This window comes from Taudactylus pleione, unplaced genomic scaffold (assembly GCF_031769625.1).
Source record: "Taudactylus pleione unplaced genomic scaffold, aTauple2 ptg001285l, whole genome shotgun sequence".
Taxonomy (NCBI): Eukaryota; Metazoa; Chordata; class Amphibia; order Anura; family Myobatrachidae; genus Taudactylus; species Taudactylus pleione.
In genome coordinates this window covers 29,860-318,217 of record NW_028285685.1, presented here as the reverse complement: position 1 = coordinate 318,217, position 288,358 = coordinate 29,860, and the positions used below count along the sequence as shown (strand labels likewise).

Here is a 288,358-nt window from a genome sequence, read left to right as displayed (position 1 = left end):
CCATGGGTGATAGGACTGAATAAAATATCGGTATCAGCCTCCTTTAACATTGGTAATAGTGAGGACTGTATAAAATATCGGTAGCAGCCTTCTTTAGCATGGGTAATAGTGAGGACTGTATAAAATAACGGAATATGCCTCCTTTAGCATGGGTGATAGTGAGGACTGTATCAAATATTGGTATCAGCCTCCTTTAGCATGGGTGATAGTGAAGGCTGTATAAAATAACGGTATCAGCCTCCTTTAGCATGGGTGATAGTGAAGACTGTATAAAATATTGGTATTGGCCTCCTATAGCATTAGTGATAGTGAGGCCTGTATAAAATATTGGTATCGGCCTCCTTTAGCTTGGGTGATAGTGAAGACTGTATAAAATATCAGTAGCAGCCTTCTTTAGCATGGCTAATAGTGAGGACTGTATAAAATATCGGTATCAGCTTCCTTTAGCATTAGTGATAGTGAAGGCTGTATAAAATATTGGTAACAGCCTCCTTTAGCATGGGTGATAGTTAGGACTGTATAGAATATCGGTATCAGCCTCCTTTAGCATGGATAATAGTGAGGACTGTATAAAATATCGGTATCAGCCTCCTTTAGCATGGATAATAGTGAGGACTGTATAAAATATCAGTATCAGCCTCCTTTACCATGGATAATAGTGAGGACTGTATAAAATCAGTATCAGCTTCCTTTAGCATTAGTGATAGTGAAGGCTCTATAAAATATCGGTAGCAGCCTCCTTTAGCATGGGTGATAGTTAGGACTAAAATAAACTATCGGTATCATCCTCCATTAACATGGGTAATAGTGAGGACTGTATAAAATATCGGTATCAGCCTCCTTTAGCATGGGTAATAGTGAGGACTGTATAAAATAACGGAATCAGCCTCCTTTAGCATGGGTGATAGTGAGGACTGTATCAAATATTGGTATCAGTCTCCTTTAGCATGGGTGATAGTGAAGGCTGTATAAAATATCGGTATCGGCCTCCTTTAGCATGGGTGATAGTGAGGACTGTATAAAATATTGGTATCAGCCTCCATTACCATGGATAATAGTGAGGACTATAAAATATCGGTATCAGCTTCCTTTAGCATTAGTGATAGTGAAGGCTGTATAAAATATTGGTAGCAGCCTCCTTTAGCATGGGTGATAGTTAGGACTAAAATAGAATATCGGTATCGGCCTCCTTTAGCATGGGTGATAGTGAGGACTGTATAAAATATCGGTATCAGCCTCCTTTAGCTTGGGTGATAGTGAAGACTGTATAAAATATCGGTATCAGCTTCCTTTATCATTAGTGATAGTGAAGACTGTATGAAATATTGGTAGCAGCCTCCTTTAGCATGGGTGATAGGACTGAATAAAATATCGGTATCAGCCTCCTTTAACATTGGTAATAGAGAGGACTGTATAAAATATCGGTAGCAGCCTTCTTTAGCATGGATAATAGTGAGGACTGTATAAAATATCGGTATCAGCTTCCTTTAGCATTAGTGATAGTGAAGGCTGTATAAAATATTGGTAACAGCCTCCTTTAGCATGGGTGATTGTTAGGACTGAATAAAATATCAGTATCAGCCTCCTTTAACATGGGTAATAGTGAGGACTGTATAGAACATCGGTATCAGCCTCCTTTAGCATGGATATTAGTGAGGACTGTATAAAATATCGGTATCAGCTTCCTTTAGCATTAGTGATAGTGAAGGCTGTATAAAATATCGGTATCAGCCTCCATTAGCATGGATAATAGTGAGGACTGTATAGAATATCGGTATCAGCCTCCTTTAGCATGGATAATAGTGAGGACTGTATAAAATATCGGTATCAGCCTCCTTTAGCATGGATAATAGTGAGGACTGTATAAAATATCAGTATCAGCCTCCTTTACCATGGATAATAGTGAGGACTGTATAAAATCAGTATCAGCTTCCTTTAGCATTAGTGATCGTGAAGGCTGTATAAAATATCGGTAGCAGCCTCCTTTAGCATGGGTGATAGTTAGGACTAAAATAAACTATCGGTATCAGCCTCCATTAACATGGGTAATAGTGAGGACTGTATAAAATATCGGTATCAGCCTCCTTTAGCATGGGTAATAGTGAGGACTGTATAAAATATCGGTATCGGCCTACTTTAGTACGGGTGATAGTGAGGACTGTATAAAATATCGGTATCAGCCTCCATTACCATGGATAATAGTGAGGACTGTGTAAAATATCGGTATCAGCTTCCTTTAGCATTAGTGATAGTGAAGGCTGTATAAAATATTGGTAGCAGCCTCCTTTAGCATGGGTGATAGTTAGGACTAAAATAGAATATTCGTATCAGCCTCCTTTAGCATGGGTAATAGTGAGGACTATATAAAATAACGGTATCAGCCTCCTTTAGCATGGGTGATAGTTAGGACTAAAATAAAATATCGGTATCAGCCTCCTTTAACATGGGTAATAGTGAGGACTGTATAAATCATCGGTATCAGCTTCCTTTAGCATTAGTGATAGTGAAGGCTGTATAAAATATTGGTAGCAGCCTCCTTTAGCATTAGTGATAGTGAAGGCTGTATAAAATATCGATATCAGCCTCCTTTAGCATGGGTGATAGTTAGGACTAAAATAAAATATCGGTATCGGCCTCCTTTAACATGGGTAATAGTGAGGACTGTATAAAATATTGGTCTCAGCCTCCTTTAACCTGGGTGATAGTGAGGACTGTATAAAATATCGGTATCAGCCTCCTTTAGCATTAGTGATAGTGAAGACTGTATGAAATATTGGTAGCAGCCTCCTTTAGCATGGGTGATAGGACTGAATAAAATATCAGTATCAGCCTCCTTTAACATGGGTAATAGTGAGGACTGTATAGAATATCGGTATCAGCCTCCTTTAGCATGGATATTAGTGAGGACTGTATAGAATATCGGTATCAGCCTCCTTTAGCATGGATATTAGTGAGGACTGTATAAAATATCGGTATCAGCCTCCTTTAGCATGGATAATAGTGAGGACTGTATAAAATATCAGTATCAGCCTCCTTTACCATGGATAATAGTGAGGACTTTATAAAATCAGTATCAGCTTCCTTTAGCATTAGTGATAGTGAAGGCTGTATAAAATATCGGTAGCAGCCTCCTTTAGCATGGGTGATAGTTAGGACTAAAATAAACTATCGGTATCAGCCTCCATTAACATGGGTAATAGTGAGGACTGTATAAAATATCAGTATCAGCCTCCTTTACCATGGATAATAGTGAGGACTTTATAAAATCAGTATCAGCTTCCTTTATCATTAGTGATAGTGAAGACTGTATGAAATATTGGTAGCAGCCTCCTTTAGCATGGGTGATAGGACTGAATAAAATATCGGTATCAGCCTCCTTTAACATTGGTAATAGTGAGGACTGTATAAAATATCGGTAGCAGCCTTCTTTAGCATGGGTAATAGTGAGGACTGTATAAAATAACGGAATATGCCTCCTTTAGCATGGGTGATAGTGAGGACTGTATCAAATATTGGTATCAGCCTCCTTTCTCATGGGTGATAGTGAAGGCTGTATAAAATAACGGTATCAGCCTCCTTTAGCATGGGTGATAGTGAAGACTGTATAAAATATTGGTATTGGCCTCCTATAGCATTAGTGATAGTGAGGCCTGTATAAAATATTGGTATCGGCCTCCTTTAGCTTGGGTGATAGTGAAGACTGTATAAAATATCGGTATCAGCTTCCTTTAGCATTAGTGATAGTGAAGACTGTATGAAATATTGGTAGCAGCCTCCTTTAGCATGGGTGATAGGACTGAATAAAATATCGGTATCAGCCTCCTTTAACATTGGTAATAGTGAGGACTGTATAAAATATCAGTAGCAGCCTTCTTTAGCATGGCTAATAGTGAGGACTGTATAAAATATCGGTATCAGCTTCCTTTAACATTAGTGATAGTGAAGGCTGTATAAAATATTGGTAACAGCCTCCTTTAGCATGGGTGATAGTTAGGACTGAATAAAATATCAGTATCAGCCTCCTTTAACATGGGTAATAGTGAGGACTGTATAGAATATCGGTATCAGCCTCCTTTAGCATGGATATTAGTGAGGACTGTATAAAATATCGGTATCAGCTTCCTTTAGCATTAGTGATAGTGAAGGCTGTATAAAATATCGGTATCAGCCTCCTTTAGCATGGATAATAGTGAGGACTGTATAGAATATCGGTATCAGCCTCCTTTAGCATGGATAATAGTGAGGACTGTATAAAATATCGGTATCAGCCTCCTTTAGCATGGATAATAGTGAGGACTGTATAAAATATCAGTATCAGCCTCCTTTACCATGGATAATAGTGAGGACTGTATAAAATCAGTATCAGCTTCCTTTAGCATTAGTGATAGTGAAGGCTGTATAAAATATCGGTAGCAGCCTCCTTTAGCATGGGTGATAGTTAGGACTAAAATAAACTATCGGTATCATCCTCCATTAACATGGGTAATAGTGAGGACTGTATAAAATATCGGTATCAGCCTCCTTTAGCATGGGTAATAGTGAGGACTGTATAAAATAACGGAATCAGCCTCCTTTAGCATGGGTGATAGTGAGGACTGTATCAAATATTGGTATCAGTCTCCTTTAGCATGGGTGATAGTGAAGGCTGTATAAAATATCGGTATCGGCCTCCTTTAGCATGGGTGATAGTGAGGACTGTATAAAATATTGGTATCAGCCTCCATTACCATGGATAATAGTGAGGACTATAAAATATCGGTATCAGCTTCCTTTAGCATTAGTGATAGTGAAGGCTGTATAAAATATTGGTAGCAGCCTCCTTTAGCATGGGTGATAGTTAGGACTAAAATAGAATATTGGTATCAGCCTCCTTTAGCATGGATAATAGTGAGGACTGTATAAAATATCGGTATCGGCCTCCTTTAGCATGGGTAATAGTTAAGGCTGTATAAAATATCGGTATCGGCCTCCTTTAGCATGGTTGATAGTGAGGACTGTATAACATATCGGTATCAGCCTCCTTTAACATGGGTAATAGTGAGGACTGTATAAAATATCGGTATCGGCCTCCTTTAGCATGGGTGATAGTCAGGACTGTATAACATATCGATATCAGCCTCCTTTAACATCGGTAATAGTGAGGACTGTATAAAATATCGGTATCGGCCTCCTTTAGCATGGGTGATAGTTAGGACTGTATAACATATCGGTATCGGCCTCCTTTAGCATGGGTGATAGTTAGGACTGTATAACATATCGGTATCAGCTTCCTTTAGCATTAGTGATAGTGAAGACTGTATGAAATATTGGTAGCAGCCTCCTTTAGCATGGGTGATAGGACTGAATAAAATATCGGTATCAGCCTCTTTTAGCATGGGTGATAGTTAGGACTGTATAAACTATCGGTATCAGCCTCCATTAACATGGGTAATAGTGAGGACTGTATAGAATATCGGTATCAGCCTCCTTTAGCATGGATATTAGTCAGGACTGTATAACATATCGGTATCAGCCTCCTTTAGCATGGATATTAGTCAGGACTGTATAACATATCGATATCAGCCTCCTTTAACATGGGTAATAGTGAGGACTGTATAAAATATCGGTATCGGCCTCCTTTAGCATGGGTGATAGTTAGGACTGTATAACATATCGGTATCAGCCTCCTTTAACATGGGTGATAGTGAGGACTGTATAAAATATCGGTATCGGCCTCCTTTACCATGGGTGATAGTGAAGACTGTATAAAATATCGGTATCGGCCTCCTTTAGCATGGGTGATAGGACTGTATAAAATATCGGTATCAGCCTCCTTTAACATGGGTGATAGTGAGGACTGTATAAAATATCGGTATCAGCCTCCTTTAGCATGGGTGATAGTGAGGACTGTATAAAATATCGGTATCAGCCTCCTTTAGCATGGGGGATAGTGAGGGCTGTATAAATTATCGGTATCAACCTCCTTTAGCATGGGTGATAGTGAAGACTGTATAAAATATCGGTATCTGCCTCCTTTAACATGGGTAATAGTGAGGACTGTATAAAACATCGGTATAAGCTTCCTTTAGCATAAGTGATAGTGAAGGCTGTATAAAATATTGGTAGCAGCCTCCTTTAGCATTAGTGATAGTGAAGGCTGTATAAAATATCGATATCAGCCTCCTTTAGCATGGGTGATAGTTAGGACTAAAATAAAATATCGGTATCAGCCTCCTTTAACATGGGTAATAGTGAGGACTGTATAAATAATTGGTCTCAGCCTCCGTTAACATGGGTGATAGTGAGGCCTGTATAAAATATTGGTATCGGCCTCCTTTAGCTTGGGTGATAGTGAAGACTGTATAAAATATCGGTATCGACCTCCTTTAGCATGGGTGATAGTGAGGACTGTATAAAATATCGGTATCAGCTTCCTTTAGCATTAGTGATAGTGAAGGCTGAATAAAATATCGGTATCAGCCTCCATTAGCATGGATAATAGTGAGGACTGTATAGAATATCGGTATCAGCCTCCTTTAGCATGGATAATAGTGAGGACTGTATAAAATATCGGTATCAGCCTCCTTTAGCATGGATAATAGTGAGGACTGTATAATATATCAGTATCAGCCTCCTTTACCATGGATAATAGTGAGGACTGTATAAAATCAGTATCAGCTTCCTTTAGCATTAGTGATCGTGAAGGCTGTATAAAATATCGGTTGCAGCCTCCTTTAGAATGGGTGATAGTTAGGACTAAAATAAACTATCGGTATCAGCCTCCATTAACATGGGTAATAGTGAGGACTGTATAAAATATCGGTATCAGCCTCCTTTAGCATGGGTAATAGTGAGGACTGTATAAAATGTCGGTATCGGCCTACTTTAGCACGGGTGATAGTGAGGACTGTATAAAATATCGGTATCAGCCTCCATTACCATGGATAATAGTGAGGACTGTATAAAATATCGGTATCAGCTTCCTTTAGCATTAGTGATAGTGAAGGCTGTATAAAATATTGGTAGCAGCCTCCTTTAGCATGGGTGATAGTTAGGACTAAAATAAAATATCGGTATCAGCCTCCTTTAGCATGGGGGATAGTGAGGGCTGTATAAATTATCGGTATCAACCTCCTTTAGCATGGGTGATAGTGAAGACTGTATAAAATATCGGTATCTGCCTCCTTTAGCATGGGTAATAGTGAAGGCTGTATAAATTATCGGTATCAACCTCCTTTAACATGGGTAATAGTGAGGACTGTATAAAACATCGGTATAAGCTTCCTTTAGCATTAGTGATAGTGAAGGCTGTATAAAATATTGGTAGCAGCCTCCTTTAGCATTAGTGATAGTGAAGGCTGTATAAAATATCGATATCAGCCTCCTTTAGCATGGGTGATAGTTAGGGCTAAAATAAAATATCGGTATCATCCTCCTTTAACATGGGTAATAGTGAGGACTGTATAAATAATTGGTCTCAGCCTCCGTTAACATGGGTGATAGTGAGTCCTGTATAAAATATTGGTATCGGCCTCCTTTAGCTTGGGTGATAGTGAAGACTGTATAAAATATCAGTATCGACCTCCTTTAGCATGGGTGATAGTGAGGACTGTAAAAAATATCGGTATCGACCTCCTTTAGCATGGGTGATAGTGAGGACTGTATAAAATATCGGTGTCAGCCTCCTTTAGCATGGGTGATAGTGAGGACTGTATAAAATATTGGTATCGGCCTCCTTTAGCATGGAGGATAGTGAGGACTGTATAAAATATCGGTATCGGCCTCCTTTAGCATGGGTGATAGTGAGGACTGTATAAAATATCGGTATCGGCCTCCTTTAGCATGGGTGATAGTTAGGACTGTATAACATATCGGTATCAGCCTCCTTTAACATGGGTGATAGTGAGGACTGTATAAAATATCGGTATCGGCCTCCTTTACCATGGGTGATACTGAAGACTGTATAAAATATCGGTATCGGCCTCCTTTAGCATGGGTGATAGGACTGTATAAAATATCGGTATCAGCCTCCTTTAACATGGGTGATAGTGAGGACTGTATAAAATATCGGTATCAGCCTCCTTTAGCATGGGTGATAGTGAGGACTGTATAAAATATCGGTATCAGCCTCCTTTAGCATGGGGGATAGTGAGGGCTGTATAAATTATCGGTATCAACCTCCTTTAGCATGGGTGATAGTGAAGACTGTATAAAATATCGGTATCTGCCTCCTTTAGCATGGGTAATAGTGAAGGCTGTATAAGTTATCGGTATCAACCTCCTTTAACATGGGTAATAGTGAGGACTGTATAAAACATCGGTATCAGCTTCCTTTAGCATTAGTGATAGTGAAGACTGTATGAAATATTGGTAGCAGCCTCCTTTAGCATTAGTGATAGTGAAGACTGTATAAAATATTGATATCGGCCTCCTTTTGCATGGGTGATAGTGAGGACTGTATAAAATATTGGTATCGGCCTCCTTTAGCATTAGTGATAGTGACGCCTGTATAAAATATTGGTATCGGCCTCCTTTAGCTTGGGTGATAGTGATGACTGTAAAAAATATCGGTATCAGCTTCCTTTAGCATTAGTGATAGTGAAGACTGTATGAAATATTGGTAGCAGCCTCCTTTAGCATGGGTGATAGGACTGAATAAAATATCGGTATCAGCCTCCTTTAGCATGAATAATAGTGAGGACTGTATAAAATATCAGTATCAGCCTCCTTTACCATGGATAATAGTGAGGACTTTATAAAATCAGTATCAGCTTCCTTTAGCATTAGTGCTAGTGAAGGCTGTATAAAATATCGGTAGCAGCCTCCTTTAGCATGGGTGATAGTTAGGACTAAAATAAACTATCGGTATCAGCCTCCATTAACATGGGTAATAGTGAGGACTGTATAAAATATCGGTATCAGCCTCCTTTAGCATGGGTAATAGTGAGGACTGTATAAAATAACGGAATCAGCCTCCTTTAGCATGGGTGATCGTGAGGACTGTATCAAATATTGGTATCAGTCTCCTTTAGCATGGGTGATAGTTAGGACTAAAATAAAATATCGGTATCAGCCTCCTTTAACATGGGTAATAGTGAGGACTGTATAAAATATTGGTCTCAGCCTCCTTTAACATGGGTGATAGTGAGGACTATATAAAATAACGGTATCAGCCTCCTTTAGCATGGGTAATAGTGAGGACTATATAAAATAACGGTATCAGCCTCCTTTAGCATGGGTGATAGTGAGGACTGTATCAAATATTGGTATCAGTCTCCTTTAGCATGGGTGATAGTGAAGGCTGTATAAAATATCGGTATCAGCCTCCTTTAGCTTGGGTGATAGTGAAGACTGTATAAAATATCGGTATCAGCTTCCTTTATCATTAGTGATAGTGAAGACTGTATGAAATATTGGTAGCAGCCTCCTTTAGCATGGGTGATAGGACTGAATAAAATATCGGTATCAGCCTCCTTTAACATTGGTAATAGAGAGGACTGTATAAAATATCGGTAGCAGCCTTCTTTAGCATGGATAATAGTGAGGACTGTATAAAATATCGGTATCAGCTTCCTTTAGCATTAGTGATAGTGAAGGCTGTATAAAATATTGGTAACAGCCTCCTTTAGCATGGGTGATTGTTAGGACTGAATAAAATATCAGTATCAGCCTCCTTTAACATGGGTAATAGTGAGGACTGTATAGAACATCGGTATCAGCCTCCTTTAGCATGGATATTAGTGAGGACTGTATAAAATATCGGTATCAGCTTCCTTTAGCATTAGTGATAGTGAAGGCTGTATAAAATATCGGTATCAGCCTCCATTAGCATGGATAATAGTGAGGACTGTATAGAATATCGGTATCAGCCTCCTTTAGCATGGATAATAGTGAGGACTGTATAAAATATCGGTATCAGCCTCCTTTAGCATGGATAATAGTGAGGACTGTATAAAATATCAGTATCAGCCTCCTTTACCATGGATAATAGTGAGGACTGTATAAAATCAGTATCAGCTTCCTTTAGCATTAGTGATCGTGAAGGCTGTATAAAATATCGGTAGCAGCCTCCTTTAGCATGGGTGATAGTTAGGACTAAAATAAACTATCGGTATCAGCCTCCATTAACATGGGTAATAGTGAGGACTGTATAAAATATCGGTATCAGCCTCCTTTAGCATGTGTAATAGTGAGGACTGTATAAAATATCGGTATCGGCCTACTTTAGTACGGGTGATAGTGAGGACTGTATAAAATATCGGTATCAGCCTCCATTACCATGGATAATAGTGAGGACTGTGTAAAATATCGGTATCAGCTTCCTTTAGCATTAGTGATAGTGAAGGCTGTATAAAATATTGGTAGCAGCCTCCTTTAGCATGGGTGATAGTTAGGACTAAAATAGAATATTCGTATCAGCCTCCTTTAGCATGGGTAATAGTGAGGACTATATAAAATAACGGTATCAGCCTCCTTTAGCATGGGTGATAGTTAGGACTAAAATAAAATATCGGTATCAGCCTCCTTTAACATGGGTAATAGTGAGGACTGTATAAATCATCGGTATCAGCTTCCTTTAGCATTAGTGATAGTGAAGGCTGTATAAAATATTGGTAGCAGCCTCCTTTAGCATTAGTGATAGTGAAGGCTGTATAAAATATCGATATCAGCCTCCTTTAGCATAGGTGATAGTTAGGACTAAAATAAAATATCGGTATCGGCCTCCTTTAACATGGGTAATAGTGAGGACTGTATAAAATATTGGTCTCAGCCTCCTTTAACCTGGGTGATAGTGAGGACTGTATAAAATATCGGTATCAGCCTCCTTTAGCATTAGTGATAGTGAAGACTGTATGAAATATTGGTAGCAGCCTCCTTTAGCATGGGTGATAGGACTGAATAAAATATCAGTATCAGCCTCCTTTAACATGGGTAATAGTGAGGACTGTATAGAATATCGGTATCAGCCTCCTTTAGCATGGATATTAGTGAGGACTGTATAGAATATCGGTATCAGCCTCCTTTAGCATGGATATTAGTGAGGACTGTATAAAATATCGGTATCAGCCTCCTTTAGCATGGATAATGGTGAGGACTGTATAAAATATCAGTATCAGCCTCCTTTACCATGGATAATAGTGAGGACTTTATAAAATCAGTATCAGCTTCCTTTAGCATTAGTGATAGTGAAGGCTGTATAAAATATCGGTAGCAGCCTCCTTTAGCATGGGTGATAGTTAGGACTAAAATAAACTATCGGTATCAGCCTCCATTAACATGGGTAATAGTGAGGACTGTATAAAATATCAGTATCAGCCTCCTTTACCATGGATAATAGTGAGGACTTTATAAAATCAGTATCAGCTTCCTTTATCATTAGTGATAGTGAAGACTGTATGAAATATTGGTAGCAGCCTCCTTTAGCATGGGTGATAGGACTGAATAAACTATCGGTATCAGCCTCCTTTAACATTGGTAATAGAGAGGACTGTATAAAATATCGGTAGCAGCCTTCTTTAGCATGGATAATAGTGAGGACTGTATAAAATATCGGTATCAGCTTCCTTTAGCATTAGTGATAGTGAAGGCTGTATAAAATATTGGTAACAGCCTCCTTTAGCATGGGTGATAGTTAGGACTGAATAAAATATCAGTATCAGCCTCCTTTAACATGGGTAATAGTGAGGACTGTATAGAACATCGGTATCAGCCTCCTTTAGCATGGATATTAGTGAGGACTGTATAAAATATCGGTATCAGCTTCCTTTAGCATTAGTGATAGTGAAGGCTGTATAAAATATCGGTATCAGCCTCCATTAGCATGGATAATAGTGAGGACTGTATAGAATATCGGTATCAGCCTCCTTTAGCATGGATAATAGTGAGGACTGTATAAAATATCGGTATCAGCCTCCTTTAGCATGGATAATAGTGAGGACTGTATAAAATATCAGTATCAGCCTCCTTTACCATGGATAATAGTGAGGACTGTATAAAATCAGTATCAGCTTCCTTTAGCATTAGTGATCGTGAAGGCTGTATAAAATATCGGTAGCAGCCTCCTTTAGCATGGGTGATAGTTAGGACTAAAATAAACTATCGGTATCAGCCTCCATTAACATGGGTAATAGTGAGGACTGTATAAAATATCGGTATCAGCCTCCTTTAGCATGGGTAATAGTGAGGACTGTATAAAATATTGGTATCGGCCTACTTTAGCACGGGTGATAGTGAGGACTGTATAAAATATCGGTATCAGCCTCCATTACCATGGATAATAGTGAGGACTGTATAAAATATCGGTATCAGCTTCCTTTAGCATTAGTGATAGTGAAGGCTGTATAAAATATTGGTAGCAGCCTCCTTTAGCATGGGTGATAGTTAGGACTAAAATAGAATATTCGTATCAGCCTCCTTTAGCATGGGTAATAGTGAGGACTATATAAAATAACGGTATCAGCCTCCTTTAGCATGGGTGATAGTTAGGACTAAAATAAAATATCGGTATCAGCCTCCTTTAACATGGGTAATAGTGAGGACTGTATAAAACATCGGTATCAGCTTCCTTTAGCATTAGTGATAGTGAAGGCTGTATAAAATATTGGTAGCAGCCTCCTTTAGCATTAGTGATAGTGAAGGCTGTATAAAATATCGATATCAGCCTCCTTTAGCATGGGTGATAGTTAGGACTAAAATAAAATATCGGTATCAGCCTCCTTTAACATGGGTAATAGTGAGGACTGTATAAAATATTGGTCTCAGCCTCCTTTAACCTGGGTGATAGTGAGGACTGTATAAAATATTGGTATCAGCCTCCTTTAGCATGGTAATAGTGAGGACTATATAAAATAACGGTATCAGCCTCCTTTAGCATGGGTGATAGTGAAGACTGTATAAAATATTGATATCGGCCTCCTTTTGCATGGGTGATAGTGAGGACTGTATAAAATATTGGTATCGGCCTCCTTTAGCATTAGTGATAGTGAGGCCTGTATAAAATATTGGTATCGGCCTCCTTTAGCTTGGGTGATAGTGATGACTGTAAAAAATATCGGTATCAGCTTCCTTTAGCATTAGTGATAGTGAAGACTGTATGAAATATTGGTAGCAGCCTCCTTTAGCATGGGTGATAGGACTGAATAAAATATCGGTATCAGCCTCCTTTAACATGGGTAATAGTGAGGACTGTATAGAATATCGGTATCAGCCTCCTTTAGCATGGATATTAGTGAGGACTGTATAGAATATCCGTATCAGCCTCCTTTAGCATGGATATTAGTGAGGACTGTATAAAATATCGGTATCAGCCTCCTTTAGCATGGATAATAGTGAGGACTGTATAAAATATCAGTATCAGCCTCCTTTACCATGGATAATAGTGAGGACTTTATAAAATCAGTATCAGCTTCCTTTAGCATTAGTGATAGTGAAGGCTGTATAAAATAACGGTATCAGCCTCCTTTAGCATGGGTGATAGTTAGGACTAAAATAAACTATCGGTATCAGCCTCCATTAACATGGGTAATAGTGAGGACTGTATAAAATATCGGTATCAGCCTCCTTTAGCATGGTAATAGTGAGGACAGTATAAAATAACGGAATCAGCCTCCTTTAGCATGGGTAATAGTGAGGACTATATAAAATAACGGTATCAGCCTCCTTTAGCATGGGTGATAGTGAGGACTGTATCAAATATTGGTATCAGTGTCCTTTAGCATGGGTGATAGTGAAGGCTGTATAAAATATCGGTATCAGCCTCCTTTAGCTTGGGTGATAGTGAAGACTGTATAAAATATCGGTATCAGCTTCCTTTATCATTAGTGATAGTGAAGACTGTATGAAATATTGGTAGCAGCCTCCTTTAGCATGGGTGATAGGACTGAATAAAATATCGGTATCAGCCTCCTTTAACATTGGTAATAGAGAGGACTGTATAAAATATCGGTAGCAGCCTTCTTTAGCATGGATAATAGTGAGGACTGTATAAAATATCGGTATCAGCTTCCTTTAGCATTAGTGATAGTGAAGGCTGTATAAAATATTGGTAACAGCCTCCTTTAGCATGGGTGATTGTTAGGACTGAATAAAATATCAGTATCAGCCTCCTTTAACATGGGTAATAGTGAGGACTGTATAGAACATCGGTATCAGCCTCCTTTAGCATGGATATTAGTGAGGACTGTATAAAATATCGGTATCAGCTTCCTTTAGCATTAGTGATAGTGAAGGCTGTATAAAATATCGGTATCAGCCTCCATTAGCATGGATAATAGTGAGGACTGTATAGAATATCGGTATCAGCCTCCTTTAGCATGGATAATAGTGAGGACTGTATAAAATATCGGTATCAGCCTCCTTTAGCATGGATAATAGTGAGGACTGTATAAAATATCAGTATCAGCCTCCTTTACCATGGATAATAGTGAGGACTGTATAAAATCAGTATCAGCTTCCTTTAGCATTAGTGATCGTGAAGGCTGTATAAAATATCGGTAGCAGCCTCCTTTAGCATGGGTGATAGTTAGGACTAAAATAAACTATCGGTATCAGCCTCCATTAACATGGGTAATAGTGAGGACTGTATAAAATATCGGTATCAGCCTCCTTTAGCATGGGTAATAGTGAGGACTGTATAAAATATCGGTATCGGCCTACTTTAGTACGGGTGATAGTGAGGACTGTATAAAATATCGGTATCAGCCTCCATTACCATGGATAATAGTGAGGACTGTGTAAAATATCGGTATCAGCTTCCTTTAGCATTAGTGATAGTGAAGGCTGTATAAAATATTGGTAGCAGCCTCCTTTAGCATGGGTGATAGTTAGGACTAAAATAGAATATTCGTATCAGCCTCCTTTAGCATGGGTAATAGTGAGGACTATATAAAATAACGGTATCAGCCTCCTTTAGCATGGGTGATAGTTAGGACTAAAATAAAATATCGGTATCAGCCTCCTTTAACATGGGTAATAGTGAGGACTGTATAAATCATCGGTATCAGCTTCCTTTAGCATTAGTGATAGTGAAGGCTGTATAAAATATTGGTAGCAGCCTCCTTTAGCATTAGTGATAGTGAAGGCTGTATAAAATATCGATATCAGCCTCCTTTAGCATGGGTGATAGTTAGGACTAAAATAAAATATCGGTATCAGCCTCCTTTAACATGGGTAATAGTGAGGACTGTATAAAATATTGGTCTCAGCCTCCTTTAACCTGGGTGATAGTGAGGACTGTATAAAATATCGGTATCAGCCTCCTTTAGCATTAGTGATAGTGAAGACTGTATGAAATATTGGTAGCAGCCTCCTTTAGCATGGGTGATAGGACTGAATAAAATATCAGTATCAGCCTCCTTTAACATGGGTAATAGTGAGGACTGTATAGAATATCGGTATCAGCCTCCTTTAGCATGGATATTAGTGAGGACTGTATAGAATATCGGTATCAGCCTCCTTTAGCATGGATATTAGTGAGGACTGTATAAAATATCGGTATCAGCCTCCTTTAGCATGGATAATAGTGAGGACTGTATAAAATATCAGTATCAGCCTCCTTTACCATGGATAATAGTGAGGACTTTATAAAATCAGTATCAGCTTCCTTTAGCATTAGTGATAGTGAAGGCTGTATAAAATATCGGTAGCAGCCTCCTTTAGCATGGGTGATAGTTAGGACTAAAATAAACTATCGGTATCAGCCTCCATTAACATGGGTAATAGTGAGGACTGTATAAAATATCAGTATCAGCCTCCTTTACCATGGATAATAGTGAGGACTTTATAAAATCAGTATCAGCTTCCTTTATCATTAGTGATAGTGAAGACTGTATGAAATATTGGTAGCAGCCTCCTTTAGCATGGGTGATAGGACTGAATAAACTATCGGTATCAGCCTCCTTTAACATTGGTAATAGAGAGGACTGTATAAAATATCGGTAGCAGCCTTCTTTAGCATGGATAATAGTGAGGACTGTATAAAATATCGGTATCAGCTTCCTTTAGCATTAGTGATAGTGAAGGCTGTATAAAATATTGGTAACAGCCTCCTTTAGCATGGGTGATAGTTAGGACTGAATAAAATATCAGTATCAGCCTCCTTTAACATGGGTAATAGTGAGGACTGTATAGATCATCGGTATCAGCCTCCTTTAGCATGGATATTAGTGAGGACTGTATAAAATATCGGTATCAGCTTCCTTTAGCATTAGTGATAGTGAAGGCTGTATAAAATATCGGTATCAGCCTCCATTAGCATGGATAATAGTGAGGACTGTATAGAATATCGGTATCAGCCTCCTTTAGCATGGATAATAGTGAGGACTGTATAAAATATCGGTATCAGCCTCCTTTAGCATGGATAATAGTGAGGACTGTATAAAATATCAGTATCAGCCTCCTTTACCATGGATAATAGTGAGGACTGTATAAAATCAGTATCAGCTTCCTTTAGCATTAGTGATCGTGAAGGCTGTATAAAATATCGGTAGCAGCCTCCTTTAGCATGGGTGATAGTTAGGACTAAAATAAACTATCGGTATCAGCCTCCATTAACATGGGTAATAGTGAGGACTGTATAAAATATCGGTATCAGCCTCCTTTAGCATGGGTAATAGTGAGGACTGTATAAAATATCGGTATCGGCCTACTTTAGCACGGGTGATAGTGAGGACTGTATAAAATATCGGTATCAGCCTCCATTACCATGGATAATAGTGAGGACTGTATAAAATATCGGTATCAGCTTCCTTTAGCATTAGTGATAGTGAAGGCTGTATAAAATATTGGTAGCAGCCTCCTTTAGCATGGGTGATAGTTAGGACTAAAATAGAATATTCGTATCAGCCTCCTTTAGCATGGGTAATAGTGAGGACTATATAAAATAACGGTATCAGCCTCCTTTAGCATGGGTGATAGTTAGGACTAAAATAAAATATCGGTATCAGCCTCCTTTAACATGGGTAATAGTGAGGACTGTATAAAACATCGGTATCAGCTTCCTTTAGCATTAGTGATAGTGAAGGCTGTATAAAATATTGGTAACAGCCTCCTTTAGCATGGGTGATAGTTAGGACTAAAATAAAATATCGGTATCAGCCTCCTTTAACATGGATATTAGTGAGGACAGTATAAAATATCGGTATCAGCTTCCTTTAGCATTAGTGATAGTGAAGGCTGTATAAAATATTGGTAGCAGCCTCCTTTAGCATTAGTGATAGTGAAGGCTGTATAAAATATCGATATCAGCCTCCTTTAGCATGGGTGATAGTTAGGACTAAAATAAAATATCGGTATCAGCCTCCTTTAACATGGGTAATAGTGAGGACTGTATAAAATATTGGTCTCAGCCTCCTTTAACCTGGGTGATAGTGAGGACTGTATAAAATATTGGTATCAGCCTCCTTTAGCATGGTAATAGTGAGGACTATATAAAATAACGGTATCAGCCTCCTTTAGCATGGGTGATAGTGAGGACTGTATCAAATATTGGTATCAGTCTCCTTTAGCATGGGTGATAGTGAAGGCTGTATAAAATATCGGTAGCAGCCTTCTTTAGCATGGCTAATAGTGAGGACTGTATAAAATATCGGTATCAGCTTCCTTTAGCATTAGTGATAGTGAAGGCTGTATAAAATATTGGTAACAGCCTCCTTTAGCATGGGTGATAGATAGGACTGAATAAAATATCAGTATCAGCCTCCTTTAACATGGGTAATAGTGAGGACTGTATAGAATATCGGTATCAGCCTCCTTTAGCATGGATATTAGTGAGGACAGTATAAAATATCGGTATCAGCTTCCTTTAGCATGGGTAATACTGAAGGCTGTATAAAATATCGGTATCGGCCTCCTTTAGCATGGGTAATAGTGAAGGCTGTATAAAATATCGGTATCAGCTTCCTTTATCATTAGTGATAGTGAAGACTGTATGAAATATTGCTAGCAGCCTCCTTTAGCATGGGTGATAGGACTGAATAAAATATCGGTATCAGCCTCCTTTAACATTGGTAATAGTGAGGACTGTATAAAATATCGGTAGCAGCCTTCTTTAGCATGGATAATAGTGAGGACTGTATAAAATATCGGTATCAGCTTCCTTTAGCATTAGTGATAGTGAAGGCTGTATAAAATATTGGTAACAGCCTCCTTTAGCATGGGTGATAGTTAGGACTGAATAAAATATCAGTTTCAGCCTCCTTTAACATGGGTAATAGTGAGGACTGTATAGAACATCGGTATCAGCCTCCTTTAGCATGGATATTAGTGAGGACTGTATAAAATATCGATATCAGCCTCCTTTAGCATGGGTGATAGTTAGGACTAAAATAAAATATCGGTATCAGCCTCCTTTAACATGGGTAATAGTGAGGACTGTATAAAATATTGGTCTCAGCCTCCTTTAACCTGGGTGATAGTGAGGACTGTATAAAATATCGGTATCAGCCTCCTTTAGCATGGTAATAGTGAGGACTATATAAAATAACGGTATCAGCCTCCTTTAGCATGGGTGATAGTGAGGACTGTATCAAATATTGGTATCAGTCTCCTTTAGCATGGGTGATAGTGAAGGCTGTATAAAATATCGGTATCACCCTCCTTTAGCATGGGTGATAGTGAAGACTGTATAAAATATTGATATCGGCCTCCTTTTGCATGGGTGATAGTGAGGACTGTATAAAATATCGGTATCAGCCTCCTTTAACATGGGTAATAGTGAGGACTGTATAGAACATCGGTATCAGCCTCCTTTAGCATGGATATTAGTGAGGACTGTATAAAATATCGATATCAGCCTCCTTTAGCATGGGTGATAGTTAGGACTAAAATAAAATATCGGTATCAGCCTCCTTTAACATGGGTAATAGTGAGGACTGTATAAAATATTGGTCTCAGCCTCCTTTAACCTGGGTGATAGTGAGGACTGTATAAAATATCGGTATCAGCCTCCTTTAGCATGGTAATAGTGAGGACTATATAAAATAACGGTATCAGCCTCCTTTAGCATGGGTGATAGTGAGGACTGTATCAAATATTGGTATCAGTCTCCTTTAGCATGGGTGATAGTGAAGGCTGTATAAAATATCGGTATCACCCTCCTTTAGCATGGGTGATAGTGAAGACTGTATAAAATATTGATATCGGCCTCCTTTAGCATGGGTGATAGTGAGGACTGTATAAAATATCGGTATCGGCCTCCTTTAGCATGGGTAATAGTGAAGGCTGTATAAAATATCGGTATCGGCCTCCTTTAGCATGGTTGATAGTGAGGACTGTATAACATATCGGTATCAGCCTCCTTTAACATGGGTGATAGTGAGGACTGTATAAAATATCGGTATCGGCCTCCTTTAGCATGGGTGATAGTGAAGACTGTATTAAATATCGGTATCGGCCTCCTTTAGCATGGGTGATAGTTAGGACTGTATAACATCGGTATCAGCCTCCTTTAACATGGGTGATAGTGAGGACTGTATAAAATATCGGTATCAGCCTCCTTTAGTATGGGTGATAGTGAGGACTGTATAAAATATCGGTATCGGCCTCCTTTAGCATGGGTAATAGTGAAGACTGTATTAAATATCGGTATCGGCCTCCTTTAGCATGGGTGATAGTTAGGACTGTATAACATCGGTATCAGCCTCCTTTAACATGGGTGATAGTGAGGACTGTATAAAATATCGGTATCAGCCTCCTTTAGTATGGGTGATAGTGAGGACTGTATAAAATATCGGTATCGGCCTCCTTTAGCATGGGTAATAGTGAAGGCTGTATAAAATATCGGTATCGGCCTCCTTTAGCATGGTTGATAGTGAGGACTGTATAACATATCGGTATCAGCCTCCTTTAACATGGGTAATAGTGAGGACTGTATAAAATATCGGTATCGGCCTCCTTTAGCATGGGTGATAGTGAAGACTGTATAAAATATTGGTATCGGCCTCCTTTAGCATGGGTGATAGGACTGTATAACATATCGGTATCAGCCTCCTTTAACATGGGTGATAGTGAGGACTGTATCAAATATTGGTATCAGTCTCCTTTAGCATGGGTGATAGTGAAGGCTGTATAAAATATCGGTATCAGCCTCCTTTAGCATGGGTGATAGTGAAGACTGTATAAAATATTGGTATCGGCCTCCTTTAGCATTAGTGATAGTGAGGCCTGTATAAAATATTGGTATCGGCCTCCTTTAGCTTGGGTGATAGTGAAGACTGTATAAAATATCGGTATCAGCTTCCTTTAGCATTAGTGATAGTGAAGACTGTATGAAATATTGGTAGCAGCATCCTTTACCGTGGGTGATAGGACTGTATAAAATATCGGTAGCAGCCTTCTTTAGCATGGCTAATAGTGAGGACTGTATAAAATATCGGTATCAGCTTCCTTTAGCATTAGTGATAGTGAAGGCTGTATAAAATATTGGTAACAGCCTCCTTTAGCATGGGTGATAGATAGGACTGAATAAAATATCAGTATCAGCCTCCTTTAACATGGGTAATAGTGAGGACTGTATAGAATATCGGTATCAGCCTCCTTTAGCATGGATATTAGTGAGGACAGTATAAAATATCGGTATCAGCTTCCTTTAGCATTAGTGATAGTGAAGGCTGTATAAAATATCGGTATCAGCCTCCTTTAGCATGGATAATAGTGAGGACTGTATAGAATATCGGTATCAGCCTCCTTTAGCATGGATAATAGTGAGGACTGTATAAAATATCGGTATCAGCCTCCTTTAGCATGGATAATAGTGAGGACTGTATAAAATATCAGTATCAACCTCGTTTACCATGGATAATAGTGAGGACTGTATAAAATCAGTATCAGCTTCCTTTAGCATTAGTGATCGTGAAGGCTGTATAAAATATCGGTAGCAGCCTCCTTTAGCATGGGTGATAGTTAGGACAAAAATAACTATCGGTATCAGCCTCCATTAACATGGGTAATAGTGAGGACTGTATAAAATATCGGTATCAGCCTCCTTTAGCATGGGTAATAGTGAGGACTGTATAAAATATCGGTATCAGCTTCCTTTAGCATTAGTGATAGTGAAGGCTGTATAAAATATTCGTAACAGCCTCCTTTAGCATGGGTGATAGTTAGGACTGAATAAAATATCGGTATCAGCCTCCTTTAACATGGGTAATAGTGAGGACTGTATAGAATATCGGTATCAGCCTCCTTTAGCATGGATATTAGTGAGGACTGTATAAAATATCGGTATCAGCTTCCTTTAGCATAAGTGATAGTGAAGGATGTATAAAATATCGGTATCAGCCTCCTTTAGCATGGATAAAAGTGAGGACTGTATAGAATATCGGTATCAGCCTCCTTTAGCATGGATAATAGTGAGGACTGTATAAAATATCGGTATCAGCCTCCTTTAGCATGGATAATAGTGAGGACTGTATAAAATATCAGTATCAGCCTACTTTACCATGGATAATAGTGAGGACTGTATAAAATCAGTATCAGCTTCCTTTAGCATTAGTGATCGTGAAGGCTGTATAAAATATCGGTAGCAGCCTCCTTTAGCATGGGTGATAGTTAGGACTAAAATAAACTATCGGTATCAGCCTCCATTAACATGGGTAATAGTGAGGACTGTATAAAATATCGGTATCAGCCTCCTTTAGCATGGGTAATAGTGAGGACTGTATAAAATATCGGTATCGGCCTACTTTAGCACGGGTGATAGTGAGGACTGTATAAAATATCGTATCAGCCTCCATTACCATGGATAATAGTGAGGACTGTATAAAATATCGGTATCAGCTTCCTTTAGCATTAGTGATAGTGAAGGCTGTATAAAATATTGGTAGCAGCCTCCTTTAGCATGGGTGATAGTTAGGACTAAAATAGAATATTCGTATCAGCCTCCTTTAGCATGGGTAATAGTGAGGACTATATAAAATAACGGTATCAGCCTCCTTTAGCATGGGTGATAGTTAGGACTAAAATAAAATATCGGTATCAGCCTCCTTTAACATGGGTAATAGTGAGGACTGTATAAAACATCGGTATCAGCTTCCTTTAGCATTAGTGATAGTGAAGGCTGTATAAAATATTGGTAGCAGCCTCCTTTAGCATTAGTGATAGTGAAGGCTGTATAAAATATCGATATCAGCCTCCTTTAGCATGGGTGATAGTTAGGACTAAAATAAAATATCGGTATCAGCCTCCTTTAACATGGGTAATAGTGAGGACTGTATAAAATATTGGTCTCAGCCTCCTTTAACCTGGGTGATAGTGAGGACTGTATAAAATATCGGTATCAGCCTCCTTTAGCATGGTAATAGTGAGGACTATATAAAATAACGGTATCAGCCTCCTTTAGCATGGGTGATAGTGAGGACTGTATCAAATATTGGTATCAGTCTCCTTTAGCATGGGTGATAGTGAAGGCTGTATAAAATATCGGTATCACCCTCCTTTAGCATGGGTGATAGTGAAGACTGTATAAAATATTGATATCGGCCTCCTTTAGCATGGGTGATAGTGAGGACTGTATAAAATATCGGTATCGGCCTCCTTTAGCATGGGTAATAGTGAAGGCTGTATAAAATATCGGTATCGGCCTCCTTTAGCATGGTTGATAGTGAGGACTGTATAACATATCGGTATCAGCCTCCTTTAACATGGGTGATAGTGAGGACTGTATAAAATATCGGTATCGGCCTCCTTTAGCATGGGTGATAGTGAAGACTGTATTAAATATCGGTATCGGCCTCCTTTAGCATGGGTGATAGTTAGGACTGTATAACATCGGTATCAGCCTCCTTTAACATGGGTGATAGTGAGGACTGTATAAAATATCGGTATCAGCCTCCTTTAGTATGGGTGATAGTGAGGACTGTATAAAATATCGGTATCGGCCTCCTTTAGCATGGGTAATAGTGAAGACTGTATTAAATATCGGTATCGGCCTCCTTTAGCATGGGTGATAGTTAGGACTGTATAACATCGGTATCAGCCTCCTTTAACATGGGTGATAGTGAGGACTGTATAAAATATCGGTATCAGCCTCCTTTAGTATGGGTGATAGTGAGGACTGTATAAAATATCGGTATCGGCCTCCTTTAGCATGGGTAATAGTGAAGGCTGTATAAAATATCGGTATCGGCCTCCTTTAGCATGGTTGATAGTGAGGACTGTATAACATATCGGTATCAGCCTCCTTTAACATGGGTAATAGTGAGGACTGTATAAAATATCGGTATCGGCCTCCTTTAGCATGGGTGATAGTGAAGACTGTATAAAATATTGGTATCGGCCTCCTTTAGCATGGGTGATAGGACTGTATAACATATCGGTATCAGCCTCCTTTAACATGGGTGATAGTGAGGACTGTATCAAATATTGGTATCAGTCTCCTTTAGCATGGGTGATAGTGAAGGCTGTATAAAATATCGGTATCAGCCTCCTTTAGCATGGGTGATAGTGAAGACTGTATAAAATATTGGTATCGGCCTCCTTTAGCATTAGTGATAGTGAGGCCTGTATAAAATATTGGTATCGGCCTCCTTTAGCTTGGGTGATAGTGAAGACTGTATAAAATATCGGTATCAGCTTCCTTTAGCATTAGTGATAGTGAAGACTGTATGAAATATTGGTAGCAGCATCCTTTACCGTGGGTGATAGGACTGTATAAAATATCGGTAGCAGCCTTCTTTAGCATGGCTAATAGTGAGGACTGTATAAAATATCGGTATCAGCTTCCTTTAGCATTAGTGATAGTGAAGGCTGTATAAAATATTGGTAACAGCCTCCTTTAGCATGGGTGATAGATAGGACTGAATAAAATATCAGTATCAGCCTCCTTTAACATGGGTAATAGTGAGGACTGTATAGAATATCGGTATCAGCCTCCTTTAGCATGGATATTAGTGAGGACAGTATAAAATATCGGTATCAGCTTCCTTTAGCATTAGTGATAGTGAAGGCTGTATAAAATATCGGTATCAGCCTCCTTTAGCATGGATAATAGTGAGGACTGTATAGAATATCGGTATCAGCCTCCTTTAGCATGGATAATAGTGAGGACTGTATAAAATATCGGTATCAGCCTCCTTTAGCATGGATAATAGTGAGGACTGTATAAAATATCAGTATCAACCTCGTTTACCATGGATAATAGTGAGGACTGTATAAAATCAGTATCAGCTTCCTTTAGCATTAGTGATCGTGAAGGCTGTATAAAATATCGGTAGCAGCCTCTTTTAGCATGGGTGATAGTTAGGACAAAAATAACTATCGGTATCAGCCTCCATTAACATGGGTAATAGTGAGGACTGTATAAAATATCGGTATCAGCCTCCTTTAGCATGGGTAATAGTGAGGACTGTATAAAATATCGGTATCAGCTTCCTTTAGCATTAGTGATAGTGAAGGCTGTATAAAATATTCGTAACAGCCTCCTTTAGCATGGGTGATAGTTAGGACTGAATAAAATATCGGTATCAGCCTCCTTTAACATGGGTAATAGTGAGGACTGTATAGAATATCGGTATCAGCCTCCTTTAGCATGGATATTAGTGAGGACTGTATAAAATATCGGTATCAGCTTCCTTTAGCATAAGTGATAGTGAAGGATGTATAAAATATCGGTATCAGCCTCCTTTAGCATGGATAAAAGTGAGGACTGTATAGAATATCGGTATCAGCCTCCTTTAGCATGGATAATAGTGAGGACTGTATAAAATATCGGTATCAGCCTCCTTTAGCATGGATAATAGTGAGGACTGTATAAAATATCAGTATCAGCCTACTTTACCATGGATAATAGTGAGGACTGTATAAAATCAGTATCAGCTTCCTTTAGCATTAGTGATCGTGAAGGCTGTATAAAATATCGGTAGCAGCCTCCTTTAGCATGGGTGATAGTTAGGACTAAAATAAACTATCGGTATCAGCCTCCATTAACATGGGTAATAGTGAGGACTGTATAAAATATCGGTATCAGCCTCCTTTAGCATGGGTAATAGTGAGGACTGTATAAAATATCGGTATCGGCCTACTTTAGCACGGGTGATAGTGAGGACTGTATAAAATATCGTATCAGCCTCCATTACCATGGATAATAGTGAGGACTGTATAAAATATCGGTATCAGCTTCCTTTAGCATTAGTGATAGTGAAGGCTGTATAAAATATTGGTAGCAGCCTCCTTTAGCATGGGTGATAGTTAGGACTAAAATAGAATATTCGTATCAGCCTCCTTTAGCATGGGTAATAGTGAGGACTATATAAAATAACGGTATCAGCCTCCTTTAGCATGGGTGATAGTTAGGACTAAAATAAAATATCGGTATCAGCCTCCTTTAACATGGGTAATAGTGAGGACTGTATAAAACATCGGTATCAGCTTCCTTTAGCATTAGTGATAGTGAAGGCTGTATAAAATATTGGTAGCAGCCTCCTTTAGCATTAGTGATAGTGAAGGCTGTATAAAATATCGATATCAGCCTCCTTTAGCATGGGTGATAGTTAGGACTAAAATAAAATATCGGTATCAGCCTCCTTTAACATGGGTAATAGTGAGGACTGTATAAAATATTGGTCTCAGCCTCCTTTAACCTGGGTGATAGTGAGGACTGTATAAAATATTGGTATCAGCCTCCTTTAGCATGGTAATAGTGAGGACTATATAAAATAACGGTATCAGCCTCCTTTAGCATGGGTGATAGTGAGGACTGTATCAAATATTGGTATCAGTCTCCTTTAGCATGGGTGATAGTGAAGGCTGTATAAAATATCGGTAGCAGCCTTCTTTAGCATGGCTAATAGTGAGGACTGTATAAAATATCGGTATCAGCTTCCTTTAGCATTAGTGATAGTGAAGGCTGTATAAAATATTGGTAACAGCCTCCTTTAGCATGGGTGATAGATAGGACTGAATAAAATATCAGTATCAGCCTCCTTTAACATGGGTAATAGTGAGGACTGTATAGAATATCGGTATCAGCCTCCTTTAGCATGGATATTAGTGAGGACAGTATAAAATATCGGTATCAGCTTCCTTTAGCATTAGTGATAGTGAAGGCTGTATAAAATATCGGTATCAGCCTCCTTTAGCATGGATAATAGTGAGCACTGTATAGAATATCGGTATCAGCCTCCTTTAGCATGGATAATAGTGAGGACTGTATAAAATATTGGTATCAGTCTCCTTTAGCATGGGTGATAGTGAAGGCTGTATAAAATATCGGTATCACCCTCCTTTAGCATGGGTGATAGTGAAGACTGTATAAAATATTGATATCGGCCTCCTTTAGCATGGGTGATAGTGAAGACTGTATAAAATATTGATATCGGCCTCCTTTAGCATGGTTGATAGTGAGGACTGTATAACATATCGGTATCAGCCTCCTTTAACATGGGTGATAGTGAGGACTGTATAAAATATCGGTATCAGCCTCCTTTAGCATGGGTGATAGTTAGGACTGTATAACATATCGGTATCAGCCTCCTTTAACATGGGTGATAGTGAGGACTGTAAAAAATATCGGTATCGGTCTCCTTTAGCATGGGTGATAGTGAAGACTGTATAAAATATCGGTATCGACCTCCTTTAGCATGGGTGATAGTGAGGACTGTATAAAATATCGGTATCGACCTCCTTTAACATGGGTGATAGTGAGGACTGTATAAAATATCGGTATCAGCCTCCTTTAGTATGGGTGATAGTGAGGACTGTATAAAATATCGGTGTCGGCCTCCTTTAGCATGGGTGATAGTGAGGACTGTATAAAATATCGGTATCGGCCTCCTTTAGCATGGAGGATAGTGAGGACTGTATAAAATATCAGTATCAGCCTCCTTTAGCATGGGTGATAGTGAGGACTGTATAACATATTGGTATCAGCCTCCTTTAGCATGGGTGATAGTGAGGACTGTATAAAATATCGGTGTCGGCCTCCTTTAGCATGGGTGATAGTGAGGACTGTATAAAATATCGGTATCGGCCTCCTTTAGCATGGAGGATAGTGAGGACTGTATAAAATATCGGTATCGGCCTCCTTTAGCATGGGTGATAGTGAGGACTGTATAAAATATCGGTATCGGCCTCCTTTAGCATGGGTGATAGTGAAGACTGTATTAAATATCGGTATCGGCCTCCTTTAGCATGGGTGATAGTTAGGACTGTATAACATCGGTATCAGCCTCCTTTAACATGGGTGATAGTGAGGACTGTATAAAATATCGGTATCAGCCTCCTTTAGTATGGGTGATAGTGAGGACTGTATAAAATATCGGTATCGGCCTCCTTTAGCATAGGTAATAGTGAAGGCTGTATAAAATATCGGTATCGGCCTCCTTTAGCATGGTTGATAGTGAGGACTGTATAACATATCGGTATCAGCCTCCTTTAACATGGGTAATAGTGAGGACTGTATAAAATATCGGTATCAGCCTCCTTTAGCATGGTTGATAGTGAGGACTGTATAACATATCGGTATCAGCCTCCTTTAACATGGGTGATAGTGAGGACTGTATAAAATATCGGTATCGGCCTCCTTTAGCATGGGTGATAGTTAGGACTGTATAACATATCGGTATCAGCCTCCTTTAACATGGGTGATAGTGAGGACTGTATAAAATATCGGTATCAGCCTCCTTTAGCATGGATAATAGTGAGGACTGTATAAAATATCAGTATCAGCCTCCTTTACCATGGATAATAGTGAGGACTGTATAAAATCAGTATCAGCTTCCTTTAGCATTAGTGATAGTGAAGGCTGTATAAAATATCGGTAGCAGCCTCCTTTAGCATGGGTGATAGTTAGGACTAAAATAAACTATCGGTATCATCCTCCATTAACATGGGTAATAGTGAGGACTGTATAAAATATCGGTATCAGCCTCCTTTAGCATGGGTAATAGTGAGGACTGTATAAAATAACGGAATCTGCCTCCTTTAGCATGGGTGATAGTGAGGACTGTATCAAATATTGGTATCAGTCTCCTTTAGCATGGGTGATAGTGAAGGCTGTATAAAATATCGGTATCGGCCTCCTTTAGCATGGGTGATAGTGAGGACTGTATAAAATATTGGTATCAGCCTCCATTACCATGGATAATAGTGAGGACTATAAAATATCGGTATCAGCTTCCTTTAGCATTAGTGATAGTGAAGGCTGTATAAAATATTGGTAGCAGCCTCCTTTAGCATGGGTGATAGTTAGGACTAAAATAGAATATTGGTATCAGCCTCCTTTAGCATGGGTAATAGTGAGGACTATATAAAATAACGGTATCAGCCTACTTTAGCATGGGTGATAGTGAAGACTGTATAAAATATTGGTATTGGCCTCCTATAGCATTAGTGATAGTGAGGCCTGTATAAAATATTGGTATCGGCCTCCTTTAGCTTGGGTGATAGTGAAGACTGTATAAAATATCGGTATCAGCTTCCTTTAGCATTAGTGATAGTGAAGACTGTATGAAATATTGGTAGCAGCCTCCTTTAGCATGGGTGATAGGACTGAATAAAATATCGATATCAGCCTCCTTTAACATTGGTAATAGTGAGGACTGTATAAAATATCGGTATCAGCTTCCTTTAGCATTAGTGATAGAGAAGGCTGTATAAAATATCGGTATCAGCCTCCTTTAGCATGGATAATAGTGAGGACTGTATAGAATATCGGTATCAGCCTCCTTTAGCATGGATAATAGTGAGGACTGTATAAAATATCAGTATCAGCCTCCTTTACCATGGATAATAGTGAGGACTGTATAAAATCAGTATCAGCTTCCTTTAGCATTAGTGATAGTGAAGGCTGTATAAAATATCGGTAGCAGCCTCCTTTAGCATGGGTGATAGTTAGGACTAAAATAAACTATCGGTATCATCCTCCATTAACATGGGTAATAGTGAGGACTGTATAAAATATCGGTATCAGCCTCCTTTAGCATGGGTAATAGTGAGGACTGTATAAAATAACGGAATCAGCCTCCTTTAGCATGGGTGATAGTGAGGACTGTATCAAATATTGGTATCAGTCTCCTTTAGCATGGGTGATAGTGAAGGCTGTATAAAATATCGGTATCGGCCTCCTTTAGCATGGGTGATAGTGAGGACTGTATAAAATATTGGTATCAGCCTCCATTACCATGGATAATAGTGAGGACTATAAAATATCGGTATCAGCTTCCTTTAGCATTAGTGATAGTGAAGGCTGTATAAAATATTGGTAGCAGCCTCCTTTAGCATGGGTGATAGTTAGGACTAAAATAGAATATTGGTATCAGCCTCCTTTAGCATGGGTAATAGTGAGGACTATATAAAATAACGGTATCAGCCTCCTTTAGCATGGGTGATAGTTAGGACTAAAATAAAATATCGGTATCAGCCTCCTTTAACATGGGTAATAGTAAGGACTGTATAAAATATCGGTATCAGCTTCCTTTAGCATTAGTGATAGCGAAGGCTGTATAAAATATTGGTAGCAGCCTCCTTTAGCATTAGTGATAGTGAAGGCTGTATAAAATATCGATATCAGCCTCCTTTAGCATGGGTGATAGTTAGGACTAAAATAAAATATCGGTATCAGCCTCCTTTAACATGGGTAATAGTGAGGACTGTATAAAATATTGGTCTCAGCCTCCTTTAACATGGGTGATAGTGAGGACTGTATAAAATGTCGGTATCAGCCTCCTTTAGCATGGGTAATAGTGAGGACTATATAAAATAATGGTATCAGCCTCCTTTAGCATGGGTGATAGTGAAGACTGTATAAAATATCGGTATCGGCCTCCTTTAGCATGAGTGATAGTGAGGACTGTATAAAATATCGGTATCGGCCTCCTTTAGCATGGGTGATAGTGAGGACTGTATAAAATATCGGTATCGGCCTCCTTTAGCATGGGTAATAGTGAAGGCTGTATAAAATATCGGTATCGGCCTCCTTTAGCATGGTTGATAGTGAGGACTGTATAACATATCGGTATCAGCCTCCTTTAACATGGGTGATAGTGAGGACTGTATAAAATATCGGTATCAGCCTCCTTTAGCATGGGTGATAGTTAGGACTGTATAACATATCGGTATCAGCCTCCTTTAACATGGGTGATAGTGAGGACTGTAAAAAATATCGGTATCGGTCTCCTTTAGCATGGGTGATAGTGAAGACTGTATAAAATATCGGTATCGACCTCCTTTAGCATGGGTGATAGTGAGGACTGTATAAAATATCGGTATCGACCTCCTTTAACATGGGTGATAGTGAGGACTGTATAAAATATCGGTATCAGCCTCCTTTAGTATGGGTGATAGTGAGGACTGTATAAAATATCGGTGTCGGCCTCCTTTAGCATGGGTGATAGTGAGGACTGTATAAAATATCGGTATCGGCCTCCTTTAGCATGGAGGATAGTGAGGACTGTATAAAATATCAGTATCAGCCTCCTTTAGCATGGGTGATAGTGAGGACTGTATAACATATTGGTATCAGCCTCCTTTAGCATGGGTGATAGTGAGGACTGTATAAAATATCGGTGTCGGCCTCCTTTAGCATGGGTGATAGTGAGGACTGTATAAAATATCGGTATCGGCCTCCTTTAGCATGGAGGATAGTGAGGACTGTATAAAATATCGGTATCGGCCTCCTTTAGCATGGGTGATAGTGAGGACTGTATAAAATATCGGTATCGGCCTCCTTTAGCATGGGTGATAGTGAAGACTGTATTAAATATCGGTATCGGCCTCCTTTAGCATGGGTGATAGTTAGGACTGTATAACATCGGTATCAGCCTCCTTTAACATGGGTGATAGTGAGGACTGTATAAAATATCGGTATCAGCCTCCTTTAGTATGGGTGATAGTGAGGACTGTATAAAATATCGGTATCGGCCTCCTTTAGCATAGGTAATAGTGAAGGCTGTATAAAATATCGGTATCGGCCTCCTTTAGCATGGTTGATAGTGAGGACTGTATAACATATCGGTATCAGCCTCCTTTAACATGGGTAATAGTGAGGACTGTATAAAATATCGGTATCGGCCTCCTTTAGCATGGTTGATAGTGAGGACTGTATAACATATCGGTATCAGCCTCCTTTAACATGGGTGATAGTGAGGACTGTATAAAATATCGGTATCGGCCTCCTTTAGCATGGGTGATAGTTAGGACTGTATAACATATCGGTATCAGCCTCCTTTAACATGGGTGATAGTGAGGACTGTATAAAATATCGGTATCGGTCTCCTTTAGCATGGGTGATAGTGAAGACTGTATAAAATATCGGTATCGACCTCCTTTAGCATGGGTGATAGTGAGGACTGTATAAAATATCGGTATCGACCTCCTTTAGCATGGGTGATAGTGAGGACTGTATAAAATATCGGTGTCAGCTCCCTTTATCATTAGTGATAGTGAAGACTGTATGAAATATTGGTAGCATCCTCCTTTAGCATGGGTGATAGGACTGAATAAAATATCGGTATCAGCCTCCTTTAACATTGGTAATAGAGAGGACTGTATAAAATATCGGTAGCAGCCTTCTTTAGCATGGATAATAGTGAGGACTGTATAAAATATCGGTATCAGCTTCCTTTAGCATTAGTGATAGTGAAGGCTGTATAAAATATTGGTAACAGCCTCCTTTAGCATGGTTGATAGTTAGGACTGAATAAAATATCGGTATCAGCCTCCATTAGCATGGATAATAGTGAGTACTGTATAGAATATCGGTATCAGCCTCCTTTAGCATGGATAATAGTGAGTACTGTATAAAATATCGGTATCAGCCTCCTTTAGCATGGATAATAGTGAGGACTGTATAAAATATCAGTATCAGCCTCCTTTACCATGGATAATAGTGAGGACTGTATAAAATCAGTATCAGCTTCCTTTAGCATTAGTGATCGTGAAGGCTGTATAAAATATCGGTAGCAGCCTTCTTTAGCATGGATAATAGTGAGGACTGTATAAAATATCGGTATCAGCTTCCTTTAGCATTAGTGATAGTGAAGGCTGTATAAAATATTGGTAACAGCCTCCTTTAGCATGGGTGATAGTTAGGACTGAATAAAATATCAGTATCAGCCTCCTTTAACATGGGTGATAGTGAGGCCTGTATAAAATATTGGTATCGGCCTCCTTTAGCTTGGGTGATAGTGAAGACTGTATAAAATATCGGTATCGACCTCCTTTAGCATGGGTGATACTGAGGACTGTAAAAAATATCGGTATCGACCTCCTTTAGCATGGGTGATAGTGAGGACTGTATAAAATATTGGTGTCAGCCTCCTTTAGCATGGGTGATAGTGAGGACTGTATAAAATATCAGTATCGGCCTCCTTTAGCATGGAGGATAGTGAGGACTGTATAAAATATTGGTATCGGCCTCCTTTAGCATGGGTGATAGTTAGGACTGTATAACATATCGGTATCAGCCTCCTTTAACATGGGTGATAGTGAGGACTGTATAAAATATCGGTATCGGCCTCCTTTACCATGGGTGATAGTGAAGACAGTATAAAATATCGGTATCGGCCTCCTTTAGCATGGGTGATAGGACTGTATAAAATATCGGTATCAGCCTCCTTTAACATGGGTGATAGTGAGGACTGTATAAAATATCGGTATCAGCCTCCTTTAGCATGGGTGATAGTGAGGACTGTATAAAATATCGGTATCAGCCTCCTTTAGCATGGGGGATAGTGAGGGCTGTATAAATTATCGGTATCAACCTCCTTTAGCATGGGTGATAGTGAAGACTGTATAAAATATCGGTATCTGCCTCCTTTAGCATGGGTAATAGTGAAGGCTGTATAAATTATCGGTATCAACCTCCTTTAACATGGGTAATAGTGAGGACTGTATAAAACATCGGTATAAGCTTCCTTTATCATTAGTGATAGTGAAGACTGTATGAAATATTGGTAGCAGCCTCCTTTAGCATGGGTGATAGGACTGAATAAAATATCGGTATCAGCCTCCTTTAACATTGGTAATAGTGAGGACTGTATAAAATATCGGTAGCAGCCTTCTTAAGCATGGATAATAGTGAGGACTGTATAAAATATCGGTATCAGCTTCCTTTAGCATTAGTGATAGTGAAGGCTGTATAAAATATTGGTAACAGCCTCCTTTAGCATGGGTGATAGTTAGGACTGAATAAAATATCAGTATCAGCCTCCTTTAACATGGGTAATAGTGAGGACTGTATAGAACATCGGTATCAGCCTCCTTTAGCATGGATATTAGTGAGGACTGTATAAAATATCGGTATCAGCTTCCTTTAGCATTAGTGATAGTGAAGGCTGTATAAAATATCGGTATCAGCCTCCATTAGCATGGATAATAGTGAGGACTGTATAGAATATCGGTATCAGCCTCCTTTAGCATGGATAATAGTGAGGACTGTACAAAATATCGGTATCAGCCTCCTTTAGCATGGATAATAGTGAGGACTGTATGAAATATCAGTATCAGCCTCCTTTACCATGGATAATAGTGAGGACTGTATAAAATCAGTATCAGCTTCCTTTAGCATTAGTGATCGTGAAGGCTGTATAAAATATCGGTAGCAGCCTCCTTTAGCATGGGTGATAGTTAGGACTAAAATAAACTATCGGTATCAGCCTCCATTAACATGGGTAATAGTGAGGACTGTATAAAATATCGGTATCAGCCTCCTTTAGCATGGGTAATAGTGAGGACTGTATAAAATATCGGTATCGGCCTACTTTAGCACGGGTGATAGTGAGGACTGTATAAAATATCGGTATCAGCCTCCATTACCATGGATAATAATGAGGACTGTATAAAATAACGGTATCAGCTTCCTTTAGCATTAGTGATAGTGAAGGCTGTATAAAATATTGGTAGCAGCCTCCTTTAGCATGGGTGATAGTTAGGACTAAAATAGAATATTGGTATCAGCCTCCTTTAGCATGGGTAATAGTGAGGACTATATAAAATAACGGTATCAGCCTCCTTTAGCATGGGTGATAGTTAGGACTAAAATAAAATATCGGTATCAGCCTCCTTTAACATGGGTAATAGTGAGGACTGTATAAAACATCGGTATCAGCTTCCTTTAGCATTAGTGATAGTGAAGGCTGTATAAAATATTGGTAGCAGCCTCCTTTAGCAATAGTGATAGTGAAGACTGTATAAAATATTGATATCGGCCTCCTTTTGCATGGGTGATAGTGAGGACTGTATAAAATATTGGTATCGGCCTCCTTTAGCATTAGTGATAGTGAGGCCTGTATAAAATATTGGTATCGGCCTCCTTTAGCTTGGGTGATAGTGATGACTGTAAAAAATATCGGTATCAGCTTCCTTTAGCATTAGTGATAGTGAAGACTGTATGAAATATTGGTAGCAGCCTCCTTTAGCATGGGTGATAGGACTGAATAAAATATCGGTATCAGCCTCCTTTAACATGGGTAATAGTGAGGACTGTATAGAATATCGGTATCAGCCTCCTTTAGCATGGATATTAGTGAGGACTGTATAGAATATCGGTATCAGCCTCCTTTAGCATGGATATTAGTGAGGACTGTATAAAATATCGGTATCAGCCTCCTTTAGCATGGATAATAGTGAGGACTGTATAAAATATCAGTATCAGCCTCCTTTACCATGGATAATAGTGAGGACTTTATAAAATCAGTATCAGCTTCCTTTAGCATTAGTGATAGTGAAGGCTGTATAAAATATCGGTAGCAGCCTCCTTTAGCATGGGTGATAGTTAGGACTAAAATAATCTATCGGTATCAGCCTCCATTAACATGGGTAATAGTGAGGACTGTATAAAATATCGGTATCAGCCTCCTTTAGCATGGGTAATAGTGAGGACTGTATAAAATAACGGAATCAGCCTCCTTTAGCATGGGTGATCGTGAGGACTGTATCAAATATTGGTATCAGTCTCCTTTAGCATGGGTGATAGTTAGGACTAAAATAAAATATCGGTATCAGCCACCTTTAACATGGGTAATAGTGAGGACTGTATAAAATATTGGTCTCAGCCTCCTTTAACATGGGTGATAGTGAGGACTGTATAAAATATCGGTATCAGCCTCCTTTAGCATGGGTAATAGTGAGGACTATATAAAATAACGGTATCAGCCTCCTTTAGCATGGGTAATAGTGAGGACTATATAAAATAACGGTATCAGCCTCCTTTAGCATGGGTGATAGTGAGGACTGTATCAAATATTGGTATCAGTCTCCTTTAGCATGGGTGATAGTGAAGGCTGTATAAAATATCGGTATCAGCCTCCTTTAGCTTGGGTGATAGTGAAGACTGTATAAAATATCGGTATCAGCTTCCTTTATCATTAGTGATAGTGAAGACTGTATGAAATATTGGTAGCAGCCTCCTTTAGCATGGGTGATAGGACTGAATAAAATATCGGTATCAGCCTCCTTTAACATTGGTAATAGAGAGGACTGTATAAAATATCGGTAGCAGCCTTCTTTAGCATGGATAATAGTGAGGACTGTATAAAATATCGGTATCAGCTTCCTTTAGCATTAGTGATAGTGAAGGCTGTATAAAATATTGGTAACAGCCTCCTTTAGCATGGGTGATAGTTAGGACTGAATAAAATATCAGTATCAGCCTCCTTTAACATGGGTAATAGTGAGGACTGTATAGAACATCGGTATCAGCCTCCTTTAGCATGGATATTAGTGAGGACTGTATAAAATATCGGTATCAGCTTCCTTTAGCATTAGTGATAGTGAAGGCTGTATAAAATATCGGTATCAGCCTCCATTAGCATGGATAATAGTGAGGACTGTATAAAATATCGGTATCAGCCTCCTTTAGCATGGGTAATAGTGAGGACTGTATAAAATATCGGTATCGGCCTACTTTAGTACGGGTGATAGTGAGGACTGTATAAAATATCGGTATCAGCCTCCATTACCATGGATAATAGTGAGGACTGTATAAAATATCGGTATCAGCTTCCTTTAGCATTAGTGATAGTGAAGGCTGTATAATATATTGGTAGCAGAGTCCTTTAGCATGGGTGATAGGACTGAATAAAATATCGGTATCAGCCTCCTTTAACATGGGTAATAGTGAGGACTGTATAGAATATCGGTATCAGCCTCCTTTAGCATGGATATTAGTGAGGACTGTATAGAATATCGGTATCAGCCTCCTTTAGCATGGATATTAGTGAGGACTGTATAAAATATCGGTATCAGCCTCCTTTAGCATGGATAATAGTGAGGACTGTATAAAATATCAGTATCAGCCTCCTTTACCATGGATAATAGTGAGGACTTTATAAAATCAGTATCAGCTTCCTTTAGCATTAGTGATAGTGAAGGCTGTATAAAATATCGGTAGCAGCCTCCTTTAGCATGGGTGATAGTTAGGACTAAAATAAACTATCGGTATCAGCCTCCATTAACATGGGTAATAGTGAGGACTGTATAAAATATCGGTATCAGCCTCCTTTAGCATGGGTAATAGTGAGGACTGTATAAAATAACGGAATCAGCCTCCTTTAGCATGGGTGATCGTGAGGACTGTATCAAATATTGGTATCAGTCTCCTTTAGCATGGGTGATAGTTAGGACTAAAATAAAATATCGGTATCAGCCTCCTTTAACATGGGTAATAGTGAGGACTGTACAAAATATTGGTCTCAGCCTCCTTTAACACGGGTGATAATGAGGACTGTATAAAATATCGGTATCAGCCTCCTTTAGCATGGGTAATAGTGAGGACTATATAAAATAACGGTATCAGCCTCCTTTAGCATGGGTAATAGTGAGGACTATATAAAATAACGGTATCAGCCTCCTTTAGCATGGGTGATAGTGAGGACTGTATCAAATATTGGTATCAGTCTCCTTTAGCATGGGTGATAGTGAAGGCTGTATAAAATATCGGTATCAGCCTCCTTTAGCTTGGGTGATAGTGAAGACTGTATAAAATATCGGTATCAGCTTCCTTTATCATTAGTGATAGTGAAGACTGTATGAAATATTGGTAGCAGCCTACTTTAGCATGGGTGACAGGACTGAATAAAATATCGGTATCAGCCTCCTTTAACATTGGTAATAGAGAGGACTGTATAAAATATCGGTAGCAGCCTTCTTTAGCATGGATAATAGTGAGGACTGTATAAAATATCGGTATCAGCTTCCTTTAGCATTAGTGATAGTGAAGGCTGTATAAAATATTGGTAACAGCCTCCTTTAGCATGGGTGATAGTTAGGACTGAATAAAATATCAGTATCAGCCTCCTTTAACATGGGTAATAGTGAGGACTGTATAAAACATCGGTATCAGCCTCCTTTAGCATGGATATTAGTGAGGACTGTATAAAATATCGGTATCAGCTTCCTTTAGCATTAGTGATAGTGAAGGCTGTATAAAATATCGGTATCAGCCTCCATTAGCATGGATAATAGTGAGGACTGTATAGAATATCGGTATCAGCCTCCTTTAGCATGGATAATAGTGAGGACTGTATAAAATATCGGTATCAACCTCCTTTAGCATGGATAATAGTGAGGACTGTATAAAATATCAGTATCAGCCTCCTTTACCATGGATAATAGTGAGGACTGTATAAAATCAGTATCAGCTTCCTTTAGCATTAGTGATCGTGAAGGCTGTATAAAATATCGGTAGCAGCCTCCTTTAGCATGGGTGATAGTTAGGACTAAAATAAACTATCGGTATCAGCCTCCATTAACATGGGTAATAGTGAGGACTGTATAAAATATCGGTATCAGCCTCCTTTAGCATGGGTAATAGTGAGGACTGTATAAAATATCGGTATCGGCCTACTTTAGTACGGGTGATAGTGAGGACTGTATAAAATATCGGTATCAGCCTCCATTACCATGGATAATAGTGAGGACTGTATAAAATATCGGTATCAGCTTCCTTTAGCATTAGTGATAGTGAAGGCTGTATAAAATATTGGTAGCAGCCTCCTTTAGCATGGGTGATAGTTAGGACTAAAATAGAATATTCGTATCAGCCTCCTTTAGCATGGGTAATAGTGAGGACTATATAAAATAACGGTATCAGCCTCCTTTAGCATGGGTGATAGTTAGGACTAAAATAAAATATCGGTATCAGCCTCCTTTAACATGGGTAATAGTGAGGACTGTATAAAACATCGGTATCAGCTTGCTTTAGCATTAGTTATAGTGAAGGCTGTATAAAATATTGGTAGCAGCCTCCTTTAGCATTAGTGATAGTGAAGGCTGTATAAAATATCGATATCAGCCTCCTTTAGCATGGGTGATAGTTAGGACTAAAATAAAATATCGGTATCAGCCTCCTTTAACATGGGTAATAGTGAGGACTGTATAAAATATTGGTCTCAGCCTCCTTTAACCTGGGTGATAGTGAGGACTGTATAAAATATCGGTATCAGCCTCCTTTAGCATGGGTAATAGTTAAGGCTGTATAAAATATCGGTATCGGCCTCCTTTAGCATGGTTGATAGTGAGGACTGTATAACATATCGGTATCAGCCTCCTTTAGCATGGGTGATAGTGAAGGCTGTATAAAATATCGGTATCAGCCTCCTTTAGCTTGGGTGATAGTGAAGACTGTATAAAATATCGGTATCAGCTTCCTTTATCATTAGTGATAGTGAAGACTGTATGAAATATTGGTAGCAGCCTCCTTTAGCATGGGTGACAGGACTGAATAAAATATCGGTATCAGCCTCCTTTAACATTGGTAATAGAGAGGACTGTATAAAATATCGGTAGCAGCCTTCTTTAGCATGGATAATAGTGAGGACTGTATAAAATATTGGTATAAGCTTCCTTTAGCATTAGTGATAGTGAAGGCTGTATAAAATATTGGTAACAGCCTCCTTTAGCATGGGTGATAGTTAGGACTGAATAAAATATCAGTATCAGCCTCCTTTAACATGGGTAATAGTGAGGACTGTATAGAACATCGGTATCAGCCTCCTTTAGCATGGATATTAGTGAGGACTGTATAAAATATCGGTATCAGCTTCCTTTAGCATTAGTGATAGTGAAGGCTGTATAAAATATCGGTATCAGCCTCCATTAGCATGGATAATAGTGAGGACTGTATAGAATATCGGTATCAGCCTCCTTTAGCATGGATAATAGTGAGGACTGTATAAAATATCGGTATCAGCCTCCTTTAGCATGGATAATAGTGAGGACTGTATAAAATATCAGTATCAGCCTCCTTTACCATGGATAATAGTGAGGACTGTATAAAATCAGTATCAGCTTCCTTTAGCATTAGTGATCGTGAAGGCTGTATAAAATATCGGTAGCAGCCTCCTTTAGCATGGGTGATAGTTAGGACTAAAATAAACTATCGGTATCAGCCTCCATTAACATGGGTAATAGTGAGGACTGTATAAAATATCGGTATCAGCCTCCTTTAGCATGGGTAATAGTGAGGACTGTATAAAATATCGGTATCGGCCTACTTTAGTACGGGTGATAGTGAGGACTGTATAAAATATCGGTATCAGCCTCCATTACCATGGATAATAGTGAGGACTGTATAAAATATCGGTATCAGCTTCCTTTAGCATTAGTGATAGTGAAGGCTGTATAAAATATTGGTAGCAGCCTCCTTTAGCATGGGTGATAGTTAGGACTAAAATAGAATATTCGTATCAGCCTCCTTTAGCATGGGTAATAGTGAGGACTATATAAAATAACGGTATCAGCCTCCTTTAGCATGGGTGATAGTTAGGACTAAAATAAAATATCGGTATCAGCCTCCTTTAACATGGGTAATAGTGAGGACTGTATAAAACATCGGTATCAGCTTGCTTTAGCATTAGTGATAGTGAAGGCTGTATAAAATATTGGTAGCAGCCTCCTTTAGCATTAGTGATAGTGAAGGCTGTATAAAATATCGATATCAGCCTCCTTTAGCATGGGTGATAGTTAGGACTAAAATAAAATATCGGTATCAGCCTCCTTTAACATGGGTAATAGTGAGGACTGTATAAAATATTGGTCTCAGCCTCCTTTAACCTGGGTGATAGTGAGGACTGTATAAAATATCGGTATCAGCCTCCTTTAGCATGGGTAATAGTTAAGGCTGTATAAAATATCGGTATCGGCCTCCTTTAGCATGGTTGATAGTGAGGACTGTATAACATATCGGTATCAGCCTCCTTTAACATGGGTAATAGTGAGGACTGTATAAAATATCGGTATCGGCCTCCTTTAGCATGGGTGATAGTGAAGACTGTATAAAATATCGGTATCTGCCTCCTTTAGCATGGGTAATAGTGAAGGCTGTATAAATTATCGGTATCAACCTCCTTTAACATGGGTAATAGTGAGGACTGTATAAAACATTGGTATAAGCTTCCTTTATCATTAGTGATAGTGAAGACTGTATGAAATATTGGTAGCAGCCTCCTTTAGCATGGGTGATAGGACTGAATAAAATATCAGTATCAACCTCCTTTAACATTGGTAATAGTGAGGACTGTATAAAATATCGGTAGCAGCCTTCTTTAGCATGGATAATAGTGAGGACTGTATAAAATATCGGTATCAGCTTCCTTTAGCATTAGTGATAGTGAAGGCTGTATAAAATATTGGTAACAGCCTCCATTAGCATGGATAATAGTGAGGACTGTATAGAATATCGGTATCAGCCTCCTTTAGCATGGATAATAGTGAGGACTGTATAGATCATCGGTATCAGCCTCCTTTAGCATGGATATTAGTGAGGACTGTATAAAATATCGGTATCAGCTTCCTTTAGCATTAGTGATAGTGAAGGCTGTATAAAATATCGGTATCAGCCTCCATTAGCATGGATAATAGTGAGGACTGTATAGAATATCGGTATCAGCCTCCTTTAGCATGGATAATAGTGAGGACTGTATAAAATATCGGTATCAGCCTCCTTTAGCATGGATAATAGTGAGGACTGTATAAAATATCAGTATCAGCCTCCTTTACCATGGATAATAGTGAGGACTGTATAAAATCAGTATCAGCTTCCTTTAGCATTAGTGATCGTGAAGGCTGTATAAAATATCGGTAGCAGCCTCCTTTAGCATGGGTGATAGGACTAAAATACACTATCGGTATCAGCCTCCATTAACATGGGTAATAGTGAGGACTGTATAAAATATCGGTATCAGCCTCCTTTAGCATGGGTAATAGTGAGGACTGTATAAAATATCGGTATCGGCCTACTTTAGCACGGGTGATAGTGAGGACTGTATAAAATATCGGTATCAGCCTCCATTACCATGGATAATAGTGAGGACTGTATAAAATATCGGTATCAGCTTCCTTTAGCATTAGTGATAGTGAAGGCTGTATAAAATATTGGTAGCAGCCTCCTTTAGCATGGGTGATAGTTAGGACTAAAATAGAATATTGGTATCAGCCTCCTTTAGCATGGGTAATAGTGAGGACTATATAAAATAACGGTATCAGCCTCCTTTAGCATGGGTGATAGTTAGGACTAAAATAAAATATCGGTATCAGCCTCCTTTAACATGGGTAATAGTGAGGACTGTATAAAACATCGGTATCAGCTTCCTTTAGCATTAGTGATAGTGAAGGCTGTATAAAATATTGGTAGCAGCCTCCTTTAGCATTAGTGATAGTGAAGACTGTATAAAATATTGATATCGGCCTCCTTTTGCATGGGTGATAGTGAGGACTGTATAAAATATTGGTATCGGCCTCCTTTAGCATTAGTGATAGTGAGGCCTGAATAAAATATTGGTATCGGCCTCCTTTAGCTTGGGTGATAGTGATGACTGTAAAAAATATCGGTATCAGCTTCCTTTAGCATTAGTGATAGTGAAGACTGTATGAAATATTGGTAGCAGCCTCCTTTAGCATGGGTGATAGGACTGAATAAAATATCGGTATCAGCCTCCTTTAACATGGGTAATAGTGAGGACTGTATAAAACATCGGTATCAGCTTCCTTTAGCATTAGTGATAGTGAAGGCTGTATAAAATATTGGTAGCAGCCTCCTTTAGCATTAGTGATAGTGAAGGCTGTATAAAATATCGATATCAGCCTCCTTTAGCATGGGTGATAGTTAGGACTAAAATAAAATATCGGTATCAGCCTCCTTTAACATGGGTAATAGTGAGGACTGTATAAAATATTGGTCTCAGCCTCCTTTAACCTGGGTGATAGTGAGGACTGTATAAAATATCGGTATCAGCCTCCTTTAGCATGGGTAATAGTTAAGGCTGTATAAAATATCGGTATCGGCCTCCTTTAGCATGGTTGATAGTGAGGACTGTATAACATATCGGTATCAGCCTCCTTTAACATGGGTAATAGTGAGGACTGTATAAAATATCGGTATCGGCCTCCTTTAGCATGGGTGATAGTGAAGACTGTATAAAATATCGGTATCTGCCTCCTTTAGCATGGGTAATAGTGAAGGCTGTATAAATTATCGGTATCAACCTCCTTTAACATGGGTAATAGTGAGGACTGTATAAAACATTGGTATAAGCTTCCTTTATCATTAGTGATAGTGAAGACTGTATGAAATATTGGTAGCAGCCTCCTTTAGCATGGGTGATAGGACTGAATAAAATATCAGTATCAGCCTCCTTTAACATTGGTAATAGTGAGGACTGTATAAAATATCGGTAGCAGCCTTCTTTAGCATGGATAATAGTGAGGACTGTATAAAATATCGGTATCAGCTTCCTTTAGCATTAGTGATAGTGAAGGCTGTATAAAATATTGGTAACAGCCTCCTTTAGCATGGGTGATAGTTAGGACTGAATAAAATATCAGTATCAGCCTCCTTTAACATGGGTAATAGTGAGGACTGTATAGAACATCGGTATCAGCCTCCTTTAGCATGGATATTAGTGAGGACTGTATAAAATATCGGTATCAGCTTCCTTTAGCATTAGTGATAGTGAAGGCTGTATAAAATATCGGTATCAGCCTCCATTAGCATGGATAATAGTGAGGACTGTATAGAATATCGGTATCAGCCTCCTTTAGCATGTATAATAGTGAGGACTGTATAAAATATCGGTATCAGCCTCCTTTAGCATGGATAATAGTGAGGACTGTATAAAATATCAGTATCAGCCTCCTTTACCATGGATAATAGTGAGGACTGTATAAAATCAGTATCAGCTTCCTTTAGCATTAGTGATCGTGAAGGCTGTATAAAATATCGGTAGCAGCCTCCTTTAGCATGGGTGATAGTTAGGACTAAAATAAACTATCGGTATCAGCCTCCATTAACATGGGTAATAGTGAGGACTGTATAAAATATCGGTATCAGCCTCCTTTAGCATGGGTAATAGTGAGGACTGTATAAAATATCGGTATCGGCCTACTTTAGCACGGGTGATAGTGAGGACTGTATAAAATATCGGTATCAGCCTCCATTACCATGGATAATAGTGAGGACTGTATAAAATATCGGTATCAGCTTCCTTTAGCATTAGTGATAGTGAAGGCTGTATAAAATATTGGTAGCAGCCTCCTTTAGCATGGGTGATAGTTAGGACTAAAATAGAATATTGGTATCAGCCTCCTTTAGCATGGGTAATAGTGAGGACTATATAAAATAACGGTATCAGCCTCCTTTAGCATGGGTGATAGTTAGGACTAAAATAAAATATCGGTATCAGCCTCCTTTAACATGGGTAATAGTGAGGACTGTATAAAACATCGGTATCAGCTTCCTTTAGCATTAGTGATAGTGAAGGCTGTATAAAATATTGGTAGCAGCCTCCTTTAGCATTAGTGATAGTGAAGACTGTATAAAATATTGATATCGGCCTCCTTTTGCATGGGTGATAGTGAGGACTGTATAAAATATTGGTATCGGCCTCCTTTAGCATTAGTGATAGTGAGGCCTGAATAAAATATTGGTATCGGCCTCCTTTAGCTTGGGTGATAGTGATGACTGTAAAAAATATCGGTATCAGCTTCCTTTAGCATTAGTGATAGTGAAGACTGTATGAAATATTGGTAGCAGCCTCCTTTAGCATGGGTGATAGGACTGAATAAAATATCGGTATCAGCCTCCTTTAACATGGGTAATAGTGAGGACTGTATAGAATATCGGTATCAGCCTCCTTTAGCATGGATATTAGTGAGGACTGTATAGAATATCGGTATCAGCCTCCTTTAGCATGGATATTAGTGAGGACTGTATAAAATATCGGTATCAGCCTCCTTTAGCATGGATAATAGTGAGGACTGTATAAAAGATCAGTATCAGCCTCCTTTACCATGGATAATAGTGAGGACTTTATAAAATCAGTATCAGCTTCCTTTAGCATTAGTGATAGTGAAGGCTGTATAAAATATCGGTAGCAGCCTCCTTTAGCATGGGTGATAGTTAGGACTAAAATAAACTATCGGTATCAGCCTCCATTAACATGGGTAATAGTGAGGACTGTATAAAATATCGGTATCAGCCTCCTTTAGCATGGGTAATAGTGAGGACTGTATAAAATAACGGAATCAGCCTCCTTTAGCATGGGTGATCGTGAGGACTGTATCAAATATTGGTATCAGTCTCCTTTAGCATGGGTGATAGTTAGGACTAAAATAAAATATCGGTATCAGCCTCCTTTAACATGGGTAATAGTGAGGACTGTATAAAATATTGGTCTCAGCCTCCTTTAACATGGGTGATAGTGAGGACTGTATAAAATATCGGTATCAGCCTCCTTTAGCATGGGTAATAGTGAGGACTATATAAAATAACGGTATCAGCCTCCTTTAGCATGGGTAATAGTGAGGACTATATAAAATAACGGTATCAGCCTCCTTTAGCATGGGTGATAGTGAGGACTGTATCAAATATTGGTATCAGTCTCCTTTAGCATGGGTGATAGTGAAGGCTGTATAAAATATCGGTATCAGCCTCCTTTAGCTTGGGTGATAGTGAAGACTGTATAAAATATCGGTATCAGCTTCCTTTATCATTAGTGATAGTGAAGACTGTATGAAGTATTGGTAGCAGCCTCCTTTAGCATGGGTGATAGGACTGAATAAAATATCGGTATCAGCCTCCTTTAACATTGGTAATAGAGAGGACTGTATAAAATATCGGTAGCAGCCTTCTTTAGCATGGATAATAGTGAGGACTGTATAAAATATCGGTATCAGCTTCCTTTAGCATTAGTGATAGTGAAGGCTGTATAAAATATTGGTAACAGCCTCCTTTAGCATGGGTGATAGTTAGGACTGAATAAAATATCAGTATCAGCCTCCTTTAACATGGGTAATAGTGAGGACTGTATAGAACATCGGTATCAGCCTCCTTTAGCATGGATATTAGTGAGGACTGTATAAAATATCGGTATCAGCTTCCTTTAGCATTAGTGATAGTGAAGGCTGTATAAAATATCGGTATCAGCCTCCATTAGCATGGATAATAGTGAGGACTGTATAGAATATCGGTATCAGCCTCCTTTAGCATGGATAATAGTGAGGACTGTACAAAATATCGGTATCAGCCTCCTTTAGCATGGATAATAGTGAGGACTGTATAAAATATCAGTATCAGCCTCCTTTACCATGGATAATAGTGAGGACTGTATAAAATCAGTATCAGCTTCCTTTAGCATTAGTGATCGTGAAGGCTGTATAAAATATCGGTAGCAGCCTCCTTTAGCATGGGTGATAGTTAGGACTAAAATAAACTAGGGGTGAGCGGGTTCGGATTTCTGAAATCCGAACCCCCCCGAGCCCCCCCGATCCGAGTCCGATCCGAATCAGGCTCGACTTTTCCCGCCTGACTCGGATCTGACATCGAGGCAAAACGTCATCATCCCGCCTTCCGAGTCTCGCGGGTTTTGGATCCTATATAAGGTACCCGCGTCGGAGCCATTTTCTCACTCGGCTGTGGACAGTGAAGAGGGAGGGTGGGAGTTAGTGCTGTGTAGTGTAGTGTAGTGTAGTGCTGCTGTTGTCCACTACTTCAAAGTCCATAGGGGCTGGCTGTGTTGTGCTGTGCTGCTGTTGTTAATAGGGGCTGTGTCCACTACTTCAAAGTCCATAGGGGCTGGCTGGACTGTGTTGTGCAGTCAGTTCTCCATAGGGGCTGTGTCCACTCCAAAGTCCTGTGCAGTGTCCCAGTCCTAAAGGGGTGCTGTAGTGTTGTCCAGGGGGTGCTCTGTCCATCAGGGGTGCTCCCCCCAAGTGCTAAAAAAATAATATATTTTCTGTGTTTGTGAATTGTGTGCGCAGTAGCCGCACGTGCATCAACAAAGTAGTGCCAAGCGTGCGCCTGTGTCATAAGTAAAGGGCCGGCTGGCTTGACCGTTAAAGGGTGCTGTAACCCCCGAAAGTACACTCCAGTCCAAACCAAAAAAAAATTATTTTCTGTGTTTGTGAATTGTGTGCGCAGTAGCCGCACGTGCATCAACAAAGTAGTGCCAAGCGTGCGCCTGTGTCATAAGTAAAGGGCCGGCTGGCTTGATCGTTAAGGGTGCTGTAACCCCCGAAAGTACACTCCAGTCCAAACCAAAAAAAAAATTATTTTCTGTGTTTGTGAATTGTGTGCGCAGTAGCCGCACGTGCATCAACAAAGTAGTGCCAAACGTGCGCCTGTGTCATAAGTAAAGGGCCGGCTGGCTTGACCGTTAAGGGTGCTGTAACCCCCGAAAGTACACTCCAGTCCAAACCAAAAAAAAAATTATTTTCTGTGTTTGTGAATTGTGTGCGCAGTAGCCGCACGTGCATCAACAAAGTAGTGCCAAACGTGCGCCTGTGTCATAAGTAAAGGGCCGGCTGGCTTGACCGTTAAGGGTGCTGTAACCCCCGAAAGTACACTCCAGTCCAAACCCAAAAAAAAATAATTTTCTGTGTTTGTGAATTGTGTGCGCAGTAGCCGCACGTGCATCAACAAAGTAGTGCCAAGCGTGCGCCTGTGTCATAAGTAAAGGGCCGGCTGGCTTGACCGTTAAAGGGTGCTGTAACCCCCGAAAGTACACTCCAGTCCAAACCAAAAAAAAAATTATTTTCTGTGTTTGTGAATTGTGTGCGCAGTAGCCGCACGTGCATCAACAAAGTAGTGCCAAGCGTGCGCCTGTGTCATAAGTAAAGGGCCGGCTGGCTTGACCGTTAAGGGTGCTGTAACCCCCGAAAGTACACTCCAGTCCAAACCTAAAAAAAAATTATTTTCTGTGTTTGTGAATTGTGTGCGCAGTAGCCGCACGTGCATCAACAAAGTAGTGCCAAGCGTGCGCCTGTGTCATAAGTAAAGGGCCGGCTGGCTTGACCGTTAAAGGGTGCTGTAACCCCCGAAAGTACACTCCAGTCCAAACCAAAAAAAAATTATTTTCTGTGTTTGTGAATTGTGTGCGCAGTAGCCGCACGTGCATCAACAAAGTAGTGCCAAGCGTGCGCCTGTGTCATAAGTAAAGGGCCGGCTGGCTTGACCGTTAAAGGGTGCTGTAACCCCCGAAAGTACACTCCAGTCCAAACCAAAAAAAAATTATTTTCTGTGTTTGTGAATTGTGTGCGCAGTAGCCGCACGTGCATCAACAAAGTAGTGCCAAGCGTGCGCCTGTGTCATAAGTAAAGGGCCGGCTGGCTTGACCGTTAAAGGGTGCTGTAACCCCCGAAAGTACACTCCAGTCCAAACCAAAAAAAAATTATTTTCTGTGTTTGTGAATTGTGTGCGCAGTAGCCGCACGTGCATCAACAAAGTAGTGCCAAGCGTGCGCCTGTGTCATAAGTAAAGGGCCGGCTGGCTTGACCGTTAAAGGGTGCTGTAACCCCCGAAAGTACACTCCAGTCCAAACCAAAAAAAAAATTATTTTCTGTGTTTGTGAATTGTGTGCGCAGTAGCCGCACGTGCATCAACAAAGTAGTGCCAAGAGTGCGCCTGTGTCATAAGTAAAGGGCCGGCTGGCTTGACCGTTAAAGGGTGCTGTAACCCCTGAAAGTACACTCCAGTCCAAACCAAAAAAAAAATTATTTTCTGTGTTTAGCCGCACGTATATATCAAATCGATATAACATAAATGGAGGACCAAACTTTCTCCGATAAAAATAAAATAGAGAAAGATCAAGAACCACTTCCTCCTAGTGCTGAAGCTGCTGCCACTAGTCATGACATAGACGATAACATGCCATCAACGTCGTCTGCCAAGACCGATGCCCAATGTCATAGTAGAGGGCACATACAATCCCAAATGGCAAAGTTCAGGAAAATGACCTTGAAAAAGACATTTAAATCAGCTGAAGAGAAACGTAAACTTGCCAATATGCCATTTACGACACGGAGTGGCAAGGAACGGTTAAGGTCGATCCCTAGTATGTTCATGACTAGTGGTTCAGCTTCACATGACGATGGAAGCACTCCTCCCACTAAAAAAATCAAAAGAGTTAAGCTGGCAAAAGCACAGCGAAGAACTGTGCTTTCTAAGAAGATATCACAAATCCCCAAGGAGAGTCCAAGTGTGGTGGTGGTTGCGATGCCTGACCTTCCCAGCACTGGACGGGAAGAGGTGGCTCTTTCCACCATTTGCACGCCCCCTGCAAGTGCTGAAAGGAGCACCCACAGTCCACTTGCTGATATGCAAATTGAAGATGTCACTGTTGAAGTACAACAGGATGAGGATACTGGTGTAGCTGGCGCTGAGGAGGAAGTTGGCGAGGAGGATTCTGATGGTGATGTGGTTTGTTTAAATCAGGCTCCGGGGGAGACAGTTGTTGTCCGTGGGATGAAAAAGCCCATCACGGTCATGCCTGGGCAGAAGACCAAACATTCCACCTCTTTGGTCTGGCAATATTTCTATCCAAATCCGGACAACAACTGTCTTGCCATATGTACCATATGTAAAGGTGAAATAAGTAGGGGTAGGGACGTCAACCACCTAGGAACATCCTCCCTTATACGGCACCTGCAGCGCGTTCATAAAAAGTTACTGTCAAGTTCAGAAACTTTGGCTAAGACCGTAAGCAGTCCAGGGACACCTAAATCCCGTTGTCCTGTTGTATCCAAGCGCCTGCAAACCACACCGTCAACTCCCTCCTCGTCAATTTCCTCCTTAGTTAGGATCGGAAGTAGTCCTGCAGGCCATGTCACTGGCATGACTGACTCTCCTATCCGGGATTCCTCCGGAGGATCCTGCATTGCTACGCCTACTGCTGCCACTGCTGCTGTTGCTGCTGCTGGGAGTCGTTCATCATCCCAGAGAGGAAGTAGGAACACCACTACTTTTACTAAACAATTGACCCTCCAACAGTCCTTAGCGAGGAGGATGAAGTACGACAGCAGTCATCCTGAAGCAAAACGTATAACTGAGGCCTTGACTGCTATGTTGGTGTTAGACGTGCGTCCGGTATCCGCCATTAGTGCAGTGGGATTTAGACAATTGATGGAGGTAGTGTGTCCCCGGTTCCAAATCCCGTCTAGATTCCACTTCACTAGGCAGGCGATACCGAGACTGTACAGAAACGTCAGAAAAAGTGTCCTCAGTGTCCTGAAAAATGCCGTTGTACACAATGTCCACTTAACCACGGACATGTGGACAAGTGGAACAGGGCAGACTAAGGACTATATGACTGTGACAGCCCACTGGGTAGATGTATCACCTTACGCAGCAACAGCAGCAGCGTCACCAGTAGCAGCATCTCAGAAATGCCAGCTCGTTACAAGGCAGGCTACGCTGTGTATCACCGGTTTCAGTAAGAGGCACACCGCCGACAACCTCTTAGAGAAACTGAGGGAAATCATCGCCCAGTGGCTTACCCCACTTAGACTCTCCTGGGGATTTGTGATATCTGACAACGCCACCAATATTGTGCGGGCATTACATCTGGGCAAATTCCAGCACGTCCCATGTTTTGCTCACACAATAAACTTGGTGGTGCAGAATTTTCTGAAAAGCGACAGGGGCGTGCAGGAGACGCTTTGGGTGGCCCGAAAAATTTCTGGCCACTTTCGCCATTCAGCGACTGCGTGCCGAAGACTGGAGCGCCAGCAAACACTCTTGAACCTGCCCCGCCATCACCTGAAGCAAGAGGTTGTGACGCGGTGGAACTCAACCCTCTATATGCTTCAGAGGATGGAGGAGCAGCAAAAGGCCATACAAGCCTATACATCCACCTATGACATAGGCAAAGGAGGGGGTATGCACCTGACTCAAGCGCAGTGGAGAATGATTTCCGTGTTGTGCAAGGTTCTCCAGCCCTTCGAACTTGCCACACGTGAAGTCAGTTCAGACACTGCCAGCTTGAGTCAGGTCATTCCCCTCATCAGGCTTTTGCAGAAGCAGCTGGAGAAAGTGAAGGAGGAGCTAAGACGGAGCGATTCCGCTCGGCATGTGGGACTTGTGGATGAAGCCCTTCATTCGCTTTGCCAGGATTCCAGGGTGGTCAATCTGTTGAAATCAGACCACTACGTTTTGGCCACCGTGCTCGATCCTAGGTTTAAAGCCTATGTGGTGTCTCTCTTTCCGGCCGACACAAGCCTGCAGAGGTGCAAAGACCTGCTGGTGAACACACTGTCAGCTGAAGCGGAACGTGACACGTCAACGGCTCCTTCTTCATTTTCTCCTGCAACTGGGGCTGCCAGGAAAAAACTTAGGTATCCTAAGCAACCCGCTGGCGGTGATGCAGGGCAGGCAGGACCAAGTTTGGACATCTGGTCCAGACTGAAGGACCTGGCAACAATTTCTGACATGTCTACTGTCACTGCATATGATACTGTCACCATTGACAGAATGGTGGAGGATTACATCGGTGACAGCATCCAAGTAGGCATGGCAGACAGTCCATACCTGTACTGGCAGGAAAAAGAGGCAATTTGGAGGCCCCTGTACAAACTGGCTCTATTTTACCTGAGTTGCCCCCCCTCCAGTGTGTACTCCGAAAGAGTGTTTAGTGCAGCCGGGAACCTTGTCAGCGAAAGGCGTAGGAGGTTGCTTCCACAGAATGTGGAGAAGATGATGTTCATCAAAATGAATTATCAGCTCTTCCAGGGAGACCAGCCTCCAGAAGGTACAGAGGGACCTGTGGTGGTGGATTCAAGTGGGGACGAGTTAATACTTTGTGAGGATGAGGATGTACACACTGAAGAGGGTGAGGAATCGGTGGATGAGGAGGATGAGGATGACATCTTGCCTCCATAGAGCCAGTTTGTGCAGGGACACATTAATTGCCAGCTTGTTTTGTGGGGGCCCAAACGAACCAATCATTTCAGCCACAGTTGTGTGGCAGACCCTGGCGCTGAAATGATTGGTTTGTTAAAGTGTGCATGTCCTGTTTATACAACATAAGGGTGGGTGGGAGGGCCCAAGGACAATTCCATCTTGCACCTCTTTTTTTTCTTTGCATTATGTACAGTTTGGGGCCTAGTTTTTCAAACTGCCATCCTGTCTGCCACTGCAGTTTCACGCCTAGATGGGTCACGTGTTTGTGCCGCCCACTCGTGTCGCTTAGCATAGTCATCCAGCTACCTCGGTGCAACGTTTTGGACATAAAAACACTATTGTGAGGTGTGAGGTGTTCAGAATAGACTGGAAATGAGTGGAAATTAAGGTTATTGAGGTTAATAATAGCATAGGAGCAGAAAAACCTACAAATTCTGTGATTTTAGCTGTTTTTATGCTTTTTTTTAAAAAAATACAGATCCAAAACACAAAACCCAGAACCCAAAACACGGAAGGGTGGTTTTGGCAAAACCAATCCAGATCCAAAACACGAAGAAAGATCCAGATCCAAAACCAAAACACAAAACACGAAAAGTGGCCGGTGCACACCCCTAAAATAAACTATCGGTATCAGCCTCCATTAACATGGGTAATAGTGAGGACTGTATAAAATATCGGTATCAGCCTCCTTTAGCATGGGTAATAGTGAGGACTGTATAAAATATCGGTATCGGCCTACTTTAGCACGGGTGATAGTGAGGACTGTATAAAATATCGGTATCAGCCTCCATTACCATGGATAATAATGAGGACTGTATAAAATAACGGTATCAGCTTCCTTTAGCATTAGTGATAGTGAAGGCTGTATAAAATATTGGTAGCAGCCTCCTTTAGCATGGGTGATAGTTAGGACTAAAATAGAATATTGGTATCAGCCTCCTTTAGCATGGGTAATAGTGAGGACTATATAAAATAACGGTATCAGCCTCCTTTAGCATGGGTGATAGTTAGGACTAAAATAAAATATCGGTATCAGCCTCCTTTAACATGGGTAATAGTGAGGACTGTATAAAACATCGGTATCAGCTTCCTTTAGCATTAGTGATAGTGAAGGCTGTATAAAATATTGGTAGCAGCCTCCTTTAGCAATAGTGATAGTGAAGACTGTATAAAATATTGATATCGGCCTCCTTTTGCATGGGTGATAGTGAGGACTGTATAAAATATTGGTATCGGCCTCCTTTAGCATTAGTGATAGTGAGGCCTGTATAAAATATTGGTATCGGCCTCCTTTAGCTTGGGTGATAGTGATGACTGTAAAAAATATCGGTATCAGCTTCCTTTAGCATTAGTGATAGTGAAGACTGTATGAAATATTGGTAGCAGCTTCCTTTAGCATGGGTGATAGGACTGAATAAAATATCGGTATCAGCCTCCTTTAACATGGGTAATAGTGAGGACTGTATAGAATATCGGTATCAGCCTCCTTTAGCATGGATATTAGTGAGGACTGTATAGAATATCGGTATCAGCCTCCTTTAGCATGGATATTAGTGAGGACTGTATAAAATATCGGTATCAGCCTCCTTTAGCATGGATAATAGTGAGGACTGTATAAAATATCAGTATCAGCCTCCTTTACCATGGATAATAGTGAGGACTTTATAAAATCAGTATCAGCTTCCTTTAGCATTAGTGATAGTGAAGGCTGTATAAAATATCGGTAGCAGCCTCCTTTAGCATGGGTGATAGTTAGGACTAAAATAATCTATCGGTATCAGCCTCCATTAACATGGGTAATAGTGAGGACTGTATAAAATATCGGTATCAGCCTCCTTTAGCATGGGTAATAGTGAGGACTGTATAAAATAACGGAATCAGCCTCCTTTAGCATGGGTGATCGTGAGGACTGTATCAAATATTGGTATCAGTCTCCTTTAGCATGGGTGATAGTTAGGACTAAAATAAAATATCGGTATCAGCCACCTTTAACATGGGTAATAGTGAGGACTGTATAAAATATTGGTCTCAGCCTCCTTTAACATGGGTGATAGTGAGGACTGTATAAAATATCGGTATCAGCCTCCTTTAGCATGGGTAATAGTGAGGACTGTATAAAATAACGGAATCAGCCTCCTTTAGCATGGGTGATCGTGAGGACTGTATCAAATATTGGTATCAGTCTCCTTTAGCATGGGTGATAGTTAGGACTAAAATAAAATATCGGTATCAGCCACCTTTAACATGGGTAATAGTGAGGACTGTATAAAATATTGGTCTCAGCCTCCTTTAACATGGGTGATAGTGAGGACTGTATAAAATATCGGTATCAGCCTCCTTTAGCATGGGTAATAGTGAGGACTATATAAAATAACGGTATCAGCCTCCTTTAGCATGGGTAATAGTGAGGACTATATAAAATAACGGTATCAGCCTCCTTTAGCATGGGTGATAGTGAGGACTGTATCAAATATTGGTATCAGTCTCCTTTAGCATGGGTGATAGTGAAGGCTGTATAAAATATCGGTATCAGCCTCCTTTAGCTTGGGTGATAGTGAAGACTGTATAAAATATCGGTATCAGCTTCCTTTATCATTAGTGATAGTGAAGACTGTATGAAATATTGGTAGCAGCCTCCTTTAGCATGGGTGATAGGACTGAATAAAATATCGGTATCAGCCTCCTTTAACATTGGTAATAGAGAGGACTGTATAAAATATCGGTAGCAGCCTTCTTTAGCATGGATAATAGTGAGGACTGTATAAAATATCGGTATCAGCTTCCTTTAGCATTAGTGATAGTGAAGGCTGTATAAAATATTGGTAACAGCCTCCTTTAGCATGGGTGATAGTTAGGACTGAATAAAATATCAGTATCAGCCTCCTTTAACATGGGTAATAGTGAGGACTGTATAGAACATCGGTATCAGCCTCCTTTAGCATGGATATTAGTGAGGACTGTATAAAATATCGGTATCAGCTTCCTTTAGCATTAGTGATAGTGAAGGCTGTATAAAATATCGGTATCAGCCTCCATTAGCATGGATAATAGTGAGGACTGTAGAAAATATCGGTATCAGCCTCCTTTAGCATGGGTAATAGTGAGGACTGTATAAAATATCGGTATCGGCCTACTTTAGTACGGGTGATAGTGAGGACTGTATAAAATATCGGTATCAGCCTCCATTACCATGGATAATAGTGAGGACTGTATAAAATATCGGTATCAGCTTCCTTTAGCATTAGTGATAGTGAAGGCTGTATAATATATTGGTAGCAGCCTCCTTTAGCATGGGTGATAGGACTGAATATAATATCGGTATCAGCCTCCTTTAACATGGGTAATAGTGAGGACTGTATAGAATATCGGTATCAGCCTCCTTTAGCATGGATATTAGTGAGGACTGTATAGAATATCGGTATCAGCCTCCTTTAGCATGGATATTAGTGAGGACTGTATAAAATATCGGTATCAGCCTCCTTTAGCATGGATAATAGTGAGGACTGTATAAAATATCAGTATCAGCCTCCTTTACCATGGATAATAGTGAGGACTTTATAAAATCAGTATCAGCTTCCTTTAGCATTAGTGATAGTGAAGGCTGTATAAAATATCGGTAGCAGCCTCCTTTAGCATGGGTGATAGTTAGGACTAAAATAAACTATCGGTATCAGCCTCCATTAACATGGGTAATAGTGAGGACTGTATAAAATATCGGTATCAGCCTCCTTTAGCATGGGTAATAGTGAGGACTGTATAAAATAACGGAATCAGCCTCCTTTAGCATGGGTGATCGTGAGGACTGTATCAAATATTGGTATCAGTCTCCTTTAGCATGGGTGATAGTTAGGACTAAAATAAAATATCGGTATCAGCCTCCTTTAACATGGGTAATAGTGAGGACTGTACAAAATATTGGTCTCAGCCTCCTTTAACACGGGTGATAATGAGGACTGTATAAAATATCGGTATCAGCCTCCTTTAGCATGGGTAATAGTGAGGACTATATAAAATAACGGTATCAGCCTCCTTTAGCATGGGTAATAGTGAGGACTATATAAAATAACGGTATCAGCCTCCTTTAGCATGGGTGATAGTGAGGACTGTATCAAATATTGGTATCAGTCTCCTTTAGCATGGGTGATAGTGAAGGCTGTATAAAATATCGGTATCAGCCTCCTTTAGCTTGGGTGATAGTGAAGACTGTATAAAATATCGGTATCAGCTTCCTTTATCATTAGTGATAGTGAAGACTGTATGAAATATTGGTAGCAGCCTACTTTAGCATGGGTGACAGGACTGAATAAAATATCGGTATCAGCCTCCTTTAACATTGGTAATAGAGAGGACTGTATAAAATATCGGTAGCAGCCTTCTTTAGCATGGATAATAGTGAGGACTGTATAAAATATCGGTATCAGCTTCCTTTAGCATTAGTGATAGTGAAGGCTGTATAAAATATTGGTAACAGCCTCCTTTAGCATGGGTGATAGTTAGGACTGAATAAAATATCAGTATCAGCCTCCTTTAACATGGGTAATAGTGAGGACTGTATAGAACATCGGTATCAGCCTCCTTTAGCATGGATATTAGTGAGGACTGTATAAAATATCGGTATCAGCTTCCTTTAGCATTAGTGATAGTGAAGGCTGTATAAAATATCGGTATCAGCCTCCATTAGCATGGATAATAGTGAGGACTGTATAGAATATCGGTATCAGCCTCCTTTAGCATGGATAATAGTGAGGACTGTATAAAATATCGGTATCAACCTCCTTTAGCATGGATAATAGTGAGGACTGTATAAAATATCAGTATCAGCCTCCTTTACCATGGATAATAGTGAGGACTGTATAAAATCAGTATCAGCTTCCTTTAGCATTAGTGATCGTGAAGGCTGTATAAAATATCGGTAGCAGCCTCCTTTAGCATGGGTGATAGTTAGGACTAAAATAAACTATCGGTATCAGCCTCCATTAACATGGGTAATAGTGAGGACTGTATAAAATATCGGTATCAGCCTCCTTTAGCATGGGTAATAGTGAGGACTGTATAAAATATCGGTATCGGCCTACTTTAGTACGGGTGATAGTGAGGACTGTATAAAATATCGGTATCAGCCTCCATTACCATGGATAATAGTGAGGACTGTATAAAATATCGGTATCAGCTTCCTTTAGCATTAGTGATAGTGAAGGCTGTATAAAATATTGGTAGCAGCCTCCTTTAGCATGGGTGATAGTTAGGACTAAAATAGAATATTCGTATCAGCCTCCTTTAGCATGGGTAATAGTGAGGACTATATAAAATAACGGTATCAGCCTCCTTTAGCATGGGTGATAGTTAGGACTAAAATAAAATATCGGTATCAGCCTCCTTTAACATGGGTAATAGTGAGGACTGTATAAAACATCGGTATCAGCTTGCTTTAGCATTAGTGATAGTGAAGGCTGTATAAAATATTGGTAGCAGCCTCCTTTAGCATTAGTGATAGTGAAGGCTGTATAAAATATCGATATCAGCCTCCTTTAGCATGGGTGATAGTTAGGACTAAAATAAAATATCGGTATCAGCCTCCTTTAACATGGGTAATAGTGAGGACTGTATAAAATATTGGTCTCAGCCTCCTTTAACCTGGGTGATAGTGAGGACTGTATCAAATATCGGTATCAGCCTCCTTTAGCATGGGTAATAGTTAAGGCTGTATAAAATATCGGTATCAGCCTCCTTTAGCTTGGGTGATAGTGAAGACTGTTTAAAATATCGGTATCAGCTTCCTTTATCATTAGTGATAGTGAAGACTGTATGAAATATTGGTAGCAGCCTCCTTTAGCATGGGTGATAGGACTGAATAAAATATCGGTATCAGCCTCCTTTAACATTGGTAATAGAGAGGACTGTATAAAATATCGGTAGCAGCCTTCTTTAGCATGGATAATAGTGAGGACTGTATAAAATATCGGTATCAGCTTCCTTTAGCATTAGTGATAGTGAAGGCTGTATAAAATATTGGTAACAGCCTCCTTTAGCATGGGTGATAGTTAGGACTGAATAAAATATCAGTATCAGCCTCCTTTAACATGGGTAATAGTGAGGACTGTATAGAACATCGGTATCAGCCTCCTTTAGCATGGATATTAGTGAGGACTGTATAAAATATCGGTATCAGCTTCCTTTAGCATTAGTGATAGTGAAGGCTGTATAAAATATCGGTATCAGCCTCCATTAGCATGGATAATAGTGAGGACTGTAGAAAATATCGGTATCAGCCTCCTTTAGCATGGGTAATAGTGAGGACTGTATAAAATATCGGTATCGGCCTACTTTAGTACGGGTGATAGTGAGGACTGTATAAAATATCGGTATCAGCCTCCATTACCATGGATAATAGTGAGGACTGTATAAAATATCGGTATCAGCTTCCTTTAGCATTAGTGATAGTGAAGGCTGTATAATATATTGGTAGCAGCCTCCTTTAGCATGGGTGATAGGACTGAATAAAATATCGGTATCAGCCTCCTTTAACATGGGTAATAGTGAGGACTGTATAGAATATCGGTATCAGCCTCCTTTAGCATGGATATTAGTGAGGACTGTATAGAATATCGGTATCAGCCTCCTTTAGCATGGATATTAGTGAGGACTGTATAAAATATCGGTATCAGCCTCCTTTAGCATGGATAATAGTGAGGACTGTATAAAATATCAGTATCAGCCTCCTTTACCATGGATAATAGTGAGGACTTTATAAAATCAGTATCAGCTTCCTTTAGCATTAGTGATAGTGAAGGCTGTATAAAATATCGGTAGCAGCCTCCTTTAGCATGGGTGATAGTTAGGACTAAAATAAACTATCGGTATCAGCCTCCATTAACATGGGTAATAGTGAGGACTGTATAAAATATCGGTATCAGCCTCCTTTAGCATGGGTAATAGTGAGGACTGTATAAAATAACGGAATCAGCCTCCTTTAGCATGGGTGATCGTGAGGACTGTATCAAATATTGGTATCAGTCTCCTTTAGCATGGGTGATAGTTAGGACTAAAATAAAATATCGGTATCAGCCTCCTTTAACATGGGTAATAGTGAGGACTGTACAAAATATTGGTCTCAGCCTCCTTTAACACGGGTGATAATGAGGACTGTATAAAATATCGGTATCAGCCTCCTTTAGCATGGGTAATAGTGAGGACTATATAAAATAACGGTATCAGCCTCCTTTAGCATGGGTAATAGTGAGGACTATATAAAATAACGGTAACAGCCTCCTTTAGCATGGGTGATAGTGAGGACTGTATCAAATATTGGTATCAGTCTCCTTTAGCATGGGTGATAGTGAAGGCTGTATAAAATATCGGTATCAGCCTCCTTTAGCTTGGGTGATAGTGAAGACTGTATAAAATATCGGTATCAGCTTCCTTTATCATTAGTGATAGTGAAGACTGTATGAAATATTGGTAGCAGCCTACTTTAGCATGGGTGACAGGACTGAATAAAATATCGGTATCAGCCTCCTTTAACATTGGTAATAGAGAGGACTGTATAAAATATCGGTAGCAGCCTTCTTTAGCATGGATAATAGTGAGGACTGTATAAAATATCGGTATCAGCTTCCTTTAGCATTAGTGATAGTGAAGGCTGTATAAAATATTGGTAACAGCCTCCTTTAGCATGGGTGATAGTTAGGACTGAATAAAATATCAGTATCAGCCTCCTTTAACATGGGTAATAGTGAGGACTGTATAGAACATCGGTATCAGCCTCCTTTAGCATGGATATTAGTGAGGACTGTATAAAATATCGGTATCAGCTTCCTTTAGCATTAGTGATAGTGAAGGCTGTATAAAATATCGGTATCAGCCTCCATTAGCATGGATAATAGTGAGGACTGTATAGAATATCGGTATCAGCCTCCTTTAGCATGGATAATAGTGAGGACTGTATAAAATATCGGTATCAACCTCCTTTAGCATGGATAATAGTGAGGACTGTATAAAATATCAGTATCAGCCTCCTTTACCATGGATAATAGTGAGGACTGTATAAAATCAGTATCAGCTTCCTTTAGCATTAGTGATCGTGAAGGCTGTATAAAATATCGGTAGCAGCCTCCTTTAGCATGGGTGATAGTTAGGACTAAAATAAACTATCGGTATCAGCCTCCATTAACATGGGTAATAGTGAGGACTGTATAAAATATCGGTATCAGCCTCCTTTAGCATGGGTAATAGTGAGGACTGTATAAAATATCGGTATCGGCCTACTTTAGTACGGGTGATAGTGAGGACTGTATAAAATATCGGTATCAGCCTCCATTACCATGGATAATAGTGAGGACTGTATAAAATATCGGTATCAGCTTCCTTTAGCATTAGTGATAGTGAAGGCTGTATAAAATATTGGTAGCAGCCTCCTTTAGCATGGGTGATAGTTAGGACTAAAATAGAATATTCGTATCAGCCTCCTTTAGCATGGGTAATAGTGAGGACTATATAAAATAACGGTATCAGCCTCCTTTAGCATGGGTGATAGTTAGGACTAAAATAAAATATCGGTATCAGCCTCCTTTAACATGGGTAATAGTGAGGACTGTATAAAACATCGGTATCAGCTTGCTTTAGCATTAGTGATAGTGAAGGCTGTATAAAATATTGGTAGCAGCCTCCTTTAGCATTAGTGATAGTGAAGGCTGTATAAAATATCGATATCAGCCTCCTTTAGCATGGGTGATAGTTAGGACTAAAATAAAATATCGGTATCAGCCTCCTTTAACATGGGTAATAGTGAGGACTGTATAAAATATTGGTCTCAGCCTCCTTTAACCTGGGTGATAGTGAGGACTGTATAAAATATCGGTATCAGCCTCCTTTAGCATGGGTAATAGTTAAGGCTGTATAAAATATCGGTATCGGCCTCCTTTAGCATGGTTGATAGTGAGGACTGTATAACATATCGGTATCAGCCTCCTTTAGCATGGGTGATAGTGAAGGCTGTATAAAATATCGGTATCAGCCTCCTTTAGCTTGGGTGATAGTGAAGACTGTATAAAATATCGGTATCAGCTTCCTTTATCATTAGTGATAGTGAAGACTGTATGAAATATTGGTAGCAGCCTCCTTTAGCATGGGTGACAGGACTGAATAAAATATCGGTATCAGCCTCCTTTAACATTGGTAATAGAGAGGACTGTATAAAATATCGGTAGCAGCCTTCTTTAGCATGGATAATAGTGAGGACTGTGTAAAATATCGGTATCAGCTTCCTTTAGCATTAGTGATAGTGAAGGCTGTATAAAATATTGGTAACAGCCTCCTTTAGCATGGGTGATAGTTAGGACTGAATAAAATATCAGTATCAGCCTCCTTTAACATGGGTAATAGTGAGGACTGAATAAAATATCGGTATCAGCCTCCATTAGCATGGATAATAGTGAGGACTGTATAGAATATCGGTATCAGCCTCCTTTAGCATGGATAATAGTGAGGACTGTATAAAATATCGGTATCAGCCTCCTTTAGCATGGATAATAGTGAGGACTGTATAAAATATCAGTATCAGCCTCCTTTACCATGGATAATAGTGAGGACTGTATAAAATCAGTATCAGCTTCCTTTAGCATTAGTGATCGTGAAGGCTGTATAAAATATCGGTAGCAGCCTCCTTTAGCATGGGTGATAGTTAGGACTAAAATAAACTATCGGTATCAGCCTCCATTAACATGGGTAATAGTGAGGACTGTATAAAATATCGGTATCAGCCTCCTTTAGCATGGGTAATAGTGAGGACTGTATAAAATATCGGTATCGGCCTACTTTAGTACGGGTGATAGTGAGGACTGTATAAAATATCGGTATCAGCCTCCATTACCATGGATAATAGTGAGGACTGTATAAAATATCGGTATCAGCTTCCTTTAGCATTAGTGATAGTGAAGGCTGTATAAAATATTGGTAGCAGCCTCCTTTAGCATGGGTGATAGTTAGGACTAAAATAGAATATTCGTATCAGCCTCCTTTAGCATGGGTAATAGTGAGGACTATATAAAATAACGGTATCAGCCTCCTTTAGCATGGGTGATAGTTAGGACTAAAATAAAATATCGGTATCAGCCTCCTTTAACATGGATAATAGTGAGGACTGTATAAAACATCGGTATCAGCTTGCTTTAGCATTAGTGATAGTGAAGGCTGTATAAAATATTGGTAGCAGCCTCCTTTAGCATTAGTGATAGTGAAGGCTGTATAAAATATCGATATCAGCCTCCTTTAGCATGGGTGATAGTTAGGACTAAAATAAAATATCGGTATCAGCCTCCTTTAACATGGGTAATAGTGAGGACTGTATAAAATATTGGTCTCAGCCTCCTTTAACCTGGGTGATAGTGAGGACTGTATAAAATATCGGTATCAGCCTCCTTTAGCATGGGTAATAGTTAAGGCTCTATAAAATATCGGTATCGGCCTCCTTTAGCATGGTTGATAGTGAGGACTGTATAACATATCGGTATCAGCCTCCTTTAACATGGGTAATAGTGAGGACTGTATAAAATATCGGTATCGGCCTCCTTTAGCATGGGTGATAGTGAAGACTGTATAAAATATCGGTATCTGCCTCCTTTAGCATGGGTAATAGTGAAGGCTGTATAAATTATCGGTATCAACCTCCTTTAGCATGGATAATAGTGAGGACTGTATAAAATATCGGTATCAGCTTCCTTTAGCATTAGTGATAGTGAAGGCTGTATAAAATATTGGTAACAGCCTCCTTTAGCATGGGTGATAGTTAGGACTGAATAAAATATCAGTATCAGCCTCCTTTAACATGGGTAATAGTGAGGACTGTACAGAACATCGGTATCAGCCTCCTTTAGCATGAATATTAGTGAGGACTGTATAAAATATCGGTATCAGCTTCCTTTAGCATTAGTGATAGTGAAGGCTGTATAAAATATCGGTATCAGCCTCCATTAGCATGGATAATAGTGAGGACTGTATAGAATATCGGTATCAGCCTCCTTTAGCATGGATAATAGTGAGGACTGTATAAAATATCGGTATCAGCCTCCTTTAGCATGGATAATAGTGAGGACTGTATAAAATATCAGTATCAGCCTCCTTTACCATGGATAATAGTGAGGACTGTATAAAATCAGTATCAGCTTCCTTTAGCATTAGTGATCGTGAAGGCTGTATAAAATATCGGTAGCAGCCTCCTTTAGCATGGGTGATAGTTAGGACTAAAATAAACTATCGGTATCAGCCTCCATTAACATGGGTAATAGTGAGGACTGTATAAAATATCGGTATCAGCCTCCTTTAGCATGGGTAATAGTGAGGACTGTATAAAATATCGGTATCGGCCTACTTTAGCACGGGTGATAGTGAGGACTGTATAAAATATTGGTATCAGCCTCCATTACCATGGATAATAGTGAGGACTGTATAAAATATCGGTATCAGCTTCCTTTAGCATTAGTGATAGTGAAGGCTGTATAAAATATTGGTAGCAGCCTCCTTTAGCATGGGTGATAGTTAGGACTAAAATAGAATATTGGTATCAGCCTCCTTTAGCATGGGTAATAGTGAGGACTATATAAAATAACGGTATCAGCCTCCTTTAGCATGGGTGATAGTTAGGACTAAAATAAAATATCGGTATCAGCCTCCTTTAACATGGGTAATAGTGAGGACTGTATAAAACATCGGTATCAGCTTGCTTTAGCATTAGTGATAGTGAAGGCTGTATAAAATATTGGTAGCAGCCTCCTTTAGCATTAGTGATAGTGAAGACTGTATAAAATATTGATATCGGCCTCCTTTTGCATGGGTGATAGTGAGGACTGTATAAAATATTGGTATCGGCCTCCTTTAGCATTAGTGATAGTGAGGCCTGTATAAAATATTGGTATCGGCCTCCTTTAGCTTGGGTGATAGTGATGACTGTAAAAAATATCGGTATCAGCTTCCTTTAGCATTAGTGATAGTGAAGACTGTATGAAATATTGGTAGCAGCCTCCTTTAGCATGGGTGATAGGACTGAATAAAATATCGGTATCAGCCTCCTTTAACATGGGTAATAGTGAGGACTGTATAGAATATCGGTATCAGCCTCCTTTAGCATGGATATTAGTGAGGACTGTATAGAATATCGGTATCAGCCTCCTTTAGCATGGATAATAGTGAGGACTGTATAAAATATCAGTATCAGCCTCCTTTACCATGGATAATAGTGAGGACTTTATAAAATCAGTATCAGCTTAATTTAGCATTAGTGATAGTGAAGGCTGTATAAAATATCGGTAGCAGCCTCCTTTAGCATGGGTGATAGTTAGGACTAAAATAAACTATCGGTATCAGCCTCCATTAACATGGGTAATAGTGAGGACTGTATAAAATATCGGTATCAGCCTCCTTTAGCATGGGTAATAGTGAGGACTGTATAAAATAACGGAATCAGCCTCCTTTAGCATGGGTGATTGTGAGGACTGTATCAAATATTGGTATCAGTCTCCTTTAGCATGGGTGATAGTTAGGACTAAAATAAAATATCGGTATCAGCCTCCTTTAACATGGGTAATAGTGAGGACTGTATAAAATATTGGTCTCAGCCTCCTTTAACATGGGTGATAGTGAGGACTGTATAAAATATCGGTATCAGCCTCCTTTAGCATGGGTAATAGTGAGGACTATATAAAATAACGGTATCAGCCTCCTTTAGCATGGGTAATAGTGAGGACTATATAAAATAACGGTATCAGCCTCCTTTAGCATGGGTGATAGTGAGGACTGTATCAAATATTGGTATCAGTCTCCTTTAGCATGGGTGATAGTGAAGGCTGTATAAAATATCGGTATCAGCCTCCTTTAGCTTGGGTGATAGTGAAGACTGTATAAAATATCGGTATCAGCTTCCTTTATCATTAGTGATAGTGAAGACTGTATGAAATATTGGTAGCAGCCTCCTTTAGCATGGGTGACAGGACTGAATAAAATATCGGTATCAGCCTCCTTTAACATTGGTAATAGAGAGGACTGTATAAAATATCGGTAGCAGCCTTCTTTAGCATGGATAATAGTGAGGACTGTGTAAAATATCGGTATCAGCTTCCTTTAGCATTAGTGATAGTGAAGGCTGTATAAAATATTGGTAACAGCCTCCTTTAGCATGGGTGATAGTTAGGACTGAATAAAATATCAGTATCAGCCTCCTTTAACATGGGTAATAGTGAGGACTGTATAGAACATCGGTATCAGCCTCCTTTAGCATGGATATTAGTGAGGACTGTATAAAATATCGGTATCAGCTTCCTTTAGCATTAGTGATAGTGAAGGCTGTATAAAATATCGGTATCAGCCTCCATTAGCATGGATAATAGTGAGGACTGTATAGAATATCGGTATCAGCCTCCTTTAGCATGGATAATAGTGAGGACTGTATAAAATATCGGTATCAGCCTCCTTTAGCATGGATAATAGTGAGGACTGTATAAAATATCAGTATCAGCCTCCTTTACCATGGATAATAGTGAGGACTGTATAAAATCAGTATCAGCTTCCTTTAGCATTAGTGATCGTGAAGGCTGTATAAAATATCGGTAGCAGCCTCCTTTAGCATGGGTGATAGTTAGGACTAAAATAAACTATCGGTATCAGCCTCCATTAACATGGGTAATAGTGAGGACTGTATAAAATATCGGTATCAGCCTCCTTTAGCATGGGTAATAGTGAGGACTGTATAAAATATCGGTATCGGCCTACTTTAGTACGGGTGATAGTGAGGACTGTATAAAATATCGGTATCAGCCTCCATTACCATGGATAATAGTGAGGACTGTATAAAATATCGGTATCAGCTTCCTTTAGCATTAGTGATAGTGAAGGCTGTATAAAATATTGGTAGCAGCCTCCTTTAGCATGGGTGATAGTTAGGACTAAAATAGAATATTCGTATCAGCCTCCTTTAGCATGGGTAATAGTGAGGACTATATAAAATAACGGTATCAGCCTCCTTTAGCATGGGTGATAGTTAGGACTAAAATAAAATATCGGTATCAGCCTCCTTTAACATGGATAATAGTGAGGACTGTATAAAACATCGGTATCAGCTTGCTTTAGCATTAGTGATAGTGAAGGCTGTATAAAATATTGGTAGCAGCCTCCTTTAGCATTAGTGATAGTGAAGGCTGTATAAAATATCGATATCAGCCTCCTTTAGCATGGGTGATAGTTAGGACTAAAATAAAATATCGGTATCAGCCTCCTTTAACATGGGTAATAGTGAGGACTGTATAAAATATTGGTCTCAGCCTCCTTTAACCTGGGTGATAGTGAGGACTGTATAAAATATCGGTATCAGCCTCCTTTAGCATGGGTAATAGTTAAGGCTCTATAAAATATCGGTATCGGCCTCCTTTAGCATGGTTGATAGTGAGGACTGTATAACATATCGGTATCAGCCTCCTTTAACATGGGTAATAGTGAGGACTGTATAAAATATCGGTATCGGCCTCCTTTAGCATGGGTGATAGTGAAGACTGTAAAAAATATCGGTATCTGCCTCCTTTAGCATGGGTAATAGTGAAGGCTGTATAAATTATCGGTATCAACCTCCTTTAGCATGGATAATAGTGAGGACTGTATAAAATATCGGTATCAGCTTCCTTTAGCATTAGTGATAGTGAAGGCTGTATAAAATATTGGTAACAGCCTCCTTTAGCATGGGTGATAGTTAGGACTGAATAAAATATCAGTATCAGCCTCCTTTAACATGGGTAATAGTGAGGACTGTACAGAACATCGGTATCAGCCTCCTTTAGCATGGATATTAGTGAGGACTGTATAAAATATCGGTATCAGCTTCCTTTAGCATTAGTGATAGTGAAGGCTGTATAAAATATCGGTATCAGCCTCCATTAGCATGGATAATAGTGAGGACTGTATAGAATATCGGTATCAGCCTCCTTTAGCATGGATAATAGTGAGGACTGTATAAAATATCGGTATCAGCCTCCTTTAGCATGGATAATAGTGAGGACTGTATAAAATATCAGTATCAGCCTCCTTTACCATGGATAATAGTGAGGACTGTATAAAATCAGTATCAGCTTCCTTTAGCATTAGTGATCGTGAAGGCTGTATAAAATATCGGTAGCAGCCTCCTTTAGCATGGGTGATAGTTAGGACTAAAATAAACTATCGGTATCAGCCTCCATTAACATGGGTAATAGTGAGGACTGTATAAAATATCGGTATCAGCCTCCTTTAGCATGGGTAATAGTGAGGACTGTATAAAATATCGGTATCGGCCTACTTTAGCACGGGTGATAGTGAGGACTGTATAAAATATCGGTATCAGCCTCCATTACCATGGATAATAGTGAGGACTGTATAAAATATCGGTATCAGCTTCCTTTAGCATTAGTGATAGTGAAGGCTGTATAAAATATTGGTAGCAGCCTCCTTTAGCATGGGTGATAGTTAGGACTAAAATAGAATATTGGTATCAGCCTCCTTTAGCATGGGTAATAGTGAGGACTATATAAAATAACGGTATCAGCCTCCTTTAGCATGGGTGATAGTTAGGACTAAAATAAAATATCGGTATCAGCCTCCTTTAACATGGGTAATAGTGAGGACTGTATAAAACATCGGTATCAGCTTGCTTTAGCATTAGTGATAGTGAAGGCTGTATAAAATATTGGTAGCAGCCTCCTTTAGCATTAGTGATAGTGAAGACTGTATAAAATATTGATATCGGCCTCCTTTTGCATGGGTGATAGTGAGGACTGTATAAAATATTGGTATCGGCCTCCTTTAGCATTAGTGATAGTGAGGCCTGTATAAAATATTGGTATCGGCCTCCTTTAGCTTGGGTGATAGTGATGACTGTAAAAAATATCGGTATCAGCTTCCTTTAGCATTAGTGATAGTGAAGACTGTATGAAATATTGGTAGCAGCCTCCTTTAGCATGGGTGATAGGACTGAATAAAATATCGGTATCAGCCTCCTTTAACATGGGTAATAGTGAGGACTGTATAGAATATCGGTATCAGCCTCCTTTAGCATGGATATTAGTGAGGACTGTATAGAATATCGGTATCAGCCTCCTTTAGCATGGATAATAGTGAGGACTGTATAAAATATCAGTATCAGCCTCCTTTACCATGGATAATAGTGAGGACTTTATAAAATCAGTATCAGCTTAATTTAGCATTAGTGATAGTGAAGGCTGTATAAAATATCGGTAGCAGCCTCCTTTAGCATGGGTGATAGTTAGGACTAAAATAAACTATCGGTATCAGCCTCCATTAACATGGGTAATAGTGAGGACTGTATAAAATATCGGTATCAGCCTCCTTTAGCATGGGTAATAGTGAGGACTGTATAAAATAACGGAATCAGCCTCCTTTAGCATGGGTGATTGTGAGGACTGTATCAAATATTGGTATCAGTCTCCTTTAGCATGGGTGATAGTTAGGACTAAAATAAAATATCGGTATCAGCCTCCTTTAACATGGGTAATAGTGAGGACTGTATAAAATATTGGTCTCAGCCTCCTTTAACATGGGTGATAGTGAGGACTGTATAAAATATCGGTATCAGCCTCCTTTAGCATGGGTAATAGTGAGGACTGTATAAAATATCGGTATCAGCCTCCTTTAGCATGGGTAATAGTGAGGACTATATAAAATAACGGTATCAGCCTCCTTTAGCATGGGTAATAGTGAGGACTATATAAAATAACGGTATCAGCCTCCTTTAGCATGGGTGATAGTGAGGACTGTATCAAATATTGGTATCAGTCTCCTTTAGCATGGGTGATAGTGAAGGCTGTATAAAATATCGGTATCAGCCTCCTTTAGCTTGGGTGATAGTGAAGACTGTATAAAATATCGGTATCAGCTTCCTTTATCATTAGTGATAGTGAAGACTGTATGAAATATTGGTAGCAGCCTCCTTTAGCATGGGTGATAGGACTGAATAAAATATCGGTATCAGCCTCCCTTAACATTGGTAATAGAGAGGACTGTATAAAATATCGGTAGCAGCCTTCTTTAGCATGGATAATAGTGAGGACTGTATAAAATATCGGTATCAGCTTCCTTTAGCATTAGTGATAGTGAAGGCTGTATAAAATATTGGTAACAGCCTCCTTTAGCATGGGTGATAGTTAGGACTGAATAAAATATCAGTATCAGCCTCCTTTAACATGGGTAATAGTGAGGACTGTATAGAACATCGGTATCAGCCTCCTTTAGCATGGATATTAGTGAGGACTGTATAAAATATCGGTATCAGCTTCCTTTAGCATTAGTGATAGTGAAGGCTGTATAAAATATCGGTATCAGCCTCCATTAGCATGGATAATAGTGAGGACTGTATAGAATATCGGTATCAGCCTCCTTTAGCATGGATAATAGTGAGGACTGTATAAAATATCGGTATCAGCCTCCTTTAGCATGGATAATAGTGAGTACTGTATAAAATATCAGTATCAGCCTCCTTTACCATGGATAATAGTGAGGACTGTATAAAATCAGTGTCAGCTTCCTTTAGCATTAGTGATCGTGAAGGCTGTATAAAATATCGGTAGCAGCCTCCTTTAGCATGGGTGATAGTTAGGACTAAAATAAACTATCGGTATCAGCCTCCATTAACATGGGTAATAGTGAGGACTGTATAAAATATCGGTATCAGCCTCCTTTAGCATGGGTAATAGTGAGGACTGTATAAAATATCGGTATCGGCCTACTTTAGCACGGGTGATAGTGAGGACTGTATAAAATATCGGTATCAGCCTCCATTACCATGGATAATAGTGAGGACTGTATAAAATATCGGTATCAGCTTCCTTTAGCATTAGTGATAGTGAAGGCTGTATAAAATATTGGTAGCAGCCTCCTTTAGCATGGGTGATAGTTAGGACTAAAATAGAATATTCGTATCAGCCTCCTTTAGCATGGGTAATAGTGAGGACTATATAAAATAACGGTATCAGCCTCCTTTAGCATGGGTGATAGTTAGGACTAAAATAAAATATCGGTATCAGCCTCCTTTAACATGGGTAATAGTGAGGACTGTATAAAACATCGGTATCAGCTTCCTTTAGCATTAGTGATAGTGAAGGCTGTATAAAATATTGGTAGCAGCCTCCTTTAGCATTAGTGATAGTGAAGGCTGTATAAAATATCGATATCAGCCTCCTTTAGCATGGGTGATAGTTAGGACTAAAATAAAATATCGGTATCAGCCTCCTTTAACATGGGTAATAGTGAGGACTGTATAAAATATTGGTCTCAGCCTCCTTTAACGTGGGTGATAGTGAGGACTGTATAAAATATTGGTATCAGCCTCCTTTAGCATGGTAATAGTGAGGACTATATAAAATAACGGTATCAGCCTCCTTTAGCATGGGTGATAGTGAGGACTGTATCAAATATTGGTATCAGTCTCCTTTAGCATGGGTGATAGTGAGGACTGTATCAAATATTGGTATCAGTCTCCTTTAGCATGGGTGATAGTGAAGGCTGTATAAAATATCGGTATCAGCCTCCTTTAGCATGGGTGATAGTGAAGACTGTATAAAATATTGATATCGGCCTCCTTTTGCATGGGTGATAGTGAGGACTGTATAAAATATTGGTATCGGCCTCCTTTAGCATTAGTGATAGTGAGGCCTGTATAAAATATTGGTATCGGCCTCCTTTAGCTTGGGTGATAGTGATGACTGTAAAAAATATTGGTATCAGCTTCCTTTAGCATTAGTGATAGTGAAGACTGTATGAAATATTGGTAGCAGCCTCCTTTAGCATGGGTGATAGGACTGAATAAAATATCGGTATCAGCCTCCTTTAACATGGGTAATAGTGAGGACTGTATAGAATATCGGTATCAGCCTCCTTTAGCATGGATAATAGTGAGGATTTTATAAAATCAGTATCAGTTTCCTTTAGCATTAGTGATAGTGAAGGCTGTATAAAATATCGGTAGCAGCCTCCTTTAGCATGGATAATAGTGAGGACTGTATAAAATATCAGTATCAGCCTCCTTTACCATGGATAATAGTGAGGACTTTATAAAATCAGTATCAGCTTCCTTTAGCATTAGTGATAGTGAAGGCTGTATAAAATATCGGTAGCAGCCTCCTTTAGCATGGGTGATAGTTAGGACTAAAATAAACTATCGGTATCAGCCTCCATTAACATGGGTAATAGTGAGGACTGTATAAAATATCGGTATCAGCCTCCTTTAGCATGGGTAATAGTGAGGACTGTATAAAATAACGGAATCAGCCTCCTTTAGCATGGGTGATCGTGAGGACTGTATCAAATATTGGTATCAGTCTCCTTTAGCATGGGTGATAGTTAGGACTAAAATAAAATATCGGTATCAGCCTCCTTTAACATGGGTAATAGTGAGGACTGTATAAAATATTGGTCTCAGCCTCCTTTAACATGGGTGATAGTGAGGACTGTATAAAATATCGGTATCAGCCTCCTTTAGCATGGGTAATAGTGAGGACTATATAAAATAATGGTATCAGCCTCCTTTAGCATGGGTAATAGTGAGGACTATATAAAATAACGGTATCAGCCTCCTTTAGCATTGGTGATAGTGAGGACTGTATCAAATATTGGTATCAGTCTCCTTTAGCATGGGTGATAGTGAAGGCTGTATAAAATATCGGTATCAGCTTCCTTTATCATTAGTGATAGTGAAGACTGTATGAAATATTGGTAGCAGCCTCCTTTAGCATGGGTGATAGGACTGAATAAAATATCGGTATCAGCCTCCTTTAACATTGGTAATAGAGAGGACTGTATAAAATATCGGTAGCAGCCTTCTTTAGCATGGATAATAGTGAGGACTGTATAAAATATCGGTATCAGCTTCCTTTAGCATTAGTGATAGTGAAGGCTGTATAAAATATTGGTAACAGCCTCCTTTAGCATGGGTGATAGTTAGGACTGAATAAAATATCAGTATCAGCCTCCTTTAACATGGGTAATAGTGAGGACTGTATAGAACATCGGTATCAGCCTCCTTTAGCATGGATATTAGTGAGGACTGTATAAAATATCGGTATCAGCTTCGTTTAGCATTAGTGATAGTGAAGGCTGTATAAAATATCGGTATCAGCCTCCATTAGCATGGATAATAGTGAGGACTGTATAGAATATCGGTATCAGCCTCCTTTAGCATGGATAATAGTGAGGACTGTATAAAATATCGGTATCAGCCTCCTTTAGCATGGATAATAGTGAGGACTGTATAAAATATCAGTATCAGCCTCCTTTACCATGGATAATAGTGAGGACTGTATAAAATCAGTATCAGCTTCCTTTAGCATTAGTGATCGTGAAGGCTGTATAAAATATCGGTAGCAGCCTCCTTTAGCATGGGTGATAGTTAGGACTAAAATAAAATATCGGTATCAGCCTCCTTTAACATGGGTAATAGTGAGGACTGTATAAAACATCGGTATCAGCTTCCTTTAGCATGGGTGATAGTGAAGGCTGTATAAAATATCGGTATCAGCCTCCTTTAGCATGGGTGATAGTGAAGACTGTATAAAATATTGATATCGGCCTCCTTTTGCATGGGTGATAGTGAGGACTGTATAAAATATTGGTATCGGCCTCCTTTAGCATTAGTGATAGTGAGGCCTGTATAAAATATTGGTATCGGCCTCCTTTAGCTTGGGTGATAGTGATGACTGTAAAAAATATCGGTATCAGCTTCCTTTAGCATTAGTGATAGTGAAGACTGTATGAAATATTGGTAGCAGCCTCCTTTAGCATGGGTGATAGGACTGAATAAAATATCGGTATCAGCCTCCTTTAACATGGGTAATAGTGAGGACTGTATAGAATATCGGTATCAGCCTCCTTTAGCATGGATATTAGTGAGGACTGTATAGAATATCGGTATCAGCCTCCTTTAGCATGGATATTAGTGAGGACTGTATAAAATATCGGTATCAGCCTCCTTTAGCATGGATAATAGTGAGGACTGTATAAAATATCAGTATCAGCCTCCTTTACCATGGATAATAGTGAGGACTTTATAAAATCTGTATCAGCTTCCTTTAGCATTAGTGATAGTGAAGGCTGTATAAAATAACGGTATCAGCCTCCTTTAGCATGGGTGATAGTTAGGACTAAAATAAACTATCGGTATCAGCCTCCATTAACATGGGTAATAGTGAGGACTGTATAAAATATCGGTATCAGCCTCCTTTAGCATGGTAATAGTGAGGACAGTATAAAATAACGGAATCAGCCTCCTTTAGCATGGGTGATCGTGAGGACTGTATCAAATATTGGTATCAGTCTCCTTTAGCATGGGTGATAGTGAAGGCTGTATAAAATATCGGTATCGGCCTCCTTTAGCATGGGTGATAGTGAGGACTGTATAAAATATCGGTATCAGCCTCCTTTAGAATGGTGATAGTGAGGACTGTATAAAATATCGGTATCGGTCTCCTTTAGCATGGGTGATAGTGAGGACTGTATAACATATCGGTATTAGCCTCCTTTAGCATGGGTGATAGTGAGGACTGTATAAAATATCGGTGTCAGCCTCCTTTAGCATGGGTGATAGTGAGGACTGTATAAAATATCGGTATCAGCCTCCTTTAGCATTGGCGATAGTGAAGACTGTATAAAATATCGGTATCGGCCTCCTTTAGCATGGGTGATAGTGAGGACTGTATAAAATATCGGTATCGGCCTCCATTAGCATGGGTGATTGTGAGGACTGTATAAAATATCGGTATCGGTCTCCTTTAGCATGGGTGATAGTGAAGACTGTATAAAATATCGGTATCAGCCTCCTTTAGCATGGGTGATAGTGAGGACTGTATAAAATATCGGTATCGGCCTCCTTTAGCATGGAGGATAGTGAGGACTGTATAAAATATCAGTATCAGCCTCCTTTAGCATGGGTTATAGTGAGGACTGTATAAAATATCGGTATCGGCCTCCTTTAGCATGGGTGATAGTGAAGACTGTATTAAATATCAGTATCGGCCTCCTTTAGCATGGGTGATAGTTAGGACTGTATAACATCGGTATCAGCCTCCTTTAACATGGGTGATAGTGAGGACTGTATAAAATATCGGTATCGGCCTCCTTTAGCATGGGTGATAGTTAGGACTGTATAACATCGGTATCAGCCTCCTTTAACATGGGTGATAGTGAGGACTGTATAAAATATCGGTATCGGCCTCCTTTACCATGGGTGATAGTGAGGACTGTATAAAATATCGGTATCGGCCTCCATTAGCATGGGTGATTGTGAAGACTGTATAAAATATCGGTATTGGCCTCCTTTAGCATGGGTGATAGGACTGTATAAAATATCGGTATCAGCCTCCTTTAACATGGGTGATAGTGAGGACTGTATAAAATATCGGTATCAGCTTCCTTTATCATTAGTGATAGTGAAGACTGTATGAAATATTGGTAGCAGCCTCCTTTAGCATGGGTGATAGGACTGAATAAAATATCGGTATCAGCCTCCTTTAACATTGGTAATAGTGAGGACTGTATAAAATATCGGTAGCAGCCTTCTTTAGCATGGATAATAGTGAGGACTGTATAAAATATCGGTATCAGCTTCCTTTAGCATTAGTGATAGTGAAGGCTGTATAAAATATTGGTAACAGCCTCCTTTAGCATGGGTGATAGTTAGGACTGAATAAAATATCAGTATCAGCCTCCTTTAACATGGGTAATAGTGAGGACTGTATAGAACATCGGTATCAGCCTCCTTTAGCATGGATATTAGTGAGGACTGTATAAAATATCGATATCAGCCTCCTTTAGCATGGGTGATAGTTAGGACTAAAATAAAATATTGGTATCAGCCTCCTTTAACATGGGTAATAGTGAGGACTGTATAAAATATTGGTCTCAGCCTCCTTTAACCTGGGTGATAGTGAGGACTGTATAAAATATCGGTATCAGCCTCCTTTAGCATGGTAATAGTGAGGACTATATAAAATAACGGTATCAGCCTCCTTTAGCATGGATATTAGTGAGGACTGTATCAAATATTGGTATCAGTCTCCTTTAGCATGGGTGATAGTTAGGACTAAAATAAAATATCGGTATCAGCCTCCTTTAACATGGGTAATAGTGAGGACTGTATAAAATATTGGTCTCAGCCTCCTTTAACCTGGGTGATAGTGAGGACTGTATAAAATATCGGTATCAGTCTCCTTTAGCATGGGTGATAGTGAAGACTGTATAAAATATTGATATCGGCCTCCTTTTGCATGGGTGATAGTGAGGACTGTATAAAATATTGGTATCGGCCTCCTTTAGCATTAGTGATAGTGAGGCCTGTATAAACTATTGGTATCGGCCTCCTTTAGCTTGGGTGATAGTGATGACTGTAAAAAATATCGGTATCAGCTTCCTTTAGCATTAGTGATAGTGAAGACTGTATGAAATATTGGTAGCAGCCTCCTTTAGCATGGGTGATAGGACTGAATAAAATATCGGTATCAGCCTCCTTTAACATGGGTAATAGTGAGGACTGTATAGAATATCGGTATCAGCCTCCTTTAGCATGGATAATAGTGAGGATTTTATAAAATCAGTATCAGTTTCCTTTAGCATTAGTGATAGTGAAGGCTGTATAAAATATCGGTAGCAGCCTCCTTTAGCATGGATAATAGTGAGGACTGTATAAAATATCAGTATCAGCCTCCTTTACCATGGATAATAGTGAGGACTTTATAAAATCAGTATCAGCTTCCTTTAGCATTAGTGATAGTGAAGGCTGTATAAAATATCGGTAGCAGCCTCCTTTAGCATGGGTGATAGTTAGGACTAAAATAAACTATCGGTATCAGCCTCCATTAACATGGGTAATAGTGAGGACTGTATAAAATATCGGTATCAGCCTCCTTTAGCATGGGTAATAGTGAGGACTGTATAAAATAACGGAATCAGCCTCCTTTAGCATGGGTGATCGTGAGGACTGTATCAAATATTGGTATCAGTCTCCTTTAGCATGGGTGATAGTTAGGACTAAAATAAAATATCGGTATCAGCCTCCTTTAACATGGGTAATAGTGAGGACTGTATAAAATATTGGTCTCAGCCTCCTTTAACATGGGTGATAGTGAGGACTGTATAAAATATCGGTATCAGCCTCCTTTAGCATGGGTAATAGTGAGGACTATATAAAATAATGGTATCAGCCTCCTTTAGCATGGGTAATAGTGAGGACTATATAAAATAACGGTATCAGCCTCCTTTAGCATTGGTGATAGTGAGGACTGTATCAAATATTGGTATCAGTCTCCTTTAGCATGGGTGATAGTGAAGGCTGTATAAAATATCGGTATCAGCTTCCTTTATCATTAGTGATAGTGAAGACTGTATGAAATATTGGTAGCAGCCTCCTTTAGCATGGGTGATAGGACTGAATAAAATATCGGTATCAGCCTCCTTTAACATTGGTAATAGAGAGGACTGTATAAAATATCGGTAGCAGCCTTCTTTAGCATGGATAATAGTGAGGACTGTATAAAATATCGGTATCAGCTTCCTTTAGCATTAGTGATAGTGAAGGCTGTATAAAATATTGGTAACAGCCTCCTTTAGCATGGGTGATAGTTAGGACTGAATAAAATATCAGTATCAGCCTCCTTTAACATGGGTAATAGTGAGGACTGTATAGAACATCGGTATCAGCCTCCTTTAGCATGGATATTAGTGAGGACTGTATAAAATATCGGTATCAGCTTCGTTTAGCATTAGTGATAGTGAAGGCTGTATAAAATATCGGTATCAGCCTCCATTAGCATGGATAATAGTGAGGACTGTATAGAATATCGGTATCAGCCTCCTTTAGCATGGATAATAGTGAGGACTGTATAAAATATCGGTATCAGCCTCCTTTAGCATGGATAATAGTGAGGACTGTATAAAATATCAGTATCAGCCTCCTTTACCATGGATAATAGTGAGGACTGTATAAAATCAGTATCAGCTTCCTTTAGCATTAGTGATCGTGAAGGCTGTATAAAATATCGGTAGCAGCCTCCTTTAGCATGGGTGATAGTTAGGACTAAAATAAAATATCGGTATCAGCCTCCTTTAACATGGGTAATAGTGAGGACTGTATAAAACATCGGTATCAGCTTCCTTTAGCATGGGTGATAGTGAAGGCTGTATAAAATATCGGTATCAGCCTCCTTTAGCATGGGTGATAGTGAAGACTGTATAAAATATTGATATCGGCCTCCTTTTGCATGGGTGATAGTGAGGACTGTATAAAATATTGGTATCGGCCTCCTTTAGCATTAGTGATAGTGAGGCCTGTATAAAATATTGGTATCGGCCTCCTTTAGCTTGGGTGATAGTGATGACTGTAAAAAATATCGGTATCAGCTTCCTTTAGCATTAGTGATAGTGAAGACTGTATGAAATATTGGTAGCAGCCTCCTTTAGCATGGGTGATAGGACTGAATAAAATATCGGTATCAGCCTCCTTTAACATGGGTAATAGTGAGGACTGTATAGAATATCGGTATCAGCCTCCTTTAGCATGGATATTAGTGAGGACTGTATAGAATATCGGTATCAGCCTCCTTTAGCATGGATATTAGTGAGGACTGTATAAAATATCGGTATCAGCCTCCTTTAGCATGGATAATAGTGAGGACTGTATAAAATATCAGTATCAGCCTCCTTTACCATGGATAATAGTGAGGACTTTATAAAATCTGTATCAGCTTCCTTTAGCATTAGTGATAGTGAAGGCTGTATAAAATAACGGTATCAGCCTCCTTTAGCATGGGTGATAGTTAGGACTAAAATAAACTATCGGTATCAGCCTCCATTAACATGGGTAATAGTGAGGACTGTATAAAATATCGGTATCAGCCTCCTTTAGCATGGTAATAGTGAGGACAGTATAAAATAACGGAATCAGCCTCCTTTAGCATGGGTGATCGTGAGGACTGTATCAAATATTGGTATCAGTCTCCTTTAGCATGGGTGATAGTGAAGGCTGTATAAAATATCGGTATCGGCCTCCTTTAGCATGGGTGATAGTGAGGACTGTATAAAATATCGGTATCAGCCTCCTTTAGAATGGTGATAGTGAGGACTGTATAAAATATCGGTATCGGTCTCCTTTAGCATGGGTGATAGTGAGGACTGTATAACATATCGGTATTAGCCTCCTTTAGCATGGGTGATAGTGAGGACTGTATAAAATATCGGTGTCAGCCTCCTTTAGCATGGGTGATAGTGAGGACTGTATAAAATATCGGTATCAGCCTCCTTTAGCATTGGCGATAGTGAAGACTGTATAAAATATCGGTATCGGCCTCCTTTAGCATGGGTGATAGTGAGGACTGTATAAAATATCGGTATCGGCCTCCATTAGCATGGGTGATTGTGAGGACTGTATAAAATATCGGTATCGGTCTCCTTTAGCATGGGTGATAGTGAAGACTGTATAAAATATCGGTATCAGCCTCCTTTAGCATGGGTGATAGTGAGGACTGTATAAAATATCGGTATCGGCCTCCTTTAGCATGGAGGATAGTGAGGACTGTATAAAATATCAGTATCAGCCTCCTTTAGCATGGGTTATAGTGAGAACTGTATAAAATATCGGTATCGGCCTCCTTTAGCATGGGTGATAGTGAAGACTGTATTAAATATCAGTATCGGCCTCCTTTAGCATGGGTGATAGTTAGGACTGTATAACATCGGTATCAGCCTCCTTTAACATGGGTGATAGTGAGGACTGTATAAAATATCGGTATCGGCCTCCTTTAGCATGGGTGATAGTTAGGACTGTATAACATCGGTATCAGCCTCCTTTAACATGGGTGATAGTGAGGACTGTATAAAATATCGGTATCGGCCTCCTTTACCATGGGTGATAGTGAGGACTGTATAAAATATCGGTATCGGCCTCCATTAGCATGGGTGATTGTGAAGACTGTATAAAATATCGGTATTGGCCTCCTTTAGCATGGGTGATAGGACTGTATAAAATATCGGTATCAGCCTCCTTTAACATGGGTGATAGTGAGGACTGTATAAAATATCGGTATCAGCTTCCTTTATCATTAGTGATAGTGAAGACTGTATGAAATATTGGTAGCAGCCTCCTTTAGCATGGGTGATAGGACTGAATAAAATATCGGTATCAGCCTCCTTTAACATTGGTAATAGTGAGGACTGTATAAAATATCGGTAGCAGCCTTCTTTAGCATGGATAATAGTGAGGACTGTATAAAATATCGGTATCAGCTTCCTTTAGCATTAGTGATAGTGAAGGCTGTATAAAATATTGGTAACAGCCTCCTTTAGCATGGGTGATAGTTAGGACTGAATAAAATATCAGTATCAGCCTCCTTTAACATGGGTAATAGTGAGGACTGTATAGAACATCGGTATCAGCCTCCTTTAGCATGGATATTAGTGAGGACTGTATAAAATATCGATATCAGCCTCCTTTAGCATGGGTGATAGTTAGGACTAAAATAAAATATTGGTATCAGCCTCCTTTAACATGGGTAATAGTGAGGACTGTATAAAATATTGGTCTCAGCCTCCTTTAACCTGGGTGATAGTGAGGACTGTATAAAATATCGGTATCAGCCTCCTTTAGCATGGTAATAGTGAGGACTATATAAAATAACGGTATCAGCCTCCTTTAGCATGGATATTAGTGAGGACTGTATCAAATATTGGTATCAGTCTCCTTTAGCATGGGTGATAGTTAGGACTAAAATAAAATATCGGTATCAGCCTCCTTTAACATGGGTAATAGTGAGGACTGTATAAAATATTGGTCTCAGCCTCCTTTAACCTGGGTGATAGTGAGGACTGTATAAAATATCGGTATCAGTCTCCTTTAGCATGGGTGATAGTGAAGACTGTATAAAATATTGATATCGGCCTCCTTTTGCATGGGTGATAGTGAGGACTGTATAAAATATTGGTATCGGCCTCCTTTAGCATTAGTGATAGTGAGGCCTGTATAAACTATTGGTATCGGCCTCCTTTAGCTTGGGTGATAGTGATGACTGTAAAAAATATCGGTATCAGCTTCCTTTAGCATTAGTGATAGTGAAGACTGTATGAAATATTGGTAGCAGCCTCCTTTAGCATGGGTGATAGGACTGAATAAAATATCGGTATCAGCCTCCTTTAACATGGGTAATAGTGAGGACTGTATAGAATATCGGTATCAGCCTCCTTTAGCATGGATATTAGTGAGGACTGTATAGAATATCGGTATCAGCCTCCTTTAGCATGGATATTAGTGAGGACTGTATAAAATATCGCTATCAGCCTCCTTTAGCATGGATAATAGTGAGGAATGTATAAAATATCAGTATCAGCCTCCTTTACCATGGATAATAGTGAGGACTTTATAAAATCAGTATCAGCTTCCTTTAGCATTAGTGATAGTGAAGGCTGTATAAAATATCGGTAGCAGCCTCCTTTAGCATGGGTGATAGTTAGGACTAAAATAAACTATCGGTATCAGCCTCCATTAACATGGGTGATAGTGAGGACTGTATAAAATATCGGTATCGGCCTCCTTTAGCATGGGTAATAGTGAAGGCTGTATAAAATATCGGTATCGGCCTCCTTTAGCATGGTTGATAGTGAGGACTGTATAACATATCGGTATCAGCCTCCTTTAACATGGGTAATAGTGAGGACTGTATAAAATATCGGTATTGGCCTCCTTTAGCATGGTTGATAGTGAGGACTGTATAACATATCGGTATCAGCCTCTTTTAACATGGGTAATAGTGAGGACTGTATAAAATATCGGTATCGGCCTCCTTTAGCATGGGTGATAGTCAGGACTGTATAACATATCGATATCAGCCTCCTTTAACATGGGTAATAGTGAGGACTGTATAAAATATCGGTATCGGCCTCCTTTAGCATGGGTGATAGTTAGGACTGTATAACATATCGGTATCAGCCTCCTTTAACATGGGTGATAGTGAGGACTGTATAAAATATCGGTATCGGCCTCCTTTACCATGGGTGATAGTGAAGACTGTATATAATATCAGTATCGGCCTCCTTTAGCATGGGTGATAGGACTGTATAAAATATCGGTATCAGCCTCCTTTAACATGGGTGATAGTGAGGACTGTATAAAATATCGGTATCAGCCTCCTTTAGCATGGGTGATAGTGAGGACTGTATAAAATATCGGTATCAGCCTCCTTTAGCATGGGGGATAGTGAGGGCTGTATAAATTATCGGTATCAACCTCCTTTAGCATGGGTGATAGTGAAGACTGTATAAAATATCGGTATCTGCCTCCTTTAGCATGGGTAATAGTGAAGGCTGTATAAAATATCGGTATCGGCCTCCTTTAGCATGGGTAATAGTGAGGACTATATAAAATAACGGAATCAGCCTCCTTTAGCATGGGTGATAGTTAGGACTAAAATAAAATATCGGTATCAGCCTCCTTTAACATGGGGAATAGTGAGGACTGTATAAAACATCGGTATAAGCTTCCTTTAGCATTAGTGATAGTGAAGGCTGTATAAAATATTGGTAGCAGCCTCCTTTAGCATTAGTGATAGTGAAGGCTGTATAAAATATCGATATCAGCCTCCTTTAGCATGGGTGATAGTTAGGACTAAAATAAAATATCGGTATCAGCCTCCTTTAACATGGGTAATAGTGAGGACTGTATAAAATATTGGTCTCAGCCTCCTTTAACATGGGTGATAGTGAGGACTGTATAAAATATCGGTATCAGCCTCCTTTAGCATGGGTAATAGTGAGGACTATATAAAATAACAGTATCAGCCTCCTTTAGCATTGGTAATAGTGAGGACTATATAAAATAACGGTATCAGCCTCCTTTAGCATGGGTGATAGTGAGGACTGTATCAAATATTGGTATCAGTCTCCTTTAGCATTGGTGATAGTGAAGGCTGTATAAAATATCGTTATCAGCCTACTTTAGCATGGGTGATAGTGAAGACTGTATAAAATATTGATATCGGCCTCCTTTAGCATGGATGATAGTGAGGACTGTATAAAATATTGGTATCGGCCTCCTTTAGCATTAGTGATAGTGAGGCCTGTATAAAATATTGGTATCGGCCTCCTTTAGCTTGGGTGATAGTGAAGACTGTATAAAATATCGGTATCAGCTTCCTTTATCATTAGTGATAGTGAAGACTGTATGAAATATTGGTAGCAGCCTCCTTTAGCATGGGTGATAGGACTGAATAAAATATCTGTATCAGCCTCCTTTAACATTGGTAATAGTGAGGACTGTATAAAATATCGGTAGCAGCCTTCTTTAGCATGGATAATAGTGAGGACTGTATAAAATATCGGTATCAGCTTCCTTTAGCATTAGTGATAGTGAAGGCTGTATAAAATATTGATAACAGCCTCCTTTAGCATGGGTGATAGTTAGGACTGAATAAAATATCAGTATCAGCCTCCTTTAACATGGGTAATAGTGAGGACTGTATAGAATATCGGTATCAGCCTCCTTTAGCATGGATAATAGTGAGGACTGTATAAAATATCGGTATCAGCCTACTTTAGCATGGATAATAGTGAGGACTGTATAAAATATCAGTATCAGCCTCCTTTACCATGGATAATAGTGAGGACTGTATAAAATCAGTATCAGCTTCCTTTAGCATTAGTGATCGTGAAGGCTGTATAAAATATCGGTAGCAGCCTCCTTTAGCATGGGTGATAGTTAGGACTAAAATAAACTATCGGTATCAGCCTCCATTAACATGGGTAATAGTGAGGACTGTATAAAATATCGGTATCAGCCTCCTTTAGCATGGGTAATAGTGAGGACTGTATAAAATATCGGTATCGGCCTACTTTAGCACGGGTGATAGTGAGGACTGTATAAAATATCGGTATCAGCCTCCATTACCATGGATAATAGTGAGGACTGTATAAAATATCGGTATCAGCTTCCTTTAGCATTAGTGATAGTGAAGGCTGTATAAAATATTGGTAGCAGCCTCCTTTAGCATGGGTGATAGTTAGGACTAAAATAGAATATTGGTATCAGCCTCCTTTAGCATGGGTAATAGTGAGGACTATATAAAATAACGATATCAGCCTCCTTTAGCATGGGTGATAGTTAGGACTAAAATAAAATATCGGTATCAACCTCCTTTAACATGGGTAATAGTGAGGACTGTATAAAACATCGGTATCAGCTTCCTTTAGCATTAGTGATAGTGAAGGCTGTATAAAATATTGGTAGCAGCCTCCTTTAGCATTAGTGATAGTGAAGGCTGTATAAAATATCGATATCAGCCTCCTTTAGCATGGGTGATAGTTAGGACTAAAATAAAATATCGGTATCAGCCTCCTTTAACATGGGTAATAGTGAGGACTGTATAAAATATTGGTCTCAGCCTCCTTTAACCTGGGTGATAGTGAGGACTGTATAAAATATCGGTATCAGCCTCCTTTAGCATGGTAATAGTGAGGACTATATAAAATAACGGTATCAGCCTCCTTTAGCATGGGTGATAGTGAGGACTGTATCAAATATTGGTATCAGTTTCCTTTAGCATGGGTGACAGTGAAGGCTGTATAAAATATCGGTATCAGCCTCCTTTAGCATGGGTGATAGTGAAGACTGTATAAAATATTGATATCGGCCTCCTTTTGCATGGGTGATAGTGAGGACTGTATAAAATATTGGTATCGGCCTCCTTTAGCATTAGTGATAGTGAGGCCTGTATAAAATATCGGTATCGGCCTCCTTTAGCTTGGGTGATAGTAATGACTGTAAAAAATATCGGTATCAGCTTCCTTTAGCATTAGTGATAGTGAAGACTGTATGAAATATTGGTAGCAGCCTCCTTTAGCATGGGTGATAGGGCTGAATAAAATATCGGTATCAGCCTCCTTTAACATGGGTAATAGTGAGGACTGTATAGAATATCGGTATCAGCCTCCTTTAGCATGGATATTAGTGAGGACTGTATAGAATATCGGTATCAGCCTCCTTTAGCATGGCTATTAGTGAGGACTGTATAAAATATCGGTATCAGCCTCCTTTAGCATGGATAATAGTGAGGACTGTATAAAATATCAGTATCAGCCTCCTTTACCATGGATAATAGTGAGGACTTTATAAAATCAGTATCAGCTTCCTTTAGCATTAGTGATAGTGAAGGCTGTATAAAATATCGGTAGCAGCCTCCTTTAGCATGGGTGATAGTTAGGACTAAATTAAACTATCGGTATCAGCCTCCATTAACATTGGTAATAGTGAGGACTGTACAAAATATCGGTAGCAGCCTTCTTTAGCATGGATAATAGTGAGGACTGTATAAAATATCGGTATCAGCTTCCTTTAGCATTAGTGATAGTGAAGGCTGTATAAAATATTGGTAGCAGCCTCCTTTAGCATGGGTGATAGTTAGGACTAAAATAGAATATTGGTATCAGCCTCCTTTAGCATGGGTAATAGTGAGGACTATATAAAATAACGATATCAGCCTCCTTTAGCATGGGTGATAGTTAGGACTAAAATAAAATATCGGTATCAGCCTCCTTTAACATGGGTAATAGTGAGGACTGTATAAAACATCGGTATCAGCTTCCTTTAGCATTAGTGATAGTGAAGGCTGTATAAAATATTGGTAGCAGCCTCCTTTAGCATTAGTGATAGTGAAGGCTGTATAAAATATCGATATCAGCCTCCTTTAGCATGGGTGATAGTTAGGACTAAAATAAAATATCGGTATCAGCCTCCTTTAACATGGGTAATAGTGAGGACTGTATAAAATATTGGTCTCAGCCTCCTTTAACCTGGGTGATAGTGAGGACTGTATAAAATATCGGTATCAGCCTCCTTTAGCATGGTAATAGTGAGGACTATATAAAATAACGGTATCAGCCTCCTTTAGCATGGGTGATAGTGAGGACTGTATCAAATATTGGTATCAGTCTCCTTTAGCATGGGTGACAGTGAAGGCTGTATAAAATATCGGTATCAGCCTCCTTTAGCATGGGTGATAGTGAAGACTGTATAAAATATTGATATCGGCCTCCTTTTGCATGGGTGATAGTGAGGACTGTATAAAATATTGGTATCGGCCTCCTTTAGCATTAGTGATAGTGAGGTCTGTATAAAATATCGGTATCGGCCTCCTTTAGCTTGGGTGATAGTAATGACTGTAAAAAATATCGGTATCAGCTTCCTTTAGCATTAGTGATAGTGAAGACTGTATGAAATATTGGTAGCAGCCTCCTTTAGCATGGGTGATAGGACTGAATAAAATAACGGTATCAGCCTCCTTTAGCATGCGTGATAGTTAGGACTAAAATAAAATAGCGGTATCAGCCTCCTTTAACATGGGTAATAGTGAGGACTGTATAAAACATTGGTATCTCCTTCCTTTAGCATTAGTGATAGTGAAGGCTGTATAAAATATTGCTAGCAGCCTCCTTTAGCATTAGTGATAGTGAAGGCTGTATAAAATATCGATATCAGCCTCCTTTAGCATGGGTGATAGTTAGGACTAAAATAAAATATCGGTATCAGCCTCCTTTAACATGGGTAATAGTGAGGACTGTATAAAATATTGGTCTCAGCCTCCTTTAACCTGGGTGATAGTGAGGACTGTATAAAATAACGGTATCAGCCTCCTTTAGCATGGGTGATAGTGAGGACTGTATCAAATATTGGTATCAGTCTCCTTTAGCATGGGTGATAGTGAAGGCTGTATAAAATATCGGTATCAGCCTCCTTTAGCATGGGTGATAGTGAAGACTGTATAAAATATTGATATCGGCCTCCTTTTGCATGGGTGATAGTGAGGACTGTATAAAATATTGGTATCGGCCTCCTTTAGCATTAGTGATAGTGAGGCCTGTATAAAATATTGGTATCGGCCTCCTTTAGCTTGGGTGATAGTGATGACTGTAAAAAATATCGGTATCGGCCTCCTTTAGCATGGAGGATAGCGAGGACTGTATAAAATATCGGTATCAGCCTCCTTTAGCATGGGTGATAGTGAGGACTGTATAACATATTGGTATCAGCCTCCTTTAGCATGGGTGATAGTGAGGACTGTATAAAATATCGGTGTCGGCCTCCTTTAGCATGGGTGATAGTGAGGACTGTATAAAATATCGGTATCGGCCTCCTTTAGCATGGAGGATAGTGAGGACTGTATAAAATATCGGTATCAGCCTCCTTTAGCATGGGTTATAGTGAGGACTGTATAAAATATCGGTATCGGCCTCCTTTAGCATGGTTGATAGTGAGGACTGTAAAACATATCGGTATCAGCCTCCTTTAACATGGGTGATAGTGAGGACTGTATAAAATATCGGTGTCGGCCTCCTTTAGCATGGGTGATAGTTAGGACTGTATAACATATCGGTATCAGCCTCCTTTAACATGGGTGATAGTGTGGACTGTATAAAATATCGGTATCGGCCTCCTTTACCATGGGTGATAGTGAAGACTGTATAAAATATCGGTATCGGCCTCCTTTAGCATGGGTGATAGTTAGGACTAAAATAAAATAGCGGTATCAGCCTCCTTTAACATGGGTAATAGTGAGGACTGTATAAAACATCGGTATCACCTTCCTTTAGCATTAGTGATAGTGAAGGCTGTATAAAATATTGGTAGCAGCCTCCTTTAGCATTAGTGATAGTGAAGGCTGTATAAAATATCGATATCAGCCTCCTTTAGCATGGGTGATAGTTAGGACTAAAATAAAATATCGGTATCAGCCTCCTTTAACATGGGTAATAGTGAGGACTGTATAAAATATTGGTCTCAGCCTCCTTTAACCTGGGTGATAGTGAGGACTGTATAAAATAACGGTATCAGCCTCCTTTAGCATGGGTGATAGTGAGGACTGTATCAAATATTGGTATCAGTCTCCTTTAGCATGGGTGATAGTGAAGGCTGTATAAAATATCGGTATCAGCCTCCTTTAGCATGGGTGATAGTGAAGACTGTATAAAATATTGATATCGGCCTCCTTTTGCATGGGTGATAGTGAGGACTGTATAAAATATTGGTATCGGCCTCCTTTAGCATTAGTGATAGTGAGGCCTGTATAAAATATTGGTATCGGCCTCCTTTAGCTTGGGTGATAGTGATGACTGTAAAAAATATCGGTATCGGCCTCCTTTAGCATGGAGGATAGCGAGGACTGTATAAAATATCGGTATCAGCCTCCTTTAGCATGGGTGATAGTGAGGACTGTATAACATATTGGTATCAGCCTCCTTTAGCATGGGTGATAGTGAGGACTGTATAAAATATCGGTGTCGGCCTCCTTTAGCATGGGTGATAGTGAGGACTGTATAAAATATCGGTATCGGCCTCCTTTAGCATGGAGGATAGTGAGGACTGTATAAAATATCGGTATCAGCCTCCTTTAGCATGGGTTATAGTGAGGAATGTTTAAAATATCGGTATCGGCCTCCTTTAGCATGGTTGATAGTGAGCACTGTATAACATATCGGTATCAGCCTCCTTTAACATGGGTGATAGTGAGGACTGTATAAAATATCGGTGTCGGCCTCCTTTAGCATGGGTGATAGTTAGGACTGTATAACATATCGGTATCAGCCTCCTTTAACATGGGTGATAGTGTGGACTGTATAAAATATCGGTATCGGCCTCCTTTACCATGGGTGATAGTGAAGACTGTATAAAATATCGGTATCGGCCTCCTTTAGCATGGGTGATAGGACTGTATAACATATCGGTATCAGCCTCCTTTAACATGGGTGATAGTGAGGACTGTATAAAATATCGGTATCAGCCTCCTTTAGCATGGGTAATAGTGAAGGCTGTATAAAATATCGGTATCAACCTCCTTTAGCATGGGTGATAGTGAAGACTGTATAAAACATCGGTATCAGCTTCCTTTAGCATTAGTGATAGTGAAGGCTGTATAAAATATTGGTAGCAGCCTCCTTTAGCATTAGTGATAGTGAAGGCTGTATAAAATATCGATATCAGCCTCCTTTAGCATGAGTGATAGTTAGGACTAAAATAAAATATCGGTATCAGCCTCCTTTAACATGGGTAATAGTGAGGACTGTATAAAATATTGGTCTCAGCCTCCTTTAACATGGGTGATAGTGAGGACTTTATAAAATATCGGTATCAGCTTCCTTTAGCATTAGTGATAGTGAAGGCTGTATAAAATATCGGTATCAGCCTCCTTTAGCATGGATAATAGTGAGGACTGTATAAAATATCAGTATCAGCTTCCTTTACCATGGATAATAGTGAGGACTGTATAAAATCAGTATCAGCTTCCTTTAGCATTAGTGATAGTGAAGGCTGTATAAAATATCGGTAGCAGCCTCCTGTAGCATGGGTGATAGTTAGGACTAAAATAAACTATCGGTATCAGCCTCCATTAACATGGGTAATAGTGAGGACTGTATAAAATATCGGTATCAGCCTCCTTTAGCATGGGTAATAGTGAGGACTGTATAAAATAACGGAATCAGCCTCCTTTAGCATGGGTGATAGTGAGGACTGTATCAAATATGGGTATCAGTCTCCATTAGCATGGGTGATAGTGAAGGCTGTATAAAATATCGGTATCGGCCTCCTTTAGCACGGGTGATAGTGAGGACTGTATAAAATATCGGTATCAGCCTCCATTACCATGGATAATAGTGAGGACTGTATAAAATATCGGTAGCCGCCTCCTTTAGCATTAGTGATAGTGAAGGCTGTATAAAATATCGATATCAGCCTCCTTTAGCATGGGTGATAGTTAGGACTAAAATAAAATAGCGGTATCAGCCTCCTTTAACATGGGTAATAGTGAGGACTGTATAAAACATCCTTATCACCTTCCTTTAGCATTAGTGATAGTGAAGGCTGTATAAAATATTGGTAGCAGCCTCCTTTAGCATTAGTGATAGTGAAGGCTGTATAAAATATCGATATCAGCCTCCTTTAGCATGGGTGATAGTTAGGACTAAAATAAAATATCGGTATCAGCCTCCTTTAACATGGGTAATAGTGAGGACTGTATAAAATATTGGTCTCAGCCTCCTTTAACCTGGGTGATAGTGAGGACTGTATAAAATAACGGTATCAGCCTCCTTTAGCATGGGTGATAGTGAGGACTGTATCAAATATTGGTATCAGTCTCCTTTAGCATGGGTGATAGTGAAGGCTGTATAAAATATCGGTATCAGCCTCCTTTAGCATGGGTGATAGTGAAGACTGTATAAAATATTGATATCGGCCTCCTTTTGCATGGGTGATAGTGAGGACTGTATAAAATATTGGTATCGGCCTCCTTTAGCATTAGTGATAGTGAGGCCTGTATAAAATATTGGTATCGGCCTCCTTTAGCTTGGGTGATAGTGATGACTGTAAAAAATATCGGTATCGGCCTCCTTTAGCATGGAGGATAGCGAGGACTGTATAAAATATCGGTATCAGCCTCCTTTAGCATGGGTGATAGTGAGGACTGTATAACATATTGGTATCAGCCTCCTTTAGCATGGGTGATAGTGAGGACTGTATAAAATATCGGTGTCGGCCTCCTTTAGCATGGGTGATAGTGAGGACTGTATAAAATATCGGTATCGGCCTCCTTTAGCATGGAGGATAGTGAGGACTGTATAAAATATCGGTATCAGCCTCCTTTAGCATGGGTTATAGTGAGGACTGTATAAAATATCGGTATCGGCCTCCTTTAGCATGGTTGATAGTGAGGACTGTATAACATATCGGTATCAGCCTCCTTTAACATGGGTGATAGTGAGGACTGTATAAAATATCGGTGTCGGCCTCCTTTAGCATGGGTGATAGTTAGGACTGTATAACATATCGGTATCAGCCTCCTTTAACATGGGTGATAGTGTGGACTGTATAAAATATCGGTATCGGCCTCCTTTACCATGGGTGATAGTGAAGACTGTATAAAATATTGGTATCGGCCTCCTTTAGCATGGGTGATAGGACTGTATAACATATCGGTATCAGCCTCCTTTAACATGGGTGATAGTGAGGACTGTATAAAATATCGGTATCAGCCTCCTTTAGCATGGGTAATAGTGAAGGCTGTATAAAATATCGGTATCAACCTCCTTTAGCATGGGTGATAGTGAAGACTGTATAAAACATCGGTATCAGCTTCCTTTAGCATTAGTGATAGTGAAGGCTGTATAAAATATTGGTAGCAGCCTCCTTTAGCATTAGTGATAGTGAAGGCTGTATAAAATATCGATATCAGCCTCCTTTAGCATGAGTGATAGTTAGGACTAAAATAAAATATCGGTATCAGCCTCCTTTAACATGGGTAATAGTGAGGACTGTATAAAATATTGGTCTCAGCCTCCTTTAACATGGGTGATAGTGAGGACTTTATAAAATATCGGTATCAGCTTCCTTTAGCATTAGTGATAGTGAAGGCTGTATAAAATATCAGTATCAGCTTCCTTTACCATGGATAATAGTGAGGACTGTATAAAATCAGTATCAGCTTCCTTTAGCATTAGTGATAGTGAAGGCTGTATAAAATATCGGTAGCAGCCTCCTTTAGCATGGGTGATAGTTAGGACTAAAATAAACTATCGGTATCAGCCTCCGTTAACATGGGTAATAGTGAGGACTGTATAAAATATCGGTATCAGCCTCCTTTAGCATGGGTAATAGTGAGGACTGTATAAAATAACGGAATCAGCCTCCTTTAGCATGGGTGATAGTGAGGACTGTATCAAATATGGGTATCAGTCTCCATTAGCATGGGTGATAGTGAAGGCTGTATAAAGTATCGGTATCGGCCTCCTTTAGCATGGGTGATAGTGAGGACTGTATAAAATATCGGTATCAGCCTCCATTACCATGGATAATAGTGAGGACTGTATAAAATATCGGTATCAGCTTCCTTTAGCATTAGTGATAGTGAAGGCTGTATAAAATATCGATATCAGCCTCCTTTAGCATGGGTGATAGTTAGGACTAAAATAAAATAGCGGTATCAGCCTCCTTTAACATGGGTAATAGTGAGGACTGTATAAAACATCCTTATCACCTTCCTTTAGCATTAGTGATAGTGAAGGCTGTATAAAATATTGGTAGCAGCCTCCTTTAGCATTAGTGATAGTGAAGGCTGTATAAAATATCGATATCAGCCTCCTTTAGCATGGGTGATAGTTAGGACTAAAATAAAATATCGGTATCAGCCTCCTTTAACATGGGTAATAGTGAGGACTGTATAAAATATTGGTCTCAGCCTCCTTTAACCTGGGTGATAGTGAGGACTGTATAAAATAACGGTATCAGCCTCCTTTAGCATGGGTGATAGTGAGGACTGTATCAAATATTGGTATCAGTCTCCTTTAGCATGGGTGATAGTGAAGGCTGTATAAAATATCGGTATCAGCCTCCTTTAGCATGGGTGATAGTGAAGACTGTATAAAATATTGATATCGGCCTCCTTTTGCATGGGTGATAGTGAGGACTGTATAAAATATTGGTATCGGCCTCCTTTAGCATTAGTGATAGTGAGGCCTGTATAAAATATTGGTATCGGCCTCCTTTAGCTTGGGTGATAGTGATGACTGTAAAAAATATCGGTATCGGCCTCCTTTAGCATGGAGGATAGCGAGGACTGTATAAAATATCGGTATCAGCCTCCTTTAGCATGGGTGATAGTGAGGACTGTATAACATATTGGTATCAGCCTCCTTTAGCATGGGTGATAGTGAGGACTGTATAAAATATCGGTGTCGGCCTCCTTTAGCATGGGTGATAGTGAGGACTGTATAAAATATCGGTATCGGCCTCCTTTAGCATGGAGGATAGTGAGGACTGTATAAAATATCGGTATCAGCCTCCTTTAGCATGGGTTATAGTGAGGACTGTATAAAATATCGGTATCGGCCTCCTTTAGCATGGTTGATAGTGAGGACTGTATAACATATCGGTATCAGCCTCCTTTAACATGGGAGATAGTGAGGACTGTATAAAATATCGGTGTCGGCCTCCTTTAGCATGGGTGATAGTTAGGACTGTATAACATATCGGTATCAGCCTCCTTTAACATGGGTGATAGTGTGGACTGTATAAAATATCGGTATCGGCCTCCTTTACCATGGGTGATAGTGAAGACTGTATAAAATATTGGTATCGGCCTCCTTTAGCATGGGTGATAGGACTGTATAACATATCGGTATCAGCCTCCTTTAACATGGGTGATAGTGAGGACTGTATAAAATATCGGTATCAGCCTCCTTTAGCATGGGTAATAGTGAAGGCTGTATAAAATATCGGTATCAACCTCCTTTAGCATGGGTGATAGTGAAGACTGTATAAAACATCGGTATCAGCTTCCTTTAGCATTAGTGATAGTGAAGGCTGTATAAAATATTGGTAGCAGCCTCCTTTAGCATTAGTGATAGTGAAGGCTGTATAAAATATCGATATCAGCCTCCTTTAGCATGAGTGATAGTTAGGACTAAAATAAAATATCGGTATCAGCCTCCTTTAACATGGGTAATAGTGAGGACTGTATAAAATATTGGTCTCAGCCTCCTTTAACATGGGTGATAGTGAGGACTTTATAAAATATCGGTATCAGCTTCCTTTAGCATTAGTGATAGTGAAGGCTGTATAAAATATCAGTATCAGCTTCCTTTACCATGGATAATAGTGAGGACTGTATAAAATCAGTATCAGCTTCCTTTAGCATTAGTGATAGTGAAGGCTGTATAAAATATCGGTAGCAGCCTCCTTTAGCATGGGTGATAGTTAGGACTAAAATAAACTATCGGTATCAGCCTCCGTTAACATGGGTAATAGTGAGGACTGTATAAAATATCGGTATCAGCCTCCTTTAGCATGGGTAATAGTGAGGACTGTATAAAATAACGGAATCAGCCTCCTTTAGCATGGGTGATAGTGAGGACTGTATCAAATATGGGTATCAGTCTCCATTAGCATGGGTGATAGTGAAGGCTGTATAAAGTATCGGTATCGGCCTCCTTTAGCATGGGTGATAGTGAGGACTGTATAAAATATCGGTATCAGCCTCCATTACCATGGATAATTGTGAGGACTGTATAAAATATCGGTATCAGCTTCCTTTAGCATTAGTGATAGTGAAGGCTGTATAAAATATTGGTAGCAGCCTCCTTTAGCATGGGTGATAGGACTGAATAAAATATCGGTATCAGCCTCCTTTAACATGGGTAATAGTGAGGACTGTATAGAATATCGGTATCAGCCTCCTTTAGCATGGATAATAGTGAGGATTTTATAAAATCAGTATCAGTTTCCTTTAGCATTAGTGATAGTGAAGGCTGTATAAAATATCGGTAGCAGCCTCCTTTAGCATGGATAATAGTGAGGACTGTATAAAATATCAGTATCAGCCTCCTTTACCATGGATAATAGTGAGGACTTTATAAAATCAGTATCAGCTTCCTTTAGCATTAGTGATAGTGAAGGCTGTATAAAATATCGGTAGCAGCCTCCTTTAGCATGGGTGATAGTTAGGACTAAAATAAACTATCGGTATCAGCCTCCATTAACATGGGTAATAGTGAGGACTGTATAAAATATCGGTATCAGCCTCCTTTAGCATGGGTAATAGTGAGGACTGTATAAAATAACGGAATCAGCCTCCTTTAGCATGGGTGATCGTGAGGACTGTATCAAATATTGGTATCAGTCTCCTTTAGCATGGGTGATAGTTAGGACTAAAATAAAATATCGGTATCAGCCTCCTTTAACATGGGTAATAGTGAGGACTGTATAAAATATTGGTCTCAGCCTCCTTTAACATGGGTGATAGTGAGGACTGTATAAAATATCGGTATCAGCCTCCTTTAGCATGGGTAATAGTGAGGACTATATAAAATAATGGTATCAGCCTCCTTTAGCATGGGTAATAGTGAGGACTATATAAAATAACGGTATCAGCCTCCTTTAGCATTGGTGATAGTGAGGACTGTATCAAATATTGGTATCAGTCTCCTTTAGCATGGGTGATAGTGAAGGCTGTATAAAATATCGGTATCAGCTTCCTTTATCATTAGTGATAGTGAAGACTGTATGAAATATTGGTAGCAGCCTCCTTTAGCATGGGTGATAGGACTGAATAAAATATCGGTATCAGCCTCCTTTAACATTGGTAATAGAGAGGACTGTATAAAATATCGGTAGCAGCCTTCTTTAGCATGGATAATAGTGAGGACTGTATAAAATATCGGTATCAGCTTCCTTTAGCATTAGTGATAGTGAAGGCTGTATAAAATATTGGTAACAGCCTCCTTTAGCATGGGTGATAGTTAGGACTGAATAAAATATCAGTATCAGCCTCCTTTAACATGGGTAATAGTGAGGACTGTATAGAACATCGGTATCAGCCTCCTTTAGCATGGATATTAGTGAGGACTGTATAAAATATCGGTATCAGCTTCGTTTAGCATTAGTGATAGTGAAGGCTGTATAAAATATCGGTATCAGCCTCCATTAGCATGGATAATAGTGAGGACTGTATAGAATATCGGTATCAGCCTCCTTTAGCATGGATAATAGTGAGGACTGTATAAAATATCGGTATCAGCCTCCTTTAGCATGGATAATAGTGAGGACTGTATAAAATATCAGTATCAGCCTCCTTTACCATGGATAATAGTGAGGACTGTATAAAATCAGTATCAGCTTCCTTTAGCATTAGTGATCGTGAAGGCTGTATAAAATATCGGTAGCAGCCTCCTTTAGCATGGGTGATAGTTAGGACTAAAATAAAATATCGGTATCAGCCTCCTTTAACATGGGTAATAGTGAGGACTGTATAAAACATCGGTATCAGCTTCCTTTAGCATGGGTGATAGTGAAGGCTGTATAAAATATCGGTATCAGCCTCCTTTAGCATGGGTGATAGTGAAGACTGTATAAAATATTGATATCGGCCTCCTTTTGCATGGGTGATAGTGAGGACTGTATAAAATATTGGTATCGGCCTCCTTTAGCATTAGTGATAGTGAGGCCTGTATAAAATATTGGTATCGGCCTCCTTTAGCTTGGGTGATAGTGATGACTGTAAAAAATATCGGTATCAGCTTCCTTTAGCATTAGTGATAGTGAAGACTGTATGAAATATTGGTAGCAGCCTCCTTTAGCATGGGTGATAGGACTGAATAAAATATCGGTATCAGCCTCCTTTAACATGGGTAATAGTGAGGACTGTATAGAATATCGGTATCAGCCTCCTTTAGCATGGATATTAGTGAGGACTGTATAGAATATCGGTATCAGCCTCCTTTAGCATGGATATTAGTGAGGACTGTATAAAATATCGGTATCAGCCTCCTTTAGCATGGATAATAGTGAGGACTGTATAAAATATCAGTATCAGCCTCCTTTACCATGGATAATAGTGAGGACTTTATAAAATCTGTATCAGCTTCCTTTAGCATTAGTGATAGTGAAGGCTGTATAAAATAACGGTATCAGCCTCCTTTAGCATGGGTGATAGTTAGGACTAAAATAAACTATCGGTATCAGCCTCCATTAACATGGGTAATAGTGAGGACTGTATAAAATATCGGTATCAGCCTCCTTTAGCATGGTAATAGTGAGGACAGTATAAAATAACGGAATCAGCCTCCTTTAGCATGGGTGATCGTGAGGACTGTATCAAATATTGGTATCAGTCTCCTTTAGCATGGGTGATAGTGAAGGCTGTATAAAATATCGGTATCGGCCTCCTTTAGCATGGGTGATAGTGAGGACTGTATAAAATATCGGTATCAGCCTCCTTTAGAATGGTGATAGTGAGGACTGTATAAAATATCGGTATCGGTCTCCTTTAGCATGGGTGATAGTGAGGACTGTATAACATATCGGTATTAGCCTCCTTTAGCATGGGTGATAGTGAGGACTGTATAAAATATCGGTGTCAGCCTCCTTTAGCATGGGTGATAGTGAGGACTGTATAAAATATCGGTATCAGCCTCCTTTAGCATTGGCGATAGTGAAGACTGTATAAAATATCGGTATCGGCCTCCTTTAGCATGGGTGATAGTGAGGACTGTATAAAATATCGGTATCGGCCTCCATTAGCATGGGTGATTGTGAGGACTGTATAAAATATCGGTATCGGTCTCCTTTAGCATGGGTGATAGTGAAGACTGTATAAAATATCGGTATCAGCCTCCTTTAGCATGGGTGATAGTGAGGACTGTATAAAATATCGGTATCGGCCTCCTTTAGCATGGAGGATAGTGAGGACTGTATAAAATATCAGTATCAGCCTCCTTTAGCATGGGTTATAGTGAGAACTGTATAAAATATCGGTATCGGCCTCCTTTAGCATGGGTGATAGTGAAGACTGTATTAAATATCAGTATCGGCCTCCTTTAGCATGGGTGATAGTTAGGACTGTATAACATCGGTATCAGCCTCCTTTAACATGGGTGATAGTGAGGACTGTATAAAATATCGGTATCGGCCTCCTTTAGCATGGGTGATAGTTAGGACTGTATAACATCGGTATCAGCCTCCTTTAACATGGGTGATAGTGAGGACTGTATAAAATATCGGTATCGGCCTCCTTTACCATGGGTGATAGTGAGGACTGTATAAAATATCGGTATCGGCCTCCATTAGCATGGGTGATTGTGAAGACTGTATAAAATATCGGTATTGGCCTCCTTTAGCATGGGTGATAGGACTGTATAAAATATCGGTATCAGCCTCCTTTAACATGGGTGATAGTGAGGACTGTATAAAATATCGGTATCAGCTTCCTTTATCATTAGTGATAGTGAAGACTGTATGAAATATTGGTAGCAGCCTCCTTTAGCATGGGTGATAGGACTGAATAAAATATCGGTATCAGCCTCCTTTAACATTGGTAATAGTGAGGACTGTATAAAATATCGGTAGCAGCCTTCTTTAGCATGGATAATAGTGAGGACTGTATAAAATATCGGTATCAGCTTCCTTTAGCATTAGTGATAGTGAAGGCTGTATAAAATATTGGTAACAGCCTCCTTTAGCATGGGTGATAGTTAGGACTGAATAAAATATCAGTATCAGCCTCCTTTAACATGGGTAATAGTGAGGACTGTATAGAACATCGGTATCAGCCTCCTTTAGCATGGATATTAGTGAGGACTGTATAAAATATCGATATCAGCCTCCTTTAGCATGGGTGATAGTTAGGACTAAAATAAAATATTGGTATCAGCCTCCTTTAACATGGGTAATAGTGAGGACTGTATAAAATATTGGTCTCAGCCTCCTTTAACCTGGGTGATAGTGAGGACTGTATAAAATATCGGTATCAGCCTCCTTTAGCATGGTAATAGTGAGGACTATATAAAATAACGGTATCAGCCTCCTTTAGCATGGATATTAGTGAGGACTGTATCAAATATTGGTATCAGTCTCCTTTAGCATGGGTGATAGTTAGGACTAAAATAAAATATCGGTATCAGCCTCCTTTAACATGGGTAATAGTGAGGACTGTATAAAATATTGGTCTCAGCCTCCTTTAACCTGGGTGATAGTGAGGACTGTATAAAATATCGGTATCAGTCTCCGTTAGCATGGGTGATAGTGAAGACTGTATAAAATATTGATATCGGCCTCCTTTTGCATGGGTGATAGTGAGGACTGTATAAAATATTGGTATCGGCCTCCTTTAGCATTAGTGATAGTGAGGCCTGTATAAACTATTGGTATCGGCCTCCTTTAGCTTGGGTGATAGTGATGACTGTAAAAAATATCGGTATCAGCTTCCTTTAGCATTAGTGATAGTGAAGACTGTATGAAATATTGGTAGCAGCCTCCTTTAGCATGGGTGATAGGACTGAATAAAATATCGGTATCAGCCTCCTTTAACATGGGTAATAGTGAGGACTGTATAGAATATCGGTATCAGCCTCCTTTAGCATGGATATTAGTGAGGACTGTATAGAATATCGGTATCAGCCTCCTTTAGCATGGATATTAGTGAGGACTGTATAAAATATCGCTATCAGCCTCCTTTAGCATGGATAATAGTGAGGAATGTATAAAATATCAGTATCAGCCTCCTTTACCATGGATAATAGTGAGGACTTTATAAAATCAGTATCAGCTTCCTTTAGCATTAGTGATAGTGAAGGCTGTATAAAATATCGGTAGCAGCCTCCTTTAGCATGGGTGATAGTTAGGACTAAAATAAACTATCGGTATCAGCCTCCATTAACATGGGTGATAGTGAGGACTGTATAAAATATCGGTATCGGCCTCCTTTAGCATGGGTAATAGTGAAGGCTGTATAAAATATCGGTATCGGCCTCCTTTAGCATGGTTGATAGTGAGGACTGTATAACATATCGGTATCAGCCTCCTTTAACATGGGTAATAGTGAGGACTGTATAAAATATCGGTATTGGCCTCCTTTAGCATGGTTGATAGTGAGGACTGTATAACATATCGGTATCAGCCTCTTTTAACATGGGTAATAGTGAGGACTGTATAAAATATCGGTATCGGCCTCCTTTAGCATGGGTGATAGTCAGGACTGTATAACATATCGATATCAGCCTCCTTTAACATGGGTAATAGTGAGGACTGTATAAAATATCGGTATCGGCCTCCTTTAGCATGGGTGATAGTTAGGACTGTATAACATATCGGTATCAGCCTCCTTTAACATGGGTGATAGTGAGGACTGTATAAAATATCGGTATCGGCCTCCTTTACCATGGGTGATAGTGAAGACTGTATATAATATCAGTATCGGCCTCCTTTAGCATGGGTGATAGGACTGTATAAAATATCGGTATCAGCCTCCTTTAACATGGGTGATAGTGAGGACTGTATAAAATATCGGTATCAGCCTCCTTTAGCATGGGTGATAGTGAGGACTGTATAAAATATCGGTATCAGCCTCCTTTAGCATGGGGGATAGTGAGGGCTGTATAAATTATCGGTATCAACCTCCTTTAGCATGGGTGATAGTGAAGACTGTATAAAATATCGGTATCTGCCTCCTTTAGCATGGGTAATAGTGAAGGCTGTATAAAATATCGGTATCGGCCTCCTTTAGCATGGGTAATAGTGAGGACTATATAAAATAACGGAATCAGCCTCCTTTAGCATGGGTGATAGTTAGGACTAAAATAAAATATCGGTATCAGCCTCCTTTAACATGGGGAATAGTGAGGACTGTATAAAACATCGGTATAAGCTTCCTTTAGCATTAGTGATAGTGAAGGCTGTATAAAATATTGGTAGCAGCCTCCTTTAGCATTAGTGATAGTGAAGGCTGTATAAAATATCGATATCAGCCTCCTTTAGCATGGGTGATAGTTAGGACTAAAATAAAATATCGGTATCAGCCTCCTTTAACATGGGTAATAGTGAGGACTGTATAAAATATTGGTCTCAGCCTCCTTTAACATGGGTGATAGTGAGGACTGTATAAAATATCGGTATCAGCCTCCTTTAGCATGGGTAATAGTGAGGACTATATAAAATAACAGTATCAGCCTCCTTTAGCATTGGTAATAGTGAGGACTATATAAAATAACGGTATCAGCCTCCTTTAGCATGGGTGATAGTGAGGACTGTATCAAATATTGGTATCAGTCTCCTTTAGCATTGGTGATAGTGAAGGCTGTATAAAATATCGTTATCAGCCTACTTTAGCATGGGTGATAGTGAAGACTGTATAAAATATTGATATCGGCCTCCTTTAGCATGGATGATAGTGAGGACTGTATAAAATATTGGTATCGGCCTCCTTTAGCATTAGTGATAGTGAGGCCTGTATAAAATATTGGTATCGGCCTCCTTTAGCTTGGGTGATAGTGAAGACTGTATAAAATATCGGTATCAGCTTCCTTTATCATTAGTGATAGTGAAGACTGTATGAAATATTGGTAGCAGCCTCCTTTAGCATGGGTGATAGGACTGAATAAAATATCTGTATCAGCCTCCTTTAACATTGGTAATAGTGAGGACTGTATAAAATATCGGTAGCAGCCTTCTTTAGCATGGATAATAGTGAGGACTGTATAAAATATCGGTATCAGCTTCCTTTAGCATTAGTGATAGTGAAGGCTGTATAAAATATTGATAACAGCCTCCTTTAGCATGGGTGATAGTTAGGACTGAATAAAATATCAGTATCAGCCTCCTTTAACATGGGTAATAGTGAGGACTGTATAGAATATCGGTATCAGCCTCCTTTAGCATGGATAATAGTGAGGACTGTATAAAATATCGGTATCAGCCTACTTTAGCATGGATAATAGTGAGGACTGTATAAAATATCAGTATCAGCCTCCTTTACCATGGATAATAGTGAGGACTGTATAAAATCAGTATCAGCTTCCTTTAGCATTAGTGATCGTGAAGGCTGTATAAAATATCGGTAGCAGCCTCCTTTAGCATGGGTGATAGTTAGGACTAAAATAAACTATCGGTATCAGCCTCCATTAACATGGGTAATAGTGAGGACTGTATAAAATATCGGTATCAGCCTCCTTTAGCATGGGTAATAGTGAGGACTGTATAAAATATCGGTATCGGCCTACTTTAGCACGGGTGATAGTGAGGACTGTATAAAATATCGGTATCAGCCTCCATTACCATGGATAATAGTGAGGACTGTATAAAATATCGGTATCAGCTTCCTTTAGCATTAGTGATAGTGAAGGCTGTATAAAATATTGGTAGCAGCCTCCTTTAGCATGGGTGATAGTTAGGACTAAAATAGAATATTGGTATCAGCCTCCTTTAGCATGGGTAATAGTGAGGACTATATAAAATAACGATATCAGCCTCCTTTAGCATGGGTGATAGTTAGGACTAAAATAAAATATCGGTATCAACCTCCTTTAACATGGGTAATAGTGAGGACTGTATAAAACATCGGTATCAGCTTCCTTTAGCATTAGTGATAGTGAAGGCTGTATAAAATATTGGTAGCAGCCTCCTTTAGCATTAGTGATAGTGAAGGCTGTATAAAATATCGATATCAGCCTCCTTTAGCATGGGTGATAGTTAGGACTAAAATAAAATATCGGTATCAGCCTCCTTTAACATGGGTAATAGTGAGGACTGTATAAAATATTGGTCTCAGCCTCCTTTAACCTGGGTGATAGTGAGGACTGTATAAAATATCGGTATCAGCCTCCTTTAGCATGGTAATAGTGAGGACTATATAAAATAACGGTATCAGCCTCCTTTAGCATGGGTGATAGTGAGGACTGTATCAAATATTGGTATCAGTTTCCTTTAGCATGGGTGACAGTGAAGGCTGTATAAAATATCGGTATCAGCCTCCTTTAGCATGGGTGATAGTGAAGACTGTATAAAATATTGATATCGGCCTCCTTTTGCATGGGTGATAGTGAGGACTGTATAAAATATTGGTATCGGCCTCCTTTAGCATTAGTGATAGTGAGGCCTGTATAAAATATCGGTATCGGCCTCCTTTAGCTTGGGTGATAGTAATGACTGTAAAAAATATCGGTATCAGCTTCCTTTAGCATTAGTGATAGTGAAGACTGTATGAAATATTGGTAGCAGCCTCCTTTAGCATGGGTGATAGGGCTGAATAAAATATCGGTATCAGCCTCCTTTAACATGGGTAATAGTGAGGACTGTATAGAATATCGGTATCAGCCTCCTTTAGCATGGATATTAGTGAGGACTGTATAGAATATCGGTATCAGCCTCCTTTAGCATGGCTATTAGTGAGGACTGTATAAAATATCGGTATCAGCCTCCTTTAGCATGGATAATAGTGAGGACTGTATAAAATATCAGTATCAGCCTCCTTTACCATGGATAATAGTGAGGACTTTATAAAATCAGTATCAGCTTCCTTTAGCATTAGTGATAGTGAAGGCTGTATAAAATATCGGTAGCAGCCTCCTTTAGCATGGGTGATAGTTAGGACTAAATTAAACTATCGGTATCAGCCTCCATTAACATTGGTAATAGTGAGGACTGTACAAAATATCGGTAGCAGCCTTCTTTAGCATGGATAATAGTGAGGACTGTATAAAATATCGGTATCAGCTTCCTTTAGCATTAGTGATAGTGAAGGCTGTATAAAATATTGGTAGCAGCCTCCTTTAGCATGGGTGATAGTTAGGACTAAAATAGAATATTGGTATCAGCCTCCTTTAGCATGGGTAATAGTGAGGACTATATAAAATAACGATATCAGCCTCCTTTAGCATGGGTGATAGTTAGGACTAAAATAAAATATCGGTATCAGCCTCCTTTAACATGGGTAATAGTGAGGACTGTATAAAACATCGGTATCAGCTTCCTTTAGCATTAGTGATAGTGAAGGCTGTATAAAATATTGGTAGCAGCCTCCTTTAGCATTAGTGATAGTGAAGGCTGTATAAAATATCGATATCAGCCTCCTTTAGCATGGGTGATAGTTAGGACTAAAATAAAATATCGGTATCAGCCTCCTTTAACATGGGTAATAGTGAGGACTGTATAAAATATTGGTCTCAGCCTCCTTTAACCTGGGTGATAGTGAGGACTGTATAAAATATCGGTATCAGCCTCCTTTAGCATGGTAATAGTGAGGACTATATAAAATAACGGTATCAGCCTCCTTTAGCATGGGTGATAGTGAGGACTGTATCAAATATTGGTATCAGTCTCCTTTAGCATGGGTGACAGTGAAGGCTGTATAAAATATCGGTATCAGCCTCCTTTAGCATGGGTGATAGTGAAGACTGTATAAAATATTGATATCGGCCTCCTTTTGCATGGGTGATAGTGAGGACTGTATAAAATATTGGTATCGGCCTCCTTTAGCATTAGTGATAGTGAGGTCTGTATAAAATATCGGTATCGGCCTCCTTTAGCTTGGGTGATAGTAATGACTGTAAAAAATATCGGTATCAGCTTCCTTTAGCATTAGTGATAGTGAAGACTGTATGAAATATTGGTAGCAGCCTCCTTTAGCATGGGTGATAGGACTGAATAAAATAACGGTATCAGCCTCCTTTAGCATGCGTGATAGTTAGGACTAAAATAAAATAGCGGTATCAGCCTCCTTTAACATGGGTAATAGTGAGGACTGTATAAAACATTGGTATCTCCTTCCTTTAGCATTAGTGATAGTGAAGGCTGTATAAAATATTGCTAGCAGCCTCCTTTAGCATTAGTGATAGTGAAGGCTGTATAAAATATCGATATCAGCCTCCTTTAGCATGGGTGATAGTTAGGACTAAAATAAAATATCGGTATCAGCCTCCTTTAACATGGGTAATAGTGAGGACTGTATAAAATATTGGTCTCAGCCTCCTTTAACCTGGGTGATAGTGAGGACTGTATAAAATAACGGTATCAGCCTCCTTTAGCATGGGTGATAGTGAGGACTGTATCAAATATTGGTATCAGTCTCCTTTAGCATGGGTGATAGTGAAGGCTGTATAAAATATCGGTATCAGCCTCCTTTAGCATGGGTGATAGTGAAGACTGTATAAAATATTGATATCGGCCTCCTTTTGCATGGGTGATAGTGAGGACTGTATAAAATATTGGTATCGGCCTCCTTTAGCATTAGTGATAGTGAGGCCTGTATAAAATATTGGTATCGGCCTCCTTTAGCTTGGGTGATAGTGATGACTGTAAAAAATATCGGTATCGGCCTCCTTTAGCATGGAGGATAGCGAGGACTGTATAAAATATCGGTATCAGCCTCCTTTAGCATGGGTGATAGTGAGGACTGTATAACATATTGGTATCAGCCTCCTTTAGCATGGGTGATAGTGAGGACTGTATAAAATATCGGTGTCGGCCTCCTTTAGCATGGGTGATAGTGAGGACTGTATAAAATATCGGTATCGGCCTCCTTTAGCATGGAGGATAGTGAGGACTGTATAAAATATCGGTATCAGCCTCCTTTAGCATGGGTTATAGTGAGGACTGTATAAAATATCGGTATCGGCCTCCTTTAGCATGGTTGATAGTGAGGACTGTAAAACATATCGGTATCAGCCTCCTTTAACATGGGTGATAGTGAGGACTGTATAAAATATCGGTGTCGGCCTCCTTTAGCATGGGTGATAGTTAGGACTGTATAACATATCGGTATCAGCCTCCTTTAACATGGGTGATAGTGTGGACTGTATAAAATATCGGTATCGGCCTCCTTTACCATGGGTGATAGTGAAGACTGTATAAAATATCGGTATCGGCCTCCTTTAGCATGGGTGATAGTTAGGACTAAAATAAAATAGCGGTATCAGCCTCCTTTAACATGGGTAATAGTGAGGACTGTATAAAACATCGGTATCACCTTCCTTTAGCATTAGTGATAGTGAAGGCTGTATAAAATATTGGTAGCAGCCTCCTTTAGCATTAGTGATAGTGAAGGCTGTATAAAATATCGATATCAGCCTCCTTTAGCATGGGTGATAGTTAGGACTAAAATAAAATATCGGTATCAGCCTCCTTTAACATGGGTAATAGTGAGGACTGTATAAAATATTGGTCTCAGCCTCCTTTAACCTGGGTGATAGTGAGGACTGTATAAAATAACGGTATCAGCCTCCTTTAGCATGGGTGATAGTGAGGACTGTATCAAATATTGGTATCAGTCTCCTTTAGCATGGGTGATAGTGAAGGCTGTATAAAATATCGGTATCAGCCTCCTTTAGCATGGGTGATAGTGAAGACTGTATAAAATATTGATATCGGCCTCCTTTTGCATGGGTGATAGTGAGGACTGTATAAAATATTGGTATCGGCCTCCTTTAGCATTAGTGATAGTGAGGCCTGTATAAAATATTGGTATCGGCCTCCTTTAGCTTGGGTGATAGTGATGACTGTAAAAAATATCGGTATCGGCCTCCTTTAGCATGGAGGATAGCGAGGACTGTATAAAATATCGGTATCAGCCTCCTTTAGCATGGGTGATAGTGAGGACTGTATAACATATTGGTATCAGCCTCCTTTAGCATGGGTGATAGTGAGGACTGTATAAAATATCGGTGTCGGCCTCCTTTAGCATGGGTGATAGTGAGGACTGTATAAAATATCGGTATCGGCCTCCTTTAGCATGGAGGATAGTGAGGACTGTATAAAATATCGGTATCAGCCTCCTTTAGCATGGGTTATAGTGAGGAATGTTTAAAATATCGGTATCGGCCTCCTTTAGCATGGTTGATAGTGAGCACTGTATAACATATCGGTATCAGCCTCCTTTAACATGGGTGATAGTGAGGACTGTATAAAATATCGGTGTCGGCCTCCTTTAGCATGGGTGATAGTTAGGACTGTATAACATATCGGTATCAGCCTCCTTTAACATGGGTGATAGTGTGGACTGTATAAAATATCGGTATCGGCCTCCTTTACCATGGGTGATAGTGAAGACTGTATAAAATATCGGTATCGGCCTCCTTTAGCATGGGTGATAGGACTGTATAACATATCGGTATCAGCCTCCTTTAACATGGGTGATAGTGAGGACTGTATAAAATATCGGTATCAGCCTCCTTTAGCATGGGTAATAGTGAAGGCTGTATAAAATATCGGTATCAACCTCCTTTAGCATGGGTGATAGTGAAGACTGTATAAAACATCGGTATCAGCTTCCTTTAGCATTAGTGATAGTGAAGGCTGTATAAAATATTGGTAGCAGCCTCCTTTAGCATTAGTGATAGTGAAGGCTGTATAAAATATCGATATCAGCCTCCTTTAGCATGAGTGATAGTTAGGACTAAAATAAAATATCGGTATCAGCCTCCTTTAACATGGGTAATAGTGAGGACTGTATAAAATATTGGTCTCAGCCTCCTTTAACATGGGTGATAGTGAGGACTTTATAAAATATCGGTATCAGCTTCCTTTAGCATTAGTGATAGTGAAGGCTGTATAAAATATCGGTATCAGCCTCCTTTAGCATGGATAATAGTGAGGACTGTATAAAATATCAGTATCAGCTTCCTTTACCATGGATAATAGTGAGGACTGTATAAAATCAGTATCAGCTTCCTTTAGCATTAGTGATAGTGAAGGCTGTATAAAATATCGGTAGCAGCCTCCTGTAGCATGGGTGATAGTTAGGACTAAAATAAACTATCGGTATCAGCCTCCATTAACATGGGTAATAGTGAGGACTGTATAAAATATCGGTATCAGCCTCCTTTAGCATGGGTAATAGTGAGGACTGTATAAAATAACGGAATCAGCCTCCTTTAGCATGGGTGATAGTGAGGACTGTATCAAATATGGGTATCAGTCTCCATTAGCATGGGTGATAGTGAAGGCTGTATAAAATATCGGTATCGGCCTCCTTTAGCACGGGTGATAGTGAGGACTGTATAAAATATCGGTATCAGCCTCCATTACCATGGATAATAGTGAGGACTGTATAAAATATCGGTAGCCGCCTCCTTTAGCATTAGTGATAGTGAAGGCTGTATAAAATATCGATATCAGCCTCCTTTAGCATGGGTGATAGTTAGGACTAAAATAAAATAGCGGTATCAGCCTCCTTTAACATGGGTAATAGTGAGGACTGTATAAAACATCCTTATCACCTTCCTTTAGCATTAGTGATAGTGAAGGCTGTATAAAATATTGGTAGCAGCCTCCTTTAGCATTAGTGATAGTGAAGGCTGTATAAAATATCGATATCAGCCTCCTTTAGCATGGGTGATAGTTAGGACTAAAATAAAATATCGGTATCAGCCTCCTTTAACATGGGTAATAGTGAGGACTGTATAAAATATTGGTCTCAGCCTCCTTTAACCTGGGTGATAGTGAGGACTGTATAAAATAACGGTATCAGCCTCCTTTAGCATGGGTGATAGTGAGGACTGTATCAAATATTGGTATCAGTCTCCTTTAGCATGGGTGATAGTGAAGGCTGTATAAAATATCGGTATCAGCCTCCTTTAGCATGGGTGATAGTGAAGACTGTATAAAATATTGATATCGGCCTCCTTTTGCATGGGTGATAGTGAGGACTGTATAAAATATTGGTATCGGCCTCCTTTAGCATTAGTGATAGTGAGGCCTGTATAAAATATTGGTATCGGCCTCCTTTAGCTTGGGTGATAGTGATGACTGTAAAAAATATCGGTATCGGCCTCCTTTAGCATGGAGGATAGCGAGGACTGTATAAAATATCGGTATCAGCCTCCTTTAGCATGGGTGATAGTGAGGACTGTATAACATATTGGTATCAGCCTCCTTTAGCATGGGTGATAGTGAGGACTGTATAAAATATCGGTGTCGGCCTCCTTTAGCATGGGTGATAGTGAGGACTGTATAAAATATCGGTATCGGCCTCCTTTAGCATGGAGGATAGTGAGGACTGTATAAAATATCGGTATCAGCCTCCTTTAGCATGGGTTATAGTGAGGACTGTATAAAATATCGGTATCGGCCTCCTTTAGCATGGTTGATAGTGAGGACTGTATAACATATCGGTATCAGCCTCCTTTAACATGGGTGATAGTGAGGACTGTATAAAATATCGGTGTCGGCCTCCTTTAGCATGGGTGATAGTTAGGACTGTATAACATATCGGTATCAGCCTCCTTTAACATGGGTGATAGTGTGGACTGTATAAAATATCGGTATCGGCCTCCTTTACCATGGGTGATAGTGAAGACTGTATAAAATATTGGTATCGGCCTCCTTTAGCATGGGTGATAGGACTGTATAACATATCGGTATCAGCCTCCTTTAACATGGGTGATAGTGAGGACTGTATAAAATATCGGTATCAGCCTCCTTTAGCATGGGTAATAGTGAAGGCTGTATAAAATATCGGTATCAACCTCCTTTAGCATGGGTGATAGTGAAGACTGTATAAAACATCGGTATCAGCTTCCTTTAGCATTAGTGATAGTGAAGGCTGTATAAAATATTGGTAGCAGCCTCCTTTAGCATTAGTGATAGTGAAGGCTGTATAAAATATCGATATCAGCCTCCTTTAGCATGAGTGATAGTTAGGACTAAAATAAAATATCGGTATCAGCCTCCTTTAACATGGGTAATAGTGAGGACTGTATAAAATATTGGTCTCAGCCTCCTTTAACATGGGTGATAGTGAGGACTTTATAAAATATCGGTATCAGCTTCCTTTAGCATTAGTGATAGTGAAGGCTGTATAAAATATCAGTATCAGCTTCCTTTACCATGGATAATAGTGAGGACTGTATAAAATCAGTATCAGCTTCCTTTAGCATTAGTGATAGTGAAGGCTGTATAAAATATCGGTAGCAGCCTCCTTTAGCATGGGTGATAGTTAGGACTAAAATAAACTATCGGTATCAGCCTCCGTTAACATGGGTAATAGTGAGGACTGTATAAAATATCGGTATCAGCCTCCTTTAGCATGGGTAATAGTGAGGACTGTATAAAATAACGGAATCAGCCTCCTTTAGCATGGGTGATAGTGAGGACTGTATCAAATATGGGTATCAGTCTCCATTAGCATGGGTGATAGTGAAGGCTGTATAAAGTATCGGTATCGGCCTCCTTTAGCATGGGTGATAGTGAGGACTGTATAAAATATCGGTATCAGCCTCCATTACCATGGATAATAGTGAGGACTGTATAAAATATCGGTATCAGCTTCCTTTAGCATTAGTGATAGTGAAGGCTGTATAAAATATCGATATCAGCCTCCTTTAGCATGGGTGATAGTTAGGACTAAAATAAAATAGCGGTATCAGCCTCCTTTAACATGGGTAATAGTGAGGACTGTATAAAACATCCTTATCACCTTCCTTTAGCATTAGTGATAGTGAAGGCTGTATAAAATATTGGTAGCAGCCTCCTTTAGCATTAGTGATAGTGAAGGCTGTATAAAATATCGATATCAGCCTCCTTTAGCATGGGTGATAGTTAGGACTAAAATAAAATATCGGTATCAGCCTCCTTTAACATGGGTAATAGTGAGGACTGTATAAAATATTGGTCTCAGCCTCCTTTAACCTGGGTGATAGTGAGGACTGTATAAAATAACGGTATCAGCCTCCTTTAGCATGGGTGATAGTGAGGACTGTATCAAATATTGGTATCAGTCTCCTTTAGCATGGGTGATAGTGAAGGCTGTATAAAATATCGGTATCAGCCTCCTTTAGCATGGGTGATAGTGAAGACTGTATAAAATATTGATATCGGCCTCCTTTTGCATGGGTGATAGTGAGGACTGTATAAAATATTGGTATCGGCCTCCTTTAGCATTAGTGATAGTGAGGCCTGTATAAAATATTGGTATCGGCCTCCTTTAGCTTGGGTGATAGTGATGACTGTAAAAAATATCGGTATCGGCCTCCTTTAGCATGGAGGATAGCGAGGACTGTATAAAATATCGGTATCAGCCTCCTTTAGCATGGGTGATAGTGAGGACTGTATAACATATTGGTATCAGCCTCCTTTAGCATGGGTGATAGTGAGGACTGTATAAAATATCGGTGTCGGCCTCCTTTAGCATGGGTGATAGTGAGGACTGTATAAAATATCGGTATCGGCCTCCTTTAGCATGGAGGATAGTGAGGACTGTATAAAATATCGGTATCAGCCTCCTTTAGCATGGGTTATAGTGAGGACTGTATAAAATATCGGTATCGGCCTCCTTTAGCATGGTTGATAGTGAGGACTGTATAACATATCGGTATCAGCCTCCTTTAACATGGGTGATAGTGAGGACTGTATAAAATATCGGTGTCGGCCTCCTTTAGCATGGGTGATAGTTAGGACTGTATAACATATCGGTATCAGCCTCCTTTAACATGGGTGATAGTGTGGACTGTATAAAATATCGGTATCGGCCTCCTTTACCATGGGTGATAGTGAAGACTGTATAAAATATTGGTATCGGCCTCCTTTAGCATGGGTGATAGGACTGTATAACATATCGGTATCAGCCTCCTTTAACATGGGTGATAGTGAGGACTGTATAAAATATCGGTATCAGCCTCCTTTAGCATGGGTAATAGTGAAGGCTGTATAAAATATCGGTATCAACCTCCTTTAGCATGGGTGATAGTGAAGACTGTATAAAACATCGGTATCAGCTTCCTTTAGCATTAGTGATAGTGAAGGCTGTATAAAATATTGGTAGCAGCCTCCTTTAGCATTAGTGATAGTGAAGGCTGTATAAAATATCGATATCAGCCTCCTTTAGCATGAGTGATAGTTAGGACTAAAATAAAATATCGGTATCAGCCTCCTTTAACATGGGTAATAGTGAGGACTGTATAAAATATTGGTCTCAGCCTCCTTTAACATGGGTGATAGTGAGGACTTTATAAAATATCGGTATCAGCTTCCTTTAGCATTAGTGATAGTGAAGGCTGTATAAAATATCAGTATCAGCTTCCTTTACCATGGATAATAGTGAGGACTGTATAAAATCAGTATCAGCTTCCTTTAGCATTAGTGATAGTGAAGGCTGTATAAAATATCGGTAGCAGCCTCCTTTAGCATGGGTGATAGTTAGGACTAAAATAAACTATCGGTATCAGCCTCCGTTAACATGGGTAATAGTGAGGACTGTATAAAATATCGGTATCAGCCTCCTTTAGCATGGGTAATAGTGAGGACTGTATAAAATAACGGAATCAGCCTCCTTTAGCATGGGTGATAGTGAGGACTGTATCAAATATGGGTATCAGTCTCCATTAGCATGGGTGATAGTGAAGGCTGTATAAAGTATCGGTATCGGCCTCCTTTAGCATGGGTGATAGTGAGGACTGTATAAAATATCGGTATCAGCCTCCATTACCATGGATAATTGTGAGGACTGTATAAAATATCGGTATCAGCTTCCTTTAGCATTAGTGATAGTGAAGGCTGTATAAAATATTGGTAGCAGCCTCCTTTAGCATGGGTGATAGTTAGGACTAAAATAGAATATTGGTATCAGCCTCCTTTAGCATGGGTAATAGTGAGGACTATATAAAATACCGGTATCAGCCTCCTTTAGCATGGGTGATAGTTAGGACTAAAATAAAATATCGGTATCAGCCTCCTTTAACATGGATAATAGTGAGGACTGTATAAAACATCGGTATCAGCTTCCTTTAGCATTAGTGATAGTGACGGCTGTATAAAATATTGGTAGCAGCCTCCTTTAGCATTAGTGATAGTGAAGGCTGTATAAAATATCGATATCAGCCTCCTTTAGCATGGGTGATAGTTAGGACTAAAATAAAATATCGGTATCAGCCTCCTTTAACATGGGTAATAGTGAGGACTGTATAAAATATTGGTCTCAGCCTCCTTTAACATGGGTGATAGTGAGGACTGTATAAAATATCGGTATCAGCCTCCTTTAGCTTGGGTGATAGTGAAGACTGTATAAAATATTGATATCGGCCTCCTTTAGCTTGGGTGATAGTGATGACTGTATAAAATATCGGTATCAGCTTCCTTTAGCATTAGTGATAGTGAAGACTGTATGAAATATTGGTAGCAGCCTCCTTTAGCATGGGTGATAGGACTGAATAAAATATCGGTATCAGCCTCCTTTAACATGGGTAATAGTGAGGACTGTATAGAATATCGGTATCAGCCTCCTTTAGCATGGATATTAGTGAGGACTGTATAGAATATCGGTATCAGCCTCCTTTAGCATGGATATTAGTGAGGACTGTATAAAATATCGGTATCAGCCTTCTTTAGCATGGATAATAGTGAGGACTGTATAAAATATCAGTATCAGCCGCCTTTACCATGGATAATAGTGAGGACTTTATAAAATCAGTATCAGCTTCCTTTAGCATTAGTGATAGTGAGGGCTGTATAAAATATCGGTAGCAGCCTCCTTTAGCATGGGTGATAGTTAGGACTAAAATAAACTATCGGTATCAGCCTCCATTAACATGGGTAATAGTGAGGACTGTATAAAATATCGGTATCAGCCTCCTTTAGCATGGGTAATAGTGAGGACTGTATAAAATAACGGAATCAGCCTCCTTTAGCATGGGTGATCGTGAGGACTGTATCAAATATTGGTATCAGTCTCCTTTAGCATGGGTGATAGTGAAGGCTGTATAAAATATCGGTATCGGCTTCCTTTAGCATGGGTGATAGTGAGGACTGTATAAAATATCGGTATCGGCCTCCTTTAGCATGGGTGATAGTGAGGACTGTATAAAATATCGGTATCGGCCTCCTTTAGCATGGGTGATAGTGAAGACTGTATAAAATATCGGTATCGGCCTCCTTTAGCATGGGTGATAGGACTGTATAAAATATCGGTATCAGCCTCCTTTAACATGGGTAATAGTGAGGACTGTATAAAACATCGGTATAAGCTTCCTTTAGCATTAGTGATAGTGAAGGCTGTATAAAATATCGATATCAGCCTCCTTTAGCATGGGTGATAGTTAGGACTAAAATAAAATATCGGTATCAGCCTCCTTTAACATGGGTAATAGTGAGGACTGTATAAAATATTGGTCTCAGCCTCCTTTAACATGGGTGATAGTGAGGACTGTATCAAATATTGGTATCAGTCTCCTTTAGCATGGGTGATAGTGAAGGCTGTATAAAATATCGGTATCAGCCTCCTTTAGCATGGGTGATAGTGAAGACTGTATAAAATATTGATATCGGCCTCCTTTAGCATGGATGATAGTGAGGACTGTATCAAATATGGGTATCAGTCTCCATTAGCATGGGTGATAGTGAAGGCTGTATAAAATATCGGTATCGGCCTCCTTTAGCACGGGTGATAGTGAGGACTGTATAAAATATCGGTATCAGCCTCCATTACCATGGATAATAGTGAGGACTGTATAAAATATCGGTATCAGCTTCCTTTAGCATTAGTGATAGTGAAGGCTGTATAAAATATTGGTAGCAGCCTCCTTTAGCATGGGTGATAGTTAGGACTAAAATAGAATATTGGTATCAGCCTCCTTTAGCATGGGTGATAGTGAGGACTTTATAAAATATCGGTATCAGCTTCCTTTAGCATTAGTGATAGTGAAGGCTGTATAAAATATCGGTATCAGCCTCCTTTAGCATGGATAATAGTGAGGACTGTATAAAATATCAGTATCAGCTTCCTTTACCATGGATAATAGTGAGGACTGTATAAATTCAGTATCAGCTTCCTTTAGCATTAGTGATAATGAAGGCTGTATAAAATATCGGTAGCAGCCTCCTTTAGCATGGGTGATAGTTAGGACTAAAATAAACTATCGGTATCAGCCTCCATTAACATGGGTAATAGTGAGGACTGTATAAAATATCGGTATCAGCCTCCTTTAGCATGGGTAATAGTGAGGACTGTATAAAATAACGGAATCAGCCTCCTTTAGCATGGGTGATAGTGAGGACTGTATCAAATATGGGTATCAGTCTCCATTAGCATGGGTGATAGTGAAGGCTGTATAAAATATCGGTATCGGCCTCCTTTAGCATGGGTGATAGTGAGGACTGTATAAAATATCGGTATCAGCCTCCATTACCATGGATAATAGTGAGGACTGTATAAAATATCGGTATCAGCTTCCTTTAGCATTAGTGATAGTGAAGGCTGTATAAAATATTGGTAGCAGCCTCCTTTAGCATGGGTGATAGTTAGGACTAAAATAGAATATTGGTATCAGCCTCCTTTAGCATGGGTAATAGTGAGGACTATATAAAATACCGGTATCAGCCTCCTTTAGCATGGGTGATAGTTAGGACTAAAATAAAATATCGGTATCAGCCTCCTTTAACATGGGTAATAGTGAGGACTGTATAAAACATCGGTATCAGCTTCCTTTAGCATTAGTGATAGTGACGGCTGTATAAAATATTGGTAGCAGCCTCCTTTAGCATTAGTGATAGTGAAGGCTGTATAAAATATCGATATCAGCCTCCTTTAGCATGGGTGATAGTTAGGACTAAAATAAAATATCGGTATCAGCCTCCTTTAACATGGGTAATAGTGAGGACTGTATAAAATATTGGTCTCAGCCTCCTTTAACATGGGTGATAGTGAGGACTGTATAAAATATCGGTATCAGCCTCCTTTAGCTTGGGTGATAGTGAAGACTGTATAAAATATTGATATCGGCCTCCTTTAGCTTGGGTGATAGTGATGACTGTATAAAATATCGGTATCAGCTTCCTTTAGCATTAGTGATAGTGAAGACTGTATGAAATATTGGTAGCAGCCTCCTTTAGCATGGGTGATAGGACTGAATAAAATATCGGTATCAGCCTCCTTTAACATGGGTAATAGTGAGGACTGTATAGAATATCGGTATCAGCCTCCTTTAGCATGGATATTAGTGAGGACTGTATAGAATATCGGTATCAGCCTCCTTTAGCATGGATATTAGTGAGGACTGTATAAAATATCGGTATCAGCCTTCTTTAGCATGGATAATAGTGAGGACTGTATAAAATATCAGTATCAGCCTCCTTTACCATGGATAATAGTGAGGACTTTATAAAATCAGTATCAGCTTCCTTTAGCATTAGTGATAGTGAGGGCTGTATAAAATATCGGTAGCAGCCTCCTTTAGCATGGGTGATAGTTAGGACTAAAATAAACTATCGGTATCAGCCTCCATTAACATGGGTAATAGTGAGGACTGTATAAAATATCGGTATCAGCCTCCTTTAGCATGGGTAATAGTGAGGACTGTATAAAATAACGGAATCAGCCTCCTTTAGCATGGGTGATCGTGAGGACTGTATCAAATATTGGTATCAGTCTCCTTTAGCATGGGTGATAGTGAAGGCTGTATAAAATATCGGTATCGGCTTCCTTTAGCATGGGTGATAGTGAGGACTGTATAAAATATCGGTATCGGCCTCCTTTAGCATGGGTGATAGTGAGGACTGTATAAAATATCGGTATCGGCCTCCTTTAGCATGGGTGATAGTGAAGACTGTATAAAATATCGGTATCGGCCTCCTTTAGCATGGGTGATAGGACTGTATAAAATATCGGTATCAGCCTCCTTTAACATGGGTAATAGTGAGGACTGTATAAAACATCGGTATAAGCTTCCTTTAGCATTAGTGATAGTGAAGGCTGTATAAAATATTGGTAGCAGCCTCCTTTAGCATTAGTGATAGTGAAGGCTGTATAAAATATCGATATCAGCCTCCTTTAGCATGGGTGATAGTTAGGACTAAAATAAAATATCGGTATCAGCCTCCTTTAACATGGGTAATAGTGAGGACTGTATAAAATATTGGTCTCAGCCTCCTTTAACATGGGTGATAGTGAGAACTGTATCAAATATTGGTATCAGTCTCCTTTAGCATGGGTGATAGTGAAGGCTGTATAAAATATCGGTATCAGCCTCCTTTAGCATGGGTGATAGTGAAGACTGTATAAAATATTGATATCGGCCTCCTTTAGCATGGATGATAGTGAGGACTGTATCAAATATGGGTATCAGTCTCCATTAGCATGGGTGATAGTGAAGGCTGTATAAAATATCGGTATCGGCCTCCTTTAGCACGGGTGATAGTGAGGACTGTATAAAATATCGGTATCAGCCTCCATTACCATGGATAATAGTGAGGACTGTATAAAATATCGGTATCAGCTTCCTTTAGCATTAGTGATAGTGAAGGCTGTATAAAATATTGGTAGCAGCCTCCTTTAGCATGGGTGATAGTTAGGACTAAAATAGAATATTGGTATCAGCCTCCTTTAGCATGGGTAATAGTGAGGACTATATAAAATACCGGTATCAGCCTCCTTTAGCATGGGTGATAGTTAGGACTAAAATAAAATATCGGTATCAGCCTCCTTTAACATGGGTAATAGTGAGGACTGTATAAAATATTGGTAGCAGCCTCCTTTAGCATTAGTGATAGTGAAGGCTGTATAAAATATCGATATCAGCCTCCTTTAGCATGGGTGATAGTTAGGACTAAAATAAAATATCGGTATCAGCCTCCTTTAACATGGGTAATAGTGAGGACTGTATAAAATATTGGTCTCAGCCTCCTTTAACATGGGTGATAGTGAGGACTGTATAAAATATCGGTATCAGCCTCCTTTAGCATGGGTAATAGTGAGGACTATATAAAATAACGGTATCAGCCACCTTTAGCATGGGTGATAGTGAGGACTGTATCAAATATTGGTATCAGTCTCCTTTAGCATGGGTGATAGTGAAGGCTGTATAAAATATCGGTATCAGCCTCCTTTAGCTTGGGTGATAGTGAAGACTGTATAAAATATTGATATCGGCCTCCTTTAGCTTGGGTGATAGTGATGACTGTATAAAATATCGGTATCAGCTTCCTTTAGCATTAGTGATAGTGAAGACTGTATGAAATATTGGTAGCAGCCTCCTTTAGCATGGGTGATAGGACTGAATAAAATATCGGTATCAGCCTCCTTTAACATGGGTAATAGTGAGGACTGTATAGAATATCGGTATCAGCCTCCTTTAGCATGGATATTAGTGAGGACTGTATAGAATATCGGTATCAGCCTCCTTTAGCATGGATATTAGTGAGGACTGTATAAAATATCGGTATCAGCCTCCTTTAGCATGGGTAATAGTGAGGACTGTATAAAATATCGGTATCGGCCTACTTTAGCACGGGTGATAGTGAGGACTGTATAAAATATCGGTATCAGCCTCCATTACCATGGATAATAGTGAGGACTGTATAAAATATCGGTATCAGCTTCCTTTAGCATTAGTGATAGTGAGGGCTGTATAAAATATTGGTAGCAGCCTCCTTTAGCATGGGTGATAGTTAGGACTAAAATAGAATATTGGTATCAGCCTCCTTTAGCATGGGTAATAGTGAGGACTATATCAAATAACGATATCAGCCTCCTTTAGCATGGGTGATAGTTAGGACTAAAATAAAATATCGGTATCAGCCTCCTTTAACATGGGTAATAGTGAGGACTGTATAAAACATCGGTATCAGCTTCCTTTAGCATTAGTGATAGTGAAGGCTGTATAAAATATTGGTAGCAGCCTCCTTTAGCATTAGTGATAGTGAAGGCTGTATAAAATATCGATATCAGCCTCCTTTAGCATGGGTGATAGTTAGGACTAAAATAAAATATCGGTATCAGCCTCCTTTAACATCGGTAATAGTGAGAACTGTATAAAATATTGGTCTCAGCCTCCTTTAACCTGGGTGATAGTGACGACTGTATAAAATATCGGTATCAGCCTCCTTTAGCATGGTAATAGTGAGGACTATATAAAATAACGTTATCAGCCTCCTTTAACATGGGTAATAGTGAGGACTGTATCAAATATTGGTATCAGTCTCCTTTAGCATGGGTGATAGTGAAGGCTGTATAAAATATCGGTATCAGCCTCCTTTAGCATGGGTGATAGTGAAGACTGTATAAAATATTGATATCGGCCTCCTTTTGCATGGGTGATAGTGAGGACTGTATAAAATATTGGTATCGGCCTCCTTTAGCATTAGTGATAGTGAGGCCTGTATAAAATATTGGTATCGGCCTCCTTTAGCTTGGGTGATAGTGATGACTGTAAAAAATATCGGTATCAGCTTCCTTTAGCATTAGTGATAGTGAAGACTGTATAAAATATTGGTAGCAGCCTCCTTTAGCATGGGTGATAGGACTGAATAAAATATCGGTATCAGCCTCCTTTAACATGGGTAATAGTGAGGACTGTATAGAATATCGGTATCAGCCTCCTTTAGCATGGATATTAGTGAGGACTGTATAGAATATCGGTATCAGCCTCCTTTAGCATGGCTATTAGTGAGGACTGTATAAAATATCGGTATCAGCCTCCTTTAGCATGGATAATAGTGAGGACTGTATAAAATATCAGTATCAGCCTCCTTTACCATGGATAATAGTGAGGACTTTATAAAATCAGTATCAGCTTCCTTTAGCATTAGTGATAGTGAAGGCTGTATAAAATATCGGTAGCAGCCTCCTTTAGCATGGGTGATAGTTAGGACTAAAATAAACTATCGGTATCAGCCTCCATTAACATTGGTAATAGTGAGGACTGTACAAAATATCGGTAGCAGCCTTCTTTAGCATGGATAATAGTGAGGACTGTATAAAATATCGGTATCAGCTTCCTTTAGCATTAGTGATAGTGAAGGCTGTATAAAATATTGGTAACAGCCTCCTTTAGCATGGGTGATAGTTAGGACTGAATAAAATATCAGTATCAGCCTCCTTTAACATGGGTAATAGTGAGGACTGTATAGAACATCGGTATCAGCCTCCTTTAACATGGATATTAGTGAGGACTGTATAAAATATCGGTATCAGCTTCCTTTAGCATTAGTGATAGTGAAGGCTGTATAAAATATCGGTATCAGCCTCCATTAGCATGGATAATAGTGAGGACTGTATAGAATATCGGTATCAGCCTCCTTTAGCATTGGTAATAGTGAGGACTATATAAAATAACGGTATCAGCCTCCTTTAGCATGGGTGATAGTTAGGACTAAAATAAAATATCGGTATCAGCCTCCTTTAACATGGGTAATAGTGAGGACTGTATAAAACATCGGTATCAGCTTCCTTTAGCATTAGTGATAGTGAAGGCTGTATAAAATATTGGTAGCAGCCTCCTTTAGCATTAGTGATAGTGAAGGCTGTATAAAATATCGATATCAGCCTCCTTTAGCATGGGTGATAGTTAGGACTAAAATAAAATATCGGTATCAGCCTCCTTTAACATGGGTAATAGTGAGGACTGTATAAAATATTGATATCAGCCTCCTTTAGCATGGATATTAGTGAGGACTGTATAAAATATCGGTATCAGCCTCCTTTAGCATGGATAATAGTGAGGACTGTATAAAATATCGGTATCAGCCTCCTTTACCATGGATAATAGTGAGGACTTTATAAAATCAGTATCAGCTTCCTTTAGCATTAGTGATAGTGAAGGCTGTATATAATATCGGTAGCAGCCTCCTTTAGCATTAGTGATAGTGAAGGCTGTATAAAATATCGATATCAGCCTCCTTTAGCATGGGTGATAGTGAGGGCTGTATAAATTATCGGTATCAACCTCCTTTAGCATGGGTGATAGTGAAGACTGTATAACATATCGGTATCAGCCTCCTTTAACATGGGTGATAGTGTGGACTGTATAAAATATCGGTATCGGCCTCCTTTACCATGGGTGATAGTGATGACTGTATAAAATATCGGTATCGGCCTCCTTTAGCATGGGTGATAGGACTGTATAACATATCGGTATCAGCCTCCTTTAACATGGGTGATAGTGAGGACTGTATAAAATATCGGTATCAGCCTCCTTTAGCATGGGTGATAGTGAGGACTGTATAAAATATCGGTATCAGCCTCCTTTAGCATGGGGGATAGTGAGGGCTGTATAAATTATCGGTATCAACCTCCTTTAGCATGGGTGATAGTGAAGACTGTATAAAATATCGGTATCTGCCTCCTTTAGCATGGGTAATAGTGAAGGCTGTATAAAATATCGGTATCAGCCTACTTTAACATGGGTAATAGTGAGGACTGTATAAAACATCGGTATCAGCTTCCTTTAGCATTAGTGATAGTGAAGGCTGTATAAAATATTGGTAGCAGCCTCCTTTAGCATTAGTGATAGTGAAGGCTGTATAAAATATCGATATCAGCCTCCTTTAGCATGGGTGATAGTTAGGACTAAAATAAAATATCGGTATCAGCCTCCTTTAACATGGGTAATAGTGAGGACTGTATAAAATATTGGTCTCAGCCTCCTTTAACATGGGTGATAGTGAGAACTGTATCAAATATTGGTATCAGTCTCCTTTAGCATGGGTGATAGTGAAGGCTGTATAAAATATCGGTATCAGCCTCCTTTAGCATGGGTGATAGTGAAGACTGTATAAAATATTGATATCGGCCTCCTTTAGCATGGATGATAGTGAGGACTGTATCAAATATGGGTATCAGTCTCCATTAGCATGGGTGATAGTGAAGGCTGTATAAAATATCGGTATCGGCCTCCTTTAGCACGGGTGATAGTGAGGACTGTATAAAATATCGGTATCAGCCTCCATTACCATGGATAATAGTGAGGACTGTATAAAATATCGGTATCAGCTTCCTTTAGCATTAGTGATAGTGGAGGCTGTATAAAATATTGGTAGCAGCCTCCTTTAGCATGGGTGATAGTTAGGACTAAAATAGAATATTGGTATCAGCCTCCTTTAGCATGGGTAGTAGTGAGGACTATATAAAATACCGGTATCAGCCTCCTTTAGCATGGGTGATAGTTAGGACTAAAATAAAATATCGGTATCAGCCTCCTTTAACATGGGTAATAGTGAGGACTGTATAAAATATTGGTAGCAGCCTCCTTTAGCATTAGTGATAGTGAAGGCTGTATAAAATATCGATATCAGCCTCCTTTAGCATGGGTGATAGTTAGGACTAAAATAAAATATCGGTATCAGCCTCCTTTAACATGGGTAATAGTGAGGACTGTATAAAATATTGGTCTCAGCCTCCTTTAACATGGGTGATAGTGAGGACTGTATAAAATATCGGTATCAGCCTCCTTTAGCATGGGTAATAGTGAGGACTATATAAAATAACGGTATCAGCCACCTTTAGCATGGGTGATAGTGAGGACTGTATCAAATATTGGTATCAGTCTCCTTTAGCATGGGTGATAGTGAAGGCTGTATAAAATATCGGTATCAGCCTCCTTTAGCTTGGGTGATAGTGAAGACTGTATAAAATATTGATATCGGCCTCCTTTAGCTTGGGTGATAGTGATGACTGTATAAAATATCGGTATCAGCTTCCTTTAGCATTAGTGATAGTGAAGACTGTATGAAATATTGGTAGCAGCCTCCTTTAGCATGGGTGATAGGACTGAATAAAATATCGGTATCAGCCTCCTTTAACATGGGTAATAGTGAGGACTGTATAGAATATCGGTATCAGCCTCCTTTAGCATGGATATTAGTGAGGACTGTATAGAATATCGGTATCAGCCTCCTTTAGCATGGATATTAGTGAGGACTGTATAAAATATCGGTATCAGCCTCCTTTAGCATGGGTAATAGTGAGGACTGTATAAAATATCGGTATCGGCCTACTTTAGCACGGGTGATAGTGAGGACTGTATAAAATATCGGTATCAGCCTCCATTACCATGGATAATAGTGAGGACTGTATAAAATATCGGTATCAGCTTCCTTTAGCATTAGTGATAGTGAAGGCTGTATAAAATATTGGTAGCAGCCTCCTTTAGCATGGGTGATAGTTAGGACTAAAATAGAATATTGGTATCAGCCTCCTTTAGCATGGGTAATAGTGAGGACTATATCAAATAACGATATCAGCCTCCTTTAGCATGGGTGATAGTTAGGACTAAAATAAAATATCGGTATCAGCCTCCTTTAACATGGGTAATAGTGAGGACTGTATAAAACATCGGTATCAGCTTCCTTTAGCATTAGTGATAGTGAAGGCTGTATAAAATATTGGTAGCAGCCTCCTTTAGCATTAGTGATAGTGAAGGCTGTATAAAATATCGATATCAGCCTCCTTTAGCATGGGTGATAGTTAGGACTAAAATAAAATATCGGTATCAGCCTCCTTTAACATCGGTAATAGTGAGAACTGTATAAAATATTGGTCTCAGCCTCCTTTAACCTGGGTGATAGTGACGACTGTATAAAATATCGGTATCAGCCTCCTTTAGCATGGTAATAGTGAGGACTATATAAAATAACGTTATCAGCCTCCTTTAACATGGGTAATAGTGAGGACTGTATCAAATATTGGTATCAGTCTCCTTTAGCATGGGTGATAGTGAAGGCTGTATAAAATATCGGTATCAGCCTCCTTTAGCATGGGTGATAGTGAAGACTGTATAAAATATTGATATCGGCCTCCTTTTGCATGGGTGATAGTGAGGACTGTATAAAATATTGGTATCGGCCTCCTTTAGCATTAGTGATAGTGAGGCCTGTATAAAATATTGGTATCGGCCTCCTTTAGCTTGGGTGATAGTGATGACTGTAAAAAATATCGGTATCAGCTTCCTTTAGCATTAGTGATAGTGAAGACTGTATAAAATATTGGTAGCAGCCTCCTTTAGCATGGGTGATAGGACTGAATAAAATATCGGTATCAGCCTCCTTTAACATGGGTAATAGTGAGGACTGTATAGAATATCGGTATCAGCCTCCTTTAGCATGGATATTAGTGAGGACTGTATAGAATATCGGTATCAGCCTCCTTTAGCATGGCTATTAGTGAGGACTGTATAAAATATCGGTATCAGCCTCCTTTAGCATGGATAATAGTGAGGACTGTATAAAATATCAGTATCAGCCTCCTTTACCATGGATAATAGTGAGGACTTTATAAAATCAGTATCAGCTTCCTTTAGCATTAGTGATAGTGAAGGCTGTATAAAATATCGGTAGCAGCCTCCTTTAGCATGGGTGATAGTTAGGACTAAAATAAACTATCGGTATCAGCCTCCATTAACATTGGTAATAGTGAGGACTGTACAAAATATCGGTAGCAGCCTTCTTTAGCATGGATAATAGTGAGGACTGTATAAAATATCGGTATCAGCTTCCTTTAGCATTAGTGATAGTGAAGGCTGTATAAAATATTGGTAACAGCCTCCTTTAGCATGGGTGATAGTTAGGACTGAATAAAATATCAGTATCAGCCTCCTTTAACATGGGTAATAGTGAGGACTGTATAGAACATCGGTATCAGCCTCCTTTAACATGGATATTAGTGAGGACTGTATAAAATATCGGTATCAGCTTCCTTTAGCATTAGTGATAGTGAAGGCTGTATAAAATATCGGTATCAGCCTCCATTAGCATGGATAATAGTGAGGACTGTATAGAATATCGGTATCAGCCTCCTTTAGCATTGGTAATAGTGAGGACTATATAAAATAACGGTATCAGCCTCCTTTAGCATGGGTGATAGTTAGGACTAAAATAAAATATCGGTATCAGCCTCCTTTAACATGGGTAATAGTGAGGACTGTATAAAACATCGGTATCAGCTTCCTTTAGCATTAGTGATAGTGAAGGCTGTATAAAATATTGGTAGCAGCCTCCTTTAGCATTAGTGATAGTGAAGGCTGTATAAAATATCGATATCAGCCTCCTTTAGCATGGGTGATAGTTAGGACTAAAATAAAATATCGGTATCAGCCTCCTTTAACATGGGTAATAGTGAGGACTGTATAAAATATTGATATCAGCCTCCTTTAGCATGGATATTAGTGAGGACTGTATAAAATATCGGTATCAGCCTCCTTTAGCATGGATAATAGTGAGGACTGTATAAAATATCGGTATCAGCCTCCTTTACCATGGATAATAGTGAGGACTTTATAAAATCAGTATCAGCTTCCTTTAGCATTAGTGATAGTGAAGGCTGTATATAATATCGGTAGCAGCCTCCTTTAGCATGGGTGATAGTTAGGACTAAAATAAACTATCGGTATCAGCCTCCATTAACATGGGTAATAGTGAGGACTGTATAAAATATCGGTATCAGCCTCCTTTAGCATGGGTAATAGTGAGGACTGTATAAAATAACGGAATCAGCCTCCTTTAGCATGGGTGATCGTGAGGACTGTATCAAATATTGGTATCAGTCTCCTTTAGCATGGGTGATAGTGAAGGCTGTATAAAATATCGGTACCGGCCTCCTTTAGCATGGGTGATAGTGAGGACTGTATAAAATATCGGTATCGGCCTCCATTAGAATGGTGATAGTGAGGACTGTATAAATTATCGGTATCGGTCTCCTTTAGCATGGGTGATAGTGAGGACTGTATAACATATCGGTATTAGCCTCCTTTAGCATGGGTGATAGTGAGGACTGTATAAAATATCGGTGTCAGCCTCCTTTAGCATGGGTGATAGTGAGGACTGTATAAAATATCGGTATCAGCCTCCTTTAGCATTGGTGATAGTGAAGACTGTATAAAATATCGGTATCGGCCTCCTTTAGCATGGGTGATAGTGAGGACTGTATAAAATATCGGTATCGGCCTCCTTTAGCATGGTTGATAGTGAGGACTGTATAACATATCGGTATCAGCCTCCTTTAACATGGGTGATAGTGAGGACTGTATAAAATATCGGCGTCGGCCTCCTTTAGCATGGGTGATAGTTAGGACTGTATAACATATCGGTATCAGCCTCCTTTAACATGGGTGATAGTGTGGACTGTATAAAATATCGGTATCGGCCTCCTTTACCATGGGTGATAGTGATGACTGTATAAAATATCGGTATCGGCCTCCTTTAGCATGGGTGATAGGACTGTATAACATATCGGTATCAGCCTCCTTTAACATGGGTGATAGTGAGGACTGTATAAAATATCGGTATCAGCCTCCTTTAGCATGGGTGATAGTGAGGACTGTATAAAATATCGGTATCAGCCTCCTTTAGCATGGGGGATAGTGAGGGCTGTATAAATTATCGGTATCAACCTCCTTTAGCATGGGTGATAGTGAAGACTGTATAAAATATCGGTATCTGCCTCCTTTAGCATGGGTAATAGTGAAGGCTGTATAAAATATCGGTATCAGCCTACTTTAACATGGGTAATAGTGAGGACTGTATAAAACATCGGTATCAGCTTCCTTTAGCATTAGTGATAGTGAAGGCTGTATAAAATATTGGTAGCAGCCTCCTTTAGCATTAGTGATAGTGAAGGCTGTATAAAATATCGATATCAGCCTCCTTTAGCATGAGTGATAGTTAGGACTAAAATAAAATATCGGTATCAGCCTCCTTTAACATGGGTAATAGTGAGGACTGTATAAAATGTTGGTCTCAGCCTCCTTTAACATGGGTGATAGTGAGGACTGTATAAAATATCGGTATCAGCCTCCTTTAGCATGGGTAATAGTGAGGACTATTTAAAATAACGGTATCAGCCTCCTTTAGCATGGGTAATAGTGAGGACTATATAAAATAACGGTATCAGCCTCCTTTAGCATGGGTGATAGTGAGGACTGTATAAAATATTGGTATCGGCCTCCTTTAGCATTAGTGATAGTGAAGGCTGTATAAAATATCGGTATCAGCCTCCTTTAGCATGGATAATAGTGAGGACTGTATAGAATATCGGTATCAGCCTCCTTTAGCATGGGTGATAGTGAAGACTGTATAAAATATTGATATCGGCCTCCTTTAGCATGGATGATAGTGAGGACTGTATAAAATATTGGTATCGGCCTCCTTTAGCATTAGTGATAGTGAGGACTGTATAGAATATTGGTATCGGCCTCCTTTAGCTTGGGTGATAGTGAAGACTGTATAAAATATCGGTATCAGCTTCCTTTAGCATTAGTGATAGTGAAGGCTGTATAAAAGATTGGTAACAGCCTCCTTTAGCATGGGTGATAGTTAGGACTGAATAAAATATCAGTATCAGCCTCCTTTAACATGGGTAATAGTGAGGACTGTATAGAACATCGGTATCAGCCTCCTTTAGCATGGATATTAGTGAGGACTGTATAAAATATCGGTATCAGCTTCCTTTAGCATTAGTGATAGTGAAGGCTGTATAAAATATCGGTATCAGCCTCCTTTAGCATGGATAATAGTGAGGACTGTATAGAATATCGGTATCAGCCTCCTTTAGCATGGATAATAGTGAGGACTGTATAAAATATCGGTATCAGCCTCCTTTAGCATGGATAATAGTGAGGACTGTATAAAATATCAGTATCAGCTTCCTTTACCATGGATAATAGTGAGGACTGTATAAAATCAGTATCAGCTTCCTTTAGCATTAGTGATAGTGAAGGCTGTATAAAATATCGGTAGCAGCCTCCTTTAGCATGGGTGATAGTTAGGACTAAAATAAACTATCGGTATCAGCCTCCATTAACATGGGTAATAGTGAGGACTGTATAAAATATCGGTATCAGCCTCCTTTAGCATGGGTAATAGTGAGGACTGTATAAAATAACGGAATCAGCCTCCTTTAGCATGGGTGATAGTGAGGACTGTATCAAATATGGGTATCAGTCTCCATTAGCATGGGTGATAGTGAAGGCTGTATAAAATATCGGTATCGGCCTCCTTTAGCACGGGTGATAGTGAGGACTGTATAAAATATCGGTATCAGCCTCCATTACCATGGATAATAGTGAGGACTGTATAAAATATCGGTATCAGCTTCCTTTAGCATTAGTGATAGTGAAGGCTGTATAAAATATCGATATCAGCCTCCTTTAGCATGGGTGATAGTTAGGACTAAAATAGAATATTGGTATCAGCCTCCTTTAGCATGGGTAATAGTGAGGACTATATAAAATACCGGTATCAGCCTCCTTTAGCATGGGTGATAGTTAGGACTAAAATAAAATATCGGTATCGGCCTCCTTTAGCACGGGTGATAGTGAGGACTGTATAAAATATCGGTATCAGCCTCCTTTAACATGGGTAATAGTGAGGACTGTATAAAACATCGGTATCAGCTTCCTTTAGCATTAGTGATAGTGACGGCTGTATAAAATATTGGTAGCAGCCTCCTTTAGCATTAGTGATAGTGAAGGCTGTATAAAATATCGATATCAGCCTCCTTTAGCATGGGTGATAGTTAGGACTAAAATAAAATATCGGTATCAGCCTCCTTTAACATGGGTAATAGTGAGGACTGTATAAAATATTGGTCTCAGCCTCCTTTAACATGGGTGATAGTGAGGACTGTATAAAATATCGGTATCAGCCTCCTTTAGCATGGGTAATAGTGAGGAGTATATAAAATAACGGTATCAGCCACCTTTAGCATGGGTGATAGTGAGGACTGTATCAAATATTGGTATCAGTCTCCTTTAGCATGGGTGATAGTGAAGGCTGTATAAAATATCGGTATCAGCCTCCTTTAGCTTGGGTGATAGTGAAGACTGTATAAAATATTGATATCGGCCTCCTTTAGCTTGGGTGATAGTGATGACTGTATAAAATATCGGTATCAGCTTCCTTTAGCATTAGTGATAGTGAAGACTGTATGAAATATTGGTAGCAGCCTCCTTTAGCATGGGTGATAGGACTGAATAAAATATCGGTATCAGCCTCCTTTAACATTGGTAATAGTGAGGACTGTATAAAATATCGGTAGCAGCCTTCTTTAGCATGGATAATAGGACTGTATAAAATATCGGTATCAGCTTCCTTTAGCATTAGTGATAGTGAAGGCTGTATAAAATATTGGTAACAGCCTCCTTTAGCATGGGTGATAGTTAGGACTGAATAAAATATCAGTATCAGCCTCCTTTAACATGGGTAATAGTGAGGACTGTATAGAATATCGGTATCAGCCTCCTTTAGCATGGATATTAGTGAGGACTGTATAAAATATCGGTATCAGCTTCCTTTAGCATTAGTGATAGTGAAGGCTGTATAAAATATCGGTATCAGCCTCCTTTAGCATGGATAATAGTGAGGACTGTATAAAATATCGGTATCGGCCTCCTTTAGCATGGGTGATAGTGAGGACTGTATAAAATATCGGTATCGGCCTCCTTTAGCATGGGTGATAGTGAGGACTGTATAAAATATCTGTATCGGCCTCCTTTAGCATGGGTGATAGTGAGGACTGTATAAAATATCGGTATCGGTCTCCTTTAGCATGGGTGATAGTGAAGACTGTATAAAATATCGGTATCGACCTCCTTTAGCATGGGTGATAGTGAGGACTGTATAAAATATCGGTATCGACCTCCTTTAGCATGGGTGATAGTTAGGACTGAATAAAATATCAGTATCAGCCTCCTTTAACATGGGTAATAGTGAGGACTGTATAGAATATCGGTATCAGCCTCCTTTAGCATGGATATTAGTGAGGACTGTATAAAATATCGGTATCAGCTTCCTTTAGCATTAGTGATAGTGAAGGCTGTATAAAATATCGGTATCAGCCTCCTTTAGCATGGATAATAGTGAGGACTGTATAGAATATCGGTATCAGCCTCCTTTAGCATGGATAATAGTGAGGACTGTATAAAATATCGGTATCGGCCTCCTTTAGCATGGGTGATAGTGAGGACTGTATAAAATATCGGTATCGGCCTCCTTTAGCATGGGTGATAGTGAGGACTGTATAAAATATCGGTATCGGCCTCCTTTAGCATGGGTGATAGTGAGGACTGTATAAAATATCGGTATCGGCCTCCTTTAGCATGGGTGATAGTGAGGACTGTATAAAATATCGGTATCGGTCTCCTTTAGCATGGGTGATAGTGAAGACTGTATAAAATATCGGTATCGACCTCCTTTAGCATGGGTGATAGTGAGGACTGTATAAAATATCGGTATCGACCTCCTTTAGCATGGGTGATAGTGAAGACTGTATAAAATATCAGTATCGACCTCCTTTAGCATGGGTGATAGTGAGGACTGTATAAAATATCGGTATCGGTCTCCTTTAGCATGGGTGATAGTGAGGACTGTATAAAATATCGGTATCGGCCTTTAGCATGGGTGATAGTGAGGACTGTATAAAATATCGGTATCATCCTCCTTTAGCATGGGTGATAGTTAGGACTGTATAAAATATCAGTATCAACCTCCTTTAGCATGGGTGATAGTGAGGACTGTATAACATATTGGTATCAGCCTCCTTTAGCATGGGTGATAGTGAGGACTGTATAAAATATCGGTATCGGCCTCCTTTAGCATGGGTGATTGTGAGGACTGTATAAAATATCGGTATCGGCCTCCTTTAGCATGGAGGATAGTGAGGACTGTATAATATATCGGTATCAGCCTCCTTTAGTATGGGTGATAGTGAGGACTGTATAAAATATTGGTATCGGCCTCCTTTAGCATGGGTGATAGTGAAGACTGTATAAAATATCGGTATCGGCCTCCTTTAGCATGGGTGATAGTTAGGACTGTATAACATCGGTATCAGCCTCCTTTAACATGGGTGATAGTGAGGACTGTATAAAATATCGGTATCAGCCTCCTTTAGTATGGGTGATATTGAGGACTGTATAAAATATCGGTATCAGCCTCCTTTAGCATGGGGGATAGTGAGGGCTGTATAAAATATCGGTATCAACCTCCTTTAGCATGGGTGATAGTGAGGACTGTATAAAATATCGGTATCGGCCTCCTTTAACATGGGTGATAGTGAGGACTGTATAAAATATCGGTATCGGCCTCCTTTAGCATGGGTGATAGTTAGGACTGTATAACATATCGGTATCAGCCTCCTTTAACATGGGTGATAGTGAGGACTGTATAAATTATCGGTATCGGCCTCCTTTACCATGGGTGATAGTGAAGACTGTATAAGATATCGGTATCGGCCTCCTTTAGCATGGGTGATAGGACTGTATAACATATCGGTATCAGCCTCCTTTAACATGGGTGATAGTGAGGACTGTATAAAATATCGGTATCAGCCTCCTTTAGTATGGGTGATAGTGAGGACTGTATAAAATATCGGTATCAGCCTCCTTTAGCATGGGGGATAGTGAGGGCTGTATAAAATATCGGTATCAACCTCCTTTAGCATGGGTGATAGTTAGGACTGTATAAAATATCGGTATCAGCCTCCTTTAGCATGGGGGATAGTGAGGGCTGTATAAATTATCGGTATCAACCTCCTTTAGCATGGGTGATAGTGAGGACTGTATAAAATATCGGTATCTGCTTCCTTTAGCATGGGTAATAGTGAAGGCTGTATAAAATATCGGTATCGGCCTCCTTTAGCATGGGTGATAGTTAGGACTGTATAACATATCGGTATCAGCCTCCTTTAACATGGGTGATAGTGAGGACTGTACAAAATATCGGTATCGGCCTCCTTTAGCATGGGTGATAGTTAGGACTGTATAACATATCGGTATCAGCTTCCTTTAGCATGGGTGATAGTGAGGACTGTATAAAATATCGGTATCGGCCTCCTTTAGCATGGTTGATAGTTAGGACTGTATAACATATCGGTATCAGCCTCCTTTAACATGGGTGATAGTGAGGACTGTATAAAATATCGGTATCGGCCTCCTTTAGCATGGGTGATAGTGAGGACTGTATAACATATCGGTATCAGCCTCCTTTAGCAAAGGTGATAGTGAAGACTGTATAAAATATCGGTATCAGCCTCCTATAGCATGGGTGATAGTGAGGCCTGTATAAAATGACGAATTTGCAAATACAGGTAGAACTCATTGGCCCTCATTCAGAGCCGTACGCTCTGAGCAGAGCGCACGCTCTGCATGAGGGCCGGGCTCCTTTTTCATGGAGCGTCCCCCTGGACGCTCGTATAGCTGTGGGTCACCACCCACAGGCTATACGAGCGTGCATTTTGATGGCCGCGATGGTCGTGACCATCGCGACCATCGAAATTGCGAGCCGGAGCCTGCGGTTGAGGTTTTCAACCGCAAGCTCCGGAGTGATTTTGGCTCTATCAGAGCCAAAATCACTCCCACTGACATCACTAGTGATGTCAGTGGGCCGGCTTCTGACGGGAGGCGTTCCCGTGGGAACGCCCCCGTCAGGGAGGCACGCCCCCGGCACGCCCACCAAAGGGGGCGTGCTGTCAATCAACATTGACAGCACGCCCCCTTTGATCGGACACAACGAGCGAAGGAAAGTCCTTCGCTCGTCGTGTCTGGCGCATGCGCACGACGGAGCTCCCTCCGTCGTGCGCATGCTCAGTGCAGACCATCGACCCACTTGCGAGCGTACAGCCGCTCGCGAGTGGGTCTGAATCAGGCCCATTGTTGGGGAGCAAATATTTGGACTTAAAATCCTGGAAGGCGTACAATAAACCCCCAGGATCAAACACATCTCTAATAGCGTATAACCAGCGCTAGAGAACAATTAAAAGTTGATGCACGGTTTTAAAATAAATGAACAAATATTTAATAAGACAAAAAAATCATATAAAATCTATCATATATAATCTATCACATATATACTGATGATCTGACAGTGTAGATGCATCTCAAAAATACACACATTAGAAAAAGTTATAAAAAAGGTTAAAAAAGTAAAAGCATGCATAAAAGACACCATTAGTCCGTTCCTGTAACAATTGATTGGTTAGAAGGAAAATTCTCTCTTTTATCTGACCCCAGGTTGATAATTTTTAGCAGCAAATAAAGGGCCTGATTCAGACCCACTCGCAAGCGGCTGTCCGCTCGCAAGTGGGTCGATGTTGTGCACTGCGCATGCGCACGACAGCGGGAGCACCGTCGTGCGCATGCGCCAGACGCGACGAGCGAAGGACTTTCCTTCGCTCGTTGTGTCTGATCAAAGGGGGCGTGCTATCGATGTTGATTGACAGCACGCCCCCTTTGGTGGGCGTGCCTCCCTGACGGGGGCGTTCCCAAGGGAACGCCTACCGTCAGAAGCCGGCCCACTGACATCACTAGTGATGTCAGTGGGAGTGATTTTGGCTCTGATAGAGCCAAAATCACTCCGGGCCTTGCGGTTGTAAAACTCAACCGCAGGCTCCGGCTCGCAGTGGCGATGGTCAAGACCATCGCGGCCATCAACCTGCACGCTCGTATAGGCTGTGGGTGGTGACCCACAGCTATACGAGCATCCAGGAGGACGCTCCATAATTATGGAGGGCGGCCCTCATTCAGAGCGTGCGGCTCTGAATGAGGGCCAAAGACTTTACCACTGATGAAAGCTGAGCGTCCATTGCTCAGCGTAACATTCTGACACACTATCCGGACTCCTGGAATCATTCTGATCCATTTGGACTCTGGACCTCATTCAGACCCGCTCGCAAGCACTGAGCACTCGCAAGCGGGTCGATGTTTAGGCCCTGCGCACGCGCAGCGGCCGCACTGCATGTGCGCAAGCCCCATGAGCGAGAAATTCTCTTGCTCCGGGGCTCGCTACCAATGGGGCGGCTGTCGATGTTGATTGACAGCTCGCCCCGTTTAGTAGGCGGGGAGGGGGGGTGGTTTCACAAACGGAGGCGTTCCTTAAGGAACACATGCCACTTTGTGGGCGGCCGCATTGACATCAGCAGTGATGTCAGTGGGGAGCTTCCTGCTCGATCAGAGCGCTCCCTGGGGCTTCCGGTTGCTGAGACCAAACCTCATGGGTCTCGTCACAAGCCCCGATGGTCGCGATGGTCTTGACCATCATCATCATCACGCTGGCATTTTGTGAGCGTCTCTGAATGAGGGTCTCTATCCCCTTTTGCCATCATCTGTTGCAGCTCTTGGATTACTCCTTGTGGATTGTGCTTCAGGCTTCCTGTTGGACTCGCTGGATGCCAGATTTTTCCCTTAAAGCGACCTTATCCATCAGCGGTAAAGTCTTTATTTGCGCGTATTATTATCTTCTAGTACATCTCTAATAGCAGCTATACCCCCTCACCCTCCAGGCCAAATATCTAGCGTTTTCTAGACCAGGGATAAACATATGATTACCCCATAACGTGTTGCTCGGGGATATAGTATGTCGCCTGCATACATTGCGGGTTATTTGCAGCCAAACCAAAGATGGAAGATGGTTTTAGGGGTATACAGGACTGCAGCTAGTGACTAAGGGTAAGCTAATTCTTCCTCCAAGGATTTATAGGAATAAGTCTCAGAACCCATCAGCCAATCAGGTACAGTTTATACCGAAAGAATACAGCATTGGTAAACGCCGAGACATGCGGCACTGCCGGTCCACCTTCAGCTTTAATTACATACATCTTGGCCCTAGATATACGTGGTTTCCCAATCCTCCATACAAACTTAAGAAATAGATTAGTAATTTTAACAATATCAGGTCTCGATAGTCTTATTGGCAACATATGAATAGTGTAGGCCAATTAGGTAATATGACTGATTTCAGCAATGCCACCCTACCCATGAGAGATAACGGGAGACCATGCCAAACCTCCCATAATATTGTTACTTCAGCTATCACAGGAGAGATAACGGGAGACCATGCCAAACGTCCAATAATCTTGTTACTTCAGTTATCACAGGAGTGACATTCAGATCATATCATTTAGTTATATCAGCTGGAATGTAAATACTTAAGGTGCGTACTCACATAACGATTTTTTTAACGATAACGACGTCGTTATCGTAAAATCGTTCATCTTTTTAAGCTGAACGATAATCGTTCATGCCCGTTCACGTTTGTAGTTTATCGAGGACTCATCCATTCTGACTGTCCAACAAACATTTTTCATTCAGAAAATCGTTCATGTTGTGCAGAATGAACGATGAACGATTTCCATTCACTGTATGCATGATTAAAAAATCATACATTGTTCATAATTTTTTTAAATCGTTCATTATTTTAGTAACCAATGATTTTTAGTGAACGATTTTCGTTCACTTTTTCAAGGGAAAATCTGAAAGAAAATCGTTCACTAAAATCGTTGGTTACTAACATCGTTGTGTGTGTATGCAGCTTTAGATATATGAGTTGCTCTCCCGCCAATCAGAATTGGCCTAAACATTGTATAGAAGAAGATATAGTAGAGGGCCCTGGAGTGTTAACATAAAGAACCTCAGACTTGTGGAGATTGACTTTATATCCAGCGTAAGAGCCAAATAGTGACAACAATGAAAGAACGACAGGGATAGACTTTGGAAGATCTGATACAAATGAGCATGTCCTCTGCAAATAAGCAAAGCTCAAGCATTAACTTCCTAAAAGGAACACCTGTAAAACCCTCATATTGATGAAGAGCTATAGCAAGGGGTTCCAATGCCAGAGCAAATGGTAGTGGTGGAAGGGGAAACCCCTGTCCTGTGCCCTTCTGAATCTCATATGTGGTAGATAAATAGCCGTTGGTAGAACCTGAGTTAATGGATCACTATATAATGCTTGAAGTACAGACACAAAATCCAAATCTTCCTAATGTTTAAATTAAATGGTCCCAAGTGACCAAATCAAAAGCCTTTTCGGCATCCATTGAAATTATAGCATGAGGCTGTGGAGCACCTGGGAGACCAAGAGCTAGCACTTTCCGTATATTGACCACTGAGTGTCTACCCAACCTAAACCCAGTTTGGTCTCTAGAATTTATAGTGGGTAAAATAAACTTCAATCGATCAGATAAAATTTTAGTTAACATTTTGTAATCAACGTCCAACAGTGATATCGGTGGATACGACCCCGGATCTTCCAGCTAACGATTAGATTTGGGCAGCACTTTGATAACAGCCGAATTAAAATATAAATCCAATCTACATTCTTTCAAGATAAAGTTACAGACATCCGTCAAGGAATCACTCGCTCTGTTTATCAATATTTTGTCACATTCTCCTGAAAGGCCATCCGGCCCCGGTGCTGTAAGTCGTTTCAATCCTGTGATAGACTTAACTACTTCTGGAACAAGCAAGGACTCAGCCTGTTCTACCAATATATGGGGCATGGAGATGTTTGCCCAAAAAGCAGTTTTCTGGGCTGTATCAATAGGATCTTTTAAATAAAGAGAGGTGTAAAAATCTCAATAATATATTTACCATTAATAACTCGAGTACATCCGGTCTGTTTAAAGCAGTAACCACTGTGGCTGATCTCTGGCTTTTCACTAGATTAGATAAAAGTCCACCAGATTTGTTTCCATGTTTGTAAAACTGGAAGTTAGAAGAGAAGGTGAGGCGGGAGGACCGCTGTTCTAACACCTATTCAAACTGAGTCCCTGCTGTTATATAATCATTCTATTACTAAGCGTTGTGGAGGATTTAAACTTAGCGTAAGTCGCAGTTAACTTCTCCACAAGTATAATGACAAAATCTATTTTTTAAAATAATCTCCCCCCTCAGGACAGATTTGGGTGTCTGCCAAAACCATAGTGGGTCAGAGCTATGACCTTGATTGTTATGTACATAATCTTGTCATTTCACCTCTATCATATTTCTAAATGCAATGGAGAAAGAGAGATATGTTGGGAAACGCCATTGGCGACAGGGTCCCATGTCCACAGACTAAGCTAGGGTGCACCACACTAGAGCATGATCAGATAAACTTATTGGAGCAATCCCAGTATCCACAACTTTAGAGAATAGGATCGAGGTTGGGAAGATGTAATCGATACGGGGTAAGGTACTATGAGCTGCAGAATACGGAGTAAGGTACTATGAGCTGCAGATAGACAGGTAAAATCTCTATCGGTGGGGCGATGCACCTCCAACCGTTTACCAAGCCTAATTGGGAAATAAAAATATTTAAGCCCAGTTTGGGCTTAATCCATAGATTATCCATTGAGGACATTGCAGTCAAATTGAAATCTCCCCCAACCAATAGTTGAGAGTCCATATACGGGTACAATCCCCGGAGAAAGACTTTAGAACAGGTTGTAGGGGCTTAGACATTACACAACATGAAAATCTCAGATGTCACTGATACCATATAAATAACATACCTCCCATCAGGGTCAGCAACAGTGGACTGAATTTTTGGATTTAAACTCTCCTTTATCAGTATCGCTACCCCTCTGGCCTTGGATGGATAAGAGGCATGCACCACCACAGAAAACCCCAATAGAGATAACTTAGCTGTTTCCGCATTTGTCAAATGTGTTTCTTGTAACATTACTATATCGATTTGCATTTTTTTAGGGTACAAAATATTTTTTTTTTCCTTTTTATAGGGGAAATTATTCCTCCAACATTCCAGGAACACACTTTTAACTCAGACATAAATCAAGGAATTGAGAATGGAAGTCAAAGTGAAAATATATATATCTAATCCAACATATAAACCAAAGACTCATGGCCTGCCGCGCTAGGGTTACCAACTCCACCTCAGAAAAAAACAATTATAAATAACATTAATGAAAAAACTAAAATTTTCCAAAAAAGTTCACAAAAAGGTAAAAAAAAAATTAATTAAAAACAAATCAACACAGATAAAACAAATTATACAGAGGAATAACTTGAGCATCTAGTGGACATAGTTATAAAACAATTAAATGCATGAATAACAAATAGACCATAAAGAAATCCCAGATACAGTATATGTCTTATAAAATTGTCTATAGAATAAGATAAGAGGTGCGAGCAGCAATGTGTTAGCCAGACAAATAACCCATAAGGATAGTGTTGTATACTAACTCGCTGTCTGCTTATTAGTTCTGTGATAGACTTGCACCTAAAGATAACATATATATTGACAGCCAAGCCACATCACCACCTAAACATAACGGTAAATACAGTATCATTATAATAAGAAAAAAACAGGGAGATTCCTTATTCCGTTAATAAATGAAGGAAATGAAGGCGGTCTTGCAATGTCTCTGAGAACATCAAACCTAGAAAGAAAACCAAAGTGTCAGTGATATAATTATAAGAGAAATGTACAGAAAATATGTTGAGAGTTCTCATCTAGGTTATGATGTAACCACTCCCAGGAGAAGACCATGATGACCATAACAAGGATAATACAACTTTCATCTGAAAAGTATGCAATTATCAAATGAGCATCAAACATAAATGAGACAACGGGCAATAAAAGAACAGTAGAGATAGTACAAACAATACATATATATAATAGAGATGTGCAGGTTCGGTTACTCGGATTTACTCGGTTCTTTTTGCCTAAATTATCTCAAGTTCAGATTAGTTTGGATTTATTTCATTGGCTATCCAAAACACGTGATAGCTGATAGCCAATAAAATGCAGTTTTTGAGATCCGAACAAGTCCGAGTAAAACCGAACCCGCACATCTCTAATACTTAGTTATTCTGATCCATGTCAGAAATCAGTGTGGAGTCGGTCTGTTCTTGATAGGCTTGTGTATCAGCTACAGTGGTAACGTCTCTAGGACCTTGCGATGTGAATAATCTCAGCCGAGCAGGATAGAGGATGGCAAAACGTTGACCAGTCTGCACAAGCTGAGAGCAGACCGGAGTCATTTCTCTGCGGGCTCTGGATACTTCTGCATTATAATCCTGAAAAATGGAAATACGTTTACCATGCCAGGAGAGCGAGCCTTTTTTCCTGGCAGTAGACCAAATTAGTTCCTTATGGCAGAAGTTTAGACACTTAAATATAACTGCACGAGGTCTTGTATGATGAGAATCATGAAAAGTTCCATGGACCTTAATTCCTCCGAGAGGCCAAGAAGCTCAGGAAGATCAGATAATAGAAATTTGGTCATATCGGGGCCCTTGACAGACTCGCTTAGTCCCACCTGGTGGAGATTGTTGTGTCTCGACCAATTTTCGAGGTCATCAACCTTGGAGAGTAGCTGTTGTTGTATGGTAGTTAGTGAAGACACTTGTTTCAGTTCAGTGATATCATGAAAATTACCCCCAATACGGTTCTCATTTTCAGAGACTTGATGTGATATACCAGACAACTGCGATTTTATTTCTGCTACTGCACCCTGAAATTTGTCAGCCTGTGTTTGCAGTGACGGTTCAACAGTTTCTTGAATAATCATATACAGAAAAGACAGTAATTCCTAGCGCATACCTTACAGTATAGTATATATCCAAATCGTTAGGTTCATAAAATTAATGACTCAAAGTCTCAGTAATCTAATATGACATTTATCAGTGATAAAATCTACTAAGCGTATCACGTACTAAGTGTATCACCACCAGATATTTTGATATTTATACATAAGGACATTATCCCCTGAAATACATTATTACAAGTGGGGTTATTTCACTACACACAAAAGTTATGCATACGTTTCTGGATTTTATATGTTATATGTTGTACCAATGTGTCATTTTTTTATGTTAATGTGATATATGTTGTCATGTGGTAATTTCCTATGTTTTGTATACCGGTATTAGGTGTTTGCACTTCAGATAGTTTTTAACGAATTGATACAGTATTTACATATTTTTTTAAATATTTTATATCTTTATGAACCTACCTAATCGTTATTAAATCCAAAGATTCCTTTTAGTGGATTTTATCACCAATAAATGTCATATTAGATTACTGAGACTCTGAGTATGACAATCGTATATTTGCTCACAAACACTGGAAATTAGCCAAAAATGTTTGTTCAGACAAATTGGTTAAAACACACAAATGTAATAAATGTGAACAATTTTTTTGTCCTTTTTTCAGTGTTTAAATCCATATGATGGACTGTCATGTGCTCCCATACATTACCAGGTTTTCATTCTAACCAGCCAGCTGGACAGATATCTGACAGTGTATGGCCAGCTTAAGAGCTGGAACTAAAGCAGAGCTGAGTGGTGACTGATTGCAGCTGTAGCTAAAGCAGAGCTGAGTGGTGACCGATTGCAGCTGGAGATAAAGCAGAGCTGAGTGGTGACCGATTGCAGCTGGAGATAAAGCAGAGCTGAGTGGTGACTGATTGCAGCTGGAGCTAAAGCAGAGCTGAGTGGTGACTGCAGCTGGAGCTAAAGCAGAGCTGAGCGGTGACTGATTGCAGCTGGAGCTAAAGCAGAGCTGAGCGGTGACTGATTGCAGCTGGAGCTAAAGCAGAGCTGAGCGGTGACCGATTGCAACTGGAGCTAAAGCAGACTGAGCAGTGACAGAGAGCAGCTATAACTGCAGGACACAGCAATAACACAAGGGAGCACAGAGAACTAGCACACAGCTATAACTGCAGAACACAGCTATAACACAAGGGAGCACAGAGAACTAGCACACAGCTATAACTGCAGGATACAGCTATAACACAAGGGAGCACAGAGAACTAGCACACAGCTATAACTGCAGAACACAGCTATAACACAAGGGAGCACAGAGAACTAGCACACAGCTATAACTGCAGGATACAGCTATAACACAAGGGAGCACAGAGAACTAGCACACAGCTAGCACTGCAGGATACAGCTATAACACAAGGGAGCACAGAGAACTAGCGCACAGCTATAACTGCAGAACACAGCTATAACACAAGGGAGCACAGAGAACTAGCGCACAGCTATAACTGCAGGATACAGCTATAACACAAGGGAGCTCAGAGAACTAGCGCACAGCTAGCACTGCAGGATACAGCTATAACACAAGGGTGCACAGAGAACTAGCGCACAGCTAGCACTGCAGGATACAGCTATAACACAAGGGAGCACAGAGAACTAGCACACAGCTAGCACTGCAGGATACAGCTATAACACAAGGGAGCACAGAGAACTAGCACACAGCTATAACTGCAGGACACAGCTATAACACAAGGGAGCACAGAGAACTAGCACACAGCTAGTACTTCAGGATACAGCTATAACACAAGGGAGCACAGAGAACTAGCACACAGCTAGCACTGCAGGATACCGCTATAACACAAGGGAGCACAGAGAACTAGCGCACAGCTAGCACTGCAGGATACAGCAATAACACAAGGGAGCACAGAGAACTAGCGCACAGCTAGCACTGCAGGATACAGCAATAACACAAGGGAGCACAGAGAACTAGCGCACAGCTATAACTGCAGGATACAGCTATAACACAAGGGAGCACAGAGAACTAGCGCACAGCTAGCACTGCAGGATACAGCTATAACACAAGGGAGCACAGAGAACTAGCGCACAGCTAGCACTGCAGGATACAGCAATAACACAAGGGAGCACAGAGAACTAGCGCACAGCTATAACTGCAGGATACAGCTATAACACAAGGGAGCACAGAGAACTAGCGCACAGCTAGCACTGCAGGATACAGCTATAACACAAGGGAGCACAGAGAACTAGCGCACAGCTAGCACTGCAGGATACAGCTATAACACAAGGGAGCACAGAGAACTAGCGCACAGCTAGCACTGCAGGATACAGCTTTAACACAAGGGAGCACAGAGAACTAGCGCACAGCTAGCACTGCAGGATACAGCAATAACACAATGGAGCACAGAGAACTAGCGCACAGCTATAACTGCAGGATACAGCTATAACACAAGGGAGCACAGAGAACTAGCACACAGCTATAACTGCAGGATACAGCTATAACACAAGGGAGCACAGAGAACTAGCACACAGCTATAACTGCAGGATACAGCTATAACACAAGGGAGCACAGAGAACTAGCGCGCAGCTAGCACTGTGTATAACGTTGCACTGGCAACTAAAGGACTTCCACACAGCCATTAAGTATCCAAGGAAGGTGCATGATTGGTTGCTAGGACTCCCAGGATGATGCTGTGACTGGATAGGCAGAACAGGTCACATACCCAAGTGTTTGATCCCAGCATCAGCAGAGTTGCAGGGACATGTGTCCTCTGCGGGACACATCCGTTGCCGGCACTGGGACAGTGAGGTCCCCAGCGTCGATGCAGACACCGCGGGCACCTGGTGAAGGGACCGCCTGGTCCCTTTCATCAGTGCCAATGGTACAGTGGCGCCGGGAGAAGCTTGGCTCCGGGCGCAAGCTCAGCGGAGCTTGGTGCCCGGCAGCCAAGAAGTGGCGGGTAGCCGGCGCTGGGACAGAGTACCTGCTCCCAGCGCCGGTCAAGCGTTGGGCACGGCGCTCCGTGCGGCGGGTGTTTGGCTCTGGCCGCAAGCCAAACCTGGCTCGCGGGCCAGCAGCCAATCAGAGACGGACGCGACGAGCAAATCGTGGCTCGCTGCGTCATAGCCCCGCCCACTCGCGCCGTCTTGTATTAGACGGCGCCGAGCGGGAAAAGGAAGTTCGGCGGCGGAGAGGGAGGAAAGACCTCCCGAAGAGCGGAAGATCGGCGCGTCAACAGGGGCGGCGGCCGCGGAAGAGGCCAGAAGACGCCGCTGTCGAGTGAAGACAGGCGGCGCCGACTGGAAGAAGAAAAGAAGGCGGCGCCGCTGGCCAGGATGGGCCAGCGGCCGAAGAATGCGGGGGAGGGAAGTAAAAGAGCAACACGAAGTTCCCCCCGCAGCCTCTTTCAACGTAGCAGGTAGGCCCTCCGTGAGGCCCACCATATACCCCCCCTCCCTAGACCGCCAGGGTTGTCGGGCACTAGGCCCGTGCGCAAATAGGCGGGCACAAGGCCCAGGGCACAATAGCGGGCATTAGGCCCCATTAAAGGATTGGCCCTTAATCAGGTGTGAGTGGCCTGGGTACTAGGCCCAGGTCACTAAATAATAAAGTAGCCGGGCAACTGCCCGAGCCACCCAAAATATAAGGTGGTCTGGGCATTAGGCCCGGACCGCTAAGTGAGCCCCACAGATAGGCAGGCAAATAGGCCTGAGCTCCATAAAAAGTGGTCTGGGCATTAGGCCCAGGCCACTACCAGTGCCCAACGTTAGGCAGGAACCTAGACCTGAGCTACAATATAGAAAAAGGGGACTCTGGGCAGTAGGCCCAAGTCCCTCGTGTACCCTGCAGTAGGCAGGCATAAGCCCTGAGCCGCTGGTAAGACCCTGGGCGTTAGGCCCAGGGCCCTGAGCCCATTAGGTGTGCCCCTCATATAGAAAGGTAGCCCCGCATAGATGATTAGAGGTGTGAGCAGTGGTGGAGAGCTGTCCGGCTCCCACCAGTGAGCTAGAGTTTCCCCCAGTTACTAAGAAGAGGAGCTGGCCAGCTCTGGATAGGTAGGTAGCAGACATTTAAAGGGACAGCACCGTGTTTTGCTCTTGTATACTTATAGTCTGTGATTGGTGTTCCGTGCAGGGCAAAAGTTTAGTTATTGTTATATCTGTCGCACTACACACACTGTAGGTTGAGGGTGATGCTGTTTTAGTATGTGTAGTTGCTTGACATAGGTTTAGGCCCTGCACGGCTGTGTGGTGTATCTCCTTACAGGGACCTGTAGGCGAGTGAGCGGACGAAGAGCAAGAGTGGACAAGGTGAGAAATATCTGTGTGTACTGTCTCTCCCTGTTTGTTTGTCACTATCTATCTCTCCTTCCTTCTGGGCGGACGGTGAACCTTGCAACCCGCTGCAAGGACGGATCTTCACCTGGTGCGTGAGTACCTATAGGTGAAAATTCGGGATCTGAGGCCAAAAGTGCCAGTGATGATCTTCACTTAAAACCTGAATTTATCCCTCGGTTCGGTAGGGCGTGTCGGTCGACGTGAGGAAGGACGGTACTCACCTCGTCTCCTTCCCCCTAGGTCATTGTGTCCGTGTTCTATTTGGAAGTTCCAGGACCGTCTGTTCAACACACGGCCTGAAGGTGAGAGGGTGCGACGCAAGGTGAGGAACAGACGTACACCTGCACGGCAGCAGGCACTGCACCGCACCCACCTCTCACACATGAGCCACAGCCTGCAGCCCAGCCACCGTCCCTCAGGACTCACCTGCACACATGCACCACCGGAAGCCAGTACCCCAGCCGAAGGGACCCCGCCAGAGCACCCGGACAGGTAAGGTCCGCAACCTCCGGCGCTGCACAGCCCTGGTCGTGACAAGGATTCTATCAGGAGATACATTGTACAAAACATTATACTCTGGCTAATTTGTCTGTACTGTAAAAGGAATCAGATGATATTCTCTATGAAAGATCTGTTTTGGGATCACCAGTGAATGTGAAATAGACATGAGTACAGAGAATAAAACACTGATCAATATTGAGAGATTAAGAATAATTTATTATCACAATATATAACGATATATAACAAGTGAGAAAGACACGTATATATACACATAAATATGAGCAATTAATGGTAGGGCCGTACGGCTCAGAATTTCCTTATTACACACGCTTCATTATATATTCACATTTCTTATTCTCTTTCTTTTAATATCTCACTGACTGCATATAATCTATACATGTTACAGCTAACAATAAGTTATATATTATACATGTGCATCAATGACTGACAACCTCTTCTAGTTCTTCCTTGGTGTTAGCAGAACAAGGCAGTGACCCTCCTGATGAGTAGAGGAGACCATTGGCAGAGAGGAGGTCACAAAGAGTAGATTGGAGACATGAGGTGATTGTGGGCTGTCAGTAGTGATACTGATATCACCCATGATGATGGTGGAGATGTCTGAGGATAGGAAGTGAGGGAGCCAGGCAGAAATATGTTCCAGAGATTGTTGGGGTTGCCCAGGTGGGCGATAGACAGCAACACGCAGGGAGAAAGGGGTGACAGTCCTGATAGAATGTACAAATGATGTAATGTGAGTGATGGTACCTGTGGGAGAACTGTGTATGTGATAGATTGGGACAGTAATATTCCAACCCCTCCTCCTTTACTATTACCAGGCCTGGAGGTGTGTGTGACGTGTAGATCACCGTGTGACAGTGCTACAGGGGAGGGAGTGTATGATTGTGTGACAGTGCTGCAGTGGAGGGAGTGTCTGATTGTGTGACAGTGCTGCAGGGGAGGGAGTGTCTGATTGTGTGACAGTGCTGCAGGGGAGGGAGTGTCTGATTGTGTGACAGTGCTGCAGGGGAGGGAGTGTCTGATTGTGTGACAGTGCTGCAGGGGAGGGAGTGACTGATTGTGTGACAGTGCTGCAGGGGAGGGAGTGACTGATTGTGTGACAGTGCTGCAGGGGAGGGAGTGTCTGATTGTGTGACAGTGCTGCAGGGGAGGGAGTGTCTGTGTGACAGTGCTGCAGGGGAGGGAGTGTCTGTGTGACAGTGCTGCAGGGGAGGGAGTGTCTGATTGTGTGACAGTGCTGCAGGGGAGGGAGCGTCTGATTGTGTGACAGTGCTGCAGGGGAGGGAGCGTCTGATTGTGTGACAGTGCTGCAGAGGGAGTGTCTGATTGTGTGACAGTACTGCAGGGGAGGGAGTGACTGATTGTGTGACAGTGCTGCAGGGGAGGGAGTGTCTGATTGTGTGACAGTGCTGCAAGGGAGGGAGTGTCTGATGGTGTGACAGTGCTGCAGGGGAGGGAGTGTCTGATGGTGTGACAGTGCTGCAGGGGAGGGAGTGTCTGATTGTGCGACAGTGCTGCAGGGGAGGGAGTGACTGATTGTGTGAGCCATGTTTCTGTTATCGCCAGAAGGTTGAGGTTCTATGAGATAAAGAGTCATGGATGGATGTAAATTTGTTGCAGATGGAGCAGCATTCCATAAGGCACATTATAGTGACTGGGAGCAGGGGCTGGCTGGCAACTTTTAGCCTGGGGGGCAAATGCATGCAGGTGGCCCTGGCAGAGGAGTAGCGTGTAGCCAGGGTGCCCGAAAGAACGTGCATGCTACGGCGCCCCCCCCCCCAAGTGTTCTAGGGAGGAGGCGGGTCCATATGGGATTAATGTAAGGTAAAAATAAAGATTAGGGGCAGCCCTGTCGTAGTGCCCATATGCAGTGCCACAGGAGAGGACACCCGTATCGAGTAGTGCCCCCAGTAGTGATCCCCCCTATGCAGTGCCCCTTGTGCCCCCAGTAGTAAGCCCCTTATAGTGCCCCCAGTAACCCTTATGCAGTGCCCCTTAAATAGTGGCCCCAGTTGTAGTCTTCCCCCTATGCAGTACCCCAACTATTGCCCTGTATATAGAGCCACCAGCAGTGGTCCCTCGATGCAGTGCCCCCAGTGGTAGTCCCCTCCCCCCTATGTAGTGCCCCTAGTAGTAGTCCCCTCCCCCCTATGCAATGCCCCTAGTAGTAGTCCCCTCACCTTGTAGTGCCCCTAGTAGTAGTCCCCCCTTGTAGTGCCCCCAGTAGTATTCCCCCCCCTTGTAGTGCCCCCAGTAGTAGTCCCCCCCCTTGTAGTGACCCCAGTAGTAGCAGTCCCCCCCTTGTAGTGCCCCCAGTAGTAGTAGTCTCCCCCCTTGTAGCGCCCCCAGTAGTAGTAGTCCCACCCTTTGTAGTGCCCCCAGTAGTGGTCTCCTCCTTATAGTGCCAGACCCCCCGCAGTAGACACATATTAAAAAAAAAAAAACACTTACCTGACACCGGCTCCTGCTCCCGCCGCCGAGATCAGCTCCTCCGTCTGCCGCTTTGCATTATGGGAGTGACGCGTCATGGGACTCCCATTACCCACAGTGGGAGCCGGAAGATGTCCGGCTCTGGCAGTGGGAGCAGCAGCCGATGAGAGTCTGTCTGACTCTCATCAGCTGCTAAAGCAAACACACAGCTGCCGGCTCCGGCGGCTGTGTGTTTGTGCTGTGTAGCGCTGACCGTCCGGTCAGCGCTACACACGCGGTGCAGTCTGTGGACGCTGCGGCCCGGGGGGCACATGGCACCCTGCCCCCCGGCCCAGCCCGCCACTGCCTGGGAGGGTGATGGGAGAAACATGATGTTTATGAGGTTTCTTGGATTTATGGTCCGTTATGAGTGGGGCCTAGATTTGGAGATATGTCACCAGCAAATAGAAGCAGGAGAGAGATAATTATAGTTGTAGGAGGTGTATGAAAGATTTTTATGGTGACAGGTTAAGGATGTTTGTCAGTGTATATAGATAAGAAAATAGCTCATGTGTGTATATAATAGGGGAGTATAGTAATGAGGAGGCAATGTGTACAGAGGGGTGAGATACAGGGAGAGTGACAGATGTAATAGCCTTAGAGAAGATACCATGGAGTGATATAGGAAAAAGCTCATGTGTGTATATAAGAGGGAAGTAGCGTAATGAGGAGGCAATGTGTACAGAGGGGTGACATACAGGGAGAGTGACGGATGTAATAGCCTTAGAGAAGATACCATGGAGTGATATAGGAAAAAGCTCATGTGTGTATATAAGAGGGGAGTAGAGTAATGAGGCGGCAATGTGTACAGAGGGTGAGATACAGGGAGAGTGACAGATGTAATAGCCTTAGAGAAGATACCATGGAGTGACATAGGAAAAAGCTCATGTGTGTATATAAGAGGGGAGTAGCGTAATGAGGAGGCAATGTGTACAGAGGGGTGACATACAGGGAGAGTGACGGATGTAATAGCCTTAGAGAAGATACCATGGAGTGAAATAGGAAAAAGCTCATGTGTGTATATAAGAGGGGAGTAGAGTAATGAGGTGGCAATGTGTACAGAGGGGTGACATACAGGGAGAGTGATGGGAGTAATAGCCTTAGAGAAGATACCATGCAGTGATATAGGAAAAAGCTCATGTGTGTATATAAGAGGGGAGTAGAGTAATGAGGCAGCAATGTGTACAGAGGGGTGACATACAGGGAGAGTGACAGATGTAATAGCCTTAGAGAAGATACCATGGAGTGATATAGGAAAAAGCTCATGCGTGTATATAAGAGGGGAGTAGAGTAATGAGGTGGCAATGTGTACAGAGGGGTGACATACAGGGAGAGTGACGTATGTAATAGCCTTAGAGAAGATACCATGGAGTGATATAGGAAAAAGCTCATGTGTGTATATAAGAGGGGAGTATAGTAATGAGGAGACAATGTGTACAGAGGGGTGAGATACAGGGAGAGTGACAGATGTAATAGCCTTAGAGAAGATACCATGGAGTGATATAGGAAAAAGCTCATGTGTGTATATAAGAGGGGAGTAGCGTAATGAGGAGGCAATGTGTACAGAGGGGTGACATACAGGGAGAGTGACGGATGTAATAGCCTTAGAGAAGATACCATGGAGTGATATAGGAAAAAGCTCATGTGTGTATATAAGAGGGGAGTAGAGTAATGAGGTGGCAATGTGTACAGAGGGGTGACATACAGGGAGAGTGATGGGAGTAATAGCCTTAGAGAAGATACCATGCAGTGATATAGGAAAAAGCTCATGTGTGTATATAAGAGGGGAGTAGAGTAATGAGGCAGCAATGTGTACAGAGGGGTGACATACAGGGAGAGTGACAGATGTAATTGCCTTAGAGAAGATACCATGGAGTGATATAGGAAAAAGCTCATGTGTGTATATAAGAGGGGAGTAGAGTAATGAGGTGGCAATGTGTACAGAGGGGTGACATACAGGGAGAGTAACGGATGTAATAGCCTTAGAGAAGATACCATGGAGTGATATAGGAAAAAGCTCGTGTGTGTATATAAGAGGGGAGTAGAGTAATGAGGTGGCAATGTGTACAGAGGGTTGACATACAGGGAGAGTGACGGATGTAATAGCCTTAGAGAAGATACCATGGAGTGATATTAGAACAATCAATATTTAAAACATGTTGATTTTGGATTAAAAGGGTGAAAATTGTAGGACAGTACATAAACAAATGTCAAGTTTGAATATGAAGTTACCTGGTCACAGATGGTGATCAATGTTTGTTACACTGTTTTTTTTTTAACTTGTTTAGAAAACCCACTTAGTTATTCTACACTTTGTGTATTACCACAGTTAGTTGCCCCCTCAGCTAGCTGCCCCCTAAGACTGAATAGTAAGATATAGTCTGGCTGATAAGACACAGACCTACATCTAAGGCAATTGGTCAGTGGAATGAAATGCAGAGTGATGAAAGGACATACATAGCACTGTGTGTGTGTAAGTATATAACAGGCAGTGTGCTACTATAATCTATGCTTCACTGATCCCCATCACACACAGGTAATGACAATTACAGCAACTCATTACATCACATACGTATAACATCAGATGGAAGATGTGATGTTCTCCACGATGGACTGACATTGGGAATATATCACCACATGGATCTCTTGGCTAGAGTTTAAGGAGACTGAAGACTACTTGCTTTCGGTTAGCAACACAAAAACATCTTTCCCTCCCTGCTCTTTGCAATGTCTGTTCCCTTCTGTTGTACATGATTGTGAAATATATACTTCTCTTTTATTACAGGTTGATTGTTGGGTGGAAAATGTACCAATGTTTAGTCTACTGATGACGCTGTTTATTGTCTATTCTACTATTGCTGATACTGAAAACACAAAAGATTAGCCCAAAAAAATTTAAGCATTTGAATAATTTAAAGTATTATGTTTTATGTCTTTCAGCTCATGTTTTTTTTTATGTATTATTTGATGTGTAATAAGATTTGATTTCTGTGAAAAACATTTCCCACACTCCGAGCATGGAAATGGCTTCTCCCCTGTGTGACGTCTCTGATGTGTAACAAGAGATGATTTCTTTCTTAAACATTTCCCACACTCAGAGCATGGAAAAGGTTTATCCCCTGTGTGAGTTCTCTGATGTGTAACAAGCAGTGATTTCTGGGTAAACCATTTCCCACACTCAGAGCATGGAAATGGTTTCTCCCCTGTGTGATGTCTCTGATGTCTAATAAGAACTGCTTTCTCTGTGAAACATTTCCCACACTCAGAGCATAGAAACGGTCTTTCCCCTGTGTGAGTTCTATGATGTGTAACAAGATTTGATTTTGCTGTAAAACATTTCCCACACTCAGAACATGGAAATGGTTTCTCCCCTGTGTGATATCTCTGATGTATAACAAGATGTGATTTCTTTGAGAAACATTTCCCACACTCAGAGCATGGAAATGGTTTCTCACCTGCGTGACATCTCTGATGTGTAACAAGACTTGTTTTCCTTGTGAAACATTTCCCACACTCAGAGCATGGAAATGGTTTCTCCCCTGTGTGATATCTCTGATGTGTAACAAGACTGGTTTTCCTTGTGAAAAATTTCCCACATTCAGAACAGAAAAAGTTTTTATCACCTTGGTGAGCTGTACTGTGTGTAGCAATATTGGAGGTATCAGGGGAACATTTCTCATGATTAGAGGGACCAGATGATATATCTGCACTGTGACATTCTGGATGCAAATATTGAGTAATGGGGACGTCTCTTGAAGAACCCTCTCTGATGTTGTCTTCTTTTTTAAAATGTAAACACAAAATGAGATCTCCTTCTGAGGTATTCTTGATTGTGCGTCCATCTGTAGGAAATAAAATAAAGTGTATGGATAGAATTCCTACAATTACTAAGTTCTCAATGTTTAGTGGTTTTGTTTCTTTTTCCAGATTGTAATTATGATACATTTACAAAATAACAAAGATGACTCTTGTCTTAAAATATAAAGAGAATCACATAACCTAGCAATGACAGCCCTCGTCAGTTGGCATTGGATATTTCATGGTTTGTACATTTGTGTAGCATATACTGTGGGTGAAAGGTATAGACAGCACCTAAGGGATGGTATAGTGGCAATGTGCAGCACATAATGTGGGTGAGGGGTATAGACAGCACATAAGGGGGTGTATAGTAGTAATGTGCAGCATATACTGTGGGTGAAAGGTATAGACAGCACCTAAGGGATGGTATAGTGGCAATGTGCAGCACATAATGTGGGTGAGGGGTATAGGCTGCACATAAGGGGGTGTATAGTAGTACTGTGCAGCATATACTGTGGGTGAGGGGTATAGGCAGCACATAAGGGGGTGTATAGTAGTACTGTGCAGCATATACTGTGGGTGAGGGGTATAATGGGGTGTATAGTAGTAATGTGCAGCATATACTGTGGGTAAGGGGTATAGACAGCACATAAGGGGGTGTAAAGTAGTAATGTATAGCATATACTGTGGGTGGGGGGTATAGGTAGCACATAAGGGGGTGAATAGTAGTACTGTGCAGCATATACTGTGGGTGAAAGGTATAATGGGGTGTATAGTAGTAATGTGCAGCATATACTGTGGGTGAGAAGTATAGGCAGCACATTGGGGGGTGTATAGTAGTACTGTGCAGCATATACTGTAGGTGAGGGGTATAGACAGCACATAAGGGGGTGTATAGTATTAATGTGCAGCATAAACTTTAGGTGAGGGGTATAGGCAGCACATAAGGGGGTGTATAGTAGTACTGTGCAGCATATACTGTGGGTGAGGGGTACAGGCAGCACATAAGGGGGTGTATAGTAGTACTGTGCAGCATATACTGTGGGTGAGGGGTATAATGGGGTGTATAGTAGTAATGTGCAGCATATACTGTGGGTAAGGGGTATAGACAGCACATAAGGGGGTGTAAAGTAGTAATGTATAGCATATACTGTGGGTGGGGGGTATAGGCAGCACATAAGGGGGTGAATAGTAGTACTGTGCAGCATATACTGTGGGTGAAAGGTATAATGGGGTGTATAGTAGTAATGTGCAGCATATACTGTGGGTGAGAAGTATAGGCAGCACATTGGGGGGTGTATAGTAGTACTGTGCAGCATATACTGTAGGTGAGGGGTATAGACAGCACATAAGGGGGTGTATAGTATTAATGTGCAGCATAAACTTTAGGTGAGGGGTATAGGCAGCACATAAGGGGGTGTATAGTAGTACTGTGCAGCATATACTGTGGGTGAGGGGTATAGGCAGCACATAAGGGGGTGTATAGTAGTACTGTGCAGCATATACTGTGGGTGAGGGGTATAATGGGGTGTATAGTAGTAATGTGCAGCATATACTGTGGGTAAGGGGTATAGACAGCACATAAGGGGGTGTACAGTAGTAATGTATAGCATATACTGTGGGTGAGGGGTATAGACAGCACATAAGGGGTGTATAGTAGTAATGTGCAGCATATACTGTGGGTGAGGGGTATAGACAGCACATAAGGGGGTGTATAGTAGTAATGTGCAGCATATACTGTGGGTGAGGGGTACAGACAGCACATAAGGGGGTGTATAGTAGTAATGTGCAGCATATACTGTGGGTGAGGGGTACAGACAGCACATAAGGGGTGTATAGTAGTAATGTGCAGCATATACTGTAGGTGAGGGGTATAGGCAGCACATAAGGGGGCGTATAGTAGTACTGTGCAGTATATACTGTAGGTGAGGGGTATAGACAGCACATAAGGGGTGTATAGTAGTAATGTGCAGTATATACTGTAGGTGAGGGGTATATACAGCACATAAGGGGTGTATAGTAGTAATGTGCAGCATACACTGTGGGTGAGGGGTATAGACAGCACATAAGGGGGTATACAGTAGTACTGTGCAGCATATACTGTAGGTGAGGGGTATAGACAGCACATAAGGGGGTGTATAGTAGTAATGTGCAGCATACACTGTGGGTGAGTGGTATAGACAGTACATAATGGGGTGTAGAGTAGTAATGTGCAGCATATACTGTGGATGAGGGGTATAGACAGCACATAAGGGGTGTATAGTAATACTGTGCAGCATGTACTGTGGGTGAGGGGTATACACAGCACATAAGGGGGTGTATAGTAGTAATGTGCAGCATATACTGTAGGTGAGGGGTATAGACAGCACATAAGGGGATGTAAAGTAGTAATGTGCAGCATATACTGTGGGTGAGGGGTGTAGGCAGCACAGACGGGGTGTAGAGTAGTAATGTGCAGCATATACTGTGGGTGAGGGGTATAGACAGCACATAAGGGGTGTATAGTAGTAATGTGCAGCATACATTGTGGGTGAGGGGTATAGACAGCACATAAGGGGGTGTATAGTAGTAATGTGCAGCATATACTGTGGGTGAGGGGTATAGACAGCACATAAGGGGGTGTATAGTAGTAATGTGCAGCATATACTGTGGGTGAGGGGTATAGACAGCACATAAGGGGGTGTATAGTAGTACTGTGCAGCATATACTGTGGGGGAGAGGTATAGGCAGCACATAAGGGGATGTATAGTAGTACTGTGCAGCATACACTGTGGGTGAGGGGTACAGACAGCACATAAGGGGTGTATAGTAGTAATGTGCAGCATACATTGTGGGTGAGGGGTATATACAGCACATAAGGGGGTGTATAGTAGTAATGTGCAGCATATACTGTGGGTGAGGGGTATAGACAGCACATAATGGGGTGTATCGTAGTAATGTGCAGCATACACTGTAGGTGAGGGGTATAGACAGCCCATAAGGGGGTGAGGGGTATAGGGCGCACATAAGGGGGTGTATAGTAGTACTGTGCAGCATACACTGTGGGTGAGGGGTATAGACAGCACATAAGGGGATGTATAGTAGTAATGTGCAGCATATAATGTAGGTGAGGAGTATAGACAGCACATAAGGGGGTGTATAGTAGTAATGTGCAGCATACACTGTGGGTGAGGGGTATAGACAGCACATAAGGGGGTGTATAGTAGTAATGTGCAGCATGTACTGTGGGTGAGGGGTATAAACAGCACATAAGGGGGTGTATAGTAGTAATGTGTGGTGAGGAGACTGGTCAGATCTCTGGGCTGAGGAGGAGAACAGGAGTATAATAGAGGCTGATGGCTCATGATGTATGAGATACACCAGAGAGTGTGGGGAGGAGACTGGTCAGATCTCTGGGCTGGTAACACAAAGTGACAGGATGTGAGGGAGAGAGCAGGAGTATAATAGGCGCTGATGGCTCCTGATGTATGAGATACACCAGAGAGTGGGGGGGGGGGGGGGGACTGGTCAGATCTCTGGGCTGGTAACACGACATGATGTGAGGGAGAGAGCAGGAGTATATTAGAGGCTGATGGCTCCTAATGTATGAGAAATACCAGAGAGTGTAGGGTGGACACTGGTCAGATCTCCGGGCTGGTAACACACAGTGACATGGTGGGAGGAGGAGTGCAGGAGTTTAATAGGGGCTGATGGCTCCTGATGTATGAGATACACCAGAGAGTGCGGGGAGGAGACTGGTCAGACCTCTGGGCTGGTAACACGAGATGATGTGAGGGGGAGAGCAGGAGTATAATAGGGGCTGATGACTTCTGACTCCGCAACTGGGCAGTTACATTTTCTTTATTAGTCTGTACTGACAGAGCAGGGTGTAGGATAAGACATTATTGTAGTGATTGAGCAACTGTAATAAGTGTTTTTTCCTCACCTGTGCTGATATCTGTAGGGATTTCCTCATGCTTATACTGCAGATTACTCATCACATACGTCTCTTGTTCTCCCTCTGTATTTTCAGCCTTCATATCAGTCACATACGTCTCTTCTTCTCCCTCTACATCTTCTGCCTTCATATCAGTCACATACGTCTCTTCTTCTCCCTCTATATCTTCTGCCTTCATATCAGTCACATACGTCTCTTCTTCTCCCTCTACATCTTCTGCCTTCATATCAGTCACATACGCCTCTTCTTCTCCCTCTATATCTTCTGCCTTCATATCAGTCACATAAGCCTCTTCTTCTCCCTCTACATCATCTGCCTTCATATCAGTCACATACGCCTCTTCTTCTCCCTCTATATCTTCTGCCTTCATATCAGTCACATACGTCTCTTCTTCTCCCTTTATATCTTCTGCCTTATTATCAGTCACATACGTCTCTTCTTCTCCCTCTTTATCTTCTGCCTTCATATAAGTCACATACGTCTCTTCTTCTCCCTTTATATCTTCTGCCTTTATATTAGCCAGACTTTCACCCTAAGTAACCCACAAAACAAGAAAATAACATTTAAAAAATGTCAGAAATTAATTCACATTAAGTAAAAGAGTTATGGTTAATAATACACACACAGTTTCTGTAAGGATCATATAGTGACAGTCACTTTGGTATATTGGTGATACTATAAATCCATCTACCTGATGATCCTGTGGGATCCTGTGATTCTCCTCTGTACAATACTGTAAATACAGAGGACGGGGACATCTCTCTGGGGTATGTCTGAAATTGGGTCCATCTGTAGGAGACACAGTGACTTAGTACATTGTATATATGTGATTATCAGATGATGTGTGTATATAGGGGGCACCCATACCTGCTCGACCGTGTACAATAAATGACAGTCTCGTCTTACCCAGTGATGTGAGGGGCCGATGTTTCTCCATCATCACATCCTTGTTCAGACCCCTGTATTCCTCTATATACTTCCCCTCCTGCATGGAGACATAGACAGTGACATCCAGACACCTTATAGGAACCTGACACACACAATGATACAGTCATTACCCAGACACATCCCCTGGTGTTACTGTATAATGTCCCATTTCCAGCATCACCCAGACACATCCCCTGGTGTTAGTGTATAATGTCCCATTTCCAGCAGTCACCTCTCCAGTCATCACCCAGACACATGCCCTGGCGTTACTGTATAATGTCCCATTCCCAGCAGTCACCTCTCCAGCCATCACCCAGACACATCCCCTGGTGTTACTGTATAATGTCCCATTCCCAGCAGTCACCTCTCCAGTCATCAACCTGACACATCCCCTGGTGTTACTGTATAATGTCTCATTCCCAGCAGTCACCTCTCCAGTCATCACCCACACACATCCCCTGGTGTTACTGTATAATGTCCTATTCCCAGCAGTCACCTCCCCAGTCATTACACAGACACATCCCCTGGAGTTACTGTATAATGTCCTATTCCCAGCAGTCACCTCTCCAGTCATCACCCAGACACATCCCCTGGTGTTACTGTATAATGTCCCATTCCCAGCAGTCACCTCTCCAGTCAGTAGCTGAATAATCCTTTTGGTGAGTTCCAGGATTTTCTGGTCATTGTCTCTCTCATGTATCAGTGAGTAAGGTGGAGGCACCGTGATGGGGCTCTGGGTCCTGCTCAGTCCTCCTGACACACAGGGACGGCTGCTGGGTGTCTGACACTCACTGGATGTCTTCTTCACTACTGTGTAATCCTTTTGAGATATCAATAAAAGGGTACAATTATACTCATGGAGCTGTTTACTTAGGTGTCATCAGTGCACAATATGCAAGATGGGTCAGTCTTACAAATAAAACCCCTATCCTATCTGTAACCGTTTACCATATATAGGAAAGTGGACAGAATATACCACATCTCCTGCCATCTTGTGATAGAAAAGAAACTAAACATGATACCAGTGAGCAATGTGATATATCCCAGCTACTGTGAGTATTGATGCACTGATAATATGTATGTCTCTATATTATTACTATAGATATGTGATGTCACTGTGATACTCACAGATCCCTTCAACTCCCCAGTTATATATCTGTCATAACTATAGATATAAATGATGTCACTGTGACAGTAACAGATCAGTTTAGCTCCCCAGTCATGTCCATGTATTACTATAGATATAAGTAATGTCACTGTAATACTCCCAGATCCTCACCTCCCCAGTTATGTCCCTGTATTACTATAGATATAAGTGATGTCACTGTGACACCCCCAGATCCTCTCACCTCCCCAGTCATGTCCCTGTATTATTACTATAAAGTGATGTCACTGTGACACTCCAAGATCCCCTCACCTCCCCAGTCATGTCCCTGTATTATTACTATAGATATAAGTGATGTCACTGACACCCAGATCCCCTCACTTTCCCAGTCATGCCCCTGTATTATTATTATAGATATAAGTTATGTCACTGTGACAGTCCCAGATCCCCTCACCTCCCCAGTAATATCCCTATATTATTACTATAGATATAAGTGATGTCACTGGGATACTCCCAGACCCTCTCACCTCCCCAGTCATGTCCCTGTATTATTACTATAGATATGTGATGTCACTGTGACATTCCCAGATCCCCTCACCTCCCCAGTCATGTCCCTGTATCATTACTATAGATATGTGATGTCACTGTGACACTCCCAGATCCCCTCACCTCCCCAGTCATGGCCCTGTATTATTACTATAGATATAAGTGAAGTCACTGTGACATTCCCAGGCCTTTCTTACCTCCCCAGTCATGTCCCTGTATTATTAGTATAGATATAAGTGATGTCACTGTGACACTCCCAAATCCCCTCACCTTACCTCATGTCCCTGTATTATAACTATAGCTATAATTAATGTCACTGTGACACTCCCAAATCCCCTCACCTCCCCAGTCATGTCCCTGTACTATTAGTATGGATATAAGTGATGTCACTGACACTCCCAGATCCCCTCACCTTATCAGTCATGTCCCTGTAGATCTATAGATATACAGTCAGGTGCATAAATATTGGGACATTGACAGAATTCTCATATTTTGGCCTCTATTCACCACCACAATGGCTTTTAAATGAAACAAACAAGATGTGCTTTAACTGCAGACTTTCAGATTTAATTTGAGGGTAATTACATCCAAATCAGGTTAACGGTGTAGGAATTACAACGGTGTCTATATGTGCCTCCCACTTTTTAAGGGGCCAAGAGTAATGGGACAAACTAAACAATCCTAAATCAAACTTTCACTTTTTAATACTTTGTTGCAAATCCTTTGCAGGCAATTACAGCCTGAAGTCTGGAACGTATAGACATCACCAGACGCTGGGTTTCATCCCTGGTGATGCTCTGCCAGGCCTCTACTGCAAATGTCTTCAGTTCCTGCTTGTTCTTGGGGTATTTTCCCTTCAGTTTTGTCTTCATCAAGTGAAATGCATGTTCAATCGGATTCAGGTCAGGGGATTGACTTGGCCATTGCATAACATTCCACTTTTTAGCCTTAAAAAACTCTTTGGTTGCTTTTGCAGTATGCTTCGGGTCATTGTCCATCTGCACTGTGAAGTGCCGTCCAATGAGTTCTGAAGCATTTGACTGAATATGAGCATATAATATTGCCCGAAACACTTCAGAATTCATTCTGCTGCTTTTGTCAGCAGTCACATCATCAATAAATAGAAGGGAACCAGTTCCATTGGCAGCCATACATGCCCACACCATGACACTACCACCACCATGCTTCACTGATGAGGTGGTATGTTTTGGATCATGAGCAGTTCCTTTCCTTCTCCATACCCTTCGCTTCCCATCACTCTGGTACAAGTTGATCTTTGTCTCATCTGTCCATAGGATGTTGTTCCAGAACTGTAATGGCTTTTTTAGATGTTGTTTGGCAAACTCTAATCTGGTCTTCCTGTTTTTGAGGCTCACCAATGGTTTACATCTTGTGGTGAACCCTCTATATTCACACTTGTGAAATCTTCTCTTGATTGTTGACTTTGACACATACACACCTACCTCCTGGAGAGTGTTCTTGATTTGGCCAACTGTTGTGAACGGGTTTTTCTTCACCAGGGAAATAATTCTACTGCCATCCACCACAGTTGATTTCCGTGGTCTTCCGGGTCTTTTGGTGTTGCTGAGCTCTCCGATGCGTTCTTTCTTTTTAAGAATGTTCCAAACAGTTGATTTGGCCACACCTAATGTTTTTGCTATCTCTCTGATGGGTTTGTTTTGATTTTTCAGCCTAATGATGGCTTGCTTCACTGATAGTGACAGCTCTTTGGATCTCATATTGAGAGTCGACAGCAACTGATTCCAAATGCAAATGTCACACCAAGAATCAACTCGACCTTTTACCTGCTTAATTGATAATGAAATAACGAGGGAATAGCCCACACCTGTCCATGAAATAGCTTTTGAGTTGATAGTCCCATTACTTTTGGCCCCTTAAAAAGTGGGAGGCACATACAGAAACCGTTGTAATTCCTACACCGTTCACCTGATTTGGATGTAATTACCCTCAAATTAAATCTGAAAGTCTGCAGTTAAAGCACATCTTGTTTGTTTTATTTCAAAGCCGTTGTGGTGGTGAATAGAGGCCAAAATATGAGAATTCTGTCAATGTCCCAATATTTATGCACCTGACTGTATGTATCACAGAGAAGAGGTGAGGCGTATAACACCTGTGCACTCCCAAGTATGCAACACAAACAGCCCATAAAATGGTACTGAGTAGCACACCGCTGTATGTGACTGACCTCACAAATACTTTGATTTATATAAGTGAGATACACAGAAAAACGCCCCTCCCCCACACACCTGCCCGGGCCGTAGGAGAAGGAAAGGGATAGGTATAAGCTGACAGTAAGTAGAACTAAGTCACAGACAGGCAGCACTAGCAAAAGTCTCATACAATACAGAGAAGATATACTCACTGCACCTTTTGCTACAATCAACCGCCCAGATTCAGTGTCTGGGATGGCTATAGCGCTGTGTACACTGTCCTTTAGCAGGGGAGAGGTACACAGGGGGACCGGACCACTTGAACCGCCTGGGAGATCTGCGATGCTTTGCCAAAAGAAGATGGCCGCCAGAGACCTCAGAGGAGGAGTGGCCGCAAGATAAGAGCAGCACAGCGACGCCAGCACACAAGAGCGAAGGCGCGCTGAGCTGAGGGGAGGAGCCGCTAGACAGCGAAGGCTGCCTCCCCTGGCTAGCAATTAACCCCAGAGTTGCCGGTTCCCGCTGCCAGCCTGACACCCTGGTGGTCTAGCGGTCATGCGGGGCATGCCTCCTCAGAGACCGGAGGCATCCGACTGCATTTAGTAACCGCGGGCCACCACACTCGGCGACCCGCGGCTTACCTGATTCCCAGCGCTTCCGGCAGCAGTCGAAGGGAGTCCCCAGAGCCCGGCTAGTACAGACTCTGGTGTCCCGCCGCGATCCCCAGATCTGTACTGGCGTCGCGGCGCCAGCGGGGTGTAAGAGAGGCAGCATAAGCGTCCTAATGGACAGTCTGATGCTGCCACTCTGAAGAGTGTAAAAAACAAGAAAAAATAAAAACGTTTCTTCTTTAAAGATAAGCTTAGGGGCTGCTCCTGCAGGGTGACCCGACTCCAGCCGGGCACCAACTAAAACTGAGGTGTCTGTGGCTCGGGGGCGGGGTATAGAGGATGGACCCAAGTGCATCCTGGGAGCAGGAAAAGCTTTAACTGCGTGGTGCCCGTGGATCCAGATCCAGCTATACCCCCAAGGTCAACCCTGTGGACCCCCTATGGACCCTGAAGTAGAAATCGTTCATTACACTTTAAAAAATCTGACAGATAATTGTTCATAAAATCGTTGGTAACAAAATCGTTGTGTGTGTATGCAGCTTTAGAGGTCGATCCAATTAGCCGTGATGATGTCACCAGTGCAAGTCATCGCGGCAATGGCCGCACTTACGGCAGCCCGAATTTGCGTAATTTTGTTCGCAGCCCCGTAGGGCTGCGAGCAAAATCCTGCGAATTTGGGCTCAGTGTGGGCCGCGAAGGGTGCGAGATGCCGGTCTGTTGCTGGCGTTTTTTTAATTACATTTTCAAATATCTAAAAAAAATGTTTTACTCGTTCTCATTATGGGGTATTGTGTGTAGAATTTTGAGGGCAAAAATTTAGTTATTCCATTTTGGAATAAGACTGTAACATAACAAAATGTGGAAAAATTTGAAGTGTTGTGAATATTTTCCGGATGCACTGTAGATAAAAGTGATGTCACTGTGACACTCCTATATCCCCTTCACCTTCCTTTTCATGTCCCTGTATTATTAGTATAGGTAATAGTGATGTCACTGTGAAACTCCCAGATTCCCTCACCTCCCCAGTCATGAACCTGTATTGTATAGGTAATAGTGATGTCACTGTGAAACTCCCAGATTCCCTCACCTCCCCAGTCATGAACCTGTATTGTATAGGTAAAAGTGATGTCACTGTGACACTCCCAGATCCTCTCACCTCCCCAGTCAGCAGGTAGATGATCTCCAGGGTGAGATCTATTATTCTCTCAGTCATGTGACTCTTGTCATTGTCCATCCTCAGTAATTTATACAGGACTCTCACGTGAAGTCTAGTGTAGACTCTCTGGTTCCTTACAGCTGAATTATCTAAGAATGAAAATATTATTTACAATAAATATCAGAGTACATGTCACATACTCAGATAGGAAACACCATGTGACCAGTAAGCCCTCCTCCCCGAGCTATGGAGATCTGGTCAGTGTTTCTCAGATCCAGCTACATAAGGCGCCTCAGACGCAGTCACACAATCCTATGTTGCTAAGGACAAACCACCACAACTGGCGGCTGGGGGCTAGAATTAGCCGGCTGACAATTCTTTGCAGTTTAAACCCGGAAATATAAAACGGTAAGGTCCCAGGAGCATTGTTCCTCCCAGACACTTCTTTTATTCAAATTGCTCAACTTTAATTTTGTTACAAAGGGATTAATTAAAGAGAATTATTATTTATGGCTTTTGTTATATCATTCCACAAAATTTTAGATTGTCATGCCCACAATCACATTAAGAGGAGAATTCAATTAGACACGATATGCTTCTTTTTCATGAAAAATGGCCTATGATGCAAATATATACTTATCACGCAATCCTATTAGATGCGTTTTTCACGGGTGCGAATTCTACATAACTTTTTTTGCGACTTTATTATAACCTCCTAAGCAGGTGAAAAGTTGGGGAAAATCCCTATATAAAGGAAAAATGTCAGGACTTAGTTAAGAAACAATGGGACACCCTCCTTAAGGACTTATTTGGCAATATGAATTTTTTAAATAACGCAACTTACCCAATAATGATATGTCATTTTTGGAGTGATAAATTGCAAAGTGGAGGAAAATTGCATAATTGATGTGTACTGTACAGTCCCTTCTCCCCTATATAATAATACCACGTATCAGTGTGTGATGAGAGCTGTATTATTCCCCCTCATATATCACTGTACAGTCCCTTCTCCCCTATATAATAATACCACGTATCAGTGTGTGATGAGAGCTGTATTATTCCCCCTCATATATCACTGTACAGTCCCTTCTCCCCTATATAATAATACCACGTATCAGTGTGTGATGAGAGCTGTATTATTCCCCCTCATATATCACTGTACGGTCCCCACCCCTATATAATAGTAATACCACATATCAGTGTGTGCTGGAAGCTGTGTGATTCCACCTCATACAACACTGTACATAGGCCCTCATTCAGAGCCGCTCGCTAGCGGCAGTACGCTCGTTCCGAGCGATGTTCGCACATCTGCGCATGCGTACGGTTTTTAGTACGCATGCGCGAACCAGTCAGTGCGGCCGCAAATCGTTTGTACGCTATGTAGCGAGTACCTGCTTTTTTGAGTGACAGAATGAGGCGTATGTGGGTGGTAACAGGGGAAGGTGCTTGAAAACGGGGGAGTGGAATTCGAACGCAGGCGTGCTTAAAGGTCAAAACGGGCGTTTTAAGGGAGTGCATAATTAATACAGCAGCGTCATTGACCACGTCACTTGTTTTTTTTTAACTCAGAACTGCTCGCAAAATAGCGGTTGAAAACACCAACCACAAGAATAGCGAGCAGTTCATACGCTGTACGATGTACTCGATTAATCTAATAAATAGCGGACATGACGTATGGTGCGTGCGGCCAGGGGGCGTTTTTATCAAATAAACGAGCGTATGTTTTGCTCGCTCGTTCAGACTTAGAGGTGTGAACAGACTGCAATGTGCGAACGGATCATTTGAATAGCCACCCCTTGTTTTTGAACGAACGACCGCAAATAGCGAACGGCTCTGAATCAGGCCCATAGTCTCCTCTCCCCTATATAATAATAATACCACACTGATATGTGTGTGCTGGGAGCTGTGTTATTCCCCCTCATATATCACTGGACAGTCCCATCTCCCCTATATAGTAACAATACCACATATCAATGTGTGCTGGGAGCTGTGTTATTTCCCCTCATATATCACTATACGGTCCCCTCCCCTATATAATAATAAACAAGAGATATGGTAAGAACTTACCTTTGTTATCTCTGTTTCTACGAAGTCCATAGGGTCCACAGGGTTGAACTTGGGGTATAGGTTGGGAAACAAATCCGGGCACCACGCAGTTAAAGCTTTTAGCTCCCAGGATGCACTTGGGTCCACTCTCCCTATAACCCCACCCCCCAGCCAGAGGCACCTCAGTTTGTAAGTAGCCAAAGGCCGGAGGAGGAGAGAAAAAGAGAGAGAAAACTGGAACACTCTAGAACCATACTCACAGAAAAGGAGACGGGAAACCGGTGACCAGTAACACAGCCCATATGAAGCCAGGTGCGTCAGGGTGGGCGCCCTGTGGACCCTATGGACTTCGTAGAAACAGAGATAACAAAAGGTAAGTTCTTACCATATCTCTTGTTTTCTACTTCAGGGTCCATAGGGGGTCCACAGGGTTGACCTTGGGGATGTCCCAAAGCAGTTCAACCAAGGGTGGGGACGCTCCTGTGCTGAGAGGAGAATCCGTCGCCAAAAAGGAAGCATCCTGAGAGGCAAAGGAAACCAATGCCTAGAACCTTAAAAAGGTATGGACAGAAAACCACGTGAACACCTAGTAAGGCAAAACAGCCGAGGCGCCACAACGAGCCGCCCACGAGGGTTACATGGCCCGAGAAAAAACAAGCCTCAACGACAGAAATGCCTACCCATGGGTAGGCCCCTGAGGAAGACATACGAGGCCATCCAGCCAACATTTCATTATAGGCCGGCCATCGTTTCCTGTGAAAACCAGAAACCGCAGACCACCAATAAGGAGTCCGATTACCATAAGGAACTTGAACGGATCATATAAAGCCAAAGAGGCCGGACCACAGTCAATGAGGCCACACCAGCCGAGAAGACTGGGGACTGAATGGCCGTACCATAAGTTCCAGAATAATATGGAACCTAAAAACCACATTAAGAAGAAACACAGGGCGAGAGCAACTCACACCCTGACATGATGCCCTCCAGAAGAGGGAGCCACATGAGAACGCTCCCAATTCAGACACTCTCCTGGTTGATTTAAACACCCTGAGAGAGAGAAAGCTTAAACAATAGACCATGTAATGGCTATCACAACCAGCGGTTCCATTGACTGTCCCCAGAGGGAACAAAGAACCACTACTAACTCCCCAGGAGTCCCTAGGGAGGACAAGTGGAGGCATAATCCAGAAAACACTCCAAAGGATGAACTGGATACCAGAGCGGAGCAATTCCATATCTTAACCATACCGACAGTGTAGAGATCCGCACTGTCAGGAAGGCCAGGCCAAGGGTGAAACCCAAGCCAGCCGGAAGGAATGCCAGAATATCTGAAAATCCTGGACACCGGAGGATCGTATCGACAGGTACGATACCATAAGAATTATGTATGCCACAGTCTGTGGTAGATCCCAGCAAAGTCTGGCCTATCTGCTCTAAACATCTCAATGAAGACAGAGCCAGGGAAGCCCTAGGACCACAGTAGGGGCGCAGTCAAAGACAAACGATCCAGGTCCAGGGAAAAACAAGGACCCTGAGACAACAGGTCCAGATAGTGAAGCAGTAGGAACGGAGTATCGATGAGGAGACTCCGAAAATCTTAGTACCAGTGATGTCTGGGACGAACTGGAGCCCCCAGAAGGAAAGCCCCTCCGTCTCGAATTAAACTTCCGAAGACCTCGAGGAAGAAGGGAGACCGGAGGACACAGGTACACAAAGTGGAAGGACCACTTCACTGACAAAGAGTCACTGAAGGTAGCTTCAGTACTCCTGGAGCTGGACTGTAACACCGGTAATGTGTGATCAAGTCAGAAGGCCATGAGGATCAATCCCCTCAGGGAGGCCCCCTCTGCTCACCAGGAGCTGAAACCTCTCTTGGAGAAGAGACTAGTCCCCGGGATGCACGTCGCGACGGCTGAGGAAGCCCGCTTCCCAATGGAGAGCTCCGGGAATAAACACTGCAGAGTTGGCCAGGAGAAGACCCTTGGACTATGTCAGAATGGATGACATACCTGACATTGCCACCCAACTACCAGTGTTGCCTAGATGGAAGTCACTGTTGTGACACTGTCAGACTGAACCTATTCAGGTTTACCGTGACATATGGGTTAGGCCAGAGTGAAGGTCCAAGACAGCCTAAAGTATCAACAAGTTAAGTGGCAGGGCAGAAACGACAGACGTCCAACTGCCCCGAAACGAATGCGGACCAGACACTGTCTGTAGCAAAGAACACCCTGGACGAGATGGCCATAGCCACCCGGACAGAGACCAACTTGCCTCCGGAGAAAGTATCATCGTTCGAACAGCGATCCGATGGGAAAAACTCGATCCATCTGGAGGGGAGTCAATTATGGCAAGGCCTGGAATGGAACTGAGCACATTCCACCCTACCAAAAGGTAGACACTCTGGTAGACCGCGCATCACAAAGAGTAATGACATATGTCGAATGCGTAGATATCCGCACACTCCAAGTTGAAGAGTGGAGATCTTATCTTACGCCAGAAAAATTCTCAGAGTCTGAGAATCCAGCAGTGCTCCCAGATGAAGAAAACCCTGTGAGGGATGTAGGGAGGACTTTTTCTCCGTTGACTTATTATCTGTGCCGAGAAGAAGCCACGGTTATCCTGACCTGGCGGTAAAGTACCTTGGTGATCCTGCTAAAAGCAGGAGACCGTCCAGAGAAAGGAGCATTCGGATACCCTGAACAGGTGAACTGTCAGAAAATCCATAAGGCTGGTAAACCCCGGTGGAGTTGAGGACAGTCCCAAAAGGCAGAGCCCGAAAATTACAAGTGTTGCTGTGGCACAGCAAACCTGAACCCATGCTGACGAGAGGGCTCTGTACGTACCCGTAGGTACGTATCCTGAATACTCAGATATACCCTAAAATCCCCAGGTTCCAAACGTCATATGATGGAGCATGGACGATTCCACCTGAGTCCAGGCACCGTTGGAATCTGATTCAGGGATTTGAGACAGGAGTATAGGCAAATGAGGACCAGTCGGTCACCGCCCCAGAAAGAAAGTAGAACAACCAGTCCCTCACTGAGATAGTGAAATAGCTCTGCTTACCACAAAGACTGTATAGCTTTCTGGGATTGTAAGGCCCTGATCAGGTCTGAAGAAGGGCCCGTGTAGCAATGCCTGTGAGGAGGCTGCCTGAGCAATGAGAGGCCGTTGAGAATCAGTACCTCACTCTGGAAATTCCCCAGATGTAGACCTGTCCCGTCAGGCTGAGGGTATATCCTCAGGTGTAGAAACAGGGTCGTCCGGAAGTCCAGGACTGCTCAGTACTGGATATGGTGGCCCCCATGGAGGCCGACAGCCTAGGAAAAAACAGGCCTTTAGGCTGACCCTGAGGACAAAAAGACTTAACAGAGTTAGTCCGAATGTAGTGGGAGTAGCTAAAGACGGTATCTCTCCATTAGTGATACTGCCAATGATGCAACGATCTTGTCAGGACCAAACAAGATCTTCCCCATGGAAGGAGTGTGCACCTCTGCTTTCCCATAACGCAGCCATAGGGTACTGCGGCGGATACAGACGCCGCCGAAACCCTGAAAGTTAGAAGACCGGCATCCCATGAGGTAATCCCACATATGACCACTGCATATTTTATGTGAGCGGCAAAAGATATTTGAACCTCAGACGTGTTGGAGGGGAAAAACATCACAAAAGCATCACCATGCGATGGCCATGGTAGGACGGGCAACAGGCCCTGAAAACGAGTACATTGATTTCAGGCAAAGTTACCACCTACGGATCCGTAAAATCCGTCCAGGCTGGGATGGGAGGCGTATTAATGCCTGTAACCCGATGATTAACATACAAATCCATCCCAGAAGGGGATTTCCATTACTTGTGAGGACCCTCAGGGAATGGGAAACAGGAGGCCTTTGTGACTCCTCGTATCTGGCGACAGCCAGACTCCCGCTATGAGATCCACCCGCTGGGCAGAAAACGGGAGATGTATGATACAGGTGCAGGATCGACATTCTCTATATCCAGAATGAACCTGGCTACCAGCCCCAAAGCAGGGATAATAATACTTGAAATCGGCTCCCCCCATGTGAGAGGGAAAGAGCCGAATATACCATCCAGTTCACGGCAGAGCCACTGGTCAGTAACCACAGGGCGTATATCACGCCAATTAGTATTTCGTATAAAACGACATCCACCAGGGTGGCCGTTGTGGTAATCCCTGCAAGGGGAATGACAGACCGATGTGGTATCGGAGGTAATTCATGTACTGTGAAAAACCCCGGCGGGGAGCGACAGTCTGTTGCACAGGGGTAAATTGCAAGAAATTGCGAGATACCCCGAGTTCAAAAGGGCAGTATGGTGAAGTAACTCCAAGCGAGTGACGACAATGGGGCCCGCCCGGCGATCCTCAAAGGAGAGGATCCTGAGAAATAAACCGCCCTTTAAGGGGGTCGTGCAAGGGGCCCCGCACCAGATGGTGCCGCATACATAAACCTTTCTGAGTTAAAATCCTCCGCACTAATTCCTGCAGGCTATGACTTGCAGGATAGCAATAATGGGTGCAGTATCGTGTGCAATCTCCTGGTCAGATATATCTGACTATCTTGACGGAAATATTAAGCAGCGCCATACCGGTCCTGACTGACGCTAAGATTAGCTGCAGGGACCCATTATCAGCGTATGCAACTCACAGTTCCATCTAAAATATGGCAACGTGCAGCACGCAACAGTATGTGACAAACCTCACAGATATTAACAAATATATATATGTGAGGTCTCAGAACCACCCCAGGTACACCTGTATTAGGGCAGATAAAGAAAAGGGATAGATATACACTGACAGGTGAGAGAAAAAGCAGACAGTCAACACTAGCATAAGTCACATACAATGCAGAAAAATATATATACATACATTTGCATGACATATAATATACTGCACAATGTCGCTACATTCAACTGCCCAGATTCAGTGTCTGGGAAGGCTATAGCGCTGTGTACACTCACCCAAAATGGCCAGGTACGCAGGGGGACTGGGCTCACTGACATCCTAAGAGTTCTGCAGCACCACAGAGAGAAAATGGCCACTGGAGACCTCAGAAGAAGCGTGGCCCGCGGAGGAAGCAGCTCAGCGACGCCAGACTGTAGTATTGAAAGGCGCGCTGAGCTGGAGCCGCTAGACAGGGAAGGCTTCCTCCCCTGGCTAGCAATTAACCCCCCCGGGATGCCGGCTCCCGCTGCCGCTATAATCCCTGGTGGGCTGTGGACACGCGGGGTATGCCTCCATGGAGGGGGAGCCCGCCGCCACCGCTAGCGCCTCCGGTCTGTCCCCAGAGACCGGAGGCATAAGGCTGCATATTCACACGTGGATCACCGCAAGCGGTGACCACGCGACTTACCTGCTCCCTGTCGATCCGGCAGCAGCCCAGGGATTCCTCCAGAGCCCGGCTAGTACAGACTCTGGGGTCCCGCTGCGATCCCCAGATCTGTACTGGCGTCGCAGCGCCGGCGGGGTGTAGGAGCGGCAGCTCAGACGTCCATTGGACAGTCTGATGCTGCCGCTCTGAAGAGTAGTAAAAAATTATAAAAAAAAACTCTTTTAAGCTTAGGGGCTGCTAAGCAGCCCCCCTGCAGTAACGGTGACCCAACTCCGGCCGGGCACCAACTTAAACTGAGGTGCCTCTGGCTGGGGGGTGGGGTTATAGGGAGAGTGGACCCAAGTGCATCCTGGGAGATAAAAGCTTTAACTGCGTGGTGCCCGGATTTGGTTCCCAACCTATACCCCAAGGTCAACCCTGTGGACCCCCTATGGACCCTGAAGTAGAAATACCACATATCAGTGTGTGCTGGGAGCTGTGTTATTCCCCCTCATCCATCATTGTACAGTCTCCTCTACCCTATATAATAATAATGCCACATTGGTATGTGTGTGCTGGGAGCGGTGTTATTCCCCCTCATATATCACTGTACAGTCCCCTCTACCCTATATAATAATAATGCCACATTGGTATGTGTGTGCTGGGAGCGGTGTTATTCCCCCTCATATATCACTGTACAGTCCCCTCTCCCCTATATAATAATAATACCACATATCAGTGTGTGCTGGGAGCTGTTATTCCCCCTCATATATCACTGTACAATCCCCTCTCCCCTATATAATTATACCACATATCAGTGTGTGCTAGGAGCTGTATTCCCCCTCATATATCACTGCACAGTCCCGTCCCCTCCCCTCCCCCTATACAATAATAATATAATATATACAGGACACGTTACCTGGCTCTGGCAGTCAGGAATGTCTATGACAAAATGGCAGCTAAAGCCCCTGTGTCCCCGCCCCCTCTGCTCTGTGACTGGTAGACTATAAGAATATGGCCGCCGGTCACCCTTTATGAGGACACCATTAGACTATATATAAGTGTGACTCTAGTGATTAAGCTGTGAGCGGCAGTTGCCAGTGGCTGCGAGTTACAGGACGTCCTTCCTACTTTGTGCCGCCTGATTGGCTACTCGCTGCTGCCAATCACTGCACTAAGGGGAGTGAGAGGAGGGCGGTTACTTAGTTAAGAGGGGCGGGGCAGACAGTAGCCATAGCTACACGGAGGAGAGAGGGGCGTGGTTTTTCATAGGGCGTTTTTTCTACATCTGGAAAAGGCAGAGAGCGGGTTGGAGCAGGTAATGGTATTTATTATTATTATTATTATTATTATTATTATTATTATTATTATTATACAGGGGTAGCAGCTTGTAGTGTCCTGTTATTATTATTATTATTATACATTGGGAGCAGCCTTTGTTGTCCTTTTATTACTCTTATACAGGGAGAGCAGCCTGTGCTGTCCTGCTATTATTATAATACAGGGGAAGCAGCCTGTAGTGTCCTGTTATTATTATTATTATTATACATGGGTAGCAGCCTGTAGTGTCTTGTTATTATTATTATATAGGGGGAGCAGCCTGTAGTGTCCTGTTGTTATTATACAGGGGGAGCAGCCTGTGGTGTCCTTTTATTATTATTATACATTGGGAGCAGCCTTTGTTGTCCTTTTATTAATCTTATACAGGGGGAGCAGCCTGTAGTGTCCTGTTATTATTATACAGGGGGAGCAGCCTGTGGTGTCCTGTTATCATTATTATACATTGGGAGCAGCTTTTGTTGTCCTTTTATTACTCTTATACAGGGAGAGCAGCCTGTGGTGTCCTGTTATTATTATTATACAGGGGAAGCAGCCTGTAGTGTCCTGTTATTATTATTATACTGGGGTAGCAGCCTGTAGTGTCCTGTTATTATTATTATACATTGGGAGCAGCCTGTAGTGTCCTGTTGTTATTATACAGGGGCAGCAGCCTGTGGTGTCCTTTTATTATTATTATTATTATTATTATACATTGGGTGCAGCCTTTGTTGTCCTTTTATTAATCTTATACAGGGGGAGCAGCCTGTGGTGACCTGTTATTCTAATCATTATACAGGGGGAGCAGCCTGTGGTGTCCTGTTATTCTAATCATTATACAGGGGGAGCAGCCTGTGGTGACCTGTTATTCTAATCTTATACAGGGGGAGCAGCCTGTGGTGACCTGTTATTCTAATCATTATACAGGGGGAGCAGCCTGTGGTGTCCTGTTATTATTACAATACAGGGGAAGCAGCCTATGGTGTCCTGGTACTATTATACAGGGAGAGCAGACTGTGGTGTCCTGTTAATATTATTATACAGGGGGAGCAGCCTGTGTTGTCCTGTTATTATTATTATACTGGGGTAGCAGCCTGTAGTGTCCTGTTATTATTATTATACATTGGGAGCAGCCTGTAGTGTCCTGTTGTTATTATACAGGGGCAGCAGCCTGTGGTGTCCTTTTATTATTATTATTATTATACATTGGGTGCAGCCTTTGTTGTCCTTTTATTAATCTTATACAGGGGGAGCAGCCTGTGGTGACCTGTTATTCTAATCATTATACAGGGGGAGCAGCCTGTGGTGTCCTGTTATTCTAATCATTATACAGGGGGAGCAGCCTGTGGTGACCTGTTATTCTAATCTTATACAGGGGGAGCAGCCTGTGGTGACCTGTTATTCTAATCATTATACAGGGGGAGCAGCCTGTGGTGTCCTGTTATTATTACAATACATGGGAAGCAGCCTATGGTGTCCTGGTACTATTATACAGGGAGAGCAGACTGTGGTGTCCTGTTATTTTTATTATACAGGGGGAGCAGCCTGCGGTGTCCTGTTATTTTTCTTATACAGGGGGAGCAGCCTGTGGTGTCCTATTCTTTTATTATACAGGGGGAGCAGCCTGTGGTGTCTTGTTATTATTATTATACAGGGGGAGCAGCCTGTGGTGTCCTGTTATAGCAGCAGCTGCAGAGTAATAATAATGAGTGGTCAGTAATGAGTGGTCAGGGAATAACACACAATAGGTATAACATGTATGATGTACTGTATATATATACCAGATGATACATAACAGGAGCTGGGGAACGATGTGTGAGAAGGACACAGACATGCAATGTAACAAAGGGCTGCACTCCCTGAGCTGAGACTGTCTGTCAGAGCGTCTTGTTATCCTGAGCAATAGAGACTCTCTCAGAGACAGCCAGTGGCTGTGACAGTCCCCAGATCCTCAGAGTGTCACTGATTATCCCCCAGGACATGTCTCACCCCACCCTACGCTGCACACACACGGCCGGCAGGCTGGTCACACATGTAACATACATCTGAGGAGCGGTCATTTGTCATTTCATCATTTGTGCAGAGTGACTGATGGGATTCTGTATTGTGTAACCCTTTGTGTGTCCCCTGGGCTGCCTGCTGTCCTATCCCTGTGTTATTAACCTCTTCTGTTCCCTTCCCCCTCCCCTGTGTTACTGACACCTCTGTACAGCTGTTACACCCCCTGTTGTGCGCTGACATGTCTGGGGAGGTGAGGGGATCTGTGACTGTATGCAGTGATATTTGGTGTCTCCCCCAATACACAGGATTACACAGTAGTGAAGAAGAAATCCGGTGACTGTGAGATACGCAGCAGCTGTCCCTGTGTGTCAGGAGGACTGAGCAGGACCCAGAGCCCCATCACGGTGCCTCCACCTCACTCACTGATACATGAGAGACACAATGACCAGAAGATCCTGGAACTCACCAATAGGATCATTCAGCTGCTGACTGGAGAGGTGACTGCTGGGAATGGGACATTATACAGTAACACCAGGGGATGACTGGAGAGGTGACTGCTGGGAATGGGACATTATACAGTAACACCAGGTGATGACTGGAGAGGTGACTGCTGGGAATGGGACATTATACAGTAACACCAGGGGATGTGTCTGGGTGATGACCGGAGAGGTGACTGCTGGGAAGGGGACATTATACAGTAACACAAGGGGATGTGTCTGGGTGATGACTGGAGAGGTGACTGCTGGGAATGAGACATTATACAGTAACACCAGGGGATGTGTCTGGGTGATGACTGGAGAGGTGACTGCTGGGAAGGGGACATTATACAGTAACACCAGGGGATGTGTCTGGGTGATGACTGGAGAGGTGACTGCTGGGAAGGGGACATTATACAGTAACACAAGGGGATGTGTCTGGGTGATGACTGGAGAGGTGACTGCTGGGAAGGGGACATTATACAGTAACACCAGCCGGAGGTGTCTGGGTGATGACTGGAGAGGTGACTGCTGGGAATGGGACATTATACAGTAACACCAGGTGATGACTGGAGAGGTGACTGCTGGGAATGGAACATTATACAGTAACACCAGGAGATGTGTCTGGGTGATGACTGGAGAGGTGACTGCTGGGAAGGGGACATTATACAGTAACACAAGGGGATGTGTCTGGGTGATGACTGGAGAGGTGACTGCTGGGAATGAGACATTATACAGTAACACCAGGGGATGTGTCTGGGTGATGACTGGACAGGTGACTGCTGGGAATGAGACATTATACAGTAACACTAGGGGATGTGTCTGGGTGATGACTGGAGAGGTGACTGCTGGGAAGGGGACATTATACAGTAACACCAGCCGGAGGTGTCTGGGTAATGACTGGAGGGGTGACTGCTGGGAATGGGACATTATACAGTAACACCAGGGGATGTGTCTGGGTGATGACTGGAGAGGTGACTGCTGGGAATGGGACATTATACAGTAACACCAGGGGATGTGTCTGGGTGATGACTGGAGAGGTGACTGCTGGGAAGGGGACATTATACAGTAACACCAGCCGGGGGTGTCTGGGTGATGACTGGAGAGGTGACTGCTAGGAAGGTGACATTATACAGTAACACCAGCCGGAGGTTTCTGGGTGATGACCGGAGAGGTGACTGCTGGGAAGGGGACATTATACAGTGACACCAGGGGAGGTGTCTGGGTGATGACTGGAGAGGTGACTGCTGGGAAGGGGACATTATACAGTAGCACCAGCCGGAGGTGTCTGGGTGATGACTGGAGAGGTGACTGCTGGGAAGGGGACATATACAGTGACACCAGGGGATGTGTCTGGGTGATGACCGGAGAGGTGACTGCTGGGAATGGGACATTATACAGTAACACCAGGGGATGTGTCTGGGTGATGACTGTATCATTGTGTGTGTCAGGTTCCTATAAGGTGTCAGGATGTGACTGTCTATGTCTCCATGCAGGAGGGGGAGAATATAGAGGAACACAGGATGTGATGATGGAGAATCACCGGCCCCTCACATCACTGGGTAAGTGGTGACTGTCATTTATTGTACAGGGGAGAGCAGGTATGGGGTCCCTATATACACACATTACCTGATAATCACATATATATACAATGTACTCTGTCATTGTGTGTCTCCTACAGATGGACCCAGTAACAGAAATACCCCAGAGTGATGTCCCCATCCTCTTTATTTACAGGATTGTACAGAGGAGAGTCATCGGACCCCTGAGGAGCATCAGGTAGGTGGGATTTAGTTCTCCCCAAATAGCAATATACAAAGTGACTTTCTATGTCAGTACTCCATGGCAGACCCCACAAAGGGTTATGTCTATAATTAGGCTTCTTGACGTGAACTGTTTCTTTTCCAGTTTAGGTCAGTTAGTTTGTATGGTCTCTGTAACAGAGGCTTACCTCTCTCATCATTCCCAGCTGTAACAGGCTTACCTCTTTCATAGTTCCTGGCTGTAACAGAGGCTTATCTCACTCATCGTTCTCGGCTGCAACAGAGGCTTACCTCTCTCATCATTCCCAGCTATAACAGAGGCTTACCTCTCTCATCATTCCCAGCTGTAACAGAGGTTTACCTCTCTCATCATTCCAGGCTGTAACAGAGGCTTACCCCTCTCATCATTCCCAGCTGTAACAGAGGCTTACCTCTTTCATAGTTCCCGGCTGTAACAGAGGCTTACATCTCTCATCGTTCCTGGCTGTAACAGAGGCTTACTTCTCTCATCGTTCTCGGCTGTAACAGTGGCTTAAATCTGTCATCATTCCAGGCTGTAACAGAGGCTTACCTCTCTCATCATTCCCAGCTGTAACAGAGGCTTACCTCTTTCATAGTTCCCGGCTGTAACAGAGGCTTACCTCTTTCATAGTTCCCGGCTGTAACAGAGGCTTACCTCTTTCATAGTTCCCGGCTGTAACAGAGGCTTACATCTCTCATTGTTCCTGGCTGTAACAGAGGCTTACTTCTCTCATCGTTCTCGGCTGTAACAGAGGCTTACGTCTCTCATCGTTCCCGGCTGTAACAGAGGCTTACCCCTCTCGTCGTTCCCGGCTGTAACAGAGGCTTACCCCTCTCATCATTCCCGGCTGTAACAGAGGCTTACCTCTTTCATAGTTCCTGGCTGTAACAGAGGCTTATCTCACTCATCGTTCTCGGCTGCAACAGAGGCTTACCTCTCTCATCATTCCCAGCTATAACAGAGGCTTACCTCTCTCATCATTCCCAGCTGTAACAGAGACTTACATCTCTCATCATTCCCAGCTGTAACAGAGGTTTACCTCTCTCATCATTCCAGGCTGTAACAGAGGCTTACCCCTCTCATCATTCCCAGCTGTAACAGAGGCTTTCCTCTTTCATAGTTCCCGGCTGTAACAGAGGCTTACATCTCTCATCGTTCCTGGCTGTAACAGAGGCTTACTTCTCTCATCGTTCTCGGCTGTAACAGTGGCTTAAATCTGTCATCATTCCAGGCTGTAACAGAGGCTTACCTCTCTCATCATTCCCAGCTGTAACAGAGGCTTACCTCTTTCATAGTTCCCGGCTGTAACAGAGGCTTACCTCTTTCATAGTTCCCGGCTGTAACAGAGGCTTACCTCTTTCATAGTTCCCGGCTGTAACAGAGGCTTACATCTCTCATTGTTCCTGGCTGTAACAGAGGCTTACTTCTCTCATCGTTCTCGGCTGTAACAGAGGCTTACGTCTCTCATCGTTCCCGGCTGTAACAGAGGCTTACCCCTCTCGTCGTTCCCGGCTGTAACAGAGGCTTACCCCTCTCATCATTCCCGGCTGTAACAGAGGCTTACCTCTTTCATAGTTCCTGGCTGTAACAGAGGCTTATCTCACTCATCGTTCTCGGCTGCAACAGAGGCTTACCTCTCTCATCATTCCCAGCTATAACAGAGGCTTACCTCTCTCATGGTTCCTGGCTGTAACAGAGGCTTACCGCTCTCTTAGTTCCAGGCTGTAACAGAGGCTTACATCTCTCATAGTTCCTGGCTGTAACAGAAAAACTACATGGTGGTAGATAATCCAGAGATCTCAGTTGCATATATTTGCAAAAATATGGCTAAGCCTCCAGGCTGCATCACGGCGTCTCAGATACTGGAGGTCCCTATCACTTGGTCTGGGGTGCAGAACCCCAAAAAAGCCGGCGAAGGCCAGCCACCCCAGTGAAGCACACCAGTGAAATACTAAAGTGTCTCTTTAAGCCAGCACTCAAACGCATTATAATGGCCCTGGTGCCATCTGTAGTATAAAATACTCAATGTATATGCAGCAAAACACAGCGGCACTCACGGGTCTTGTAATAAAGAATGACGCCAGCCAAGGGCACGTTCGCTCAACGTTTCAGTCGCTTAGTCTAGTTCTTGATAAAAGTCGACTGAAACGTTGAGCGAACGTGCCCTTGGTTGGCGAGAAAAAAATATAATTTGAAAGTGTTAAAGTGCTAAATAAAGTGTTAAAGTGTGCCACCCCAGCGCCATACCCACCCCGTGGGGCACCGTGACATGGCCTGGAGGCTTAGCCATATTTTTGCAAATATATGCAACTGAGATCTCTGGATTATCTACCACCATGTAGTTTTTCAAATCTTATTGCTGATTTCATTCTGAGTGCTGGGGGATTACTTATTGTTGTTTCTAGTATAGAATAACCCCTCCCTTACATGCATCTGAGCGATATTACTGAAGTGATTGAGCAGCTACCAACATGTATTGCTGTAACAGAGCCTTACCTCTCTCATGGTTCCCGGCTGTAACAGAGGCTTACCTCTCTCATGGTTCCCGGCTGTAACAGAGGCTTACCTCTCTCATGGTTCCCGGCTGTAACAGAGGCTTACCTCTCTCGTGGTTCCCAGCTGTAACAGAGGCTTACCTCTCTCATGGTTCCCAGCTGTAACAGAGGCTTACCTCTCTCATGGTTCCCAGCTGTAACAGAGGCTTACCTCTCTCATGGTTCCTGGCTGTATCAGAGGCTTACCTCTCTCATCATTCCTGGCTGTATCAGAGGCTTATCTCTCTTATAGTTCCCGGCTGTAACAGAGGCTTACCTCTCTCCTCGTTTCTGGCTGTAACAGAGGCTTACCTCTCTCATGGTTCCCGGCTGTAACAGAGGCTTACCTCTCTCATCGTTCCTGGCTGTAACAGGCTTACATCTCTCATGGTTCCCGGCTTTAACAGAGGCTTACCTCTCTTATTGTTCCTGGCTGTAACAGAGGCTTACCTCTCTCATGGTTCCCGGCTGTAACAGAGGCTTACCTCTCTTATTGTTCCTGGCTGTAACAGAGGCTTAACTCTCTCCTTGTTTCCGGCTGTAACAGAAGCTTACCTCTCTCATCGTTCCTGGCTGTAACAGGCTTACATCTCTCATGGTTCCCGGCTGTAACAGAGGCTTACCTCTCTTATTGTTCCTGGCTGTAACAGAGGCTTACCTCTCTCATGGTTCCCGGCTGTAACAGAGGCTTACCTCTCTTATTGTTCCTGGCTGTAACAGAGGCTTAACTCTCTCCTCGTTTCCGGCTGTAACAGAGGCTTACCTCTCTCATTGTTCCTGTCTGTAACAGAAGCTTACCTCTCTCATGGTTCCCGGCTGTAACAGAGGCTTACCTCTCTCATGGTTCCCAGCTGTAACAGAGGCTTACCTCTCTCATGGTTCCCAGCTGTAACAGAGGCTTACCTCTCTCATGGTTCCTGGCTGTATCAGAGGCTTACCTCTCTCATCATTCCTGGCTGTATCAGAGGCTTACCTCTCTCATTGTTCCTGGCTGTAACAGAGGCTTACCTCTCTCCTCGTTTCCGGCTGTAACAGAGGCTTACCTCTCTCATGGTTCCTGTCTGTAACAGAAGCTTACCTCTCTCATGGTTCCCGGCTGTAACAGAGGCTTACCTCTCTCATGGTTCCCGGCTGTAACAGAGGCTTACCTCTCTCATGGTTCCCGGCTGTAACAGAGGCTTACCTCTCTCGTGGTTCCCAGCTGTAACAGAGGCTTACCTCTCTCATGGTTCCCAGCTGTAACAGAGGCTTACCTCTCTCATGGTTCCCAGCTGTAACAGAGGCTTACCTCTCTCATGGTTCCTGGCTGTATCAGAGGCTTACCTCTCTCATCATTCCTGGCTGTATCAGAGGCTTATCTCTCTTATAGTTCCCGGCTGTAACAGAGGCTTACCTCTCTCCTCGTTTCTGGCTGTAACAGAGCCTTACCTCTCTCATGGTTCCCGGCTGTAACAGAGGCTTACCTCTCTCGTGGTTCCCAGCTGTAACAGAGGCTTACCTCTCTCATGGTTCCCAGCTGTAACAGAGGCTTACCTCTCTCATGGTTCCCAGCTGTAACAGAGGCTTACCTCTCTCATGGTTCCTGGCTGTATCAGAGGCTTACCTCTCTCATCATTCCTGGCTGTATCAGAGGCTTATCTCTCTTATAGTTCCCGGCTGTAACAGAGGCTTACCTCTCTCCTCGTTTCTGGCTGTAACAGAGGCTTACCTCTCTCATGGTTCCCGGCTGTAACAGAGGCTTACCTCTCTCATCGTTCCTGGCTGTAACAGGCTTACATCTCTCATGGTTCCCGGCTGTAACAGAGGCTTACCTCTCTTATTGTTCCTGGCTGTAACAGAGGCTTACCTCTCTCATGGTTCCCGGCTGTAACAGAGGCTTACCTCTCTTATTGTTCCTGGCTGTAACAGAGGCTTAACTCTCTCCTTGTTTCCGGCTGTAACAGAAGCTTACCTCTCTCATCGTTCCTGGCTGTAACAGGCTTACATCTCTCATGGTTCCCGGCTGTAACAGAGGCTTACCTCTCTTATTGTTCCTGGCTGTAACAGAGGCTTACCTCTCTCATGGTTCCCGGCTGTAACAGAGGCTTACCTCTCTTATTGTTCCTGGCTGTAACAGAGGCTTAACTCTCTCCTCGTTTCCGGCTGTAACAGAGGCTTACCTCTCTCATTGTTCCTGTCTGTAACAGAAGCTTACCTCTCTCATGGTTCCCGGCTGTAACAGAGGCTTACCTCTCTCATGGTTCCCGGCTGTAACAGAGGCTTACCTCTCTCATGGTTCCCGGCTGTAACAGAGGCTTACCTCTCTCGTGGTTCCCGGCTGTAACAGAGGCTTACCTCTCTCGTGGTTCCCAGCTGTAACAGAGGCTTACCTCTCTCATGGTTCCCAGCTGTAACAGAGGCTTACCTCTCTCATGGTTCCTGGCTGTAACAGAGGCTTACCTCTCTCATGGTTCCTGGCTGTATCAGAGGCTTACCTCTCTCATCATTCCTGGCTGTATCAGAGGCTTACCTCTCTCATTGTTCCTGGCTGTAACAGAGGCTTACCTCTCTCCTCGTTTCCGGCTGTAACAGAGGCTTACCTCTCTCATGGTTCCTGTCTGTAACAGAAGCTTACCTCTCTCATGGTTCCCGGCTGTAACAGAGGCTTACCTCTCTCATGGTTCCCGGCTGTAACAGAGGCTTACCTCTCTCATGGTTCCCGGCTGTAACAGAGGCTTACCTCTCTCGTGGTTCCCAGCTGTAACAGAGGCTTACCTCTCTCATGGTTCCCAGCTGTAACAGAGGCTTACCTCTCTCATGGTTCCCAGCTGTAACAGAGGCTTACCTCTCTCATGGTTCCTGGCTGTATCAGAGGCTTACCTCTCTCATCATTCCTGGCTGTATCAGAGGCTTATCTCTCTTATAGTTCCCGGCTGTAACAGAGGCTTACCTCTCTCCTCGTGTCTGGCTGTAACAGAGCCTTACCTCTCTCATGGTTCCCGGCTGTAACAGAGGCTTACCTCTCTCATCGTTCCTGGCTGTAACAGGCTTACATCTCTCATGGTTTCCGGCTGTAACAGAGGCTTACCTCTCTTATTGTTCCTGGCTGTAACAGAGGCTTACCTCTCTCATGGTTCCCGGCTGTAACAGAGGCTTACCTCTCTTATTGTTCCTGGCTGTAACAGAGGCTTAACTCTCTCCTCGTTTCCGGCTGTAACAGAGGCTTACCTCTCTCATCGTTCCTGGCTGTAACAGGCTTACATCTCTCATGGTTCCCGGCTGTAACAGAGGCTTACCTCTCTTATTGTTCCTGGCTGTAACAGAGGCTTACCTCTCTCATGGTTCCCGGCTGTAACAGAGGCTTACCTCTCTTATTGTTCCTGGCTGTAACAGAGGCTTAACTCTCTCCTCGTTTCCGGCTGTAACAGAGGCTTACCTCTCTCATTGTTCCTGTCTGTAACAGAAGCTTACCTCTCTCATGGTTCCCGGCTGTAACAGAGGCTTACCTCTCTCATCGTTCCCGGCTGTAACAGAGGCTTACCTCTCTCATGGTTCCTGGATATATCAGAGGCTTATCTCTCTTATTGTTCCTGGCAATGCACCATATCAGTTCTACAAGCTGAGGACGGGCAGTCTGACCTGCGTGCATCATTGTAAGTGAGTGATGTAACATAAAGCACCTAAACTAAACGGATCGATGCACTGAGGATGCACACGCTCCGCGGCACGGTCGTAGCACCGGACAGGATGCGAGAAGCCGGGAACCTTGAGCAATATCGTTCTTGCTGCAAGGGTGAAAGAAACCATGCCTGGAAACCGGTTGGAGCTGGAGCATAATCCCACACACTTAGAAGTCCCCTGCCCAAGGTAATTCCCTAAATAGGGGGTGTCCATATGCTGTACCCTGATGCATAGTGATTAGTGTTTCTCTTCAGTACCCATGCAGAGTCTTTGGGGGTGACGAACAAGTGACCACATAATAAGCTCTGTGCAGCCTGTGATGGGAGGTTTCCTGCACACAATAAAGGAGTACTGTGTAGCAAACGCAGATCCCAGGATAAGGGATGGAATCAGCCTCCAGAGCAATTTATAGAATAACTTCTATGAATGAGAGAAGCTTTTATTACTAAGGAAGAGCTTTGTTACACAGGCAGGCTAGAATAACAAGGGTGAGATATATCAAACAGGGCTGTGAAGTCGGTAACCGAAACCTTAGACTCCGAGTCCTCAATTTTACTAAAAAGTCGGTGTTGGCGGTTTTTCTGACTCCATAGGTAAATGGTCAAGTACAAAAGTTGCTCATACAACCAATCAGCACACTTAAGAAGCTTTAAAACATCTCCCCCCAAGATCCCCTAAAAGCCTGGACTCCGAGATGGATTCCCCTGATTAGTAGAAGATTCCTCTAGAGCTGGATCTGAAGACAGTGAGGAAACACTGATGATATTTAGCTCATTAATGAGGAATCTGTGCTGATTAACATAAATCTATGGGAATGACGGCACTAATAACACCCACATTAGCAGGAAAATCTCTGAGGATTGCAGCCACAAGAACAGAGGTTCACAGGAACATCGGGAGGTGGAGGATTTAGTCCTTTGGGAACAGGATCACCTGGAGAACGCCAGTATAATGCTCAAAGACTTGTCTGTATCCATATCTGTGTGAAGCTATTTTAAACACCACAGCTTCATCATGAAGATCAGCATTAGTGGCCAGATGCCCTGTCTGATTACGCTCTTTTGCAGCTGTTGCCCAATCAAAGCCCATTTTGATAATCTGCTTATTGCATGAAACCTTTTTATTCTGAGGAAAACTGGATAATGAAATCCTCTGGAGAAAAATCTAATGAAAAGATCCCGGCTCTTCCAGCCTCTCTCCTCATGTTTGCAAATCCTTCTACCTCTAAACAGCCTTCAAAATGAAGACTAATATGTAGAAACCCACAATAACTATTGGTATAATCAATCCAATCTAACACCTGTAGGGAGCAGATTTTTGCACTTTACACACACAGTTTATCGTAACATGTACTCAAAGACTAATGGGTTCTGGACATTATTAAGTATGGATGCTAGATAGTTTCCTCATTGTATCTCTAGTCCCCACAGTGTCCCTCCGGCCCCCAGTGTATCACCAGTCCCCAGTGTATCTCCTGTCCCTACAGTATCTCTCCATACCCCAGTGTATCTCTAGTCCCCGCAATATGTCCCTCCAGCCCAAGTGTATCCAGTCTCCACAGTGTCCCTCCAGCCCCCAGTGTATATCCAGTCTCCACAGTGTCCAGAATCCAGAAATAACTGTTTTCATATAAACTAAGACTCCTTTAGAATTAATGGAACTAGATTATCTACAGAACCTCCTACAACCTCTATTAAGAACAGCCACAGTTATCCCAGTTCCTTCAGGTCAGAAGAGCAAAGGCTTTTCCTTATAGGAGGACATTAGGATTCTTTTGCACCATCCTCAACCTGAGGAGACTAAACAACTATGTCAGTGTCAGACCACTTTGCATGGAAATAGTGAATTTGAGCCTCTCTGTTATCAGCCAGGAGGATTTCCTCACACCCATAGACCTGCAGGACGCTTTCTCTTATGTTGTAGTGTCTCAGGTGCTGGATCAGGGACACCATTACCAGCTCACCGGCCTTCCTTTTGGCCTGGCAACTTCTCTATGAACCTTTATGGAAATGCTGGTGCAGGTGCAGAACTAAGAGATCTGGGGGCTAGATGTAGGAGAATCAGAACATGTGACAGACATCAAGAAAATACAGGTGATGACCTTATTGCAGAAACTTGGCCGGATTGTGGTCAGGACAGAAAGTCAGCTTGTTCCCTCAAAGCAAATACAATGTCTAGGAGCACAAATACCATACAGTACACAGTAACTCTGTCAGAGGACAGATGTCTCAGACAACAGCACTTAGCGTATGATGTACGGATTCATCACTGGTCACCAATGAGGAGAGTGCTGCAATTATCGGGAATGTTCTCAGCCATAGGAATAGTTCCTCCCGGGCAAGATGGCACCTGCACAGTCTCCAGCTGGGGTTGGTTACTCTCTGGTATCACAAACAGCCTGTCATCACCTACCAGGAGATTTCTAATCTGGTGACAAGACCCAGGACTGAGGACACCGGGTATGTCACTCTCAGATCCATGGGCAACATGGACGACAGATTCCAGCTCATGTAACTAATATGATCACACAAAGGACTTGGTCACAGAAAGAAAGGAGACTCCACATAAATGTACTAGAAATGAGAGCTGTATGGGATGCAGTTCAGCAATTCCATACATAATTGCTGGGAAAGTATTTATAGAGAAGATAACTTGGGGTCCATCATACATCACCAAGGAGGCACCAGAAGCAGAACTGTGATGTTGGAAGTAAAAAAACTAATCTCTTGGGCAGAAGAAAACCTCCGGCCTCTTTCAGGATTCCATGTCTCAGGTAAGGAGTATACTGTGGCAAATTGCCTGGGCTGTAGGCAATGTTGAATCGTAAATAAACCTTTAGTACATTCCTGCCTATAAACCTCTAAGATTCACCTGCCTAGAACCTCTAAGACAAAACCTGCCTATACCTTCTAAAACCATAAGGTGTCGCTAATTAGCGCTGTGTTTAATTATACCATTAATAAAACTCTAAGACAGTTGAATAGCGGTCCACCGCGCTAAAGATTATTATTCAGGTAAAAGTACAGATGTTACCACGCTATGATCTAACAATGAGCGCAAACTAAATTGTACAAACATTAGGTCATAAGGTACAGTCAATACATACGCGTGCGATCTGGGACCAGATACCGGCATCAGTAATGAGACCTTTCGTCAAACAGCATAACAGGAACACCGCAGACTGGCATCTTGTTTCAGAGTACTCACATATATACCCGTACTGGGATAAGCAATACAATAGAATACGTTGGCAGGTTCTCATTGGTTCCTCTTGCTTCTTCCGTTACGGTACAATTCATAGGTCAGTGCAAAGACTCAACCCAGCCTCTAACAGCCTGATTGTGTTCACCTTCCCGCTGCATAATAAATCTAATCTAACTATGGCATACAACATTTCAAGAAGTTATTCTCTCTAACATTCATATGTCATAGCCGCATGTTCTGATCTTCTCACCGATGCCACCGGAACGCTGTGGGAACAGAGTAGATCAGTACGGCACCAAACATAGTCCAATTGTCATTTACTAAGCCATAGTTACAGAAAACATTAATTTCTTTATATGCTGACATTGCGATTAAACCAAGTAATAATCATTCCTTTCGGGCTGCGGGACCATTGCTTTTAAATGTGTATGCGGGGAGAAATGACACTAAATTGTGTTGTGTGTTTGAGGGTCTGTGGGGCACTTAGCGACCAGCACTAAGTTGGAAAGGCTTCTGTGTATGTGTATGAGCATGCCAGTATGGGTTTGGGAAAGGTCACTAAAAAGCTGGCTGTGCGTCTAAATAGCTATTTTGCATTGTCCTATGTTTAACATGAAGTGCAGGGAAAACACCACTAATTTGCTACTTTTTGCTACATCGCGTATGTGTTAATGTGAATGCAGGGAAAACACCACTACTTTGCTACTGCTGAAATATAAGTTTGTGGTGATTTTAATGTGTTGGAAAGTTATTTTATGTCTGCTAAACACCGTCGGTAGGTGTTTGGGGAAGATTGTTAAAAAGCTGTTCGTGCTACTTTTTAGCAACTTTGCGTTGTGAGTAGCAAAATTGCTACTTTTATCAATTTTGCACTGTGGATTGTATACTATGTATTTGTGACAAAATGGCGCTTGTGTAAGCTTTCCTTTTTAAAATGGAGTCTTGCTGCCATTCACAAGATGGCATCATGCAGGTTTTCCTGATTGGCAAACAGATTCTGTCCTATCCAATTATTCGGTTTCGACAGCAAGTGGCCCCAGGAGAATAGTCCCTGCATCAGGAAGTCTTCCAATGGTTGATGGCAAGCTTCTGTCTTCTACAGATGGGCAGTATGGCAATAACCCAGAATGCCAAAGTACCAGTATTTTTCTCTCAGCACACCGTTCCTGGGACTGAGTAGATGCATGGACAAGGCCATGGAGGGTTCAGCTAGCCTATGTCTTTTCCTCTGATTTATCACCTGCAGTAAGAGACTTGCCTTATATACACACATGGTACATGTATCATCAGTAAGTTCTTTCTTACATGCTAATTTGGTTTCAGGGCATTCTTTGTTGTCTCCAGGTGTTGAAGAGAATCCATCTGTCTGTAAGATCCTTTGTGGCCCCATGGGCTCTCAGTCTAGCACTGGATACTTTAATAGGGCGATTCAGGAACTTCTCATGAGAAGGATGAGTATTTTACCATCTTACCCACAGCCAGTGCGGAGCAAAGTGAGGAGACGTCAGTCACTGGGCTTAGTGTGAGCGATTACTGTGTGTTCTCTCAGGATAGAGTGTCCTAAGTATATAAAATATTTATTGGTGATACCCTAGGGACCACAGAAAGTTTGTGCCCCTTCCAAACATTTCACGGAAGTAATCACACACGGATACAAGAAATATGCACATAAGGTACCAGGGGTAATAATAAGCCCCTATGCTAGAACAGAGGTAACTTTTTTGGCAAAGGAAGCTCAGCCCTCAGTGACAGAACTTAGCAGAGGCAGCTGGATGACCTCACTAGTCATTACCACTGGGATATATTATCCTCTGCTGATTCTCAGTGTGCGATACGTTCTCCACACAGCCATATAATAAATGTATTATTATGCAGCATATGTGGCTTTAAAGATTTCTTTGTGGCCCTCGCTATTGTATTGTCTGGGTATGACCCATGGTAAGTGCTGCCAAGGAGGACTGAAGGCGAAACCAGTGATTTATGTACCTGATAATTCCTATTCCTCTCAGCACTCCATGGTGGCCCAGTGTTCCCACCCATATTGTTTCATATTATATATATTTCAGAGACAGCTGGGAAGTTTCTCAAAGACACAGTGTGTCACATGACCTGGGTATAAACTTACCAAGTGAGGTTCAGGGGAGGATTCCAGTGGCAGGAGCTGGTGCAGGTATGGCAGCGAGAAGCAAGTAACCCACAAGATGTTTTGGATGCAGTGATTAAACGTAAAGATATGTGTAGCACTGTTCTGCAGGGTCTGCACAGTCTTGAGGTCTGCACACTAGCAGCCATATATAAGAGCAGGATAGACCTTAGGCAGCTATCTGGTGTAAGCTTTTCAGTTCATTGGCCAGTGCACTAAATTATAGCCAAGAACAGAGCCAGGTTTGGAACAACATATCAGCAGAAGGATTAAAGGAGAGGTGAATAGTTGCACACAAGCCAGGATCAGACACTGTATCAGTAACAGGAAGATCAGAGAAGACGTGAGTAGCCACACACAAGCTAGGACCTATACACTATATAAGCAGGAGGAGCAGAAGAATGTAATCAAACACAAGCAAGTAGTGGTATACTTTATCACCTAGCATTGTGTGCAGGAATAGCTGTGATAGCATTAGCAATCACCTAGCATCCCTACTTTACAGTGTCAGATGACGCAGACAACTTGCACATGCACAGAAGAATTTCCATAATGCTGGGGACTCGCACTACACCTGTCACATCTACTCAGCCAGGATACTTTCTTACCAGCTTCTCATACTACACAAAACATGACATGAAATGAGGATCCACATTATGGGCCTAATTTAGCAGTACATGTTACTGCACAATGATCAGGAATCTGCCCAGGCACCAGACCCGTTCTGTGCATGTGCAGAACGGGTCTGAGAGCCCGCATGGAGACTGTCAGCAGACTGTCAGTGATTGACACTCTGCCGCGGTTGTGGGTGGGGACAGGGCAACGACAGCCTCCGTTACCCAAAACGGAGGTGTGTTGCCACTGTTGGGGAGGAGGGAAGAGGCCAGGATCTCCGTCGGCTGATGGAGATTCCCTGGCCTCTTCTTCGCAGCTGCGACGGCCGGCTGCATGACCCTATTAGCCGACCGATGGTCTGCAGAGTATCTGATTCTGCACTGGACAACGCAGATCGGATACGTAATGCAGCAGGAGCTGAGTAAGGCCCTATATACCATCCTATTGCCTGTGTTTTTATAAAGCTGTCTCTAGCTAAGTTAGATGGAACTTAACACACTGTAAGAGCTGCCATAAAGAACATCAATGAAAAATACTTTTCAGGTACATCATTTGCTGTTTTCTCTAACATCTACTTGGAGGACACTGAATACTATGAGGCAGAGAAATAAGCAGGAGTATGACAGTTTCCAGGTAATATAAAGTGACCATGCTCCTGTTTCCACACTCCGTACCTCATAGTATCCAGTGTCCCTCAGAGGACTGAGAGAGATGGATTCATAATGCAAGTACAAAAATCCAATGTTTCATTATATGACCTGTGTGCATCTAATACACAAATATTCTACAGAAATTACTAAAGTGTTATTTTATTATTTTGTGGATTATTTAGAGTGAAAATCTGACTAATATGAAGGCAGAAGATATAGAGGGAGAAGAAGAGACGTGTGTGACTGATATGAAGGCTGAAGATATAGAGGGAGAAGAAGAGATGTATGTGACTGATATGAAGGCAGAAGATATAGAGGGAGAAGAGACGTATGTGACTGATATGAAGGCAGAAGATATAGAGGGAGAAGAAGAGATGTATGTGACTGATATGAAGGCAGAAGATATAGAGGGAGAAGAAGAGACGTATGTGACTGATATAAAGGCAGAAGATATAGAAGGAGAAGAGACGTATGTGACTGATAATAAGGCAGAATATATAGAGGGAGAAGAAGAGACGTATGTGACTAATATAAAGGTAGAAGATACAGAGGGAGAAGAAGAGACATATATCAGGGGTGATCAGCAGTGTAAGGAGGAAGAAATCCCTACAGATTTCAGCACAGGTGAGTAATAAACACTAATTACAAAAGAGCCTCAAATATTCTCTCCATACACCGTGATGATTGTGTTCGGCTTGATTTTAACCAGTGTCTTATATGTGGAATGTTTGTATGTACTCCCAATTTACGTGGCTTTGCTTCCCCAGTCCAAAATATACTTCTCAGTTAATAATTCAGTCTGTACAATGATCTCTAACTAAAGTCTCTTCTGCCACTATTATACTCCTCCTCTCCCCCTCACATCATGTCACTGTGTGATACCAGCCCAGAGATCTGACCAGTCTCCTCCTCACACTCTCTGGTGTATCTCATACATCAGGATTCATCAGCCCCTATTATATTTTGCTCTCCTCCTCACATCATGTCACTGTGTGTTACCAGCCCAGAGATCTGACCAGTCTCCTCCCCACACTCTCTGGTGTATCTCGTACATCAGGAGCCATCAGCCCCTATTATACTCCTCCTCACATCATGTCACTGTGTGTTACCAGCCCAGAGATCTGACCAGTCTCCTCCCCACACTCTCTGGTGTATCTCATACATCATGAGCCATCAGCCCCTTTTATACTCCTCCTCTCCCCCTCACATCATGTCACTGTGTGTTACCAGCCCAGAGATCTGACCAGTCTCCTCCCCACACTCTGTGTATATCATACATCAGTGCAGGGGACATTGCTATAATGATTAAATCACTGGTCAATGTGATGAAACCCCTTGTAACATTATCCATGATCCTACTGTTTGCTTCTGTTCCCTGCTCTGCACTTCTGCTTTTTTCCTCTTTCTGCTGTTGCCCGTCTGTGCCCTGCGCCATTCCCCTACATTGTCCTTCTGCCTCTCCTGCTCTATGCCCTGCGCCATCTATCCTGTCCTGCTGCCTCCCCCGCTCTGTTCCCTGCACCATTCCCTTACCCTGTCCTGCTGCCTCCCCCACTCTGTGCCCTGCACCATTCCCCTACCCTGTCCTGCCTACCCCGCTCTGTGCCCTGCACCATTCCCCTACCCTGTCCTGCTGCTTCCCCCGCTCTGTGCCCTGCACCATTCCCCTACTCTGTCCTGCTGCCTCCCCTGCTCTGTGCCCTGTGTCATTCCTCTACCCTATCCTGCTGCCTCCTCCACTCTGTGCCCTGCGCCATTCCCCTACCCTATCCTGCTGCCTCCTCCACTCTGTGCCCTGCGCCATTCCCCTACCCTGTCCTGCTGCCTCCCCCTCTGTGCCCTGCGCCATTCCCCTGTCCTGTCCTGCTGCTTCCCCTCCTCTGTGCCCTGCGCCATTCCCCTACCCTGTCCTGCTGCCTCCCCCACTCTGTGCCCTGCACCATTCTCCTACCCTGTCCTGCTGCCTGTCCTGCTCTGTTCCCTGCACCATTCCCCTACCCTGTCCTGCTGCCTCCCCCTCCGCTCTGTGCCGCCATCATTCTGTGTTGCTGTGTCCTATCGCTCTCCTTCCCTCTCAGCGGTTATATACAGTGACTCATTACCCTAAGTTAGTAGCATGACTCTGGTGGGGCTACTATCCCTGAGGATGACCAGAGGACCATATAGAGGCTGCTTTTTCTACATATATATTCACCTGGAGAACTTTGTGCAGTGTGGACGCAGTTGTTGGTAATTCGCCCACAAGTTTCCCATGTGTATGTGTGAGGGCGGTCTAGATGGGTATTATGGTTCACCAATGTCACTGGCTAATGAGGCTTCCTGCTCTGTGATGATGGCTAGGGAACGTTACCCAGCAAAGACTGCATTTGGGGGGAGATATACATTGGATGTGCCATCTGCCTGTCCCTGGGGCTGGGTCTATGACATGTGCTGATAATGTGGGTGTGGAATGTTATCTGTTCAAAGAGTCTTATTTATTGTTGGTTCATTTGGATATGAAATAATGTGGTCATAGCTCATACTTGTAAATTAAACAACCAAACCCCTTCATAATAGTAACATGGTGGTGTAATGGTTAATATTGCTGCCCCACAGCACTGAGTTCATGAGTTCAATTCCCAGCCAAGGTGCTGTGTGGAGTTTGTATGTGTTTCCCCCAAAAATCATGCTGGTAGGTTAATTGGCTTCTGATAGAATTTAACCATAATGTGAGTGCGTGTAGATATGGGAGGGAATATAGATTGTAGGGACTGATGTGATTGGCCAAATATTCTCTGTAAAGTGCTGTGTAATATGTGTGTGCTGTATAAAGAACTCTGCTGGAAATACAATAACTGTGTTGTTATTATTATTCAGATGGAAGCACATGCAGGAATGACTTGGAGGAAGATCTCATCTTGTCTACAGATATTAAAATAGAAGATAACATCACACAGGAATCTCCAGGAGATAATCATGTTACGCTAAATATACATCCAGTACCTCAGAGTGCAGATATATCATCTGATGCTTATAATTATCAGGACTAGTCTCTTGATACCTCAGCTTTTGTTAGACACAGTGCAGCTTATGCACCTGATAAATTATTTCCGTGTTCTGTTTGTGGGAAATGTTTTAAACAGAAATCACGTTTAGTTATACATGAGAGAAGTCACACAGGTGAGAAGCCATTTCCATGCTCTGAGTGTGGGAAATGTTTTATACGGAAATCAGATCTCGTTATACATCAGAGAAGGCACACAGGTGAGAAACCATTTCCATGCTCTGAGTGTGGGAAATGTTTTACACGGAAATCGGATCTTGTTATACATCAGAGATGTCACACAGGGGAGAAGCCATTTTCATGCTCTGAGTGTGGGAGATGTTTTAGAGATCAATCATATCTTGTTAAGCATCAGAGAAGTCATACAGGTGAGAAACTATTTCCATGTTCTGAGTGTGGAAAATGGTTTACAGTTAAATCAGATTTTGTTGCACATCAGAGAAGTCATACAGGTGAGAGGCCATTTGAATGCTCTGTGTGTAGGAAAAGTTTTACACGGAAATCAGTTTGTATTACACATCAGAGAATTCACACAGGTGAGAAACCATTTCCATGCTCTGAGTGTGGGAAATGTTTTACACAGAAGTCACATCTTTGTAGACATGAGATCTCACACAAGAGAAAAGCATTTTTCTAAATCAGGGTCCTTAGGTATCCACAGGGATACCTTGGGGGTATAGGTGAGTTGGGACAACCGGGCGCCATGCAGTTAAAAATGTCATCCTCCCGGGATGCACCAGGCTCCCCTCCTATACTCCGCCCCCAGGCGGTACTGTGGATGTCCACACCGCCGCTCTGTCACCCCGCTGGCGCCGAGACCCCAGTACTGATCTGGGGCTCTCGGCAGGCTTCCGGGGTTCTTACTAGCAGGGACCCTGGAGGATCCCTTACTGTGGCCGGACGCCCGGGGATTTGGTAAGTTGCGGGCACCCGTGGTAGATGCTTGCCATCACAGTCACGCTTTTTTTCCCCAGGGCTGGGGTCTCCCTGGGGAAGTGCCCTCCTAGAGCCAGGGACTGAGTCCTGCGCTGCCACTAGACCACCAGGGACAAGAGGACCGGCGCAGAGCGGAACGCTCCGCCGTCCCTGGGGTTAACTGCAGGCCAGGGGAGGATGCCTTCCCTGTTGAACAGCCGGCTCCTCACCCACTGCATAGCGCACCTTTCCACTGCGGTCTGGCACGCTGGCTATACTCTCCCAGCTTCTTATTTCTGAGCTCTGGCGGCAATTTTCTACAGTCTGTCGCAGCCTTCAGTGGTGCGGAGCCGGATCCCCCTCTGCATACCCGTCCACGTTAGCGAGGTCAGTTATGTAGCGCTTGGTCCTACCAGGTACAGAGCCTGTGTAGTTGACGGTAAGCGCCAATGTAGCAGGCTATTCTGCATTGTATGTGACTTATGCTAGTGCTGTCTACCTGTATATTTATTTTCTCTGTCAGCCATTTTAACTGTCCCTTTTTCTCTTTACAACAGACCCCTACAGTACAGGTGCTATTCAGGGGGGGTTCAATTGTATCACAGGTTTTTTTTTTTTCTGTGTATAGTGTCACATACACTGTGTCTGCTGCCATGTCAGGCAGTGAGGAGTCTGTGCAGATCTCTGCAGCTGTCCTGGTTTCCTGTGTCAGATGTAAGGCAGGAATTGGGGAAGAAAATAGGGATAGGGTAGACTTGTGTGCTACATGTGCTTTCCCAGGTCCCTCTACAATATCCTGTGCTACTGAGGAGCCCCGTTGGTCCTGTCTTGCTCATGTGTTAAAAGCCCTAGTGGGACGCTTATCAGCTCCGCCCTTGTATTGCTCCATTGGGTTCACGCAGCAGCCATTGGTCCCAGCTCCCTTGCAGGGGTACCCCGGGCAGATGATGGTGGCACAATGTCCCCCTCAGCATACACCTCAAGTATCTCCGGAAACCTATTAGATGAACTCTGTCTACCACGGTACAAAACCGAACAGAGATTTTGCAGGAATCACTGCTTCAGCCTGCTAAAAGGCTATTATTGTCATCCCAGTCTACACATTATGAGGAGAATGACATGACGTCAGATGATGGTGAAATTCTTGACTTATCTGATTCTGAACCCCCTCCGAAGTCTAAGATATATTCCAGGCCTCATACGGGCGGTCCATATGAGCATGGTGATTGAGGACAAAGACCTACCTGTGGCTAAGCCTACATATGCTTACTTTAAGGATGTTAAAAGCACTGCTGCAGTGTTTCCCCTGTCTGGTCAGTTAGTGGATCATTTGGAGGCATGGAAGTCTCCTGGGAAGGGGTTTCAGCCTCATCGACATTTTAGCATATGCCTACCCTTTTGCGAAGGATTATTTCACTAAATGGGAAACTCCCCCCTTAGATGGATTCTCACGTAATGCACTTGGTGAAGAGAGTGACCCTACCTATGCCTTCCATTTCCTCTCTGAAAGATACTATGGACCGCAAGGTGGAGGTATGTCTGAAATCAATTTACTCCCTCGCTGTTGGGGCCACCAGACCGGCTATGGCTGTCTGCTGGGCGGCCAGAGCCATGGAAAAAGGATGCCTTGGAAGTGTCATTGTCTTCAGGGGCTACCAGTGGGCAAATTGTGCTAGTGGGCACATTAATAAGGCACCTTTGGATGTTAGCCTGCTTCTAGGCAATTTCAGCTCGACGCTCCCTGTGGTTACGCTGTTGGAGAGCAGATGCAGATTCCAAGAACGGCTTGGAATGTTTACCGTATAATGGTCAGGTCCTGTTCGGTCCTGACTTAGACAGATTTGTGGATACGCTGGCGGCAGGTAAGACTAAAGTGCAGTTCTTTTCGAGACCATCAGGTGCCAAGAAGGCTGAAAAGCCCAGGAACCAAGCTTGGAGCACCAGACATCCGGCGGCTAAGCCCGACGACAAACCCTCAGCCTGACGGGAAGGGCCTTCTCTTGGGGGACTCCAAGGTGGGAGGCCGACTTCTTCAGTTCGCCCAGTGCTGGTGCCAGACCACCACAGACACTTGGGTAAGGGAAGTGGTCTCACGGGTATGCCCTCTCCCGCAGAAGGCCTCCCCATCAGTTCTTTACCACAGACCTTCATTCACACCAGGAGAAGGCTCTGGAAATCCACAAGGTAGTGCACTCTATGCTCCAGGCAGGGCTTGTAGTGCCGGTCCCGTTACCCCAAAGGGGGACGGGTTATTACTCCAACCTCTTTCTGGTACACTAAACGGATCGTACCGCCCTATCCTCTACCTCAAGCCCCTAAACAAGTTTCTGGGGGTACCTCAGTTCAGGATGGAAACCCTGCATTCCATTATATTGGCTATGGAACCTGGGGATTTTATGGTGTCTCTGGATATTCAGGATGCCTACCTGCATATCCCGATTGCTTCCACTCATCAGCGTTTCCTCAGAATTGCAGTGGCAAACCAACATTACCAGTTTCAGGCATTACCATTTGGCCTCTCTACAGCTCCAAAGGTGTTTACCAAAGTCATGGCGTCCCATTTGCGGCTGCAGGGGGTCCGCCTGCTACCTTACCTGGATGACCTCCTGCTGTTAGCCGGGTCTCCAGAGGTACTTCACTCAGTCGTCACAACGTGCATCCAGAGGAATGGTCTCTTCACCAGGAAGTATTTCAGCTCCTAGTGGACAGGTGGGGCCTTCCTGAAATAGACCTCATGGCTTCCCAGACACAACCGCAAGCTGCTGGTGTATGGGTCCCGAACAAGAGACGCAGAGGCTCTTCTGGTAGACGCTCTGTCGGTACAGTGGACCTTCCAGTTTGCGTACCTGTTTCCTCCGTTCTTCCTCGAGTACTTTGAAAGTTCAAGCAAGAAGGAGGCACAATCCTGCTGGTAGCTCCAACGTGGCTCAGACGTCACTGGTACTGAGATCTTTGGAGTCTCTCCATCGACACTCCGTTGCTGTTGCCTCAACGCCCGGACCTGTTGTCTCAGGGTCCTTGTCTTAACCCAGATCTGGGTCACCTGTCTTTGACGGCGTGGCTCTTGAGACATCCCTCCTAAGGTCGAAGGGTTTCTCCAGCTCCGTGGTGAACACCATGCTCAGGGCTAGAAAGCCTGCTTCGGCCAGGATTTACCACAGGGTGTGGCATACCTATTTTGAATGGTGTTGCCTTAAAGGGTACGATCCTCTGGTGTTTCAAGATATCCAGAGTTCTAGCCTTCTTACAGGTAGGCTTGGATTCAGGGTCTCCGCCTCGCCTCCTTAAGGGTGCAGGTTTCTGCCCTGTCGGTGTGGTTTCAGCATAGGATTGCTCCTCTTCCTGATATCCGCACCTTTATGCAGGGGGTCCTTCGCATTCAGCCTCCCTTTGTCCCTCCAGTGGCTCCTTGGGATTTGCCTGTAGTCCTGAGGGCTCTACAATGATCTCCATTTGAACCCCTGGGCTCAGTGGATTTCAAATGGCTTACAGCTATGGTTTCCACAAGAAAGGATGGCCGGCCAATAAGCAAACTTTAACCCGGTGGATTCGCATGGCGTTATCTGAGGCTTATACTCATGACGGCATAACAGCGCCGCCCTCTGTGACCGCTCATTCTACTCGGTCTGTGGGTACCTCGTGGCCAGCTCGGTATGGTGCCTCTGCTGTTCAGCTGTGTAAGGCGGCCACGTGGTCTTCTGTCCAGATCTTTGTGAGGTATTATGCTTTTGATACATTTGCCTCTCAGGATGCTTCCTTCGGGAGGTGGATTCTCCTTTCTGCACAGGAGCATCCCCTCTCTTGATGGATACTGCTTTGGAACATCCCCAAGGTATCCCTGTGGATCCCTAAGGACCCTGATGTAGAAAACGAGATATGGTAAGAACTTACCTTTGTTATCTCTGTTTCTACGAAGTCCTTAGGGTCCAAAGGGCGCCGACGTTGTCACCCTGTGCTCCAGTAGGGTGTTGTTCTGGTCACCAGTCTTCTGTCTCCTTTGTGTGAGAATGATATTCTTGTGTGTGCCAGACTTTCTTCTCTCTTTTTCTCCTCCTCCGGCCTATGGCTTAGTACGTAACTGAAGGTGCCTTGGCCTGGGGGCAGGGTATAGGAGGGGAGCCTTATGCATCCTGGGAGGATGAAATTTTTAACTGCATGGTGCCCGGTTGTCCCAACTCACCTGTTCCCCCAAGGTATCCCTGTGGACCCTGAGGACTTCGTAGAAACAAGAGATATGGTAAAAACTTACCTTTGTTATATGAGCTGACATAAAACAGGGCTGTAGCAACACTCCAGTCACACAGTATTTCAACATTTTAAGTTATCCATCCACAGATAATTGGGATGTGTGCCATTAATATAAAAAGAGGGTGGATGTACAGCGCTAGGGAAATCTTAACAATAAATATAGGGTTAGATAAAGATGCAATACAAATGTATAATATTTTAATATGAACTATCCCAGGGGCAGTGACAGGTATCACTGTCTATGCCGTCAGGAGGTGTTTTGGATGCTGCCACAAGCCGCCATCGCAGCTTGTTTCCTTCTCGCTCCCTTTCCGGGACGCATTGTTCTTCTGCCGCAGCTTCAGACAGCCTCCTTTGTTACCAGGCAACATCGATGCCGAACTGGGATGCCTGCTGGGAGGTCAGGATGCCGGGCAGCCACACATACTTCTGGGACCACTGGATGATAGGCACTGGCTCAGCTGTTGGTCATTAGCTAATCTCCAGCTTTGCTTGTTATTGATGCAATATCTTTTAAAAGTCTGCCGGTTCGGCACCATCTTGCTGGTTATAGCGTACCCTTAGCATGTGTATTCCGGTTCCTGTCAGTCGTATTCCCTGTCAGTATCCATTTTCATAGTGTGAGACTTCTGCATAGCTGTGACTCCAATGGAACATCTAATTATTCACTCGCTGCAGTTATCCAGAGCAGTGCCACCAGCATTCGGGAAGTTCACAGCAAGTGGTTTTCATCTCAAGCCTGACCTTTGCCTTTGGGCTTACTGCACCTGTGGCATACCCATCTAGCGGCCTCCATTTGTAGCCTGGTCCTCTCAGCCTTCAAGGCCGCATACCACCTTGGCCCTCAAGGCTGCACCTTGCCACTAAAGCTGCAACTCGGCCGTCAAGGCCTCATACAAATGACAAGGCCGCACCTCGGCCCTCAAGGCTGTATACCACCTACAAAGCTGCACATTTCCATCAATGTCACACCTTTGCCATTTTGGTCGCCTATCTGCATTCAGGTCACTCCTTTTGAAGTACAATAAAATACAATACTTTCTGTACGTTATTATAAATATTATTTTCATTATAATTGTAATTTCCTATTTTTTATTAAATTTGTATAACTGTATATTGATGTTTAGTCTTATTTTAAATGGCATTTGATATGTAATTTATAGATAAATACTGCATCTCTGCTGTAAATATAAATGTAATATTATTGATGTAATTATTCTAGATCCCTTTATTTGCAGTTAAGCAATGTAATGTGCTGCCCCTGAAACTCAATATTTCCCCTCACCCATGATACTGTAAAACAAAGGAAATCCAGCACGGGATAGTGGGGGCCTTCAGGCTTTATGAAGATCCAGTCGCACACACAAAGGAGAAGGTCCTGACCTATCCAACGTTTTTGAATCAAGCAATTTTTATTGAAAAACAAGTTTACAAAATTTACAAAAATACAAACAAAATAAAGTCATCAGTTACATATATGATAAATCATACATATGATACAAATAGACAAAAAAAATCTGTTTATCAGACAATATACAAAAGTAGGTATAAAAAAAAACACCTCAATATACAGAACATACAATATCAGTGATTAAAGAACATAGATATGCTTATATCAAGGAAAGCACGATATATTTGGATAAGTCGATTATCTTTGCCCGAGCCCAGGCACACACATCCCACCCAAAATGGAAAAAAGGGAAGAATAGTTAGCTCTGCCCAATCTTGAATGGCACCATCTATCCCATTTGTCATGAAATTTAGACATAGTATTACGGGATTTGAACATATGCTTTCCGTGTCTAATCACATCACCCACCAAGATTCTCCAATTAAGCACATCAGGAGGGTCAAATGCAAACCACCTTCGGGCTACAATTACCTTGGCCAGTTTAGAAAGACACATAACATAACGGTATAATATCAGGGAGTGTGTTTCCTCCAGGTCAAGTCTGAACAAGCAAATTTCAGGGCTGAAGCTCGGTAGAGAGAGGTCCATTACCAATATGACCCCCCAAACATGCTCCCAAAATATATGAACTAGCGGGCATTCCCATAGCAGGTGCCAGAAACCAGCATTCTCCTCCCTACATCTAGGACAGAATCATCCCTAAAACCAGCACGGTGCAAAAAAACAGGTGTACGATACACTATGCAGGACATAAAAATTTACCTGTTGATACCTAACACAGGGTGTAGTGTATTTAATTGAACTTAATATTTGAGACCAATGTTCATCAGAGAGTTGGCCCAAATCTCTGTCCCATTTTAGCCTAAGGGGTATAAGCAATTCTGGAAATATTCTATCATTGAGAACTGCATAGATAGAAGACACCCTATACTATGGACTTAACAGGAGATGGGGAGAGTACAGGAGAAGCACAGGCAAATTGTGTATGTACAGCATGTCGTAATTGCAAGTACCGAAAAAATGCTGTATTAGGAATATTAAAGTCAATTTGTAGCTGCTGAAACGATTTGAAGTTTGCACCCTCATACACTTGACCTAGAGTCCTAACACACTTCAGGAGCCATATATTATCCGATGATAATTTAAGTAGTTCAGGATAAGACCTATTAAACCAGAGAGGGGAATCAGTATCCTTATCAGACCAGTCAAAAAGGGTATGAGCGTAACGACAAATTAACAGAGCCTGACAAAGTAAAGGGGGTAACCCAGAAGCAGACATACCAGAAAGTAAAAACAATAAAGGGGTAATGAAAGATCCCACCCGTTCAGCCAGGAAGCCCAGTAACGTTGTACCAGCGGAACCAGACACCCAATCAGATAAATGATCTAACTGAGCAGCTATGTGGTAGAACCGAAGATTAGGAAGATCCAGCCCCCCAGAAGCCCTAGATCTATAAAGGGCTTTAATGGATATTCTAGCAGACCCATGACCCCCTATAAAAGAGGAGAGTATACTATCAATAGCAGAAAACACCCTCTTGGGAACATAAACTGGGGAATGTTGCAGGATATATAGATACTTGGGTTGAATAGACATTTTAAATAGATTTATTGGTCCTAGAACCGACAAAGGCAATTTTTTCCAAACATGGACCTTTGCTTTAAAATGAGCTGTTATAGGATCAATATTTTGCGACATATAGTCCGAAGCCAGTGGCATAATCCACACACCCAGATATTTAAATCTTATGGTCCACTGCAAGGGGCAAGACAACTGCTCTCGTTCCGGGATACGGCCTGACATGGGGAATAAACTAGACTTATCCCAATTAATAAGTAGTCTTGAAAAAACACCCATCATGATAATAATACCCAACACCGACTCCAATGAAAATAAATTCCTATAACTATATCCAGCAGGAAACGCCCTCAAAAATAATTAGAACCGGTCCCCTGGTGGAACAATCATTTATAAATCTTACATCAAAAACAGAGGATGTAAACTGATTTAAGGTACTTTCTACTTCAGGGTCCATAGGGGTCCACAGGGTGACCTTGGGGTATAGCTGGATCCTGGATCCTCGGGCACCACGGAGTTAAAGCTTTCAGCTGCTCCCAGGATGCACTTGGGTCCAACCTCCCCTATACCCCGCCCCCGAGCCACAGGCACCTCAGTTTAAGATGGTGCCCGGCCGGAGTCGGGTCACCCTGCGGGGGGGGGCTGCAGGAGCAGCCCCCTAAAGCTTTTTATTTTAACTTAGTTTAATTTTTTTTTTACTATAGTTTTTTTCTCCAGAGCGGCAGCGATGGGCTGTCTGTACAGACGCCCACGCAGCCGCTCCTCCCTGCTGGCGCTGCGACACCAGCACTGAACTGGGGATCGCGGCGGGGGAAGCCAGAGTCTGTACTAGCCGGACTCTGGTTTCCCCCGGGACTGCTGCCGGAAGACGCCGGGGAGATTAAGGTAAGCCGCGCACCGCTGATTAGCGGCGGTGCACGGGTTCCTTGTAAATGCAGTCCCATGCCCCCGGTCTAGGGGACAGACCGGGGGCGCTAGCGGTGGCGGCGGGCCCACCCTCCAGCGGAGGCATACCCCTCCAGACCACTAGACCACCAGGGTAAATTATGCGGCAAGCGGGATGCCGGCAACCCGGGGGTTAAATATGCTAGCCAGGGGAGGAAGCCTTCCCTGTCTAGCGGCTCCTCCCCTCAGCTCAGCGCGCCTTTCAGCACGGAGTCTGGCGTCGCTGAGCTGCAGTTACATGGCAACTCCTCCTCTGAGGTCTCCAGCGGCCATTTTCTTACTGGCAGCGCAGATCTTCAGGGAGCACGCGGACCGGTCCCCCTGTGTACCTCTCCCCCGACAAGGACAGTGTACACAGCAGTATAGCCCTCCCAGACACTGAATCTGGGAGGTTGTAGTGGAAAGGTGCAGTGAGTATAACTTCCTGCATGGTATGTGACTTTTGCTAGTGCTGCCTGTCTGTGTCTTTTTTCTACTTACTGTCAGCCTATACCTATCCCTTTCCTTCTCCTACAAGTCCTACAGGTGTGCGGGGGAAGGGTGTTTCTACAGACCTCGCCTATATAAATCACGTATTTGTGAGGTCCGTCACATACAGTTGGGTGCTACACAGTACCATATTGTGGGCTGTTGTTCAGCACACTTGTGAGTGCGCACGTTTTCTTCCTAGGTCATGTCTGAGGAGGAGATTGAGCACTCCGGGGCTCCGGTATTGTTCTCCTGCAGGCGCTGTTCTGCAGGAGTGGATAGGGAGGATTTGTCACAGAACGGCCTGTGTGGACGGTGCCAGGCGCTCCCTGGTATGTCTATACCTCCCATGTCGCAGGAGCTACCATGGGCGATGTTTTCCCAGGTGCTGGTGTCCATCGCGGACCGTCTGTCGGTCCCGACTGCCGCCCCTACTAGGGCGTTGCCTCTGCCTGCCATCCCCCATTCCCCGGGTGTCCCACAATTATTGCAGACTCCCCCGGGGTCTCAGCCTTTTGGTCCCTATGCGGGGTTGCCAATGTATATTCAGTCCACCCCTGTGGCACAGCAGGCTGTGGTGCCGTTTCAGGCTCCTGTGGCAGCTCCTCCACCCTGGGTGGATGCGCTTTCCCACACTGTCCAAGATTTGGCGGCAGCATCTTCGGCTTTTCAGTCGATGTTGCGCAGTGACGTGCCCTCGAGGGCGTCTAAACGCTCAGTCATGGCGCAGGCTGCGCATCTTTCGGATTATGAGGGGTCCTCGGATGATGGTGAGGTGCAGGATGACTCAGCCTCAGATGCCTCAGTCCAGGAGGTAGACACTAAGTCTTCCATCAATGTGCGGGCTCTGGTTAAGGCGGTGCGGGCCATTCTTCTGATTGAGGATGAGGCACCCGCTCCCAAGTCGAGGTATCCTAGTTTTAAAAAAGCTAAGGTTACTTCTGCAGCGTTCCCCTTGTCTGATCAGTTGACTGAACACATGGCGGTGGCCTGGCAGACACCCAGTAAGCGTTTCCTGCCACAGAAACGCTTGGCGTCCAATTATCCATTCCCGGAAGCGCATTGTAAGAAATGGGAAACTCCGCCTGCAGTCGATTCCCATGTAACACGCCTCATCAGGAGTGCTACTTTGCCATTGCCGTCTATATCCTCGCTGAAGGATCCTACGGACAGGAAGGTGGAGACTTGTCTAAAGTCTATTTATTCTCTCTCGGGCTGTAGCCCGGCCGTCCATGGCCATCTCCTGGGTGGCCAAGGCCATTGAGGGGTGGGCCAACGCCGTGGAGGACACGTTTACGGATGAAGCTCCGGACGTCCAGAGGGCGTTGTTAGGACAGATGAGAGATGCCACCTCCTACATTGGAGAAGCATCTTTGGATGCTAGCCTGTTGACCTCTAGGGTTTCGGCGGCAGCAGTGTCTGCTCGTAGATCCTTGTGGTTGCGGTCTTGGAGAGCAGATGCGGATTCAAAGAAAGGCTTGGAGGCCTTACCTTTTAATGGAGAATTACTATTTGGTCCGGACCTGGACAAAATAGTAGATACCCTGGCGAAACCCAAGTCAGCCTTCCTCCCTTCAGCTACTACACCTGCTAAGGTCCGGAGCTCTGCCTTTCGTTCCTTTCGGGTTCAGGGCAAGGCAAAGGGTCAGTCCTTCCCAAGGCAGTCCGCACCCAAGACCGCTTCAAAGCCAAAGAAGCAAGCCTGGAGTGCTAGGCGCCCTTCTTCCAAGCAAGAAGATAAGCCTTCTGCGTGATGGGACGGGCCTCCCTCTGGGGGACCCCAGAGTGGGAGGCCGACTTCTTCAATTCGCCCAGTGCTGGCACAATACCACCACGGATGCCTGGGTGCGAGAAGTGGTCTCCCAGGGGTACGCCCTGTCTTTTCGGCACAGGCCGCCTGGCCAGTTTTTTTGCACAAGTCCTTCTCAGGACAAAACCAAGGCCTTGCAGGTTCAGGAAGCCATAGAGGCCTTGCTGACGGCGGGGGTCATTATACCCGTGCCACAGTCTCAACGTGGGATGGGGTATTACTCTACGCTGTTTCTGGTGCAGAAACCCAATGGCTCTCATCGCCCCATCCTCAATTTGAAGTCCCTGAACAGGTTTCTCAGGGTTCCCAAATTCAGGATGGAAACTTTGCGTTCCATCATTCTGGCGATGGAACCAGGGGACTATAAGGTCTCCCTGGATATCCAGGACGCCTACCTCCATGTGCCTATAGCAACATCGCACCAACGGTTTCTGCGGTTTGCTATTCTCCACAACAACTACCAATTCAGGGCTCTACCCTTTGGTCTCTCCACGGCACCAAGGGTATTTACCAAGGTGATGGCGGTCATGGCGGCTCATCTTCGCAGCCAGGGTATACGGTTGCTACCGTATCTAGACGACCTCCTCTTGCTGGCAAGCTCCCCGAGGTACTGATCCAGCATCTCCACCTGACGGTCGCTTGTCTACAGGTGCACGGCTGGTTGATCAACTGGAAGAAGTCCTCCCTCATCCCATCACAGCGGATGGTTCATTTGGGGGCCCTGCTGGACTCTCGTCAGCAACGGATTTTTCTGACTCCAGAGAAGGTCTCCTCCTTGCAGCTGCGGATTCACAGTTGTCTGAGCAGTGGCAGAGTGTCGGTGCACTCAGCGATGAGAGTTTTGGGGTCCATGGTGTCGGCATTCGACATGGTGGAGTTTGCTCAGTTCCATTCCAGGCCCCTGCAGGGGCTGATTCTTTCGGAATGGAACGGATTGCCACACAGGATCCGCTCTCAGATGCTGGTGTTGTCCTCGGAAGTGCGTCTGTCCCTAGCCTGGTGGCTGCAGACGGCTCATCTCCTAGAGGGGCGCCCCTTTTGGATCCCGGAATGGGTTCTGCTCACGACAGATGCCAGTCTCCGGGGTTGGGGGGCGGTGACAGGCTCCTTGTCACTTCAGGGTCGTTGGTCGGCGGAGGAAGCGATTCTTCCCATCAACATCGTGGAACTGCGGGCAGTATACAGAGCCCTGCAGTTGTCCGGCACCGCTCTTCACGGAAGGGCCGTTCAGGTGCAGTCAGACAACGCCACCACGGTGGCGTACATCAATCACCAGGGAGGGACTCGCAGTCGAGCTGCGATGTTGGAGGTGTCTCGCGTCCTGGCTTGGGCGGAGCGCTATCTTCCAGCTCTCTCGGCAGTTTTCATCCCAGGAGTCCTCAATTGGGAGGCAGACTTCCTCAGCCGTTACGACGTGCATTCCGGGGAATGGTCGCTTCATCCAGAGGTATTCCAACTACTCGTGGACAAGTGGGGGCTGCCAGAGCTGGACCTGTGTACGGGTCAAGGACAAGGGACGCCTGTGTACGGGTCAAGGACAAGGGACGCAGGCGCAAGTCTGATAGACGCGCTGTCGGTGAAATGGCTGTTTCAACTGGCTTACTTGTTCCCTCCGATATCTCTGCTGCCTCGGGTCCTGCGCAAGTTCAAACAGGACGGAGGCACACTGATCCTGGTGGCCCCAGCATGGCCCAGAAGGCCGTGGTACTCCGATCTGCGGAGCCTGTCCATCGACGCTCCGTACCTCCTACCTCAACGGCGGGACCTGTTGTCTCAGGGGCCCTGTCTTCACCCGGATCTGGGTCGACTATCTTTGATGGCGTGGCTCTTGAGACAGCCGTCCTGAGGTCTCGGGGCTTTTCTAGCTCCGTTATTACCACCATGCTGAGGGCGCGCAAGCCTGCTTCTGCGAGGATCTATCACAGAGTGTGGCACACTTTCTTTCAGTGGTGCGAGGCCAGAAACTGTGATCCCCAGGTGTTCCGGGTTTCGCGTATTCTGGCTTTCCTTCAGTCGGGTTTGGATTTTGGATTACGTCTTTCCTCGCTGAAGGTGCACGTGTCTGCTCTGTCGGTGTGGTTCCAGCGCAGGATCGCTGCTATGCCGGACGTACACACCTTTTTCCAGGGAGTTTTGAGAATCCAGCCTCCCTTTGTGCCACCTGTGGCCCCGTGGGATTTGGCGGTGGTTCTTCGGGCCTTACAGGGTCCGCCTTTTGAGCCCTTGGAATCAGTGGAGCTCAAGTGGCTAACTTTTAAAACTGTTTTCCTCTTGGCAATTGCTTCTGCCAGGAGGGTTTCAGATTTGGGGGCGCTTTCTTGTCGTCCCCCTTTTCTGATTTTTCATCAGGACAGAGCGGTGCTTCGCACTCGTCCTGAGTTCCTGCCTAAGGTGGTTTCCAGGTTCAGCATTAATCAGGAAATTGTTGTACCAGCCTTTCAGTCGCCTGATCTTTCGGCTGGGGAGGCTTCCTTAGACATTGTCCGTGCACTCCATGTTTATGTGGACCGGACTAGTTCTGTGAGGAAGTCGGATTCTTTGTTTATCCTCTTTGGTTTTCACAAGAGGGGTTGGCCTGCCAACAAACAGACTCTAGCCCGTTGGCTTCGTTCTGTTATTATTGAGGCTTATATGCAGGAGGGTTTACCTGTTCCAGCCTCTGTTAAGGCTCATTCCACTCGGTCTGTGGGCCCTTCTTGGGCTGCTAGCCGTGGCGCCTCTGCTGTTCAGCTATGTAAGGCGGCCACCTGGTCTTCCATTCAGACCTTTTTGAGGTTCTATGCGTTTGACACCTTTGCCTCTCAGGATGCTTCCTTTGGGCGCCGGGTTCTCCTATCAGCACAGGAGCGTCCCCGCCCTTAGTTGGACTGCTTTGGGACATCCCCAAGGTCACCCTGTGGACCCCTATGGACCCTGAAGTAGAAAACAAGAGATATGGTAAGAACTTACCTTTGTTATCTCTGTTTCTATGAAGTCCATAGGGTCCACAGGGCACCCGCCCTGACGCACCTGGCTTCATATGGGCCCTGTGACTGGTCACCGGTTTTCCGTCTCCCATTTCTGTGAGTATGGTTCTTGTGTGTTCCAGTCTTCCTTCTCTCTGTTTCGTCTCCTCCTCCGGCCTGGGCTGCTTACCAACTGTGGTGCCTGTGGCTCGGGGGCGGGGTATAGGGGAGGTTGGACCCAAGTGCATCCTGGGAGCAGCTGAAAGCTTTGACTCCATGGTGCCCGAGGATCCAGGATCCAGCTATACCCCAAGGTCACCCTGTGGACCCTATGGACTTCGTAGAAACAGAGATAACAAAGGTAAGTTCTTACCATATCTCTTGTTATACATTATATGCAATACAGTACTATATAGACCAACATACTATAGTGATCAAACACAAAATATACCCAATAAAATAGCAAATAGTAAAAACAAAAGAAATTGCAAAAATTGCTATAGAGACCTGTATCAGTGTAAAGGGCAAATGCCTAAATTGAAGGATTCAAATAATTTGAGACAGAAAAATTTCAACTAGGAGCACGGGGCTGCCTTTCCAACCAAACCTCCGCATCATGGTAGTAGCAAAAAAATGCAATCTCGCAATCTTGCAGGATATAAAATGGAATACTGGATATTACTGTCCCGAAGTTTGCGTTTGACTTGCAAGAACTGCGATCGATTCTTCTGCACCTCCAATGCGAAATCAGGGAACATTGAAACAGAATGGTTCTCATACTGCAGCGGACCCTTGGCACGGGCCAAACGAAGAACAGTGCCCCGATCTTTAAAGTGTAACAGATGAGCAATGAAGGTTCTAGCAGGAGCTCCAGGTGGAGCAGGTCTAGAGCGGAGCCTATGGACATGCTCCATAGGCACAGCAAAGACTTCCCAAGTAAATAGATGAATTAGCCAGTCCTCAAGAAATTTCTCAGGGGTAAAGCCTTCCGACTACTCAAGAAGCCCAACAAGACAGATATTGTTGTGTCTAAGCTGACCCTCAACATCAGACAGTTTAGCTTGAGTGGACACCACCTGAGAAGACAAATGTTCAACCTTATGCTTTAAAGGAGAGGTGACATATTCCAAGTCCAAAATGCGGTGCTCTGCTTCACCCACTCTATCCCTTATTTTTTGGAAATCCTGGTGAAGCAAGGACACATCAACTTGAACTTGACCAATTTTATCAGTGACTCTTTGTTCAGAGGTGGAGATGGCCTGTAAAATTTGTTGTGTAGAATGAGATGCACCACTATGATCAGCATCACCCTCAAGAGGCAGAGGGGGGGGGCAGCCGCAACTTGATTAGATGATAGAGGTACCTGAGATGTTCTGGCATACTTCTCCAGTCTGGCAGCAGCCCCAGTGGTATTGCCAGTTTTACCCATGTTGGTACAAATAATATGAGGACACTCCACACGTAATATAGTGCAATAGAAGCACTATGAGAACCAGCAATTTACAGATAAACACTTAGTGCCAACAGCCTGCAGCACAGCTAATAGGAATTCAATATGTCCCACTTTACAGGATCCAGCAGGTGAACCCAATCAGAGCAGTATTGTATAGGTCACCGACAATAAGGAGCACTGCAGTCAAGCAGCTTCAACCAGACAGCAGTACAGGTTATGCAGATACACTCCTATAATGTAGGCAACAGGAGAAGTGTAATGGAGGAGCGTAGCACAGGAGGCTCCAGGATCTAAGATGGCGGCTGCAAGGTGACTCACCACACCAGAGACCCAGCAGAGGAACAGTAGTGGGGAACAGACACCCAGCACCAATTATTGCAGAGTGGAGCGCCGTGGAAGGACCACAACAGCATCAGGAGGAGGCCAAGTTCAGCCGCAAGGCAGCATCACACAGTGGTCAGGAGCGCTCACTGATAGGAGAGCAGACACTGCTACAGTCTCAGGATGCTCCATCGCAGATTCAGCCACTGCAAGGCACCGGAGACCCCCACACGACACACCAGAGACCTCAGGAGACATACCCGCACCAGCAGGTAAGATAGATCACCAGGGAAACAAGATAAAATCCTGAGAAATCATGGGAGCCGCAGCAAAACGCTGTCACTCCATGCAAAACCAAGCCACGCCCTCTGTACCCAATGATGTTATTCCCTAAGGACTATTTGAATGTGAACCTATAAATTGTACTGCAGTGACCTTTGGAAGTCAGTGCATTGAGAACTGAAGGTTTGTGTTGGTGCCAGCCACGCATGCGCAGTGTAAGGGGCGGTACTCTATTTGTATTTCTTTGTGCAAATAAATCTTTTGGACTTTGGAACTCCAACTAAGCTGAGCGGCCTTCCCTTTATTAAAGTAAAATAATTGTGAACAATGGGGGCTGTTATTGACCAAGCCAGCGTGCCTCTAGTGGTCTTACACGGTATCTGCCTGGTGATCGTAACAGATGTTCTAACTGAGGGCATGATTCAGCAAGGAATGCTACAGAGAAATTGCACGCACCCAGCCACTGCAATAATATGCTAATGAACGCATCCCTGGGTGCAACTAGACCTCTGGCCGCATGGTCTTAATTATACATGCCCCCGTAATGGCGCTCAAATGCACAGACACCTTGCGTTTCTGACCACTGGCCAAATGGCACTTCCTGTCAGTCACGTTCAGGAGGGAATGCGTACACACTGCAAACCCTTACTGGACCGCAGTGACTGGTTCGCACACGGGTAGTGCGATGCATGAGCAAAAATACAAATTCCTCAGTTGCATAGACTGCATGTGTGTATTTCATGAGCACACATTTCTGTGAATTAGCAGCTCCACCATTTTGTGAGTGACAGCAATCTCATTCTGTGAGTGCTGAATCTGCCGTTAACCACAGGGTGTGATGGCATACCTAATCTGTATTGCGCAAGGAACACGTCCATTAAGGCGTCAGCCTTAATGATCGTAATTTCATTGCTTTTTGAAGTTTGAGTGGCAGAAAATCAATAGGTTTTGTGAATTTTCAGATCATGTCTAAGCAACCTTAATGGAACATATGAAACCATAAGGTTTTTGGTCTATGGAATATATATATATATATATATATACAGTATATATATATATATATATATATATATATATATATACACATAGTATATATATATATATACATATAATTCAGGGAACTACCTCACCGTCGTGGGCACGATTTGGTGTAAAAAGCCACCAATTGGATACACGATCGCGCATCATGTACGATGTCCAAATCGTGAAATCGTACACGATAAATCATGAGCTTACCAAACAACACACAAGGATCTTCACGATTGGTTGAAAATTTTAAAAATGGGTGGGGCTAGCTAGGGGGTATAAAAAGCAGGCACCATTTTAACTCTGTGCACATTCTGCTCTGCTACTAGTGAGGCTAGGTGTATACCTGCTGAACCCAGTACATAACTACTGTGCTCTACTTTGTATTTGGCTTGCCTTTGCAAAGTGTGTTCTACCTGCAAGTGTGTGCTACCTGCATTCTATCCTGTTCCTGAATTCTGTGCTGATGGATCCCTATTGGTATAGAGTGTTGGTCGCCTATGCTGGGGTCAAGGTGATGAAGGAAAGGACCACTCAAAAAGGAGGAGAAGATGCTGAACCAAGGAGTGGCTGCTGCAAAGGGATACTCGCTCTCACATGCCCCTGCTGATGGAGATCAAGGCGAACACGGGCTACCGCATCTACCTGCGCATGGATGATGCCACCTTCTTGGAGTTGCTGAGTATGGTGACCCCCTACATCCGAAGGCAGGACACAAGGCTGCGGAGGACAATCCCTGCTGAAGAGAGGCAGGTGGCTACCCTGAGGTACCTGGCTACAGGAAGGTCACTGGAAGACCTGAAGTTTGGGACCCTCATCTCCCCTCAGTCCTTGGGCATCATCATCCCGGAGACCTGCAAGGCTATTGTTAAAGTGCTGCAGTACCAGTATTGTAAGGTAAGAAAAAAAACACTACACATTTATTTCTTGTGAAAGAAAAAAAAAAATATCTTTTTTTTTTCTTCACTCATTAGATAACAATATTGTCTGCCAATAAGGCTGCACCAATAACACTGTGCCAATAACACTGCACAGTAATACATAAGATTTTTGAGGTTTTTTATATATAAATTTTAAAGCATGCATATAAAATGCAGAAAACAGCATTATCACCAAATGTTATCAGTCCCAATAGGTAGCCTGCTGTATGGTATATGGTTGGTCAGATGCCAGATTAAACAGGCCAATACACACATGGCACAAGTACAGATTGTGGCCCCGGCTTCCATCAATCTGTACTTGCTCCATGTGTGTAGTGACCTTGTCCAATCAGCGTCATCACCACCGTATACCATACAGTAGCTATTGGGTGTGATAAAATTTGGTGATAGTACAGGCAACAATAATACAAAAAATACATCTTCAAAAAATGTGGCAAATCATCTTCTGCCTCCAGCAGAGCAGTGTAAATAGCCTGGCTTGTGGATGGGGTACTGGGTGGGGGAGTAACCTCCAACTGGGCTGGGGGGCCCCACAGAGGCGGTTGGGGCAGGTGAGCACATAAGAGGGTCTGCTATATATGTAGAAATATGCAGATTAGAAGTTAGAGGCCTAATCAGCAGCTCATAGACCAGCCTCTGAAACTCCCTCTGTCTGTGTCCTATCATTTGGCGCATTGCGCTATTTATATGCGACGTAAAGTCATCAATATGGTCCGGTTTTCTTTGGAGGATTCATTCTGCCTGCTGCAGGAATATGTCCTCCGGCTCGGTGGGTTGCTGTTGCCGCTGCTTTCTGCCCTACCATTTTTTTTCCTTTGGGGAGATGCGGAAGATGTTGGGGGGGGTTCAATGGTCGGTGGGCATGGGGATGATATATCCACCTTGCTGTCTCTGATCAGACTGCTGTCAGGAGTTATGGACAAATCAGGGTCTTGGGTGGGAGTCTGTATAGGAAGAAAATGGAGAAAAATATTATGGTCATGTTTTAACTCATTTTTTTACTATTTTTCTAGTTTCCAAACACCATGGATGAGTCAAAGAGCATCGCTGAAGAGCTTGAACAACGTTGGAATTTCCCTAACTGTGGAGGATCAATCGAATGGAAAACATATACGCATCAACCCACCTGCCAACACCGGATCATATTACTACAACTATAAAGGCTTCTTCCGCATCATTCTCATGGCAGTGGTGAATGCCAACTATGAATTTATGTTTGTGGATGTTGGCAAGAATGGCCGTGCTTCGGATTGTGGTTCCTTCAAACAGACAGCTTTCTACCAGAGACTCGCCAACAAAACCCTCCACTTGCCATCACTGGACCAGACAAAGCACGGCCTAATTTAGTTTTCATTGCAGACATGAACATGTGATAAAGCCATTTGCACAGAGGGCCTGACCAGACAGAAGAGGATCTACAACTATCGTCTATCCCGGGCACGGTGCATTGTGGAAAATGCGTTTGGAATACTGAGTAACCGGTTCCGCATTTTTCACACCACCATAAACCTATGTGGGGATAAGATAGACTGGGTCATGATGGCATGCTGTGTGCACAATGGGGACCAGTCACAGCTAGGTCAGAAGATGCAGGACATCCGAAGGAGATTACCCAGTTTACATCAGTGTCTGCACCACCAATTCAAAGAACATCGACAGCACGTGCCAAAGAAGTGAGGGAGGAGTATATGGACCTAGTGCAGTGCCATGGTAGGAGGACTGTCTGAGATAACTGTCTAAAGTGGACATTTCAGATTTTTCTAAAATTTTTTGTTTTTAAAAAAGGTTTTGGTGTATGAACTGTGTCTCTGCTTACCAAAACAGCCTCAGATGGTCCACTCACTTCTGCAGCCTCCACTAGTCCCTCTTGCTTGGCCATCAACACATGTGACTGCCGTTGTGGCTCCAGCTCGCTGATGAAGGACATCAGGTGGTAGTACCACAGTGTGGGCTGATGGATATCATTGGTGGCTGTTCCGGAATGCTTGAATTCCTCCACTTTCTTCCTTTCCTTTACGTACACCGTGCGCAAATTCTGGATTTTTACGCGGACCATTTTGATGGTAGCATCAGAGTAAAACTTCTTGTTGTACTTGAGCAATTCCTCCAACACTGTCATTTTTCTTGACTTATTGGAGTAGGCTCTACAGCTTATCTGCCATAGACATTCTGTGGACTCCAAGATCTACAGGAATCCAGTGACATATTCTTTCTCCTTATCCATAGACATTTTTAGTAAGAAGAAAAATATGGACATATATAGTTTTTTCAATAAATCTAAATAGTTTTGTGATTTTTAATGTTGAATATGTTTGGTTGTATTGTAATGTATATATTTTAATTTTTAGACACATTTAATTTTTTTACAGGGATTTAATATATTTGTTATGGTGTTTTAATATGTCTGTTATTGTGTTGTAATATGTTTGTTATGGTGTTTTAATATGTTTGTTATGGAGTTTTTTACGGTGTTTTAATATATTTTGTATGGTGTTTTAATGTTTGTTATGGTGTTTTAATATTTTCTAGGTAATTAATAGGTGGCGCCTGACATTGGTGGACAGTGGGTAGGTGGTATAAAATGCATGACCCAGCCACCGCCTGCCTCATATAGGTGGGCAGGGGCTGGGTCATGCGTTATACTTTTAGGGGGACAGAGGGTGGGTGACATTGGTAGGCAGTGGGTAGGTGGGTGGCTTACATTGGTGGACAGGGTGTATAATGCATAACCCAGCCACCGCCCACCTCATATAGATGGGCGGTGGCTGGGTCATGCCTTATACTTTTAGGGGGACAGAGCGTGGGTGACATTGGTGGGCAGTGGGTAGGTGGGTGGCTCACATTGGTGGACAGAGTGTATAATGCATGACCCAGCCACCACCCGCCTCATATAGGCAGATGGTGGCTGGGACATGCATTTATAGGTGGACAGTGGGTGGCTCACATTGGTGGACAGTGGTTATAGGTGCATCAATGCAGCAGCAATACTCACCAAAACACAGAAGTCCAGACTTGGGTGTGCAGGCTGATTCACATCCTTCTCCTTCAAATCACGATGCTGCACAAGATGGTGATTGGATGTGTACAGGGATCAGTCAGTCAAGTTACGGGAAAAGTTATGTAAAAAGTACTCACGATCTGCACCACATAGTGTACGAGATTGGCAAATCTGCCCCACAGCACGGCAGATTTGAAGATGCAATGTACGACCTGTGGGTATGCGCATCAGTATCGTAATCTTGAGTAGACACAATGCGTCAGAATCGGGCAAATCATGTAAAATGTTGCCAAGTGTGTAGGCACCTTAAGGTGATATAAATCACCAAGAAAAACCTCTTAGAAAGAATTTCAAGAGTCTCCGGCTGTATGTAGTTAATCCAACCATCTCAGTGGTAAACATATATTGTGCCTTGTATTGTCTAACCTCCTTTTAAGAGTGTATAATAGAAGGTGACATTCACGGATCCACAGTCATTTACTGAAAATAAGTTGTTACTTATGGATCCTTCTACGATCCGAAATGTATGTGTGCACTGGTGGTAATACTCACAGACCTTAAATAAGCAAGCTGCAACTGCCCGTATATTAGTGCTCCATAGCTGGGTATATCAGGTGCCCATTGGCTTGCATATCATTGTCCTCTGGTTCATCAAGAGGAAAAGGTGACCATACGGTACGGGGGCCCCCTTACATTCACTTGCCCATATTCAGCAGCACATTTCACTCGACAAGTATCTCTTTTCTCAATATCACCCTTTGCATACATCCCCCAACTTCCTGTCACCAGAAGTCCTCAGGCAGTGACAGGAGGAAGCCGGCAGTGAGTGGTCAGTGACTGACCTGTTATCTGGTTACTTCCTCTAGTCTGTAAGAGCTGCACAATGATGAGAGTGGGGGATGGAGGACCTTCTCTATCACAGTTCTTACCTGTGCACTTATTAAACCACCCTCATTATACATCCCCTGACTTTCTGTCACCAGAAGTCCTCAGGCAGTGACAGGAGGAAGCCGGCAGTGATCGGTCAGTGACTGACCTGTTACCAGGTTACTTCCTCTAGTCTGTAAGAGCCACACAATGGTGAGAGCGGAGGATGGAGGACCTTCTCTATCACAGCTCTTACCTGTGCACCTATCAGACCACCCTCATTATACATCCCCTGACTTTCTGTCACCAGAAGTCCTCAGGCAGTGACAGAATGAAGCCGGCAGTTAGTGGTCAGTGACTGACCTGTTACCAGGTTACTCCCTCTAGTCTGTAAGAGCTGAACAATGGTGAGAGGGGGATGGAGGACCTACTCTATCACAGCTCTTACCTGTGCACTTATCAGACCACCCTCATTATACATCCCCTGACTTTCTGTCACCAGAAGTCCTCAGGCAGTGACAGGAGGAAGCTGGCAGTGAGTGGTCAGTGACTGACCTGTTATCAGGTTACTTCCTCTAGTCTGTAAGAGCTGCACAATGGTGAGAGTGGGGGATGGAGGACCTTCTCTATCACAGTTCTTACCTGTGCACTTATCAGACCACCCTCATTATACATCCCCTGACTTTCTGTCACCAGAAGTCCTCAGGCAGTGACAGAAGGAAGCCGGCAGTGAGTGGTCAGTGACTGACCTGTTACCAGGTTATTCCCTCTAGTCTGTAAGAGCTGCACAATGGTGAGAGCGGGGGATGGAGGACCTTCTCTATCAAAGCTCTTACCTGTACACTTATCAGACATATGCTGAGAAATAGATGATGATAAAGTCAATCACTAAGTAGAGCAGGTTGGCAGTAGTTTATCAAATATATTTATATTTAATACATTGCTACAGTCATTAATAAGGTACTTTACAATAGAATTACAATATCCATTCAGTAAGATGCAATAGTAATATAAAATGTATTATATAGAACAAAGTATGCAGTGATAAAAGGTGTTAGTAAGATTATTTACAATGTATGCAGTGATGAAAGGTGTCAGTAAGATTATTTACAATGTATGCAGTGACGAAAGGTGTCAGTAATATTAGTTACAATGTATGCAATGATGAAAGGTGTCAGTAAGATTAGTTACAATGTATGCAGTAATGAAAGGTGTCAGTAAGATTAGTTACAATGTATGCAGTGATGAAAGGTGTCAGTAAGATTAGTTACAATGTATGCAGTGATGAAAGGTGTCAGTAAGATTAGTTACAATGTATGCAGTGATGAAAGGTGTCAGTAAGATTAGTTACAATGTATGCAGTGATGAAAGGTGTCAGTAAGATTAGTTACAATGTATGCAGTGATGAAAGGTGTCAGTAAGATTAGTTACAATGTATGCAGTGATGAAAGGTGTAAGTAAGATTAGTTACAATGTATGCAGTGATGAAAGGTGTCAGTAAGATTAGTTACAATGTATGCAGTGATGAAAGGTGTCAGTAAGATTAGTTACAATGTATGCAGTGATGAAAGGTATCAGTAAGATTAGTTACAATGTATGCAGTGATGAAATGTGTCAGTAAGATTAGTTACAATGTATGCAGTGATGAAAGGTATCAGTAAGATTAGTTACAATGTATGCAGTGATGAAATGTGTCAGTAAGATTAGTTACAATGTATGCAGTGATGAAAGGTGTCAGTAAGATTGGTTACAATGTATGCAGTGATGAAAGGTATCAGTAAGATTAGTTACAATGTATGCAGTGATGAAAGGTGTCAGTAAGATTAGTTACAATGTATGCAGTGATGAAAGGTATCAGTAAGATTAGTTACAATGTATGCAGTGATGAAATGTGTCAGTAAGATTAGTTACAATGTATGCAGTGATGAAAGGTGTCAGTAAGATTGGTTACAATGTATGCAGTGATGAAAGGTGTAAGTAAGATTAGTTACAATGTATGCAGTGATAAAAGGTGTCAGTAAGATTAGTTACAATGTATGCAGTGATGAAAGGTGTCAGTAAGATTAGTTACAATGTAAGCAGTGATGAAAGGTGGCAGTAGATTAGTTACAATGTATGCAGTTATGAAAGGTGTCAGTAAGATTAGTTACAATGTATGCAGTGAGGAGAGGTGTCAGTAAGATTAGTTACAATGTATGCAGTGATGAAAGGTGTCAGTAAGATTAGTTACAATGCATGCGGTGATGAAAGGTGTCAGTAAGATTAGTTACAATGCATGCGGTGATGAAAGGTGTCAGTTAGATTAGTTACAATGTATGCAGTGATGAAAGGTGTCAGTAAGATTAGTTACAATGTATGCAGTGATGAGAGGTGTCAGTATGATTAGTTACAGTGTATGCAGTGATAAAAGGTGTCAGTAAGATTAGTTACAATGTATGCAGTGATGAAAGGTGTCAGTAAGATTAGTTACAATGTATGCAGTGATGAAAGGTGGCAGTAGATTAGTTACAATGTATGCAGTTATGAGAGGTGTCAGTAAGATTAGTTACAATGTATGCAGTGATGAAATGTGTCAGTAAGATTAGTTACACTGTATGCAGTGATGAAAGGTGGCAGTAGATTAGTTACAATGTATGCAGTGATGAAAGGTGGCAGTAGATTAGTTACAATGTATGCAGTTATGAGAGGTGTAAGTAAGATTAGTTACAATGTATGCAGTGATGAAAGGTATCAGTAAGATTAGTTACAATGTATGCAGTGATGAAAGGTGGCAGTAGATTAGTTACAATGTAAGCAGTGATGAAAGGTGTCAGTAAGATTAGTTACAATGTATGCAGTGATGAAAGGTGTCAGTAAGATTAGTTACAATGTATGCAGTGATGAAAGGTGTCAGTAAGATTAGTTACAATGTATGCCGTGATGAAAGGTGTCAGTAAGGTTAGTTACAATGTATGCAGTGATAAAAGGTGTCAGTAAGATTAGTTACAATGTATGCAGTGATGAAAGGTGTCAGTAAGATTAGTTACAATGTATGCAGTGATGAAAGGTGTCAGTAAGATTAGTTACAATGTATGCAGTGATTAAATGTGTCAGTAGATTAGTTACAATGTATGCAGTGATGAAAGGTGTCAGTAGATTAGTTACAATGTATGCAGTGATTAAATGTGTCAGTAGATTAGTTACAATGTATGCAGTGATGAAAGGTGTCAGTAGATTAGTTACAATGTATGCAGTGATTAAATGTGTCAGTAGATTAGTTACAATGCATGCATGGTACATTGCCAGCCAAAATCATTCTAAGGACAATTTGATATTATCCCGTCTTACTGATATCTCTATATGAGGCTAATATAATCTGTCTTCTCATTGGTTTGGCCTGATAATCATGGCACTTTTCAGGCATCTAATGACACACTGCACTAAGTCTAGAAATATAGCAAGAAGTGGCTAGTAACTTACCATTTATAATGTATTATCTGATGAGGACCGTGGCCTAGCTAGCAATGGTGGCAGTCGAGTGTCCCCTGAGCTCCTGCCTAGCCTGATGATAACAGGCTTTCTCTGCAGCTCCTCAGGGATATCAGCACCCCCCAGATACTTCTCCTCACACCCTACACTTTACCTTATACTGGAAGGCACGGTTGCGGAGGCAGCCGCAGCGGACCTCCAGGGGCACATGATCGGGGCCACCTGAACTGTGGCAGCTCGATGGAGCCCTCATTGTAGATCCCCCAGGTGGCATCCTGACTGTGGGACCCCACTGGCTATACAGCCCCCACTACCTCGCTGGAGCCTGTGTTCATGACCCCAGGGCCTGAAGAGATGCTGTCCGTCTAGACCTTCCACCTTGCGGTGGCCATCTTAACCCTCCCTCCTACTGTTTCCTGCAGCCATCTACTGCACAGCCATGTGGTCACCAGTGGCACCTTGGTCACTGGCTGGACCATGGGTGGTGCCCCCCACCTGTGTGACAGCTTGGAGTGCCTGGTGGTGGAAACAGAGGGTGGTGAGTCCCTGCAGGTAGACTCCATTTTATCTCCCCATATACCTTCATCTCCATCTGCTGCATTACTCTCCCATACCTTCCACTGTTTTGGTTGTGGGATTGGTAGGATTAAGTTCTGTTGAGGCCCTCTACCACTATTTTTGTGGGTGACCTGCATATTTATCAGTATATATCTTAATCCACATATTTAATAAGTAATGCCTGATATTTTTACAATTGCTCTGCAAATTATGTACTATATCTGATACTTTGGCACCCTCTTGTGGTTATTGATGATAACTTTACCATAATTAGCTACATTTTCATATATATCTGGTCCTGATTAGTGCGTATTACTGTGAAGCTATAGCAGCAGACTGTTTCCTTCCATCTGGCTCTTACCTTCTGCTACAGTTCTCACCTGGTCTCCACCAGCACTACAGTTGTGAAGATTTATTTCCTTTTTTTATATTTAACACTGTTTGCAGGTTTTTTTTATAAGTGATCTTGCATCTGTTATTTGATATCTCCTTTTATGGCGCTAGAGGCTCTGTGTGTTGAGCTGAGGATGCACAACTAATAACGCCATTCAACCTGCCTGGATCGCTATTGTAGAACCCTATCTTTTCCTTCATATCCGTGTCTATTGTTGTTTTCTCTATGCCTACTATCTCACCATGTCATGGAATAAAAATCCTCCACAAGCTTCTGCGAATTTCAGACCTAAATTCAAGAGCTCTCAAAATCAAGCATTGCACCCAAAATCCCCCTCCTCCCCAAGAACTTTCCAGACTTCATGATGAAGTTGAAGCTCTCAGGAAAGACAGGAGGGCCAAGAGAATCTGTCTCATTGTAACAATTTATGCATTCGTAATATAGCAGAGCCGGTCCTTGGCTCCTCCCTATCATCGTTTCTGAAGGCCTTCTTCTGACATATAGTGCCAGATCTTATGGATGAGGATTGTTTATGTGATAGAGCCCACAGGGTGCTCCGATCAAAACCTTCTCCATCTCAGCCACCTAGGGATGTCATAGTCCGTCTGCACTATTTTCGGTCAAAGGAATGGATCCTGTCGTCCATTCATGACTCTGCAGTGATTCCTTTCCAAGATATGCAGTTACAAGTTTTTCAGGGCTTGGTCCCCACCACTATTCAAAAACAATTGGACCTCCAGCCGGTCACTAAGATTCTGTGACAGCATCAAATCTGTATAGATGGGGATTCCCCTTTATGCTTTAGGTTTCAGTGAACAACTAATGTCAAAACCCTCATCCAAGGTCAAGAACTACTGGCCATGCTGTGCCTACTTCCAATGCCGACCTTCACTCCGGAGACTGCCATACTACCTCCCAAGTCATAGCTCTCTATGCCCCCTTCACCAAAGTGGACCAGGATATCTCGTCATCATTCCGAGGACTGTGACCCCACTTGAATTACCTGCATAATTGTTCTTGACATGCTTCTTCTATATAGGGGTTTAATGGCTCTCGCTCTGCAATTTTTGTTGTTTGATGGGAAAAATAACAACTCCCCCATCTTGATCCTTTATAACCTTTGACATTATTTTGTTCATATGCTGTAAGGTTTTGATATTGTGTTTTCTTCTAACCAATGGTTGTTTTGATATGTTATGTTTTTTTCTTTTTTCCTCCATCATTTTCCCTAGGTTTCCCTCTCTCCTACTACCTTTTCCCCTCCATACCCTTCTCCTTTCCTTCCTCCCTGTTTTTCCCTTAGTCTCCCTCTCTCCTACCTCCCTTCCTATCCCTACCCTTCTCCTTTTCCTCCTCCATTTTTCCCTTAGTCTCCCTCTTCTACATCCCTTTCCCTCCCTATACTTCTCATTTCCCTCCTCCCTATTTTTCCCTTAGTCTTCCCTCTCCTACCTCCCTTCCCTTCTCCTTTCCCTCCTCCCTGTTTTTCCCTTAGTCTCCCCTCTCCTACCTCCCTTCCCCTCCCTACCCTTCTCCTTTCCCTCCTCCCTGTTTTTCTCTTAGTCTCCCCTCTCCTACCTACCTTCCCCTCCCTACCCTTCTCCTTTCCCTCCTCCCTGTTTTTCCCTTAGTCTCCCCTCTCGTACCTACCTTCCCCTCCCTACCCTTCTCCTTTCCCTCCTCCCTGTTTTTCCCTTAGTCTTCCCTCTCCTACCTCCCTTCCCCTCCCTACCCTTCTCCTTTCCCTCCTCCCTGTTTTTCCCATAGTCTCTCCTCTCTCCTACCTCCCTTCCCCTCCTTACCCTTCTCCTTTCCCTCCTGTTTTTCCCTTAGTCTCCCCTCTTCTACATCCCTTTCCCTCCCTATCCTTCTCCTTTCCCTCCTCCCTGTTTTTACCTTAGTCTCGCCTCTCTCCTACCTCCCTTCTTCTCCTTACCCTTCTCCTTTCCCTCCTGTTTTTCCCTTAGTCTCCCCTCTCCTACCTCCCTTCCCCACCCAACCCTTCTCCTTTCCCTCCTCCCTGTTTTTCCCTTAGTCTCCTCTCTCCTACCTCCCTTCCCCACCCAACCCTTCTCCTTTCCCTCCTCCCTGTTTTTCCCTTAGTCTCTCCTCTCTCTTACCTCCCTACCCTTCTCCTTTCCCTCCTACCTGTTTTTCCCTTAGTCTTCCCTCTCCTACCTCCCTTCCCCTCCCTACCCTTCTCCTTTCCCTCCTCCGTTTTTCCCTTAGTCTCCCCTCTCTTACCTCACTTCCCCACCCAACCCTTCTCCTTTCCCTCCTCCCTGTTTTTCCCTTAGTCTCCCTCTCTCCTATCTCCGTTTCCTTCTCCACTCCCTTACCCCATTTTTTTATCATTATGACCCAGGTATATTATACCTGTATTTCAGGGATTGTTTGTATGTTTCAGTTATTATCAATTCTGTATGAGGGTTCAGGCAGATTCGGCCATGTTAGACAGTTCTGCCACTGCCCCCATGCTCCCTTCAATATTTGTATTCATGTTGATTATTTCTGTAGGGGTATTGATTTGGGACCCATTTATTCTGGGTATTTACTCGTATGGGTTCTTTGTTTTTTATATTTTCTTTTATGTTTCTTGTCTTTTTTTTGTGACTTTCCATGTTTACTCCTTGTATTCTCTTCCATTTTTTTTTTTTTGGGGGGGGTCTTCTCTATTGGCCCACTTTGTGGTTGCTCATATTTTTGTGTTATTTGTGTAGCATATTCTCACATTTTTCTCTGTCACTTAAATTTCTATCTATTAGTGCGAATGGACTGAATTCTCCTAGGAAACGTACAGTTCTCCTGGGGGCTTGTAGGAGGAAGAAAGCAGATATTGCCTTCCTGCAAAAGATGCAAATGATGCATTTCCAGCCCCGAGGTAGGTGGTTTTCTCGGACCTTCTTTGCTTCAGCGACTTGTAAAAAAATGAGGGGTTGCCATTTTAATCTATTGTAAGCTTCCATTTGTTCACACAAAAACTGTAATAGACCCAGAGGGACATTTCCTCATGGTGATTGGCACCCTTCACGCTGAGACCCTCACCTTAGTTTCAGTTTATGCTCCCAACCAAGATCAGCCCCAATTTGTTTATTCTTTATTTCGGCATATTGGTACAGAGGCGCAGGGACACATAATTATGGGTGGGGATTTTAAAGCTATTATTGACCCTTTGTTAGATAAAACTAATCCCCCTGCCCGCACTTCGGGAACCTCACTCCCCAGGGCATCCCGTACTCTCATTTCTTCCCTTAAACATTATGGTCTCTGCTACTCCTGGCATTTTAAATATCTTCAGTCTAATTATTATACCCATTTCTCGGCTCCACATCAGCATTACTCAAGAATTTATATGATCCATGTCTCCTCCTCTATTAAGCCCTTGGTTTTAGATGCAGGCATTACCCCACTCTCCTGGACAGACCATGCAGCTGTTTATATTCTTTTAGATATATATTGTTCTGCTCTTAGATAATGCAATTGGTGCTTAGATTATTCCCTTCTACAGCACCCCTCTGCTTTACAAGAAATTAAGCTAGCAACAGTCCATTATTTCAAGACTTCCTCTCCCGGCATTTACTCCAGGATCCCCTGGGAAGCCCATAAGGCTACTATACGAGGTCTTCTCATTGCTAAAACCTCAGCGGTTAGGAAAGCAGCCACACAGATGATTCAACTCCTGGAGTCACAAATGTCCACATTACTGGCTCAACACAAACTATCCCCTAGCACCTCAGTACATTACCAAAAAGAGAATCTATGAGGTCAACTAAATACCCTCTTCTCTCACCGCACCGCACTTACTTTAAAGAAGCTTCGTCAGTGCTTTTTTACGATAAGGTTGATGAAACAGATTCTTTATTAGCGAATAAGGTACCTCATAGGCAAGCGTTAGGTGCGATAGTCAAATTGTATTCACTTGGTTCTTTCACCTATGACCCTGAAATAATGGCTGAGGAATTTCAGACCTTTTATAGTTCTCTTTATAATTTAACGGAGTCTTCCTTTTCCTCCTCCTGTTGGGACTGAGGAAGTCACTCATATCTTTCATCCACCCCTCTACCTAGCCTAGACCCTCATCTGACTATACTCAATGAGCGTATTTCACATAAAGAGACAATAGTTGCTATAAAATCAATGCGAATCTCTGTCACCCCAGGTCCTGACGGGTAATTATTTGCAAAAAAACTTGCTCCACACCTTACTTACACCTTATTTAATGACATCATGGAGTGCGCCTCCTCTGCTCCTGGGCCAGTATTGTGATCCCAAAGCCAGATAAAGATCCGAAACAATGTATTAACTATAGGCCAATTTCGTTGTTGAATGTTGACCTGAAAATGTATGCTAAAATCTTAGCCAATCGCTTGGCCCCTTTACTTTCATACCTGCTATATCCTGATCAGGTCGGGTTTATACCAGGGTACCAGGCATTAAACAACACTAGAAGGGCTATTGACTTGATTCACTCTATTCATAAACAGAAACGTCCCTCTCTTATTTTAGTGCTTGGTGTGCAGGCCTTCAGTCACATTTCCTGACCCTTTGTTTATGCAGTTCTTGATAAAATGGGCTTCTCTGGTAAATTCATGGATGGCGTCCTAGCGCTTTATCGCTTACCATCGTCACGGGTCTCAGTTAATAACGTTAGCTCCTCTAACTTTAGGATTGCTAATGGTACCAGGCAGGGTTGTCCTCTCTCACTTGCGATGGAACCACTGGCGGCAAGGATCTGATGTAATAAGACTATCATGGTATAAGTACAGGCCCTTCAGAACATAAAATGGTGTTATATGCTGATGATGTTTCAATTTCCCTCACTGAACCAGCCCAAGCTCTTAAATCACTCCTTTCTGAAATACAGCAATACTCTCAGCACATACTTTAGAAACCCTGCTGCCATGCACCTGGCATAACAAGAAAATCAAATATCTAAGTGTTTTTCTAACTCACCATCATCACCAGCTATTCCAGGCTAATTTTCCTCGCCTTTAGACAGTATCAAATCTGATCTCCATGAGTGGTCCAGCTATTTCATCTCATGGATAGGCAGAATACAGTCAGGTAAGATGAGTGTTCTTTCTCGGCTCCTGTATCTTTTCCAGGCTCTTCTGATATATATTCCTCTGTATGTTTTTACATTTCTTCAACATCAAACTTTTCACTTATATGGAACCATGAATGCCCACGGATTAGACTTAAATTACTTCAGCTTCCTTCTAGGGATTGAGGTTTGTGTATACTTGACCAGGAAATATTACTATGCAGCTCTCTCATTGTGTGCAGTGGTGTAATACTGATGCGAGGAAGGTCTGGGTGGACATTGAGGCTGAGGAGCTGGCACTGGCCACTGAATCTTCCCTGCTGTGGCTTCGCAGGATTCGACGCCCATGGACAGTAATCTCCCTTCCTGTAGTTTCCTGTGTGGTTAGCTGTTTGGGATTTAGTCAATAAATGCTTTCAACTAGACCCAAGTCCGTCTCATTTGATACCTTTATTTCATAATCCTGCATTCCCCCCTGGTTTGTGTAAATCCTCCTTTACCACCTGGCTATCAGGAAATATTTGTTATTTAAATTATATTACCATGGATGCTAATTTTCCCAAATTTTCTGGACTTCAAAAAAAAAGCGGCGATTCCCTCCAAATATTTATTATGCTTTCTGCAAATTAGGCACTTTCATTCTAAAATGAGTCCTACTCTGACGATCAGTCCTATTTTGAGTCTATTTGTTGGAAACACTCCTCTACCAGAGGTCTAATCTCCAATATTTATGCTTTATTAGATGAAGAAGGCCCTAACCGGGACTCTCATGAATTAGCACAAGACTTAGATCTTGGACATACTATGGATAGTGGAGACTGGACGAAAATCTGGGACTATGCAGCATCTAGTTCTATCTGTGTCAAGATCAAGGAAAATATTTATAAATTACTATATCGGTGGTATATATACCATCTCTATTAAAAACTTTGTTTCCTGAAGGTGCTGGAGGGGTTGTCAGAGCAAGGGCACCTTTCTGCATATTTGGTGGCCCTGTCCAAAACTGGCTGGTATATTGCAAGAGGTTATCAATCTCCTCTCTAACCTATATGACAGGCCTGGCCAACCTGTGGCTCTCCAGCTGTTGTGAAACTACAAGTCCTAGCATGCTTTTCCAGCTGTTCGGTGGGATGGTATGCTGGGACTTGTAGTTTCACAACAGCTGGAGAGCCACAGGTTGGCCAGGCCTGCATATGAGATTACGATTCCTCCTGACCCTAAATACTTCCTCCTACCCTTAAATCTCCCTAAACTCGATATCTAAATAAACTGCTCCGGCACATTGTCTCTGCTGTGACCTGTCAAATAGTAAAATCTCCTATGCAGGCAATCTTAACACGTGTTTGGTATGTTTATAAAGTGGAATATATGAATGCTATAATAAGTCACTCCTCAAAATCCTTTAACAAAATATGGTCCCCCTGGCTGACCTCCCATCATGCTTCTTCTCCATTCAGTACAATATTTTTTTGCTATTATTTTGTTTTTGGGTTTTCTGAAGAGTGACCACCCCCTCCCCCTCTGTCTACTTTTTTTTTCTCTCTCCTTTTGTCCTTTTTTCATTTTCCTTTCTCTCCCCTTCTTCTCAAGTTTCTTTAACTTCCTTTTTCGGACATCTTGCCACACCGTTGGTTTGAGATTGTTGTTTTGCTTTTATATATGTTTCTTAAAAATGGATCACTATATTGTGGTTTGATTTATTTTTGACGTGGTTTTATATGTGTATTATGTATTTTTGAGTTATGTTTGTTCTATATAACTTTGATTCGCTCAATAAAAAGTGCTTAAATAAATATAGTGTCTGATGGTTTTTTACAAAAATGAGACTAAATAATATTTATACTGATCTTTTTTAACCTAAACAGCATTTTATTAACATTTCAGAAAAAGATGAGCACAAGGCTGGTCACAGGTCACAAGTATCTCATCACCCAAAATTTCCAATATAACACAATATAAGTCACATTACAGCCGGATGCCATAACATGCAGAGTGATATAACACAATATAATTCACATTTACAGCCAGATGCCATAACATGCAGAGCAATATAACACAATATAAGTCACATTACAGCCGGATGCCATAACATGCAGAGCAATATAACACAATATAAGTCACATTACAGCCGGATGCCATAACATGCAGCGCAATATAACACAATATGTCACATTACAGTCAGATGCCATAACATGCAGCGCAATATAACACAATATAAGTCACATTACAGCCAGATGCCATAACATGCAGAGCAATATAACACAATATGTCACATTACAGTCAGATGCCATAACATGCAGAGCAATATAACACAATATGTCACATTACAGCCAGATGCCATAAGATGCAGAGCAATATAACACAATATGTCACATTACAGTCAGATGCCATAACATGCAGCGCAATATAACACAATATAAGTCACATTACAGCCAGATGCCATAACATGCAGAGCAATATAACACAATATGTCACATTACAGTCAGATGCCATAACATGCAGACCAATATAACACAATATAAGTCACATTACAGCCAGATGCCATAACATGCAGAGCAATATAACACAATATGTCACATTACAGTCAGATACCATAACATGCAGAGTGATATAACACAATATATAAGTCACATTACAGTCAGATACCATAACATGCAGAGTGATATAACACAATATGTCACATTACAGCCAGATGCCATAACATGCAGAGCAATATAACACAATATGTCACATTACAGCCAGATGCCATAACATGCAGAGCAATATAACACAATATAAGTAACATTACAGCCAGATGCCATAACACGCACAGTGATATAACACAATGGGGCCAAATGTAATAGGTAGTCTGTTTTGGTAAATGGCGAGTTTGGTGCTAACTCGCAATTTTTCACAACTCTCCAATGTAATAGGGTGTCTGTTCACTAAAACACGCATTTTTCAGAGTTACTAAAACTCTCCATTCTCAAACTCGCATCCAGATGTTTTCACATTGAAAACAATCAACTCGCCCAATGTAATAGAGTGTCTGTTTCAGACTCGCAAAAAAAAGATTCCCAAAAGTCCCCAAATAATAGACCTGCTTCAGGCTAGCGAGTACATCCTGAGCAGGTCAGATTAACACAGAAACATGCACATATCCATGAGATATGTACATGTTTCTGTGTGTACTTATGTAAAATGTGTTTAAATAAAAAAACAATGACGTGCACCCCCTCCCCAAAAGCATAACCAGCCCCGGGCTTTATAAAGCCTGTTCTGGTTCTAAAAATACAGGGGCCAAAATGCGTAGGGGGCCCCTGTATATTAAGAACCAGCACAGGGCTTTATTGAGCTGGTCCTGGTTCTGGAAAATCAGGGGACAAAACGAGTAGGGGTCCCCTGAAAATTCCTGAACCAGCACCGAACTCTTTCTAGCGGGGGGATAATGCCACAGCCAGGAAAACCTTTCACCGGTTTCCCCGGCCAAAGCATTATCCCTGACCGCTAGTCAGTCCAGGCCAGGGATCCCTGGGGAGTTGGGTACCCCCCCAATAAAGGGGTACCCCTCTCCAGGGCACCCCAGGCCTAGACTGATAGCCCGGGGCTATCCCCGGCACCCTAGGGCGGTGGGTGCCGGGTTGATAGTGTAAAGTGAAAGTGTAAAATAAAATTTTCCATATTGTCTTTATTTGTAGAACCACAAGTACCAGCAAGCCTCCCCTGCGACATTGTATCATTGATGTAAACCACAAGATTAACATCAATTAATCTTGCGGTTACTATGTAGCGGCTCTCACCATAGACGGGCTATGGGGATTTCTCACCATAGACGTCTAAGGGAGACAGAGGTTGGCCGCATTCAGCTAATCAGGGAGCTGCTCCGACGGAGATGCTCCCTGATTGGCTGGCGGCCCCTGCACTGACGGGGCACACGTGTGCCCCGGTCATTTACGCGGAGCAAAGGTATGTGTACACGCATACCTTTGCTCAGTCCGGCATGGATCGGGGTTTTTTTCGTTTTTTTTTTTTAACCCCTGGATTGCCTACTTGGAGAAGAGGATGTGATCTACGCATAGGAGAGGTGAGTATGGATTTTTTTATTCAGGTACACCCCTATGGATTACTTCGGATAATAGGTGAGTATGTGTGAGTGTGAGTGTGAGTGTATGTTTTATTAAAATTATACTTTCACGGTGTAAGTTTGTTTTTTTACGTATTTCTTTAGTTGTGGAACTACAAGTGCCAGCAGGCCCGTAATGCCCCGCATGCTGGTATTTGTGGTTCTCCAAATACCAGCATGCAGGGGAGGCTTGCTGGTACTTGTGGTTCTACAAATAAAGACAATATGGAAAATTTTATTTTACACTTTCACTTTACACTATCAACCCGGCACCCACCGCCCTAGGGTGCCGGGGATAGCACCGGGCTATCAGTCTAGGCCTGGGGTGCCCTGGAGAGGGGTACCCCTTTATTGGGGGGGTACCCAACTCCCCAGGGATCCCCGGCCTGGACTGACTAGCGGTCAGGGATAATGCTTTGGCCGGGCATTATCCCCCCGCTAGAAAGAGTTCGGTGCTGGTTCAGGATTTTTCAGGGGACCCCTACTCGTTTTGTCCCCTGATTTTCCAGAACCAGGACCAGCTCAACGTTTTTTTAACGCACACAGAAGCCATCACGGATCTCACTGATCTGTGATGGCTTCTCTAAAACTCGCACCTTTTAATGCTACTCGCATTAAAAGGTGTCAGTTTACATAGTCCTAAACTCGCCTGCACTCGCAAATGCAGTAGCCTCGAGCTGAAAAGTTCGCAGGCTATTGAATTTGCGAGTTTCAGTACAAACTCGCACTTTTTAAAAGTGCGAGAAAGTGCGAGTTTGTACTGTTACTAAAACTGACTACCTATTACATTTGGCCCAATATGTCACATTACAGCGAGATGCCATAAGATGCAGTGCGATATAACACAATATAAGTCACATTACAGTCGGATGCCATAACATAACAATAGAACAAAAGTGGATTCCACCTAAATAGGTGTGGTTCTACAAATAAAGACAATATGGAAAATTTTATTTTACACTTTCACTTTACACTATCAACCCGGCACCCACCGCCCTAGGGTGCCGGGGATAGCACCGGGCTATCAGTCTAGGCCTGGGGTGCCCTGGAGAGGGGTACCCCTTTATTGGGGGGGTACCCAACTCCCCAGGGATCCCCGGCCTGGACTGACTAGCGGTCAGGGATAATGCTTTGGCCGGGGAAACCGGTGAAAGGTTTTCTCTGGCTGTGGCATTATCCCCCCGCTAGAAAGAGTTCGGTGCTGGTTCAGGATTTTTCAGGGGACCCCTACTCGTTTTGTCCCCTGATTTTCCAGAACCAGGACCAGCTCAACGTTTTTTTAACGCACACAGAAGCCATCACGGATCTCACTGATCTGTGATGGCTTCTCTAAAACTCGCACCTTTTAATGCTACTCGCATTAAAAGGTGTCAGTTTACATAGTCCTAAACTCGCCTGCACTCGCAAATGCAGTAGCCTCGAGCTGAAAAGTTCGCAGGCTATTGAATTTGCGAGTTTCAGTACAAACTCGCACTTTTTAAAAGTGCGAGAAAGTGCGAGTTTGTACTGTTACTAAAACTGACTACCTATTACATTTGGCCCAATATGTCACATTACAGCGAGATGCCATAAGATGCAGTGCGATATAACACAATATAAGTCACATTACAGTCGGATGCCATAACATAACAATAGAACAAAAGTGGATTCCACCTAAATAGGTAGATGATTAAATATCTGTAGCAACTAAGTATTATTAGCGTGACCTTATGTCACTCCTGGTGGTGGCATCAGCCATGGTTTGTGGGGTTTGTACATCACTCAGTTTGCCTAAAGTTATACTATGTGTCTGTCAATTGCATTGTGACTGGTTCCAGGGTCAAATTATGTACTTGAGGAAGAAGCTCTGACCTGAATAATCTGGGGTTCAGGCTTTACAGTCACTTTCCTCCACCCTAATAAAGCTGGATACACACTGGGTGATATATTGGCCGTTCAATTGAGCATCCGATATGTCGCAACATTGTTTACAGATATATCGCATTGGCTGTGCAGTAGTGCAGATGGGTGATATATATGCAGATATATCGGTGCATCTCTCTGTACGGGTGGACCACTGACCACTCATACACCTGCTGTAGGGACTGACATCGCAGCTGGGTAGGAAAATTCAAATGCCCTCCCATCTGGGGCATCAGGACGATATGTCTAGTGGCTGATCAGTAAGTGTGTATAGTTTATCTGATCGGCAGCTGTGTTGGCAGATCCGTTGGCACAATGTGTACCCAATTTGATGACTAAACTGGGAGGATGTGTACACATTACATAGACTGTACACACAATGTATTACATGGATTGTGCCAAACACAGAGCATTGTATGTGATACACACAGGTGTATCCCTCTGTAGGAGCAATAAGGAACCTCAGTGGTGCTGATGTCTGATATCCATTGCTTCCTCTTGGCACCAGCCATGACTGTTATTACATCACACCCCCACCAGTAATGTCACACACATCCCCTTACTAGCGCCATCATAGACACTATATACATATAACAAGACTATAGCACACATCTATCCCTGAGTGATGACAGCCCATTAATGTAACAAACATAAAATATAAAGTGATACAAAAGGTAGAAGAATAACACTACAAGATATTACACTGCATTTATTACACTATCAGCACATATCATAGCGTCATCCTCTGTGCTCAGGAAAGGGAGCACGGTCTTCCTATAGACACACAAATATACAAAGAGACTACACCCAGAGCGCCAGGGACACCCACATATAGGACAGTCCTTATTCCTCACACTTATGGTGTCGTGGTGATGGTGCCACTAACCAAAGAACAATTTGTGTTTGTCAGTCTCTTCATTTTTGGAAAACAAACCTATGACATCACACTGATCATTTATGACCTCACGTTGCTCTGGGCACCTGGCATCCTAGTTGTGTATCACAGGCTATTATTGCTGGCGCAGAGGAGGCTTATGGCAGGAACTTGTTTAACAGGTATATAGACCAAATGTCCCATTACAAGTCACTATGAATTTACCCCAAGTCCCTTAAGCACGGTCCATGTTCTTCTGCATTCTTTTATGTTGTTTTGGGGAATACAATTCCAAAGTGACTATACACACTAACGTGACATTGAGTGGATATTACCTTGTGAGATGGAAAGTAACAGGACCTAGAAAATACAAAGTGATCAGTAGCACAAACCATGCCAGCTCAGCCCTTTATATAACAAAAATAAATGTGAGAAGAGGAGATTGAAGAGCCCATTTCTGGAAAAAAATATTATGCACAAGATTCGCTCTTTAGATAAAATATTTCCCTCTCAAAGTTTCCCAATTAAATGTGTGTGAATATTATCCCACAAGATCTGACTTATGTAATTTCTCTCAATCAGAGCATGAAAATGGTTTCTCACCTCTATGAGTTTTCTGATGTGTAACAAGAGATGATTTTTGCGTAAAACATTTCCCACACTCAGAGCATGGAAATGGCTTCTCACCTGTGTGACTTCTCTGATGTGTAACAAGATGTGATTTCTCTGTGAAACATCTCCCACACTCAGGACATAGAAATGGTTTCTCACCTGTATGAATTCTATGATGTTTAACAAGATCTGATTTTAGTGTAAAACATCTCCCACACTCAGAGCATGGAAATGGTTTCTCACCTGTGTGACATCTCTGATGTCTAACAAGATATGATTTATGTGTAAAACATTTCTCACACTCAGAACATGAAAATGGCCTCTCACCTGTGTGAGTTCTCTCGTGTACATGAAGAGCCGATTTGTTTCTAAAACATTTGTCACACTCAGAGCATGGAAATGGCTTCTCACCTGTGTGAGTTCTCTTATGTATAACAAGATGTGATTTCTGTGTAAAACATTTCCCACACTCAGGACATGAAAATGGCCTCTTACCTGTGTGAGTTCTCTTGTGTACATGAAGAGCCGATTTGTTTCTAAAACATTTGTCACACTCAGAACATGGAAATGGCTTCTCACCTGTGTGAGTTCTCTCATGTATAACAAGATGTGATTTGTTTCTAAAACCTTTCCCACACTCAGGACATGAAAATGGCTTCACATGTATATTAGCTGGCTGATGGGCAATAAGCCTTGTTCTCTTTGTAGAACATGTGGCATCTATATTATTGGGAAATATATTATCTGCTTTAAGAGCTGTAATAGATGTACTGATATCTGAGTTATCAGGAGAACATGACACATCAGAAGGGTGAGATGACATATCTGTACTGTGGAGAACTTGAGAATCTCGTCTGATGTCATCTTTTATTGCAGAATCTGGAGATATAATTAGATGGTCCTGTGATATATTCCATCTGTTACATCCATCTGTTGGGAATATAGTAAATGTACAGTAATATGAATGTTTTAACGAAATAAGATAGAAAAATATTTTAAAACGTTCAAAGGTACAATTTGAAACTGACATTTTAAAATGTACGATATAAATATATATACAAACACCTTATATATATATATATATATATATATATATAATGTAAGGTGCATATTAAAATATAACGTGCATGTGCCGAAGGTTCCAGATGTGCACTATCCATGAGATGCAATGAAAGAAAAGTTAATTCTTACCACACTTGTGTAACAGTCACATTACCACACTTGTGTAATAGTCACATTACCACGCCTGTCTAATAGTCACATTACCACACTTGTGTAACAGTCACATTACCACACTTGTGTAATAGTCACATTACCACGCCTGTCTAATAGTCACATTACCACACTTGTGTAATAGTCACATTACCACACTTAAAAGTCACATTACCACACTTGTGTAATAGTCACATTACCACACTTATTTATTTATTATATTTATTTATTAACAGTTTCTTATATAGCACAGCATATTCCGTTGCGCTTTACAATTGTAAACATTAATAGAACAAAACTGGGTAATAACAGACAGACATAGAGGTAAGAGGGCCCTGCTCGCAAGCTTACAATCTATAGGGAAATAGGCATTGATACACAAGGATAGGTGCTATATATTGCATTTTGGTCCAGCCAGAATGCACAGTTTCTTGGTGGGCTGCATGATCCATTCACACCGGAATGTCGGCCAAATGTCATGAGGATGTGAGAGAAAGACAATGTGTGAGGTTGTGTGTGGACTGTGAAAGGGGATGTAATTAGATATGGAGGCTATGAAGGTTATGTGGGTGGTTCTGGGATCTGATAAGCTTGCCTGAAGAGGTGAGTTTTCAGTGATCGCTTGAAGGATTGGAGACTAGAGGAAAGTCGTATTGTGCCTGGTAAGGCATTCCATAGAGTGGGTGCAGCCCGAAGAAAGTCATGTAACTGTGAGTGGGAGCAAGTAATGCATGGGGATGAGAGACGCAAATCTTGTGCTGAGCGGAGAGGTCGGGTAGGGAGATATTTTGAGATGAGTGAAGAGATGTATGTTGGTGTGGTTTGGTTAATAGTCTTATGTGTAAGTAAGAGTATTTTGTATTGAATACGGTAGAAAACCGGCAACCAATGGAGGGTCTGACAGAGCGGGCCAGCAGACGATGAACGTTTGGCAAGGAAGATAAGCCTTGCAGCTGCATTCATAATTGATTGTAATTAGTCACAATACCACACCTGTGTAATAGTCACATTACCACGCCTGTGTAATAGTCACATTAAGGCTCTGCATGTTCTCTGTACATTTATAGAATTAGTTTTTGTTCTGGGTCTGCATGAGACTCACAGTATTGAAGAGCTGGGCCCTGTATTTATTAGTGTTGTAGTAACAGTACTTAAGTGATTGCTAAATTGGGAAAATTGTATTAATAATATGTTGATTTTAATGTTGCTTTATAGTGTGCTATTGTAGGTTAAGGTTTTATATCCTCTAAACAAATGCACTGATAAACTTAGTACATATAAAATCTTGTGCTAATGAAAGTCCCTTTATGTTAGGGCACACCCAGGGATCTACATAAACTCCTAGAGTCTAGCTAGAAAGGTCATCCCCTATAGCAACCACATTTCCCGTCAGTGATCGCGTTGAGCGAAAAAAATTAGTGGGTCCTTGGGACCCTTCTCTCTTTAAAAAATTGGGGTCCTATTCCCCTTTTTCTGGGTGCCATCCCATATTATGGTACAATGCTGGGAGAAGATAGCAGTTGGGGTAGAGGGGGTTAAAGGTAAGCAGTAGTTGGGGTAGAGCTGGAGATAGAGGCAATGAAAAGTAGGGGGTAAGGGCAGGCAGTGTTGGGGGCAGGGAGGAGGTAAGTGCAGACAGCAGTTGGGAAAGTGCTGGGGGGCAAGGATGGAGCTAGCGGGAGACAGTGCTAGGGGGGTAAGGGTAGAAATCAGCTGGGACAGCATTGGAGCAAGGAGGTGGTTAGGGGCAGACAGTACTTGAGACAGTGCTGTCGGGGTAGGGAGGAGGTAGATAGCAGCTAGGACAGTACTGGGGTGCAAGGATTACGTTAGGGGCAGATAGTAATGGGGGTAGGGAGGGGCAAGGGTGGATAGCAGCAGGGCAGGTCTGAGGGACAAGGATGGGGTTAGGTTAGGAGTAGGAAAGGGGTAAGGGTAGATAGCAGCTGGGGCAGTACTGGAGGGAGGGGGGTATGGACAGATAGTAGCTGGGGTAAGAAGGTTCTTAGGAACAGGCAGTACTAGGGGTATGCTCTAAGGTACTGCAGGCACAGGGGACACACATCTACACATCCCTACTATACAGGGTCACAGCCATAAGCCTAACGTCTCTCCAGGCACAGATGCAAGGCAGGGGAGTGTAGGCAGGCATGGAGTGTCACGGTGGTTCGCTGCCCATACACAAAGCACACATCATGGAGCAGTGACAGAGAGCAGTGCTTACCTTTGCGGAGGAGGAGGGTGGCTGCACCGCATTGGGTGAGTCAGGACAGTCACTGCAGCATAGGTACATGCTGCTGGCGGCAGCTACCGGGGTCAGCGCTCCCTGTAGAGGATGCAGAGACACCGCTGGAGACTGACCTGAGCTGGAGGAAAGAGACCAGCAGATCGATGCGCTGCTCTGGCAGGCTCAGAGAGGGGGAGGAAGACACTGCAGGCTGCGATTGGCTGAAGAGACAAAGCCAGTGATTGGCTGGGGAAACAGGTAGCGAGTGATTGGCTAGAGGCGCTGCTGCTTCTTCCGGGGAGTGGGCGGAGCCTGGCAGTCCCAGTGTCTGGCTGGTTGGAGCTGCCTGGAGATTGGGGAGGGGTGGGGAGTAGATGAGGAAACTCCGCTGGCGGCTATTGGTTGTGAGGACGGCCGCCGGCGACAATTAGCTGCACACAGCGCGTCCTAGGGATCCCACTTAGTTTTAAAAATTGGGTCCCCAACAGCATGTAGCACGTAAAACTGTTATATAGCGCGTATTTTGCGATCCCTGCCCATAGAGATTTATATTCTCACAGGTACTTGGATGTCCCCGGGTCTTACACTCAAGATAGTAAGAGCTTATGTTGGAAACCAGGTGGCAGCAGAGAGTAAACTGAAGCGGGAAACAGGGTGCAATGAAACCGGAGCCAGGTGTCTAGTACTGAAAACTAGGAAGCAGTAGCTGAGACCAGGGTCAGCAAACGGGCAAAGAATGAACCAGGTACTAAGTTGGAAGGTCAGGAAATCAGGACAAGAGGCAGGTCAGGAGCCAGGGACAGGGTGCAGGAAGGTCCGGATGTTTAGGAACAAGCAGGGGACACACAAAAAGGCAAGAACAGATGCAGGGGAGTCAGGATTCCAGTAACAGACAGGAGGTTTCAGGGAGCAGGTCAGCATCAATGGCATACAGGACACTATAACCGTCAGTGAGGTTATGTCTTCACTGCCTCTCACCTAAGCAGACACCCAATCAGCATGCCCGCTGGGACAAGCCCCATAATATGTGTAAATGCACTACAGCTGCCGGTCAGTAAAGAGTAACAGTCAGACAACAGCCGGGACCAGAAGGCAGTGCACCTGATGTGATGACATCATGGAGCGTCCCAGTAGCAACGACAGGAACAAGGCAGTGTGATATACAGTACTGTGCAAAAGTTTTAGGCAGGTGTGGAAAAAAACCTGGAAAGTAAGAATGCTTTAAAAAATAGAAGTGTTAATAGTTTCTTTTTTTATCAATCATCAAAATGCAAAGTGAATGAACAGAAGAGAAATCAAAATCAAATCAATAGTTAGTGTGACCACCCTTTGCCTTCAAAACAGCATCAGTTCTTCTAGGTACACTTGCACAAAGTCAGGGATTATGTAGGATTATAGTCCGGTGAATGATTAAGCAATCATAGCAACAGGTGATAATGATCATCATTTTCATATGTAGGTTGAAACACAGTCATTAACTGAAAAATAAACAGCTGTGTAGGAGGCTTAAAAGTGGGTGAGGAACAGCTTAACTCTGCTACCAAGGTGAAGTTGTGGAAGACAGTTTCATGTCACAGGTCGCACATCATGGCAAGACTGAGCACAGCAACAAGACACAAGTCACATAAGCAAGGTCTCTTCCAGGCGAAGCAGGAGTATAATAGCGGCAGTTGGCTCCTGATGTATGAGATACACCAGAGAGTGTGGGGAGGAGACTGGTCAAATCTCAGGGCTGGTAACACACAGTGACATGATGTGAGGGGGAGAGCAGTAGTATAATAGGGGCAGATGGCTCCTGATGTATGAGATACACCAGAGAGTGTGGGGAGGAGACTGGTCAGATCTGTGGGCTGGTAACACACAGTGACATGATGTGAGGAGGAGAGCAGGAGTATAATAGCGGCAGTTGGCTCCTGATGTATGAGATACACCAGAGAGTGTGGGGAGGAGACTGGTCAAATCTCAGGGCTGGTAACACACAGTGACATGATGTGAGGGGGAGAGCAGTAGTATAATAGGGGCAGATGGCTCCTGATGTATGAGATACACCAGAGAGTGTGGGGAGGAGACTGGTCAGATCTGTGGGCTGGTAACACACAGTGACATGATGTGAGGAGGAGAGCAGGAGTATAATAGCGGCAGTTGGCTCCTGATGTATGAGATACACCAGAGAGTGTGGGGAGGAGACTGGTCAAATCTCAGGGCTGGTAACACACAGTGACATGATGTGAGGGGGAGAGCAGTAGTATAATAGGGGCTGATGGCTCCTGACTCCCCAACTGTGCAGATCAATTTCTCTAATTAGTTTGTACTGTCAGAGGAGTGTGTAGGATAAGAGATTGTTGTTGTTACTGGAGAAGGAGAATATGTGACTTTATTACTCACCTGTGCTGATATCTATAGAGATTTCCTTCTCCTTACACTGCTCATCACATCTCACATACGTCTCTTCTTCTCCCTCTATATCTTCTACCATTATATCAGTCACATACGTCTCTTCTTCTCCCTCTATATCTTCAGCCTTATTATCAGTCACATACGTCTCTTCTTCTCCCTCTATATCTTCTACCATTATATCAGCCACATACATCTCTTCTTCTCCCTCTATATCTTCTGCCAGATCTTCAATCTAAATGACACATAAAATAATAACACCTAAATCCATCGAGAGTAAACAGCACAAAATGAGTATATTAGACACACAGATTGGGGATACCATAAATCCCAACTACCTGATGCTCCTGTGGGATCCTTCGATTCTCTTCTGTACAATCCTGTGAATAAAGAGGATGGGGACATCTCTCTGGGGTATTTCTGTTACTGGGTCCATCTGTAGGAGACACACAGTGACTGAGTACATTGTATATGTGTGATTATCAGGAGATGTGTGTATATAGGAGGCCTCCATACCTGCCCTCCCCTATACAGTAAATTAGTTTCCTCTTCAGGGCCGTAACTAGGGTAGTGCGACCTGTGCCATGGCACAGGACACCGCAGGGCAAGGGGCACTATTTAGGTCTGTCCATTTTCTGTTTATTATCATTCTCACTTGCAGCTTCCTCTTCTTTTATCCCCAGCAGTTCCTGGCCTCCCCAATCTCTTCCCTGGCCCTTCCCCATGAGGCCATGGCCCTTTCTCTGGTGCATTTCTTATATCCCTATTTGAAAAATAATGGGGGGGGCACCAAAGCTTTTTCTGGCACAGGGCACTAAAAAGTCTGGTTACGTCCTCTTACCCAGTGATGTGAGGGGCCGGTGATTCTCCATCATCACGTCCTTGTACAGACCCCTGTGTTCCTCTATATACTCCCCCTCCTGCATGGAGACATAGACAGTGACATCCTGACACCTTATAGGAACCTGACACACACAATGATACAGTCATCACCCAGACACATCCCCTGGTGTTACTGTATAATGTCCCATTCCCAGCAGTCACCTCTCCAGTCATCAGCCAGACACATCCCCTAGTATTACAGTATAATGTCCCATTCCCAGCAGTCACCTCTCCATTCAGCAGCTGAATGATCTTGTTATCGAGTTCCAGGATGTTCTGATCATTGTTTCTCTCATGTATCAGTGAGTGAGGTGGAGGCACCGTGATTTGGCTCTGGGTCGTGCTGAGTCCTCCTGACCCATGGGTATGGCTGCTGGGTGTCTTATGCTCACCAGATGTCTTCTTCACTACTGTGTAATCCTGTGTATTGGGGGAGAGGAAGTACCAAGGTGCTCATTACCTAATCGCTGGAGGAGCAAACTTGGACACTGATTGCTAATTGCTTGCCATATTCTATTTCAAGGGAGTCCAGTTCCAAAGCAGTGATAAGTGATGTAACTGTGACACTCCCATGTCATGTCCCTGTATTATTACTATAGATATGTGATATCACTGTGAGACTGTCAGATCCCCTCACCTTCCCAGTCATGTCCCTGTATTAATACTATATAAATAAGTGATGTCACTGTGACACTCCTAGATTCCCTCACCAGCCAAAAGTCATGTCCTTATATTACTATATATATAATTGATGTCACTGTTACAGTCCCAGACCCCCTCACCTCCCCAGTCATGTCATTTTATTATTACTATATATATGTGATGTCACTGTGACCCTCCCAGATCCCCTCCCCAGTCATGTCCCTGAATTATTACTGTAGATACAGTGACACTCCCAGATTCCCCTACCCTCCTCAGTCATATCCCTGTATTAATACTATAGATAGAATTAATGTCACTGGGACACTCCCAGATCCCCTCACCTCCCCAGTCATGTCCCTGTATTAGTACTATAGATATAAGTGATGTCACTGTGACACTCCCAGACCCTATCACCTCCCCAGTCATGTCCCTGTATTAGTACTATAGATATAAGTGATGTCACTGTGACACTCCCAGATCCTCTCACCTCCCCAGTCATGTCCCTGTATTATTACTATAGATATAAGTGATGTCACTGTGACACTCCCAGATCCTCTCACCTCCCCAGTCATGTCCCTGTATTATTACTATAGATATAAGTGATGTCACTGTGACACTCCCAGACCCTCTCACCTCCCCAGTCATGTCCCTGTATTAGTACTATAGATATAAGTGATGTCACTGTGACACTCCCAGACCCTCTCACCTCCCCAGTCATGTCCCTGTATTAGTACTATAGATATAAGTGATGTCACTGTGACACTCCCAGACCCTCTCACCTCCCCAGTCATGTCCCTGTATTAGTACTATAGATATAAGTGATGTCACTGTGACACTCCCAGACCCTCTCACCTCCCCAGTCATGTCCCTGTATTATTACTATAGAGATAAGTGATGTCACTGTGACACTCCCAGACCCTCTCACCTCCCCTGTCAGCAGGTAGATAATCTCCAGGGTGAGATTTAGTATTCTCTCAGTCATGTAACTCCTGTCCGTGTCCATCCTCAATGATCAGTGACTCATACAGGACACGTCTCTCACTTGACTTCTAATTGAAGAGTCTCTGGTTTTTTAGGAGTCTATAAATAAATAAAATAATTATAATAAATATTACAGAGTACATGTAAAATATTCAATCAAGAAACACTGAGTAACCAATTAGCCCTCCTCTCTTTCCTGAGACATATCAGACATCTGATAGGGATCATTAACAGGGCATGTTTTCCATATATCCTTACAGGTGCCCTTTTTCCCGATTGACATTCTAAACCGTCCACAGGTGGTGCTAATTATCATTATGTGATTCTGTGACTATACCTGGAAAACATGCACTGTTCTGAGGACTGGTGCTGGGAAATGCTGGTCCCCTACACACATGGTAGTAAGAGAGAAAGTGCGGAGCGCAAAGGGAGCTCCAAACAGGTTGGCGATAATTATCTCATTGGTGATTTTGTGAGGAGACACGGAAAACATGCACTGTCATGGATCCCTGAGGACAATGACGGCGCTGGGAAACGCTGGTCCCCCACACACAGGATAAAAGTGCGTGGAGCAGAGTGAGCTCCAAACAGGTTGGTGATAATTATCTCACTGGTGATTCTGTGAGACCTGGAAAACATGCACTGTTATGGTTCCCTGAGGACTGTTGCTGGGAAACGCTAGTCACTACACACAGGGCAGTAAGAGAGAAAGAGAGCTCCAAACAGGTTGGTAATAATTAGAGAAATGAAAAGAAAGCCTCAGACAGGTGAGGACTCAGCAGGACCTATTACAGAGGACGTCTGTGCATCTTATGCATCACCCGGTGTACACTATGGTGTCTCTGTTTATTCTATCACTTCCACACTAATAACCACTTCCTGAGGATACTGACTGCCATATACAGCTGATACATTCTGTATGGGGGGGGTCCGCGTGTGCCGGACACCTCCCTTTATCTATAGTCTGTTACCCACCGAGTAGTTTCTGCTCCACCTGTATTATATGTAACACTAATAACCACCTACTGAGGGTACTGACCACCAGCTACAGCTGCTACGTTCTGTAAGGGGGGTCTGAGTGCACCGGACACCTCCCTATCTCTATAGTCTCTTACCCACTGAGCAGTGTCTGCTCCACCTTTATTATACGTAACACTGATATCTGATCCACCCGTATTACATGTAACACTAATAACCACCTACTGAGGGTACTGACCACCAGCTACAGCTGATAAGTTCTGTATGGGGGGGTCTGAGTGCGCCGGACACCTCTCTTTGTCTCTAGTGTTACCCACCAAGCAGCGACTGCTCCAGCTGTATTATATGTAACACCAGGGTCTGCTCCACCTGTACTGTATGTAACACAAAGGTCTGCTCCATCTGTATAATATGTAACACTAATAACCACCTACTGAGGGTACTTACCGCCAGCTACAGCTGATACGTTCTGTATGGGGGGTCTGAGTGCTCCTTGACACCTCCCTTTCTCTATAGTCTGTTACCCACCAAGCAGCGACTGCTCCAGCTGTATTATAGTAACACCAGGGTCTGCTCCACCTCTATTATACAATCACTGTTGTCTGCTCCACCTGTATTATATGTAAAAATTGTGTCTGATCTACCTGTATGATAATACAGCACCAGAGATTGCTCCACCTGTATTATATGTAACACTAGGCTCTGATCCACCTGTATTATATGTAACACCAGGGTCTGATCCACCTGAACTTTATGTAACACTAATATCTGATCTACCTGTATTATATGTAACACCAGGGTTTGCTTCACCTCTATTACATGTAACACCAAGGTCTGCACCACCTGTATTATATGAAACACAAGGGTCTGCTCCACCTGCATTACATGTACACACCAATCGTGCTGAGGCCCTGATTCAGAGTGCTCGCTCTGAATCAGGGCCGTCCCTCTGAATTTAAGAGCGGCCTCCTGGCCGCTCGCATAGCTGTGGGTGACCACCCACAGATATAGCGAGCGGGCAAAATTGCGACGAGACCCTTGCGGTAGGGTCTCGCTGCCGCAAGCCCAGGAGTGCTTTTGGCTCTATCAGAGCCAAAAGCACTCCCACTGACATCACTAGTGATGTCAGTGATGTCACAAACGCCTCATCCTGACACTTGGAGTCGCCTCCGTCGTGCGCATGCGCACTTGGCCAACATTGACCCGCTTGCGAGCGTTCAGCGCTCGCAAGCGGGTCTTAATTAGGCCCTGAGTGTGGTTTAATGCAAAGGGTTCGTTACCGGTCTGGTCTATCCCTTGGTTCCTGTCAGTAGTTACTAATTACAGGCAACAAAAGTGTTTTACCAAGGAAATATATACACAATGCAGGATTTATTGGCAGTAGATAACAATATGAGTAGTATCCAGTTAACAACAATGGATGCAATTCGGCAATTAAAGATACAATTGATTACACACACACTTTAAGCAGTAAACTTTACAACGAGATCCATAATTTTTATTAAAACGGGAACGCTGGAACCTTGGATCGGGTTTTACCCTTCATCAGGCTGTTGATAAAAGGGTTAATACATATATGCTAACTACAATGCTACAAGATAAATTAGCAATAAAAGAGAAAACAATCACTCCTCGTTTGTTTGTGCACAATATAATAGTAAATGGTTACCACTGCATGCAAGGGTTGATCTACAGTGTATCCAATGTGTGTAATACTGTTTGCAAACGTTGCCCGGGTTTAATGTTGAATTGGCTGTTGAAAAGTTTCTAGCACTACTTCAATCTGAACTGACACTTGTGACTACCAAGTGACAAAGTTCAGGTCTCCTGTCTTTTACCTGTCCTTAAGAAACTTCCTGACAGAAGCTGATGAAATTAGCGGCTGTAAACTCCTAAAGGAGAGGCGTCTTTAGAGAGGAGGCCCGTGTGCATCCCCAGACACGGGCCTCCTTCTCTCACTCCGGTGGCCGACTGATGCGGCTGGCCGGCCACCGCAGAGCCAATAGACTCTGGGCACTAGAGTGTGCCCAGGGTCTATTGCGCATACACAGATTGCCGGCGAAATGGCGCGGCCACCATTTTCCCTACGATCTCCTCACAGCGCATGCGCAAAATGCCGGAGAAATGGCTGCAGCAGCCATTTTCCCGGTGTTTGAACTGCGCTGGGAAACCCAACGCGGGACTTCGGAGAGGTAACTACTACAAAGTATGGGTACAGGGTGTGCACCCCTGCACCCATTATATATACACCCCTGTCCTAAAGCGATATCACATTCTCCTCTAAGGTCACTGCAACAAGATTTATTCCTGACTCCCTATGTGTCCGGGCTAATTTGATTGGTTACAGCTTTCACGGGCTAACAGTACTTTTACCTCTTTCTATCCCTACAGCTGCATTAGGGGGAAGTACAGCTGATACGGAACATGTAAGGACATGAGGAAGAATGAGGGTCTGTGTGTGACAGTTATACTGCTTTGTAACCCGTCAGAGATTAGTCACTCACTGAAACTGTCGGCTGAAGTGTAGGGCGGATGTGCAGCTCTGTGATAGGAACTTTATTACAGACCTCTTGATGCTCCGGGTCTCCTGAATCAGGTATCTGGCTCTGAAGGAGTCACTGCTCTGCTCACCGTCATTCACTTTCCTCAGTGATCTTGTATGGATAGTATTACTATGTATATACTATGTGTCTGTCAATTGCATTGTGACTGGTTCCAGGGTCAAATTATGTACTTGAGGAAGAAGCTCTGACCTGAATAATCTGGGGTTCAGGCTTTACAGTCACTTTCCTCCACCCTAATAAAGCTGGATACACACTGGGTGATATATTGGCCGTTCAATTGAGCATCCGATATGTCGCAACATTGTTTACAGATATATCGCATTGGCTGTGCAGTAGTGCAGATGGGTGATATATATGCAGATATATCGGTGCATCTCTCTGTACGGGTGGACCACTGACCACTCATACACCTGCTGTAGGGACTGACATCGCAGCTGGGTAGGAAAATTCAAATGCCCTCCCATCTGGGGCATCAGGACGATATGTCTAGTGGCTGATCAGTAAGTGTGTATAGTTTATCTGATCGGCAGCTGTGTTGGCAGATCCGTTGGCACAATGTGTACCCAATTTGATGACTAAACTGGGAGGATGTGTACACATTACATAGACTGTACACACAATGTATTACATGGATTGTGCCAAACACAGAGCATTGTATGTGATACACACAGGTGTATCCCTCTGTAGGAGCAATAAGGAACCTCAGTGGTGCTGATGTCTGATATCCATTGCTTCCTCTTGGCACCAGCCATGACTGTTATTACATCACACCCCCACCAGTAATGTCACACACATCCCCTTACTAGCGCCATCATAGACACTATATACATATAACAAGACTATAGCACACATCTATCCCTGAGTGATGACAGCCCATTAATGTAACAAACATAAAATATAAAGTGATACAAAAGGTAGAAGAATAACACTACAAGATATTACACTGCATTTATTACACTATCAGCACATATCATAGCGTCATCCTCTGTGCTCAGGAAAGGGAGCACGGTCTTCCTATAGACACACAAATATACAAAGAGACTACACCCAGAGCGCCAGGGACACCCACATATAGGACAGTCCTTATTCCTCACACTTATGGTGTCGTGGTGATGGTGCCACTAACCAAAGAACAATTTGTGTTTGTCAGTCTCTTCATTTTTGGAAAACAAACCTATGACATCACACTGATCATTTATGACCTCACGTTGCTCTGGGCACCTGGCATCCTAGTTGTGTATCACAGGCTATTATTGCTGGCGCAGAGGAGGCTTATGGCAGGAACTTGTTTAACAGGTATATAGACCAAATGTCCCATTACAAGTCACTATAAATTTACCCCAAGTCCCTTAAGCACGGTCCATGTTCTTCTGCATTCTTTTATGTTGTTTTGGGGAATACAATTCCAAAGTGACTATACACACTAACGTGACATTGAGTGGATATTACCTTGTGAGATGGAAAGTAACAGGACCTAGAAAATACAAAGTGATCAGTAGCACAAACCATGCCAGCTCAGCCCTTTATATAACAAAAATAAATGTGAGAAGAGGAGATTGAAGAGCCCATTTCTGGAAAAAAATATTATGCACAAGATTCGCTCTTTAGATAAAATATTTCCCTCTCAAAGTTTCCCAATTAAATGTGTGTGAATATTATCCCACAAGATCTGACTTATGTAATTTCTCTCAATCAGAGCATGAAAATGGTTTCTCACCTCTATGAGTTTTCTGATGTGTAACAAGAGATGATTTTTGCGTAAAACATTTCCCACACTCAGAGCATGGAAATGGCTTCTCACCTGTGTGACTTCTCTGATGTGTAACAAGATGTGATTTCTCTGTGAAACATCTCCCACACTCAGGACATAGAAATGGTTTCTCACCTGTATGAATTCTATGATGTTTAACAAGATCTGATTTTAGTGTAAAACATCTCCCACACTCAGAGCATGGAAATGGTTTCTCACCTGTGTGACATCTCTGATGTCTAACAAGATATGATTTATGTGTAAAACATTTCTCACACTCAGAACATGAAAATGGCCTCTCACCTGTGTGAGTTCTCTCGTGTACATGAAGAGCCGATTTGTTTCTAAAACATTTGTCACACTCAGAGCATGGAAATGGCTTCTCACCTGTGTGAGTTCTCTTATGTATAACAAGATGTGATTTCTGTGTAAAACATTTCCCACACTCAGGACATGAAAATGGCCTCTTACCTGTGTGAGTTCTCTTGTGTACATGAAGAGCCGATTTGTTTCTAAAACATTTGTCACACTCAGAACATGGAAATGGCTTCTCACCTGTGTGAGTTCTCTCATGTATAACAAGATGTGATTTGTTTCTAAAACCTTTCCCACACTCAGGACATGAAAATGGCTTCACATGTATATTAGCTGGCTGATGGGCAATAAGCCTTGTTCTCTTTGTAGAACATGTGGCATCTATATTATTGGGAAATATATTATCTGCTTTAAGAGCTGTAATAGATGTACTGATATCTGAGTTATCAGGAGAACATGACACATCAGAAGGGTGAGATGACATATCTGTACTGTGGAGAACTTGAGAATCTCGTCTGATGTCATCTTTTATTGCAGAATCTGGAGATATAATTAGATGGTCCTGTGATATATTCCATCTGTTACATCCATCTGTTGGGAATATAGTAAATGTACAGTAATATGAATGTTTTAACGAAATAAGATAGAAAAATATTTTAAAACGTTCAAAGGTACAATTTGAAACTGACATTTTAAAATGTACGATATAAATATATATACAAACACCTTATATATATATATATATATATATATATATAATGTAAGGTGCATATTAAAATATAACGTGCATGTGCCGAAGGTTCCAGATGTGCACTATCCATGAGATGCAATGAAAGAAAAGTTAATTCTTACCACACTTGTGTAACAGTCACATTACCACACTTGTGTAATAGTCACATTACCACGCCTGTCTAATAGTCACATTACCACACTTGTGTAACAGTCACATTACCACACTTGTGTAATAGTCACATTACCACGCCTGTCTAATAGTCACATTACCACACTTGTGTAATAGTCACATTACCACACTTAAAAGTCACATTACCACACTTGTGTAATAGTCACATTACCACACTTATTTATTTATTATATTTATTTATTAACAGTTTCTTATATAGCACAGCATATTCCGTTGCGCTTTACAATTGTAAACATTAATAGAACAAAACTGGGTAATAACAGACAGACATAGAGGTAAGAGGGCCCTGCTCGCAAGCTTACAATCTATAGGGAAATAGGCATTGATACACAAGGATAGGTGCTATATATTGCATTTTGGTCCAGCCAGAATGCACAGTTTCTTGGTGGGCTGCATGATCCATTCACACCGGAATGTCGGCCAAATGTCATGAGGATGTGAGAGAAAGACAATGTGTGAGGTTGTGTGTGGACTGTGAAAGGGGATGTAATTAGATATGGAGGCTATGAAGGTTATGTGGGTGGTTCTGGGATCTGATAAGCTTGCCTGAAGAGGTGAGTTTTCAGTGATCGCTTGAAGGATTGGAGACTAGAGGAAAGTCGTATTGTGCCTGGTAAGGCATTCCATAGAGTGGGTGCAGCCCGAAGAAAGTCATGTAACTGTGAGTGGGAGCAAGTAATGCATGGGGATGAGAGACGCAAATCTTGTGCTGAGCGGAGAGGTCGGGTAGGGAGATATTTTGAGATGAGTGAAGAGATGTATGTTGGTGTGGTTTGGTTAATAGTCTTATGTGTAAGTAAGAGTATTTTGTATTGAATACGGTAGAAAACCGGCAACCAATGGAGGGTCTGACAGAGCGGGCCAGCAGACGATGAACGTTTGGCAAGGAAGATAAGCCTTGCAGCTGCATTCATAATTGATTGTAATTAGTCACAATACCACACCTGTGTAATAGTCACATTACCACGCCTGTGTAATAGTCACATTAAGGCTCTGCATGTTCTCTGTACATTTATAGAATTAGTTTTTGTTCTGGGTCTGCATGAGACTCACAGTATTGAAGAGCTGGGCCCTGTATTTATTAGTGTTGTAGTAACAGTACTTAAGTGATTGCTAAATTGGGAAAATTGTATTAATAATATGTTGATTTTAATGTTGCTTTATAGTGTGCTATTGTAGGTTAAGGTTTTATATCCTCTAAACAAATGCACTGATAAACTTAGTACATATAAAATCTTGTGCTAATGAAAGTCCCTTTATGTTAGGGCACACCCAGGGATCTACATAAACTCCTAGAGTCTAGCTAGAAAGGTCATCCCCTATAGCAACCACATTTCCCGTCAGTGATCGCGTTGAGCGAAAAAAATTAGTGGGTCCTTGGGACCCTTCTCTCTTTAAAAAATTGGGGTCCTATTCCCCTTTTTCTGGGTGCCATCCCATATTATGGTACAATGCTGGGAGAAGATAGCAGTTGGGGTAGAGGGGGTTAAAGGTAAGCAGTAGTTGGGGTAGAGCTGGAGATAGAGGCAATGAAAAGTAGGGGGTAAGGGCAGGCAGTGTTGGGGGCAGGGAGGAGGTAAGTGCAGACAGCAGTTGGGAAAGTGCTGGGGGGCAAGGATGGAGCTAGCGGGAGACAGTGCTAGGGGGGTAAGGGTAGAAATCAGCTGGGACAGCATTGGAGCAAGGAGGTGGTTAGGGGCAGACAGTACTTGAGACAGTGCTGTCGGGGTAGGGAGGAGGTAGATAGCAGCTAGGACAGTACTGGGGTGCAAGGATTACGTTAGGGGCAGATAGTAATGGGGGTAGGGAGGGGCAAGGGTGGATAGCAGCAGGGCAGGTCTGAGGGACAAGGATGGGGTTAGGTTAGGAGTAGGAAAGGGGTAAGGGTAGATAGCAGCTGGGGCAGTACTGGAGGGAGGGGGGTATGGACAGATAGTAGCTGGGGTAAGAAGGTTCTTAGGAACAGGCAGTACTAGGGGTATGCTCTAAGGTACTGCAGGCACAGGGGACACACATCTACACATCCCTACTATACAGGGTCACAGCCATAAGCCTAACGTCTCTCCAGGCACAGATGCAAGGCAGGGGAGTGTAGGCAGGCATGGAGTGTCACGGTGGTTCGCTGCCCATACACAAAGCACACATCATGGAGCAGTGACAGAGAGCAGTGCTTACCTTTGCGGAGGAGGAGGGTGGCTGCACCGCATTGGGTGAGTCAGGACAGTCACTGCAGCATAGGTACATGCTGCTGGCGGCAGCTACCGGGGTCAGCGCTCCCTGTAGAGGATGCAGAGACACCGCTGGAGACTGACCTGAGCTGGAGGAAAGAGACCAGCAGATCGATGCGCTGCTCTGGCAGGCTCAGAGAGGGGGAGGAAGACACTGCAGGCTGCGATTGGCTGAAGAGACAAAGCCAGTGATTGGCTGGGGAAACAGGTAGCGAGTGATTGGCTAGAGGCGCTGCTGCTTCTTCCGGGGAGTGGGCGGAGCCTGGCAGTCCCAGTGTCTGGCTGGTTGGAGCTGCCTGGAGATTGGGGAGGGGTGGGGAGTAGATGAGGAAACTCCGCTGGCGGCTATTGGTTGTGAGGACGGCCGCCGGCGACAATTAGCTGCACACAGCGCGTCCTAGGGATCCCACTTAGTTTTAAAAATTGGGTCCCCAACAGCATGTAGCACGTAAAACTGTTATATAGCGCGTATTTTGCGATCCCTGCCCATAGAGATTTATATTCTCACAGGTACTTGGATGTCCCCGGGTCTTACACTCAAGATAGTAAGAGCTTATGTTGGAAACCAGGTGGCAGCAGAGAGTAAACTGAAGCGGGAAACAGGGTGCAATGAAACCGGAGCCAGGTGTCTAGTACTGAAAACTAGGAAGCAGTAGCTGAGACCAGGGTCAGCAAACGGGCAAAGAATGAACCAGGTACTAAGTTGGAAGGTCAGGAAATCAGGACAAGAGGCAGGTCAGGAGCCAGGGACAGGGTGCAGGAAGGTCCGGATGTTTAGGAACAAGCAGGGGACACACAAAAAGGCAAGAACAGATGCAGGGGAGTCAGGATTCCAGTAACAGACAGGAGGTTTCAGGGAGCAGGTCAGCATCAATGGCATACAGGACACTATAACCGTCAGTGAGGTTATGTCTTCACTGCCTCTCACCTAAGCAGACACCCAATCAGCATGCCCGCTGGGACAAGCCCCATAATATGTGTAAATGCACTACAGCTGCCGGTCAGTAAAGAGTAACAGTCAGACAACAGCCGGGACCAGAAGGCAGTGCACCTGACGTGATGACATCATGGAGCGTCCCAGTAGCAACGACAGGAACAAGGCAGTGTGATATACAGTACTGTGCAAAAGTTTTAGGCAGGTGTGGAAAAAAACCTGGAAAGTAAGAATGCTTTAAAAAATAGAAGTGTTAATAGTTTCTTTTTTTATCAATCATCAAAATGCAAAGTGAATGAACAGAAGAGAAATCAAAATCAAATCAATAGTTAGTGTGACCACCCTTTGCCTTCAAAACAGCATCAGTTCTTCTAGGTACACTTGCACAAAGTCAGGGATTATGTAGGATTATAGTCCGGTGAATGATTAAGCAATCATAGCAACAGGTGATAATGATCATCATTTTCATATGTAGGTTGAAACACAGTCATTAACTGAAAAATAAACAGCTGTGTAGGAGGCTTAAAAGTGGGTGAGGAACAGCTTAACTCTGCTACCAAGGTGAAGTTGTGGAAGACAGTTTCATGTCACAGGTCGCACATCATGGCAAGACTGAGCACAGCAACAAGACACAAGTCACATAAGCAAGGTCTCTTCCAGGCGAAGCAGGAGTATAATAGCGGCAGTTGGCTCCTGATGTATGAGATACACCAGAGAGTGTGGGGAGGAGACTGGTCAAATCTCAGGGCTGGTAACACACAGTGACATGATGTGAGGGGGAGAGCAGTAGTATAATAGGGGCAGATGGCTCCTGATGTATGAGATACACCAGAGAGTGTGGGGAGGAGACTGGTCAGATCTGTGGGCTGGTAACACACAGTGACATGATGTGAGGAGGAGAGCAGGAGTATAATAGCGGCAGTTGGCTCCTGATGTATGAGATACACCAGAGAGTGTGGGGAGGAGACTGGTCAAATCTCAGGGCTGGTAACACACAGTGACATGATGTGAGGGGGAGAGCAGTAGTATAATAGGGGCAGATGGCTCCTGATGTATGAGATACACCAGAGAGTGTGGGGAGGAGACTGGTCAGATCTGTGGGCTGGTAACACACAGTGACATGATGTGAGGAGGAGAGCAGGAGTATAATAGCGGCAGTTGGCTCCTGATGTATGAGATACACCAGAGAGTGTGGGGAGGAGACTGGTCAAATCTCAGGGCTGGTAACACACAGTGACATGATGTGAGGGGGAGAGCAGTAGTATAATAGGGGCAGATGGCTCCTGATGTATGAGATACACCAGAGAGTGTGGGGAGGAGACTGGTCAGATCTGTGGGCTGGTAACACACAGTGACATGATGTGAGGAGGAGAGCAGGAGTATAATAGGGGCAGATAGCTCCTGATGTATGAGATACACCAGAGAGTGTGGGGATGAGACTGGTCAGATCTCTGGGCTGGTAACACACAGTGACATGATGTGAGGGGGAGAGCAGTAGTATAATAGGGGTTGATGGCTCCTGATGTATGAGATACACCAGAGAGTGTGAGGAGGAGACTGGTCAGATCTCTGGGCTGGTAACACACAGTGACATCATGTGAGGAGGAGAGCAGGAGTATAATAGGGGCAGATGGCTCCTGATGTATGAGATACACCAGAGAATGTGGGGATGAGACTGGTCAGATCTCTGGGCTGGTAACACACAGTGACATAATGTGAGGGGGAGAGCAGGAGTATAATAGGGGCTGGTGGCTCCTGATGTATGAGATACACCAGAGAGTGTGGGGAGTAGACTGGTCAGATCTGTGGGCTGGTAACACACAGTGACATGATGTGAGGGGGAGAGCAGGAGTATAATAGGGGCTGATGGCTCCTGATGTATGAGATACACCAGAGAGTGTGGGGAGGAGACTGGTCAGATCTCTGGGCTGGTAACACACAGTGACATGATGTGAGGGGGAGAGCAGGAGTATAATAGGGGCTGATGGCTCCTGACTCCCCAACTGTGCAGATCAATTTCTCTAATTAGTTTGTACTGTCAGAGGAGTGTGTAGGATAAGAGATTGTTGTTGTTACTGGAGAAGGAGAATATGTGACTTTATTACTCACCTGTGCTGATATCTATAGAGATTTCCTTCTCCTTACACTGCTCATCACATCTCACATACGTCTCTTCTTCTCCCTCTATATCTTCTACCATTATATCAGTCACATACGTCTCTTCTTCTCCCTCTATATCTTCAGCCTTATTATCAGTCACATACGTCTCTTCTTCTCCCTCTATATCTTCTACCATTATATCAGCCACATACATCTCTTCTTCTCCCTCTATATCTTCTGCCAGATCTTCAATCTAAATGACACATAAAATAATAACACCTAAATCCATCGAGAGTAAACAGCACAAAATGAGTATATTAGACACACAGATTGGGGATACCATAAATCCCAACTACCTGATGCTCCTGTGGGATCCTTCGATTCTCTTCTGTACAATCCTGTGAATAAAGAGGATGGGGACATCTCTCTGGGGTATTTCTGTTACTGGGTCCATCTGTAGGAGACACACAGTGACTGAGTACATTGTATATGTGTGATTATCAGGAGATGTGTGTATATAGGAGGCCTCCATACCTGCCCTCCCCTATACAGTAAATTAGTTTCCTCTTCAGGGCCGTAACTAGGGTAGTGCGACCTGTGCCATGGCACAGGACACCGCAGGGCAAGGGGCACTATTTAGGTCTGTCCATTTTCTGTTTATTATCATTCTCACTTGCAGCTTCCTCTTCTTTTATCCCCAGCAGTTCCTGGCCTCCCCAATCTCTTCCCTGGCCCTTCCCCATGAGGCCATGGCCCTTTCTCTGGTGCATTTCTTATATCCCTATTTGAAAAATAATGGGGGGGGCACCAAAGCTTTTTCTGGCACAGGGCACTAAAAAGTCTGGTTACGTCCTCTTACCCAGTGATGTGAGGGGCCGGTGATTCTCCATCATCACGTCCTTGTACAGACCCCTGTGTTCCTCTATATACTCCCCCTCCTGCATGGAGACATAGACAGTGACATCCTGACACCTTATAGGAACCTGACACACACAATGATACAGTCATCACCCAGACACATCCCCTGGTGTTACTGTATAATGTCCCATTCCCAGCAGTCACCTCTCCAGTCATCAGCCAGACACATCCCCTAGTATTACAGTATAATGTCCCATTCCCAGCAGTCACCTCTCCATTCAGCAGCTGAATGATCTTGTTATCGAGTTCCAGGATGTTCTGATCATTGTTTCTCTCATGTATCAGTGAGTGAGGTGGAGGCACCGTGATTTGGCTCTGGGTCGTGCTGAGTCCTCCTGACCCATGGGTATGGCTGCTGGGTGTCTTATGCTCACCAGATGTCTTCTTCACTACTGTGTAATCCTGTGTATTGGGGGAGAGGAAGTACCAAGGTGCTCATTACCTAATCGCTGGAGGAGCAAACTTGGACACTGATTGCTAATTGCTTGCCATATTCTATTTCAAGGGAGTCCAGTTCCAAAGCAGTGATAAGTGATGTAACTGTGACACTCCCATGTCATGTCCCTGTATTATTACTATAGATATGTGATATCACTGTGAGACTGTCAGATCCCCTCACCTTCCCAGTCATGTCCCTGTATTAATACTATATAAATAAGTGATGTCACTGTGACACTCCTAGATTCCCTCACCAGCCAAAAGTCATGTCCTTATATTACTATATATATAATTGATGTCACTGTTACAGTCCCAGACCCCCTCACCTCCCCAGTCATGTCATTTTATTATTACTATATATATGTGATGTCACTGTGACCCTCCCAGATCCCCTCCCCAGTCATGTCCCTGAATTATTACTGTAGATACAGTGACACTCCCAGATTCCCCTACCCTCCTCAGTCATATCCCTGTATTAATACTATAGATAGAATTAATGTCACTGGGACACTCCCAGATCCCCTCACCTCCCCAGTCATGTCCCTGTATTAGTACTATAGATATAAGTGATGTCACTGTGACACTCCCAGACCCTATCACCTCCCCAGTCATGTCCCTGTATTAGTACTATAGATATAAGTGATGTCACTGTGACACTCCCAGATCCTCTCACCTCCCCAGTCATGTCCCTGTATTATTACTATAGATATAAGTGATGTCACTGTGACACTCCCAGATCCTCTCACCTCCCCAGTCATGTCCCTGTATTATTACTATAGATATAAGTGATGTCACTGTGACACTCCCAGACCCTCTCACCTCCCCAGTCATGTCCCTGTATTAGTACTATAGATATAAGTGATGTCACTGTGACACTCCCAGACCCTCTCACCTCCCCAGTCATGTCCCTGTATTAGTACTATAGATATAAGTGATGTCACTGTGACACTCCCAGACCCTCTCACCTCCCCAGTCATGTCCCTGTATTAGTACTATAGATATAAGTGATGTCACTGTGACACTCCCAGACCCTCTCACCTCCCCAGTCATGTCCCTGTATTATTACTATAGAGATAAGTGATGTCACTGTGACACTCCCAGACCCTCTCACCTCCCCTGTCAGCAGGTAGATAATCTCCAGGGTGAGATTTAGTATTCTCTCAGTCATGTAACTCCTGTCCGTGTCCATCCTCAATGATCAGTGACTCATACAGGACACGTCTCTCACTTGACTTCTAATTGAAGAGTCTCTGGTTTTTTAGGAGTCTATAAATAAATAAAATAATTATAATAAATATTACAGAGTACATGTAAAATATTCAATCAAGAAACACTGAGTAACCAATTAGCCCTCCTCTCTTTCCTGAGACATATCAGACATCTGATAGGGATCATTAACAGGGCATGTTTTCCATATATCCTTACAGGTGCCCTTTTTCCCGATTGACATTCTAAACCGTCCACAGGTGGTGCTAATTATCATTATGTGATTCTGTGACTATACCTGGAAAACATGCACTGTTCTGAGGACTGGTGCTGGGAAATGCTGGTCCCCTACACACATGGTAGTAAGAGAGAAAGTGCGGAGCGCAAAGGGAGCTCCAAACAGGTTGGCGATAATTATCTCATTGGTGATTTTGTGAGGAGACACGGAAAACATGCACTGTCATGGATCCCTGAGGACAATGACGGCGCTGGGAAACGCTGGTCCCCCACACACAGGATAAAAGTGCGTGGAGCAGAGTGAGCTCCAAACAGGTTGGTGATAATTATCTCACTGGTGATTCTGTGAGACCTGGAAAACATGCACTGTTATGGTTCCCTGAGGACTGTTGCTGGGAAACGCTAGTCACTACACACAGGGCAGTAAGAGAGAAAGAGAGCTCCAAACAGGTTGGTAATAATTAGAGAAATGAAAAGAAAGCCTCAGACAGGTGAGGACTCAGCAGGACCTATTACAGAGGACGTCTGTGCATCTTATGCATCACCCGGTGTACACTATGGTGTCTCTGTTTATTCTATCACTTCCACACTAATAACCACTTCCTGAGGATACTGACTGCCATATACAGCTGATACATTCTGTATGGGGGGGGTCCGCGTGTGCCGGACACCTCCCTTTATCTATAGTCTGTTACCCACCGAGTAGTTTCTGCTCCACCTGTATTATATGTAACACTAATAACCACCTACTGAGGGTACTGACCACCAGCTACAGCTGCTACGTTCTGTAAGGGGGGTCTGAGTGCACCGGACACCTCCCTATCTCTATAGTCTCTTACCCACTGAGCAGTGTCTGCTCCACCTTTATTATACGTAACACTGATATCTGATCCACCCGTATTACATGTAACACTAATAACCACCTACTGAGGGTACTGACCACCAGCTACAGCTGATAAGTTCTGTATGGGGGGGTCTGAGTGCGCCGGACACCTCTCTTTGTCTCTAGTGTTACCCACCAAGCAGCGACTGCTCCAGCTGTATTATATGTAACACCAGGGTCTGCTCCACCTGTACTGTATGTAACACAAAGGTCTGCTCCATCTGTATAATATGTAACACTAATAACCACCTACTGAGGGTACTTACCGCCAGCTACAGCTGATACGTTCTGTATGGGGGGTCTGAGTGCTCCTTGACACCTCCCTTTCTCTATAGTCTGTTACCCACCAAGCAGCGACTGCTCCAGCTGTATTATAGTAACACCAGGGTCTGCTCCACCTCTATTATACAATCACTGTTGTCTGCTCCACCTGTATTATATGTAAAAATTGTGTCTGATCTACCTGTATGATAATACAGCACCAGAGATTGCTCCACCTGTATTATATGTAACACTAGGCTCTGATCCACCTGTATTATATGTAACACCAGGGTCTGATCCACCTGAACTTTATGTAACACTAATATCTGATCTACCTGTATTATATGTAACACCAGGGTTTGCTTCACCTCTATTACATGTAACACCAAGGTCTGCACCACCTGTATTATATGAAACACAAGGGTCTGCTCCACCTGCATTACATGTACACACCAATCGTGCTGAGGCCCTGATTCAGAGTGCTCGCTCTGAATCAGGGCCGTCCCTCTGAATTTAAGAGCGGCCTCCTGGCCGCTCGCATAGCTGTGGGTGACCACCCACAGATATAGCGAGCGGGCAAAATTGCGACGAGACCCTTGCGGTAGGGTCTCGCTGCCGCAAGCCCAGGAGTGCTTTTGGCTCTATCAGAGCCAAAAGCACTCCCACTGACATCACTAGTGATGTCAGTGATGTCACAAACGCCTCATCCTGACACTTGGAGTCGCCTCCGTCGTGCGCATGCGCACTTGGCCAACATTGACCCGCTTGCGAGCGTTCAGCGCTCGCAAGCGGGTCTTAATTAGGCCCTGAGTGTGGTTTAATGCAAAGGGTTCGTTACCGGTCTGGTCTATCCCTTGGTTCCTGTCAGTAGTTACTAATTACAGGCAACAAAAGTGTTTTACCAAGGAAATATATACACAATGCAGGATTTATTGGCAGTAGATAACAATATGAGTAGTATCCAGTTAACAACAATGGATGCAATTCGGCAATTAAAGATACAATTGATTACACACACACTTTAAGCAGTAAACTTTACAACGAGATCCATAATTTTTATTAAAACGGGAACGCTGGAACCTTGGATCGGGTTTTACCCTTCATCAGGCTGTTGATAAAAGGGTTAATACATATATGCTAACTACAATGCTACAAGATAAATTAGCAATAAAAGAGAAAACAATCACTCCTCGTTTGTTTGTGCACAATATAATAGTAAATGGTTACCACTGCATGCAAGGGTTGATCTACAGTGTATCCAATGTGTGTAATACTGTTTGCAAACGTTGCCCGGGTTTAATGTTGAATTGGCTGTTGAAAAGTTTCTAGCACTACTTCAATCTGAACTGACACTTGTGACTACCAAGTGACAAAGTTCAGGTCTCCTGTCTTTTACCTGTCCTTAAGAAACTTCCTGACAGAAGCTGATGAAATTAGCGGCTGTAAACTCCTAAAGGAGAGGCGTCTTTAGAGAGGAGGCCCGTGTGCATCCCCAGACACGGGCCTCCTTCTCTCACTCCGGTGGCCGACTGATGCGGCTGGCCGGCCACCGCAGAGCCAATAGACTCTGGGCACTAGAGTGTGCCCAGGGTCTATTGCGCATACACAGATTGCCGGCGAAATGGCGCGGCCACCATTTTCCCTACGATCTCCTCACAGCGCATGCGCAAAATGCCGGAGAAATGGCTGCAGCAGCCATTTTCCCGGTGTTTGAACTGCGCTGGGAAACCCAACGCGGGACTTCGGAGAGGTAACTACTACAAAGTATGGGTACAGGGTGTGCACCCCTGCACCCATTATATATACACCCCTGTCCTAAAGCGATATCACATTCTCCTCTAAGGTCACTGCAACAAGATTTATTCCTGACTCCCTATGTGTCCGGGCTAATTTGATTGGTTACAGCTTTCACGGGCTAACAGTACTTTTACCTCTTTCTATCCCTACAGCTGCATTAGGGGGAAGTACAGCTGATACGGAACATGTAAGGACATGAGGAAGAATGAGGGTCTGTGTGTGACAGTTATACTGCTTTGTAACCCGTCAGAGATTAGTCACTCACTGAAACTGTCGGCTGAAGTGTAGGGCGGATGTGCAGCTCTGTGATAGGAACTTTATTACAGACCTCTTGATGCTCCGGGTCTCCTGAATCAGGTATCTGGCTCTGAAGGAGTCACTGCTCTGCTCACCGTCATTCACTTTCCTCAGTGATCTTGTATGGATGGACTTCGGAAACCCACCATCAGGGCCGGCTCTAGGGGTGTTCCACCCGTGGGCCGAAGTTGCCCAGGGGTGGTCAAATCATGAGGTTGGGGACCCCCACCGCCGTAGCTGTGCGGCGGTGCCGGACCCCGGAGTCTGAATGGATACTGCGTGCATGCGCGCGGCATCCATTCAGTGAGAGGGCTGCGGGAAGCCCAGCTAGTGATGCTCCCACCAGCCTGACGTTATTTGGAGGCATGCCATGCGGGCACACCTCCAAATAAGTACTTCCACCATTGAATATTTTGATGCATCAAAACAATTCAATGGTAAAAACTATTCATATGAATAGTAAAAGGGCGGAGTTTGGGGAGGGGCTATGACACAAAGCAACAAAAAAAAAAAAAACCCAGCTGAGCCAGGCAGGCAGAGCTGACTCAGGGTCTGATTCAGAGCCGGACGCTATTTGCGCTCGCTCGTTCAGAAAAGGGGGTTGGCTATTTAAATTGACCGTTCGCTCTTTGCGGTCTGTTGACGCCTCCATGTCTGAACGAGCGAACAAAACATGCGGTCGTTATTTTGAAAAAAACGCCCCCTGGCCGCTCGCATCATACGTCATCTCCGCTATTTATTTGATTAATCGAGTACATCGAACGGCGCATGAACTGCTCGCTATTCTTGTGGTTGCATTTTCCTACCGCAATCATGCGAGCAGTTCTGGCTAAAATACAACCAAGTGACGTGGTCGATGACGCTGCTTATGCACACCCTTAAAACACCCGTTTTGACCGTTTGGCACGCCTGCGTTCTGATCTCCACTCCCTGTTTTCAAGCACCTTCCCCTGTTACCACCCACAAACGCCTCATCCTGTCACTCAAATTAGCAGGCATTCGCTATTCTGCGAGCACACGATTTTCGGCCGCACTGACTGGTTCGCGCATGCGTACTAAAACCCGTACGCATGCGCAGTTGTGCGAACATCGCTTGGAGCGAACGAGCGGCCGCTTACGAGCGGCTCTGAATCAGGCCCTGAGTACGAGAATCAGAAACACTATCACTGCCACGCTGCTGTGGGCACTTAGTCTAAAAACATGTATTAAATATACTTAAAACACAAAGAAAAGGAACCTTATAGCACCAGCAGAGAAATTACTCTCCATCTCTACAGGTGTTAAGGGGCCTATCCATTAGCAGATAAAATGAACGATTGAACGATATATCGTTCAGTATATCTGCTAATGGATAGGCCCTGAACGATGACAGATGCGCACTCCCGCGGCCGATGAATCGCATCTATCATCTCTCCAACATGTTGGTCAATTATAACATATAGCTGTATGATATTTATTAGCAATATCGTGCAGTTTATATGCGTTAAGCGACGAACGACGAAAGATATTAGCAGCAGCTACAGAGCGCTGCAGAGAAAAAAAAACACTCCCTGAATGATGTCATGCGATATCGTTCATCGTTTGCCAAAATCTGTCATGTACATGACAGATATCGTTCAGCACAGCCACCGGAGTTTTCAAGGGATATCTTGTCTTTCATCGCTCAGAAATACATCTGCTAATGGATAGGCCCCTTAAACGTTATCTGTCACTGTGGGCTCTATTTACTACAATCCGCATATTGAATGCAGATTGTAGTGTGATATTAACGACTGAATTCGCATTGCGAATTCAGGCAATATCACAGGGATTTACTACAAATCCCTTGCAGGGACAGAGCTTGCGATAAAGCTCTGTCCCTGCGAATCCCCTTCGGAGCCTTATCACGGTATTTTCGCAAAAATACCGTGATTAAGTGCCCGCGTATGCGCCGACTGGTCGCCGCTGCTACCCACTCCGGCGCTAAGCCCCGCCCCCCGCAATCGCGGCCCCCCCGCGACCCCCCTCTCCCTTACTTACACTTACCTGCATGCTCCAGGCCTCCGGTGATGTCCTCCATTCCTCCGGTCAGGTGATCTCCCATACTGCACTGGGACCCGATCACCTGATGACCGGGCCGCAGTGCACTGTGGGAGACCAGCTGACCGGGGGTGAGTCATCATCGGAGGCCCGATCACCGGTCCCTGGAGTCAGGTAAGTAATTTTTTTTTTTTTTTTTTTTTACAGCAATCAGCTTGCGGTCTGTTTAGACCACACAGCTGATTACTGGGACCGACTCCCGGCTCTGCTCTCCCCGTTAGAGCAGGCCAGGAGTCCGGTAACCGGGGAAGACCCTGGATAACGCCACCTCCAGCAGGCGTTATTATCACAGGGTTTTCCCCGATATTTTTTTCACATTTATTTTTAGTAACTTTGGTCGGATCTCATTTCCCATTACAGTTATGGGAAATGCGATCTGCTTTACTAAAAATAAGTGATACTTAGGGGTTGGAGTAGAATTTTACGAATTCTACTCCAATTGCCCTGTAATAACTATAGGTGATACTAAAATAATGTGAAAAGGGTGTGAAAACACAAAACACCCTTTTTCACTTTATTTTAGTAAAAATAATGTTAATAAATAGAGCCCTGTGTGTGTCTGTGAGTGACTGCTGCTGCAGGGCTGCACACTGATTGGCTCTCTGAGACAGTGAGAGCCAATCAGAGGTATTAGAGAGGGGGAGGGACAGAGAGCCAGGTCTGAGGCAGCGAGAGCCAGCAACATTCCCAGCAGCATGAACCAGGAAGAATACCAGAGGAAGAGACACAGCAGCCAGGGGAGGCAGAGCTTTAAGGAATTAAAGAAGCCACCATCGAATGGTTACCATTCGATGGCAGCAAACATCGGAATGCTGCCATTGAAAACATCGACCATCGATGTCCTTTCCTCAGCAGCTCAGCTTGTCTCTTCTTCTCCCACCCACTGGGGAAGATTCGTACCTCAGGCTGCCGCCCACGGAGAGGAGGAGGCCCTGTGCTCGGTCACACTCCCAGCTCTCTGTTCCTACTACAGCCGGACCTCTGAGTCACAGCTGCCGCTCCCCGGTCACCTCAGCAGCGCATTATATAGCCAGCCCGCTCACCTGCTCCGTTTCCTTTGACGGTTAGCTCATACAGCGTAGGGATGGACATCGATAGTCGATGTTTGCCGACCATCGATGTTTTTCTTTCGATGTTTGACCATTCGATGGCAGCATGCCGATGTTCGATGCCATCGAATGGTAATCATTCAATGGTGTTGCGATGGTGGCTTATTTTCTTTAAAAACTAAAAGCTCTGCCTCCCCTGGCTGCTGTGTCTCTGCGTCTGATAACCTTTGTGGCTCATGTTGCTGGGATCGTTGGCTGCTGTCTCTCACTGCCTCAGACCTGGCCTTCCCTCCCCTCTCTACTAGCTCTGATTGGCTCTCTGAGACAGTGAGAGCCAATCAGTGTGCAGCCCTGGCCCTGCAGCTGCTGTCACTCACAGACACACACACACAGAGGGACAGCTAATAACGTTTATACCAGTAGAGATGGGGAGTGATGTCTCTGCTGGTGATGTAAGAGGTTTGTTTTCTGTGTGTTATAAGTATATTTATTAATGTTTTTACACTTCACTTTCTTGTTGCTTGTTTAAGTGCCCACAGCAGCAGCATGGCAGTGTTTCCCGTTCTCCTCCTCATCCTAAATCAGCTCTGCCTGCCTGGGTTTTTTTAATTTAACTTTGTGTCTGAGCCCCTCCTCTAACCCCGCCCCTTTACTATTCATATGAATAGTTTTCACCATTAAATGCTTTTGATGCAATGGTTAGTTACCATTGCATCGAAAGATTCAATGGTGAAAGCACTGCCATGATATGATGGTGGGCTTCCGATGTCCATCCCTAATGCAGCGCGCCAACCGCTGGGGGGGAGGGGCTATTTATCTCCTCTGCCTCTCCCTGCGCGCTCCGGCTCCTTTTCCCGCCGGCCCCCCGCGCTGCAGCCCAACTGGCTGGAAGGCTCTAGTGACCACCCCCCTCCCCCTCACTTCTGTCATTTTATATAGCTCTGATTCCCCCTTACACAGCCCTGGAGTGGGGCTATGGTGTGAGAGTCCTGTCCTCACTAGAAAAGTCATTGGAGGTATAGGTACACTATTGCCCCTGCCCTGGGGTATAACACATTCATTGTGCATCACCAGAAACAAACACTTGTTTATATACATAAGTACAAGGGTACTCCTAGGTTGTGGAGTACCACATCTGCTCCACCTTTATTATTTGTGACACTGGTGTCTGCTGCACCTGTATGTATATGTAACACTGGAATCTAATCTACACGCATGATGTTAATGAGGTACCATAGCTTGCTCTACCGGTATAATAATAGTTAATACCATTACCTGCTGCCAGACACAGCAATGGAAGCTATATGCCCCTTTCTCCTCTACCTTTCCCTAATGGGACTGTCTCCCGGACGTTGCTCTACTGATATATTTGTAGCTATGGCTACTATATGCCCCGCCCTCCTCTCATTCCCCTCAGTGCGGTGATTGGCAGCAGCGAGTAGCCAATCAGGCGGCACACAGTAGGAAGGACGTCCTGTAACTAGAAGCCACCAGCACCTGCCGCTCACAGCTTCGTCTCTAGAGTAACAATTTTATAGTGTAATGGTGTCCTCATGTACGGTGACCGGCGGCCATATACTTATAGTCTCCCAGTCACAGAGCAGAGGGGGCTGGGCCACAGGGGATCTAGCTGCCATTTTGTCATAGACATTCCTGACACAACCGGAGCCAGGTAACATGTCCTGTATATATTATTATTATATAGGGGCGATGGAATTCCACAGCTTCCAGCACACACTATGTGGTATTGTTATTATATAGGGTGAGGGGACTGTACTGTGATATATGAGGGGGGATAACACAGCTCCCAGCACACACTGATATGTGGTATTATTATGTAGGGGGAGGGGACTGTACAGTGATTTATGAGAGGGAATAACACAGCTCCCAGCACACACTGATGTGTTATTATTATATAGGGGGGAGGGTACTGTACAGTGATATATGAGGGTGAATAATACAGCTCCTACCATACACAGATATGTGGTATTGTTATTATATAGGGGAGAGGGGACTGTACAGTGATGTATAAGAGGGAATAACACCGCTCCCAGCACACACTGATATGTGGTATTATTATTATATAGGGGAGAGGGGACTGTATAGTGATGTTTAAGGGGGAATAACACAGCTCCCAGCACACACTGATATGTGGTATCATTATATATGGGGGAGGGGACTGTACAGTGATATATGAGGGGGAATAACACAGCTCCCAGCACACACTGATATGGGTGTTATTCTATAGGGGAGAAGGGACTGTACAGTACACATCAATTATGCCATTTTCCTCCACTTTGCAATTTATCACTCCAAAAATGACAAGTCATTATTGGGTAAGTTACACTATTTAAAAAATTCATATTGCCAAATAAGTCCTTAAGGGGGGTGTCCCATTGTTTCTTAACTAAGTCCTGACATTTTTACCTTTATATAGGTATTTTCCACAACTTTTTAACTGCTTAGGAGGTGATAACTAATTAGCAAAAAATGTTATGTAGAATTCTCACCCGTGAAAAGCGCATCTAATAGGATTGCGCAATAAGTATTTATTTGCACCATAAGCAATTTTTCATGAAAAAGAAGCATATTGTGTCTAATTGAATTCTCCTCTTAATGTGATTGTGGACATGAATATCTAAAATTTTCTGGAATGATATAACAAAAGGCAAAAATAATAATTCTCTTTAATTCATCCCTTTGCAACAAAATTAAAGTTGAGCAATTTAAATAAAAGAGGTGTCTGGGAGGAACAAGGCTCCTGGGGCCTTGCCGCTTTATATTTCTGGATCTGAACTGCAGAGAATTGTCATCCGGCTAATTCTAGCCCCCAGGCACCAGTTGTGGTGGTTTGTCCTTAGCCACATAGGATTGTGTGACTGCGTCTGAGGCGCCTTATGTAGCTGGATCTAAGAAACACTGACCAGATCTCCATAGCTCGGGGAGGAGGGCTTACTGGTCACATGGTGTTTCCTACCTGAGTATGTGACTTGTACTCTGATATTTATTGTAAATAATATTTATATTCCTATATAATTTAGCTGTAAGGAACCAGAGAGTCCATACTAAAGTTCCCGGGAGAGTCCTGTATAAATCATTGAGGATGGACAAGGACAAGAGTCACATGACTGAGAGAATAATAGATCTCACCCTGGAGATCATCTACCTGCTGACTGGGGAGGTGAGGTTGTCTGGGAATGTCACAGTGACCTCACTTATATCTATAGTAATAATAAAGAGACATGACTGGGGAGGTGAAAGGATCTGGGAGTGTCACAGTGACATCACTTATATCTATAGTAATAATACAGGGACATGACTGGGGAGGTGAGAGGATCTGGGGGTGTCACAGTGACATCACTTATATCTATAGTAATAATACAGGGACATGACTGGGGAGGTGAGAGGATCTGGGGGTGTCACAGTGACATCACTTATATCTATAGTAATAATACAGGGACATGACTGGGGAGGTAAGAGGACCTGGGAGTGTCACAGTGACATCACTTTTACCTATAGTAATAATACAGGGGCATGACTGGGGAGGTGAGGGGATCTGGGGGTGTCACAGTGACATCACTTATATCTATAGTAATAATACAGGGACATGACTGGGGAGGTAAGAGGACCTGGGAGTGTCACAGTGACATCACTTATATCTATAGTAATAATACAGGGACATGACTGGGGAGGTGAAAGGATCTGGGAGTGTCACAGTGACATCACTTACATGTATAGTAATAATACAGGGACATGACTGGGGAGGTGAGAGGGTCTGGGAGTGTCACAGTGACATCACTTATATCTATAGTTGTAAGACAGGGACATGACTGCGGAGTTGAAGAGATCTGGGAGTGTCACAGTGACATCACATCTATAGTAATAATATAGAGACCTACATATTATCAGTGCCTCAGTACTCACAGGAGCTGGGATATATTACATTGCTCACGGCATCTTGTTTTGTTTCTTTTCTATCACTGAAATCAAGATGGCAGGAGATGTGCTATATTCTGTCCACTTTCCTATATATAGTATACAGTTACAGAATAAAGGTTTTATTTGTAAGACTGACCCTTCTTGCATATTGTGCACTGATGACAATAAACTGCTCCATGAGTATAATTTTACCCTTTTATTGATATCTCTCCCAATACACAGGATTACACAGTAGTGAAGAAGACATCCGGTGAGTGTGAGACACCCAGCAGCCGTCCCTGTGTGTCAGGAGGACTGAGCAGGACCCAGAGCCCTATCACGGTGCCTCCACCTCACTCACTGATACATGAGAGACACAATGAGCAGAAGATCCTGGAACTCACCAACAAGATCATTCAGCTGCTGACTGGAGAGGTGACTGCTGGGAATGGGACATTATACAGTAACACCAGGGGATGTGTCTGGGTGATGACTGTACCATTGTGTGTGTCAGGTTCCTATAAGGTGTCAGGATGTCACTGTCTATGTCTCCGTGCAGGAGGGGGAGTATATAGAGGAACACAGGGGTCTGTACAAGGACGTGATGATGGAGAATCACCGGCCTCTCAAATCACTGGGTAAGAGGAGACCGTTATTATACAGGGGAGAGCAGGTATGGGGGCCTCCTATATACACACATTATATGATAATCACATATATACAATGTACTCAGTCACTGTGTGTCTCTTACAGATGGATCCAGAAACAGAAATACCCCAGAGAGATGTCCCCGTCCTCTTTATTCACAGGAGTGTACAGATCAGAATCACAGGACCCCACAGGGGCATCAGGTAGGTGGGATTTAGGGTCTCGCCAATATACCAAAGTGACTGTCACTATATGATCTGTATAGAAACTGTGTGTGTATTATTAACTAGAATTCTTTTACTTAATGTGAATTAATTAAATCTGACATTTTTTAACTGTTTTCTTGCTTTGTGGGTAACAGGGTGAAAGTCTGGCTAATATAAAGGCAGAAGATATAGAGGGAGAAGAGACGTATGTGGCTGATATGAAGGCAGAAGATATAGAGGGAGAAGAAGAGACGTATGTGACTGATATGAAGGCAGAAGATATAGAGGGAGAAGAAGAGACGTATGTGACTGATATGAAGGCAGAAGATATAGAGGGAAAAGAACAGACGTATGTGACTGATATGAAGGGAGAAGAAGAGACGTATGTGACTGATATGAAGGCAGAAGATATAGAGGGAGAAGAAGAGACGAATGTGACTGATATGAAGGCAGAAGATATAGAGGGAGAAGAAGAGACGTATGTGACTGATATGAAGGCAGAAGATATAGAGGGAGAAGAAGAGACGTATGTTACTGATATAAAGGCAGAAGATACAGAGGGAGAAGAAGAGAAGTATGTGACTGATATGAAGGCAGAAGATATAGAGGGAGAAGAAGAGACGTTTATATGGGGTGATCAGCAGTGTAAGGATGAGGAAATCCCTACAGATATTAGCACAGGTGAGGAAAAACACTTATTACAGAAAACTGTCACATATTTTCCTTGCTCAATCACTACAACAATTTCTTATCCTACACCCTCCTCTGTCAGTACAAACTAATAAGGAATATGTATCTGCCCAGTTGCGGAGTCAAAATCAATCAGACCCTATTATGCTCATGCTCTCCCCCTCACATCATGTCACTGTGTGTTACTAGCCCAGAGATCTGACCAGTCTCCTCCCCACACACTCTGGTGTATCTTATATATCAGGAACCATCAGCCCCTATTATACTCCTGCTCTCCCCCTCACATCATGTCACTGTTACCAGCCCAGAGATATGACCAGTCTCCTCCCCACACTCTCTGGTGTATCACATACATCAGGACCCATCAGCCCCTATTATACTCCTGCTCTCCTCCTCACATGATGTCACTGTGTGTTACCAGCCCAGAGATCTGACCAGTCTCCTCCCCACACTCTCTGGTGTATCTCATACATCAGGAGCCATCAGCCCCTATTATACACCACCTCTCCCCCTCACATCATGTCACTGTGTGTTACCAGCCCAGAGCTCTGACCAGTCTCCTCCCCACACTCTCTGGAGTAACTCATACATCAGGAGCCATCAGCCCCTATTATACTCCTGTTATCTATCATTTACACATTTTAGAAGTCAACACTTTTTTGTGTGTTATGGTAGTAATAAAATACAGTACATCACACTAAGTGGTACCTAAAGCAGTCGCCATGTTGATCACCAGTCCCCTAGATCAGATGTTACCCACACAGTGTACCTTGGACAGGGCAGCAAGTACTGACGGATATCAGTCACTGCAATCACCTCCTGTATGTCCATCCAGTGAAACAACTCTCAGGTGCAATATTCTGTAGAAGTATGAGGGGATCCTTAGTCCAGCAGCCTAAAACCGCCAAGGCTGGGACTTCTTCCCACTGTGCCATCCTGTAATACCGTCCTGCTGGCAGGAGACAAAGCTCCACTCTCCAATATCTCCTTGTAGGAGCCTAAACTCCACACCCCCGAGGACGTTACACAGTACTGAGCCCCACCCCCCTCCTGTCCTGTCCTGTCCTTGTAATACAGCTCAGTGCCCACAATGTAGTTGTACACCCCTGTGCAGGTAACTCATTAGTGTGTCCTCTGGTATTGGGTATCTCTGCAGGGGGGCTGGGTGTGATGTTCACTCCCCCTGATTACTAGTTACCCCCTGTGGTGTGAGTACCTTAGTGTCTGAGAGTTACCAGGATAGAACAGTGGGGCTCAGATACCGTTCATATGTCACCTGATAATGTAACATATACACAACATGACAGCCTAATTGTACACATTATTACTATACACCCCTTTTGTGCTGCCTATACCCCTCACCCACAGTATATGCTGTACATTACTACTATACACCCCCTTATGTGCTGTCTATACCTCTCACCCACAGTATATGCTGCACAGTACTACTATACATCCCCTTATGTGCTGCTTATACCCCTCACCCACAGTATATGCTGCACATTACTACTATACACCCCCTTATGTGCTGTCTATACCCCTCACCTACAGTGTATGCTGCTCATTACTACTATACACCCCTTGTGTGCTGTCTATACCCCTCACCTACAGTGTATGCTGCTCATTACTACTATACACCCCCTTATGTGCTGTCTATACCCCTCACCTACAGTATATGCTGCACAGTACTACTATACACCCCCTTATGTGCTGTCTATACCCCTCACCCACAGTATATGCTGCACATTACTACTATACACCTCCTTATGTGTGGTCTATACCCCTCACCCAAAGTATATGCTGCACATTACTACTATACACCCCCTTATGTGCTGTCTATACCCTCACCCACAGTATATGCTGCACATTACTACTATACACCCCCTTATGTGTGGTCTATACCCCTCACCCACAATATATGCTGCACATTACTACTATACACCCCCTTATGTGCTGTCTATACCCCTCACCCACAGTATATGCTGCACATTACTACTATACACCCCCTTATGTGCTGTCTATACCGCTCACCCACAGTATATGCTGCACATTACTACTATACACCCCCTTATGTGCTGTCTATACCCCTCACCCACAGTATATGCTGCACATTACTACTATACACCCCCTTATGTGCTGTCTATACCCCTCACCCACAGTATATGCTGCACATTACTACTATACACCCCCATATGTGTTTTCTATACCCCTCACCCACAGTATATGCTGCACAGTACTACTATACACCCCCTTATGTGCTGTCTATACCCCTCACCTACAGTATATGTTGCACAGTACTACTATACACCCCCTTATGTGCTGTCTATACCCCTCACCCACAGTGTGTGCTGCACAGTACTACTATACATCCCCTTATGTGCTGTCTATACCCCTCACCTACAGTATATGCTGCACATTACTACTATACACCCCCTTATGTGCTGTCTATATCCCTCACCTACAGTGTATGCTGCTCATTACTACTATACACCCCCTTATGTGCTGTCTATACCCCTCACCCACAGTATATGCTGGACAGTACTACCATACACCCCCTTACGTGCTGCCTATACCCCTCACCTACAATATATGATGCACAGTACTACTATACACCCCCTTATGTGCTGTCAATACCCCTCACCCTCAGTATATGCTGTACATTACTACTATACACCCCCTTATGAGTTGCCTATACCCCTCACCTACTGTATATGCTGTACATTACTACTTTACACCCCTTATGTGCTGTCTATACCTCTCACCCACAGTATATGCTGCACAGTACTACTATACACCCCCTTATGTGCTGTCTATTACCCTCACCCACAGTATATGCTGCACAGTACTACTATACACCCCCTTATGTGCTGTCTATACCTCTCACCCACAGTATATGCTGCACAGTACTACTATACACCCCCTTATGTGCTGTCTATTACCCTCACCCACAGTATATGCTGCACAGTACTACTATACACCCCCTTATGTGCTGTCTATACCTCTCACCCACAGTATATGCTGCACAGTACTACTATACACCCCCTTATGTGCTGTCTATACCTCTCACCCACAGTATATGCTGCACAGTACTACTATACACCCCCTTATGTGCTGTCTATTACCCTCACCCACAGTATATGCTGCACATTACTACTATACACCCCCTTATGTGCTGTCTATTCCCCTCACCTACAGTATATGCTGCACATTACTACTATACACCCCCTTATGTGCTGTCAATACCCCTCACCCTCAGTATATGCTGTACATTACTACTATACACCCCCTTATGAGTTGCCTATACCCCTCACCTACTGTATATGCTGTACATTACTACTTTACACCCCTTATGTGCTGTCTATACCTCTCACCCACAGTATATGCTGCACAGTACTACTATACACCCCCTTATGTGCTGTCTATTACCCTCACCCACAGTATATGCTGCACAGTACTACTATACACCCCCTTATGTGCTGTCTATACCTCTCACCCACAGTATATGCTGCACAGTACTACTATACACCCCCTTATGTGCTGTCTATTACCCTCACCCACAGTATATGCTGCACATTACTACTATACACCCCCTTATGTGCTGTCTATTCCCCTCACCCACAGTATATGCTGCACATTACTACTATACACCCCCTTATGTGCTGTCTATACCCCTCAGCCACAGTCTATGCTGCACAAACGTACAGTCCATGAAATATACAATGCCAACTGACGAGGGCTATCACAGCTGTGGTTATCTTCATCTTCAAAAGTAATGTTTGTAAATGTATCATAATTACTTGTACTCTGGATAAAGAAACAAAACCACTAAACATTGAGAACTTAAATAATAGGAAGATTTGTTCCTAGTTAAAATAAACAGGAAATAACTCTATTTCTATGCCATTTATGTTATTTCCAACAGATGGACGCACAATCAAGAATACCTCGGGGGGAGATCTTAATTCGTGTCCACATTTTAAAACAGAAGATAATGTCACACAGGGTTCTCCAGGAGACATCCCCATTACTCTAAATTTGTATCCAGTACCTCACAGTGCAGATATATCATCTGGTCCCTGTAATCATAAGGAATGTTCCCCTGATACCTCTAATATTGCTACACACAGTACAGCTCACCAAGGTGATAAAAAGTTTCTCTGTTCTGATTGTGGGAAGTGTTTCACAAGGAAATCACATCTTGTTATACATCAGAGAAGTCACACAGGTGAGAAACCATTTTCATGCTCTGAGTGTGGGAAATGTTTTACACAGAAATCACTTCTTGTTACACATCAGAGAATTCACACAGGTGAGAGGCCATTTCCATGTTCTGAGTGTGAGAAATGTTTTGCACGAAAAGCACATCTTGTTATACATCAGATATGTCACACGGGTGAGAGACCATTTTCATGCTCTGAGTGCGGGAAATGTTTTACAACAAAATCAAGGCTTATTAAGCATCATAGAACTCACACAGGAGAGAAACCAATATCATGCTCTGAGTGTGAGAAATGTTTTACATACAAATCAAATCTTCTTATACATCAAAGATGTCACACAGGTGAGAAACCATTTACATGCTCTGAGTGTGGGAAATGTTTTACTGCAAAATCATGTCTTATTACACATGAGAGAACTCACACAGGAGAGAAACCAATTTCATGCTCTGAGTGTGAGAAATGTTTTACAGCTAAATCAGATCTTGTTAAACATCAAAGATGTCACACTGGTGTTAAGCCATTTCCATGCTCTGAGTGTGGGAAATTGTTTACACAGAAATCACATCTTGTTAAACATCAGAGAAGTCACACAGGTGAGAAGCCATTTCCATGTTCTGAGTGTGAGAAATGGTTTGCACGGAAATCACATCTTGCTAAACATCAGAGAAGTCACACAGGTGAGAAGCCTTTTCCATGTTCTGAGTGTTTGAAATGTTTTAAAACAAAATCAAGTCTTATTAGACATCATAGAACTCACACAGGGGAGAAATCATTTCCATGTTCTGAGTGTGAGAAATGTTTTACAGAAAAATCAGATCTTGTTAGACATCAAAGGTATCACACAGGGGAGAAACCTTTTCCATGCTCTGAGTGTAAGAAATGTTTTACAGAGAAATCACATCTTGTTAGACATCAGATAACTCACACAGGGAAGAAACAATTTACATGCTCTCAGTGTGGGAAATGTTTTACACAAAAATCAAATCTTGTTACACATCAGAGAAGTCACACAGGTGAGAAACCATTTCTGTGTCCTGAATGTGGGAAATGTTTTACAGAGAAATCAGATCTGGTTATACATCAAATAATACATAAAAACGTGAGCTGATAGACATGATACACAATACTTATACTCAATAATTCAAATGCTTCAAATCTTTAGGCTAATCTTTTGTGTTTTTTAGTACCAGCAATAGAAGAATGGACAATATACAGCGCCATCAGTAGACAAAACAGTGGTACATTTTCCACACAACTATATATATATATATATATATATATATATATATATATATATATAGAGTGCATCCGGAAAGTATTCACAACGCTTCACTTTTTCCACATTTGTTATGTTACAGCCTTATTCCAAAATGGAATGTAATTCATTTTTGTCCTCAAAATTCTACACACAATACCCCATAAAGACAACGTGTAAAAAGTTTTTTTTGAGATTTTTGCAAATGTAATTAAAAAAAAACACTAAGAAATCACATGTACATAAGTATTCACGGCCATGAAGCTCAAAATAGAGCTCAGGTGCATCCTGTTTCCACTGATCATTCTTGAGATGTTCCTACAGATAATTGGAATCCACTTGTGGTAAATTCAGTTGATTGGGCATGGTTTTGAAAGGCATACACCTGTCTATTTAATGTCCCACACTTGACAGTGCATGTCAGAGCACAAACCAAGCATGAAGTCTAAGGAATTGTCTGTAGACCTCCGAGACAGGATTGTCTTGAGGCACAAATCTGGGGAAGGGTACAGAAAAATATCTGCTGGTTTTGAAGGTCCCAATGAGCACAGTGGCCTCCATCATCCGTAAATGGAAGAAGTTCGGAACCACCATGACTCTTCCTAGAGTTGGCTGGCCGTCTAAACTGGGCGATTGGGGAAGAGGGTCCTTAGTCAGGGAGTTGACCAAGAACCCGATACTCACTCTGTCAGAGCTTTCCTCTGTGGAGAGAGGAGAACCTTTCCTTAAGGACAACCATCTCTGCAGCAGTCCACCAATCAGGTCTGTATATTAGAGTGGCTAGATGGAAGCCACTCCTTAGTAAAAGCACATGGCAGCCAACCTGGAGCTTGCCAAAATGCACCTGAAGGATTCTCAGGTCTGTTGAGACAAAGATTGAACTCTTTGGTGTGAATGCCAGGCATTATGTTTGGAGCAAATCAGGCACCGCTCATCACCAGGCCAATACCATCCCTACAGTGAAGCATGGTGGCAGCATCATACTGTGGGGATGTTTTTCAGTGGCAGGAACTGGGAAACTAGTCAGGATAGAGGAAAAGATGAATGCAGCAATGTACAGAGACATCGTGGATGAAAACCTGCTCCAGAGCACTCAACCTCAGACTGGGGCGACGGTTCATCTTTCAGCAGGACAATGACCCTAAGCACACAGCCAAGATATCAAAGGAGTGGCTTCAGGACAACTCTGAGAATGTCCTTGAGTGGCCCAGCCAGAGCCCAGACTTGAATCCGATTGAACATCTCTGGAGATATCTGAAAAAGGCTGTGCACCGACGCTTCCCATCCAACTTCATGAAGCTTGAAAGGTGCTGCAAAAATGAATGGGCGAAACTGCCCAAAGATAGGTGTGCCAAGCTTGCGGCATCATAGTCAAAAAGACTTGAGGCTGTAGTTGCTGCCAAAGGTGCATCAACAAAGTATTGAGCAAAGGTTGTGAATACTTATGTATGTGTGATTTCTTAGTTGTTTTTTTTTTCAATTTGCAAAAATAAAAAAAAAATACTTTTTACACGTCATTATGGGGTATTGTGTGTAGAATTTTGAGGACAAAAATGAATTTATTCCATTTTGGAATAAGGCTGTAACATAACAAAATGTGGAAAAAGTGAACATGAACGGATGCACTATATATTACACAGTCATGGAGAACAGATGGGAACAGACAAAGGACAGAACAGGGAGGGAAATATGTATTTTGTGTTGCAAACCAAAAGCAAGTAGTCCTCAGTCACCTTGAACTCTAGCCAATACAGCCATGTGAAGACAAATTCTGAATGTCAGTCTATCCTGGAGAACATCACATCTTCCATCTGGTTGTCGTGGCCATGTCACTGTGCTGGAGCCTGGAACCTACTTACCAGCTATAGCGGTGCTGGTCCCCCAGGGCTGTGATGATCCCATCGCGGGCTGGTGCCAGCCAGCACCTGCTGCAAGTTCCTTTCGCTACCAGCGGTCCCTCTTTGCTGCTGTGGCTATCGACAGCATCACCTTTTCTCCCTGGCTTTCGCTGTGGCCGGCTCTGTCCTTCTCCTTGGCTTCGGGCGGCTCTTGCTCCTGTAGAGATAACATCCCCACTATGAAATTTAAAGGCCCAAGGAGCACCAAATGTGACGTCATGTTTGATGCCTTTTTCTAACCTCCCTATTTAAAGAAGTCTCAGGGCAGTCTTTAATGCCAGAGTATTAGGCTCATATCCAGCACTCCAGCATCTTTTTTGCACGAATGTCCAGTGTAGTTTCCTGTGTTGTGTTCCATTCCGTTTGACTGTTCTCCTTGTCTGCTCCCTTGGTACTGCTTCTGGTGACTTTCATGTTCCAAATTTGGCTATTTTCCTGACCTGATTCTGCCTATCCCATGGTACTGCTTTGCCTGCTTGGTTCAGACTCATTCCTATCGACTATGCTCCAGTTCACCTCATAGGGACCAGTCTCTATCTTCAAACCCACCAGCTAGTACATAGGATAATCAGAAGGCCGTGACCTGCATTTCGCGTGCTGCAAAGCTCAAACCCCCTTGTGGAGGTCCCTGGTAAAGGCCACTGATACATTAGCCTCTACGCCAATCCCAATTGTACGGTCCACATCCATACCATCCCAACAAGAGTTGTGACAGGACAATTCTGTGAAATCATGCCTGAATCGGGGAAGAACTAAGATTTTGCTTTCATGGATATATTAAGGTGGTTTACTTGCGAATAGACATCTCAGTGTAGTTTAAAAGAATCCCCCCCCAAAAAAGATGTTATCTCTGGACCTGATATCTTCTTGGAGATCTCAGTTACCGTTCGCTAAGACAACAGTAATCCTGGGACCTGCCAAATATAGGAGGCCTTTCCTGGATGAGAACCACATCTAAAACATTGACCAGGAAACATTTTCTGTAAAACAATTAGGCTCCTATACCAGAAAGACAGTAATTTGTACTGAGTTTCACTCACTGGCCTAAAGGCTTTGGAAACTTATGTGGGTAAAATGAAAAATATTATTCCATTATTTATCACCGATATGAAGGTTGCATTCTCGTTGCCTTTGGAGAATAAAATTCAGAAGGCTACTGAACTGGTGTTCCCCCAATAGTGTGTACATTAAAGACATGAAATGCCTAAGAAGAACCCTAGAGGAACACCAGGACTCATGAGAACTTTCCTCAGCCCATTGTCTCTAATTAGGGAAAGAAATTGATGATTTATCTGACAGTAGATCCATGAATCCTGCTCTGGAAGCCTCAGTTGGTCCTGTAACTCAATATATAGACAACACAGGTGTCAGAGTAGGGGAAAGTCTGGGAGCCATCGGAATGCCGACTGAGGCCCATTCTATTGCGGACCATTATTTGAGCTCAGCTGGGCAAGACCACGTCCGCAAACTATGTAAGTGCATTGTGAGATGATTAGTTTTAATTTCAGATTTTGGGAAGTTGGTTCATTGTATTTGAATTAAATCCATTTGAGGCCTTATAACTTGCAGAGCCTACATTAAAATGTAACTGAGGGGCCTGAGCTGTGATAATCATAGGAAATTCCTGGATGACAACTGAATAGGGATTGAATAAAGTTTCTAGTAATAGGGATTGAATAAAGTTTCTAGTAAAAGATTCTAGATGTGTGAAGCATCATGTGGTATTGTGCTGTGAAGTGACTGGCTACACATGGCTGCACCACTGTGGCTATAACATGCAACTGAGAGCGTTATTGTCAGTCACATGACAGATTTAAGCTTATCTGATTGTTACTCTGTACACATTAAATATCACGTCTTCTAGACTTGCAGTTTGAATTGCATCATTTCTGACACAACTGCATGATCATAATTGCCGAAGTCAGGGAGTTGGAGACCACCTTGATGTTTCCGCGTGCACAGAATGGAATCGCTATGCCTCGGTGTCCGACCGCCCCAGGCAAAGTCACTGATGATACCAAGAAGTTCCTTTTAACAAATCCCGGGGGAACCTGAATTGGTGATTCTTGCAAACAGAGAACTTTAGGAAGAGCATCATGTTGAGGACACTGACTCTACCAAGCCAGGAAACTGTAAGGCCATGCCAGCTCTTACCCAATGGCCTAATTTTCTGAAGGGCTGGTCTGTAATTAGCTTTGATGTGATCAGAGGCCTGTCCAGTGACCATAACACCCAGACACCTTAGCTGGGAGGGGAAGCCACATATTCAGGGCTCAGTAGGTTCAGTAGTTTTACTCATAGCCACTAATTGGGAGTAGTTTTTCTTAATATTTGGATAACAGCCTAAATTTCTGCAATTCCTTGGGGTTGTGCTTCTGTTTGTTAACAGTTTTACATTACATTGACCATAAATAATTTGATTTGGTGCTGGACAACCAACCTGAGGCACCCCTGCAAGTGTCCTAAGGCACCCCAGGGTGCCAGAGCACACAGTTCAGGAACCACTGATCTAGAGGCATAGTTAAGGGTTTTTATAAGAGATGTTGCCCATAGCATCCAATCAGATTCTAGCTATTATCTTTTCGCAGGTGCTAGATAAGTAGAACCTGATTGGTTGCTATGGGCAACATCTCCACTTCTAAAGACCCGTACTTTAGTAAATATACCCCCTAGTATTAATCCCCAAATGGTGAGTGCTGTGTATTTACTTTATTTGTATTTATTGGGGAATTTGATGACCCTTATACTCCAGCTGATCCCACACCCGGTTATCTCGGATTAGGCGCATCCACTAACCCTCTGTGAGAGAGATTGTGAACCTGCCATTAGTAAGTACTGCACATACTGATATGTTGCTGAGTCATTACTTTATTGTGCACGTTGGAACAAGCTGGAGGTGCGGTGACCAGGTGGCTCCTGTCTCCTGCAGGGTGAGTGTGTTAGTCTTTGCCTGGCCAGGTGTGGGTGCTGTATCCCCAGCATTTTGGAGGGAGGGAGGTGATGCTATGTGGCCGGTTTTGGCTTTGGTGTGAGCAGATGTGTCTGCAGGGTGCACAGTATGTAGCACAGCCAGATACTCACATGAGGTGCTGAGGAGAAGCCTCTATGCCACCCAGTCTGGTTTAGCGAGTACTATAGGGCCTCCCTCGCCCCCTGTAGAGGACTGGGATTGTATACATGCTTAGAGGGGTGTAGGTCAGGCTTATAGATGGCAATGCAGAGGACTGGTATTTTACACATGCTTAGAGGGGGTGGAGGTCAGGTTTATAGATGGCAATGCAGAGGACTGGGATTGTACACATGCTTAGAGGGGGTGGAGGTCAGGCTTATAGATGGCAATGCAGAGCACTGGGATTGTACACATGCTTAGAGGAGGTGGAGGTTAGGTTTATAGATGGCAATGCAGAGGACTGGGATTGTATACATGGTTAGAGGTGGTGGAGGTCAGGTTTATAGATGGCAATGCAGAGGACTGGGATTGTATACATGCTTAGAGGTGGTGGAGGTCAGGCTTATAGATGGCAATGCAGAGGACTGAGATTGTATACATGCTTAGAGGGGTGTAGGTCAGGTTTATAGATGGCAATGCAGTGGACTGGGATAATACATGCTTAGAGGTGGTTGAGGTCAGGTTTATAGATGGCAATGCAGAGGACTGGGATTGTACACATGCTTAGAGGGGGTGGAGGTCAGGGTTATAGATGGCAATGCAGAGGACTGGGATTATACACATGCTTAGAGGGATGGAGGTCAGGCTTATAGATGGCAATGCAGAGGACTGGGATTGTACACATGCTTAGAGGGGGTGGAGGTCAGGTTTATAGATGGCAATGCAGAGGACTGGGATTGTACACATGCTTAGAGGGGGTGGAGGTCAGGTTTATAGATGGCAATGCAGAGGACTGGGATTGTACACATGCTTAGAGGGGATGGAGGTCAGGCTTATAGATGGCAATGCAGAGGACTGGGATTGTACACATGCTTAGAGGGGGTGGAGGTCAGGTTTATAGATGGCAATGCAGAGGACTGGGATTATACATATGCTTAGAGGGGTGGTGGAGGTCAGGCTTATAGTTGGTAATGCAGAGGACTGGGATTGTATACATGCTTAGAGGGGTGTAGGTCAGGCTTATAGATGGCAATGCAGAGGACTGGGATAATACATGCTTAGAGGTGGTGGAGGTCAAGTTTATAGATGGCAATGCAGAGGACTGGGATTGTACACATGCTTAGAGGGGGTGGATGTCAGGGTTATAGATGGCAATGCAGAGGACTGGGATTATACACATGCTTAGAGGGGAGGAGGTCAGGCTTATAGATGGCAATGCAGAGGACTGGGATTGTACACATGCTTAGAAGTGGAGGTCAGGTTTATAGATGGCAATGCAGAGGACTGGGATTGTACACATGCTTAGAGGGGGTGGAGGTCAGGTTTATAGATGGCAATGCAGAGGACTGGGATTATACATATGCTTAGAGGGGTGGTGGAGGTCAGGCTTATAGTTGGTAATGCAGAGGACTGGGATTATACACATGCTTAGAGGGGGCGGAGGTCAGCCTTATAGATGGCAATGCAGAGGACTGGGATTGTACACATGCATAGAGGGGGCTGAGGTCAGGGTTAATGATGGCAATGCAGAGGACTGGGATTGTACACATGCTTAGAGGGGGTGGAGGTCAGGTTTATAGGTGGCAATGCAGATTACTGGGATGATACACATGCTTAGAGGGGGTGCAGGTCAGGCTTATAGATGGTAATGCAGAGGACTGGGATTATACACATGCTTAGAGGGGGTGGAGGTCAGGTTTATAGATGACAATGCAGAGGATTGGGATTATACACATGCTTAGAGGGGGTGGAGGTCAGGTTTATAGATGGCAATGCAGTGGACTGGGATTATACACATGCTTAGAGGGGGTGGAGGTCAGGCTTATAGATGGCAATGCAGAGGACTGGGATTGTATACATGCTTAGAGGTGGCGGAGGTAAGGCTTATAGATGGCAATGCAGAGGACTGGGATTGTATACATGCTTAGAGGAGGTGGAGGTCAGGTTTATAGATGGCAATGCAGATTACTGGGATTGTACACATGCTTAGAGGGGGTGGAGGTCAGGTTTATAGATGACAATGCAGAGAACTGGGATTGTACACATTCTTAGAGGTGGTGGAGGTCAGGGTTATAGATGGCAATGCAGAGGACTGGGATTATACACATGCTTAGAGGGATGGAGGTCAGGCTTATAGATGGCAATGCAGAGGACTGGGATTGTACACATGCTTAGAGGTGGTGGTGGTCAGGCTTATAGATGGCAATGCAGTGGACTGGGATAATACATGCTTAGAGGTGGTTGAGGTCAGGTTTAGAGATGGCAATGCAGAGGACTGGGATTGTACACATGCTTAGAGGGGGTGGAGGTCAGGGTTATAGATGGCAATGCAGAGGACTGGGATTATACACATGCTTAGAGGGATGGAGGTCAGGCTTATAGATGGCAATGCAGAGGACTGGGATTGTACACATGCTTAGAGGTGGTGGAGGTCAGGCTTATAGATGGCAATGCAGAGGACTGGGATTGTACACATGCTTAGAGGTGGTGGAGGTCAGGGTTATAGATGGCAATGCAGAGGACTGGGATTGTACACATGCTTAGAGGGGGTGGAGGTCAGGTTTATAGATGGCAATGCAGAGGACTGGGATTGTACACATGCTTAGAGGGGGTGGAGGTCAGGTTTATAGATGGCAATGCAGAGGACTGGGATTGTACACATGCTTAGAGGGGATGGAGGTCAGGCTTATAGATGGCAATGCAGAGGACTGGGATTGTACACATGCTTAGAGGGGGTGGAGGTCAGGTTTATAGATGGCAATGCAGAGGACTGGGATTGTACACATGCTTAGAGGGGGTGGAGGTCAGGCTTATAGATGGCAATGCAGAGGACTGGGATTGTATACATGCTTAGAGGGGTGTAGGTCAGGCTTATAGATGGCAATGCAGAGGACTGGGATAATACATGCTTAGAGGTGGTGGAGGTCAGGTTTATAGATGGCAATGCAGAGGACTGGGATTGTACACATGCTTAGAGGGGGTGGATGTCAGGGTTATAGATGGCAATGCAGAGGACTGGGATTATACACATGCTTAGAGGGGTGGAGGTCAGGTTTATAGATGGCAATGCAGAGGACTGGGATTGTACACATGCTTAGAGGTGGAGGTCAGGTTTATAGATAGCAATGCAGAGGACTGGGATTGTACACATGCTTAGAGGGGGTGGAGGTCAGGTTTATAGATGGCAATGCAGAGGACTGGGATTGTACACATGCTTAGAGGCGGTGGAGGTCAGGGTTATAGATGGCAATGCAGAGGACTGCGATTGTACACATGCTTAGAGGTGGTGGAGGTCAGGGTTATAGATGGCAATGCAGAGGACTGGGATTGTACACATGCTTAGAGGGGGTGGAGGTCAGGCTTATAGATGGCAATGCAGAGCACTGGGATTGTACACATGCTTAGAGGAGGTGGAGGTTAGGTTTATAGATGGCAATGCAGAGGACTGGGATTGTATACATGGTTAGAGGTGGTGGAGGTCAGGTTTATAGATGGCAATGCAGAGGACTGGGATTGTATACATGCTTAGAGGTGGTGGAGGTCAGGTTTATAGATGGCAATGCAGAGGACTGGGATTGTATACATGCTTAGAGGGGTTTAGGTCAGGCTTATAGATGGCAATGCAGAGGACTGGGATAATACATGCTTAGAGGTGGTGGAGGTCAAGTTTATAGATGGCAATGCAGAGGACTGGGATTGTACACATGCTTAGAGGGGGTGGATGTCAGGGTTATAGATGGCAATGCAGAGGACTGGGATTATACACATGCTTAGAGGGGTGGAGGTCAGGCTTATAGATGGCAATGCAGAGGACTGGGATTGTACACATGCTTAGAAGTGGAGGTCAGGTTTATAGATGGCAATGCAGAGGACTGGGATTGTACACATGCTTAGAGGGGGTGGAGGTCAGGTTTATAGATGGCAATGCAGAGGACTGGGATTATACATATGCTTAGAGGGGTGGTGGAGGTCAGGCTTATAGTTGGAAATGCAGAGGACTGGGATTATACACATGCTTAGAGGGGGCGGAGGTCAGCCTTATAGATGGCAATGCAGACGACTGGGATTGTACACATGCATAGAGGGGGCTGAGGTCAGGGTTATAGATGGCAATGCAGAGGACTGGGATTGTACACATGCTTAGAGGGGGTGGAGGTCAGGTTTATAGGTGGCAATGCAGATTACTGGGATGATACACATGCTTAGAGGTGGTGGAGTTCAGGGTTAGAGATGGCAATGCAGAGGACTGGGATTGTACACATGCTTAGAGGGGGTGGAGGTCAGGTTTATAGATGGCAATGCAGAGGACTGGGATTGTACACATGCTTAGAGGGGGTGGAGGTCAGGTTTATAGATGGCAATGCAGAGGACTGGGTTTGTACACATGCTTAGAGGGGATGGAGGTCAGGCTTATAGATGGCAATGCAGAGGACTGGGATTGTACACATGCTTAGAGGGGGTGGAGGTCAGGTTTATAGATGGCAATGCAGAGGACTGGGATTGTACACATGCTTAGAGGGGGTGGAGGTCAGGCTTATAGATGGCAATGCAGAGGACTGGGATTGTATACATGCTTAGAGGGGTGTAGGTCAGGCTTATAGATGGCAATGCAGAGAACTGGGATAATACACATGCTTAGAGGGGGCGGAGGTCAGGTTTATAGATGGCAATGCAGAGGACTGGGATTATACACATGCTTAGAGGGGGCGGAGGTCAGGTTTATAGATGGCAATGCAGAGGACTGGGATTATACACATGCTTAGAGGGGGCGGAGGTCAGGTTTATAGATGGCAATGCAGAGGACTGGGATTGTATACATGCTTAGAGGGGGCGGAGGTCAGGTTTATAGATGGCAATGCAGAGGACTGGGATTGTACACATGCTTAGAGGCGGTGGAGGTCAGGATATAGATGGCAATGCAGAGGACTGGGATTGTACACATGCTTAGAGGCGGTGGAGGTCAGGGTTATAGATGGCAATGCAGAGGACTGGGATTGTACACATGCTTAGAGGGGGTGGAGGTCAGGCTTATAGATGGCAATGCAGAGCACTGGGATTGTACACATGCTTAGAGGAGGTGGAGGTTAGGTTTATAGATGGCAATGCAGAGGACTGGGATTGTATACATGGTTAGAGGTGGTGGAGGTCAGGTTTATAGATGGCAATGCAGAGGACTGGGATTGTATACATGCTTAGAGGTGGTGGAGGTCAGGCTTATAGATGGCAATGCAGAGGACTGGGATTGTACACATGCTTAGAGGTTGTGGAGGTCAGGCTTATAGATGGCAATGCAGAGGACTGGGATTGTATACATGCTTAGAGGGGTGTAGGTCAGGCTTATAGATGGCAATGCAGTGGACTGGGATAATACATGCTTAGAGGTGGTTGAGGTCAGGTATATAGATGGCAATGCAGAGGACTGGGATTGTACACATGCTTAGAGGGGGTGGAGGTCAGGTTTATAGATGGCAATGCAGAGGACTGGGATTATACACATGCTTAGAGGGATGGAGGTCAGGCTTATAGATGGCAATGCAGAGGACTGGGATTGTACACATGCTTAGAGGTGGTGGAGGTCAGGCTTATAGATGGCAATGCAGAGGACTGGGATTGTACACATGCTTAGAGGTGGTGGAGGTCAGGGTTATAGATGGCAATGCAGAGGACTGGGATTGTACACATGCTTAGAGGGGGTGGAGGTCAGGTTTATAGATGGCAATGCAGAGGACTGGGATTGTACATATGCTTAGAGGGGGTGGAGGTCAGGTTTATAGATGGCAATGCAGAGGACTGGGATTGTACACATGCTTAGAGGGGGTGGATGTCAGGGTTATAGATGGCAATGCAGAGGACTGGGATTATACACATGCTTAGAGGGGTGGAGGTCAGGCTTATAGATGGCAATGCAGAGGACTGGGATTGTACACATGCTTAGAAGTGGAGGTCAGGTTTATAGATGGCAATGCAGAGGACTGGGATTGTACACATGCTTAGAGGGGGTGGAGGTCAGGTTTATAGATGGCAATGCAGAGGACTGGGATTATACATATGCTTAGAGGGGTGGTGGAGGTCAGGCTTATAGTTGGTAATGCAGAGGACTGGGATTATACACATGCTTAGAGGGGGCGGAGGTCAGCCTTATAGATGGCAATGCAGAGGACTGGGATTGTACACATGCATAGAGGGGGCTGAGGTCAGGGTTAATAATGGCAATGCAGAGGACTGGGATTGTACACATGCTTAGAGGGGGTGGAGGTCAGGTTTATAGGTGGCAATGCAGATTACTGGGATGATACACATGCTTAGAGGGGGTGCAGGTCAGGTTTATAGATGGTAATGCAGAGGACTGGGATTATACACATGCTTAGAGGGGGTGGAGGTCAGGTTTATAGATGACAATGCAGAGGATTGGGATTATACACATGCTTAGAGGGGGTGGAGGTCAGGTTTATAGATGGCAATGCAGTGGACTGGGATTATACACATGCTTAGAGGGGGTGGAGGTCAGGCTTATAGATGGCAATGCAGAGGACTGGGATTGTATACATGCTTAGAGGTGGCGGAGGTAAGGCTTATAGATGGCAATGCAGAGGACTGGGATTGTATACATGCTTAGAGGAGGTGGAGGTCAGGTTTATAGATGGCAATGCAGATTACTGGGATTGTACACATGCTTAGAGGGGGTGGAGGTCAGGTTTATAGATGACAATGCAGAGGACTGGGATTGTACACATTCTTAGAGGGGGTGGAGGTCAGGGTTATAGATGGCAATGCAGAGGACTGGGATTGTACACATGCTTAGAGGGATGGAGGTCAGGCTTATAGATGGCAATGCAGAGGACTGGGATTGTACACATGCTTAGAGGTGGTGGAGTTCAGGGTTAGAGATGGCAATGCAGAGGACTGGGATTGTACACATGCTTAGAGGGGGTGGAGGTCAGGTTTATAGATGGCAATGCAGAGGACTGGGATTGTACACATGCTTAGAGGGGGTGGAGGTCAGGTTTATAGATGGCAATGCAGAGGACTGGGTTTGTACACATGCTTAGAGGGGATGGAGGTCAGGCTTATAGATGGCAATGCAGAGGACTGGGATTGTACACATGCTTAGAGGGGGTGGAGGTCAGGTTTATAGATGGCAATGCAGAGGACTGGGATTGTACACATGCTTAGAGGGGGTGGAGGTCAGGCTTATAGATGGCAATGCAGAGGACTGGGATTGTATACATGCTTAGTGGGGTGTAGGTCAGGCTTATAGATGGCAATGCAGAGAACTGGGATAATACACATGCTTAGAGGGGGCGGAGGTCAGGTTTATAGATGGCAATGCAGAGGACTGGGATTATACACATGCTTAGAGGGGGCGGAGGTCAGGTTTATAGATGGCAATGCAGAGGACTGGGATTATACACATGCTTAGAGGGGGCGGAGTTCAGTTTTATAGATGGCAATGCAGAGGACTGGGATTGTATACATGCTTAGAGGGGGCGGAGGTCAGCCTTATAGATGGCAATGCAGAGGACTGGGATTGTACACATGCTTAGAGGGGGTGGAGGTCAGGTTTATAGATGGCAATGCAGAGGACTGGGATTGTATACATGCTTAGAGGGGTGTAGGTCAGGCTTATAGATGGCAATGCAGAGGACTGGGATAATACATGCTTAGAGGTGGTGGAGGTCAGGTTTATAGATGGCAATGCAGAGGACTGGGATTGTACACATGCTTAGAGGGGGTGGATGTCAGGGTTATAGATGGCAATGCAGAGGACTGGGATTATACACATGCTAGAGGGGTGGAGGTCAGGCTTATAGATGGCAATGCAGAGGACTGGGATTGTACACATGCTTAGAGGTGGAGGTCAGGTTTATAGATAGCAATGCAGAGGACTGGGATTGTACACATGCTTAGAGGGGGTGGAGGTCAGGTTTATAGATGGCAATGCAGAGGACTGGGATTGTACACATGCTTAGAGGCGGTGGATGTCAGGGTTATAGATGGCAATGCAGAGGACTGCGATTGTACACATGCTTAGAGGTGGTGGAGGTCAGGGTTATAGATGGCAATGCAGAGGACTGGGATTGTACACATGCTTAGAGGGGGTGGAGGTCAGGCTTATAGATGGCAATGCAGAGCACTGGGATTGTACACATGCTTAGAGGAGGTGGAGGTTAGGTTTATAGATGGCAATGCAGAGGACTGGGATTGTATACATGGTTAGAGGTGGTGGAGGTCAGGTTTATAGATGGCAATGCAGAGGACTGGGATTGTATACATGCTTAGAGGTGGTGGAGGTCAGGTTTATAGATGGCAATGCAGAGGACTGGGATTGTATACATGCTTAGAGGGGTTTAGGTCAGGCTTATAGATGGCAATGCAGAGGACTGGGATAATACATGCTTAGAGGTGGTGGAGGTCAAGTTTATAGATGGCAATGCAGAGGACTGGGATTGTACACATGCTTAGAGGGGGTGGATGTCAGGGTTATAGATGGCAATGCAGAGGACTGGGATTATACACATGCTTAGAGGGGTGGAGATCAGGTTTATAGATGGCAATGCAGAGGACTGGGATTGTACACATGCTTAGAAGTGGAGGTCAGGTTTATAGATGGCTATGCAGAGGACTGGGATTGTACACATGCTTAGAGGGGGTGGAGGTCAGGTTTATAGATGGCAATGCAGAGGACTGGGATTATACATATGCTTAGAGGGGTGGTGGAGGTCAGGCTTATAGTTGGAAATGCAGAGGACTGGGATTATACACATGCTTAGAGGGGGCGGAGGTCAGCCTTATAGATGGCAATGCAGAGGACTGGGATTGTACACATGCATAGAGGGGGCTGAGGTCAGGGTTAATTATGGCAATGCAGAGGACTGGGATTGTACACATGCTTAGAGGGGGTGGAGGTCAGGTTTATAGGTGGCAATGCAGATTACTGGGATGATACACATGCTTAGAGGGGGTGCAGGTCAGGTTTATAGATGGTAATGCAGAGGACTGGGATTATACACATGCTTAGAGGGGGTGGAGGTCAGGTTTATAGATGACAATGCAGAGGATTGGGATTATACACATGCTTAGAGGGGGTGGAGGTCAGGTTTATAGATGACAATGCAGTGGACTGGGATTATACACATGCTTAGAGGGGGTGGAGGTCAGGCTTATAGATGGCAATGCAGAGGACTGGGATTGTATACATGCTTAGAGGTGGCGGAGGTAAGGCTTATAGATGGCAATGCAGAGGACTGGGATTGTATACATGCTTAGAGGAGGTGGAGGTCAGGTTTATAGATGGCAATGCAGATTACTGGGATTGTACACATGCTTAGAGGGGGTGGAGGTCAGGTTTATAGATGACAATGCAGAGGACTGGGATTGTACACATTCTTAGAGGGGGTGGAGGTCAGGGTTATAGATGGCAATGCAGAGGACTGGGATTGTACACATGCTTAGAGGGATGGAGGTCAGGTTTATAGATGGCAATGCAGAGGACTGGGATTGTACACATGCTTAGAGGTGGTGGAGTTCAGGGTTAGAGATGGCAATGCAGAGGACTGGGATTGTACACATGCTTAGAGGGGGTGGAGGTCAGATTTATAGATGGCAATGCAGAGGACTGGGATTGTACACATGCTTAGAGGGGGTGGAGGTCAGGTTTATAGATGGCAATGCAGAGGACTGGGTTTGTACACATGCTTAGAGGGGATGGAGGTCAGGCTTATAGATGGCAATGCAGAGGACTGGGATTGTACACATGCTTAGAGGGGGTGGAGGTCAGGTTTATAGATGGCAATGCAGAGGACTGGGATTGTACACATGCTTAGAGGGGGTGGAGGTCAGGCTTATAGATGGCAATGCAGAGGACTGGGATTGTATACATGCTTAGAGGGGTGTAGTTCAGGCTTATAGATGGCAATGCAGAGAACTGGGATAATACACATGCTTAGAGGGGGCGGAGGTCAGGTTTATAGATGGCAATGCAGAGGACTGGGATTATACACATGCTTAGAGGGGGCGGAGGTCAGGTTTATAGATGGCAATGCAGAGGACTGGGATTATACACATGCTTAGAGGGGGCGGAGGTCAGGTTTATAGATGGCAATGCAGAGGACTGGGATTGTATACATGCTTAGAGGGGGCGGAGGTCAGGCTTATAGATGGCAATGCAGAGGACTGGGATTGTACACATGCTTAGAGGCGGTGGAGGTCAGGATATAGATGGCAATGCAGAGGACTGGGATTGTACACATGCTTAGAGGCGGTGGAGGTCAGGATTATAGATGGCAATGCAGAGGACTGGGATTGTACACATGCTTAGAGGGGGTGGAGGTCAGGCTTATAGATGGCAATGCAGAGCACTGGGATTGTACACATGCTTAGAGGAGGTGGAGGTTAGGTTTATAGATGGCAATGCAGAGGACTGGGATTGTATACATGGTTAGAGGTGGTGGAGGTCAGGTTTATAGATGGCAATGCAGAGGACTGGGATTGTATACATGCTTAGAGGTGGTGGAGGTCAGGCTTATAGATGGCAATGCAGAGGACTGGGATTGTACACATGCTTAGAGGTGGTGGAGGTCAGGCTTATAGATGGCAATGCAGAGGACTGGGATTGTATACATGCTTAGAGGGGTGTAGGTCAGGCTTATAGATGGCAATGCAGTGGACTGGGATAATACATGCTTAGAGGTGGTTGAGGTCAGGTATATAGATGGCAATGCAGAGGACTGGGATTGTACACATGCTTAGAGGGGGTGGAGGTCAGGCTTATAGATGGCAATGCAGAGGACTGGGATTATACACATGCTTAGAGGGATGGAGGTCAGGCTTATAGATGGCAATGCAGAGGACTGGGATTGTACACATGCTTAGAGGTGGTGGAGGTCAGGCTTATAGATGGCAATGCAGAGGACTGGGATTGTACACATGCTTAGAGGTGGTGGAGGTCAGGGTTATAGATGGCAATGCAGAGGACTGGGATTGTACACATGCTTAGAGGGGGTGGAGGTCAGGTTTATAGATGGCAATGCAGAGGACTGGGATTGTACATATGCTTAGAGGGGGTGGAGGTCAGGTTTATAGATGGCAATGCAGAGGACTGGGATTGTACACATGCTTAGAGGGGGTGGATGTCAGGGTTATAGATGGCAATGCAGAGGACTGGGATTATACACATGCTTAGAGGGGTGGAGGTCAGGCTTATAGATGGCAATGCAGAGGACTGGGATTGTACACATGCTTAGAAGTGGAGGTCAGGTTTATAGATGGCAATGCAGAGGACTGGGATTGTACACATGCTTAGAGGGGGTGGAGGTCAGGTTTATAGATGGCAATGCAGAGGACTGGGATTATACATATGCTTAGAGGGGTGGTGGAGGTCAGGCTTATAGTTGGTAATGCAGAGGACTGGGATTATACACATGCTTAGAGGGGGCGGAGGTCAGCCTTATAGATGGCAATGCAGAGGACTGGGATTGTACACATGCATAGAGGGGGCTGAGGTCAGGGTTAATGATGGCAATGCAGAGGACTGGGATTGTACACATGCTTAGAGGGGGTGGAGGTCAGGTTTATAGGTGGCAATGCAGATTACTGGGATGATACACATGCTTAGAGGGGGTGCAGGTCAGGTTTATAGATGGTAATGCAGAGGACTGGGATTATACACATGCTTAGAGGGGGTGGAGGTCAGGTTTATAGATGACAATGCAGAGGATTGGGATTATACACATGCTTAGAGGGGGTGGAGGTCAGGTTTATAGATGGCAATGCAGTGGACTGGGATTATACACATGCTTAGAGGGGGTGGAGGTCAGGCTTATAGATGGCAATGCAGAGGACTGGGATTGTATACATGCTTAGAGGTGGCGGAGGTAAGGCTTATAGATGGCAATGCAGAGGACTGGGATTGTATACATGCTTAGAGGAGGTGGAGGTCAGGTTTATAGATGGCAATGCAGATTACTGGGATTGTACACATGCTTAGAGGGGGTGGAGGTCAGGTTTATAGATGACAATGCAGAGGACTGGGATTGTACACATTCTTAGAGGGGGTGGAGGTCAGGGTTATAGATGGCAATGCAGAGGACTGGGATTGTACACATGCTTAGAGGGATGGAGGTCAGGCTTATAGATGGCAATGCAGAGGACTGGGATTGTACACATGCTTAGAGGTGGTGGAGTTCAGGGTTAGAGATGGCAATGCAGAGGACTGGGATTGTACACATGCTTAGAGGGGGTGGAGGTCAGGTTTATAGATGGCAATGCAGAGGACTGGGATTGTACACATGCTTAGAGGGGGTGGAGGTCAGGTTTATAGATGGCAATGCAGAGGACTGGGTTTGTACACATGCTTAGAGGGGATGGAGGTCAGGCTTATAGATGGCAATGCAGAGGACTGGGATTGTACACATGCTTAGAGGGGGTGGAGGTCAGGTTTATAGATGGCAATGCAGAGGACTGGGATTGTACACATGCTTAGAGGGGGTGGAGGTCAGGCTTATAGATGGCAATGCAGAGGACTGGGATTGTATACATGCTTAGTGGGGTGTAGGTCAGGCTTATAGATGGCAATGCAGAGAACTGGGATAATACACATGCTTAGAGGGGGCGGAGGTCAGGTTTATAGATGGCAATGCAGAGGACTGGGATTATACACATGCTTAGAGGGGGCGGAGTTCAGGTTTATAGATGGCAATGCAGAGGACTGGGATTGTATACATGCTTAGAGGGGGCGGAGGTCAGGCTTATAGATGGCAATGCAGAGGACTGGGATTGTACACATGTTTAGAGGCGGCGGAGGTCAGGATATAGATGGCAATGCAGAGGACTGGGATTGTACACATGCTTAGAGGCGGTGGAGGTCAGGGTTATAGATGGCAATGCAGAGGACTGGGATTGTACACATGCTTAGAGGGGGTGGAGGTCAGGCTTATAGATGGCAATGCAGAGCACTGGGATTGTACACATGCTTAGAGGAGGTGGAGGTTAGGTTTATAGATGGCAATGCAGAGGACTGGGATTGTATACATGGTTAGAGGTGGTGGAGGTCAGGTTTATAGATGGCAATGCAGAGGACTGGGATTGTCTACATGCTTAGAGGTGGTGGAGGTCAGGCTTATAGATGGCAATGCAGAGGACTGGGATTGTACACATGCTTAGAGGTGGTGGAGGTCAGGCTTATAGATGGCAATGCAGAGGACTGGGATTGTATACATGCTTAGAGGGGTGTAGGTCAGGCTTATAGATGGCAATGCAGTGGACTGGGATAATACATGCTTAGAGGTGGTTGAGGTCAGGTATATAGATGGCAATGCAGAGGACTGGGATTGTACACATGCTTAGAGGGGGTGGAGGTCAGGCTTATAGATGGCAATGCAAAGGACTGGGATTATACACATGCTTAGTGGGATGGAGGTCAGTATTATAGATGGCAATGCAGAGGACTGGGATTGTACACATGCTTAGAGGTGGTGGAGGTCAGGCTTATAGATGGCAATGCAGAGGACTGGGATTGTACACATGCTTAGAGGTGGTGGAGGTCAGGGTTATAGATGGCAATGCAGAGGACTGGGATTGTACACATGCTTAGAGGGGGCGGAGGTCAGGTTTATAGATGGCAATGCAGATTACTGGGATTGTACACATGCTTAGAGGGGGTGGAGGTCAGGTTTATAGATGACAATGCAGAGGACTGGGATTGTACACATTCTTAGAGGGTTGGAGGTCAGGGTTATAGATGGCAATGCAGAGGACTGGGATTGTACACATGCTTAGAGGGATGGAGGTCAGGCTTATAGATGGCAATGCAGAGGACTGGGATTGTACACATGCTTAGAGGTGGTGGAGTTCAGGGTTAGAGATGGCAATGCAGAGGACTGGGATTGTACACATGCTTAGAGGGGGTGGAGGTCAGGTTTATAGATGGCAATGCAGAGGACTGGGATTGTACACATGCTTAGAGGGGGTGGAGGTCAGGTTTATAGATGGCAATGCAGAGGACTGGGTTTGTACACATGCTTAGAGGGGATGGATGTCAGGCTTATAGATGGCAATGCAGAGGACTGGGATTGTACACATGCTTAGAGGGGGTGGAGGTCAGGTTTATAGATGGCAATGCAGAGGACTGGGATTGTACACATGCTTAGAGGGGGTGGAGGTCAGGCTTATAGATGGCAATGCAGAGGACTGGGATTGTATACATGCTTAGAGGGGTGTAGGTCAGGCTTATAGATGGCAATGCAGAGAACTGGGATGATACACATGCTTAGAGGGGGCGGAGGTCAGGTTTTATAGATGGCAATGCAGAGGACTGGGATTATACACATGCTTAGAGGGGGCGGAGGTCAGGTTTATAGATGGCAATGCAGAGGACTGGGATTATACACATGCTTAGAGGGGGCGGAGGTCAGGTTTATAGATGGCAATGCAGAGGACTGGGATTGTATACATGCTTAGAGGGGGCGGAGGTCAGGCTTATAGATGGCAATGCAGAGGACTGGGATTGTACACATGCTTAGAGGCGGTGGAGGTCAGGATATAGATGGCAATGCAGAGGACTGGGATTGTACACATGCTTAGAGGCGGTGGAGGTCAGGGTTATAGATGGCAATGCAGAGGACTGGGATTGTACACATGCTTAGAGGGGGTGGAGGTCAGGCTTATAGATGGCAATGCAGAGCACTGGGATTGTACACATGCTTAGAGGAGGTGGAGGTTAGGTTTATAGATGGCAATGCAGAGGACTGGGATTGTATACATGGTTAGAGGTGGTGGAGGTCAGGTTTATAGATGGCAATGCAGAGGACTGGGATTGTATACATGCTTAGAGGTGGTGGAGGTCAGGCTTATAGATGGCAATGCAGAGGACTGGGATTGTACACATGCTTAGAGGTGGTGGAGGTCAGGCTTATAGATGGCAATGCAGAGGACTGGGATTGTATACATGCTTAGAGGGGTGTAGGTCAGGCTTATAGATGGCAATGCAGTGGACTGGGATAATACATGCTTAGAGGTGGTTGAGGTCAGGTATATAGATGGCAATGCAGAGGACTGGGATTGTACACATGCTTAGAGGGGGTGGAGGTCAGGTTTATAGATGGCAATGCAGAGGACTGGGATTATACACATGCTTAGAGGGATGGAGGTCAGGCTTATAGATGGCAATGCAGAGGACTGGGATTGTACACATGCTTAGAGGTGGTGGAGGTCAGGCTTATAGATGGCAATGCAGAGGACTGGGATTGTACACATGCTTAGAGGTGGTGGAGGTCAGGGTTATAGATGGCAATGCAGAGGACTGGGATTGTACACATGCTTAGAGGGGGTGGAGGTCAGGTTTATAGATGGCAATGCAGAGGACTGGGATTGTACATATGCTTAGAGGGGGTGGAGGTCAGGTTTATAGATGGCAATGCAGAGGACTGGGATTGTACACATGCTTAGAGGGGATGGAGGTCAGGCTTATAGATGGCAATGCAGAGGACTGGGATTGTACACATGCTTAGAGGGGGTGGAGGTCAGGTTTATAGATGACAATGCAGAGGACTGGGATTGTACACATGCTTAGAGGGGGTGGAGGTCAGGCTTATAGATGGCAATGCAGAGGACTGGGATTGTATACATGCTTAGAGGGGTGTAGTTCAGGCTTATAGATGGCAATGCAGAGGACTGGGATAATACATGCTTAGAGGTGGTGGAGGTCAGGTTTATAGATGGCAATGCAGAGGACTGGGATTGTACACATGCTTAGAGGGGGTGGATGTCAGGGTTATAGATGGCAATGCAGAGGACTGGGATTATACACATGCTTAGAGGGGTGGAGGTCAGGCTTATAGATGGCAATGCAGAGGACTGGGATTGTACACATGCTTAGGGGTGGAGGTCAGGTTTATAGATGGCAATGCAGAGGACTGGGATTGTACACATGCTTAGAGGTGGTGGAGGTCAGGGTTATAGATGGCAATGCAGAGGACTGGGATTGTACACATGCTTAGAGGGGGTGGAGGTCAGGTTTATAGATGGCAATGCAGAGGACTGGGATTGTACATATGCTTAGAGGGGGTGGAGGTCAGGTTTATAGATGGCAATGCAGAGGACTGGGATTGTACACATGCTTAGAGGGGGTGGATGTCAGGGTTATAGATGGCAATGCAGAGGACTGGGATTATACACATGCTTAGAGGGGTGGAGGTCAGGCTTATAGATGGCAATGCAGAGGACTGGGATTGTACACATGCTTAGAAGTGGAGGTCAGGTTTATAGATGGCAATGCAGAGGACTGGGATTGTACACATGCTTAGAGGGGGTGGAGGTCAGGTTTATAGATGGCAATGCAGAGGACTGGGATTATACATATGCTTAGAGGGGTGGTGGAGGTCAGGCTTATAGTTGGTAATGCAGAGGACTGGGATTATACACATGCTTAGAGGGGGCGGAGGTCAGCCTTATAGATGGCAATGCAGAGGACTGGGATTGTACACATGCATAGAGGGGGCTGAGGTCAGGGTTAATGATGGCAATGCAGAGGACTGGGATTGTACACATGCTTAGAGGGGGTGGAGGTCAGGTTTATAGGTGGCAATGCAGATTACTGGGATGATACACATGCTTAGAGGGGGTGCAGGTCAGGTTTATAGATGGTAATGCAGAGGACTGGGATTATACACATGCTTAGAGGGGGTGGAGGTCAGGTTTATAGATGACAATGCAGAGGATTGGGATTATACACATGCTTAGAGGGGGTGGAGGTCAGGTTTATAGATGGCAATGCAGTGGACTGGGATTATACACATGCTTAGAGGGGGTGGAGGTCAGGCTTATAGATGGCAATGCAGAGGACTGGGATTGTATACATGCTTAGAGGTGGCGGAGGTAAGGCTTATAGATGGCAATGCAGAGGACTGGGATTGTATACATGCTTAGAGGAGGTGGAGGTCAGGTTTATAGATGGCAATGCAGATTACTGGGATTGTACACATGCTTAGAGGGGGTGGAGGTCAGGTTTATAGATGACAATGCAGAGGACTGGGATTGTACACATTCTTAGAGGGGGTGGAGGTCAGGGTTATAGATGGCAATGCAGAGGACTGGGATTGTACACATGCTTAGAGGGATGGAGGTCAGGCTTATAGATGGCAATGCAGAGGACTGGGATTGTACACATG

The 288,358-nt window shown here is 43.2% G+C and overlaps 3 protein-coding genes and 1 pseudogene across 4 annotated transcripts; 2 read left to right on the top strand and 2 right to left on the bottom strand.

The window, feature by feature from the left end:
• Positions 1-145,229: 145,229 nt before the first annotated feature.
• LOC148443391 (uncharacterized) lies at positions 145,230-234,365 on the bottom strand. Its single transcript, XM_088462892.1, has 18 exons — positions 234,238-234,365; positions 232,899-233,090; positions 232,630-232,708; positions 232,127-232,224; positions 231,780-232,023; positions 225,929-226,885; positions 206,953-207,248; positions 202,477-202,596; positions 202,153-202,372; positions 201,796-201,939; positions 194,688-194,860; positions 158,830-158,917; positions 157,986-158,134; positions 153,025-153,216; positions 152,376-152,499; positions 152,161-152,258; positions 151,458-152,001; positions 145,230-147,576 (listed from the first exon to the last, which is right to left on the bottom strand). The coding sequence occupies exons 1-18, from the start codon at positions 234,313-234,315 to the stop codon at positions 146,630-146,632; spliced, it is 4,743 nt and encodes a 1,580-aa protein (XP_088319018.1). The 5' UTR covers positions 234,316-234,365; the 3' UTR covers positions 145,230-146,629.
• On the top strand, positions 166,642-187,486 carry LOC148443392 (uncharacterized; annotated as a pseudogene). Its single transcript, XR_015875682.1, has 6 exons — positions 166,642-166,682; positions 168,988-169,179; positions 170,655-170,720; positions 170,840-170,937; positions 183,932-184,373; positions 186,606-187,486. The product of XR_015875682.1 is annotated as an uncharacterized LOC148443392 (transcript).
• Positions 234,366-238,529: 4,164 nt separating the features above from the next.
• LOC148443390 (uncharacterized) lies at positions 238,530-256,578 on the bottom strand. Its single transcript, XM_088462890.1, has 7 exons — positions 256,525-256,578; positions 248,552-248,706; positions 247,213-247,404; positions 246,948-247,022; positions 246,441-246,506; positions 246,094-246,337; positions 238,530-240,491 (listed from the first exon to the last, which is right to left on the bottom strand). The coding sequence occupies exons 2-7, from the start codon at positions 248,627-248,629 to the stop codon at positions 239,524-239,526; spliced, it is 1,623 nt and encodes a 540-aa protein (XP_088319016.1). The 5' UTR covers positions 248,630-248,706; positions 256,525-256,578; the 3' UTR covers positions 238,530-239,523.
• Positions 256,579-259,075: 2,497 nt separating this feature from the next.
• On the top strand, positions 259,076-266,115 carry LOC148443389 (uncharacterized). Its single transcript, XM_088462889.1, has 6 exons — positions 259,076-259,111; positions 259,411-259,602; positions 259,727-259,805; positions 259,921-260,018; positions 260,177-260,702; positions 264,634-266,115. The coding sequence occupies exons 1-6, from the start codon at positions 259,076-259,078 to the stop codon at positions 266,037-266,039; spliced, it is 2,337 nt and encodes a 778-aa protein (XP_088319015.1). The 3' UTR covers positions 266,040-266,115.
• Positions 266,116-288,358: the final 22,243 nt, after the last annotated feature.

Excerpts from the sequence above, each read along its gene's own strand:
- LOC148443390 (XM_088462890.1), bottom strand. The coding sequence starts at position 248,629 with ATGGACACGGACAGGAGTTACATGACTGAGAGAATACTAAATCTCACC. Across the intron at positions 247,023-247,212 it reads TTCAGCTGCTGAATGGAGAG|GAGGGGGAGTATATAGAGGA; the intron begins GTGACTGCTGGG and ends GTCTCCATGCAG. Across the intron at positions 240,492-246,093 it reads CTCTATAGATATCAGCACAG|ATGGATGTAACAGATGGAAT; the intron begins GTGAGTAATAAA and ends TATTCCCAACAG.
- LOC148443391 (XM_088462892.1), bottom strand. The coding sequence starts at position 234,315 with ATGGACACGGACAGGAGTTACATGACTGAGAGAATACTAAATCTCACC. Across the intron at positions 202,373-202,476 it reads AGTATGCCAGAACATCTCAG|GCCATCTCCACCTCTGAACA; the intron begins GTACCTCTATCA and ends CAAATTTTACAG. Across the intron at positions 152,259-152,375 it reads TCGGCCCCTCACATCACTGG|ATGGACCCAATTTCAGACAT; the intron begins GTAAGACGAGAC and ends TGTCTCCTACAG.
- LOC148443389 (XM_088462889.1), top strand. The coding sequence starts at position 259,076 with ATGACTGCGGAGTTGAAGAGATCTGGGAGTGTCACA. Across the intron at positions 259,112-259,410 it reads AGAGATCTGGGAGTGTCACA|GATTACACAGTAGTGAAGAA; the intron begins GTGACATCACAT and ends CCCAATACACAG. Across the intron at positions 259,603-259,726 it reads TTCAGCTGCTGACTGGAGAG|GAGGGGGAGTATATAGAGGA; the intron begins GTGACTGCTGGG and ends GTCTCCGTGCAG.